Source organism: Nyctereutes procyonoides, unplaced genomic scaffold (assembly GCF_905146905.1).
Source record: "Nyctereutes procyonoides isolate TBG_1078 unplaced genomic scaffold, NYPRO_anot_genome, whole genome shotgun sequence".
Classification (NCBI taxonomy): domain Eukaryota; kingdom Metazoa; phylum Chordata; class Mammalia; order Carnivora; family Canidae; genus Nyctereutes; species Nyctereutes procyonoides.
In genome coordinates this window covers 2,969,737-3,219,630 of record NW_026575042.1, presented here as the reverse complement: position 1 = coordinate 3,219,630, position 249,894 = coordinate 2,969,737, and the positions used below count along the sequence as shown (strand labels likewise).

At 40.7% G+C, this 249,894-nt stretch overlaps 1 protein-coding gene across 3 annotated transcripts; it reads right to left on the bottom strand.

The window, feature by feature from the left end:
* Positions 1-10,012: 10,012 nt before the first annotated feature.
* Positions 10,013-239,804, bottom strand: ANO10 (anoctamin 10). Of its 3 annotated transcripts, none has more exons than XM_055321414.1 (13): positions 239,587-239,804; positions 232,180-232,332; positions 228,720-228,917; positions 226,996-227,130; positions 207,190-207,309; positions 203,820-204,389; positions 202,356-202,411; positions 200,658-200,732; positions 198,476-198,658; positions 188,161-188,352; positions 179,550-179,678; positions 72,015-72,131; positions 10,013-10,636 (listed from the first exon to the last, which is right to left on the bottom strand). In XM_055321414.1, exons 2-13 carry the CDS (start codon positions 232,316-232,318, stop codon positions 10,568-10,570), a joined length of 1,983 nt encoding a protein of 660 aa, XP_055177389.1. In that variant the 5' UTR covers positions 232,319-232,332; positions 239,587-239,804; the 3' UTR covers positions 10,013-10,567. The 3 variants fall into 3 exon arrangements, with proteins under 3 accessions (XP_055177389.1, XP_055177391.1, XP_055177390.1); XM_055321415.1 differs by lacking the exon at positions 10,013-10,636 and adding an exon at positions 33,002-33,094; XM_055321416.1 differs by lacking the exon at positions 200,658-200,732.
* Positions 239,805-249,894: the final 10,090 nt, after the last annotated feature.

Genomic DNA, 249,894 nt, shown 5'->3' with positions numbered 1-249,894 from the left:
GTCTACAAGAGACTCATTTTAGACAGAAGGACACCTACAACCTGAAAATAAAAGGTTGGAGAACCATTTACCATTCAAATGGTTCTCAAAAGAAAGCAGGGGTAGCCATCCTTATATCAGATAAACTAAAATTTACCCCGAAGACTGTAGTGAGAGATGAAGAGGGACACTATATCATACTTAAAGGATCTATCCAACAAGAGGACTTAACAATCCTCAATTTATATGCCCCGAATGTGGGAGCTGCCAAATACTTAAACGAATTATTAACCAAAGTGAAGAAATACTTAGATAATAATACACTTATACTTGGTGACTTCAATCTAGCTCTTTCTACCCTCGATAGGTCTTCTAAGCACAACATCTCCAAAGAAACGAGAGCTTTAAATGATACACTGGACCAGATAGATTTCACAGATATCTACAGAACTTTACATCCAAACTCAACTGAATACACATTCTTCTCAAGTGCACATGGAACTTTCTCCAGAATAGACCACATACTGGGTCACAAATCGGGTCTGAACCGATACCAAAAGATTGGGATCGTCCCCTGCATATTCTCAGACCATAACGCCTTGAAATTAGAACTCAATCACAAGAAGAAGTTTGGAAGGACCTCAAACACGTGGATGTTAAGGACCATCCTGCTAAAAGATAAAAGGGTCAACCAGGAAATTAAGGAAGAATTAAAAAGATTCATGGAAACTAATGAGAATGAAGATACAACCGTTCAAAATCTTTGTGATGCAGCAAAAGCAGTCCTGAGGGGGAAATAACATCGCAATACAAGCATCCATTCAAAAACTGGAAAGAACTCAAATACAAAAGCTAACCTTACACATAAAGGAGCTAGAGAAAAAGCAGCAAATCGACCCGACACCCAGCAGAAGAAGAGAGTTAATTAAAATTCGAGCAGAACTCAACGAAATTGAGACCAGAAGAACTGTGGAACAGATCAATAGAACCAGGAGTTGGTTCTTTGAAAGAATTAATAAGATAGATAAACCATTAGCCAACCTTATTAAAAAGAAGAGAGAGAAGACTCAAATTAATAAAATCATGAATGAGAAAGGAGAGATCACTACCAACACTAAGGAAATACAAACGATTTTAAAAACATATTATGAACAGCTCTACGCCAATAAATTAGGCAATCTAGAAGAAATGGACGCATTCCTGGAAAGCCACAAACTACCAAAACTGGAACAGGAAGAAATAGAAAACCTGAACAGGCCAATAACCAGGGAGGAAATTGAAGAAGTCATCAAAAACCTCCCAAGACACAAGAGTCCAGGGCCAGATGGCTTCCCAGGGGAATTCTATCAAACGTTTAAAGAAGAAACCATACCTATTCTACTAAAGCTGTTCGGAAAGATAGAAAGAGATGGAGTACTTCCAAATTCGTTCTATGAGGCCAGCATCACCTTAATTCCAAAACCAGACAAAGACCCCACCAAAAAGGAGAATTACAGACCAATATCCCTGATGAACATGGATGCAAAAATTCTCAACAAGATACTAGCCAATAGGATCCAACAACACATTAAGAAAATTATTCACCATGACCAAGTAGGATTTATCCCCGGGACACAAGGCTGGTTCAACACTTGTAAAACAATCAATGTGATTCATCATATCAGCAAGAGAAAAACCAAGAACCATATGATCCTCTCATTAGATGCAGAGAAAGCATTTGACAACATACAGCATCCATTCCTGATCAAAACTCTTCAGAGTGTAGGGATAGAGGGAACTTTCCTCGACATCTTAAAAGCCATCTACGAAAAGCCCACAGCAAATATCATTCTCAATGGGGAAGCACTAGGAGCCTTTCCCCTAAGATCAGGAACAAGACAGGGATGTCCACTCTCACCACTGCTATTCAACATAGTACTGGAAGTCCTAGCCTCAGCAATCAGACAACAAAAAGACATTAAAGGCATTCAAATTGGCAAAGAAGAAGTCAAACTCTCCCTCTTCGCCGATGACATGATACTCTACAGAGAAAACCCAAAAGCCTCCACCCCAAGATTGCTAGAACTCATACAGCAATTTAGCAGTGTGGCAGGATACAAAATCAATGACCAGATGTCAGTGGCATTTCTATACACTAACAATGAGACTGAAGAAAGAGAAATTAAGGAGTCAATCCCATTTACAATTGCACCCAAAAGCATAAGATCCCTAGGAATAAACCTAACCAAAGAGGTAAAGGATCTATACCCTAAAAACTATAGAACATTCTGAAAGAAATTGAGGAAGACACAAAGAGATGGAAAAATATTCCATGCTCATGGATTGGCAGAATTAATATTGTGAAAAGTCAATGTTACCCAGGGCAATGTACACGTTCAATGCAATCCCTATCAAAATACCACGGACTTTCTTCAGAGAATTGGAACAAATTATTTTAAGTTTTGTGTGGAATCAGAAAAGACCCCGAATAGCCAGGGGAATTTTAAAAAAGAAAACCATAGCTGGGGGCATCACAATGGCAGATTTCAGCTTGTACTACAAAGCTGTGGTCATCAAGACAGTGTGGTACTGGCACAAAAACAGACACATAGATCAATGGAACAGAATAGAGAACCCAGAAGTGGACCCTGAACTTTATGGTCAACTAATATTCGATAAAGGAGGAAAGACGATCCACTGGAAGAAAGACAGTCCCTTCAATAAATGGTGCTGGGAAAATTGGACATCCACATGCAGAAGAACGAAACTAGACCACTCTCTTGCACCATACACAAAGATAAACTCAAAATGGATGAAAGATCTAAATGTGAGACGAGATTACATCAAAATCCTAGAGGAGAACACAGGCAACACCCTTTTTGAACTTGGCCACAGTAACTTCTTGCAAGATACATCCACGAAAGCAAAAGAAACAAAAGCAAAAATGAACTATTGGGACTTCATCAAGATAAGAAGCTTTTGCACAGCAAAGGATACAGTCAACAAAACTCAAAGACAACCTACAGAATGGGAGAAGATATTTGCAAATAACATATCAGATAAAGGGCTAGTTTCCCAAATCTATAAAGAACTTATTAAACTCAACAGCAAAGAAACAAACAATCCAATCATGAAATGGGCAAAAGACATGAAGAGAAATCTCACAGAGGAAGACATAAACACGGCCAACACGCACATGAGAAAATGCTCTGCATCACTTGCCATCAGGGAAATACAAATCAAAACCACAATGAGATACCACCTCACACCAGTGAGAATGGGGAAAATTAACAAGGCAGGAAACCACAAATGTTGGAGAGGATGTGGAGAAAAGGGAACCCTCTTGCACTGTTGGTGGGAATGTGAACTGGTGCAGCCACTCTGGAAAACTGTGTGGAGGTTCCTCAAAGAGTTAAAAATAGACCTGCCCTACGACCCAGAAATTGCACTGTTAGGGATTTACCCCAAAGATTCAGATGCAATGAAACGCCGGGACACCTGCACCCCGATGTTTCTAGCAGCCATGTCCACAATAGCCAAACTGTGGAAGGAGCCTCGGTGTCCATCGACAGATGATGGATAAAGAAGATGTGGTCTATGTATACACTGGAATATTACTCAGCCATTAGAAATGACAAATACCCACCATTTGCTTCAACGTGGATGGAACTGGAGGGTATTATGCTGAGTGAAGTAAGTCAATCAGAGAAGGACAAACAGTGTATGTTCTCATTCATTTGGGGAATATGAATAATAGTGAAAGGGAATATAAGGGAAGGGAGAAGAAATGGGTAGGAAATATCAGAAAGGGAGACAGAACATAAAGACTCCTAACTCTGGGAAATGAACTAGGGGTGGTGGAAGGGGAGGAGGGCAGGGGGTGGGGGTGAATGGGTGACGGGCACTGAGGGGGACACTTGACGGGATGAGCACTTGGTGTTATTCTGTATGTTGGTAAATTGAACACCAATAAAAATTAATTTATTAAAAAAAAGCTAAACCAGTAAAAGTTCAGTAAAAAGGTATTTAATTTCCAAATTATTTGGGGGACTTTCCACAGATGTTTGTTACTAATTTCTACTGCAGTTCTGTTGTGGCCAGAAACTGTACCTTGTATAACTGAAATCGTTTAAATTTTACCAAAACTCTTCCTATGGCTCAGCTAATGGCCTTTCTTGATGAATGTTTTTGTGAGTGCTGGGAAAGTGCGGTTGTTGGTAAAGTGTTCTACACATGTCAGTCCAAGTTGCTTAGTAATGTTAGTCAAGTCTTCTGTATCCTCACTGAGTTTCTGTCTCGTATCAGTGAGAGAGGAGTATTGAGATCTAGAATTCTGGATTGGCTATTTCTCCTTTTAGTCCTATCAGCTTTACTTCATGAAATTTGAAGCTTTGTTGTTAGGTACACATTTAAGATTGCTAAGTCTCCTGATGAACTGATCTTTTTTATCATTATGAAATATTCTTGGTCTCTGGTAAACTTTTGTCATGAAATCTACTTTGATATAGCCACTCTACCTTTCTTTGATTTGTGACTATTTTCTTTTTTCCATCTTTTTTATTTTTAACCTATCTATGTCTTTATATTTAAGGGACAGTTGTTTTGTTTTTGGATTTTTCATTTCTTTTTTATAGACAGCATATAGTAGGGTTTTACCTTTTATCCAATCTGCAAATCTTTGCCTTTTATTTGGAGTATTTTAGATCAAGTATGTTTAGTGTAATTATCAACATGGTTGAATTTAAATCTACCATCTTTCTGGTTTTCTATTTGTCTCATCTGTTTCTTACTTCTTTTTCCTTCTTTACTATGTTCTTTTTGTTTGTGCACTTTTTATTGGCTTGTTGTGCCTCTTTTTTAGTGGTTGCTATAGGGATGGATATAGATAGATATAGATATCAATGGGTGGAGATATATGTATATATATATATATATATATATATACACACAGCATATTATACATATGTGTATATATGTATAAAACTGCAATCTACCTAAAGTAGAAGAACCTGACAAATGTGCACTTCTTTACTCCTCCTGTTCTTTGTGCTATTGTTGGCATACATCCTATTTTTATGTATGCATAAATATTTTTATTTTAAATTGTTTTCTTTTTAAGAGATGAAACATAAGGGGAAAGAGTGTCTTCTTTTACCTACATCTTTATTCTTTCCAGCACTCTTCATTTCTTTGTGTAGATCCACATTTTGGTATTTTCCTTCTGTCTTTAGAACTTTAAATTTTCATACGTGCAGGTCTCCTGACAATAAATTCTGTCAGCTTTTGCTTGTCTAAACAAGTAATTTTACTTAATTCATGAAGGATATTTTCATTGAGTATAGGTTGATTTTTATTGCAATGCTCGACACATTTTACACTGTTGAGTGCTAGATTGTTTTATTCATGTAAAAAGTGTTGGTTTTCATTTTGGCATACAGTTACTTGGAATCAGGTAGATCCTTTGGGGTCTTGCTTTTAAAGTGTGTTAGGACAGATCCAGAGCTGCCTCTAGGGCTAGTCTGCCCCACCCCTGAGACAGTACCTCCTAAGCACACCACTGAAGGACACATCACTCCACTGAAGGACATGTCAGGCCTTAGGTCGCCCCTTTGCCTTTCTGTCCCCCACTGCTGTCCACTATGATGAGAAGGAGGACTGGGACCCAAGCACATGGTAGACTGCCAGCACACTGTGTTTCTGAGGACCCCTGTCTTAGCAGACATCCCACTCCACGCTGGGTGTTACAGGTTGAGAAGTCAGGAGAATAAAACGGAATCCTTGTCCTTGTGAATTCATAATGCCCTTGAGTAAGAAATGAGGATTTAAATTAGTACCAGATGAAGATCAGAGATCGTGATGTGTGGCAGAGCACTGCTGGGGGATCCTGAGAGTCCCAAGGAGGGTGAGTTCAGGGAGGGAGAACTGAATAGCTGGACAGATGCCAATCACCAGCTCCTGTATGTGCCAGGAGCCAGGAGTGGACCTTGCTGAGGGAGAGTCCACTTTACTTCTTGGCTCATTCATCCTTTCAACAGGATGCTACGATTTCTGGACTGGAGGACTGGAAGGGGTGGTATCAAGGGGACTTGAGACTGTTCAGTACCCCGTAGTGTGCAGCCAGCCTATCCTTAGCCTGTGCCCCAGGTTTGGAAGGGCCCCCTTGGTTTCATGCTCTGCTCCTAGTTTTTTGTCTTAAAATTCTTAAAAACTTTCAAGCAAGGGTGCTGCATTTTCATTTTGCACAGGGCACCTTGGGTTCTGTCCCTGGCTGAGAGATTACTTGCAGATCTGTACTCCAGGAGTATGGGGAGGTGATCTCAACCCTGAGAGGGGGGAACTTTGGTGAGAACATAGGTCCTGAGGGAGCAGCAAAGGCCAGAGACGGGCACCCAAGATTACCTGTGAGGGCTGCCTGTGAGCCTGAGAACTTGCTGAGACTGAGTGGTCTGTGGATCATATCTGAGCACCAGAGGCTCCCCAGATTTGTGGAGAGAGAGTGAGATGGAATCAGGTCCTTGGAGGACTAATCGAGAAGTGTCAGGAGAGCGTGTGGGTGACTTTGATAGTGTCCCCAGTGAAGGATGGGCAGTGGTGGATGGCTCCTAAGGCTCAGAGAGGTAAAGGGCCTGCCCAAGGGCACAGCACTAATCTGACCCCAGAGACCCCTTCTGCAGGTTGCCCACCTGGGTGGGGAGAGGTGAGATTGCCCTTCGACTTACCTTGGACCTTCCAGTTCCAGAGAGCCGGGCAAAGCAGTATTAAGCCTTGTACCATAAGGTTACCCTTGAAACCACACTGGAGCTCATACCTGCCATGTATTAACGCATCTTTGTACCTTTCTAATGCCTGAAGTTTCCAAGTTTAGAGAGACAGCTGGTCCTAGGGGATGGTGGACTTGCAGGAGAGACCAGATTGGGCAGCTTGTCACACACCTCGTGAGGTGAGATCAATTAGAGTCAGGGCCGAGAGCTGGTCTCACATTTCCCGAAGAATTCCAGCTGGCTGAAGCTTCCCTGGGCTGGATGGCTATTTCCTGGGACCCACCACCTGGGAGGAAACTGAGACCAGGAAAGAAGTGTCTCTCAGTCCCCAAGATGTCTGTTAGGAGACCCTAGCTTCCACATGGTTAATGCAAACCCCAACTGCATCCTTCCTTCAGGTGGCCCAAATGTGGGGTGTTGTAGGGTGGCTTCCAGCTGGTAAGCAGGGCCCCCAGCAGGCGGGACCCCCAGGATGGGGCCGGTGGGCAGGCCCCAGTCCTTCCTGAGAGGCTCCTGCTCTCACCGTGGTGCTTAGCTGCCTCTACCTGTGATGGGCAAACCCCATGGGGCTTGTTTCCGGCCTTGTGTTCTGGGGTGGAGAGGGGCAGAGGTGGCTTCAAAGTGGCTCACCAGTCTCCACAAGCGGGGAGACCTAATTGGTTTCCCTTCTCCAAGCCAGACAGCCTTGTAAAGGGAGGCATGTACCCATGTCGACATGAGCTGCCTTCAGGGACATGGGCTCCTGGGCCAAACTGCCCAAATCCTGTCCCTCAGGCCCGGGGTGGTAGGGCCAGGGCGAATGCTTGAACAAGGTCCAGGTGATTCTTTCCCTATGCGTGCGGACATGCTCTGAGGAATCCGAGGCCCTGTGCGGCTGGGCCCCGGTCCAGGACTCGCTGCCCACCTGGTGTGGGCCTTGGTTGGGGCCCCCTGGCTGGCTTGCAAGACCTCCTCATTTTGGCTTTTAGAAAGCCCTGAAAAGCAGTGTCCCACAACCTTCCTGGGTTCCCACTTCTGCATGGATGAGAAGACCATAACTGGGCCTCTTGACAGGACCAGAAGTATCTTCCATCCTCTGAAGAGGTTGTGGCCTTCTTGTGGCTGGGATGAAAGGATGCTCCCACAGCTGCCCTGGCACAGGAGCTACGTCTTTCCTCCAGGCTCTGGGGGCTCCTGGAGGAGTTGGTGGTGCCAGGCTCAGGTCCCTGCTCTTCAAGCCATCCTCGGGTGGGTGTGGGGACATGCAAGGAAGCCTGGCCTGTTTCTTCAGACATGGCCCTATGGTCTGCTGGCAGCCAAGAGCTGGTGCCAGGTACCATCCTCACAGGGCTGCGCAGGGATTCTTGAGATAAATCAGCTGGAGAACTCTGGATCCTGGTTCTGGGGCCTTTGGTCTTCTTCCTTCTGTTGCTAGTTTCCTGCTGGAGATGGGATGAGAGCTACAGGGCTGAGGAGAGAGCGAGCAGTGGGTAGCTTGGTGCAAGGCAGCAGTACCATCTTGGCAGATGTGGGGCTGTGGAGCGTGGGGACACTGCTGGGGGGAGCCTGTGTGCCTCAGTTTCCTCATCTATAAAAGAGAACAATATAAGAAAACTGAGGCCCATAGGGTATACCAAGGAGGGCAGTGGACTCCCGGCCTCCAGCTCCATCATAGGGCCTGGTATCCCTAACCACGGGCTTCTGGCGTCTTCCCCTAAGCCACTAAGATCAAGATTTGGCCTCCATTCCGACCCTGTGAGTTGCAGGTGAGGGGTGTGACAGTGTGGCCACTGTCTGACACCCTCCCGTCCCCAAGGCTGCAGGGGCTGGGCTCTGCCAGCAGAAGCCCAGGCCCAGGCCTGGGGACGCCGTGGGGGCGGGCGGCTCGGCGGGCATGCCACGGGGCTCCACGTGAGCTGCCTGCCCGAGGGGAGCTGGCTCGCAGCCCACCAGGCGGGCCGAGCACCAGGGCCAAGGCCCTCCGACGCCCCGCACCTCCCCAGGAGGGCCTGGGAGGCGAGCTGGGGGCGCGGGGTCGTCCGCGGGGAGAGATGCCGGGCGCCTCCCCGGCTCCGTTCCGCCCCTCGGGACTGGTGGCCCCGGGCCGGCCGCTGCTCGGCTGGGGTGCCCGGGGTGCCCGCGGTGGCGTCGGGACTCGGTGGCCTCGGGAACGCGGGGCCGCCTCCAAGGGCGGGGCCTCCCGCCTCTGCCCCCACGGGCCCTCCCGGCGCCGCCCGTCACAGGGCAGGGGGCTGGGGACGTGAGCAGGGGCGTCCCCGAGAACCCCAGGAGGCCCGAGGGGGGATGAGGACCCCGGCTGGGGGGCGGCAGGACCCGGAGAACAGGAGCCCAACTGGGGGGGGCGGGGGCAGCTCTGGGCTCCGGGGGCGCCCCCTCAGCACCGGGCCGCGCCCCTGCTCCAGCTCGGCCTCCGCGGTGGCACCGAGGGCACCGAGGGCGCGGGCGCCACCCCCTTCCCCGACCCTTCCCCGCCGCACAGGCCCGGGCCCCGGCGGGGCCGTCCACCGGCCCGTCCGAACAGCACCACGATCCGGAAGGCATCCACCAAGCACGAACGCCCCGAGGTGACGGTGCCAGGGCTGCCGCGGACCAAGCCCACGACCCCGGGGCTAGACGAGGGTGGGAGTCGGGCTCCCAGCGTGCCCCGCTGAGGCCATCCCGGCCCTGACACGGAGGGAGGGCCCCCAACTCAGACGGGTCTAGAAGTGGAAGGTCCCCGGCCCCTCCTGGCTGCTCTTCCCCCAGTGGAAGGAAGAAGGGACCACAGGTCCGCAGTGGCCCGGCTGTGAGGGACAGCGGGGGGCGGGGGCTGCCGCACCAGGCAGAGCTTGGCAGCTGGCAGGAGACAAACGCCAGGCTCTGTCCTCCTGGGGGGTCCTCGTGGTCAGATTGAGGCCAGGGCAGCGGCCTGAGCTCGAGTTAGCACCCATGTGCCTGTGAAAGATGTGGCTGCAGCCTCACAGCAGATGACACCCCTGGGCAGGGGCCCTTGTCCTCTTCCTGGGATCAGGGTGCAGGGGAGGCAGCTGGCCCTTGGCCTGGTGCCATGGGCATGAAAGCAGCCCCAGTGGCCTGTGCCAGGCCCCTTGAGGGGACAGGCTCCAGTGAGAGCAGAACCTCCTGAGAACTGCCCAGGCCCAGGCCACAGGCTTTGGAAGTGGCACACAGGTGCCCAGCCTCAAGCTGAGGTTCTCAGCTCCCCGCCTCTACGGTTCCCCTTCAATGACCCAACCCAGGGTTCATCTCAGAAGGGAGGGAGTTTCAGTCCCCGTCCAGTAAGTAGGAGTCAGAGAGGTAAGTGTTGCCTTTAATAGCTCAGTTACTCTGTTTTTTGTTGAGAAAAGGGTCTGTTAACATACTGCAAAACAGAACAGGAGAGAGGCATTTAGAGCTGTCCAGGTGCTGGCAACGCTGCCTGGAGGCACACCCTCCCTCTCAAGTGAGGCTCAGCAGGAAGCCCCAGACCAGCTCCGGGGGTGGGGTGTGTGTGTGTGTCTGGGGGGTTCACACCCTGCCCAGCTGCCCAGCCCATGGAAGGGCCCGTTGCTGTGAGAGGTGAATGGAGAGTGGTGGTCCCCAGGAGCAAGGCTCTGGGGCGAGGTCAGACAGCTGCAGCGGTGACAAACAGGGCCTGGGGAGGGGGGGGAAGGCATGGGCCGACTGGGGGCCCAGGAAGGGCCAGGTCTTGGCCGCCCTGTCCCCTGGCCCTCACCAGGATACTGCACATGGAGGAGGGTGCCTGCCACGTGGCATCCCTTCTTGTGGCCCTGCATGGGGTCAGGGTTCAGGGGCCACTTTGTTGCTCCCGGTGCCCCTCTGCCCTCACTCCAGGCAGCCTGGGCGGGTGCTCAGGCCTCCTCCTTCTTACTGCTTTCCTGTGATTCCTCCTTCAGGTTCTGGGCCATGAGCTTCATTTGCTGTTGAGAGAACACAATAGTGGGTAAGCCATGCAAGCCTGAGTGGTGGCCCCCAGATGGTGGCCCAGGCTCCCTGGGTGATGGTGTCCCTTGAGCTCCATCAGAGCACACTGAACCCTGAGGAGGAGCCGGAGCACTCTTGATACTGCCTGAGGCTTCCTGAGAGTGCAGAGCCCGGGCTTCCGACCCTGATGAGATGGGAGCCAGGAGGACTGGGCTGGGAATGTCCTGTTGTGTGAACCTACTAGTGCACTGGGGATTCTACAGATACAGAAACTCGAGGCAGCTGGAATGTCCTTCTCCCTGGATCCCTAGGGCAAGGGGAGGGGAAAGGACAGAGCAGGGGGCCTGGAGTACTGACTTGGGGCCAAGTTCTTGCTCTGTCTCTGTAAACTTGGTGACCCTGGAAAGCTGACCTCTATGAGCCTGTTTCCACATCTGCATAGTGGGAGCCACAGTGCACATTTTGCATGGTGGCTTTGTGTGTGTGTGGGGTCACTGTGCATGAAGTCCCTGGCCCAGAGCAGCTACACCAAAACAGCAGACATTTCACCAGCCCTCTGTCCCTACAGCCATAGGACCATCCTGAGCCATCGAGCCGTCCAGTACCACTGGGGACATCCTGTGAAGTCCCCCTGAGGGCCAGGCCAAGTGGGAAGGGTCAGAAGGAGCCTACACCCAAGGACAAGGCAGCCTTTGTGGGGGAGGTCCCGCTGCTCCCAGTCCTGAGCCCCCTACCCTGGACAGTCCCCTAGGTCCCCACAGCTCCCAGCCCCCTCTGTCCCATGGGTGATGGAAAATATCACTGTAGCTCTGCCTGTTTGTTGAAAAAAATTAATAGCTCCTTTGGAATTTGGCTTAAAATACACACGCTGATTTTTGATAACAGTTATTTACTGATGGGAAAAACAAGACTCTGAGCACAAACACTGCTGGTGTTCCAGGTATCTGGCTGCCCCCCCACCCCCGGAAGCTCCAAGCACCACACCAGGCTGGACACCAATGCCACACTCTCCCTGTTTCCTTAAGAGCAGTCCTGTTCATAGTCTATAATCTGTCTTCTACTTCAACCCGATTTCCCCTCGTGAGGATCCTTTCGATCTGCAGCATCTCGGACGACCCCATTTCACTGCAGATGGTTCCTTGCTCAGAGCCTGGCCTGTCCACCACAGGGGGCACAGTGATGGGAGCTTGGGGGCCACCGCTCACCCCGTGGGCTGGGGAGGGGCCTGCCGGGCTTTTGCTAGTCCACATGGACACAGGATTTAGGGGATGGCTCTTAATGGGGAAGGGGACAGGTGGGAGTGAGCTCTTCTTGTGTGGGACAGAGCATTGCAGCAGGCCGACCTAGTACATGATGTGGGCATGGGAGCTGAGGTGGGCCGAAGGACTCACAGTCACAATATCTGTACAACCTCACCTGCCAGCATGAGGCTGATGGGTTGATTTGGTTCACAGACCTGCAGAAGCAGGACTGCCAGGCCACCTGAGAGTCCCCTAGAAGTCATGTTTGGCATCTGATCCCTCTTCTGCTACTTCCTGTCCCCCTGTGAGCCCACTTTCCCTGTTCACTGCTGGTGTGAGCTATCCCCAGATGGGAAAACTGTGATTATTTCAGCCAGGATTCACCATAGATTCTTCCAGCTGGTGTCATTTAATACTTACGAGACCTTTTAAAATGTCTTTTTATGAGAGAATATTAATTTATTTCCTAATTTGACAGTAACTATAAGAAATTAAAGGCTAAATAAATTTAACTAAACTAGAACTATAATGAGAATAAAATAGTCCCTAGCTTGTCATGGAATCTTCTAGCCTTGCTTCCTCAGCATTCCACATGGGGAGGAAAATCAAAATGGGTTTCCGTCCAAAGGAGTCTGTAAGGCTCCCTGCAGGGTGCAGCCTGCTGTCACATGATGAGCATGGCTACTGTTGGGAGCCGCTTGCCAGCAGGTGAAGCACTCCAGAGGTGCATTGCAGAGGTGCATACCTCCTGGGAGTGGCATCCCGCTCCATAGCAGCTAGGCTGTCAGATGGAACCCTCCCTTAATCAACCTGGCTCAAGGTGGGAGCTTCACTCAGGCCAGGGGAGTGGTTCAGAACTACCTCCCTACCTGCTCAGGGTGGCTCCTGAGCACGAGGGATGTCTGGGAGGTTGTGGCTGTCTGCACTGGCTGTGCTGCTGGTCGCAAAGGTTGGAATGATGGCCAGGGACCCCACCACCCGCTCACGCCCCAGCCCAGGCAGCAGGAGCAGTCTGCCCAGGAGTACCTGTCCCTACAAGTGCACTGACCAGGCCCCCTCCATCTGATGGGTTGAGCTGAGCCTGCCTACAGCCCTTTGCCTCAGTGGTGGGTCCCACAGGGCCTGATCTGCCTCCTGGAGCTTGGTGCCCTCCACAGAAAAGAGGGCCCATGGTGGGCGGGAAGGCCTGTGCTCACCAACCTTTTGCCAGTGCAGGACTGAGTACCCTGGCTGTGAGGGCAGCAGAGGCCTGGCTTGTCTCCCTGGGTCTCCTGCCCTCCTCGCTGGACATGCTGAGCCAGTGGCAGAAGCAGAACTTCAAACCTGTGGCTCAAGCCCAGAGAAACACCCAAGAAGTTTAGAAGAAACAAGCTGCAGCAGCCTGCTTGCCACAGAGGGAGACTTAAACTGGTTTTGAGACCAGCGAGTGACACCCAGACCTGTCCTTGCAAATGGGCAGACCTCTGCCAATCCTCCTGAATGACAGAGTCAGAAGCCACGGTGTCTTGAGGCAGCTTCTCTCAGGAAACCCAGATGCTGTGCACTGCTCACAGATCTAGATCCCCTCCAGCTGCTGTCACGAACTCAGTGAAGAAGTACCCCATCCTCCTGGTGCAGAGGTGCCAAGGGGCTGGGCCCCAACCCAGTCTGCTCCCCACTTCCTCCTCTATTCGGGGCAGATGACAAGCATTGGCAGAATGAACTCCAGAAGCACAGACTTCCTAATCTGAAAGAACCCTGATTGACGGTTTGGTCCTGTGGCCACTTAAGAATCTGGAGAGTCTCTTAAATGCAGACTCAGGCCTCTACACGAACTTGTTGGTCTGTAGCTGGGGCCCACTTCTTTTGCTTTTTAGCAGCCCTGCCTGGGGAGATGTAGTGGGAAGGGGGCAACATAACCCTTTCAAAAACAAAAACAAAAAACACCTTGGCTTCTTTAGGGATTCTTAAATTAAAACCTTACTAAAAATACAAGCAGGATAATAGCGCTGACTTCTTCCCTACAGAAAGCATCAGAATGAAGAGAATGAAATCTTCCCCAATTCATGACTCATTAAAACACTCATGCTCCAGATACCTCTTTAAAAAGCATAGACTGACTTGCATCACTATTAATAATATTTATAGGAGAAGCCTAATCACTAAGTGTGTTGTCCAAATGCACAGCTGAACATAAGAAAGTATGCAGAATTGGACCCATTTTTCCCTGCAGAGACGCACAGAAATGCTTCCTGAGACATGCTTCCTGAGACAATGCTTCCTTTCTACAGACCTGAGATGGCCCCTGCCCCCTCCTGGACTGGTCGCAGAGACTCTCTGGCTGAACCCACAATCAGCTCTGGGATCCTTCTATTCACAGCACTCAGGAAACCACAACCAGTGGATTACATTCCTGCCCAATCTGAAATCTGTTAGCAGCTACTCCATTACCCCTTCCCCTCAAAAGCAGCAACTACTCCCAGAGACATTCTCTGGGAGCTCCCGGATGACAGACAAAAAGAGCCTGTGCATTCATCTTTTCCTGTTTACTGGAAGCTCCACTGGCCAGGAGCTGGCTCAGGGCAGAGCTCAGTGGCTGCCTGGAGTCAGCTGCTACCTTCACAGGCCAGGGCGTCCTGGGGCAACAGGTCTGACAGGAACTGTGTTCTCAGGCCAGTTCAGGTCAGCAATGGCATCTGCAGCACCCCGCTCCCCCAAATCTTGCCAGTCTCGGCTATGCAGGCCTGGTGACAGAGCACTGGCATCACCGGTCCCCTACTCACCTCCATTCTGACTTAACGGGGCTCCCCCAGGATGATTCTGTCTCTAGCTCTGGTGAGCAGGAAGGAGCAGAACTGGAAGCCTCCCTCACACACAGCTATGCCTGTGCACCCCCTGTAAGCACCAGTGAGGTTTTCTGTGTGTCACTGACCAGGCTGAGGCTAAGCAACTTGTCTTCGGTCATGTCACTAGAATCAGGGCAAAATTAAACAAGGGTCTGACGGTTCAGGTAAAAAAGTAAAGAGTGGGTGGGACATTTCACAAAAACTTTTTTTTTTTAATTTCTTTTAGTAATCTCTATACCCAGCATGGGGCTCAAACTCACAACCCCAAGATCAAGGGTTACATGCTCTTCTGACAGAGACAGCTGGGTGCCTCAATATTTTTTATTTATTACATCTAAAAGAAAGTTTCCCTCAAATAAGCAGTGTTTTGGACATATTCTAATATAACGATGAAATGCCCTGGGCCTGGCAATGCTTTCGGGTTCTCTAAGTCCCACATCAGTGGATGCAGGGGCAGTGGCGCCTGGGGAACCTTGGGCGCTCCTGGGGCCATGACATATGTCACCTTTCCCTCCAGAGCACCTGCTTCATTTCAACATCTGATGAAAACATGTGAAGGCAGATGACTGTCAGACATGCTGGCCTCTGAGTCCCACATCCCCACCCCAGCCACCAGCTTTTCTCCCATCCACCCCATGTCAGGGGCCACTACCACTTGGTTGCTCACATCAAAACTTGAGCTGGTGAGGGGATGCCTCTGTGTCCTCCTCCTGTGTCTACAGTTGGCCGCAGGGCCCGCTAACCCCATCCACCAAGCACATCCACTGAGCCCACTGCTGGCCTCTAGGACTTCTTGACACCATCCCAAAGCACCCCAAGCCAGGTTTTTTTTTTTTTTTCCAAGCCAGGTTTTAAAACAGGGGACACACATGTGCAAACACAGAGGCTTCCCATAGGTCCTGGACTAAACCCCAGGTTCCTCAGCCCAGAGAGGCTTGCATGTCACTGTCACCCTCCACTGGAATTCCTGCACTGCACTCACATCATCTCTGTGTGGCATGTTAATATGAGGGTTTTCCCAGCTTCGATGTTCCCTCTTACCTAGCGTGTACTCTCTGGAGCAGGGGCATGACTCTGTGCCCATGGCCTGCAGTGCAGGACCTTGAACTGGAGCCATGAAGAAGGACCACAGCCTGGAGCCCAGAGCAACAGCCAGCGAGACTGCGGTTTAGCCCCCACTGAGCATGACAAGTGACCTGGGAAATAACCCCCTTCTCTGGGTGTGTAAATGAGGCACGTTCCTGTTCCCCAAGTCAGCATCACTATCTGGACTACATATTTATTTGTCTGTCACACGCATGGGATCCCAGAGAACACACTGCAGTGTGAGCTTTCCAGTCCCAGGATTTCATTCGGAGTCCCAGTTACCTTACCTGGTAGTGATGCTGGTCTGGGCCCCTTAGGATTGTGACTCAGTGGGAACAGGGATCTCGGGTCCCCCCGAACCCCCCCAGGTGTGGCTCAGGTGGTCTGCGATTACAGCCAGGGAGGTGGAGGGAAGAGGAAAGTCAGGGCTACCAGGAAGCTTGCCAGATTACCAGCTTGATCCCAGCTGGAAATAAAACCCTCCAAGATCAAAACCCAGCTCCAAAGAGGCTCTAAGGCCCAGGGGCCATGGTCGGTTCACCCAATGGGGGCACAAGTCCATTAACTGCACCAGCTGACTCTGGAGAGCATATAGTCAATTTAACTGCAAAAAAGTTTTTTTTAACATCTACTTCTTAAATAATTGAGTCCTGTTTTCTCTGCATGATGGGGTTTCAGAGCTAAATTTCCAAAAGCAGAAGTTAAAGGCTCTTGGAAGGAAAATGCCACAGATACCCTGAGAATGCAGTTTACTTTCTGTAGAGAGTGAGGGCCTGCAGAAGCAGAGGCTTGTTTCCCAGCTATCCCCAGGTATGCATTTATTCTGAGGCTTCTGGAATATGGTGTCAAATACGTTTGATTAGACACAGCTGTCTCTGAAACGTGGGTTACTAAAATGATCTATCTGCCTATGCTGTGAAGTTCTAGAGGTGGCTAAAAGGTGCTAAATGCAAACAAAAATGATAAAGCAAAACTGATGAGATAGTGGCCCACCTCACTGGGTTTGGGAAGTGCAGAAAGCCCTCCTCAGGGCTGCACATGGCCTCTGTCCTTCCACATTCCATCAGTGGGTTCTGGTATATTTTCTGAGTTCTGGGCCCTACATGCAGACTGCATTTCCATTTACCCAAAATTCACATGAAATCACTAAGCAATGAATGTAGCAGACCCTTCATTGGCACTCAGGCTTTCAGAATGGGATGAGCACACTCCATCTAGATGGTTTACCATGGGCTGCGAACACAGGTAGGTATGTTCAGAGCACCAGTCCCATGCTTCATGCATATTTTCTGTAGCAGCTTCATGTAATCCTTGGCAGCTTATTCCCTGCCTGCCCATTTCGTACATTTCTAATTGTGCTTATATCCAACCCTTTTTTCTCCTCCTACTTTACTGATACAACTTTTAATGTCTGTCACATTCTATTATTTTTGTGTAACTTAAATTGTGACCAGCAGTTATATCATAATACATACTGGATACTGTTCTAAAGTCTATGTATTTACCCATGTGCTCCTCAGAACCACCCTATGAGAAAATTACCATTATCATGATGCTAAAGATGGAACTGAGGACTGGGGACACTGAGAAGGTCACACAGCTCACAGGAGGCTTGAGCCCAGCCTGCTGATGGACTTTTGGCTTTGCACTGTTTTAACATCACTCATCTTTCTGCCCCAGCCACCTGTGCCAGGAGCTTCAGGTTCAGCTGGATCACACTTCCATCTTAAGAGGGTCTGCTGAGATGTTTTTGATTCTTGGTGAGGCTTAAATTTTGTCCTGTCCTGTCCTGTCAGAGATTTTCTGCTACATTTCTAAGCCAGGGGAGTCTGGCTCTAGAACCCACCACGCTAACGCCTATCCTGAACTGTAAGCACAAATTTGAGCAAGATTTTAAAAAGTTGCTTACAACTCCAGGAAGGACAAGTTAAAAATTTAAAGACAGAAGTCCTTGGATTTTTTTTTTCTCTTTTAGAAGGAAAGGCCTCTGAAGGGCACAAGAACCAGAAAACATGGAAAATGCTGTAGGAATGCTAATAGGCAAAATTGCAAGTGCTCAAACAGCTCAAACACGGGAAGGCTAGTGACTGGCACACCACTAACGAGAGCATCCAGCACCGGAAAGAACCAGGACCTAAATCTGGCAACAAAGTGCAATTCACTGGGCATGGGAAGGAGAGTACACATATAGTCCCTGCGTCATTCAGGAACCACCAAGGTTAAAATAAGTGATGTCTCCTTCTTTAGATGAGGTGAGAAAACTGGTAACATGTTGCTTAAAAGGCAGCTGAATTGAATGGATGTATTTTGGACACATCCAGACCCAAGTGTGGAGAATAAGGAGAGAGGGCCCTGGAGGACCTGGGGACCCACATCGAGGGATGGCACAGCAGCGGGCTGGGGGAGGGCGCTTAACCCTGCCCCCTTTAGGTCTGGGGTGGCACAGCCTACCATGGGGCATCAGGTCCAATGCAGACAGAATTTGTGCAACAAAAGTGTCATTGTAAATAGAGCTACCCTGTGACTCAGCAATTGGACTACTGGGTATACTGTAAAGATACTGATGTAGTGAAACACCAAACACCTGCACTCCAATGTTCATAGCAGAAATGTCCACAGTAACCAAACTGTGGAAGGAGCCTCGGTGTCCATCGAAAGATGAATGGATAAAGAAGATGTGGTCTATGTATACAATGGAATATTCCTCAGCCATCAGAAAGGACAAATACCCACCATTTACATTGATGTGGATGGAACCAGAGGATATTATGCTGAGTGAAGTAAGTCAAACAGAGAAAGATAATTATCATATGCTTTCACTCATACAGGGCATAATAAGAAATAGTGAAAAGGATCCCAAGGGAAGGGAGGGAAACTGAGTGGGAAAAATTAGAGAGGGAGACAAACCATGAGAGACCCCTACCTCTGGGGGGAAAACAGGGTTGCAGAAGGGGAGGGGGTGGAGGGATAGGGTGACTGAGTGACAGGCATTAAGGAGGGCACATGATGAGATGAGATGAGCTCTGGGTGTTATATGTTGTTATATGTTGTTATATATGTAACATATAACATATGTTATATGTTGTTATATGTTATATGTATATATTTATGTTATAAATTCAGTTATATGCTGAATTTAAATAAAATTTAAAAAAAAAACAAGAGAATCTACACTAAAAAAAAAAATAGAAGTAAATACAGTTAAGTTCAAATGAGCCATGGGAAATCTCTAATAAACAGTGGTACCCCACCCCCCAAAATCTCATTTTAAATAAAAAGAGGCTGAGATCAAAATCAAGCTATGAGTAATGATAAGGAAATAATATAAAGATAAAACAATCAGTACTTCTTGAATGGCCATCCACTGTGTGCTCATGACCACATAAAGAGGGTGATAATAGGGAGGGTGAAGAAGACACACAGGATAGGTATCCTTGGCAAATCACAAAGGTCAGATGAAGGGGCCACCAATTCTGTATGAGAAAAGGGAAAAAAGCATTTTGTGTTTTGGCAGATAACCATGTAAAAGGAGTATGGTGGGGGTGCTTGGGTGGCTCAGTCAGTTGTGTCTGACACTTGGTTTCAGCTTGGGTCATGATCTTAGGGTCCTGAGATTGAGTCCCCTGTCGGCTATGCTCAGCATGGAGTCTGCTTAGGATTCATTCTTTCTCCCTTCCTCGCCTTCCCTCTCTGCTCCCCTCCCCTCTCCACATCTCTCTCAAGTAAATAAATAAAATATTTTAAAAAAATGCATGGTGATTAGTTTGCCTCAAAATAGGATGAATGACTAAACGATTTTATAAACTGAGTTAGGAGGAGAGGCAAGATGGTGGAAGAGCAGGGTCCCCAAATCACCTGTCCCCAAAAATTACCTAGATAACCTTCAAATCATCCTGAAAATCTACGAATTCGGCCTGAGATTTAAAGAGAGACCAGCTGGAATGCTACAGTGAGAGGAGTTCACGCTTCTATCAAGGTAGGAAGACGGGGAAAAAGAAATAAAGGAACAAAAGGCCTCCGAGGGGGAGGGGCCCCGCGAGGAGCCGGGCTGAGGCCGGGGCGAGTGTCCCCAGGACAGGAGAGCCCCATCCCGGAGGAGCAGGAGCTGCACCAACCTTCCCGGGCAGAAAGGGGCCCGCAGGGAGTTAGAGCAGGACCCAGGAGGGCGGGGTGCCCTCGGGCTCCCGGGGACACTAACAGACACCTGCGCCCCGGGAGAGTGCGCCGAGCTCCCTAAGGGCTGCAGCGCGCACGGCAGGGCCCGGAGCAGCTCGGAGGGGCTCGGGCGGCGGCTCCGCGGAGGGGGCTGCGGGGCGGGAGCGCGAATCCAACAGCGCAGGCCCCGGAGCACAGGGCGCCGGGACACAGCCCAGGATCCGGCCTCCCTCCAGGACAGGCAGAGGCCGGGAGGGCCCAGGACAGCAAGGACGCTCCTGCCCCGAGCTGAGCAGATCAGCGGCCCCGCCCCGGAGCCTCCAGGCCCTGCGGACGGAGAGCCCCGTAGTTACTGCGGAGGCTGACTCCAGGCTGCAGAGCTGGCCCTAGCCACTGCGGTTGTTCCTCCTGGGGCCTCACGGGGTAAACAACCCCCACTGAGCCCTGCAGCAGGCAGGGGCAGAGCAGCTCCCCCAAGTGCTAACACCTGAAAATCAGCACAACAGGCCCCTCCCTCAGAAGACCAGCTAGAGGGACCAATTCCAGAGGAAGTCAAGGGACTTAAAGTACACAGAATCAGAAGATACTCCCCCGTGTTTTTTGTTGTTTTTTTTTTTTCTTTCTGTTTGTGCTTCCCCAACCCCTTTTTTTCCCTTTCATTTTTCTTTCTCTTTTTCTTCTCTTTTTCTTTTTTTTCCTTTTTTCTTTTTCTCTTTTCTTTCCTTCTTACTCTCCTCTCTTTTTCTCCTTTTCCCAATACAACTTGTTTTTGGCCACTCCGCACTGAGCAAAATGACTAGAAGGAAAACCTCACCTCAAAAGAAAGAATCAGAAACAGTCCTCTCTCCCACAGAGTTACAAAATCTGGATTACAATTCAATGTCAGAAAGCCAATTCAGAAGCACTATTATACAGCTACTGGTGGCTCTAGAAAAAAGCATAAAGGACTCACGAGACTTCATGACTGCAGAATTTAGATCCAATCAGGCAGAAATTAAAAAATCAATTGAATGAGATGCAATCCAAACTAGAAGTCCTAACGATGAGGGTTAACGAGGTGGAAGAACGAGTGAGTGACATAGAAGACAAGTTGATGGCAAAGAGGGAAACTGAGGAAAAAAGAGACAAACAATTAAAAGACCATGAAGACAGATTAAGGGAAATAAACGACAGCCTGAGGAAGAAAAACCTACGTTTAATTGGGGTTCCCGAGGGCGCCGAAAGGGCCAGAGGGCCAGAATATGTATTTGAACAAATCCTAGCTGAAAACTTTCCTAATCTGGGAAGGGAAACAGGCATTCAGATCCAGGAAATAGAGAGATCCCCCCTAAAATCAATAAAAACCGTTCAACACCTTTAATAGTGAAGCTTGCAAATTCCAAAGATAAAGAGAAGATCCTTAAAGCAGCAAGAGACAAGAAATCCCTGGCTTTCATGAGGAGGAATATTAGGGTAACAGCAGACCTCTCCACAGAGACCTGGCAGGCCAGAAAGGGCTGGCAGGATATATTCAGGATCCTAAATGAGAAGAACATGCAACCAAGAATACTTTATCCAGCAAGGCTCTCATTCAAAATGGAAGGAGAGATAAAGAGCTTCCAAGACAGGCAGGAACTGAAAGAATATGTGACCTCCAAACCAGCTCTGCAAGAAATTTTAAGGGAGGACTCTTAAAATTCCCCTTTAAGAAGAAGTTCAGTGGAACAATCCACAAAAACAAGGACTGAATAGATATCATGATGACACTAAACTCATATCTGTCAATAGTAACTCTGAACGTGAACGGGCTTAATGACCCCATCAAAAGGCGCAGGGTTTCAGACGGATAAAAAAGCAGGACCCATCTATTTGCTGTCTACAAGAGACTCATTTTAGACAGAAGGACACCTACAACCTGAAAATAAAAGGCTGGAGAACCATTTACCATTCAAATGGTTCTCAAAAGAAAGCAGGGGTAGCCATCCTTATATCAGATAAACTAAAATTTACCCCAAAGACTGTAGTGAGAGATGAAGAGGGACACTATATCATACTTACAGGATCTATCCAACAAGAGGACTTAACAATCCTCAATATATATGCCCCGAATGTGGGAGCTGCCAAATACTATACAATTAATAACCAAAGTGAAGAAATACTTAGATAATAATACACTTATACTTGGTGACTTCAATCTAGCGCTTTCTATACTCGATAGGTCTTCTAAGCACAACATCTCCAAAGAAACGAGAGCTTTAATGATACACTGGACCAGATGGATTTCACAGATATCTACAGAACTTTACATCCAAACTCAACTGAATACACATTCTTCTCAAGTGTACATGGAAATTGCTCCAGAATAGACCACATACTGGGTCACAAATCGGGTCTGAACCGATACCAAAAGATTGGGATCGTCCCCTGCATATTCTCAGACCATAACGCCTTGAAATTAGAACTCAATCACAAGAAGAAGTTTGGAAGGACCTCAAACATGTGGAGGTTAAGGACCATCCTGCTAAAAGATAAAAGGGTCAACCAGGAAATTAAGGAAGAATTAAAAAGATTCATGGAAACTAATGAGAATGAAGATACAACCATTCAAAATCTTTGGGATGCAGCAAAAGCAGTCCTGAGAGGGAAATACATTGCAATACAAGCATCCATTCAAAAACTGGAAAGAACTCAAATACAGAAGCTAACCTTACACCTAAAGGAGCTAGAGAAAAAACAGCAAATAGATCCTACACCCAGCAGAAGAAGAGAGTTAATTAAAATTCGAGCAGAACTCAACAAAATTGAGACCAGAAGAACTGTGGAACAGATCAACAGAACCAGGAGTTGGTTCTTTGAAAGAATTAATAAGATAGATAAACCATTAGCCAACCTTATTAAAGAAGAGAAGACTCAAATTAATAAAATCATGAATGAGAAAGGAGAGATCACTACCAACACTAAGGAAATACAAACGATTTTAAAAACATATTATGAACAGCTCTACGCCAATAAATCAGGCAATCTAGAAGAAATGGACGCATTCCTGGAAAGCCACAAACTACCAAAACTGGAACAGGAAGAAATAGAAAACCTGAACAGGCCAATAACCAGGGAGGAAATTGAAGCAGTCTTCAAAACTTCCCAAGACACAAGAGTCCAGGGCCAGATGGCTTCCCAGGGGAATTCTATCAAACGTTTAAAGAAGAAACCATACCTATTCTACTAAAGCTCTTTGGAAAGATAGAAAGAGATGGAGTACTTCCAAATTCGTTCTATGAGACCAGCATCACCTTAATTCCAAAACCAGACAAAGACCCCACCAAAAAGGAGAATTACAGACCAATATCCCTGATGAACATGGATGCAAAAATTCTCAACAAGATACTAGCCAATAGGATCCAACAACACATTAAGAAAATTATTCACCATGACCAAGTAGGATTTATCCCCGGGACACAAGGCTGGTTCAACACTCGTAAAACAATCAATGTGATTCATCATATCAGCAAGAGAAGAACCAAGAACCATATGATCCTCTCATTAGATGCAGAGAAAGCATTTGACAAAATACAGCATCCATTCCTGATCAAAACTCTTCAGAGTGTAGGGATAGAGGGAACTTTCCTCGACATCTTAAAAGCCATCTACGAAACGCCCACATCAAATATCCTTCTCATGGGGAAGCACTGGGAGCCTTTCCCCTAAGATCAGGAATAAGACAGGGATGTCCACTCTCACCACTGCTATTCAACATAGTACTGGAAGTCCTAGCCTCAGCAATCAGACAACAAAAAGACATTAAAGGCATTCAAATTGGCAAAGAAGAAGTCAAACTCTCCCTCTTCGCCGATGACATGATACTCTACATAGAAAACCCAAAAGCCTCCACCCCAAGATTGCTAGAACTCATACAGCAATTTGGTAGCATGGCAGGATACAAAATCAATGCCCAGGAATCAGTGGCATTTCTATACACTAACAATGAGACTGAAGAAAGAGAAATTAAGGAGTCAATCCCATTTACAATTGCACCCAAAAGCATAAGATCCCTAGGAATAAACCTAACCAAAGAGGTAAAGGATCTATACCCTAAAAACTATAGAACACTTCTGAAAGAAATTGAGGAAGACACAAAGAGATGGAAAAATATTCCATGCTCATGGATTGGCAGAATTAATATTGTGAAAATGTCAATGTTACCCAGGGCAATGTACACGTTCAATGCAATCCCTATCAAAATACCATGGACTTTCTTCAGAGAGTTAGAACAAATTATTTTAAGATTTGTGTGGAATCAGAAAAGATCCCGAATAGCCAGGGGAATTTTACAAAAGAAAACCGTATCTGGGGGCATCACAATGCCAGATTTCAGGTTGTACTACAAAGCTGTGGTCGTCAAGACAGTGTGGTACTGGCACAAAAACAGACACATAGATCAATGGAACAGAATAGAGAATCCAAAAGTGGATCCTCAACTTTATGGTCAACTAATATTCGATAAAGGAGGAAAGACTATCCACTGGAAGAAAGACAGTCTCTTCAATACATGGTGCTGGGAAAATTGGACATCCACATGCAGAAGAATGAAACTAGACCACTCTCTTGCACCATACACAAAGATAAACTCAAAATGGATGAAAGATCTAAATGTGAGACAAGATTCCATCAAAATCCTAGACGAGAACACAGGCAACACCCTTTTTGAACTTGGCCACAGTAACTTCTTGCAAGATACATCCACGAAGGCAAAAGAAACAAAAGCAAAAATGAACTATTGGGACTTCATCAAGATAAGAAGCTTTTGCACAGCAAAGGATACAGTCAACAAAACTAAAAGACAATCTACAGAATGGGGAAAGATATTTGCAAATGACATATCAGATAAAGGGCTAGTTTCCAAGATCTATAAAGAACTTATTAAAGTCAACAGCAAAGAAACAAACAATCCAATCATGAAATGGGCAAAAGACATGAAGAGAAATCTCACAGAGGAAGACATAGACATGGCCAACACACACATGAGAAAATGCTCTGCATCACTTGCCATCAGGGAAATACAAATCCAAACCACAATGAGATCCCACCTCACACCAGTGAGAATGGGGAAAATTAACAAGGCAGGAAACCACAAATGTTGGAGAGGATGCGGAGAAAAGGGAACCAACCCTCTTACAGTGTTGATGGGAATGTGACCTGGTGCAGCCACTCTGGAAAACTGTGTGTAGGTTCCTCAAAGAGTTAAAAATAGACCTGCCCTACGACCCAGCAATTGCACTGTTGGGGATTTACCCCAAAGATTCAGATGCAATGAAACGCCGGGACACCTGCACCCCGATGTTTCTAGCAGCCATGTCCACAATAGCCAAACTGTGGAAGGAGCCTCGGTGTCCATCGAAAGATGAATGGATAAAGAAGATGTGGTTTATGTATACAATGGAATATTCCTCAGCCATTAGAAACAACAAATACCCACCATTTGCTTTAACGTGGATGGAACTGGAGGGTATTATGCTGAGTGAAGTAAGTCAATCAGAGAAGGTCAAACATTATATGTTCTCATTCATTTGGGGAATATAAATAATAGTGAAAGGGAATAGAAGGGAAGGGAGAAGAAATGGGTAGGAAATATCAGAAAGGGAGACAGAACATGAAGACTCCTAATTCTGGGAAACAAACTAGGGGTGGTGGAAGGGGAGGAGGGCGGGGGGTGGGGGTGAATGGGTGATGGGCACTGAGGGGGGCACTTGACGGGATGAGCACTGGGTGTTATTCTGTATGTTGGCAAATTGAACACCAATAAAAAATAAATTTATTATAAAAAAATACACTGAGTTATTTTTTTAAGGCATCTTTCACTGAAATAACTATATCTCTAGGGGTAATGTTACTTTGTACAGTGAAGTGAAGGAGGCAGCCCTCCATCTCCTCCCTCTGCTACAGTATGGTCCAGGGCTATTTATCAGAAGAGATGGAGGTGGAGGATCTGATTGCTTTTCATCAGCCGATGATACTGGCACACCAGTGATGTCACTTTACCAAGCTCTTCAGATCACCCAGATGACTGAGCGTCTGGTCGGCATGAGCAACTTCTACGACAAAACTTTCAGTGTCACCTATTTAGGAAATGGCCCACTCCTGATCTGACCACAGGAAAGATGTGCTAGAGCCATCAGGATGTAACTCCCTTTGTCTGGAAGCCCTGGGAGCTAAGGAGGGAGGCAGTGTTCTTTTCTCACTGCAAAAGCTTACACACAGGTCACCAGGGTCCTTTAGGAGATGAGTCCCAGGGGAGTTTGTGACCAGCCAAGGCAAATGTCAACCTGGTCAGTTCTCATCTTTATCTACAGGTCCTAGGTTGATAGGCAGGGACATCCCAGGGCTCAGGGTTCAGGCTGTGAGTGGAGCAGGACACAGGCCAGAGGACACACGCAGAGGGAAAAAAGGACAGTAATCACCAGTGGCTGCTTCAAAGAACATTCCCACCAGCTCCTTCAGTGAAAGCTGTGGCTAGGTGGCATTTAGACAGAGACCCAGCAACTGAAACTTCAATACTGGGTTGGGCCAAGGTGACACACAAAGGCTTAGGAGCCCAAAGAATAGAAATAAATACTACTGATTAACCAGGGAAATCAAAGGTCTCTAACAGGATCCCAACTGGGGGTGAAGGGGTGGTGTGGCGGTCGGTCAGAGGGAACCCAGAGCGCTCATCGGGAGTCCTGAGTCAAGGGGTGGTAGGGTCAGGATTTCGCTGTGGCATGAAGCAAAACCCAGACAATTTAGAAAATAAAGGGCTGAGGTAAACGGTCCCCTGAATTAAATGTAGGAGACAGTCTACTGCCCACACTGGGGTTTCAACCAAAGCTTTTTTTTCAAATTAAAATAAACATTTTATTTAAATATTAAGGGGGGAATAACCTTTAATCTAAGAAAACAGTGCCATCGCTGCGAACCAGGAGAGAGACAATGGCTACACAGGGTGAGCTGCCATCTCTGCCCCAAGAGGTCCCTGTACCCTTTCTGTGCACCTGCCATGGGGGCCCCGTGGGTGTGCAGGCATGGAAAGGGCTCCCATCTGCTGCAGAGTGGTTCCAGCCTTCAGACACACCTCACCCATCACCAAAGACAAGAAAGAAAGATGCTAGTAAAACACAGGCCCAAACTCAGGCCACACAGAGAGCACAGTGCCACCCCCCGCCTTTAGGATCTTCCGAGGGTAGAGAGGTTGTTTCTCTCCATCTAAACACTCTATGGCTCTTTGATAAACACAGACATCACTATCCTCCATCAATCTAGTATTTCACAATCAATAATATGACTAAAACCAAACCAACAGTTATAACATTGACTATGATTTTTACAACTCCACATTGCCTCCATTCCCTAAGAGACTGGCATGTTCCCTACACTCTGGGGGGCAGGGCCCCATCCCCAGCAGGTAAGAATAGCAGCCTTAGGTCCCGTGGTGGGGGCCAGCAGGACTGCCACCATCGGTGCCCCTCCTGAGAAGCCTGGGCAAAGCTGGAGCCAGGGATGGTCTACTTGATCACATTTGATCTTATTCTCCAACAAAAACATCGTCAGCAGAAAGCAGGCACTCTAGCCTTCATTCACTTGACACTCTTTCCCTCAGAGCAGCTAAATGTCTCCTTATTCCCATCTATAAACCTCATTAATAGAAAAATTCCTGCTTTTCACATCTTTTATTTCACTTTACTTTCTATCACTTTATATCCCCTCCTGGGTGAGTGGCTGCAATCGTAACCAACACCGACGGCTAAAAACAGGGTGATGGGAATCACTGAACACACCTCACTGCTGTATCACAGGGTCTTTAGCACATCTGGGCTGTCAGTGTTTCCTGAAACCTAGAACTTAAGTGACACAACGCTTTCTCAGTTGGTGACAACAGGCCATTGAAATCCATCCATAGCACCAAACCACCTCTGTCCAACCACTCTCTTTCCATGAACTCTCTTCCAGATGGAGGGGTCCAGGTCAGACTCTGTAACAGGTGGATCAGTAGTAGCCTGGATGATTTTTTTTAAGTTCATATCTATTTTTTATACTGTTTAAAAATATAATACAAACATGAAGTTCATCACTTCTTTGAGGAAGAAAGTTTTTTCTTTTTGCAAATGTCTTTGAGCCCAAAGAAATCTAAGACCCTTGTGTGACCAGAACACAGAGTCTGGATTAAGAAACAAGCATTCATGGCTGACACCCCACATACAGTCTAGTCAGACCACGTCAGGTTTCTCCCGAATGTGCTCATGCTTAGGGGGAGACGTGGCCTGGTACGTGTTGGTGTTATATGAGCCGAGATGGGGTTTTCCAAATTGCAATGACTACAGAGTTTCACTGAAATTAATTATGGAACCAATCCACGCTTAGCCACTTAGTGCATTATACATGTACCCCATGGGCCTTGAAGAGTAGCGCTCCCAGGTACCAGTAGGGCACTGAAAGGCAGCAGGTACAAATGCATGGGAAAATCCCTGTTTTTGACCATATTCCAAAGGTTCTTTTGGATTCTCTCCAAAATAACAGAAATATAATAACAGCTACTTTATTATTCTGTATGTAATACCACAGGTTCAATTTGTCCATCTAATGGAAATACAAAAGTTCTGATTGTTCTTGGGCCCTAACTGCACAGATGTACTTAGAAGATGTTCTTGGTTCTTTGGATAAGGCCAATTCAGGTGTAATTTGGTTAAAAAAAAAAAGTTTGCAAATTCAGAGAAAAGCTAAGACTAAAATGTTGCAGTTCTGTCTACATACCACATTCAGATGAGCACGTCAAAGAGAGAGAGAGAAGTTGTAAAACGGCACTTCATGAGGCTCCTAAAAATCACTGCAAAAGTTAGCACCAAATACTTCATTCCAACTCCATCTGGTTCTACTCATTGCTTCCAGGTCTAAAAATGTGGCTGCATTTCATGTTGTTTTGAGCAGCAATGGCTTCCTCCCATTTCCATCACACACTTTTCAGAATCTGGAAAGTTCTAGAAAGATGGGAATCCAGCCTGTGTGATCAGTGCCATATTTAGTGTGACCTTTGGAAGAGATCACAGTCACGGTTTGGGTGAAGCTGTCAGCCAGCACAATCCTGCCTAAGTCACAGGGCTGCAGGCAATGTCTAACCAAGTCCTGGTATCTAGAATATCAGGACTCTGTCTCCTTGCTTTGCTATTTAGAAACATGAGCTGGCCCACCTAATAGGTGTTGAATTAAACATGCCTTCAAATATTTAGTTCCTCCTCTACTATTACTTCTGTGTCTCTGTGTGAAGCCAAGAACAGCAGAGAGCATAAGAGATAAGCTGTTTGCTGACAGGGGAACCCCTGGTAAAAGTAATAAAATACACATGATTTTTGCCTCTTACCCTGAATGACCTGCAGGTCATTTTGTTAAGGGGGCACAAATGTTTTAGGAGCATGTGGTCAGGTTCTAGTGAAGTGATTCTGGGTTACCTAGCAAAGCCCACAGCTGATTCACAGTTCATTCACATGCATCTAGGAGGGGGAAGCAAGTCAGGGTTTCAACAACAAACAGGTTGTTTTGGATGAGCCAAAAAGCAAGCTTGCACTAAATAAGAATCCAACAGTTGTCCCAGGTTGTGGTTTGCACTGTGTGTTTTTGGCCCTGGGAACCGAGCATTCTGGGTAAGTATATGGCAAAGCACACGCATAAATGCTCTAACTTCTGGAGGCTTAACTGAAAGGGCACAAAAACCACTGGAAGGGCAGGGTAAAACATCCCAACAGTTAACAACAGCAGATCGTGGACAAAGCCCCGGCACCCTTATCTTCAAGAACGAACGAGTATCAGTATCAAGACCTCCCTGGTGTGCTAGAAGAGCCAGTCAGCCCCAGGCATGCACAGTGCAGCAGCCAGCTGGACCGGGCTGGGAGGAAGTGAGGCCTAACCACAGAGGAAAACATCCACAAGGCGGAAATGGAACAAAACAGTGCTATGACTCAGAGTTGACAGGCCTCCATGCAATGAGAGGACAGCTATTTCCAAACAAAGCCCTCAGCAGGTGCAAAGGCCTGCCACCAATAGATGCAGTGAGAAAGGGGCACTGCCCACAGTTCTTGCACTCTTGCCCTCCAGGGAACTCTGTCATCAGGGCAGTAGCGCCCACTGACCCCCCCCCCACGGTACTCAACCCCAGCAGGCAACCCCGGTGCTGTGTCCCACTGAGCCCCCTACGGTACTTGATCTCAGCTGGCGACCCCAGTGCTGCGAAGCACTTGGAGCCCCTGGGAGAGTGCTGGAGACTCCCAGGGTCTCTGGCTCCCAGGTGGATACACCTGGACTGGACCTTGAGCCCAGCTCTCAGGATTCCCTTTCCCAGGTCCAGGACTCTCTGGGCCCTGCCCCGTCCCCTTCCTGTGCCCTCAGGCAGGCTGCTGTGCAGGGCGCTGTGAGAGAAGCAGTTCTTTCTCTCTTTGACCTGCCCAGCACATGGACCTGGCAGCAGCCTCTAGGCCCACAGCCTCACTTAAACCTGTGAATGCCCGCCACTCTCTGAAGACACAGCATCCCAGGCACACTTCCGGGAAGCTTCATGGGCCTCCCGCAGGCAGGACTGGCAGGCCTCACATGCACCCACAAGCAGAGGACCCTGATGTAAGGGAGAGCTGGTGTGATGCCATCTGCCCACTGGCTTCCCTGAGACAGAGTGGGCTCCCAAGGGCAGAGTGGGTCACTGGCATGCTCCAGAGCTCTGAGGTGTGGCACAGGGTGGTGGGAAGTGCTTCGACAGTTCTGTGCTGGGACCCACTGCTTCTGCCCTGTACAGTGATCATAAACACATCCTGGGAATCTCCCTTCTTCCCTGGGCTGTATAATTAGACTCCCCCTTCACCACCAAACCCCATTCCCTCCAAGGGGCCAATTCTATAGCTGAAGGAGAACCAAAGGTGGTGGTTAGGGCATGAACTATGGGACTACCTTGGTTTACCCAAGGAAGCAAAGTCCAACGGGCTCCAGATGCTCTATGCAGACAGCTTTAAGAATGAGATGAGGCCGACTTTCATGTAGTTAGTCCCAAACCTTACTGACAACCAGGATGTATTTGAGGATCTTCCATAAAACAAGTTTCGCAGGTCCCATTTGCAATTCTCATTTAGCAAGTCTGGGGGAGGGGTCTGCAAATTATTTTTTAAACTTTTAATTTTGATATTTCAAACTTGCAGAAAAATTGCATGCACAGTATTAGGGAGTCAGAAGTACTCTTAACCAGATTTGCCAACTGCTTTCATTTTGCCTTATTTGCTTCATTATTCCCTATTTTTTTTTTTTTGTTTTTCTGAACCATTTGAGAGTAAGTTGCAGACCACATACCTTTTGGCCCCTGAATACATCAGTAATATTTCCTAAAATCGAGGCCTGTCTCTTACATGATATAGGAGAATGTTCTGGTACCTAAGTGATTTTGAAGGGTGAAGTAATGGCCACTTTCCTATTTTATCAAACTTCCCAAATTTTATCAAATTCATAGAATTCAGGAAGTATCCAAAACAGATGGGAGTCCCCAAAGTATTATTGCAGAATGACAAAACAACAGCTGGTTATTCTGAGGATATAAGGTTATGGAAGAGGTTACAGTGATGAAATCATGAGTTCCCTTTTACTCAGGATGCAAAAGACATATTGACGAACTGGAATAGAATATTAGCATACAAAGAGGCATTCAATTGAGCTGAGTTTGGGGATATGTGGTAGGTATCCTCTAACTGGCCCCCAGTGGTTCCTGCCCTTGGTATGACCCCTTTTTGGAACCCTTTCTCCTAGAGTATGTGCTGGACCTAGTGACTCACTTCTCAACAAGAGAACACAACAAAAGTGAGGGAATGTCACGTCTGAGGCTGTGGCTTCTGTCTCAGGTGCTCCTTCTCATGTGCTAGCTCTGATGGGAGCTAGCTGCCCAGTTGTTGAGTGGCCCTCACACGTGGAGAGGCCCACCTGGTGAGGGACTCACGTCTGGGTCCTGAGGCTCTCAGCAGCCACTGGCATGAGCCCATCCAGCGCTGGGATGCCTGTGGCTCTACCCAAAATCAGAGGCACTCTGGTAAGCCATGTACAGATTCACAGAAACTGTGAGAGAGCCAATGTTTATTGTTTGGGGATAATTTGTTATCTAGCAATAGACAATATGGGGTGGTTAATATGGAATGTCACAAAAACTCATTTCGTTAAAATATGCCTGATTTTATGGAGAGCTCAATGGAGTAGTAAAAGGTCAAGAGGTGCTGGCCAGGGAGGAAGGAGGTGAGTTACTTCTCCTGTCCTGATTATTTAACCTCCCTCTCTCTCCACCAAATCCTTTCCTAGTGATTTTTAAAACTCTTTATTTTTAAAATATATGTGCATAGTTTAAACAAATCCAGCACTAGAAAAATACCACCAATAAAGATTCACTCCCTCTTTGTCCCCTAGCCCCTCATCTTGGGAGGCAATTTCTTAATCTATGACCAATTTTACAATCATTCTTTCAGAAATTTTGTTTTTTCTCCTCCACCCCATCCCCTGCAAATATCAGTCTAGGATGTCTGTGGATATCCTTCTTGCATCTTGCAAAATAAATCTTGGAGACAGTCCTAGATCAGGAATTATAGAAAGTTCTCTTTCTCTTGAATGTCCGAGGGGTTTGTGACATGATAATTAACTAGTCCCCTAAACCAGTGTGTCCTTTATGAACATGTGAGTGTATCTGGGGAATACATTTTTGGAATTTTCGTTAGGCTATGAAACATCCTCCTCTCATTAAACAGACAAAATCCTCCCCTCCATCTCTTACCCTCACTCTCCCCTCTGCTGGCATTTCAGTCTCCTCCCCACTCTCCCAGCCGAACCTGTCAATGGAAAGGTCCCTCTCGGCTGTTTTCTCACTCTGGCTCCCTGCCCACTCCACTGTGGCTCCTATGAACCACCTGGAAGAGAGCCCTCACCCAGGGAATTTCCCCGTCCTCATCTGATATGCTCAACAGATAGCTCCTTCCTGACACTGCTGCCCGTGTCTGTGATGTGACACCTCACCTGGCCCTCCAGTCCTAACACCTCTCACTCTGCACTGTGCCTACCCTTTTCTGGAAACAATCTTCAAGGCCCTCCAGGTCAACTCCAGGCCCTCTCTTCTTTTCACTTAGATCAGCACCACCTGCCAGAACACAGTGTGATGATAGGAATATTATATTAGCACTTAAAATGTGGTTAGTGCAACTAAAGAGCTAATTTTTCATTTGATTTCAATTGAACTAATTTAAATGTAAATAGCCACAGGTGGCTGGAAGCTACTGTGGACAGTGCTCTCCAGCGAGCTCACACACACCCAGCTGCAGGCACCACCTGCATGCACACATTCCCTACTCCCAGCCCAGATTTCCTTCCCAACTCATATAATGCTCAAAACCAATGCCCATTTAAAAAAAAAAAAACAAAAAACAAAAGCCAATGCCCACCTGACATCTTCCTTTGGATGTCACTAAACTGGCAAAACTAAATTAAAGATCATTTCCTAAAGCTAGGCCACTTCCCTAGTGAAGTGCACAGCTCAGGAGCCTTGGAAAACCAAGTGTGGTTGACTTTGTCTCCTGATTATTGCTGATTTGTCTGTACTCTACATCTTAGTCACCATCATATGCAAATGCCAGGGATCCTCTGAGCCCTCCAAGTCAAGCTTGGGTCCAGCAGCAAGATGAGCAGCGCTGAGGCCCAGTAAGTGTTAGGAGTTAGGTTGGGAATGAAGGCAGCAGTAACCTATTTTATTTGGGGCCCTGGGTGCTGGGATCAGGAAAGGCTGCAGAAGCAAGAGTCATCAAGGGAAAGAATCTGCTGAGCAGTCACTAAAAGGGGCTTTCTGAGCAGGGAGAATGTGACACCAAAGGATGAAGGTGGCAAAAGAATCCAGGGACAGAGACTGGGCAAGAGAAGTGGCTAGGGATGGGCCCAGAAGGCCTTGCGGTCACACCCCTTTGTTCTGGACATTATTTCTGCAGCCTCTGGTTACACAAGCTTCTTTGGCAACTGGGTCTCCAGCTCACTGGAACTTGAAGCCAAGGAGACAAGCCAGCTTTCTTCACATGTGCTTCAACTGGTCAGAATTTTTCTTCCTGTACTTTTTTTTTTTTAATAAATTTATTTTTTATTGGTGTTCAATTTACCAACATACAGAATAACACCCAGTGCTCATCCTGTCAAGTGCCCCCACCAGTGCCTGTCACCCATTCACCCCCACCCCCCGCCCTCCTCCCCCTCCACCACCCCTAGTTTGTTTCCTAGAGTTAGTCTTTATGTTCTGTCTCCCTTTCTGATATTTCCTACCCATTTCTTCTCCCTTCCCTTCTATTCCCTTTCACTATTATTTATATTCCCCAAATGAATGAGAACATACAATGTTTGTCCTTCTCTGACTTACTTCACTCAGCATAATACCCTCCAGTTCCATCCACGTTAAAGCAAATGGTGGGTATTTGTCGTTTCTAATGGCTGAGGAATATTCCATTGTATACATAGACCACATCTTCTTTATCCATTCATCTTTCGATGGACACCGAGGCTCCTTCCACAGTTTGGCTATTGTGGACATGGCTGCTAGAAACATCGGGGTGCAGGTGTCCCGGCGTTTCATTGCATCTGAATCTTTGGGGTAAATCCCCAACAGTGCAATTGCTGGGTCGTAGGGCAGGTCTATTTTTAACTCTTTGAGGAACCTACACACAGTTTTCCAGAGTGGCTGCACCAGGTCACATTCCCATCAACACTGTAAGAGGGTTGTTCCCTTTTCTCCGCATCCTCTCCAACATTTGTGGTTTCCTGCCTTGTTAATTTTCCCCATTCTCACTGGTGTGAGGTGGGATCTCATTGTGGTTTGGATTTGTATTTCCCTGATGGCAAGTGATGCAGAGCATTTTCTCATGTGCATGTTGGCCATGTCTATGTCTTCCTCTGTGACATTTCTCTTCATGTCTTTTGCCCATTTCATGATTGGATTGTTTGTTTCTTTGCTGTTGAGTTTAATAAGTTCTTTATAGATCTTGGAAACTAGCCCTTTATCTGATATGTCATTTGCAAATATCTTCTCCCATTCTGTAGGTTGTCTTTTAGTTTTGTTGACTGTATCCTTTGCTGTGCAAAAGCTTCTTATCTTGATGAAGTCCCAATAGTTCATTTTTGCTTTTGTTTCTTTTGCCTTCGTGGATGTATCTTGCAAGAAGTTACTGTGGCCAAGTTCAAAAAGGGTGTTGCCTGTGTTCTCGTCTAGGATTTTGATGGAATCTTGTCTCACATTTAGATCTTTCATCCATTTTGAGTTTATCTTTGTGTCTGGTGCAAGAGAGTGGTCTAGTTTCATTCTTCTGCATGTGGATGTCCAATTTTCCCAGCACCATGTATTGAAGAGACTGTCTTTCTTCCAGTGGATAGTCTTTCCTCCTTTATCGAATATTAGTTGACCATAAAGTTGAGGATCCACTTTTGGATTCTCTAGTCTGTTCCATTGATCTATGTGTCTGTTTTTGTGCCAGGACCACACTGTCTTGACGACCACAGCTTTGTAGTACAACCTGAAATCTGGCATTGTGATGCCCCCAGATACGGTTTTCTTTTGTAAAATTCCCCTGGCTATTCGGGATCTTTTCTGATTCCACACAAATCTTAAAATAAATAATTTGTTCTAACTCTCTGAAGAAAGTCCATGGTATTTTGATAGGGACTGCATTAAACGTGTACATTGCCCTGGGTAACATTGACATTTTCACAATATTAATTCTGCCAATCCATGAGCATGGAATATTTTTCCATCTCTTTGTGTCTTCCTCAATTTCTTTCAGAAGTGTTCTATAGTTTTTAGGGTATAGATCCTTTACCTCTTTGGTTAGGTTTATTCCTAGGGATCTTATGCTTTTGGGTGCAATTGTAAATGGGATTGACTCCTTAATTTCTCTTTCTTCAGTCTCATTGTTAGTGTATAGAAATGCCATTGATTTCTGGGCATTGATTTTGTATCCTGCCACGCTACCAAATTGCTGTATGAGTTCTAGCTATCTTGGGGTGGAGGCTTTTGGGTTTTCTATGTAGAGTATCATGTCATCGGCGAAGAGGGAGAGTTTGACTTCTTCTTTGCCAATTTGAATGCCTTTAATGTCTTTTTGTTGTCTGATTGCTGAGGCTAGGACTTCCAGTACTATGTTGAATAGCAGTGGTGAGAGTGGACATCCCTGTCTTGTTCCTGATCTTAGGGGAAAGGCTCCCAGTGCTATCCCAATGAGAAGGATATTTGCTGTGGGCTTTTCCTAGATGGCTTTTAAGATGTCGAGGAAAGTTTCCTCTATCCCTACACTCTGAAGAGTTTTGATCAGGAATGGATGCTGTATTTTGTCAAATGCTTTCTCTGCATCTAATGAGAGGATCATATGGTTCTTGGTTTTTCTCTTGCTGATATGATGATTTTTTTTAAATAGAATGCAAGACCTTCAGTTTATCTTGATTAAGTTTTAAACTGTCCTTTCTGACCTTTATTATTGAAGCCTGTCCTGATCTTTCTGAATGCCTTCATCTAGCACATTCCATAGCCTTCCCACCATCTTCACTATTCATCTTCATTCCATGCATCTTTCATTGTATGCATTTCTCCAACACTCAGAGCTTATTGCAAACTTGAATCTATCAGAACAAGCTACACTCTCTTCGACTGCTATGTAGTGCCTTCAGTCCCTGCCTGGTCTCTACCTGTCCTGTACTCTGAGAGCCCATCTTTTACTCTCAAAGTCAGCAATGCCAGGTGCTTTCTTAGTCTCCCTGATAGTTAGGTCATGAACTACTAACTAAATCCTGCCTAGTGGGGCTTCAGGGTAAGTCTCCTGAGGGACTTTTGGGCAAGGTTTTCCTTCCTAATATAAAAAGACTAATATAAAAAGCCTCCCTTGCCTTTAGACCAGAGTGTGTGAAGATATGATGCCTGGAGCTATGGCATCCACCTTGTGACCACGATGAAAGCTAACATATTGACAATGGCTGGATGGGAAGAGAGCCAAAGCCTACCTAGTTCCTTAATGATATCATCGGGCTGTTCCTTCAACCCTAGGACAGGCCCACTTATGGATTTATTGTTATATTACACCTCAAATTGACTTAATTTCATTCTTATGTTGTTGTTGTTACTTTAAGAGGTAGAGTTTAATGATTCATAAGTTGCATATAACACCAACTACTCTTTGCATCATGTGTCCTCCCTAATGCCTGTCACCCAGTTACCCCATCCCCACCCAACTCCTCTCAAGCAATCCTTAGTTTCTTTCCTACAGTTAAGAGTCTCTTATGGTTTACCTCCCTCTCAATTTTCATTTTATTTTATTTTTCCTTCCCTTCCCCTATGTTCATCTGTTTTGTATCTTAAATTCCACATATGAATGAAATCATATGGTATTTGTCTTTCTCTGACTCAATTATTTCACTTAGTATAACACCCTCTGGTTCCATCCATGTCATTGCAAATGGCAAGATTTCATTCTTTTTGATGGCTGAGTAATATTACATCGTGTGTGTATGTATATGTGTGTGTGTATACACACACACACACACACACATATATATCTCACATCTTCTTCATCTATCCATCCATCCATCTGTTGATGGACATCTGGACTCTTTCCATAGTTTGACTATTGTAGACATTGCTGCTATGAACACTGGGGTGCCTGTGACCCTTCAAATCACTGTTTATATCCCTTGGATAAATACCTAGTAGAGCAATTTCTGGATTGTAGGGTAGCTTTTTTTTTTTTTTTTAACTTTTTGAGGAACCTCCAAACTGTTTTCCAGAGTAGCTGCAGCAGCCTGCATTCCCACCAACAGTGTAAGTGGGTTCCCCTTACTCCGCATCCTTGCCAACATCTGTGGTTTCCTGACTTGTTAATTTTAGCCATTCTCACTGGTGTGAGGTGGTATCTCATTGTGGTTTTGATTTGTATTTCCCTGATGCCAAGTGATGTGGAGCATCTTTTCATATGTCTGTTGGCCATTTGTCTGTCTTCTTTGGAGAAATGTCTGTTCATGTTTTCTGCTCATTTCTTGAATGGATTTTTTGCTTTTTGTGTGTTGAGTTTGATAAATTCTTTATAGATTTTGGATTCTAGCCCTTTATCCAATAAAACATTTGCAAATATCTTCTCCCACTTCAAAGGCTGCCTTTTAGCTTTGTTGACTGTTTCCTTTGCTGTGCAGAAGCTTTTTAACTTCTGATGAGGCCCTAATAGTTCAGTTTTGCTTTTGTTTCTCTTGCCTTTGGAGACGTGTCCAGCAAGAAGTCACTGCAATCGAGGTCAAAGAGGTTGCTGCCTGTGTTTCCCTTTAGGATGTTGATGAATTCCTATCTTAACATTTAGGTCTTTCGACCATTTTGGGTTTTTTTTTTGCAAATGGTGTAAGAGAATGGTCCAGTTTCATTCTTCTGCATGTGGCTGTCCAATTTTCCCAGCACCATTTGTTGAAGAGACTGTCTTTTTTTTCCATTGAATATTCTTCCCTGCTGTGTTGAAGATTAGTCTGATGATATAGTTGAGGATCCATTCCTGGGTTCTCTTTTCTGTTCCATTGATACATATGTTTATTTTTGTGCCAGTGCCATAGTGTCTTGATAATTATAGCTTTGTAATACAGCTCAAAGTCTTTAATACACAAGTCTGGAATTGTGATGCTTCCAGCTTTGGTTTTTTCAACTTTCCTTTGGCTATTTGGGGTCTTTTTGGTTCCATACAAATTTTACGACTGCTTGTTCCAGCTCTGTGAAAAATGTTGATGGTATTTTGATAGGGACTGCACTGAATGTGTAGATTGCTCTGGGTAGCATAGACATTTTGACAATATTTGACCTTCAATCCATGAGCATGGGATGTTTCTTCATTTTTTGGTGTCTTCCTCAAATTTTTAAAAAGATTTTATTTATTTATTCATGAGAGACACAGAGAGAGAGAGGCAAGGACATAGGCAGAGGGAGAAGCAGGCTCCATGCAAGGAGCCCGACTGGGACTTGATCCCGGGACTCCAGGATTACGCCCTGAGCCGAAGGCAGATGCTTAACTGCTGAGCCACCCAGGCGTCCCAGTGTCTTCTTCAATTTCATTCATAAGTGTTCTACAGTTTTTGGAGTATAGATCTTTTACCTCTTTGGTTAGGTTTATTTCTAGGTATCTTATGGTTATTGGGGCAATTGTAAATGGGATCAATTCCTTGATTTCTCTTTCTTCTGCTTAATTGTTGGTGTAGAGAAATGCAACTGGCTTCTGTGCATTGATTTTGTATCCCGGGACATTGCTAAATTCCTCTATCAGTTCTAGCGATTTTAAGGTGGAGTCTTTTGGGTTTTCCACAAAGAATATCATGTCATCTGTAAAGAGTAAGAGTTTGACTTCTTCTTTGCCTATTCAGATGCCTCTTATTATTTTTTTTTGTTGTTGTTGTTCTTGTTGTTGTCTGATTGCTGAGGCTAGGACTTCTAGTACTACATTGAACAACCGTGGTGAGAGTGGGCATCCCTTTCCTGACCTTAGAGGAAAAGCTCTGTTTTTCCCTGTTGAGGATGATATTTGCTGTGGGTCTTTTATATATGGCTTTTATGATATTGAGGTATGTTCCCTCTATCCCTACCCTGTGGAGAGTTTTAGTCAAGAAAGGATGCTGTACTTTGTCAAATGCATTTTCTGCATCTATTGAGAGGATCATATGGTTCTTGTTCTTTCTTTTATTAATGTAGTATGTCACGTTGATTGATTTGTGAATGTTGAACCATCCTTGCAGCCCAGGAATAAATCCCACTTGGTCGTGGTGAATAATCCTTTTAATGTACTGTTGAATCCTATTGGCTAATATCTTGGTAAGAATTTTGGCATCCATGTTCATCAGGATATTGGTCTGTAATTCTCTTTTTTGGTCGGGTCTTTGTCTGGTTTTGGGACCAAGGTAATGCTGGCCTCATACAAATAGGTTGAAAGTTTTCCTCCCATTTCTATTTTTTGAAAGTTCAGAAAAATAGGTATTACTTCTTCTTTACATGTTTGGTAGAATTTCTCTGGGGAGCCATCTGTCCCTGGATTCTTGTTTGTTGGAAGATTTTTGATTACTGATTCCATTTCTTTGCTGGTTATGGATCTGTTCAGGTTTTCTAATTCTTTCTGTTTCAGTTTTGGTAGTTCCTAGGAATGCATCCATTTCTTACAGATTGTCTAATTTGTTGGCATATAATTGCTCCTATATTCTCTTATAATTGTATTTCTACAGTGTTGGTTGTGATCTCTCCTCTTTCATTCATGATTTTATTTATTTGGTTTCTTTCCTTTTTATTTTTGATAAGTCTGGCTAGTTTACCAATATTAATTTTATCAAGGAACCAGCTCCTAGTTTTGTTGATCTATTCTACTTCTTTTCATTTTTATATCATTGATTTCTGCTCTAATCTTTATGATTTCTCTTCTTCTGGATTTAGGCTTTATTTGCTGTTTTTTTGCCAGTTCCTTTAGGTGTATGGTTAGGTCATATATATGACACTTTTCTTGTTTTATGAGGAAGGCCTGTATTAACTATATTCTTCCCTCTTAGGACCAGCTTTTGCTGCATTCAAAGGTTTTGAACTACTGTGTTTTCATTTTAGTTTGCTTCCATGTATTTTTTTTTTAAATTCTTCCTTATTTTCTTGGTTGACCCATTCATTCTTTAGTAGGATGCTCTTTAACTTCCATGTATTTGGATTCCTTCCAAATTTTTTCTTGTGGCTGACTTCAAGTTTGAAAGCATTGTGGTCTGAGAACATGCATGGTATAATCTCAATATTTTTGTATCGGTTGAGACCTGATTTGTCACCTGGTATGTGATCTATTCTGGAGAATGTTCCATGTACATTCAAGAAGAATGTGTATTCTGCTTCTTTAGAATGAAATGCTCTGAATATATCTGTGAAGTCTATCTGGTCCAGTGTGTCATTCAAAGCCCCAATAACTTTTATTCTTTATACAGGAACAACTCAGAAGTATCCCAGGCCATGAGAATCCCTATGTCTCATCATTTTTATGTTCTCCTGTAAGTTACTGGGTACCTTCTCAACTAAATATGTCTTATCTGTGGTTTCTAATTCTATATAGACTGAATGCTTTAATCTGGGCGTATGTTCTTCTCCCTTAAATCACAAAGTTCTCTTGATTATACTGGCCAATTTTCTGACAAGTTCATTCTTCTCATGAATTTTGAGGTATTTTCTATTGGTTCTTCTACTCCCAACATTTTAAGGCTCATTTAGAAACCGAAATCATGTTCTTTGACATTCTACACAGCCATTCATCTTCCTTTCCTTTCAGTCACAAGTCTTGACCTCCAACATGGACCAACACCTGGTCTCCTTCTCCTGCAGGTCCTCTGACATTGGTAGGGAAAAAACCTGGGTTATCTCCTGTGAGCTGAGCTTCCTGAGGCCCCCAAATGTAGCTCCTTCCTCCATGCCTCTTCAGAAAAGCCCTCCCAGGTACTAGTCTCTGACTTCTCCTCCATCCCCTGAGCTCTTCCCTTCTCATCTGCCCTTTCCACTGGAAGGCAGTCAAGCCTGCTGCTGTCTCCCCCCCACCCCCATCCCCCATAAGTCAGCACTATATACAAGCCTATGGACAGAGCTGGTAGAGAAGGAATACCTCCAGGGGAGGGAAAAGGTGTGAACACTCACAGGGTATCACAGCTACTTTTTTGATCACACTTCACTTTCAGGAGAGTCAGGGAAAGTATAGGGTGACTGCAGGGGCTGATACAGCATGTGTGGGCAGACCTGCTCTCACATACATGCCACAGTGACAACTTCCTTCCTGCTCAGCAGTACACACTCTATGTTTGTGTCCTCTGGTCCCACCCTCAGGTGCCATGGCCTCTTGTGCTCAGCAACAGGCTTTAGACCTATCCTCTTTTCTTCTTGTCCTGAGGGGCTGGCATGCTGCTTTTCCTTGAAAAGTCCAGATTTACCCTCTATGGGAAAGCCTCCTGTCATAAACACATCACCACATATCTGCATTTCTCTTTTTCCCTTGTGTCAAATTCTTCCACCCTCACCTCTTGACTCTAAGCCTCTTCAGGATATTTGTTTTTCTGGCTTCCTTCCTGATTTTTTTCCATCTTGCCCAGGAATGTTTAATCCCTTCTAAAATGTTACAGCCTAGACTTTTTCTAGCAGAAAGATTGGCTAGATTTTATAGGAAACAATTCAAAAAATAACCCTTACGGTTGCATGTAGTTTTTACACTTGACAGAATCGTGTCCCGTGCTGGTAAAGAAAGTGGGAGGCCTATTAGTTACTTGGCAACCCTGCGGAAGTGGCAAGGCCTGGCTGCAGGGCACATGGCCGCCCTATCCCTAGTTCTCACTGTGCTTCCCACTTTGTACACACAGTAACTGTCCTGAACAAAGGTTAGGTCACACACCTAGGGCTAATAAACTTAGATCTTAGGATAGAAACACAGCCATGCTACTTGGCTTCAAACCACTGTTATTCCCAATTCCCTCAATTTCTGTATCTTCTGGCATTCGAGGAAGGTAGAGTTGACCCTTGAACAATGCAGGTTTGAACTGTGCAGGTCCACTTATACATGGATTTTTTTCCCAATATAGTACAGTACTGCAAATGTCTTTTCTTTATGATTTGCTTAATAAAATTTTCTTTTCTCTAGCTAACTTAACTGTAAGAATACAGTATATAATACATATAACATACAAAACATGGATTAATTGACTGTGTATGTTATCAGTAAGGCTTCTGGTCAACAGTAGGCCATTAGTAGTTAAGTTCTGGGTGGTCAAAAGTTAAGCAAATTTTCTACTGAATCAGGGGGAGTCCCTAACCCCCATGTTGGTAAAGGGTCAACTGTGTGCTCCTCTGTGGCTTTTTCCTGAAAACAGTTTTTAGATTTCAGGAAACTATGATTTTGAGGGACTTGTTTGCTGCTCTGCTTTTGCTCCTACCTGGTGGGGGAAGGGGTAACGAACTAGGGGGACATGGGGAGGCTGAAGTGTCTGACGCAGCATCTTTCCAGCCCACAAGAGAGTAAAAGTGTCTGAGAGGCCCCCAGGACAGTTTTCTAGCAGATTCTCCTGCCTTTCTTTTAGCTTTCTCATTGTATAAATGACAGACTCTGAAAAGCCATGCTTTCAGTTTTGATGAAGTGCCATTTATCGATTTGTTTTTTTATAGACTGTGCTTCAGAGGCTGTATCTAAGAAATCTTTGCTTAATGCAAGTTAGATTTTATCTTTCTTTTTCTAGAAGATTTATAATTTTAGGTTTTCTGTTTAGGTTTACAAGCCTTTTTGGTATGAAGCTTGGGTCCAAGTTCATTTTTTGTTTTTTGGGGGGATTATATTTGCATATGGATATCCAATTGTTCCCACACCATGTTAAAAAGACTACCCTTTCTCTACTGCACCATATTTGTGTCTGTTAAAAACCAGCAGTATATCCTGGTGTCTTTGTCACAGTATTGATTTTCTTCAAATATCTAATGCTTTTGGGTAGTTTCTTCACACTTTTGAAAGGACTATGTGATCCTTGGTGATCTACTCCACCAAAGACTAGGTGAGAAGAATGGGCACCTTCCAGCAGTTTTCTTTCTTCCTGTGCCATCTATCTCCACCCTGTCCTCCCTCTGGATGGGGAGGAGAGGCTCTGGGTAGGTTCTGTGTATGCATACACCAATGAGCCTGTTTTACTTTAGGGTGTGTAGGCAACAGGTAGGTGACGTGCAAGTCTCAGGAGGAGCCACATGAAGAAAGCATTTCCCATCCTGGGATACCATGCATTCCTTGTATCCCCTCCCTATGGGTCCTGGAGGTCCAGAGTAACATAGACCCCCTGTCACAGTTCCAAAGCTCCTCCCGCTTATTTTCTCCCAATGGAGACGTGCCACTCCCTTGACAGAGCTGCCTGAACCCATCTACTCCTGGTTTCCTTCCTCTCTGGATTGCCCTCCAGCTTGGGGCTGCTCTCACCAGCCAGCAGTTGGCTATGTCTAATGGGGCTGCAACATCTCTGCTCCAGTTCTTGGTCAACCTTTTTTTCTTTTTTCTTTTTTTTAAGATTTTATCCATTCATTCATAAGATACACAGAGATAGAGAGGCAGGCTCCCTATGGAGAGCCCAACGCGGGGCTCGATCCCAGCACCCCGGGATCACTCCCTGAGCCAAAGGCAGATGTTCAACCACTGAGTCACCCAGGCATCCCCAACCTGTCTTTTCTACTTTCTATTTTACAGAAATTCTCCAATCTTTTCTGGTTAGCTGCTAGTATGCTTTTTTCTTTTCCAATCTTTTTAATGGATTTATGTTCTTATATTTTTCCTTTTGTTTAAATAAGGCTTTTGGAGGAGGCAGAAGTAAGTGGTAAGTCCTATTAGACGGCGATGAGTGTTAGGAGGATTCACCTGCCCACAGAAGATGCGCTAGGTCACCCCAGAGTCAGAAAGCCAAACTAGAGAGATCACCAGGCTAGCCAGGGACACTGCATACAGAAAGCTGGCTGGCTGGCTGTGACCTCATTCCCCCACATCTTTAAAAAGCTCTGCTGGCTCTGTGTAAGGGAAGAAGTGGGCCTGGGCATGGCTGGGCAAAGAGCAGAGATGCAGAACCAGATCCACTGGTTCAGCAGGACATACTTTGTCAAGAATCAAGCCCACAGTCATCATGACAAAACCTTTTTGTTTTCCTTAATTATCTTTCATAGACTTGAATCTGCCTCTATCTGTATTTCTGCTAGAAAAATATACATGTATATATAGTTCTACTCTCTAGTCAGCAATTAAGAGTACTAGTTTTTTTTTTTTTTTAAGATTTTATTTATTTGAGAGAGAGGGAGCATGACGGGGGCAGGTGGCAGGATGAGGAGAAGTCGACTCCCCCTGTGCTGGACATGGGGCTTGATCCCAGGGCCCCGAGATCAAGACCTAAGCTGAAGGCAGATGTTTAACCAACTGAGCCACCCATGTGCCCCTAGAGCACTGTTTTATTTTTTTTTTAATTTTTTTTATTTATTTATGATAGTCACAGAGAGAGAGAGAGGCAGAGACACAGGCAGAGGGAGAAGCAGGCTCCATGCACCGGGAGCCCGATGTGGGACTCGATCCCGGGTCTCCAGAATCGCGCCCTGGGCCAAAGGCAGGCGCCAAACCGCTGCGCCACCCAGGGATCCCCTAGAGCACTGTTTTAAAAAAACTATATTGAGAGGATTTGGGGGGACTGGGTCCTTAAAAGTATCAATAATCTTGGCCTCTCATACTGCTTGTTTTAGTTTCCATAATATTTTATCCTAAGATAGGCTGGCCACAGCATTTATGAAGGAACCATTATCAGACACACTCCATCATACAATCATTCCTGATCTGAAGGAGAACATAGTTTCATCTTCAATAACAAATTAAAAAACTCCAAATTTCACATTTCCTTCTCAACTCAAGTCTTGTTAGGAAATCATTCTGGGTAAAGGTATATTACCTTTTAAAAAGGGGAGGAGGTGGTAAAACAAACACAAAATATGCCTGTCTCAATGGACTTGTTTCTTTTGTTAATGGGCTCTGTTTATGCTGTTAGACTCTCCTGTTAATTTTGATCTGGCTACTTACACACATTTTTAATTTGTTCAATCATTTCACAGACCAGTAGTTTCATGGTTCAAATTGTTTCAGGCAAAAAGGAATGTTATAAAAAATCCCAGACTATTTTCAGGTTGGAGAAATTAATGAATTGAAATTGGAACAATTCTACATGATTGCTTTTTTTGTTCTAATTACAGAATGGAGTCCTTCGCATAGATATAAAAATGTTCAGTAATAGCATAATAGGTATAAGTACAAACATATCCCCATATTTCCTAACCTTCCCCTTTTATCCTTTGAAGGATCCAGAAGCCATCACATTTGTGGATATAGGTTCAGCTGATGCTTACTCTGGAGTAAGTGCTGGGCATGGATACTGCTACCTTTCAATTGCACAGACTCTAAGAAGGGGTCCCTATGCCCCAGAAGAAAGCAGGGGCTGTGGGCAAAGGCTGGTTTGGGCACACAAGAGCCTAAAATATCCCCCAGTAGGCTTTTCCCCTCAGCTCAGTGGCTGTAAACTCAGTAAACAATAGATGGACCCCCTGGCACACCTGCTGGTTTTCCATAAAGCAAATAAACACACAAAAATTTTAATTCTCATAAATCTATAATAAAGTGTTATTCTTCCTATTCAAAATTATAAACTATTTCACAAACACATGGAGTTGGAAAGAATAACTGCCTCACCACCCAGCTTCTTTAAGAAATGGACCTTGTGGGGCACCCGGGTGGCTCAGTGGGTTAAGTATCTGCCTTCAGCTCTGGTCATGATCCCAGGGTCCTGGGATCGAGCCCCACATCAGGACTTGCTCAGCAGGGAGCCTGCTTCTTGCTCTGCCTCTGCTGCTCCCCCTGGGCTTGTGCATATGCTTTCTCTCTCTCTCTCTCTCAAATAAATAAAATAAGGGAGGGAGGGAGGGATGTATTGATCTTGCTTATACAACGGATTCCACCTTGGCAGCTCCTCTGAATCTTATCTTCCACCCTCCTCCCCAACAGAATAATACTTCCCTGGTTTGCTCCTCATCATTCCCATGTGGTTCTCCTCCCCCAGATGTGTTACACCTAATAACACTCAGTACTACTTTGCGTGTGTTAAAACGTCATAAAGTCATGCCAGTGACAGTGTTGGCCTTACAGGGCTCCAGCGTGAACTGACTCCCAGGGTGCTGGGGTGCTGATTTCTCTTGCTCCTACATGAGGGCATGCCTTCCACCTTTGCTCTCCATCCCACAGCTGCCTTACACCTAGGGCCCCGCCAGCTCCACAGGGAACTACAAGCCAGCCCCAGGGTCAGTGCCGAGGAGGGACATGCCTTCTCTTCAAGCTCATCTAAAAACACACCTCCATGTCCTCACTGAGGATAATTACACAACTGTTGTCTCAAAAGGGAAGCAAATGCTCTACAACAAATCAGTAGATTAAACAAGACCTCATCCACAGGCTAGTGACAGACAAATGAAGACCCTTTTATCAGGAAACATCGTGCCACAGCTGACATATGTTTTATCTTGAGGCAAGCTGCCACTTTCTGCACCAACCCAGGATAGAACATTCCTCCTCTGTCCTCCTCCCCCAGCAGGTCTGCCAAGCCTCTCCTTCATCCTGCTCAGGCTTCAAGCTAGTTGGCATACTTCTTCCTCTGCTGCTGCCCCTGACCTAAACACTGGGCCTTGCAGTGTTGCAATACAGGGAGTACTCAATGCAGGTGGAAGCCTACACCAGGTAGAGACAATTCTCAAACTGAACACAGAGTACTGCAGTGAACTCACAGGAGGGCCACAAGATATTCTGAATTTTGAAGAAAAATACAGTGACATTCAGCATCTATCAGACATCCATCAAGAGCCCATGAAGGTTAGTCTTCCTCTTCACCAAGTGCTCAGTCTGATACCTAGCAAGATGAGCCTTATGAAGGGGGATGGTTTGGCTAGAGGAGAAGAAAGGCCACCTGGGTGCCTGGGGAGTAGGGGTCCAGGCTGAGCCTGTGTGGGTGTGGCAGCAAGGTGCTGAGGGCAGCACAAGAGGGCTGGGCTGCTCCAGCCGTGGTGGAAAGGGAGCAGCAGATGTGGCCTCTCCCCAAACAGGCCTGGCATGGGGGTGGTGAGGTGCAGACAGATGGGAGTACCCCATTCCCCAGAAGATGGGAAGAAGTATTTCTCCAGTACCGCACACACCCTGATCTTATTCTAAGCACAAGGTAAGCTGCATACTGATATTTTAGATTAGCTACACTTTGTGACATAGGCTTAGTTCACCTATAAACTTAGCTACAAATGATCACCCGTTCCCTCTTAAAACATGTGTTCTGCACTCTAAGCACCATTGGCTTATAAAAGGATCCTTCAATTTAATAACTATTTACTGAGTGCCTGTGGTGGATACCCTAAGGTATGTCCCAGGGTTCACCCCCAGCGATGCCCATCTCCTAGTTTCATGCCTTGGACAATCCCCTTCCCTAGAATGAGTGGGAACTGGAACTCGCTTCTAATCAACAGAATATGACGAAGACGATGGGATGTCACTCTTGTGATAAGAGTGCATTATATGCAAAGGCGAGATGACTCTGTAGATGTAGTCAATGAAGTGACTTTAAGTTAACCAAAAGAGGGGTGCTTGGGTGGCTCAGCTGGTTAAGCATCCAGGTCTTGATCTCAGCTCAGGTCAGACTGTACAGTCGTGAAGTCGAGCCCCATGTTGGGCGTGGAGCCTGCTTAATAGTCTTTCTCCCTCTCTCTTTAAAAAATAAAAAACTCCAGCAAATCTTAAAAAAAAAAAAAAAAGAGTTAACTAAAAGAGAGATTATCCTTAGGAAGCTGGACTTAATAATAAATCAACATCCCTTTAAAAAAGGTATAGGCTATTCCTGAAGATAGGGACTAAAGGAGAGAGACTCTTCATTGCTGACTCTGAGGAAGTAGGCTGCCCCATACGTGGGGCTCAATCCGAGGACCCTGAGATCACAATCTGAGCTAAAGGCAAATGCTTAACCTACTGAGCCAGCCAGGTGCCCCAAATAAACGAAGATTTAAAAAATGTTTTAAATGTGTGCTACAATTTTCATCTGCAAACTGATCCAACTCATCCTTAAAATATTAAGCAAATCTAAATTCCTCTGTGGTGCTTAGCTCTTCTGACAAACTGCTCCTGGTTTTTCAGGATTTTGATAGTTCTAATTTTTATGAAATTCTATCCTTTGGTGAACTCTAAACACCTGGAGGAGTCCTGGGGTAAACTGGGTATTGCATCTGTGGACTCCTAGAGCAGTTCACAGGGAGGAGGCCAGATGGGATGTGAGAATGTCTGCTTTGACCCAGGATGTCACCCAGGAATGGTCACTTTGACCCAGTGAACCTCTATGAACCTACTGTGTTGTAACTTTATGAAGATTCAAAGCTTAGTTAATTTGTGGGAAACTGACAAATTACTCCTTAACACTTTTTAATCTGTATATTTTTTTCCAAGGAACTATAATTTTAACCTAGAATATATAGTTATTATTATCTAATTATCAACAAATTTATCTAATATTGTTAGATTATCATCAGCTACTTTGTCAAAGGTAATTACCCACTTCTTTGGGCCTGAGGAGAAAAACGATTTTGTTCTAATTTCTTCTAAGTGGCACCATAGTTAAGGTGGAATAGTTATTTCAGCTCCTCTTGCAAGGGTTAGAAAAGGAGGAAATAGAGAAATCATCACCTTATGGAAGGGCCCCATCAGCACAGAAGCAGGCTAACCACAGATCGTTACTGTGATAAACATGAACACAACCCACAGTTATAGAAACACAGTTCTCAGGGGAGCAGAAAGGATCTCATCTGCCATGGCAACCATTCAGGGCCATCCTCTGGCACCTCCTGAAGGGCCTCCAGAGAGCACCTGTCCCTGTGGGAGGGCTGACACAGGACTCCTGCTCCTCTGGGGTTGGCCTGGCCTCCTATGCAGTGTCTGGAGCAGGCTCCCAGTGGTCTGTGCTGAGTGGGAGCCTTCACTGCTCAGAAACGTAATGGAAACACCCAAAGCAGGCCATGTGCAAATGCTTTCATTCACCAGATTCAACTCATTTTCAAAATTTTGGAGTATTCAGTTAAAAATGATCAGGACCATATATTTAGAGGCAAAAATTTTTTAAAAGATTTATTTATTTATGATAGACAGAGAGAGAGAGAGAGAGAGAGAGAGAGAGGCAGAGACACAGGAGGGAGAAGCAGGCTCCATGCCGGGAGCCCGACATGGGACTCGATCTTGGGACTCCAGAATTGCGCCCTGGGCCAAAGGCAGGTGCTAAACTGCTGAGCCACCCAGGGATCCCCTAGAGGCAAAATTGTAAACGTTTTGAGCCAATGCTGAAATCTTAGAGGCAAAAAAGGAGCCACTATCACCTGTTTATTGCTAATTTTGAAACAACAGTCCCATTGTAATGCTGGTAAGTTATCAGCACCTGGAGAGCTGTCTTAAACACATATCATGGCTGATGGGAACACAGGACACTGAGTGGCTCACAATATAAATCATGGGGCATCCAATTCATGATAGTCAAAATATGCAGAATGCACTCGAAAGTCAGTGCTGGAAGTCTCTCCCCAAAGCCAACTGCTTCTTTATATCCTGTTACTCACAGAGCTGTACTGTATCCTTTTAGAAAGGTAAAATTAGTTAGCAACTCTCTAGCAAAAAAGATGAAGTGAGCACTAAATTCCACTTACAGCATTCCAAATCTGCCCATCTTTGGGAATGAGACATTTTACATGACGGTGCCATTTGATCATATGACTGTCATCTGAACACTAGGGGAGCTGCCCAGTGGGCTGCCCCACCCTGCAGTGTACATGCTGAGTCCTCCTGGGAAGAGCTGCCCTACTGAGATGAAAGCTCCTCAGGGATGGCCTGGCCCAGGTCTTCAAGTTCAGCACTGAGGGCACTGAAGCAAGCCCAAGCTTGCATGGCTTCTCCATGCTAGAGGACAGACTGGAATCCATGCCCCAGACTCATAAATCCTAGAACGCTGGGTAGGGTCCCTTGACCTAAAGGAGACTGCCAACAACTTCGGGTGTTCTATTCGCAACTATGTTTTCCTCCCTGCAGTTCTTGGGCTCCCAGGCACAGGGCCTGTCTCTAAGGATCCTCCGCCAGATTAACGCTGCTGCCTCAAGCAGCGCTGCAGCTACCACCTTCTTTGGGAAGGTGCAGACATGTGAAAATATGCAATCAGCAGGCAAGGGGTACAAGCCCACTCTTTCACTCACATCTACCACAAGTGAGGTACTACTGCAGGACACAGGTTGGTAAAACACCACCACAGGTGGTGACCCAGGAGTCCTAAGAGAGCAGGAGAACATTTCCAGGAAGGTGAATTGGACAGAAAGAAGGGAGCCAGCAGAGTGAGGAGAATGTGCAGAGGCAAAACCACCTGGGGTGACCTAGGAAGCTGGTCACTTCCATGTGGCTGGGGGGGGGGGGGGAGATGAAGCTGGAAACAGCCATGGTGAGGGGCCGGGGTTGCTCTGGAATGTGGACTGAAGGATTTTAGCAGGAGCATACCACAAAGTTACATTTGGAATCGGAAGTGAGCTGTGGTAGCAGAAGGGCAAGTGGATGGGACAGAGGAAGGGACAGTCAGGGGCAGCAGGAGCTGTCCTGGAAGAGAGAGTGAGGCCCCTTCACCGGTTCCTCAGCAATGTTTCACTACATGAGGACTGATACCATTTATGATGACAAGTTAAGGACCTGAATTCCTAAGCCTAGCAATGGAAACCTACAAACACGGCTTGTCACCTTAATGAGCAGTTCTTGAGGGATCCCTGGGTGGCACAGCGGTTTGGCGCCTGCCTTTGGCCCAGGGCCCGATCCTGGAGACCTGGGATCGAATCCCACATCAGGCTCCTGGTGCATGGAGCCTGCTTCTCCCTCTGCCTGTGTCTCTGCCTCTCTCTCTCTCTCTCTCTGTGTGACTATCATAAATAAATAAATAAATAAATAAAAATGAGCAGTTCTTGGTCATAGAGAATCCTCAGATGATGTAAAAGAAGAATCTCAGTTCATCTAAACATGATTTATTAACATAGTTCATCTATTAATTATATATTAGAGGCTTAAGCTATATTACTGTACTCTGTAGAATGATAATTTCTGTGCTTTTTAAAGTACCAAAAGAAAATAGAGACATAAGGGAAACCAGCAGGATACAGTGTGATTTTGAAAATGGGTTTGATTTTCAACTTAGTGCTTGCTCCTTTGAGGAATTCAAAGGTATAATTTAAGAGTTTGGCAACTGAAGAATTATAATCAGCACTTACAATTTCACCAAATACGTATCACTTCCAAATGTGCTCCTTTCATATCGCCCTATGTTCTAGTAGATGCACAGAAGGTGCATACAATGTTTGCTGAGTGAATGTGTGGAAGGCGCAGCTTGCAGTGGGCACCCCGCCCCAAGGCCAGCACTGGGTCACTCTCCCCATGGCTTTGTACCTTTACATTCTAGGTCCTGAGATTAGTGTAAAAGCTTTGTAGCTCTAGATATTTCTGACAAGTTATAAGATCTGTCCATGAATCTTTTCTTGCTTTCAAGGTACCCTCACTGTGCACCATTCAACAGTGCCTGTGGAGGTGATCTGAACCCCTACATCACCACTACTGCTGCCCAAAGATCCTGCTTCCATTGAACAGGAATGGAAGTGGAGGAGTCTGTAAAGTCACAACATCTGGGAAAGAAAGGAAGTACATACTATTCTCACTTCCTTTATAGCCGAGCATCTGTATCTTTCAGAATCGTCCTTCCCAGATATTATAAAACGCAGTCTGTGTTACTTATCACTAATTACCGCAGGGAACAGGAGTGAATTTTACCAGTTAATTTTATTATACAATAAAAGAATCATTAAAACAACAAAAAACATTCAAAAGCATGTGTATATGACATTTCTAAATTATGAGTAAGTAAGATAAAGACCAACTAACCCATCTAATTTGTATTTCATGCTTGGGTTAATATGTTACCAAAATACTGGATTAAAAAAAAAAAGCACTATAAAGGTTCAATGTCTCTGTTTTAAGGGGAGTTTACTTTTTATATTACATTGGAATTTATTCTTTTTGCAGCATATTATTTCCAAAGATCCATCCTTTAGAAGGGAAACTAAGAAGGAGGAAGGAGTGATTTGAGTCCTTCATTTATGTTAAATGGGAGGCTGGGATGGTTTCTACCATGCTCATTGCTTTGAAAATGAACAATAAAATGTATTACATTACATGAGATCATTTAGTTTTTCCCTCACAAAAATCTACTATATTTAACAGAAGCTGAGAGGAAGGTAAAACAAAGGGAATAAGAATGGTGCACAAAGTTGTTTATAACTGTATTTTACTAAGAAGTTGTTGCAAAAAGACTTTTCCTCTAGGTAATTTTATTTTTTTTAAAGATTATTTATTTATTTATTCACGAAAGACAGAGAGAGAAAGAGAGAGGCAGAGACACAGGCAGAGAGAGAAGCAGGATCCATGCAGGGAGCCCGATGCGGGACTTGATCCCAGGACTCCAGGATCATGCCCTGGGCGGATGGCAGGCGCTAAACTGCTGAGCCACCCAGGGATCTCCCCTCTAGGTAATTTTAAATATATCCTATTATTGTCATTTAAAAATTTTACTTAAAAAATATTAAACTCTTCTCGCTGGGCTCATAGCTGATACTGCAGGACCAGAGTATTTGGATTCCATTACCTAGATTGTAATGGAACTTTTTATGACTACAATATTGTGAGTCTTTCTCTATTTATATTTAAAAAAAAAAAAAAGAAGAAGAAGAAGATGATGTTCCAAGCTTACAGCATAGTAAACTACTCTGATGTGCTCTGGGAACCAGTGTGCCTTTTCAAGCAGGGTGCCATTTATATAATTGGCCAGAAGGTAATGTTACTAAGCCCATGTCCTACTTACCTCATCTAGCTGAACACTCAGAAAATCAAAATCCATGATCGCCTACTATATTTAGTTGCATGAGAAAATATACTTTGAATACAACAGTGCTGTATTTGTGAAAAGAGAGGCTTTCTGTGAACATTTCCAGGTGCAGACTTTGACTCCAAGTAGTCTGAATAACTTTTCTCTGATAACTCTCAAATAGATGATGCTGTTCTGGGGCACCTGGGTGGCTCAGCAGTTGAACATCTGCCTTCAGCTCAGGTTATGATCCCAGGGTCCTAGGATCAAGTCCCACATTAGGCTCCCTTCAGGGAGCCTGCTTCTCCTTCTGCTTATGTCTCTGCCTCTATCTCTTTGTCTTTCAAGAATAAATCAAATTAAAAAAAAAAAAAGGATGATGCTGTTCTGGTAACGTGGCAAACAGAAGCTAACACCCTTCTCACAGTTTACCTGTATGAAAAGTTCCATAACATCAGCATGACAAGGTTCTTCAGCTGGTGTACATTTTCGTATGTGTGCCCTGAAACCAAATTATGACCTCAACGATTATGTTTATAGCCGTGGACAACAAGTGTTCAGATTCTCCCATCGACTTGGAGGTAGCAACACTGTAGGGAGGTGGTTTCAGAACCCTGGACGGTATGACTAAAGTGCTTCCACTTCCCTGGAATCTACATTAACATGCAAAGAGAAGCACAGCCCACTCTAGGGCCACACGTAATACTGCCTTTAGTCCAGGGGCTTTCCTGTCCTAGAAACTTGCCTTCCCGTTTTGTTTGTACTCCATCAAAAGCAGATCCTGATTTTGACAATGGTTTTACAGCTGTGAGAGACCAAATGCAAATAAATGGCAGAGTGAGTGAATCCTCTGGAAGACCAGAGGCAGAATCCTCTGGAAGACCAGGAGAGTATTAGAGAAGGGGCGGTAATTTTGAAAAGACATTATCTGTTTCTTTGGCCCTCTGTTCCCTAATGGAATCAATGGAAATGAACTTGAAGTGCCTTGCAGAGTAGGCTGGCAAGAGCGCTTCCGCACAGCCCCGTTGGTGCTGCTTCTCTCTCTGGAGTGATGCCATCATCACAGTGCTTTGAACAGTGGAAAATTTATACTTTCGCTGCAAACAAGCAGATGGTTTCAAGTCTAATGGAGGACCATTTAAAGATGCCTCAGTCTGAATTTGGAGATCAGGAATGACTGCATCTTGGAGTTATTGTTTCCCAGAAAAATTAACTTCCAGGGGATTAGCTATGTGCTAACCAACCATTTCTCCCTGAGACTGCCACTGTGTTAATACATAATTAACCCACAAGAAATTCATTTTTTTCTCCTGACAGCTAATGTTTGATTTGGACACCCCGTGTCTGTAGCCAGGATAGGCCCAAGTTCCAGAGAGCAAAGATCTCTGCATGCAGGTATGTAGGTATGTATTTTTAACAAACAATTCCAAATAACAGGGGTATCAGGACTGTCGCAAGCTAATGTGCAATGGATTCCTGAAGCTAGGGATGAAAAACAGCCAGGTCCTATAACCAAATGTAAACGAAAATCAAACCCACTTCACTTTCCCACAATAGTAACAAGTCATTTCCACATAACCACCTTCAACTAAAGGCTCATGGTTTCATAGGGGATCTAAGGAAGCCAAGGGGGTTGCTGGGTGACATGGAGCTTTAGACTGGTGGCAGATCAGAGATGCTGATGCAGATTGTTTTAAGAGAATGCAGAAAAGGAGGCAATTAGAGAGGAGTGTCAAGATGCCTGGTGGTCTAGGGGCACCTGGGTACTCAGTCGGTTCAACATCTGACTCTTAGTTTTGGCTCAGGTCATGGTCTCAGTGTCATAAGATGACCCTGTTGGCCCTGTGTCAGGTGCCAAGCTGAGCAGGGAATCTGTTTCTCTTGCTCTTCCTCTCCCTCGGCCCCTCCCCTGCACACATGCATGTGCTCTCTAAAATAAATAAATAAATCTAAAAAAAAAAATGCCTGGCTGGTCTCCACCATCCCAAGCATCACACTGGTGACGGCCCAGGACACAGCCAGTATGCTGGCAGTAAACCGGCTTCTTGGGAACATCACCCCACTTCCTGCACTCACTGTCCCCAATCCAGAAAGGCTCTCCAGCACTGGAGTCAGCAGCTCATCTGAAAGCTAGTGCTGTCTAGACCTTAGGGCCTCTCCATTATAGTTAGAGCACGCTTTTTGATCAAATGAAAGAGACCATACAAATGGCAAACAATTATCTTTATTCCCTGCCTTGCTGGAACAATAAAAATTATGTGCACTATGATCTGAAGCAAAAGCTTTCCTACAGCAGACCCATGAACAAAGCTTGCATTTAGGATCTGGCAGGAAGGACCTTCTGTTAGAGCTCTCAGTGGCTCAGCCTTTTGTTTCCTGTTTCTCCGACTCTACTTTGTACTTTTCTCAGCCTCACTCTGTAGAGAGGTCTCTGGAGAAGTGTTCTCTTCCCTAGAGTGCATGCACTTCTTGGTTCTGGTTGAGACAGCCCCTGGTCTGCCATCTGGTATGGTGAGTTAGTCATGAGTTGACCTTCAACAGAGGAGGACTGTTTTCTACAGGGGACAGCAAGTTAAGCTGCTGCTAGGACTGTATCACTGACAGCAGGGTCTGAATGAGGTCCATTCTCACCTCACCTGCCGTGTACCAGCCCACATGGGGCTGAGATGGGAGGGCCTGAAAGCCCCTTACCCCCTCACGAAGGGAGGGCTGCCTTCACCAGGGCAGTCATCCTTAACACACCCTCCCAAGTAGGAATGCTGGCCTAGAGCACAGACCCTAAGGCTTATGGCAATCCCAGGGGAGGGTCTGAGACCCCAGTGCTCTGAAGATTGGAAGGCAGAGACAGCAAGAAAAAACAGAGGGGTGCATGAGCATCTGCAAAGAAGAGAAAGTGGGATAATTTGCTGAAAGGAAGTGAAGCAAAAGAGGGAGAGAAAGAGTAAAGAGCAACAACCCAGGCACAAAGATCGAAGGTTAAAAAGAAGGGTGTTTGGATAACATAAAATTCAAAGAATTGACATTCTGGGCATGCAGGCCTTTTCCTTTTTTGAAAAATATTAAAAAAGAAGGAAGAAATGTTGATGGGGAGTGGGGAGGAGGATATAGAAGAAAAGTGCGACAGACACACGCACACAGATTCTACAAAATCCAACAGCAGAGCTCCATTCTAGCGTGAACTCTTGCCACTATTCCTACTAGAGACTATGCTCTAATTTGTTTCAGATCCACCACTTGTGAATTCTGCCACTGAATGAGCGAGTGTGAGCCCAAGAAGAACTATCCAACAGAGCCCCATCGTAATTTTTGAAGGGGACTCGACACCAGTTTTCATTTCCAGAAATTTATTTGAAATCCAAGTTAGTTCTGGTTGATTAGCCTTTCAAGATGACCTGTTCGGGGCTAAAATACAGCTGCATAGTAACTATTTTTAAGGAATCACAGGCTGGAGGGGATCTGAGGCAGTTCATTGCCTGAAAGTAGGTAAATCTCCAAAGTTGGAGTTCCTTTTCTTCTGTAAGACCTCCAAGGATGAAGTATTAAAACCATCCTTTTCTAAGGATGGAGTATTGCAAAGGAGTATTTTATCTCCCAATGGTCAAGTTCTTTGTTGCACCCAACAGAGAATTCTGTTGTATTTATACCCATCTGCTCTATGGTGGGAAATGGTGGAAAAGCTATAGGCTCAGAATCAGTTACCGGCCTGGAACTGACTACTGACTCACCCCGCGTGATTATTCCTGTCATTATACTCATTTCACAGAGGAAGTTTACTTAGTAGTGAAGCTGGGATATACCTGACTCCAAAAGCCATCATCTTAACACTGGGAACATGCAACCCATCCATCCGGCTCCTGCCCCATTTTACATCCTTAGAGAACCAAAGTGCTTCACTAAATGCCAATGTTTGGGTACAGACATAAAGATGACAATTCCTTAGCGAATTTCTCTGATGGTAACTGTTGAATCACACATCATTTTCACAGAAATGATTTGTGCACAGCTATCCTGAATAAAGTTTGAATAACCCAGACTGATGTTTTGGAAATTGTTTTCTACAATTTACTTAAAAAAAAAAGTGAATTCATTAGTTCAAGAAGTCAAAAAAAGCAACCTGGCTTTATTCTGCTTCTAATCAAAACAATATTCATCACATGTGAAAGGAGAGGCATTGGTGCTGTGTTTCCCAGACACTTGGCAGATCATTTTCTCTTGTGCCTGTGACTAAAACCAGACTTGAAAATTAAAAAGTATGTCTCTCATTTTTTTTGAATGACAATTCAAACAAAAGAGACTGCAAATCTACCCACACAAACACTGCTTTAAGCAACCTGAATGAAAAACTGGAGAGAAATCTTGAGATCCATTTACAAATAAGAGGTTTTATTCCAAATTGGCTTGTGAGAGAGATCAAGAATTTAAAGTTATAGCCCTGACAACACAGTTACCTGGTGGACACTTGATCTGAAAGGTCAGCCTCCAATACAAAAATAAAATAAAAACTCAAAAGTTTATGAGAAAAAAATCATTTCCTAATACAAAATTAAACAGGTTTTTGGAAGGAAAAAGAAAACGGAAGGTGATCTACTTTGGAACTGAATTTCATAATCCAGGACATTTCGCCAGGCCTGGTATTTCGTTCTTTGTTCTCCCACCATTTTCTTCACCCATACACATCATTTCATCTTGCTTGTAAATGGCATTGCCAAGGACATCTGGTAAAATGCACGAGGTGTTCAAAATCCAACACGAAATCATATTCCATGGTTCTCCTGGGGAACTACAGGAGCAGAATAATTGAGACCCATTCTCTGAATCCAACTCATCAACTACTCTGGGGGAGGTGAGTACATGTGGTCAATGTAAGGGATCAAAAGGCAAGTTATTTCAAATATCCATTTCATGTACCTACCAATCAACACATTATTTATATCACCAATTAAAACTCTTTCAGGGTGATTTCCGATTTCAAAGGGATTTTATTTTATTTTTTAAAAAGGTTTTATTTATTTATTCATGAGGGACAGAGAGAGAGAGAGAGGGAGAGGGGGGCAGAGACACAGGCAGAGGGAGAAGCAGGCTCCATGCAGGGAGCCTGACATGGGACTGGATCCCGGGTCTCCAGGATCACACCCAGGGCTGAAGGCGGTGCTAAACCTCTGAGACACCCGGGCTGCCCTCAAAGGGATTTTAAAGGAAAGTTAAACTCACTGTTTTAGAACATACTATGTACCAACTACGGTGATAGCTATTTTTAGATGGTGAATTGTATTTTATTTAATGTCAAATTCTGTTTCTTTTTTTTTTTCAAAAAGATTTGTTTATTGTTTTAGAGGGATAGAGAAAGAGAGAGAGAATGCAGTGGGAGGGGCAGAGGGAAAGAGGAGAATCTCAAGCAGACTCCCCAGTGAGTGCATAACCCAACGACGGGCTCGATCCCATGACCCTGAGATCATGACCTGGGCCAAAATCAAATCTTTCTTAAGCACGAAAGAGGTAGTATAGGAAGGAAGGAAGAACATTGGGCCAGGAGCCAGATTCTGGACCTGACTGCCTTTGTCTGACCATTTTAACTTTCAGAGTCTCTGTCTTCTCATCTATAAAATCCAAAAGTGAAACCTGCCAGGCTGATTCTCATAGGCTGTGTAAGAATTAATTAAGCTTAATGGATTTGTAAGTGCTCTGGTGAAAGCAGTGCTCAGTAAGAATGTAAACAGCAAGCACTGTTGTATTCCAGACCACAGTGAGGTAGGATCTGTAGATTTCTGAGCAATGCTCCAACCCCTAGGAATGACTAATTCTATAGTCCATAGCATAAAGAGGTATAAAGAAGTAGAAAGGCTTAACAAGATGGCTTAACAAGAACAATGGTATCAAAGTCCAAAGAACTATCTTGCATGTTAAGCTGGAGTTAGTAAGGTTGTAAAGAATTGGAAAACTTAGGCAAATAGTTAAATCTTTACTGCTTGCTATTTATGCAGGAAGGGGAAGCCAAGAGAACACAGCACTTCAGAGCCAGAGACCTGGCTGGGTATGCCGGGTAGGCTTTGTGATTTTGTGATGGTCCGGTTTTAGACAAATTACTTAACAGTTTTTTTCTTTTTCCTTTTTCTCCCCTTTTAGCTTACTACACAAAAGTAGAGAGAATAATGTAATGATTCCCATGTATCTATCTACCACTTAGCCTCAACAATTATCCCCTCATAGTCAAACTTGATTCATCCAGCCTCCTTTTCCTGGATAACTGGTGCATTAGTTATCTATTACCATTTAACAAATTACTCTGAAATTTCAAATTCATGGCTTAAAACCACCTGCATTTATTTCCATGCTTTCTGTTGGTGAGGAATTTGGAAGCAGCCAGGTGGCTCTGGCTCAGGGCCTCCAGTGAAAGTGCAGTCAGGAGGAAGGCAGGGGCTGCAGGCATCTGGAGGCCTGACTAGGCTAAGAGCTGGGGATGACAAATGATGGCCCTGAGGCCAAATCTAGCCCAATCCCAGTGTTTATAAATAAAGTTCTATTGAATACATCCTCTTCCTTTCATTTATATATTGCCTATAGCTGTCTTTGGACAACAACAGCAGAATTGAGTGGTTCTGATAGAGACTCTATGGCTTCCACACCTTAGCATTTACTACCTGATGTTTCACAGAAAATGTCTGCCGACTGCAGAATCTGTTTCCAAGATGGCTCACTTGGCTGTTGGCAGTTGGTCACGTTTCTAGTCATGTGGGCCTCTCCATTGGCTGCTTGCGTGCTGGTTCACAACCTTGGGGTTCTCTGGGTGAAATCTGAAACTGACCCCATACATAGAAGGGAGGGAGAGACCAAAGAGGCAGGACACTCCAGGTTGGCAGGTGGCAGGTTTGACAAGCAAGGAAGATGATGGGGGAGGCTTGTCTTGGGTGGCCAAGAGATGAGTAGGATGGTCAGGTCTCCACACCTGACCTCCAGAATCTTACATTTATACAGAGACCTGAAGAGGGTTCAGTTGCATGTATAGTCCAGACAGTCTCAACACCAACTCTCTCAAGGCTGCGTCCCTGAAATGGCTCTTTAGTGTGGGAATGGTGGGTAGAGCATACATTCCAAGGACGGAGGAGGAGCTTCCTACTGCCTAGATCAACCAGCAGTCAGATCTCCTTGACCCCCTCCAACTTGGAGTGTCCTCACAACATGGCAGCTAGTTTCCCAAGAGCACATGATCCAAAAGGGAGAAGATGACAGAAGCCATGTTTATTACTTATATTTTACAACCTAGACTCAGAAGAGATATACCAACATTCTATAGTATCCTATTGGGATGGGATGTCACAAGGATATAAGTACTTGGGAGGCAGGGATCATTGGGGACCATCTTGGAAGCTAACAACCACAGTTAGTGATCCTTTCCTTAATCTATAAAGTTGGGGTTTGGGACAGGATTGAGAATTTCTTCCTTTAACATTTGACAATTACATGATGTAGGGAATTTCTGATAATTTATATTTTTATGCTTTGGTCACAGAATGTATTCAATATTTGTTGAATTTTAATATCCATATTTTAATTTTGACTCATATATGAATTCACCATAATTTACTATTTACATTCTTAGAGCCATTATTAATGTAATTATTTTCCTTTATCTGGGCAGTATTTCAAAAAGTTCCTAATCCAAACATTTGTTTTCTGTATTCTATTCTTAGAAGTCAGAGACAAATCTGTGCTGTTCTTTTTTTTTTTTTTAATCTGTGCTGTTCTTAAGGATTTATTTTAAAGTCTGAATTTTCTAGACTACCAATCACTGTATTTTCAGCCCAATCTCTCAGGTTTACATTCATTGCATGATATAATAGTCCATCATATTCCTGAGGTTCTGTATCAGTATAAATCAATGGAAAACAATACCATTTATTATATTAAGTATTTTCTATTTCAGCAATTTACTAGTAGTTAAAAATAAAAGTTAAAAAAAAAGTCTGGTTTCCTGACATAGCAAATACTCAATAATGGTTTCCCAAATTCCAAATATAATGTGCAGGAGATAATTTCCAAGTCAAAAGACTAGAATTCGGTTGTAGAGAAAGGCACAAAGAGATGGGGCTTTGATTCTGGTGATGTTCATTTAATTACTGACTTACTCATTTAACAAATATAAATCCTGTGTCTGGAGTAATCCTGTCTCTAAGAAGCTTCTAGTCTGGTGGTCACACACATATATCTTTGACCTTGGTGAGCCAACAATATAACAATATAACTTTTAATATCCTAGAATATATGGTTAAAAAAAAAGTAAATAGCTGCATTCATAACAGCCCAGGCATTTTCCTGGAAAAGAAAAGCCTGCTCTGACATTCATATATGAGTCAAAATTACTCTAGTATGGACTCTGAGATTTGAACTCTTAGAACTTAAAGTATCTTCCTCTTAAAATACATAGTTTTGATGAGCGAAAGAGGGATTCTCATGATGGAACACAGAGTAATGTACAGAATTACTGAATCACTATATTGTATACCTGAAACTCATATAACACCCTATGTTAATTATGCCAGAAATAAAAAAATGTATAAAGTTTCAAGCATTCTGAAATCTCTAATTTGTTATAAAGTGAACTTGTTTTCTTTACAAATCCAGACACATTTCAATGACCAATGTGATCCCGGTCCAAAGCACAGGGTGTCACTCCTATGGTATGGTATTGTGAACTTGAGGCCCTTCTGTACAGAATGGAACTGTGCTTCCAAGCCCCTTCTGCCCACACTGTTTCTGGCTTACTCACATCCTGGCTTGGAAAATGTTAATTTTTTTTTCTGTTTCATGGCTTATTCAGTAATTTCCACAAGTAAAAATAAATCTGGTTCTGATTTGGCTATGTTTCTTGCATCTGGGAAAATAATTAAGATACACAAATTTAAATTTTTGCTTAGAAAACCAGGGGAATGAGATAAGTAACAATTTCTATGGATTGTTTACTAGGAAAGACAAAAATGATCAGAGGCTTTCTAGAGTTTTAGTAAAGCATCTTTAGTGTCTATAAGACTTGGTGTACTTTACAGCATTTTTTCTCTAGTGAGAACAGAAAATGCAGGGGGAAAAGATGTGTACACATCAGTGGTAAGGAGAGGACTGTTCCAGAGTCTGAGTTTTACAAGTAAAAACTACTTTAGAATTTTATCTGGCTTGATTTGGGCTTATCTTACCATCTTCCAGGAGCCATGACTGTTATAGCTATCAACCACAGTCCATCTTTTTGACAAAAATAGAATTTGGGCTTTATCAAGGCTAGGTATGGGGACCTTTTAAAGGGCTCGGATGCAATTCCTCAGAGTGCGTTCCCTTCCCTAGTGATCCCAGAAAGGCATATGACCTAACTGTTTCCATTTTTGTCAGAGTACCTATTTTAAGATTCCTCTTTTCTTGTCCAAGGACATCAGTTGTCATTTACTTAATATATTAGCTTCTGAACTATGTATGAGTCAACAAACTATGAGGTGGAGGTTTATTCAGAGTGTTCTGGGCATCAGGCACTGTGCCAGATGAGGGGACGCAGGAGAAAAGAACCACCTGGCCAAGTGCAGCAGGGGATTGCACAGTCGTCTGCACCAATGGATGGAGTGCTCCCCCTTGAAGGTGAGGGGTGTGATGCTGAGGGCAGAGGGGAGGCATGGGGTGGAGGTTTAGTTATGAATTAGCAAGAGTCCTTGGGAACCCAGGAGCAGTGCATCCTGCCACACCAGAAAGGAGAGGAAGAGCAACAACAGAGGGGCTGAAGGGCCACACAGAGCCAGTATTCGTTCAAGCAGTAATCACCTGTGAAGAAGCAGCATGCATGGACTGGAGAGGAATCAACCGCACAGGCTAAGGGACCCTAGGCCAAGAACCACTCAGAGGAGTCCCTGCACACACAGAGGCTTAGAGCAATGCCTGGCTCATATGACCACCTACTGCATGCCAGCCTTACTACCTCTCTGGCTCTTATTACTGCCCAGCTGTGTGCAGGCCACGAAAACAGGGGGGACTGCTCCAAGAGTGGAGCTGGCACTAGCCACCTGATCTGGTATCATGGCACCATTTTCCCCCAAATCACTTCCCAGCTCACCCACTGATGTAGTACAAGGTAGTCCTTGGCCAGCCCAGCTCCCTGAACCGGCCAGCTTCATGCTGTGTCTTCTACACAACGTCTCACTCTGACCATAATTGGTAGGCACCCAGGGCCTTGTTGTGTTGGGGAGATGACAACATAAGAGAAAGGGAGAGGTCATCTCAGAGGGACCATCCCAAGTCTCAAAGCACCACAGCTTACCAGGCTGGGATGTGGCTTGGGGCCCTGGAACATGGACCATTCCTCCCCAAGAACTAAGGTTCCAGCACCGTCTGCCACTAGCTTCCTTGGAAGCCAATTCTCTCTCTGGACTCATTTTCTTCTGAACCACATATTGGCAAACTAGCTTGTGCCTATATATCCAATAGTCAAATGCTTTAGCACCTTTGTTCCAGACTGTGAAACTTTTAACTTTCCCTTAAAAATGTTTATTTATCTACCACAACTCGAGAGCACAGATGCAGGGAAGAGAAGTTCAGAGAAGTTCAGAGGTAAATGCTGGAAATGGATTAAATATACTTAACCCTAGGAAACAAAGACATCACTGAAGGCCCCAGCCCAGATGGCCCAGCCTGGCAAGGGTCCCACACCTGATTTGAGGCCCTTGAGGACTATAATTAGCACTGTGGTGTCTTCTTAAAGCCCTTATCTTGTTCTTCCTAACTGATTTCTGAGGCTGTTATCTTTCTCAAAAGCTGCGTTTGGACCTAGCACTCTGGATTCTATAGGTGCTTGGCTCTGGGATGGCTGGCTGCCCCGAGGCCAGGGAAAGTGGGGACTGTACTGAAGATGCAGTATCCTTGTGCTCCAGGACACTGAGTGACTCCTTTCTAATTTTAATCAAATCTCAAAATTATCAAGTATTGAATAAATCAATTTGAAAAGAAAAGGGCATCTCTAGGATGATATTTACCATCTAGAATTCTTTGCAAAGGTCTCACCAACTGAAGCCTAATTCTTTGAAAATGCCCTCTGCTAAGCAAACAATTTTATTTTCCCCAGTTTGCCTCTCACCTTCAAGTACATCCAACTTGCCTATATATTTAGAAATGCTATAGTTTCCTATCTGCTACAGAAGAAGGAGCTGCTCTCACTGCATCTCCTTTCCTCTGTCTCCTCCCATCACAGCTGTGAGGAACGTGGACCAACAGAGCACTGCTCCAAATGGGCTCCAGGGCTCCTGCATTAAAACCAGTGCTGGGGGGCACTTGGGTAGTTCAGCTGATTAAGCATCTGACTTCAGTTTGGGTCATGGTCCTAGAGTCCTGGGATTGAGTCCCTGCTCAGCAGGGAGGCTGCTTCTCCCTCTGCCTCTGCATGCCACTCTGTGTGCTTGTGCTCTCTCTCTCTCATTCTCTGTCAGATGAGTAAATGAAATCTTAAACAACAACAACAATAGTGCTGTGCAAAAATGTAGATTTCTGGGCCTTTCATTTCATAAAACAGAACATTGAAGTGCAAAGAGACTACCTGCCTCATTTATGGCCCAGACTTCAATTGTTCTTGGCACTCAACTGCCTGTGCTCGGGATCTATGTTTGCTGGGGACTGAGGATTAGGGGTGAAGAGTTTGGAGCAACCGGAAAGGCTTTTTAAATGAGGGTGCCTGTGCCCCACCTTAGATCTAGGGAATCCAACTCTTCAGGTGTGGGGTCCAGGCACATGTATTTTTCAAAAGTTCTACATTCAAGATGTACAGTTTAAGAACTGCCTGATGACTTAAAATTTTCAGTAAGGTTTTGTTCATATAATAGGAACTTGAAAAGTAGCAATTCAGATGCAAATTAAACATAATATACTAATTATTCATAAGTAATAATTTCTATTGACAGATTTACTGTCAATTTCTGGTCACTTAACAGTGAAAATGTCAGGGGATAGGCTAGGCACCAATGAGGTTTATTTCTGTCTTTAATAACTCCATTTTGACCTGGGCCCACCAACTGACCAGAGGACCCTGCAGAAGCTCTCTCTGCCTCTGATACATGGGAATAGCCCAGTGAATTGAGGCTCTACTTATTTACAAAGCCTATAGTTAAATGTCAGATTAAAGAAAAATTCTATATCCTAGAAAAGTCATTAATAGTTCAGTAAGTAAACTGAAGACATGTCAGTTAATCTGGGTTTTTGAAAAGTACTAAGTAGGTGACCTTTCATTTCTAGGATCTTCTGGACAGTGAGATGACACAGGCAATGTAATAAAAAAATCTTTGCCTCGACTAACAACAACACAAACTTGCATGGCCCAAGCAGCAGGGCCAACCATGCAACAAAGCCACGGACCAGCAAGAAGGAACAGGAGACAGGCATCTGGCACAGGCTCTTCCATCCAGCTTTTACTCTGGACCTGTTATTCTTAGATTATACTTTTAACAAAAAAGTAGTGGAGAGAGGAATGCTTTTACTTGGTTTGCAGTTCAAGACCCTCGGAAACCTTGAGCACAGCACTCATCACTGTCTACAGCCCACTGCATGGAGCAGATGCATTTGAGCTGCACATGCACAGATTTAAAATCAATTTTAGTGCAAGAGAGCTATGACAAGCTAGAATGCCCTGTTTGAAGGCATTGGTAAATATGAGTCAAAACCTGCTGGACATTTCTGTCCCTCCAGAATCTTAACAGCAAAATCAGCACCAAAATCACGTTTTCTTAGAAGGTGATATTAATCAGAGAATCACACCTATGTCTTCGGAAGAAAAAAGCCCAAAGAGACTTCAAATCTTTTAGATTTTCTTCTTCTTTTAAACTTTTATTTATTTATTTTTTATTTAAGTAGGCTCCATGCCCACTGTGGAGCCCAATGTGGGGCTTGAACTCATGACCCTGAGATCAAGATCTGTGCTGAGATCGAGTGTCAGGTGTTTAGCCAGCTGAGCCACCCAAGTGTCCTGGATTCTTTTTTCTTCTTTTAAAATAGTATGAGACAGGGAGGGGTACCTGGCTGGCTCAGTCGGTAGAACATGCAACTCTTGATCTCAGGGTGGGTTCAAGCCCCATGGTGGGCATAAAGCTTAATTTCATTCATTCATAAACAAACAAACAAACAAAATAACATGAAACATGAGACAAAATTTTGGTTAGTTCTTTATTTTTCAATGATGATGTGTATTAATAAATTCTGCCTTTGAATTAGGGCTTTGCTTTGCTGTTAGGTAGAGCATATCTGAAGACAGAGGAAGCCAGGAGCTAAGATGACCTGAGAGATCATTTAGCCATGTCCACAGTAAACATTCACACCTATGAGCACCCTCAAAGCAAATATAACAGCTCTGCAGCAGGACTTCCAGGTAAATGTATTTAGTAAGAGAAGACATGTTAATATCCAACATCATAACAGACCACAGACCCTTTGCTTTTTATTTTTTATTTTTATTTTTATTTTTTATAATTTTTTTTAAATTTTTATTTATTTATGATAGGCACACAGTGAGAGAGAGAGAGAGAGAGGCAGAGACATAGGCAGAGGGAGAAGCAGGCTCCATGCACCGGGAGCCCGACGTGGGATTCGATCCCGGGTCTCCAGGATCGCGCCCTGGGCCAAAGGCAGGCACCAAACCGCTGCGCCACCCAGGGATCCCCGACCCTTTGCTTTTTAGACAAATACATGACAACGTGAAATCCTGAGTGAGAGGAAAGCCTTACTAGCATGGAGCAGGATCTCACCGTGACATGGAGTTCAGGTATGTACACATGGCCAGGGAGTTGCCTGCCCCAATCTATGAAACCTCACTAGAAATGCAATCGATGCATTTACCAAATTTTTTTGATTTACCAAAATTCTTCCAAAGACAATGCCATTCAATTAAAACATGTTTTTGCTTCCATACCTCCTAAAATTTTGGGGTGCTACCTGCCATCCCACACACCATAAATTAAGTAACTGTAAAAATGTATTTGCAAACTTACTATAGATATTGCATATTTGCATACTACAAATACTAAAAACAAGCTATTAGATCATTCTTTTAAAGATGTCTGAGAATTTCTATGAAATACCATAGAATGGTGGGTATTGCATCTGTGTGATCCCATCATCACCTATTTAAAAAGTAGGAGAAGGGCAGCCTGGGTGGCTCAGCGATTCAGCGCCACCTTCAGCCCAGGGCGTGATCCTGGAGACCCGGGATCGATTCCCACATCGGGCTCCTTGCGTGGAGCCTGCTTCTCCCTCTGCCTGTTTCTCTGCCTCTTTCTCTCTCTTTGTATCTCTCATAAATAAATAAATAAAATCTTAAAAAAAATTTAAAAAAATAAAAAGTAGGAGAATATCCTCTTAATTAATAATAACAATTTCATGTTTTTCCTTTTTTCTCCTCTTTGAAATCCTATTTTCTTGCCCTTTCTCCCAAAGAATTTTATCCTAATATTTTTTTTCTTGAAAGTATCAATCACTGTCATTCTCTACTTCACTAATATGCTAATAAATGGAAATTTAAATTTTAAATTTAAAAATTTTTAATTTTAGGGACGCCTGGGTGGCTCAGCAGTTGAGTGTCTGCCTTTGGCTAAGGGCATGATCCCAGAGTCCCAGGATCGAGTCCCACATTGGGCTTGTGTGGAGCCTGCTTCTCCCTCTGCCTGTGTCTCTACCTCTCTCTCTCTCTCTCTCTCTCTCTCTCTCTCTCTTTCTGTCTTTCATGAGTAAATAAATAAAATCTTTAAAAATAAAAAAATAAAAATAAAAATTTTAAACTTAAAAACATTCCCTGTGACTTTGAGTCTCACTATAAGTGTTCAAAATTTTCTTCTAGACCAACTGGTCATTACAGTTATAATTGGGGCATACATGATAAAAATTACGTAAATATAACATACATATTGATAAGCAATTATTGGACATACATTCCTGGAAACATTTTAGAAATGTGTCTTTTAAGGAGATGGATTTGGTTTTGGCAAGTGGGTGGCTGGGGTGCCTTTATAGGAACACAGTTTAGTCCCTGATACCTCAATGTTGTAAGGTTCTCTTAGCTGTGAGGCTTTCACCCTGGGGACAAGACACAGGGTAGGGTTCAAGACAGTGAGGGGTGCCTTCCTTCTGCTAAGCAGGGGAGGACAACCGTAGAAGAGAGCTGGTGTGGCACAGGACAGCCAGGAGGGACCACAGGGCACCTGGGCTTCCGACAACTACATTTTAGGAAAGAAGATGCACATAATTTGGGGATCAGAACATTGAAGACCTTATAATTGTCTGTGCCCATGGGCTCCTCACAAGTTTAAGGAAACTGGCTATGGGAAGAGACTGTGTTCTGCCCCTCACCTCTATGATTTTAGTCTCTCCTTTAAACAGGAGCTGAGCAAGTACTCTGAAATACTGAGCAGGGTGCCAAATTCAGGTTAGTCTGCCCTCAGCCTTGGTCTCACCCTGACTTCACCCGAGGCCCACTTAGGACAAATCCCACTTTGCCTCAGATAACCTCTGGGTTTCCACATTCGATTCATGCCCTCAAACTTGGGTGTGTAAAATATATATTATACGAAGTAAATTTTACTCTGAAAATTTCACCTGATGTTTAATTTTTTTTCTAAGGGAAAAACCAAAGCATATGAATATCTGTATAAAGAGTAAGGAAGAAGGAGGAAGGGTGTGTGAAGAATGCGTTCAGGGGAGCCTGAAAATGGCATTAGGGAATTTAAGGAATTATTCAAACCACCAACACATGAGGGAAGACTTTATTCCTCATTTACTTATATGAGTGTTTCAAATGCAGAAAAGCATAAAGGTAACAAATGGCAAATCATCCCCCTCCCAGAGAATTCCTGTTGCTCTTAAATAAGTAGTACGTGTGCACGGTCAGAAAATTCACACTGTATGTGAAAAGAGATATCCTCATTTTTCCTCAAAGGTAGCTACTACTCAGGGTTTCCCAGAAGCCCTTCTAGGGAAAACAAATGCACGTTTGCATTCACCCATTTCTCTTCTTCAAAATTTAACTCAAACTTGTTCTGCATCCTGCTCTCTCCACTTAATAAAATAGCAAATACACACTCACACATGCAGCTTTGTGCACATGCATGCACGTGACACACACGCCGGCACAAAAGAGATCTTTTTAAAGAGCGGGTTCATAGAATGTTCTCATGTGCAGCCATTATCATATGATAATTATTTTAAACTGTTTCCTACTGAGTTTAGTTGTGTCTGGGTTCTTGCTATACTTCATTTCTATGCTTTGACAACCTTACTGTGGTCCACTTTGCAGTTATAACCATCACCCTAGCAAGAGTAATTCTGGTTGGGGGTAATCTAAATTTTGATTCAACTGCCTTCCAGAAAGGGTGGGCCAATTTACACTTCTGTCAAGTATAGAAAAGTGTCCATTTCCCCACACCCAGTGGGAACAGGTTATCAACCACCATTTGCCAATAGGGTGAGTGAGTAAAATGTCATGTTTCACTGTTTGAACCTATATTTCTTTAATGGTGAGTGAGGTTGAACACTTCTTCCTATGCTTTGATTCTGGCTTGTCTTTTTTAATGGATTTATCAAAATGCTGCTTGAATTAAAGATCTTAACCATTTTTCTTATGTTGCAAGTGTTTCCCCAGTTTGTCCAATTTATCTTTTGAGGGTTTTTCTTTTGTCATATAGAAACTTTAAATTGTTGTGCTTTTTATATCTCTTACCTATCTGAATTTTGCAGGAGGGTGGTGGCAAGAGGCACGGTAAGAATGAGGTAAAATAAAGTATAATATTTTTCCCAAATAATTGTTTGTCATCAGACCATGTAACAAACAATCCACCTTTTTCCCCATTACCACAGAGTGTTAATTTTACCATAAACTAAAGTCCCAGTTTTATTTGGGTCCATTTACAGACTCTCTGCTCTATTCCACTGATCTATTTCTTCCCTAATTCAGAATGGATTTAATTACTATAACTATTGTATTATTCAGAATACATTTTAATATCTGGCAGAGCTGGAGGCCTCATTTTTCTTCTTTTTCAGAAATCTCCTTGCTATTCTCAAATGTTTATTTCTATATATTTGAACTGGCATCACATTTTCACAAGACTGAATCTTTTGGTCCTAGTAGAGTTTTAAAAATATTCTTTACCTAGATTACCCATATTGTTTTTATAAGTTATTACCTAAAGGATTTCTATTTTGGCTTTTTTGGTAAATGGAAATTTTTTTTTCAACAGTATTTTCAAATGGCCATTATGTCTTATGAAAGGAAATAATTTTTAGATAAACCTTCGAACCTACCAAGTTTTCCTATTGCTTCCAGTAACTTACCTTACCTGGTGATTTTTAGATTTATAACCTTATCATCTTCAAGAGGTAATACATCTGCCTGCTCCAGGTTACTTGACCTTCTTACTTATTCCTCTTGTAAAACTGCTTTGGTCAGCAGACCCCGCACAATGCGAAGCATCAGTGGTGGGAATAGGTTTGCTGACACTGCTATGAGTGCTTCTGGTGCCTCACTGGGGAGCATGATACTCAGATTTTGATTTAACATACACATACACTGCCTAGAACTTGCCCTGCACCTCAGAAACTGAACCTCAGTAATGTAGCCTCCCCACTGCTGTGCCCTGCTGGGTGACCCACGCTTCTCCCTCTTCGCAGTACTCTTACCACAAGTCCTATCCTGGGGACACTTCTAATCATGGGTACATTCTGCTCCAGCATGGGGACTCCCATCTCTTGTACTATCTTGGCGCCCTTGCTTCTATCAGAGGGTCATTTGGGGGTCCTCCTTGCAATTTTTTCCTCCCACCTCCCCAGATATAAAAGGAAACATTCCTATACAAGGTGGCTTGGGAGCCTGATGGACTATGTAGGTCAGAACCCAGGTCCTGGATGCAGAGCTTGTCGCATCAAATGATACTTCTCCCTGGTTTGATTCCTATGTATCTATCACTGGAGAGAACTAGCTCTGGGCATGGAGGAATCTCTGTCTTCCTACCCACACTCTGCTATAAGCAGAAAGTCAAAATGAGTATCTTCAGCATCATCTCTAGTAGAATGTGGAAACCCCTGGGAAGAAGTTTCTACTTTCATAGCATTTTTGCTGTTTTTGCCCACACTTTCTCGTTCTCCCTCATTCCATGCAAGATATTATGCAAGATTCTATTTACTCACTTCTCCTTGCTTAATGTTTCTGTATAAGGCAGGCTTAGAAACTGTGGGGGCCGCCCTAGGATGATTCTTGGAAATCCCTGTCTTGTTCTTTTGCTGAATGCTAGGTCCATTTTTTTTTTTAACATTGCTCAAATACTTTTGTTTTGCTTAGTTTAGTTCTTTAAATCTATTCATTGCTCATATTATTAGGATCTTGTTTTGTTATACCATCCTAAACTGGAGTCTTCTGTATTTATTTAAGCTAGTAACTTCAAGGCTGAAGGAGATGCTGAGAGTGAGTCCTCTAAATTATGGCCCCTGGCATTTGCTAAAAAAATATACTGATTTTCAGGACAAGTTGCCCTTACCTGATGCTTGAGTGCTTCCAAAGACTCAAACTCCAATCTGGCCAGTTTCATCTGGATATGCCGTGGTTTGTCAGGGATGGCAAATGCAAGTATAAACTTTAAAGCCAGGAGTGCATGCTGAAAATAAGAAAGAGTATATGTTGATATGGCACATTAGACCACATGTGCAATGAAACAAAATAGTACCTAAGCAATCTGTGATTCTTCTCATGAATCTTGGGTAATTTCCAATGACTGGCCTGTAATGTATCAGAGATCAACCAGGCCCAAGAGTTACATTTAACGCACCCCACTGTGGCCCACTCAATAACTACCATCTTACTTTGCTTTACTCTTTTAAAATCAGTATTCTCTTAAATTGGTATCATATGCTACTTTTAGTGTTTTATAGAAAAATGAAAGTTATTCTGAAAAGTCTTTCACAAAATGTTTTTTTTTCTACCTGTGTCTAATTTCCCAAAGTATCTCAGCATATGACATGGGCAGACTCTTTGCCTAGTAACATCTTCCCTGTGCTATGCTACCTGAATGAAATGTGTATCATTTTAAATACCAGGTGCCTTGAATCCTCTACATCCCCAAAAGTGCCTGGTGTAGTTTCTTTCTGATAATCAATAAATATGGATGAATTGGTTGGCTATAAATATAATATCTTACCCTGCTGACTCTGTATACTATAGGGCCGGTACACAGAAATAGAGTGTATCCATTAGAACGTGTGAAGCTTAGAACCCTTCTACACTAAAATCATACAGAGGTTCTCTATACCATAATGATATAAGGTTTATAATTACGCTTTTTTTCTCTGCAAAACCGAGTAAGCCAAAGGGACCTCAAATGCATGGCCTTGACCTACTGATGCTTTTACAATTCTAGTATCATCTTGTGATCCAGGATCAACACCCACACAAGTCTGAACGATGAAAAGAATAAAGCTGCCTCTTTGATGACAGCATGAATTACTAAATATTAAAAGCTGTGAGATGATTTTTAAAGGTAAGAAATAATTAAAAGATATTTCGAAAATCAGTGAAGGAACTAGAACAACCTCTAAGAAATGTTACATTGAATTATTGACAGAAAAAGAGGACAGCTTAAAAAAAAACTAAATGAACCCCTTACTGTGGTATTTTCTTTTTTTTTTTAATTTTTATTTATTTATGATAGTCACACACAGAGAGAGAGAGAGGCAGAGACATAGGCAGAGGGAGAAGCAGGCTCCATGCACCGGGAGCCCGACGTGGGATTCGATCCTGGGTCTCCAGGATCGCGCCCTGGGCCAAAGGCAGGCGCCAAACCGCTGTGCCACCCAGGGATCCCACTGTGATATTTTCAAAAGGAGGATGAAGTGCGAATACCACATGGGTATCTTCTGGGAGAAGCATGAAATCATGAAGGAAATCACCATCATGCCAGAACAATCAATAATTTAATCCAAAAGCCTGAAAATGGGCAGAGCCCCAGGGCAGTCCAGGCACTCTAGGTATTAACGAGATGTAGAGTGAGCCAGGGCCAGGTGGTCTCCACCACAGTGTGACTGCTCTGACCAAAGACACCTGGAAGGTACTGATTAAGCATCTACAGTGTGAAAACTAGTAGATAACAGCATGGATGAGGTGACATCATCTGTTGTAAGTCTGAACTAATTGAGTTAAACGAACAGGAACCTGGATAAAATCTACAAACAACAAACAACTCAAAAAAGGTATGCTGTATCTTTACTGCATTCTATTGGGAGTACTGACATTTAATTTTATGTAAGACTTAACCTCTTCAGTGGAAATACTAGACAAGAAATGAACAAATGAACAGATGAAAAGAAATCTTCCACGTTTTCCAAAATAGGGTGTTCCCAAACTTCCAGAACCCTACCATGAGTCAGGTCACTGGCCTCTCTCCATCTCTCCCAACAAATCTGTACCCATTTTTTCTTCTTTGGAGTCTTGGAGGGAACCAGGGAGAAAAAAGACACTGCTGAGATCTTCCCTTGGATACAAGGTGCCTATAAGATGTGTCACCTCTCCTTTGGGAACTGGGACCAGTTACTGGGCAACCGAGCAAGGCTGCTACAGACCTCAATGCTCATATGTGCCATACAAAATGTTCATAACCCTCATGAATTAAAAATATTGGTGTTTATTAGACAAGATCAGTTAAAATAGGAAATCATTTTAACATAGTTAAAACACTTCCATAGCAATAAGTTTTTATGAGTAGCTCTGTAGTTTGTTTTCCTAAAATATTTTATACTAATTTTTTTTTAAGATTTTACTTATTTATTCATGAGAGACACAGAGAGAAAGAGGCAGGGACATAGGCAGTGGGAGAGGCAGGCTCCATGCAGGGAGCTAGATGTGGGACTTAATCCTGGGACTCCAGGATCAGGCCCTGAGCCAAAGACAGAGGCTCAACCACTGAGCCACCCAGGCATCCCTACATTAAATGTTTTTAAAGGCCTGTATGTAGAGAAATCCGTTTCTTTTGAACTGTATTTGCAAAATAGATTCCTAATAGACCTTCTTATTTTAAGCTTTTAAATTCCCACTGAACACCTTCAGGGTTATGCTCCTTGAAGAGTTCCACACAAACCACACAGCTGAATATTTTTTTTAATAAATTAATTTTTTATTGGTGTTCAATTTACCAACATACAGAATAACACCCAGTGCTCATCCCGTCAAGTGTCCCCCTCAGTGCCCATCACCCATTCACCCCCACCCCCCGCCCTCCTCCCCTTCCACCACCCCTAGTTCGTTTCCCAGAGTTAGGAGTCTTTATGTTCTGTCTCCCTTTCTGATATTTCCCACACATTTCTTCTCCCTTCCCTTATATTCCCTTTCACTATTATTTATATTCCCCAAATGAATGAGAACATACACTGTTTGTCCTTCTCCGATTGACTTACTTCACTCAGCATAATACCCTCCAGTTCCATCCACGTTGAAGCAAATGGTGGGTATTTGTCGTTTCTAATGGCTGAGGAATATTCCATTGTATACATAGACCACATCTTCTTTATCCATTCATCTTTCGATGGACACCGAGGCTCCTTCCACAGTTTGGCTATTGTGGACATGGCTGCTAGAAACATCGGGGTGCAGGTGTCCCGGCGTTTCATTCCACACAGCTGAATATTCCTTAGCTTGCTACTAGCACCATAAAAGCCAGAGGGAAGTCCATCCTCTCACATTTATCAGTGTCTAGTGTGCTAGGCATGGGCCACATGTCGAAGGATTCTATAATGAACGAGATGATGTTCTGGCACACAGTGTAGAGGAGGACATGATTATAGGCCATCCCCTAATGCCATGTGTGATTGGTACTGCCCAGTATACACAGGACAAGAAACTGCTAGTTATTCCCGTTTGCAGGAGTTTTAAGAGGACTTCCTGAAGAAAGTATGTTTGAGCAGAGACATTCAGATGAGGAGTTGGCTAGGAAAGGGGAGGAGCATTCCCAGAGAGAGAACCAAAGGATGGTGGGGTTGAGGAGAGAGGGCCTATGGGGGCACCCAGGAACTGGATGACACAGAAGCTGAGTGAGGAGGCACTGGAGGTACCAATATAGGAATGATGGGCTCAGATTTGTCCATTTGTGGCACAGAGAGTGGACAAGTGCGGAGGCTACAGAAGCACAGGCAGGTCAGCAGGGCAAGCTGATGTGTGTGAGATCAATGAGATGGAGCTTCCAGGAATGAATGGAGGGTTCACCAGCAGAGGACCAGACAGGCCTCCATGGCTCCTCCATGATGATGTGCACAGAATGAGGAGCAGGCTGGAGGGAGAAGGTTTACGTGGGCGATGGACTTTTAGGTGTCTAAGTAGAGATACTCAACAGGCTCTGGGGTACAGAGGCCTCACATTCATGACAGGGCTGGGGGCAAACTTCTGGGAGTCTGGGGTATGTGCATAAGTGGCACATAATGTCATGGGAATGGGTGAGACTCACAGGGATGCACAGTGAGGGAGAAAAGATGAGATGAAGCAAGAAGATGGCACAGGACAGAACTGGAGGAACGTAACAGGTGTGATGAACAGAGGGAGAGGTCGGAAATGTAGCTTGAGAAGCAGCACATGGAGGAAGGCAAAAATCTGGGAGGTTCTGGAGCTACAGAAGCAAAAGGAAGAGAAAGAAGCCACTCAGTGGGCACTGGAAGGTCAAGTATGTGGAGGCTGGGGAGAAGCTTTTGGTAATTGGTGGGAGTGTTTTCAGCTGAGTGGAAGTCACAGAAGTAAGACAAAGTGGGCTGAGAAGGGTCTGGGAAGCAAGGCTGGAGAAAGGTGGACCACAAACAGGGTTCAGAAAGTGGAAGGAGGGAGAGTAAAAACTGAGGTAGTAGCTGGAAGGGAGACCTGGCCTAGCCAGGTGTTTTGGTTTAAAAGTCTAAGCCTTGAATGGTAAAGGTGAAGACCCTGGAAGGAAAAGTCTAGGGCATGGACCAGGCCACCGTGCAAGGCAGGGTCTTCACCATGGTCAAGTGTGACATTGTCACACTGAGGGGGAGTCGACCTGGGGAAACAAAGGCATTGGGGGCACTGATTTTAAAGAAGAGAAGAATTTAAAAGAAATTTATTGTTCAGAACATACAACGCAGACTTAAAATGAGGAAGGACAGGTGAGAATCCCACAGTGTTCCCATTTTTCTTTTAGAGACCTAATCTTAAACCATCACTAAGTATCCTTTCCTCAAAACAGATCCTCCTAATCTTTGGCAGAAAAAAAAAAAAGTATCTTAAGAAGCAAAAAAAAAAAAAAAAAAAAAAAAAGCGCCAATTTTATTAACTAGATTTAGAAGAAAATATATCAGCATCTTGGCAATGGTTTTCTTTGGATAGTTGGCAATACAGGCAATCTCTTTATCTTTAGGCTCTAACAAACACGCATTACTTTTTTTTCCCAACATTTTTTTTTCAGTTTTTAATTCCAGTTAACATCAGTGTTATATTAGTTTCAGGTGTACAATACAGTGATTCAACACTTTCATACTCACAAGTGCTCATCACAAGTGCCCTCCTTAATCCCCATCACCTTACCCATCCTTTCACCCGCCCCTTCCCTCTGGTGACCATTAGTTCTCTATAGTTGAGTGTTTCTTGGTTTGTCTTTTTTCCCTCCTTTGCTCATTTGTTTTGTTTCTTATATTCCACATATGAGTGAGATCATATGATATTTGTCTTTCTCTGGCTGACTTACTTCGCTTAGCATCATACTCTTTAGCTCTGCGTTGTTGCAAATGGCAAGATTTCATTCTTTTTTAAGGCTGAATGACAGTCCATTGTATGTATATACCACATCTTTATCCATTCATTCATCAATGGACACTTGGCCTTGCTCTATAAATAATGCTGCTGTAAAAATAGTGGTGCATGTCATGCATTACTTTTATAATGGGGGAAAGGAAAGCACTTCTGTGAGAAAGAACACAAGGATTCCTCACAGAGAAGGTCATTGAGAAGACATGACCACTAGTGGACCTGTGAGCTGGACCTAGGTAACTGGACGCTGCTCACCTTTCCCCCCGTCCTTGGAAAGTGAGAATGAGGCTTGCCTTTTCTGCTTCCAGAAGCTGCTACAAGGACACAGCCTTGAGATGGTGATGTGCTATTGAGAATACCTGCATGGTATCCACGTCTGAACCCATTTAAGGCCTTGCTATAAACTTTTAAGATGTTGTGGGCAGGTGCAGGGATCCATTCGTCTTGCTGCCGCCCAAGACAAGCCTCGTATGTAAGTTCCCTTCGCTATTAAACCTGCTGCCCACCAACGTGGAGTGGCCAGTCCCTTTCTTCCATCTCTCCCTGCCCTCCGCACTCAGGGGCCAGCTCAGATTTTACCCAGGAAGCTCCTCAGAGGGCTGTGATTCAACACTCACTTAAATGTATTACATCTGCCAAAGTTCCTTATCCCACCTCACTGTAACTGCCGTATGTCCAGTAAACAGACCAAAACAGGATAACTTGCAGCCCAGGAAGTCTGGCTTTCAATAAGAGGTCCAAGAATAAAAGAAGTTGGTGAAGGCTGTCACTTTGCATTCATTCATTCTGCAAATATGTAGAGCACTTACAGCCAGACTGTCTAGATGGTAGCCTTCTTCCACCACTTCCTTCCCTCCTCAAATCTTCTATCACACTGATCCAACCCCTCACCCCACACCACTCTGTGACACTCCCCAGAAGTTCCACCAATTTCAGGTTTATTGGTTTAACATACCCCTGGGAAGGTGAAGGAGCATTACCATTCACCGGTAACTGTCAATTAATTCAATTAGTTGGTGCTAGCAAACTCTGTCCTCCACCCATCCCCAATACTCTTGAGTGCTCACAAGTAGTGGGGAAATGTCACAGCAGCTTCAGGAGTGGGGTACTGGCTTTGAGGAAGAGAAGTAAAGAGGAGAAGAAAGGAAATAACACTGTCTCGGTGCTCAGGAAAGGATAAATTAGACATCCATCCTCCACCGCCTTCTCTTTACTGGTCTCTTTTAGTCAGGATCCAGGGTTCAAGTTGATGGGTTAAGTATGCTTTTTTTTTTTTAAAGTTAAAAAAAAATTTAATTTAAATTAAAAAAAAATTTTAAGTACGCTTTTGTGGGCTAGCCTGGAAACCTAAATAACAGTTACAGTACCATGTTTCAAAAAAATCAATTTTTAAAATGTTGTTTATATTTTCCCTACAGCAAATCTGTTTCAAGGCTGGGAACTGTTTTATGCTAACTGAACTGAGAAAAAAAAATTGTAAGAGGCATTTTAGCTATTTCTACTTGTTTTCATAAATAAAAGTGAACCTAAGACAAAATGTGAATCTAGTCAGATTTGAAGAAAAACATTAAAAGATGAATAGTTGGGTTGGCTTTTCATAGCCTGTCTATGAAAAGAGAAGACATTTTATGGGCATGATTGTGATTCTTCTTTCATTGACAATCTTTTAAAGTAAAGCTCACAAAATTTTATCCAAAGTAAAGAAGAAAAAAAACAGTGGGGGGTGGGTGGAAGATGGGCAGAATTTTAAAAGTGATAAATACAAAGAAGTTGGCTTCCCATAACAATTTGCTTCAAGTAATGATTATAGGGTGTCTTTAGAAAGAAGAAAAGGACAAGACCAGAGAAAATTAGCATTCAGAGCCAAGTGTTTTCCAGTGCCAGAAGTACAGTACTGCCTACCCTGCCATCAGTGCCACCCACCTCTGGTCACCACAGGGCGGGTCAAGCTCTTGGGAGTCTTGTGGCAGGTGCACAGAGTGTGAGCAGAACCTTTTTATTTTACAAAAACTAGAAACTATGACACGATTGACAGTAGCAGCTGTGTTTGTAGCAGCATGTCCCCAACCTCATCTCTTATGAAATACAAAATGCAAATTAGAGATGAGTTCTTAGAATTCTGGAAAGCTAATTTGATCTCTACATCGGAATGTCAGCCATGCTACCGCTCCCCATTCAGAGCCCGTCACTACTGAATAAAAGAAACTCCCAAAAAGCATCCTCTGCTGATTACCAAATTATATGCCAAATGCCAATTAATAAATGATTAATGGATCCAAGATTTTAAAAATTATGGAATTAGATCCTTAAGAAAAAACCTCAGGAAAACAGAAATACAACATACCAAAATCTATGGGTTCCAGCAAAAACAGTTCTAAGAGGGAAGTTCACAGCAAATAGAGGCCTGCCCCCAAGAAACAAGAAATATTCAAATTAACTGTTTAACTTTAAACTCTAAAGGAACTAGAAAAAGGAAAAAAAAAAAAAGCCCAAAGTTGGTAGAAAAAAGGAAATAATGGATTGGAGTGGAAATAAATGATATAGAGACTACAATCAGAAAAGATCAATGAAGCTAAGAGCGGGTTCCTTGAAAAGAAAAATAGTATTAACTAATCTTTAGCTAGATTCATCAAGAAAAAAAAGAGAGGACTCAAATAAATAAAATCAGCAATGAAGTAGAAGTTACAACTGATATCACAGAAATATAAAGGATCATAGCAGATTACTAGGAACAATTACAGGCTAACAAGTTGGACAATTTAGAAATAATGATTAAATTCCTAGAAACATAAAATCTTCCAGACTGAATCATGAATAGAAAATCTGAATAGATTACTAATAAGGAGTTGAATAAATAATCAGATAGCTCCCCAAAAATAACAGCCCAGAGTCAAATGGCTCTACTGGTGAATTCTACCAAACATTCAAGTAAGATTTAACACCTATCCATTTCAAGCTCATCCAAAACATTGAAGAATAGGGAAAGCCTTCCTCATTCTATGAGACCAGCATTACCCTGCTCCCAAAACCAGACAAGAACATCATAAAAAAAGAAAATTATAGGCTGGGGATAAAAATAGGTGCAAACTTTCCCACCAACAAAATATTAGCAAACTGAATTTAAGACACATTAAAAGGATCATACACCATGATCAAGTGGGATTTATTCCAGGAATGAAAGGATGATTCAACAATTGTACATTAATCAGTACTACATTAACAAAATGAATGATAAAATCTTATCATCTCAATAGATGCAGTAAAAGCATTTAAGGAAATCTAACATCTAATTATCATAAAAATTCCTAACAAAGTGAGTATAAAGGAAATGTACATTTCCTTAACATAATAAAGGCCATATATAACAAATCCACAGCAGGCATCATAATGGTGAAAAGTTGAAAGCTTTTAAGATCAGGAATGAAGACAAGAATGCCCACTATTCCCACTTTTATTTAATACAGTACTGGAAGTCCTATCCACAGTAATTAGTTAAGAAAAAGAAATAAAAGGGATGTAAATTGGAAAGGAGGAAGTGAAACTGTCATTATTTGCAGATGACATGATGTTATATATACAGAAAATCCTAAAGATGCCACCCAAAAAACTGCTAGAATAAATGGATTCCATAAATTTGCAGATAAAAGATTATTCAAAAATCTGTTCCATTTGTATACTCTAATAACAAGTTATCAGAAAGAGAAATCAAGAAAACAATCCCATTACAACCGCATCAAGAAAGAATAAAATACCTAAGTACAAATTTGGCCAAAGAGGTAAAAGACTCTATGAAACTATAGATATGTACTATGAAAACTGTAAGATATTGACAAACTGAAGAAGATAGAAATTAATGGAAAGATATTCTGAATTCATAGACTGGAAGAATTAGTATTATTAAAGTGCCCCTACTGCCCAAAGTAATCTACAGATTCAATGCAATCCCTATCAAAATTCTAGAACTAGAACGAATAATTCTATAATTTTCATGGAACCACATAAGGCCTCAATAGCCAAAACAATCCTGAAAGAGAACACAATCAGAGGCCACACACTCCCTGATTTCAAACTTCAGTACAAAGAGTACTCAAACAGCATAGTATTGACATAAATGAAACAGAATAGAGAGCTCTGAAATAAACACATGCATATATGGTCAATTAATTTATCACAAAGGAAGCAAAAACATACAATAAGGAAAGGAAAAGGTTATGGGAAAACTGGAGAGCTAAATGCAAAAGAATGAAACTGGACCACTATCTTACAATATATGCAAAAATTAACTCAAAATGGATTAAAAAATCCATAAAACTGTAAAGCTCCCAGAAGAAAACCTAGGTGGTAAGCTCCAAAATATATAAAGAACTCAATAACAAAAAGCCCCCACAAACCATTCAATTATAATATGGACAGAAACATTTTTCCAAAGAAGACCTACAGAGGCCAATAGGCACATGAAAAGATGCTCAACACCACTAATCATCAGGGCAATGCAAATTAATACCACAATGAGATTATAACCCCATACCTACCAGAATGACTATTATCAAAATGACAAGAAATAACAAGCATTGGCAAGGATGTGGAGAAAAGGGAATCTCTGTGCAGTGTTGATGGAAATGTAAACTGGTGCAGCCATTATGGAAAACAGTATGGAGGGTCCTCAAGAAATAAAGAATAGAGCTATCATATGACCCAGCAATCCCACTACTGTACATCTACCTGAAGAAAATGCAAACACAAATTTGAAAAGATATATGAACCTATATGTTCATTGCAGCATTATTTATAATAGTCAAGATATGGAAACAACCTAAGTGTCCATCAATGGGCGAATGGACTACTTTCCAGCCATAAAAAAAGAATAGAATCCTGCCACTTGCAACAATAAGGATGGACCTTGAACACATTATGCTAAGTGAATAAGTTAGAGAAAGGCATGTACTGCCTGATTACACTTATATATGGAATCTAAAAAACAAAACAATAGAACAAAACCCAGATCTGTGGGTTGCCAGAGGGAAGGCAGCTTGGTGGGTTGCAATGGGTGAAGGGGATTAAGAAATACAAACTTCCAGTTGTAAAATAAATAAGACACAGGAATGGAATGTACAGCACAGGGAATATAGCCAATTATATTAACTTTGAGGGCGCTTGGGTGGTTCAGTTGGTTAAGTGGCTGACTCTTGATTTCAGTTCAGGTCATAATCTTAGGGTTCTAGGATCAAGCCCTGAGTCAGGCTCTGTGCTCAGGCGTGTGCTCTCTCTCTAAAATAAACAAATAAATCTTTAACAAAATACTAACTTTGTAAGGTGAAAGATGGTAACTAGATTTATTACAGTGACCATTTTGTAGTGTATACAAATGTCAAATCACTATATTGCACCCTTGAAACTAATATAATTTTCTTTTTTTCCACTGAATTTTACTTTTTTTTAAAAGATTTTATTTATTTATTCATGAGAGACACACACAGAGAGAGGAGGCTGAGACACAGGCAGAGGGAGAAGCAGGCTCCATGCAGGGAGCCTGATGTGCGACTCGATCCCAGGATTCCAGGATCACACCCTGGGCCAAAGGCAGGCACTAAACTGTTGAGCCACCCAGGGATCTCCTAATATAATGTTATACGTCAATTATACCTCATTAACAATTTAAAAAGAACATGAAAAAAACCTCAGGGATTTTCGTTTTAAGATGGTAGATACATCTATTCTTCTGCCTCCCTGGAGTCTCCTGAAATGACAGAAATATATACTCTAAAAAGAATGAGACTAGGAACAAAGAGAATTTTTGCCAGAAATCTGAATATAGGACTGATGGAGCAGGAAGTCTAGAATATTTCCTGACATAAAGGCAGGTTTTCCAAAAGAAGACTCAGAGAGAGGCCAATGTCAGATTCAATCCCACAAAAGGAAAGGATTGGGCCAGTGAGTCAACACCAAAGTGAATGTACTAAAAACTTGCCTTCAGAAAAATGAGGGCCATAGGGAGCCCTTTCTTATTCTAAGAAAGTGACTTGCAGGTTCTACTCTTGCACTAAAGCCAGTGACTTCCCCTTTAAAGTAAGCATGTGATCATCTGGGAAAGCATTTTGTGTGGGGCTGCTAGGCCCAAGAGAGAAAGCCAAGCCACAGTCATACCAGGCTCCTACTAAATACTTAAGAGGCCAGAGTGATGTCAAAAGCCCAAACCTTGTTCCCCCAAAAGAGACACTGACTTTACAGCAATATACAGTCCAAAAAGCCTTTAGGAGAACTCCAGAAACCAGTTAAGAAGTTTCAGTACTCCAGGCAAGCACAAAGCCAAGAACAGCGACTTTGGAATATGTAAGAAAAGCCATTAGATTTCACTGCAAGAGCTCTTTCTTCAAGCTGGCACAACTCAGCACAATTGGGAGAAAATACCCAATTCATGGCTCCTCCCTTAGGAGAGGAGAAGAGTACAATGTACATTCAATGTTCCAGCTTTTCAGGGGACTGCTCCAGGGACTGATTTCTATCTCAGTAGACTCAGAGTGCTGGAGAGGATCTGACATGCTTTGGATGCCTGGGAGCCACTAAGAACAACATGAGCTTGGTGGCATGCTGAAGTACCAAAGAGCCTGCAGTACTGCAGACAGACAGTGGAGGGAGCAAGAGATTACAAACTCCTGAAAATGAAAATGACAACCTCCCCAATTGGGAAATTACATGCACAAGTTCAGAGAAGACATATTCCCAGAAAAGGTTTGGGAAACCTCCAGAGAGTGGGAGAGGTGGCTATTTTTTTAAATGCAAAAAAAAAAAAAAAAAAAAACTCAGCAAAAAATAATACACCATCTGAAGAAACAGGGACACATGGCACAATCAAAGGAAAATAGTAAATCTTGAAAAACTGACCCTAAAGAAACAGAGATCTATAAATTAACCTTACAAATAATTCAAAATAATTAACCTGAAGAAACTCAATGGGCTACAAGAACACAGAAAACTAAATTAAATCAGAAAATGATGTATGAACAAAATGAGAATTCAACAAAGAGATAGAAATTATAAAAGAACCAAACAAATTCTGAAGCTGAATAATTCAGCAATCAAGAAATTCACTAGATGGGTTCAACAGCTGACTTGTTCAAGTAGAAGAATCAGGAAGCCTGAAGAGAGGTCATTTGAACATTTGAAACTATCCAGTCAGAGGAGCCAAAAAAAAGGGGGGGGGGAATAAGGAAAAATGAAGAAAGCCTAAGGGACTTAAGGTACATCAACAAGCAGACCAATATATGCATTCTGACATTTAATCAATGTCAGAGAGCTTATTTGAAAAAATTACAGCCAAAGAGTTGCAAGTCTGAGAGAAAGTAAATGGACATACAAATTCAAGAAGCTAGAAAGATTCCAACTAGGATAAACCCAAACAGGCCTACATTGAGACATAATGTAATCAAACTGTTGAAAGAAAAAGAGAATCCTGAAAGCAGCAGGCACAAGTGCTGCATCACCTACATGGGAGCTTCTATAAGATTATTAGAGGGTTTCTTAGAAGAAATAATACAAGCCAGAAGGAAGTAAGATGATATATTCAATGTGCTGAAAGAATAATCCTGCCAACCAGGAATACTATATTCAGCAAAACTGTCCTTCAAAAGTGAAGGAGAAATATCCTTCCAGAGAAACAAAAGCTAAGAGAGTTCATAACCACCAGATCTACCTTACAAGAAATGCTAAAGGGAATCCATCATGTTGAAATAATGCATAATAACACAAAAGCATATGTAATATATGTTCCCTGGTGAAGGTAAATACAAACAGAATCTTGTATTACTATAGTGGCAGTGTGTACATCATTTTTAATTCTGATGTACAACTAAAGGATAAAAGCATACAAAAAACTATAAAACTGTGTGAGCAAATACACTATATAAAATCTTGAAAAACTGACCCTAAAAAGATGTAATTTGTGACATCAATAACATAAAACTGAGGAGATGTGTAAGAGAATAAAGATTTTGCATGTGACTAAACTTTTATCAGTTTAAGATAGACTGTTATAAGATGTTTTTACATACCCACTATGGTATACCTATAGAAGAACTACCTATAGAAGATATCCAAAAAAGAAATAAGAATCAAAGCAAGTCACTACAAAAAAAAAAAAAAATCAATGAAACACAACTGAAAGGCATCAAGAGAGGAAAAGGGGAACAAAATAACTGATATACAGAAAACAACAAAATGGCAACAGAAGTTTTGCTACATTGAGTAATTACTTTAAATGTAAATAGCTTAAACTCTCCAATCAAACAACACAGAGCAGCTAAATGGATTAAACAAAAAAAAAAACAAGATCCAACCATATGCTATCTACAAAAGACTCACCTTAGAATTAAGGACACACATAAGATAAAAGTGAAAAGATGTAAAAAAGATATTCCATGGGCAGCCCGGGTGGCTCAGCGGTTTAGCGCTGCCTTCAGCCCAGGATGTGATCCTGGAGACCCGGGATCAAGTCCCACATTGGGCTCCCTGCATGGAGCCTGCTTCTCCCTCTGCCTGTGTCTTTGCCTCTCTCTCTCTCTCTGTAACTATCATAAATTAAAAAAAAAATAAAATAAAATAAAAAAGATACTCCATGCAAATGGATGAGAAAGCATAAAAAAATCTTTGTCTCAGTAACACAATGAATTGGAATATTCTCTGTAGTTTCAAGGGAGACTTCTTGTACAGTGTCTTCAGTTCCTAACACCTGGTGGGACCCTGAGAGGTGGGGGCAGGGTAGCACCTGTGATAACAGCACATTATGTTCCCAACCAAGGTCCACGTTGGTGCAGTGAAGATGCACATAGGGTATAACAGGGAGTCAACATCATCACAAAGAGCCTGGGCCTTTGGCTTGTCTTCATGAGCTATTTCTTAAGATCAGTCACATGATAATGAATAGTTAAAAGGTTAGTGGAAGGCTGGAATCTAAAAGAAGTGTATTGGGGGAAAAGCAATGGAAAAATTTTAGGAGAGCTGATTAAAACAATGAGACAGAGAAGAGAATCTGATTATAATAAAAACAAAAAAAAAATTTTTACCTCCCCTTCTTCTATCTTACCACTTAAAAGAACTAATATAAACTAGACCAAATGAATAGAATTAAAGGGTTACAAGTAAATTAAGCTGAATGCCTCATCAGCTCTTCCCTTTTAAAATATAACCTCCATAGGAGACTTATCACCTTAAGTGATGGCACTGTTATTTGTCACAGGGGTGTGGAAGCTGGCTTTCAAGTCCCTGGCAATCCTTGTGTCATCCAAGAGCTCGTTCTATGCAGTGTTTAAGCAATTTACACGTGCAAAACTTGTTCTCTTCCCATTCAGAGCCACATTTCATGCAGAAAACACTTTCTAGGCCAGATTTGATGATGGTGAAAGCAAGTGCAATCTGTAGGAGGTTATGTTTTATTTGGAGTTTGTTTTGTTTTTCCAACAATTATTTTGATTACTCAACAAGGAAAAAAACCAAGCATCACTTAATAACTGTGTGCTTGTGAAATGTTTTCTAAGGCCTACAAGCAAAGTGATACCCAAAGATTGTGGTTTTGTTTCACTATATACTTAATTCATTTACTTAAATTGGACAATCAAGTGAGAATTTAAATCATGCTGGAGAAACACACATTTGCAGCCTCTAAATCATTAGTCACAAAGGGCAGTCATGGTACATTCTAAGGGTCATGTGAGGATAGTGGCTCTACCAGAGTGCAAGGCAGTCACCTGCCTAATGCTTGCCTGGTCAATGACAGAGGGTGAGGAAGGTAGGGCTCAACAGATTCCAGATGTGAAGTCTTGTAGGAAACAGAATTACTGTTCCTTTTAAGATGCAGTCCCGGTAAACTGGCCTCACAAAACAGAAATATACAGGCATGGTGGACACTGGAAGAATCTTTGAAGTCGGAAAAAAGAAAGGCTTAAGGCCCAATGGCAGTGAGGATCCCAAGCTACAGGTACAAGACAGGAGGAGAGCTATTCTTATTCTCCCTTCATGGTGGTGACAACAGTATGTATTCATGCCTTATGGTACATGTGACATAAAGCTGTGATCTCAGGATGGCTCTTTGTTTACAGACTTCATCTCCTTCCCTCTTAATCTTCTGTTTTCCTTCTAGTTTTGTTGTTCTTTTCCTTCTAATGTAGATGTTGTTGTCATGGAAACAATCTGGTTATTACAGAACTAAGTGAGAACCACTCATGTTTAATGACACTTCCTCAAGTACCAATAATGAAGTAAGGCTACCTGGCATTTCTTTGACACTACTGGGCAAAAACCTCTATCCCATCTTCTCGGTTCTACCTGCCTGCTTTGGACCAGCTTCAATCTACCACAGCCCTCTGTGGACCTGGCCTCTGAAATGCGCCCCCTTGAGGGGCTGCTGCTTCTATCCCATCCCTGCCAGGCTTGTGTTTCCTCCTCTGGAGCGTCTTCCCCCCATACTCCTTGCTACACAGCTGAAGGGAAGCCCAGCTGACATGTTGAGAAGGAAATGGTGGCTAAGAGCTTCCATTCCTATCTTCCACTTCGTAGACAGGAATGCCTCTTGCACCATCAGGAATGCAGAGATTTTAGAGCTGTAAGAATCTGGGGGAGAGACTTCAAATAAAAGTTAATCACTCTGAGGGCAAGAAAGTGACCTTCAGGGACCATACATCAGGGTTGAGAGCAACATTCTAGGTGCTTCACTCCACACATTGCTGTGGGCCCCCTACCGCTACCTTCCCAGCAGCACTCTGTGAAGACACTGTGGATGGGAAAGCACAAGCTTGGGAGCCAGGCAGGCATCTGCACAGACGGCAGGACACTGTGCAAGTCAGTGAGCCTTGTTTCCCACTGTGACACCTGACGATATACAGAAATGCTAATTTCTAAAGTTACTATGTTACTATTTTGTCAACTTGGTTTTTGACCACCTTTAGCTCAGTTTGGGCATCTAAACTTTAGTGGCAGCTATTTAACTAATCAGGCATTCTTTTGAAAAAAGAAATTATTGTGAAGAATGTTAGTGTCCTTCAATGGAGCCTCCAATTAAACCAGTCAGTACTGGTCATCTGCATATATAAATGTTCTGCCAAAGGCCACAATGTCACTATCAGCAGTTTTAGGAGAAATGCTTCTGGACAAATGTTCCTTACCAAAATATGATTCTAAGTTGAGAACTTGTACCAGGGAACAATGGACTTTACATCTCATCAAACTATACCGGAGGTATCAGCTGATTAACTGGGTGGCAGGTGGCAAAGAGTCAGCTGAGCCCCGGGCCCATTATTACGGGACAATCTACTCTGCAGAGAAGAGGAGCCAGAAAGACCAGGGGTATTGAAGGGCACCAGATTTCTGTCTATTCCACAGTGGACCCTTCTGCTGCTGTCACTGAGCGAATAGTTTGCCTATACTGAAATATTTGCTTCATCTTTCCATAAAACAAAACTTAGCAAATTTACTACTGAATATATGCTTTACTATGTTGGTAACAGGCATATGTATATAGAACCAAATAATATCTCTTCAACAAAGATTTTTGAGCACTTCCGGTTTTTAGCTCCAACATGTAAAGAAAGCTTGGACGTTATCACTCCTGTCAATACAAGAAAACACTGGACAAATGGAAGATCAACTACTTTTCTTGGACCTGTTGAAGAACTGAGGATGAACTACAACCCAAAATCTGGGGAGACAGATGTATCCAGAGAACTATAGCAACCAAGATCTATTTACTTGGAATGGAAACTGCTAGAGCCATAACCTAATAGTAATACTTAAAAGGTGATTTTGATGAATTGCTGGTGGCTGAGCATGACCAGCATGAGTGAGAAACCATGCTGTGCAGTGCTAGGGGCCTCATACTTTCATAGGCATTCCCTCCAGGAATCTAACCAGGTTCCCATGTTAAGAATATAAGATTGCCTCACAGATCTTACAGGGAGAGAGGAAGAGTACGCATTATGAAATACTGTTTATGGCTTCTCCATATAAAGAATCACTTACTCTCCTTACTCCTGGCAAAGGAAGGACTTTGCCAAGACAAATTCTAGACTCTGGTTCCAGTGGCAATAAGGAAATTCTTCCCCACCCCTGCCTTCTCCAGCCTTCCTGTCTCACACAGGGAAAAACAAGAACAAAACAGAGAGAACAGGGGTCAGGGTGAGAAGGAAGTAGTCTCCAGCACTGCAGCCAGGCAAGGGAGCAGGGGGAAGGGGCAGAACTCTACTCATGTAAGAACACTCCTGGAGGCCATTCTACTGAAACACTGCCTCGCCTAAAGACTGAAGGTTGATCTGAACATCAGAGAATTCGTTCCATCCTCAACACCTAACACACTCCAACAGGGCTCCAGTATAATAGTGCATTACAATTAAAAGAGCTCCAAGACACACTTTCTCTGAGGAGAGAAATATAGGGGAGAGGCGGGGCAAGATCTTCGGAGGAGTAGGGGTCCTCAACTCACCTGGCACCACCTGGATAACTTTCAAATCATCCTGAACACCTACGATTTTGACCTGAGATTTAAAGAGAGAAGAGCTGGAACGCTACAGAGAGAAGGGTTTTCGCTTCTAGCAAGATATATTTTCCACTTCTAGATTCCCTTCAATTTAATTTTGGGAGATATATGAGATATGTTTTCTTTGTTTTGTGTTTTTTTGTTTTCTCTGCCTCATTTTATTCTACAATGGCAGAAGTTAATACCTTCTAAAACATGAACCCAGAACCAAGTGGAATACAGTGCTGGTTCATTCTGTGAGATTCCTCATTCCATTCTGCCCCCGCCCCTTATCTCATTTATGTTTTGGTGGCCAATGTTGGGACTCTCTACAAATATTTCTGGTTTCTATAAATTTGGGACTGAGCATCTTTTAACATACAGAACATAATACACTCAGAACCAGGAGGATCACCCTCTAGGGCCCCTCAGGCAAGACTACATTCTCCCTCCAATGCAACTTTGTCACCACCACCATCTCCCAGTCCCCCTCTTTTCTTTCCTTTTTTTCTTTTTCTTCCTCGTTACTTTTGCTTTTTAATCTTCTTTTTTCTTTTTTTTTTCTTCTTCTTTGGGATTCTTGGCCTTTAATTTTTTATACTACTTTAAAATTTGATTTTCGCTTTAGTGGTCCTTTTGTTTTATTTCATTCTGATCTTTGTTTTCATTTTCTGGTCTCTGACCTCTTTGAATCATCTAGGGTGAAATTTACTTAGGTCGTGCTTGATATTCTTGACTCAGCCCACTCATACAGCCACTCTGCACTGAACAAAATGACTAGAAGGAAGAACTCACCACAAAAGAATCAGAAACAGTACTCTCTGCCACAGAGTTATAGAATATGGATTACAATTTGATATCAAAAAGCCAATTCAGGAACACAATTATAAAGCTACTGGTGGCTCTGGAAAAAAGCATAAAGGATTCAAGAGATGTTATGACTGCAGAATTTAGATCTAATCAGGCTGAAACTAAAAATCAATTAAATGAGATACAATCCAGCTGGAGGTCCTAACAACAAGGGTTAATGAGGTGGAAGAAAGAGTGAGTGACATAGAAGACAAGTTGATGGCAAGGAAGGAAGCTGAGGAAAAAAGAGAAAATCAAAAGACCATAAGGAAAGGTTAAGGGAAACAAATGTTCGCCTCAGAAGGAAGAATGTACATATAATTGAGGTTCCAGAAAGCATCAAGAGGGCCAGAGGGCCAGAAAGCATATTTGAACAAATCATAGCTGAGGACTTCCCTAATTTGGGGAAGGAAACAGGCATTCAGATCCAGGAGACAGAGAGGGCCCCCCTTAAAATCAATAAAAACCATCCAATATCTTGATATTTAATAGTGAAACTTGCAAATTCCAAAGATAAAGAGAAAACTCTTAAAGCAGTGAGAGACAACAGATTCTTAACTTATATGGGGAGAAATAGTAGATTAACAGCATACCTCCACAGCGACCTGGCAGGACAGGGCTGGCACGATATATACAAGATTCTAAATGAGAAGAACATGCAGCCAAGAATACTTTATCCAGCAAGGCTGTCATTCAGAAGGAGAGATAAAGAGCTTCAAGATAGACAGAAACTGAAAGAATATGTGACCACCAAACCAGCTCTGCAAGAAACATTACGGGGACCCTGTAAAAGAAAGAGGAAGCCCAATGAAATAATCCACAAAAACAGGGACTGAATAGGTATTATGATGACACTAAATTCATAACTTTCAATAGTTACTCTGACCGTGAATGGGCTAAATGATCCTATCTAAAGCACTGGGTGGTGATCCCTGGGTGGCTCAGTGGTTTAACACCAGTCTTTGGCCCAAGGCGTGATCCTGGAGTCCTGGAGTCAAGTCCCGCATCAGTCTCCCTACATGGAGCCTGCTTCTCCCTCTGCGTGTGCCTCTGCCTCTCTCTGTGTGTCTCTCATGAATAAATAAATAAAATTTAGAAAAAGACACAGGGTATCAGACTGGATAAAAAAGCAAGATCCATCTATTTGCTATCTACAAGAGACTCATTTTAGACCTAAGGACACCTCCAGCCTGAAAATGAAAGGTTGGAAAACCATTTACCATTCAAATGGTCCTCAAAAGAAAGCTGGGGTAGCAATCCTCATATCAGATAAATTAAAGTTTATCCCAAAGTCTGTAGTAAGACATGAAGAGGGACACTATATCATACTTAAAGGGTCTATCCAAAAAGAAGACCTAACAATCATGATTATTTATGCCCTTAACGTGGGAGCTGCCAAGTATATCAATCAATTAATAACCAAAGTAAAGACATACTTAGATAATAATAGACTAAATAGTAGGAGACTTCAACAAGGCACTTTCTGCAAATGACAGATCTTCTAAGCACAACATCACCAAAGAAACAAGGGCTTTAAATGATACACTGGGCCAGATGGATTTCACAGATACATACAGAATTTTGCATCTGAACACAACTGAATACACATTCTTCTCAAGTGCACATGGAACTATCTCCAGAATAGACCACATACTGGGTCACAAATCAGGTCTCAATGGATACCAAAAGATTGGGATTATCCCCTGCATATATTCAGACCACAATGCTTTGAAACTAGAACTCAATCACAAGAAGAAATTTGGAAGAAACAAACACGTGGAGGTTAAAGAGCATCCTACTAAAAGATGAATAGGTCAACCAGAAAATTAGAGAAGAATTAAAAAGATTCATGGAAACTAATGAAAATGAAGATACGACTGTTCAAAATCTTTGGGATACAGCAAAAGCAGTCCTGAAAGAGAAATATATCGCAATACAAACGTCCCTCAAAAAAATTGGAAAAAACTCAAATACACAAGCTAACCTTGTACCTAAAGGAACTGGAGAAAGAACAGCAAATAAACCTACACCAAGCAGAAGACAGATAATAAAGATTCGAGCAGAACTCAATGAAATAGAGACCAGAACTGTAGAAAAGATCAACAAAACCAGGAGTTGGTTCTTTGAAAGAATTAATAAGACAGATAAACCATTAGCCAGCCTTATTAAAAAGAAGAGAGAAAAGACTCAAATTAATAAAATCATGAATGAAAGAGGGGAGATCACAGCCAATACCAAGGAAATATAAATGATTTTAAAAGCATATTATAAGCAACTATACACCAATAAATTAAACAATCTAGAAGAAATGGATGCATTTCTGGAAATGCACAAATTGCCAAAACTGGAACAGGAAGAAATAGAAAAACTGAACAGGCCAATAACCAGGGAGGAAATTGAAGCAGTCATCAAAAACCTCCCAAGACACAATAGTCCAGGGACAGACAGATGCCTTCCCAGGGGAATTCTATTAAACGTTGAAAGAATACCTATTCTACTCAAGCTGCTCCAAAGGACAGAAAGGGACAGAATACTTCCAAACTCGTTATATGAGGCCAGCATCACCTTAACTCCAAAACCAGACAAAGACCCCACCAAAAAGGAGAATTATAGACCCATGTACCTCATGAACACAGATGCAAAAATTCTCAACAAGATACTAGCCAATAGGATCCAAAAGTACAGTAGGAAGATTATTCACCAGGACCAAGTGGGATTTATCCCCCCGGGATGCAAGGTTGGTTCAACACTCATAAAACAATCAACGTGATAGATCACATCAACAAGAGAAAAAACAAGAACCATAGATCCTCTCAATAGATGCAGAGAAAGCATTTGACAAAATATAGCATCCATTCCTGATCACAATTCCTCAGAGTGTAGGGATAGAGGGAACATTCCTCAGCATCTTAAAAGCCATCTACAAAAAGCCCACAGCAAATATCCTTCTCAATGGGGAAGCACTGGAAGCCTTTCCCCTAAGATCAGGAACAAGACAGGGATGTCCACCCTCACCACTGCTTTTCAACATAGTACTAGAAGTCCTAGCCTCAGCAATCAGGCAACAAAAAGAAATAAAAGGCACTGAAATTGGCAAAGAAGAAATCAAACTCTCCCTCCTTGCAGATGACATGATACTGTACATAGAAAACCCAAAGGACTCCACCCGAAGATTTCTACAACTCATACAGCAATTCAGCAGTGTGGTAGGATACAAAATCAATGCCCAGAAATCAGTGGCATTTCTATGCCCAGAAATCAGTGGCATTTCTATACACTAACAATGAGACTGAAGAAAGAGAAATTAAGGAGTCAATCCCATTTACAATTGCACCCAAAAGCATAAGATACCGAGGAATAAACCTAACCAAAGAGGTAAAGGGTCTATACCCTAAAAACTACAGAATGCTTCTGAAAGAATTTGAGGAAGACACAAAGAGATGGAAAAATATTCCATGCTCATGGATTGGAAGAATTAATATTGTGAAAATGTCAATGCTACCCAGGGCAATTTACACATTCAATGCAATCCCTATAAAAATACCATGAACTTTGCTCAGAGAATTGGAACAAATAATCTTAAGACTTGTGTGGAATCAGAAAATACCCCAAATAGCCAGGGGAATATTAAAAAAGAAAATCAGAGCAGGGGGCAAAACACCTTGTACTACAAAGTTGTGAACATCAAGACAGTGTGGTACTGGCACAAAAACAGACAGATAGATCAATGGAGCAGAAGAGAGAACCCAGAAATGGGCCCTCAAGTCTATGGTCAACTCATCTTCAACAAAGCAGGAAAGAATATCCACTGGAAAAAGGCAGTCTATTCAATAAATGGTGCTAGGAAAATTGGACAGCCACGTGCAGAAGAATGAGACTGGACCATTCACTTACACCATACACGAAGATACATTCAAAATGGTTGACAGATCTAAATGTGAGACAAGAATCCATCAAAATCCTAGAGCAGAACACAAGCAACACCATTTTTGAACTTGGCCACAGTAACTTCTTGCAAGTTACATCTATACAGGCAAGGGAAACAAAAGCAAAAATGAACTATTGGGACTTAATCAGGATAGAGAGCTTCTGCACAGTAAAAGAAACAGTCAACAAAACTGAAAGACAACTACAGAATGGGAGAAGATATTTGCAAATGACATATCAGATAAAGGGCTAAGTATCCAATATCTATAAAGACCTTATTAGGGGATCCCTGGGTGGCTCAGCGGTTTAGTGCCTGCCCTCAGCCTAGGGCATGATCCTGGGGTCCCAGGATCAAGACCCACATTGGGATCCCTGCATGGAGCCTGTTTCTCCCTGTGCCTGTGTCTCTGCCTCTCTGTGTGTCTCTCATGAATAAATAAATAAAATCTTTTTAAAAAGACCTTATTAAACTAAACACCCAAGAAACAAACAATCCAGTCATTAAATGGGCAGAAGACATGAACAGAAATATCATCAAAGAAGACATACACATGGCCAACAAGCACGAGAAAATGCACCACATCACTTGCCATCAGGGAAATACAAATCAAAACCACAATGAAACACCACCTCACACCAGTGAGAATGGTGAAAATGAACAAGACAGGAAACAACAAATGTTGAAGAGGATGTGGAGAAAGGGGAACTCTCTTGCACTGTTGGGAGGAATGTGAACTGGTACAGCCACTCTGGAAAACTGTGTAGAGGTTCCTCAAAGAGTTAAAAATAGAGCTACCCTAGGACCCAGCAATTACACTACTGGGGATTTACCCCAAAGGTACAGATGCAGTGAAAAACCGAGATACCTGCACCCCAATGTTTTTAGCAGCAATGTCCACAATAGTCCAACTGTGGAAGAAGCCTCAGTGTCCATCAAAAGATGAACGGATAAACAAGATGTGGTCTATATATACAATGGGATATTACTCAGCCATTAGAAATGACAAATACCCACCATTTGCCTTAATGTGGATGGAACTGGAGGGTATTATGCTGAGTGAAGTAAGTCAATCGGAGAAGGACAAACATATGGTTTCATTCATACAGGGAATATAAAAAATAGTGAAACTGATTATAGGGGAAAGGAGAGAAAATTAGTGGGAAAAATCAGAGAGGGTGACAAAACATGAGAGACTCCTAACTCTGGGAAATGAACAATGGGTAGTGGAAGGGGAGGTGGGTGGGGGGATGGGGTGACTAGGTGATGAGCACTGAGGGGGGCATGTGATGGGATGAGCACTGGGTGTTATAGTATATGTTGGCAAATTGAACTCCAATAAAAAATATACCCAAAAAAGGAGGGAAATATAGGGGAACACAACATAAAGAGGAAGACAAAAACAAGGACACAATAGGAACTTAAAACCTCTGGTATCTATGGCCAAAATAAATGTCAAGTATAGCCCAACTTCCAGCCAGATTAACAGAAATCATGACAACAAAAGCCTATTTACCTCAGATGCTACTGCCTGATACAGCATGTCTGGCTTTCAACAAGTTACAAGGCATGCCATAAGGCAAGAAAAAGACACTCTGAAGAGATGAAGAGATCATTAGCACCAGACTCAGACATAACAGATTCTGGAATTATCATACAGGGAAATTAAAATAACCATGATTAATATTGTTAAGGGTTCTACTGATAAAAGTAAACAAAATGTAAGAACAAATGAGTAATATAAGGAGAGGGATGGAAAATGTAAGAAACAATCAAAATGGAATATTAGAAATCAGAACCTCTAACAGAAGTGAACAATGCTTTTGATAGGATTGGCAGCTGACTGGACACAGCTGGGGAAAATCAGCAATCCTGAAGATAGGTCAAAGGAAACTTCCCAGTCTGAATCAATGCAAAGAATGAAAAAAAGCCAACAAGAAAATATTCAACAACTATAAGACAATAGTAAAAAGTGTAACATATACATAATTGTAATACCAGGAGAACAAAAAAGAATGGAGCACAAGAAATATCTGAAGAAATATCTAAGAACTTTCCAAAATTAATGACAGACATCAAGTCAAAGATCCAGGAAGCTCCTAAAGCCTCAAACCAGATAAATGCCAAAAGTCTATCCCCAGGCAGATCACATTCAGAACTGCAGAAAACCAAAGAGATTGTCTTGGGAGAAGCCAGAGGGGAGAAAGCACCCTGCATTCAGGGGAACAACAGTAAGAGCAGAAGCTTTGCTAGTACAAGAGAATGACATCAAGTGCTTACGAAGGTGTGGAAAGAAACTGCCTGCCAAACCAGAGTTTACATGCAGCAAAATTATCTTTCAAAGTAAAGGAAAAGAATTTTCCGTAAGTGTTTATTTCTAAAAGTTATTACTCTGGGGGCTGGCCGGAAGAGAAACAGATACGAATAAAAATGCATTCCCACCAGACCTGCTATGAAAGACATGTTAAAAGAAGTTCTTCAGGCAGAAGGAAAATGATGTAGGTCAGAAAAGGAATACACGAAGGTAAAACTTTTTTTTTTTTTTTTTTGAGAGAGAGAAGGGGGAGCAGAGGGAGAGCGAGAATCCCAAGCAGGCTCCACGCTGAGCACAGAGCCTGATGTGGGGCTTCAACTCATGACCCTGAGATCATGACCTGAGCTGACATCAGGGGTCGGACACTTAACCAACTAAGCCACACAGGCTCTTTTTTCTTATTCTTAACTGATTTAAAACATAACTGCTTATTTAAAGCAAAAACACGATCAATGCACTGGGGGTGACTGCAACACATGGACCAGTGAAATGAATGATAGCTATATCATAAGGACAGGAGGAAAGTATTGGAACTATTTTGTGATAAGGTACCTGCACTATATGTGAACTGGTACAGTGTTATTTGAAGGTGGTCATTTTGATGGAATGTACATTTTAAAGTTCACTGGCAACCATTAAAAATTGTTTCAAAAAGTATAATTAACAGGCTAAGAGACAAGATAAAACTGAATCATGTAATATGCTTAAGTAAAATTAGGGAAGGCAGAAATAAAAGGGGAAAAAGAAATAAAGAGCAAATATAATAAATATAAAACAGGTAAGAACATGGTAGATTTATTAACCCAACTATGTCAGTTATCATTTTAAATGTAAATGTACTAATTAAAAGACAGAATGCCATACTGGGTAAAAAGCAAAGCTTAACTATATGTTATCTATAAGAAATCCACATTAAATATAAAGATTCAGATGGGTTAAAAGCAAAGGAATGCACCCAGATCTCGGTTTCTTTTTCTTTTTCTTAGGTTTAGTTTTTATTCAAGAGAGAAAGAAACAGAAAACGAATGAGAGGGGCAGAGGGAGAGAGACTCCCAAGCAGACTCTGTGCTGAGTACAGAACTGGATGTGGGGCCTGATCCCATGACCCTCAGATTGTGACCTGAGCTGAAATCAAGAGTTGGATGCTTAAATGACCACACCATCCAGGTGCCTCAAATCTTGGTTTCTTTTTCTTTTTTTTTTTTTTAAGATTTTATTTATTTATTCATGAGAGACAGAGAGAGAGAGAGAGAGATTGAGAGAGAGAGAGAGGCAGGCAGAGGGAGAAGCAGGCTCCATGCAGAAGCCTGACGTGGGACTCGATCCTGGGTCTCCAGGATTAGGCCCTGGGCCGAAGGCAGATGCTCAACCACTGAGCCACCCAGGGATCCCCAAATCTTGGTTTCTAATACCATTCTCCAATACAAGGAATCAGAGCTCCCTGGAGAAATGGCTGATTCTAGGAGATGAGCAGGAAATACATAAGATGACCCTGGAGCATTTTATCATGCCAGAAAAGAGAGTGCTCAAAACACACACACACACACACACACACACACACACACACACACACAATGGGGGGTGTTGTGTGTCAAAAAGACCCAAGAGCCAATTAAAGGAGTCTCCAAAGACCAGTAACCCAAAATATAAAATAAATATCCACGAATATATGTGGATACAAGTAAATGATTGTATAAAAAACGACATGGGGAAGAAATGACAAATTTCCCTTTTGGAAGAATTCTAAAACATTTATATAGATACTCAGCCCTCAAGGAGGTGGAGAATAATGACCCAGGCCTTAAGTGTGAGCTGGGCGTAGGGACCTCCTTCCAAAGAGTACGATATGAAACAGGGGGACAATGGAGTGACTTTACAGTGCAGAAACCTGACACGCACCACACCAGCCAGGTGAACAGTGATGAGTCATGTTGACAATGTATGCCCTTGATATGATGTAATAATAAGAATATCTACCCCTGTGGTCATCCTTCCCCAAACCTGTGGTCTGAGAAAAACATCAGACAAATCCCGATTGAGGGATGTTCTCCAAAATATTCACTGGTACTCCTCAAAACTGTCAAAGTCCTCAAAAACAAGGGAAGTCTGAGAAACTATCACAGCCAAGAGGAATCTAAGGAGACCTATATGGAATGCAGTATACTGTATGGGACTCTGGGACGGAAAAAGGACATTTAAAAAAATTAGGAAACATGAATAAACTATGAACTTAAATGAATAATAATGCAGTGGTTCACTAATTACTTATTGTATACTAATGTTGGATATTAAAAATAGGAGTTAGATGAGAAGTGTCAACTTCCTGGTAAATCTAAAACAATTTAAAAAAATATAAAAAAAAAACTCTGATATACATTTCCCAAAATTTTTCAGGTAAAACAAATTAGGGTTTGAAAGAAATCTAAAAACAACTCAGCTAAATACTTCTTAACCAGTTCTCCACTCCTACAGCTTCAAACCTGTGACCAGCTTCCTACAGCAGAGGCAAGGCGTCACGTCTGTGTTGTTGATTTCTCAGGAGCTGTCCAAACAGGGTGGGGGAGGGACACACATATAGCGGATACTGGTGTGTGCAGATTTTGGAGCTGCCGATCTGCACGGCAAGGATATAGCCTCTGCTGCCATTTGGTTCTGGGGCCCGGGTTTTTGTCCTACATTGTTGTGTAAGTCAGGGATGGCTTCAACAAACAATGCTTCCTACCCTGCTTTTTTTCCAGGCTCACTAGGATTCAGCATTCATGTCTACTCCTTGTAGATTTTACCAGCAATACCTTCCACTTGTCACATTTTACTTTAACATAACATCTTACTTTGCCAGAACAAGGGAAGTGGGAAAAACAGCTGCACAGAGGCAGTGGATGTAGAAGAGGTAAAAAAAAAAAAAAAAAAAAAAATAATAATAATAATAATAATAATAATAATAATAATGCCAGCTCGATAGTCTTTGCTCGAAAAGAGAATCTTCATAGAACTGAGTAGGGCTGCTGTCAAAGAAGAAAAGGGCTAGGACTCTACAGCTACACTTTTTTTTTTAAAGATCAAAGTTAAACTTTATATTCTTCACTGGCATACTTTCTTACAGAAAACACTGGTTTGTTACTTTTTTCTTTCTTAATCAACTAGATATGCTTAATGAACATTACCATTAAAAGAGCAGAGAAATCTAAACTACTTCTTTGGCAAAGGCAGGTTTTCACCAAGGACTTTAAAGGACCTTCACAGTTACAAAATAACATTAGCAATCACGCTGCTGGAAACACCGAAGGGAGGGATTTTCATAGGCAGATAAAAATAATTTCTAAGGCTTGACAATAGCAAAGACATTTTTCCTAGCTATTCTGAATTTATTATTTTAAAAATGTATGTATTTATACTGAGTTTTTTTTAATTTTTATTTATTTATGATAGTCACAGAGAGAGAGAGAGAGAGAGAGGCAGAGACAAAGGCAGAGGGAGAAGCAGGCTCCATGCACCGGGAGCCCGATGTGGGACTCGATCCCGGGTCTCCAGGATCGCGCCCTGGGCCAAAGGCAGGCGCCAAACCGCTGCGCCACCCAGGGATCCCTATACTGAGTTTTTTTTTGAAATACACGTTTAAAGGTAATATAATCATATGGTTGGGGGAAAAGCCTGCTAGTGAAAAATCTCCCGCCCCCCCCCACCTCCCTCCCCCCCCCCCCCGCCTGCCTCTGCCCTCTTGTGGCCTGTGCTCACATTCACAATAGGAATATGTTACTACTTTTCTCCATTTTTACATAAGAAGAGCACATAGCAATATTGTTCTGCACTTTGATTTTGACTTACTAATATCAGAGTTCTTTCCATATTTTTTTAAAAGATTTTATTTATTGGAGAGGGGAAGCAGGGTTGGGGGAGGGGAGCAAGCAGACTCCCTACTGAGCATGGAGCCCAATGAGGGGCTTGATCCCACAACCCTGAAATCATGAGCTGAGTGGAAATCAAGAGTCAGACTATCTGAGCCACCCAGACACACCAGTGCTCTTTCCATATTGGTACACAGAAAGCAACCATAATTTACTTAACCCTGATGGACATTTACATTATTTCTAGTATTTTCTTATTATTAAGGAAGCTGTGGTGAAAATGCCCATGTACTTAGCATTTTGTATATATGCAAGTATACTTGTGGGATAAAATCCCAAACATAGAACTTCTGGATCCAGAGATACATGTAGTTTTAATTCAAAAACTAAAACTAATTTTGCCACATTATTCCATACATGGTGTTGAACCAGTATGCACTCCCAGTAGCTGAGTATGAAGTACCTGCCCATCTCCACCTCTGGGGTAGAGCCAGTACAATATCCCTCTTAGGGATTTCTGCCATAGGTGACAACTGGTGCTTCAGTTTAGTTTCAATTTGCATTTCTTACTCTGTGTGGTATTGACCATCTATTTATAAAGCATATAAATGCTTTAATTCTATCTGCATTTCATTAATTTATGAACTTTCTGTTCACAATGAAAGCATCTGGGAAGGTTGGAGGATTGAAGGAAGGAAAAAAGTAAGAAGAGAAAGAAGAAAATAACATCTATACAGTTCTATACGAGGAAAAAGACCTCCTGTTTTTGCCTTACATTTAATCTAACTTATATTGGAATATGTCAAATTCCATGTTTTGCTATTTTTTATTAAGAAATTTTATTTTTATAACAGTTTTAGTTTTGCAAAAAATTGCATACAAAGTACAGAATTCCCATATGCCCTCCACTCCTTCAGTTTCCCCTACTATTAACATTTTGTATTACTGTGGTATATTTGTTATAATTGATGAACCAATAATGACACATTATTATTAGTCAAGGTCCACAACTCAAATTAGGGTTCATTGTATGGGATTGGACAAACACATAATGTCATGTACCCATCCTTACTTATCATAAAGAATGGTTTTACTACCCTAAACATCTGTAGGTCACTTACTTGACCCATCCCTCCTCCCTCCTCCCGAACTTCTGGTGACCACTCATCTTTTTACTGCCTCTACAGTCTGCCTTTTCTACAATGTCACATAGTTGGACTCCTATGTTAGTCTTTACAGATTGAATTCTTCCATTTAGTTATATGCATTTCAGTTTCCTCTATTTCTTTTCATGGCTTGATAGCTCATTTCTTTTTAATTTAACACTGAAAAACATTCTGTTGTATGGAGGTATCATAGTTTGTTTTCCAGTCATTTATTGAAGGATATCTTGATTGCTTCCAATTTTCGTCAATCATGAATAAATCTGCTACAAACATTCATGTGCAGGTTTTTTGTGTGGACATGTTTTTTATTTAGTTGGGTAAATATTAAGGTGGGAAGTTGCTAAAATGTATGGTAAGGTATGTATGTATGTATGTTTAGCTTTTTAAGAAACTGCCAAAACTGTTTTCCACAAGAAAGTGAAAGAATCCAATCTGCAAAGGCTGTACCATTTTGCATTTCCAATCAGCAGTGAATGAGCTGTTGGATTGTTTCTTCGTGGGTTGTTTTAGTATATTGAGTTTTAAGAGTTCTTTGTATATTTTAGATACAAGTCCTTTAAGAAATATCTTTTGCAGATATTTTCTCCCAGTCTATGGCCTGTCTTTTTAGTCTTTTACACCATTATCTTTTGCAGAGCATAAGTTTTTAATTTTAAAAAGTCCAACTTGGGGTGCCTGGGTGGCTCAGTGGTTGAGTGTCTGCCTTTGGCTCAGGGCATGATACTGAGATGGAGTCCCACATTGGGCTTGAATCCCATATCAGGCTGCCGAAGGGAGCTTGCTTCTCCCTCTGCCTATGTCTCTGCCTCTCTCTGTGTGTCTCTCATTAATAAATAAACTCAAAATCTTTAAAAAACAAAACAAAAATGTCCAACTTGTCAATTATTTATTTCATGCTTTGGAACTATATCTAAAAAATCATTGCCAAACCCTAGGTCACCTGTATTTTCTAAAAGTTTTATACTTTTGTGTTTTACATTTAGGTCTCTGATCAATTTTGAATTAGTTTTTACAAAGGGTGTACAGTCTGTGTCTTGTGTCTAGCTTCATTAGTTTGCATGTGGTTGTCCAGTTGTTCCACCACCATCTGCTGAAAAGACGACCTTTTCTCCATTGAATTGCCTTTGCTCCCTTATCAAAGACCAGTTGATTATATATATGTGAATATAATACTGGTCCCTCTATTCTGTTCCATTGATCTATTTCTTTATTCTTTTCCCAATACCACAGTCTTGGTTCCTGAAATGTTCTAGTAAGTCTTGAAACCAGGCAGTGTCAGTCCTCTGACTTTGTTCTTCTTCAATATTGTGTCAGCTATCCTGGGTCTTTTGCTTCTCCACAGAAACTTTAGAATCAATTTGTTAATATTCACAAGAAAGGTTGCTGGGGTTTTGATTGGGATTGCATTGAACCTATATAGATTAAGTTGGGAAGAACTAACATCTTAACAATAGTGAGTCTTCCCATCCATGATCTCTTCATTTACTTATATTTTTTTTTATTTCTTTCATCAGAGTGTTATAGTTTTCCTTATCAAGATCTTATACATGTCTTGTTAGACTTATACCTTAATATTTCAACATTTTTGGGGGGCCTACTAATGTAAATGGTATTGTTTGAATTTCAAATTCCAATTTTCACTGCTGGTATATGGGAAAGAAACTGACTTTTGTTCTACTAGTCTTTACCATTGTTTTTAGAATTAAGCAGAAAAAAAGTTGTCTATATATCTGTGAATGCAACTGAAAATATAGAAAATCTGATTCCTGAAGCTGTGAAAAATTACATATCTGGCTTTTCACCAGCACTAGAATCATATATCTTAGAGCATTCCCTCATTACAATGCAGGAATCTTATATCAATAACTTTGTCATTTGTGATACATTTTTAAAAATCAGGTGATAGCGGCGCCTGGGTGGCTCAGTGGTTGAGCACTTGTCTTTGGCTCAGGGCATGATTCCAGGGTCCGGGGAGCAAGTCCTGCATCAGGCTCCACATAGGGAGCCTGCTTCTCCCTCTGCCTATGCCTCTGCCGCTCTCTCCGTGTCTCTCATGAAAAAAAAAAAAAACAAATAAAATCTTTTAAAAAATAAAAAATAAAATAAAAATCAGGGGATAAACTTTAAAGAAGATTTCTGAACATAGTATTCAAGCCCATATGAAATAAAGCCATATTAAAGGACCCCATGCTTTAGAAAATTTTTATGAGAATACCTGTGTCATCTTTTGTGATACAATACAGCAGTACGTTAAAAAGTGCCTCTATCAAATTGTGGCACAGTTCTGAAAAACTGCATTTTGGTCATAAATTCCTTAAGGTTCCACTGTCCATTCATGGAAGTTCGCATATGAGCTTCCATGAATGGACTAGATGTTTGACAAGTCCAGGCATTCTCTCTTATTGCTTAGGCTTTATAATATAATATTGATAGTGGGTATCTTATATAGTCTTAAAGTTAATGCTGATTTGGTAAGAAGAAATTCTCCTTATTTTCAAAGTATGTCACAGCACGAATTTATAACATCTGAAATGTGGCCTCTAAGCCCACTGTCACAGCAACAGTTGCTTAAGGAGCTAAATCTTGAGAGGAGTAATACTTTGGAGTGTAAAGTAATTGTAGAGAATGCAGGCACATGCCTTCTACATACCCCATCAAGACTGTAGGGCAAATTCCCTCAGGTTTTGAGGGTGCTGCTGGAAGGCACACCAATGCCCACCCTTCTCCTGAGGCAGTCTGTACCCGATTAGTTTATGAGGGGTGAAAATAAAAGCCATCATTAGCCATCAGAAAAAATACAAATCAAAACCAAAATGAGAAACCAATTCACACTCATAGGAAGTTTATAATAAAAAAGCAGATAATAGCAAGTGTTGGCAAGCATGTGGAATGATTGGAAGTCTCACACATTGCTAGTAGGAATGTGAAGTGGTACAGCTACTATGAAAAACAGTCTAACAATTGTTCAAATATTAAATACAGAGTTGGCATATGATCCATCAATTCTCTTACTAGGTATATACTCAAGAGAAGTGAAAACATATGTCCACACAAAAATTTGTACATAAAAATTCAAAGCAATGTTATTCATTTCCCAAAAGTAGAAACAACTCATGTGTCCATGGCTAATGATGTAAACATTTTTACATGTGCTTATTGGCCATTTTTCATCTTTGGAAAAATGTCTATTCAAATCCTTTGCCCATTTTAAAATTACTTGTCTTTTTATTATTGAGTTCTTTATATATTCTAGATATAAGCCCTTTATCAGATAGTTGGTTTACAAAACATTTCTCCCTTTCTGTTCATGTCTTTTCATTTTCTCGATGATGTTCTATGAAGCATAAACTTTTTAAATTTTACTGATGTCCAGTTTATCTATTTTTGTCTTTTGTTGTTTGTACTTTGGGTGTCAGATTTAAGATATCATTGCCTAATTCAACGTCATGAAGATTTACATCAATGTTTGTTTTAATAACTTTGTAGTTTTTGTTGTTGTATTTAGCTCTCAGGTCTATTTTGAGTTAAATTTTATACATGATATTAGTAGGAATCCAACTTTATTCTTTCACATGTGGCTATCCAGTTGTCCCAGCCCCATTTTGTTGAAAACATTATTGTTTCTCTACTGAGTTGTCTTGGCACCTTAAAAACCGTTTGTGGGGGCTGATTTCTGGATTCTTGATTCTATACTATTAGTCTTTAAGTCTCTACTTATGCCAGTATCACACAGGGTGTCCTTCTGAAGGTAACTGCTATATGCATTCATTCATCATGAATGCTCACTGGGCACACATGACATACTAGGCACTGTTTGAGGTGCTGCAGAATCTCAAGTGAACAAAAGTTCAGTTGGAACTTAGGTTTATGCAGGAGACACATAATTCAATTATATATGAGTAACACATACAGTTTGTCAGAGATGATAAGTCTCAATGAGGAAGCAAAGAAGGGAATAGGAAGTATCGGAAGGAGGACTAAATTCAGACAAGATAGCTAGAACAGGCCTTGCCAAGAAGCTGAGTGTCGAACAAGGACCCGGAGAAAGTAAAGAAGGTGGACATGCTGACATCTGCAGGGAAAGCACTGTAGTTAGAGAGAAAAGCAAGGGCAGTAGCCTGAAGGCTGTTCGAAGACAGAGGAGGGCCAGTGTGTCTCAAGTGGAGTGAATGAAGGGAGTAGAGCTGAGAATGAGAGAGGACAACAGGGGGCCGGATCCTGGGGGGGACCTCACAAGGCACTGTGAGGCCACAGGCTTTACAGTGCATGAAATGGAAACCTGTTGGAAGTTTCTGGGTAGGAATAATTTGGTCTGGGTAAATGATTAACAGACCACTATGGCTGCTGTGCTGAGACCAGACGGAAGGGAGGGAGGGTAGAAGCAGAGGCCAGTTAGGGGATTATGTCATAAATGAGACAAGAGACATGTTTCCAGAAGAAGGGAGTCAAGCAGGATGAGGCCCGAGGAATAACAATGGTGTCAGCCATGCAGGTCACTGGTGACCTTGAGAAGTGGTGTTTTGGTGGAATGATGGCTAAAGAGAAAATTAAGAAGGATAATTGGAGATTGCAAGAATGCACATTTTTTTTCTAAAGGAGTGTTGTTTAAAGAGAAGTGGGGCAGTAACTGGACAGAGAGGAGAGGTCAAGAAGGGAGAGAAACGCTGGCCTATGTTTGTGTGCTGTGGATGGGGATGGGACATGGTGATGTAGGAGGGAGTGGGAAGGATAGAGGCAGGATGTGCTGGAGAGGTGAAAGAAGGGGTCTAGCCCATGCAGGGTCCCTGCTTAGAGGGGCAGAGGGGCAGCTGCCCACAGGAGCAGCAGAGAAGGTCATATACCTGTGTAGGTGCAGGAGGGTGGGAAACAAGGTCACCAGCAGAGAGGCAGCAGGGAGAGTGCCCTGGAAGACTGAGAGACAAGAAGGCTTACCACTGTCATCCAGCAGAGTAGGAAAGAGGACAGGCCAAGAAGGCACACACAACTGTCAGGTGGCATAAGAAGCCATCTGAGGCTTGTGATGACTTTAAACTCTGGCCAGCCAGGTACCACGGGCTGGTGAGCAGGGAAAGAGGGCCATCAGCATGGGTCCACCTCTCATCCCACAGATCCCTCATCAGACCAGCTGAATTAAACTCATTGGACCAGGGGATCCCTCGGTGGCGCAGCGGTTTGGCGCTTGCCTTTGGCCCAGGGCGCGATCCTGGAGACCCGGGATCGAATCCCACATCGGGCTCCCGGTGCATGGAGCCTGCTTCTCCCTCTGCCTGTGTCTCTGCCTCTCTCTCTCTCTCTGTGACTATCATAAATAAATAAAAATTAAAAAAAAAAAGAAAAAAAAAATAAACTCATTGGACCAGCTGGTTATTATTCTCTTGCCCTTTTACCATCTGAGGACCCTCTTAGAACTGCGTGGATGCTATATGTTTGATCTTCTGAGTTTCTGAGTGAGCTAGGCTTACAAAATTTCCAAACATAACAACAGAATTCATCAAAAATTTGTTCCAAACCTTTTTTTTGTTTCTTTTGGCATCAGGTTCTGACTCGGTCTTAGGGCACCAAGATGAACAAAACATATAAGGAACAAACTATAATATCCCCATGGTATGTGAGGCTGTATTTATTTTGTAGAGTGATAGACTCCAGGAACAGCTATTCTAGAGCAGGGCTGAAATGTAACAGGAGCAAAAAGTTAACTTTAATTTGTGATGCATGAAAATGAAGAAAAACAAAGAGAATTTTTAACATAAAAAAACCACTTAAGTATCTGCTACATGACAAAATAATTAATTTCTTTAAATAGAAACTGATGTGCTCCTTTTGCCTGCTCCTCAGATCCCTCAGGCTGGCTCCCTCCTGTGGAAACTAGAGCTCCACAGGGAGTACCAGTCAGCAGCACCTGCAGAGTCACTAGAAGAAAAGGAAAAAGATGCCACAAAAATATAATCTTTAGTGTGGTAATTAATAGTAATCTCCATGGCATTTTCTAATGTCCTCTGTTACACAAAATGTATATACTTTAAAGCTCTAAAACTTCCATATTATACTGGTGGCACTAGTTTTTCTTTTCAAGATGCTAGCTGTCTGCTAACCCTGGGCATTTTTTCCACCTGTGCTTCAACACAAGCTCAAGAGAGCAAATATCAGGCTGTGAACCCTTATGTAGCACCAGCTTTAGAAGCAAAGACGGGGAGGCACAGTAGGCACCCATCACCAGGAGAATGGACAAATACTTTCTGGTATATTCAGAAGACAGAAATGTATGCAGCAGTATGAAACGATGAACCAGATATATACTCAACAAACAGACATCATAAACATAGTAATGAGTGAAAAATAGAGGTTCAGAGCACAAATCCATACATATAAATTTAAGAACATACACAAAACAACACAATTTAAATAAGCGAGTGGAAACAGAGGACAGCCATTGATACCAGTGTGGGAAGGTCACAGAGGTGGGAATAAGTTAAATAAAATACAAGCAAAGATGTCTGTACCATGCATCAAGGCATCGGATCAACTTGATTTGTGTATTTGTGGTCATGGGGTAAGGGAGGAGAGTATTCTTACAAATGAAATGCTTTTAGTAGGTATGTATTTTTCACACTTGAAGCTTTCCACTATTTGTTACTTGTAAATCTTGCTCCAGAGATATCTATAGCATAGCATGATAATCACCCAACAGTGTATCTCCATTCTATGAACTTGACATGTTTTGGTACAATTGTTACCTCAATTTATGGATGGTATTTAATAGGATCTAGAATAACAGTTGCCAAAAACTAAATCAGTCAATCGTGAAACTAATAAAAAGTAAAGCTTTGATCATAATTTGAAATATTCAGAGAGAAAAGTAGATAAAAAGACTCCTACAGAATTGAGCTTGACACTATGATTAATAACTTAATACATGAAATACCTCTTAGCCGAATGCTAACCATACACAACAGTGCTTACCCTGACAGGCATAGCTTATTGCAAAAATGTGCTCATGTTTCACTTTAGAATAAATGTATGTTTCAACAGGCTCCTAGTTCACGATATGTTTTTTGTTTTGCATCTCTAAACTATGAATTCTATTCTCAAATGAAATCGACTGCAAGGAGATTAGCACTAGATGGAAATCAAATTAACTAATGTGCTCTGAGGAGCTGCCACTTGTGATGTAGCTCAGTGTTGCAGGGAGAGCTGCACAATCCTGTATCTGGGGCCCAAAGGGCTCAGGATGGATCAATCAAGACACAGGACCCCCCACCTCCTACTCCCACAGGAGTTTTTTATGACCTTAGAATAATCGCTCAAGTTTCTTTGCCTTGCTTTCACTGAGTTCCTGCCAACAAAGACAGTGGATGAATGAACACAGGAAGAAGGGTCAGGAACCCTCATTTTGTTTCCAGCTCAGTATCCATAAAAGGGGAGATAACAACATATCCCCACTGTGCTACGTGTGACCTTTATAACTTATAAAATAGAAATATTAAAACCCTGGAGGTCTGTTATAAATGCTGATCTTGGAATCCTTGTCAAGAAACCCCTGACAATGGAGGCTATTGTTCAACAAGAGCCATACAGCACCCAGCAGGTGAATCTTCTTAAAGGTCTAAGACAGAAACACTCAAGAAAAATCTGTTCTAAGGAGAAGTTTAACAAAGTTTCCATACTACCTGTTTCCTCCTTCTTGGAAGGATGTTCTTAGCACAAGACAATGCAGCCCTGAAAAGTTTTTTACTTTAAGCTGAAATAATTTGATTTGTTCCACAAAACTCCTCCACATCCTCCTTTTACCCACTGTAAGAATAAAATATTCTGAAAATATTTCCACACAGAAAATATTCTACATGAATTCTCTTACAGATTACAAATTCCCACTAACATCAAATGAAGTAGCAGTAGACCGGAAATGCAGACTATTAACTCTCTGATTAGACTTAAACCAATGTCTTATATGCCATGAGCTTCTGAACCCATGTTTCTACAAGGCTGAGACAAAGTCTCTGAGCACCTTGAGTTGTGAGGAATTAGGTCATGAGTAGAGAGGCAGCACCATTTAGTGCAAGGTGGGCAAATGCTGGTCCCAAGGCCATTGGATGGCTCTAAGAGCAATAGCTGATTGTGTCACTCCTTACTTAGTGTGGCACTTCTTTCTTTCCCTGACCTGCTTTGTGTCCACCCACCTCCACTACCACCACCTCCTGCCACCACATCACCTTCACCTTCTGCTCTCTTCTGTTGGTAGCCATAGCCCCCTCCCCTTCAGGAGTCAGTGCTGTTGATTGACAAGGACTGGGACTGCCTTCAGACCCCAGTTCTCTACCCCATGCACCTCCCTAGTAAAGGGAGAATAACAAGCCTGAATATCACCCAGTGCAGTGGGTAACAGACAGGGTGGTACTATCAGGGGACCAGGGTTTCCACATGGAGTCATGTGTGACAAGGCTGAGGGAGAGAAAAGGCTGGATAGCGATGGAACATGGCTCTGCAGTGGTCCATGGCAGCACTTGCCCGTGAGCCACAGGGGAAGAATGACTTGCCAAGAAGCTCAGGGCATGGAGTGGGTGCATGTGGGCAAGGAGGTAGTGTAAGGGCTGAAAAGTGTAGTGCAGCTGCCAGGCTCTGAGGAGGAAGCTCCTAATGAAGATGCTTCTCAGCTGCTACCACAGGCTGGTGCCGTCCGAAGCTCAGAGCTGGCTGGTGGGGCCGATAAAGCTCAGTCACGACAGAAAGGCCTGCGCTTCATGCCGTGCATGAGCTCTAACTCTTCTACCACCATGGTTGGCCCTTCCCAGCCTCTACTTGCCTTGCTTCATGGGCACATTCCTGGTGTGTGAGGGGGCCTTGTTCAGTACCTCAAGATTATTAGAGATTCTAAATACAAATCTAATTTAATGTACTGTGTTTATTTAGTTATTACCACAGCTCTCTAACTGAAGGATGGAAGTATATCATCCATCTGCATTCACCTAACAGGTTAGAAACAAGGTAAAAAGTAGAGAATTCTCATATCCACCATTGTTGGGAGGGTACAATAGTAAGAAAGTGACATGGCATCTCTATGAAAATCCAGACTGCATGGTTGCTTCCCCTCAGCATTGTTGATCTTTAGTGGACAGACTCTCACAATACACCCAGAGCATGGAACTAAGCTGAGACATCTATCACAGCACTGGTGCAACACAAACACACAGTCCACTGTGGGGTGTGCACAAACAACTAGGTTACAAACTAAGCATAGCAAAAAGAACTTTTATGTAGGTCTTCCTTATGCTATAAATTATTCTAAGGGCTTTATATAAGTAATTCATTTAGTCCTCACAAAAACTGTAGGTTAGAACCTACTCTATTTTAAGGTGGAGGAATAGAGAGGTTAAACAACTTGCCCAGGGGCACACAGACAGTAAGCCACAGCACAGGTTTAGAAATCAGGCACATTACAATGTAGAGCAGTTAAAAAGGAATGAACTACACTGGTTTAAGATAAGATTCTCATTTATCTCTCATATCCGTCTGGAGAGACCATCCAAAGGACATCGAAGAAAACAAAGATACAATTTCATAATAACAAAGGAAATGGGAAGGAGACAATGAGCATATGGGAAATTTCTACAAATTTCTGGAAATCTGAAAACAGATGAAATGAAAGATAATGAAAACTGAGTGTACGAAATTGAGCCTAGAACCCAGACGGAGGTGGGAACTTCAGCTATGGAAGAAGCTGACCAACTGAACAGCACCTTGGAAAGGCTCCATACTTGTACACTGCCCTCGTAATGGTGGGAACAGAGATATGGGGGCTCATTCCGTCCCCACAGCCTTGTGTGCAAATGGCTTACAGTTAAAAGAACTCTCATATGCACACATAAAAGAGGTCTTTGCTAGAGAAATTAATGAACTTTCTTGGGGAGTTCAGCAACACATTCCATGCACTGGCCCTAAAGGACGGCAGTATACTCTGGCCCACCAGCTGTCAACCAGCATAAAGCAGAGACTCTGCCTCTATCCTGAGCAAACCATGCTTTTGGCTAATCCTCAAATATAAATAGAGAGCCAAGAATCACCAAACATCTGAGAAAAGCCTTAAAAAAGAGAGAGAAACAGACACATAGCTAGTTAGCTAGCTAGCTATCTTTCTATATACCCCAAGGTGACAAAGAAGAAAATGGATGCCAGAGGAAACAGATAATTCAGGAAACAGAAAAAAGTTTTTTATTTTGTTTTTTAAAAAGGAAGGAATAGACACTTGTGAAAAAGGAAAAATTAGAAAACCAGAAAGTTTTGCAAATTACCAAATGACTCCCCAAATAAAAACTTTAATAGAAGAGCTAAGGGATCTAGTCCAAGAAGTCTTTCATGAAATAGTATTAAGAGGGGCTAGAAAAAGAACCAAACCAAATCAAGCAGAATAAAGGAAATACTAAAAGAAAATTCAAAAATGAACTAGGGGTGGTGAAAGGGGAGGAGGGCGGGGGGTGGGGGTGAATGGGTGACGGGCACTGAAGGAGACACTTGACGGGATGAGCACTGGGTGTTATTCTGTATGTTGGTAAATCGAACACCAATAAAAATTAATTTATTAAAAAAAATAAAATTAAATTAAAAAAAAGAAAAGAAAATTCAAAAATCAGTCAAATAGAAAGCAAACAGTTGAAAAAAATAAATGAAATCAAAAGTTGGTCCTTTGAAAATATCAATAAAAATGATGAACCCTAGCTAAATAAGTAAAGAGTAAAAAGAAAAGAAAGAAATTACCAATACCAGGAATGAGAAAAGGGATACTATTAAAGATCCTACAAAAATTAGAACAATAATAAGAAAGTAATATCAATACATTTTTGTCAATACTTCTAACAACTTAGATAAAATAGATAAATTGCTTAAAAGGACCAATCACTAAAACTGACACAGGAAAAAAGAGAAAATGTAAATACCTCCCTATATCTATTAAAGACATTAAACTTATAATTTAAAAACTTCTCAGGCTCAGATGGTTTTATTGGAAAATTATGTGAAATATTTAAGGAATAAATAATAAGATTAAAAAAACAAATAATCCTACACAATCTGTCTCAGAAAAAAGGAAGAGGAAGGAAGTTTATGTGCATAGTATTACTCTGACACCAAAACTTGACAAGACATTATAAGAAAAGAAAGTTAAAGACCAATACCTCCTATTGGCACAGACACAAAAATTCTTAGGAAATTGAATCTAGCAATCTGTAATAAAATATAACCAAGTGAGATATATCTTGGTAATGCAAGGTTGCTTTTACAATAGAAAGTTAACCTTAACAGAATACAGGAGAAAAATGATCACATGCAAAAAATTCTGACAAAATTCAATATTCACACATGATAAAAAATACTCAGTAAGAGAGAAATAGAGGGAAATTTCCTCAACTTTAAAAAGGCATCTAGGAACAAACTACAGCTAAAAATACACCAAATGATGAAAATCCAACTGCTTTTCCTTAAAATCAGAAACAAAGAATACATGTCAACTTTTGCTACTTCTATTTAACATTCTTGAACTGGAGGTTCTAGCCTTCAGTTCAATCAGGCAAGAAAAGTAAAGATAAGGCCTACAGATTGTAAAGGAAGAACATTTATTTTTATTTGCAGATGACATGGCTGCATACACAATAACTCCTACGGAATATGTTAAAAAGAAAAAAAGAACAAATCACTATCACTAATAAGCAAGTTTAGCAAAGTTGCAGGATACAGGATCATGATGAAAGTAAGTTTTCCTTCCATATCCCAGTAATTAAAATTTGAAATTCATGTAAATATACAATTTACAATGGAATCTAGAAACATAAAATACTTATGGGTGAATTTAACAAAACCTGTGTAAATCTTGTACAATAATATCTATATAGTTAAAGAGAACCTAAATAAACAGAGAGATACACAATGTTCATGGATTAGAAGACTCGATATTGTTAAAATGTCAGTCAATCATTTCTAATTGATTTACTGAACCAATGCAATGCCTATCTTTTGGTAGAAATAAGGACACTAATTTCTAAAATTCATGTAGAGAATCTAGTATAGCAAAAACAATTTTGAAAAAGAAAAAGTTAAAAAAAAAAGAAAAAGAAAAAGAAAAAGAAAAAGTTGGGGACCAATAATATCTAATATGAAGTCTTAAAACTACTTTAAACATTAAAACATAAAGAGATATATACAGATAGATGGAATAAAATAGAGTCCTGAAACTTAGCTATACATATAAGATTAGCTGAATTTAGACAAAGATGCCAAAGTAATCAGTATGTAGAAGAATTTCTTCACCAAATGGTTAGAGTAACAACTGGATATCCATACGGAAGAAAAATGAATCTCAGTCTCTATCTCATACTATATACAAAACTTAATTTGAATTACATCACAAATAAAAACATAAAAGCTAAAACCAGAAAATTCATAGAAGAAAATCTTCAGGACCTTGGAGCAATTAAAGATTTTTCAGAAAAGAACATGTAAATGAAATGACAAGTCATTAACTGGGAGTAAATATCTACCAATGTTTGACAACAAAGTTGTGTCATACAACTTTGATACATACAACGGGATACATAAAGAACACTTACGACTCAAAAATGAAAATACAATGCAATAAAGAAATGGGCATAATAATAGGACATTCACAAAAAGGAGACATATAAAATGCTAATGAACACATGAAACGATGTTCTAACAATCAGTCACCAAGGAAATGCAAATTAAAACCACAAGAAGATATCACTACACAACTGTTACAATGACTAAAACAAAACTAAAAAAACACTATCAAATATAGGCAAGGACTTAGAGTACAACTCACAAACTTTGCCAGTGGAGGTAAAAAGTGTTAGAAACACTTTGGAAAGAGTGTGACAGTTGTTTATGCAGTTAAACATATAAGACTCAGCAAATCCACCCTGAGGTACTTACCCAAGAGAAATGAACAATATGCACATGAAAAGGCATGTATGACAATGTTCACTGCAGCTTCACTTATAATAGTAAAAATATGGTAACAACCAAAATGTTCATCAGCAGGTGATTGGGGGTAAGAAAAATGTGGTGTATTCAGGTAACGGATACTACTCAGCAGTATAAAAAAAACCCACCACATTACACATAATGACATGGATGAATCTCAAAAGCATCATGCTAAATAAAAAAGCAAGATGTAAACAGTATTTACGTTGTTGTTTCATTCATATACATTTCTAGAAGAGACAACTGTAATTCATAGTGATAGTACTTCAGCAATGGTCTGATGGGGAAGAGACTAATTACAGAGAGGGAGGAGGAACTTTCTGGAGACAAAACATTCTAAGTTGTTCTGTAGTTGTCGTTATATGGGTGGATATAATTGTCAACACCATCAAACCAAACATTTAAAAAGAGTGCATTTTATTGCATACAAATTATACCTTGAAAAATTAAGAAGACTGCACAACAGAATGATGCAGTGAATCCTTATCTCTTTCTACTTTATCTGCAATAGTAACAATTGTATCAAATTGAGATATGCACAAACCGAGCTGTAAAGAGAATTAAGATAATATACAGAGGAATTTAGAGCATTCCCATTAGTGGGAAAAACACTAACCATTTTTTAGATTTCATCACAGAGATGGACTTCTTAGCATTTGAAAGTAACTCGCCTGAGAAAGTGTAATGCCAGCATTTTGGGTCATATTTTAAGTTTTAATTATAAATAGTTCAATCCACAAACTATTGTACTTTCATAGCAAAATTAATTACTTCCCTGCTTTGGCCATAATGTCTTATAATTTTTAGCAGTGCCTTCTCAAGTGCATTATAGAATATGACAGTCAAAAAATAGCTGCGGGCGCTCTGCTGGATGGGCAGGTAATTCTAAAGGATTCTGATCTGTTGTGTGTCAGTTTCCTAATTCCCACAATTGTTCCAGTCACCACTGAATCCTCAGTGTGCAGTACAGTGTGGCACACAGTCCTCAAAAAGTGCTGAAAGGATGGATGAAAGAACCATCTCTAACCCAAAAGGCTTTTCTGTAACAGGAAATGCCCTGGAAGAATGAAAGTCCCTGTGCAGGAGCCGCAGTAACAGAGCACATGCAGGTGGAGGACACTCCTCCAGTGAAAGAAGTGCTGCACAGTGCCTGGCATGTCTGCACATGGTTCCCCCTGAACCCAGGACTGTAAAAAGGAATGGTATTATGGGATGTCTTGCCCTCACACAAACTCTGAATTTACATTTCAGAGCCCACAAAGCACCTGCATGCCTACTGTTCTAATGAACACATCCAGACTTCAAGCCAAGCAGCCTCGTTACGTTGGAGGGTGGTGGTGGTATAAAAATCTCTTCTCTAAACTTCTAGGTGGGTTTGCAGTCCTATATCAAATGGCTTCTTTTCATGATTTGCCTTCTGACCATTCTTTCAGGTTTATATTGATTTAATCTCCTATTGATTAGGACTTCACAGCACATGACCCAGAGAGGGACCTTTTAGTGTTCTCTTTTGTAATGTTCCAGGATTTGTTAAGATCATTGTTTCAATACTTGACTGTAAGGAGTGAAAACTTGGAAAGTTTCTGAAAGTTCCAAGGGCCATAACTTTTATCTTTAGAAATATAACTATCATAAATAGAAATACACAGTCAAATGCTTCTTCTTCAGGACCCTTCCTAAGGAAGCCCATTGTCTTGGGTCTCTGATTATTTCTTAAACAGAGTTCTGTGACTAGTGTTTAAACTTCTCATAACTAAAGTGCCTAAGAGTTCTCATAGGGGTTCACATGCCTGTTTACATATTTAAATCCTTAGATATTTTTTTTTTTTTACATAACTTAGCTCTTCACTAGATAGACTACAAACTCCACAAGACAAGGAGCTTGACTGCTTGCTTTTGTGATGGCCAGTGCCATCTGGAAACATTCTCGGGCCTACTCACTGTGAGTAATTGGTCAAACATGGTCTATCAAATATCAGCACTGCTTAACTTAAGAAAAGGATCAATAATTACAATTATATTTTAAAAATTACATTTTAGTTTATAGGAACTATATTCATAATTGCCAAAAATTAGAAGCAACTAAGATGTCCTTCAGTAGATGACTGAATAAACAAACCATGGTACATCTATACTATGTAATAACATTCAATGATGAGAAGAAATGAGCTATTTTTTAAAAGATTTTATTTATTTATTAGAGACAGAGAGAGAGAGAGAGAGAGAGAGGCAGAGACACAAGTAGAGGGAGAAACAGGCTCCATGCAGGGAGCCTGACGTGGGACTCGATCCCGGGTCTCCAGAATCAGGCCCTGGGCTGAAGGCGGCGCTAAACCGCTGAACTACCGGGGCTGCCCGAGAAATGAGCTATTAATCCACAAAAAGGCAAGTAGGAACTTTAAATGCATTTTATATGAAAGCATCTAATCTAAAAATGCTACATACTACATGACTTTAATGATATGACATTCTGGAAAAGGCAAAACTGTAGAGATAGTAAAAAGATCAATGGTGGCCAGGGGATTAGAGGGTGGGAGGCAGGGTGGGATGAACAGGTGACATGTAGGAGATTTTTGAGGATGGTGAAACTATTTCATATGATATCATAATGGTGCATACATGGCATTATGCATTTGCTAATCCCACAGAACGTACAACACAGAGTGAACTGGAGTGTGAACTGTGGACCTTAGTTAATGGTAATGTATCAATATTGATTCATCAATTGTAATAAATGTACCACACTAATGCAGGATGTTAATAAGGGAAACTGTTTCAGGGTACTGAGGTTATGTGGTATATTCTATATTCTATATAATTTTTCTATAAAACTAAAACTGCTCTAAAAATAAAATCTATCATGTAAAAAATTACCATGTAAATCAAGATTGCAGTTTTTAATATTACATCTTTAAACAGACATATTCTAATTGCAAAATAATTTTCCATCTAAGTATTTTTAGAAGAATATTGTAACAATTTTCTCTCATATAATATTGCTGTGATGGCCCAGAAAATATTCAGAAAACACTTTTCCCCAGTTGGAAACCTATTTAAAGTAACATCAAACATTCGATCTCAGGTTTAACTAACAGTAAAAGTGTATCCAACTTCAAAAGAAATAGTAAGAAAGGAAATCAAGCATAAATAAAATACTGATTTTTCCCTTATTTACCATAAAATGTCTCATATTTTGGGGGGGAAAAGTCTCAAAATTTCAAAATTCTATGGTTAGGAAATAGAATATTGCTTGTAAGATTTTCTACTCTTGACTTGATAACTCAGAATGTCCCTCCCCTACAGAGGATGGGTGTCCAGGGCCTCTGGGTGAACATCTAGGGGGTTAAAATTCTATACCGTAACCAGTTTCACTGATGACATTTCTGTATATGACACTCTCACATTTTAATAAAATTCCCAAAAGTGAAAGCCCACATTTAGATAAAATTGCTCTAATTATTAACAATAGAGGATAAAGAAGATGTGGTTTATGTATACAATGGAATATTACTCAGCCATTAGAAATGATAAATACCCACCATTTGCTTCAATGTGGATGGAACTGGAGGGTATTATGCTGAGTGAAATAAGTCAATCGGAGAAGGACAAACATTATATGGTCTCATTCATTTGGGGAATATAAATAATAGTGAAAGGGAATAGAAGGGAAGGGAGAAGAAATGGGTAGGAAATATCAGAAAGGGAGACAGAACATGAAGACTCCTAACTCTGGTAAACGAACTAGGGGTGGTAGAAGGGGAGGAGGGCAGGGGGTGGGGGTGAATGGGTGACGGCACTGAGGGGGGGCACTTGACAGGATGAGCACTGGGTGTTATTCTGTATGTTGGCAAATTGAACACCAATAAAAAATAAATTTATTATTAAAAAATTATTAACAATAGAGTCACAACAATGGTGGGGGGAAAAGCACAACTTCAAGTGACCTCCATGTTCAACTCATGTCCTCAAGAGGGCTCATAGGGCCTGGCATGTGCTGTTTTCCCCTGGTTCAGTCCATCTCCCACTCCCCAACTTGATTCTACAGTTTCTCCTGACTCTTCATACCTCCAACACCTCTATATCCTCACTGTCAGCACCAATCTTACTTGCTATTTTGTAGAGAGAACAGAAGCTTTCAGAAGAGAAAGTCTGTGAGTTCCCACCACCACTTGTTCCCACACCTGGCTGGACCCATACCCCTCACCGTCCATTCCCTTGTACTGAGGTCCAACCTGTCCACCTGTGTTTGATTCCAGCTGTCCCTCTTGCAGAGTCAAAGACATTATTCCAGCTGTTCTCACTTTTGGGGAAGCTGCTACAATGCAGTAGGTAGTATCAAGGTGTGGCTTTCAAATCTGCTCCAATGAATTTTTTTAATCCCTCACATATATGTTGCTTATGAAATGTTCTTGACAAAACTGTTGAAACTGAACCTAATTAAGCCTCTAAATCTAATTTCTAAGGTAATATAGGGACAGGGGGACCAGTCTAAAAAGAAAAAAAGACTATATGTTGGCAAATTGAACTCCAATAAAAAAATAAATTAAAAAAATAAATAAAAAGAAAAAAAAAGAGGAATGAAAAGGAAAAAGGAAGAGGAAGCACACCTTAAAGAGACAATCAGATTGACACTGTAAACCATCAACATGAAAACTGTAACTGAAACTAGATGCTTCAACAGTCACTGCCATGGTCACTTCATCAAAAGAAGTATGTAGTCAGATAAATACCTGAGATGTTCAACATCACTAGTCATTAGAGAAACACAAGTGCAAATGGCACAACATGACCAGAAGAGTAGCTAAAACTGACCAGGTGCTGGCAAGGATGTGGAGGACCTAGAAGTCTCATACACTGCTGGTGGCAACTCAAAATGGCACAGCCATTGTGGAAATAACTGATGGTTTCTCACATTGTCAAATATTCCCTTTATATATGACAGTGTAATCACAGCAATCCTACTCCTAGGTATTTACCCAATAAAAATGAAAACCTTTATTTACACAAAACACTAGGCAAATGCTTATAGCAGCTGTATTCAAAATTGCAGACTGGAAACAATCAAAATTCCTTCTTCTAAAAAGATGGATAGACAAACTATGGTGCTTCCACACATTGGTATACTACTCCACAATGCAAAGGGCAAATTGCATTTCATAAGTGCAGTAACACGAATTAATCTCAAATGCATTATTCTAAGTAAAAGAAAATAAAAAAAAAGGCTATAAAGTAGATGGTTCTATTTATATAATACTCTGGAAAACTGTAGGCAAGGAAGTGGTTGCCAGGGGCAAAGGGGACAGGGGTTGAGCAAAGAGAAAATTTGAGCTCTTTTTTTCTAATCTCTTTTTTATATTCAAACACTGTCAACCCAATGGCTCATAAGAGAAGCTGGTAGGCTCAAAGAAGTCCATTAAACTTGATTATCCAAAACCACCATGTTGTTTCTCCATGTCAGTAAACCCCTGGAGGACTCAAAGCTGGAGGGGCAATGTTTCTCCAGAAGTGAGGCCTTTTCTTGGCAGCTAAAAGTTTCTTGGTGGACAGTGAGCTAAAACAATCTCTCCTTGATTACATTTTTGATTTATAAACAGTTTAAATTGGCCAAATCAAAGCTTTCATTAAGAGGCATTTTCACTAATTTTGGTTATCCATAATAAATTTGAATGTTAAAACAGCTCTCTGCTGCTCAATTCAGAGACATTAGAAAAATACTGGTTAAAAAGAATGAGTGTATTAAAAAATCAAGTATCAACTATAATAACAAGAATCACCATTTAAAATATAATCTTTTAGAGTTATTCTAGAAGGAATGTATACATTTGGTTTTTATGTTTAAAGGAATCTACATTTATGGTCATGATGGATTCAGGTTGCCACCCAATGAAATTGAGTTATCCTGCAATAAAATGGGTGGTCCCAAAGATCCCCTTAAGAAATCTATTTGGGGATCCCTGGGTGGCGCAGCGGTTTGGCGCCTGCCTTTGGCCCAGGGCGCGATCCTGGAGACCCGGGATCGAATCCCACGTCGGGCTCCCGGTGCATGGAGCCTGCTTCTCCCTCTGCCTGTGTCTCTGCCTCTCTCTCTCTGTCTCTGTGTGTGTGTGACTATCATAAATAAATAAAAATTAAAAAATATATTAAAAAAAAAAGAAATCTATTTGATCTAGGAAAGAGGGAAGTTTAAAGCTACATTTTCTCTCCAATTAATCACCAATTATTTTGTGGAATTTCTTTGTCTTTTAGTTTTTAACTAGACTGGATTAGATATGTAATCATGACGGAGGGTTGGGGGGGAAGAAGGCACAGAAAAAGCAAAAAGAAATAAATTATCCAAATCTTAACTTAAAAACTACTGCTGTTAAATGTGGATTACTAGCCAGGCCTTTCCCTAAAGAAATACATACATGCAAATACACATATGTACAAGTTGTTCACTTCTCATTTGTTATTGGGGCCATCTTTCAAATAATAGAGTCATATAAAGTTTTTTTTAAGATTTTTAAAATTTATTTATTAATGATATCTATATATATATAGATATCATTAATAAATATATATATATATATATATATATATATATATATAGAGAGAGAGAGAGAGAGAGAGAGAGAGAGCGCGCACGAGCGGCAGAGACACAGGCAGAGGGTGAAGCAGGCTCCATGCAGGGAGCCCGACGTGGGTCTCGATCCCGGGTCTCCAGGATTAGGCCCTGGGCTGAAGGCGGTGCTACACCACTGAGCCACCAGGGCTGCCCTAAAGTTTTATTTTTATGATGGCAAGGTATACCATTGTAAGAGGGCAACATTTAATTACTTAATGTTGTACACACAGCTCCCTTTACCCTGAACTTGACATTCAACATTAGCATAAAGAACTTGCGAATCTTCTTAGTTTCTTCCTTTGGTGGCATTCATATAGTAAAGGTCTCCCCATCCAAAAGTCAGCTAAATATTTACCTAAAATCTTTCTATTATTTTTATGGTCTTCATGTTTACATTTATATCTTTAATTTTACTAAATTTAAACTCAGTGTATAATTTAAAGAGGGGCTCGACCTTTATCTGTTCTAAATGGTTAGCCAGTTGTCCCAACACCATTCAATAACCAATCCAACATTTTCTACTAACAGGAAATACCTATCATAACACAGACCAAATTTGTGTATACTGATACTTCTGATAGCTCCTGGACTTTGTTCTGTTCCATTTATCTATATGGGCTGGTGCCAGTCCTCAGCGCGGCCCCGGGGACACCCCCCCTCACCCCCGGGGTGCCAGGATTCCGAGAGGGCGCGGTCCCGGAGGACCACCCCCCCCGGGGGTGCCCAGGACTCGGAGAGGGCGCCTCAGACTCGACAAGCTGGACCCCCTGCTCCTTGGGGGGGCAAGCGCATGACCCCCCCGCCCTCGCGCTGCCTCTGTTCCCCGAGCGCGGCCACCCAGTGTTGCACAACCCCGCGCGCCCCGGCCGCCCCTTTGTACACACCGCCGCCCAAGGGGACTCCGATGGGGCGCAGCCTCAAGCCCTGCCTTTCCTTTTACTTTTTTTTTTTTTTTCTTGCCTTTGGAAGAGAGAAGAACAGAGTGTTCGATTCTGCCCTATTTATGTTTCTACTTAGGAACAAACGTTGGTTGTGTGTGTGTGTTTTTTCTTGTGTTGGTTGTTTAAAGAAATGGGAAGAAGAAAAAAAAAAAGAGCTCCCTTCCCTTTCCTTGCTCTTGCTCCCTCCTCCCGCCCTTTTTGTTCTGTTGTTTTGTTTTGAGTCCACATTCCTGTTTGTAATCCTTGGTTCGCCCGGTTTTCTGTTTTCAGTAAAGTCTCCTTACGCCAAAAAAAAAAAAAAAAAAAAAAAAACCTCTCTCTCTCATGGGTTACTGTGGCTTTATATGATATGGTAGGGCAAACCCCTACCCCTACCAAGACAGCTCCAATAACAAATGAGAAGTGAACAACCTGTACATGTATGTCTTTGCATGTACGCATTTCTGTAGGAAAAGGCATTATTATCTTCAAAAGGTTCATAGCCATCATCTCACACTTATTCTACCTGATTTACTTCAGATTTGTGTTTTCATACACTATTTACTTTTTTTAAATAATAAATTAATTTTTTATTGGTGTTCAATTTGCCAACATACAGAATAACACCCAGTGCTCATCCCGTCAAGTGCCCCCCTCAGTGCCCGTCACCCATTCACCCCCACTCCCCACCCTCCTCCCCTTCTACCACCCCTAGTTCATTTACCAGAGTTAGGAGTCTTTATGTTCTGTCTCCCTTTCTGATATTTCCTACCCATTTCTTCTCCCTTCCCTTCTATTCCCTTTCACTATTATTTATATTCCCCAAATAAAGGAGACCATATAATGTTTGTCCTTCTCCGATTGACTTACTTCACTCAGCATAATACCCTCCAGTTCCATCCACATTGAAGCAAATGGTGGGTATTTGTCATTTCTAATGGCTGAGTAATATTCCATTGTATACATAAACCACATCTTCTTTATACATTCATCTTTCGATGGACACCGAGACTCCTTACTCATTGTTATTTTATAATGTGTTTTTCTCTTGAGTGATGGATTTCTCTTTTAACTTCTTTACTTTTTTCCTACAGTTACCATATACTTAATCATATCTAATTAAATACCAAAAGAAACAAAAGAAAGCCCCATAAAATAATTGCTGCTAGCCTGATAGTTGTCTCTAAACTTGGGCTTATCATGGAAATATCCTTGCACCCAGTCTCTGTCTCTGAATCCTGGATAGAAAAGGGTCCTTGCTTCCCCTGGGCCTGCCCTTGCCTTTCTATTGAACAGTGTTTGTAGCAGCCAGCTAGAATTTAGCCAGCTAAATTTAATTATCAAAACATCGTAGCAACTTGCTCAGGAAAGGAAGTCATGGGTTGGTTCTCAGTGTCTTCTGAAGTTGGTCTGTCCTTCCTTCCTTCACCTGTTCTATCAGGTGAAAACTTATCAATCCTCACAGGCTTCACTGGGCACCACTTCCCTATGAGCTCCCTGCTTCTGTACTGACTGATGTACTTTACCCCTAACTTTTCTTTTTCTTTGTAATGTTTGCTGGTTTCTCCCCTTCACCATCTTCTCAGGAAATCATGAGTTAGATAATTTTGTGGAACTTTGTATGAGCAAGCTGCACCACTAATAAACATTAACATAATGAGATAACTTAAAATGGACTGTTAAAAGAAAAAAGTCTAGATCTGAATTCATGGGTGACCACAGTATGGATTTTGGAAGAAGAAATAAATCATGGTATGATTTAGGAGTATGGTATGACTGTGGTTGATAAGAGATTTCCCTGGTCTATTTGACAGAGGCCAATCTCCAGAGTAAGCAGATTTTCCCAGAGAAAAGCCAAGGGCTCCACTATGTTATAATATCCAATTGACTGAAAAATCTATAAAAAAAACTTCCTGAAAGGGCACCTGGGTGGCTTAGTCTGTTAAGCATCTGACTCTTGATTTTAGCTCAGGTCATGATCTCAATGTTCTGGGATCAAGCCCCACATCAGGCTCCATGCTGGACATGGAGCCTGCTCAAGATTCTCTTTCCCTCTGTCCCTCCCCACCACCCCACTCTCTCTCACTCTCTCTAAAACAAATAAACAAACAAACACAACTTCTTGAAAAGACTTCTAGTCCCTGCAACTACCCAGAAAGGTGAGCTACAACTGTTGCCCAACTATTTATCTAATCAGAAAGATGGGTGTGTTCTCTTCATGTTAAAGCACAAATAATACTTTTTTTTCCTTTTAGCATGGGTCAAATTCTTTTCATTGAGAAAGTAATGTGTACACATGACTAGGAAAAAAAAAAAAAAGGTAGGGTAGACCAGGTGGCTCAGCAGTTTAGCACCTGCCTTTGGCCCAGGGTGTGATCCTGGAATCCTGGGATTAAGTCCCACATCGGGCTCCCTGCATGGAGCCTGCTCCTCCCTCTGTCGGTGTCTCTGCCTCTCTCTCTCTCTCTCTCTCTCTCTCTCTCTCTCTCAAGAATAAATAAATAAATAAATAAATAAATAAACAAACAAATAAATAAATAAAACATATTAAAATTTTTTAAAAGAATAAATAAAATCTTTAAAAAGAAAAGGTAAAGGGAACACTAAAAAGTAGATCTTCCATCCATTCCTGACCTTCCTCCTGCCCCATCCTACAATGCTCTCCCTAGAAACAAGCTCTGTTATTTATCTACTGGTATGCAAATAAAAAAATCCTTTATTCTATTCAAATCAAAATTTGGCCTATTACAAGACATTGCAAAGAATGCAATGTCTTATAAATTATTAAGAAAGCTAACATCTCACAAGTGTTACCCTGGGTAAGAGTTGTCCAGATATATAAAAAAGATATAGTACATTTTCCTTCTTATTTATGAATATGAAAATAATTTATGAAATGTTCATTCAACAAAGATTCATTGAGCATCTACCATATGCTAGGTACAGTTCTAGGACACAGTTATAGAAAATGAAACAAGACATGATCCACCCACTATTAACCTCCAGTTCACTGTATTAAGAAAACAGTTAAGAACAGTTGAAGATTATTTTTTAAGTGTTAAATCAATAATGAATCCTTACATAAAAACCATTTATGAATCAAAGAGAATAATCTCAACACAGATCCAAGACTCAAACACTTACTCAGATTCTGGATTATAATATTGGGAAGGAATGGTCTGATGACAAATGACCCCTCAGCTCAGATGCCTTTTACTGTCAGATGAACCTGGGGTGTGATCATGCACAATAGCTCCCAGGAAGGTGAGTGGATGTGGTCTCCTTGCTTGGACAAAGAAAGTATAATCTTAGCACAGAAGGTTCCTATTGCTGGTTATGAGCAGAAAAAGAAGTATCACTCACACAAAGAACACTTGGGCTTTGGAAGGAGATAGCCAAGGTGCACAGCACAGGCACACGTGGTTGCACCAGGGCAGGAGTGTCCTGAAACTATTTTACTACAGCCAGTCCTGCTTCTTATGTTGTGCTTTAATACAGTGCTTATTATGTGCCAGGTCCTCTTCTGAAGGGATCTGAATTCACAGCAATCCCAGGAGGTAGGAAATCATCCCCATCTGACAGGTGAGAAAACTGAACAACAGAGTAATAGCTGTTCTGTAATAGTGGAGAGTAATAGTGGCTCTGTTTACTCTGATAGCTTATACCTGTGAAAATGTAGGCTGGCCTTCTACCTGGGGAGAAGTTTTCAGGCATAAGTAATCAATGCAATAAAAATTTAACTCTCACCTCTATGTTATGTTCATACTTTATACAATTTATCTCATTTTAAGCACTATGAAATACTTGTACTGTGCGTATGTGGCAGATAATTCAGAAATAAATTGGGACCTACCATTTGGCAAAAGCCTGAGAAATCAAATACGTTATTTGACTTCCACATTCCGTCTCTATTTTAAGGTGAAACAAGGCCAAGTGCCTGGGTAATATTTTCACAGCCCCCTAAGGAAATGCCTCTACTAAGTTAAGGCACTTTAGAAACCACATTGAACCATCTGAATGGCATACTATACACAATCTCTAAAACAATCCCTGAGGACATTGATCATTATGCAAATCAAGGTTCCCTATTCAAGGAATTAATTCTATGATAAGGTCATCTTTGAGTTCAGTTTTCTCTGAAGAAGAATTTTTATGCTTCTTTTATTAAAGTTTTTATTTAAATACCAGAGAGTTAACCAACAGTGTAGTATTAGTCACAGGTGTGCAGTATAGTGATTCAACACTTCCATACATCACCCAGTGCTCATCACAAGTGCCCTCCTTAATCCCCAACACCTATTTACCCACTCCCCCACTTTCTCCCCTCTGATGACCAACAGTTTGTTCTCCATAGTTGAGAGTCTGTTTCTTGGTTTATGCTTCTTTTTTTAATAAGAACAAAGAAAGATTTACTACCTGTCCTTTTTTACTTCAGCTGACAGGAGTACTTAAGTACAAGATTAAGTATCTCATCTCATTAGGGTGAACAAGAACATAGTGTCCCTTTTATTCCAGATATTCTCTAAAGTTTCTTAACCTCATTATCCTATTTGAATGTTAATCTCGTTGTTACTTCTTCTTCAAGTAGATAAAAGAAGAAATAAAGAATATTAAATTTTAATAAAGTAATACAGAAGCTGGCAATCCAAAATCCAGTAATGTACCAAAAACCATCAAACTTCTAGAACTTAAAAGAACCAGAGAAGTTCTGGCTTACTGAAATGTGATTGGTATGTTTGCCCTAAAGAGAAAGAAAGAAAGAAAAAGAAAAAAGCCAGTTTCATTTCTAAGTAATCAGGATTGCATAGACTCAGAGGACAAAAGTTAATTACCACATGGTTAAAATCAAATACAACTCTGAGGTGTGAGAGGCCCCTAGAACAAACAGATGAACTTACTTCTCACCACAAGGCCAGCCCACAGTGCCCAGAGGGCTTGCAGCTCAGGAGGCTTCTGGGCCCACTGCCAGCTTCAGCGCCAGGCCCTCCCTGTCTCAGGAGAGACAGGCTGCACCTAGGTACCTGCCCTCACTTGACAGGGGACTCAGGTGGAGACAGGGACAGGGGAGGGAACAGAAGACAACTGCAGAGATATGGGGCTGCCTTCATGAAACAAAGTACAGAATACTGTTTTTAAAAGAGGGTGGCAACATTCAGAGAACAAAGAAAAGCTCTTGGATACTAAACATATAGAAATAAATTCAATAAACAATTAGAAAATACAGTTGAGGAAGGCTTCTTAAGTAGACAAAAACAAACACAAAGTCAAATAAACAAAAGAACACAGAACGGTGAGGGCCAGCGAAGGGGGAGATACACGACAAATGATAAGTCCAGATAATGCAATGGAAGCCCAGAAATAGAGAAGATAGGCGATGTAGAAATGATCGTTTTCAAAAAAAAACCAATTCAAGACATTTCACAGAAATGTAGAACAGGAGTTTTCAAGTATCATGTTCAACTGTTGGGGAAAAAAAAATCCCACCAAACCACAAATGAATATCACTATGAAATTTGATATAAGAAATATAAGAAATAAAGAAAAGACTCTGAAAACTTCTAGATAGAATGGACAAGTCACATATGAAAGCCCAGGGATCAGACTGGCATCAGCCTCTCAACAGCAATGCTGGAGGCAACTGAGTAATGCCTTCCAAATTTGGAGGGAAAACAGGAATGAAGATATTTTCACATGAGATTCACACACGTCTCTCATGCACCTGCCAAAACGGGGTGCCAAACAGAGACAGGGACTAAGAAAGGGTATAGGAAACAAAGCAAAGCACCATCTCAAGAAGTTGAAAATGAGGATAAGTCATGTGCCCAGACTGATAAAGGACAGACACAGATTCCAGGAACGAGCTCCCCGTGGAAAAAAACAAAACCAACGCTGATAGGTTACCTGATGTGGTTAAACACGGTACTTTCCAGAATGAGTAACAGGCATGTAGGAAATGAAGCAAATAAAAAATAAGGTATTATCAACTCAATTACATTAAAGGAAACATAATCATGGTACTCTACATGCTTATCTGTGGATAAAAGTTGCAAAAACAGAATCATCAAGGATTAATTTGACCAAAAGTTGTGATGTAAAACTACATTAGGGGGATAGAGGAACAGTGTATGGCAGGTATAAAAACATTCATTTCACAGAGAAGGGAGTCAATAGAACTGAAAAACACATCATTTAGGAATGCAGAGGTAATGAGCAGAAGAAAGGGCTAAAATATTTAGTCACTGACTCCAGGAAATTAGAAAAGGCCAGTGACCTATTACTTTATTAGTCTTAAAGGAATATTTGGCTTTAATATTATATGTATTACTTTCAGAAAATAAGATGATTTAAAAAAGAAGGTGAGTATGCTTGGTCAACTATAAGCAAAAGGATTTATAAAATCCAATTTCTAAATTATATCAAGTACTAAGCGCTATACCTAATTTGCGAGTTTAGAGAACTATGGGATTTCAGGGTTGGAAACACCCGAACAATTATCTAAGTTATGCCACCTGCTCCCTCCCCAATGGGACCCTAGCTACTTCCTGAAAACCTCTGCTCTGGGAACTGCTCCTAGTACAGCCATGCCCTCCAGAAGGACATGTTCAGATGACCAGGCTCACCCTCCAGAGCCCCTGAGACCTCTTCTTTTCTGAGTTCCACCTCTGGCAGCTCTCTACCTTCTGCGGGGTTCTCTCTGCTCCCCAAACCACGTGGCAAAAAGGGCCACGAACAACAGCTCCTGAGCAGACAACTACCCCTAATGCAGACAAGCAGCCAGACTGACACAGGCTGCCCTGGTGGCAATTCCAAACCCTGCAAGGAAGGGTTGTACAGTGGAGCCTAGGTTGGAGGCTCACAGGCTCACCACCAGGCAGGGAACTCAACAGTATAGGGCACAGCTGCAGTCAGGCATGGGGGTAGCAGGAGGTGGGGCAAGGAGGCCGTTTCCAGAAGAAACAAGTAATGGACAGGCAATCCAATAATTAGGACATCAATATTAGAGAAAGAGACTGCTTATTCAATTTGTCTCTTAAGAGATTCAATTTCTGGTCATGTTTAAGAATTATTTAATTATATCTTCTCTTGGAACAAATGATTATATGCTATAAGCTTCCTGTGCTCTGGGCATTGGTGAATGATCACCACCAAATGCTACAAAGCAGAAATTCAACAAGACGATCGTTCCTTTAGAAAAATATTTCATTCCTTTGTCTTTTTTTAAAAGATTTTATTTATTTTTGGGGGAGGGAGAGACACACATACACACATGAGCATGCACACACACGCACACATGTGCACAATGCAGAAGAGGGGCAGAAAGGGAAAAGCAGACACTCCCCGACCCCCCCCCCCAACCCAGGTCCCTGCTCAGAGCAGGGAGCTCGATGCAGGACTGGATGCCAGCACCCTGGGATCATTACCTGAGCCAAAGGCAGACACTTCACTGACTGAGCCACCCAGTGTTCCCCCTTCCTTTGTCTTTCACTCAGTTGTTGTAGAAAGAATGAGATTTCCTAAGTGACTCTACCCAGAATAAAAAAGATCTGCTTCCAGACCTGAGACCTTTTCCCCAGTGAGTTTAGTAACTGTATATTTTTATAGTATTTGGGGAACCTGGCAATTTTTCCTTCTGGTGGCATGTTCTGTTCTTTTCTTTCTTTTTTTTTTTTTTTTTTTAATTTATGATAGTCACAGAGAGAGAGAGAGAGAGAGAGAGGCAGAGACATGGGCAGAGGGAGAAGCAGGCTCCATGCACCGGGAGCCCGATGTGGGATTCGATCCTGGGTCTCCAAGATCGCGCCCTGGGCCAAAGGCAGACGCCAAACTGCTGCGCCACCCAGGGATCCCCTGTTCTTTTCATTTGCATTATAAAATGGTATTTCATCAGGGAAGCCATACTTCTCTAACTAGGCTCTAGGTAACTGCTCATGCTAATGCACCCTGGGACACCATTCAACACTCAGCCTTACTCCCAGCCATGCACTAGACACAAATCACTAAAATCAGTCACCCTAGCATCTCACCCTGCTCCATGGATTCATCAGTCAACACTGTCCAGGAATGAGCAGAGGTGGGGCTATACTCTACCCCAATACGCATGACCCACTGAGTAAGTACTTGGACGTTATTTGTTTGCCACTTACTGCAGGGGCATAGTAGGGCCTGCTATGAGCTAACAGAACTAATTATACACTCCCCAGGGGAACCACTGGAGACGCGGGAGGCCAAGGAGCCTGCAGTGCATTTTCATCACAATACTATAGAGATTATTACAGTTTGATGAAGTGAACTCATCAATAACTTTTATTTCAGGTACTCAAAACCTGTTGTGATTCACCAGTTAGCTGGTATTGTGAGTACATGCTAGAGAAAATTATTTTTCTCTTCTTTTTTTGTGCTAGAGGAGCATTTTGCTACCAAAAAAAAAAAAAAAAGGGCCTTTAATTTCCAGGGTAGTGACATCTATAAAATAAATAAATATAGTGTTTTTTTTTACTCTCTGAATAAATATTGGAAATGGCACCAGGAAGTTAAGTGTTATCTGGCCTGGCTTACTGGGTACAATGTCACATCTTTAAAATTGGGATTACTTAAAAAAATTTTAAACCTGTTTTACCATCTCATGGTCAATAGTGGTCCTGACCAAATAAGACTGTTTTACAATAAATCAACAGCTACTTAAACATTTACAAATAAAAATTTCCTTTCATAGGAAATAGGAGGGAGATTCCACTTGTGTCATGGGAAAAAAATTTTCCTTTCATTGATGAGATCTTCTACTGTAATCATCTGAAAAGAATGATCCTGTAAAAGTAGTCTTTGCATCAATATAGTACTTTAAGGATCTTGACGTCCTTGGATATTATTTATTCCGATCTTCACAGCAACTGTACTAGGCAGTTATAAAAGTGACACACAGATGAAGCAAAAATAACTTGTAGCCCAGAGAAGGCTTGCTTATAGTCATCCAGTGTGAGGGGCTGGGGCTGGAGTCAAGTGTTCCACAATGAGTCCTGTTCTCTTTTTCTTGCTAAATCTAGGTCCCTTCCCCTTCTCAGATCTCCAACTATGCAAAAACAAAACCCTTGATACTATGTGTATGGCTTTCCCCTCCAACTGTCTGTGTGTTGGAATATGCCTTCAGCCTAAAAATTACTGAAACTCTAAAACTTTTTATGTCAACACAAGCAAAATAATAAACAAAAAAAATAAAACTCAAATCCGGGGGGCGGGGGGGAAGAAGGGAGGGAAAAAGCATTTTAGAGCTCTCCCTTTAAAGCAGCAAGATCATATTTTTAAATCATAATGGTAAAGATCAAAACCTTGGTGCTACCCCACACCCTTATTAATACTGGGCAGAAGATAGCATCAGAGAACAGGTACTTGCTATGTACTAAAACTGATCTAGATCATGGAAAAGAATGGAAAGTTCTCCTGATTCATTTTAAGAAGCTAGAATAGGGGCACCTGTGTGGTTCAGTTGGTTGAGCATTTGACTATTGGTTTTGGCTCAGGTCATGATCTCAGGGTCCTGGGATGGAGTCCCAGGTCAGGCTCCATGCTTGGTGGGGAGTCTGCTTGGAGAATCTCTTCCTCTCCCTCTGCCCCTCCCTCTGCTCCTTCACCCTCAAGTAAATCAATAAATCTTGAAAAGAAAAAGGAAGCTAGAATATATGTAATACCAAAACTTGATAAAACAAGAGACCAATTTCACTTAAAAATATAGATGCAAAAATTCTAACTACAGTACTGGCAAGTAGAATCCAGCAGTGAATTAACAGGATAATATATCATGACCAAGCATGGTTTATTTCAGGACTGCTGAGATGGCTCACCACTGGGAAAGCTATCAGCATAATTTATTACATTTGTATCTTTAAAAAGTGAAAAAATAAAAACCCTATCAAGAAAGCACAGAGACTAAAAAAACACTCGATAAAATTTAAGTCATTCCTAATTAAAACAAGCAAGCAAATAAACAACTACCTAAAATAGAATAAAATCAAAGCCATTTACTACTAACTTACAACAATCAACCTACTCAATGGAGCAAAACTAAGGCCATCAGTATTTAAGTCAAGACTAAAGGATACTTAAAGTCAACATTGTTTTGGAGGTCCTAGCTAATGCAGTAATAGAAGACACAAATAAATGGCACAAGTACTGGCAGAGAAGAGAAAACACAATTTATATTACAGCTATGAGTATAAACCCAATAAAAAAGTAACAACCAATTACAACTAATAAGAGAGCTTAGTAGTTGTTGGATATAACTATTTCTTAAGAAAAGCTTTCTTTATACTAGTAATAAATAGAAACAGAAAATGAGTAGAAAAATACTATTCATAAAAGCAATAAAAGCAACGAATTACCAAAGAAAAATAAGGTACAGAGCTTATATGAAGAAAACCATAAATTTTTATTGAAAAACAAATACACACACACATATACACCCCAAGACATTGATAAACAGAGACCCTAAATACAATGTTCTTAGATGGGCAAACATTACAAAGTGTTAATCTTTCTAAAATTCATATATAAATTTAAGACACTTTCAATCAGAGCCCAATGGATTTTGTTAAAATTGAACTGAATCATTTTAAAGTTCATATGGAAAAATAAATGTATGAGAATTACCAACAAATTTTTAGGGAAAAAAAATGTAGGAGGGAAAATTTTAGGGAAAAATTTGCTATACCAAATAGTAAAACTCTAACAACTATAATTAAAACAATGTGGATTGGCTCAAAAAGAGAGAGAAAGGTCAATGAAAATAAAATAGTCTTAAAACATGTGATAAAGATTTTCAGGTTGTTAGAAAAGATAACTTATTTAATAAGTGGTACAAATATAAATGGCTATTCCTTTGGGAGATACAAAGTTGGACTCCTACCTCAAAAACAAAAATAATTTCCAAGTGAATTAAATGTTGAATGTAAATTTAAATGTAAATGGACACCAAGCAATTCAAATAAGATTCACTCCTTGCTCTTTTTCTGATACAAGATAAGAAGGGCCTCTCTTTCAGGGTCCTGATCCCCCAGCAGGGGGAGGCTAGGAGAGATGTCACCTTTTCAGCATCCTGTGACTCCCCCACTTCCCACACACCCTTCGCCCCCCACAGACCCTTGAGGCACCTACTATTTGAGCAGAGACCCCCTGCAGCAAGTTGATTGGTAAAACTGTAGCATTTGCTCCAAATATACCTTATATATATACTTAAACATATACATGTACACTTATACATATACATACATGTATGTGTATATATATACTTTTAAGTAGGCTCCATGCCCAGCAAGCCCAATGCAAGGCTTGAACTCATGGACCTTGAGATCAAGATCTGAGCTGATATGAAGAGTCAGATGCTTAACTGACTGAGCCACCCAGGCATCCCTCAAATATAATATATTTGATACTGTTTTTATGATATATTCAAAAAAAGAAGGAAAAAAGTAATACAAGTTGAGCTGATCTAAACATGAAATCAGAGAACTCTAAAGTGAAATTCATGGTATATATCTTAATGTTGTGTAATTTCCAATTTTGTTTCTTCATCTCTGTACTTCTTATGTGGAATGACTCACACATTTTGTGCCTATCATAATAAATTCTCAGCTGTGAATCAAGTCATTAACAACCTGGTAATTATCTTAAAGAATTGAAGTAACATAGAGTTGCTCTGCTCACGTACTTTTTTAAAGCATGAAGTACTGAATCCTTGTTCTGTGCTATGAGGGGTGTATGTGTGGCAGGATAAGGCCCCAGTGACTGATGGGGTTGCTGTCTGGCTGTAGGCCGGTGGAACAGGGGGCTGTTTTTCCCTGGGAAGCTACTGGGCATGTCTATGTGTTCTTTCACCATCAGTTTTGCAATGCAGCAGTCTTGAGGCTGTGATGCTTGGAGCATGGGAGAACATTCCCGGACCTGAATAACTTAAGGCGATGGTGAATACTGAGCAAGGGGTGAAAAATCACACCCCAGGCAAAATTAGGGGATCACCAGGAGCCTTCTCCACCAGAGTCTCAGAGCTCACATTGAGAAACCACTGGGGAGGGGCCAGTTGAAGCATTTGCCCCTGTTTTTCTCATAAAATGTTTTCATATTTCTGGGGCACCTGAGTGGCTGAGTCAGTTAAGTGCCTGATTCTTGATTTCTGCTCAGTCATGATCTCAGGATTATAAGATCGAGCCCCAAGTCAGGCTCCACGCCCTTGGCATGGAACGTGCTTAATATTTTCTCTCCCTCTGCCCCTCCCCTGCATCCCCCTAAAAAGAATTTTTAAAAAAGACTTAAAAAATGTTTTCATATTTCTGACTTCTAGAAAAATTTAGAGCCCAGCTAAAATCAACAGGCATTTATCAAGGGAGCACATTGCAATGCTGCATTATGGATAAAATGACAGGAACAAAGAAGACACAGACCCTATCACAAAGAGCTTATAATCTATTGTAGGTGTGGAATCCAGGTGTGAAGCAAACACAAAACATTTCCATAGTAACATACATTCAAGTGTCATACAAATGATATACCTCCTTAGAAGGACCTTGAATATAAAGAAATGCTCTAGATGGGGAAGCATTTACCAAGGAGGATTTAGGCAGAGGAAGAGTAGGATTTCAGTGGGCAAAAAGGAAGGCCACTGACCAGAGGAAGGAGGCATCTGTAAGGCACAGAAGCTGGAGTTAACAGCAGTGGAAAAAAGCTGGTGTTGGAAACAGCAGTGGAAAAAAGCTGGTGTTGGAGAGGAAGAGGTGGGAAATGGAAGGTGAAACCCCACTTCCTGCTGCTATTGCCTCATTTCAATCTTATACAATGTGTTCTCATCACCGAGAATTCCATTTTAAAGGGGCCTTTAAGACTCCTTCAGAAATATTTTTAAAATCACTCTTATGATCCATGTAAGAAAACAAAGCACAATATACCAGCACAACATACTCCTCACTTTTTCTTTTTTCCCCCCACATTTAGAGTCCAACACTTCAGAATCAATTCTCATCTCATAGTGGATGGAGGGAGGGTACTCAGGGTTTCAGTAGAAAAATTCTGGGTGGCCCAGGAGGGTAGGGGATGCAGCAGTGGTTAAAAGAGTGCTTCACCAAGCACCCAGGCCTCTGTTCCAAGCAGCTGACACCTACATGCAAGTTCCAAAGCTGCTCCTTGATTAATCTTATCAGAGGGAGTCGGTGAGAGGTTTTCTGCACCACCCAGAGCTCATTTTCCCTTATTCAAAGAGTGCTTAACAGCTTGTTGGCTGAAACTAGGAGTTGCAGTTGCCAAATCATGCTATCAGGAGAAACACTGAATTTGCCCGAGTACTGGCAATGGCAACTATATCATGGCAGCCACTGTAAAATGCAGTCACTTTCAGAGGTGTTAAAGTAAAAAAATGTGCCCTTAGTATCAATGAAATGTAGTGGAATGATATATTTTTTAAATATTTATTTATTTTTTTTATTTTTTATTTATGATAGTCACACACACACAGAGAGAGAGAGAGAGAGAGAGAGAGAGAGAGAGAGAGAGAAAGAGAGAGAGAGGCAGAGACACAGGCAGAGGGAGAAGCAGGCTCCATGCACCGGGAGCCCGACGTGGGATTCGATCCCGGGTCTCCAGGATCGCGCCCTGGGCCAAAGGCAGGCGCCAAACCGCTGTGCCACCCAGGGATCCCTGCAATGATATATTAAGCTTTTATCCTCAACTATAACTCTACATATATTAGTACTAAAATCATCCTTGAATGTAATTAACCTGAGGACAGGATTTGTCTTTTAAACCCTGAAAAGATGCATTAGTTAAGATGTGTGTGTGCACAGGTGCACACATGTGCGCGCGCACACGCACACAAATGCACCCATTACAGAAAATAAGCCAATAAATATTTTAGCTTTATCAGTGTATGCATTCTGCATTTGGTTGGGGTAATCTATGATGGTTTAGAAAGGCTGGATAAGCTGCCAGTCTACATGACTTTCTATATGTTAGTCTAGACCAGTGAACAAAAGGGGAAGCATCCTGTAAAAAAGTTTGTAGGTGGACTGGGTAGGCTGGTGGGTGAAGAACTGCATTAACTGCATTAAATTTCTCAGTAACAAAATCAGTCATACCTGGAGTATAAAGGGTATTATAAGTCCTGAATGTTTTTTTAAGTTTTACTACTATAAAGCCATTCCTATCAAATGGATTCAATAAACTGTGGCTCTGGTAATAATAACTAGAAGCATTCCCAGTCCTGTGCCTTGACTCAGCCTTGTCAATAAAACTCAATTTTATGGGGGTCTGAGACAGTAATTCTGTGCCTTCTGGGTGGATGAGGAGCCCTGGTGTGAAGAAGTTAATATAAACAACTTTGGATACGCCCTATAATAAGGTCACGACAATATTTTCTAAAAAGTCATTGAGCTATTTTGTGCTTTCTTCTTTTAACATGTCTGAAATGCTTAACAGAATCTAACCTACTTTTATGAGTTAGATGTATTTGATGAGTTGCTTATTGCTCAGAAGAATTCACTTGTTATAGTCCAAGGATGCTTTGCCAAGCTTTTGACATGTTTGAGTCACATAAAGTCTGCAAATAAAATTTAACTTAATTAATTTTGTGTGGAGGTTAATAAGGAATCCTAATGTTTGTTTATAAGTTTATTGAATATTACTCAGAATATAAATGAAAATGATTGTGATTTTCATGTAAAATTTACTAGATTTACAAATAAAACAAAGCTTTAAAGTTGAGCATAAGAAACATCGTTTTTCACATTCACAGTTTTAATCACCTAAATATTAAAACGCAAGCAATTTTCAGTAATCCTTTCTATGCACAAGGCCATCCGCAGACAATAATGCACTAACAGAGCTCCATTAACGGAAAGAGAAAACCTGGAGAATCTGAAGAGGTGAAGGGACCAGAGAAATCACTGGGGCAGAGCCATCTGGGAGAAGGCAAGGGAGGAAAGGTGGAAAGAGGCCACGACACATGCTCCCTGGGTGCTCACGAGCCTGAGAGTCTTATCCGTGAACAAGAAGGACAGCTGCCCAGAGCCTAGCATAACAGCTAGGCATGACTGACATTCTGCCAAATGGGACTAAACCTGCAGGGTTTTGGGAGGGAGGCGGGAGCCTGGGACTCCAGAACCATAGCAAGGTCCTTGCTCAAATCACTTTGCCCACACCAGGTTCTGTGATATGGAATACAAGATCACCATAATGCTAGTGGTCTGGACCACTACAGTAGATAGTGGTCTGGACCTGGTATTTCCAACTTAAAGCAAAATGATGGAGATCACTGAAACTATGCATGCATAAATCATTGGTGGAAGGTATCCTTCTCTACAGCCAATAAAATCAAGCTGTTAAACATTACTTTTTAGAAATCAGAACAATGTGGGCTCCCTCTAGTGGTTTAAACATCTTTAAATACCCTCAGATACTTCGAGGTAGTTTCTGCTTTGTTTTGATCATTTATATTTTTTGTATTGCCCAATCCTTTTCCTCTGGGGAACTCCATATCTTACAAATAGCGCACCACAAATTTCATCCCGGTAGATGAGGAGAGCAGTAAGCTCAGAGATCAATGTGATGGCTCCCAAGTCACACAGCAAGTTTCTCTGTCCCTTCAAGGTCAGTGTAAGCAGCAGTGAGTGATGAAATAGGGACAGATAGTGCTAGGCCACCTGATGCAGGGAGACTGGGAAAAGAGACTAGCATTAGGTCAAGGGGAGTGGGCTGTGATTACATTATGAAGTTCACATTGAACAGACTGAGGGTTGCTGGTGGGAGGTGGGTAGAAGATGGGGGTTACTGGGGGATGAGCGTTAAGAAGGGCACCTGTGGAGACGAGCGCTGGGTGTTATATGCAAGTGATGAACCACTAAATTCTACTTCTGAAACCAGTATTACACTATATGTTAACAAACTTCTATTTAAATAAAAATTTGGAAAAAAAAAAAAGATCATTTTCTCAGGTAGCTATACAATCATCTCTGAAGAAATTAAAAAGGACTAGTTTCTAATAGACTTTAGGCCCGTGTAGCCTAACTCTGCAGGCTGCTGTGGCTGCTCTGACTGAATTTTTCAATGCTGTCACGTAAAGAAGGCTCTCCTCACTGCCCAGTAACGCATCCTACTAAACACTCTAGTGAGGCGGTGTCACAGCTGGGAAGAAAGGAATCTTTTTACTGAGGAGCAACCCTCAGTACTGCTGCACTGGAGCTGTGTGTCTCGTGAGGTCATGGTGCAGTAAAGTGCTGGGGTCTCCCAGGGGAGCACAATCCATACAAACAAACAAAAAGGCCAAAGGCAGAGGAACAAAAGGAAAAGCACAAACTACACCTCCACTAAGAAGTGTAAATAACAATAATAAAACAGATGGGACACAGAATTGCTACCTAAGAGATGACTGCTGTGGCTGTGACCGTCTATTTTTTCAGCTATTGCGAAGGGAGATATTTAAAACTCAGGTTGGTTCACTTCACTTACAGGAGCAAATCTTTTCAGAAAATTGTTCTTGAATTAGTTTCTCAAGAAATTATCCACTAGTCCAAAGTCTCTTTCAAAGATGGTTTAAAAATCCAAATGAAATTCTTCTGAATTCTCTAAGTACAATGACAGTTTTTCCGATCTGCTCTAATAAACTGAGAAAACAGGAAAACAAAAGCAGCTTTCTGGTACATTAGGAGATGGTGTCAAAATAAATATAATTCTGTGACTGCAAATTGGATTTCTTAATATTATTTAAGTTGTACACTGACTAGCACGCCATGTATAGTTTAAAATAAATATAGTTAAATCCAATGTACCTGGTAATTTCTACAAAATGTTGAATGTTGATTGAATCCCTGGTCAGAAAAAAATTATCTCATGTTACTTTTTCTATGGGAAAATCAGATTCAAATGAAAACTGCTTTAATTACAAGAGCATTCTTCCCACTGAGCCCAGGGACTGCGTGCAGGCTTGATTCCCTTGACATATTTCACTCCTGAACTGACTGAAGGGTATGTGGTTTTCATAGGATGTCACCATCCCCAGGGCTTTACTCGGGTTCCAGTGAAGCCTCAAATTATGCCACATCAAAACCTTTTACTTGAAGTGTGCTTCCAAACCTCAGACTGGCTTTCTTACTCATCAGGAGTGAGGTATCACATTTCCTTCACATGCTCTTTTCATGCCATCTTTCAGATCATAGAACCAAAACACTGCCATTTTGTAACAGCTATTTCAGAGGAGTATGTGATGTACACACACACACACACACACACACACACACACACACACAGAATTAAGAAGCCAAAGCTGTCAGCCATTGGAGTTCGTTTCAATCTGGTCATTATTCTGCAGTTTTCACATCTTTGATTTATGCCTAACAAAATATTATGGTGCTTCAGGGCAGAAGCCATGACTTTCCTATTCCCTTACAGGGCCAGGATGTTATAAGCATGCGAAGTAGGGATAAAAGATATTCTGACATTTCAATTTGTAGCAGAGATAGGTGTACTTTTAAAAAGGTAAAGAATTTAAGATGTGAATAATTAATGAAAAAATTCTATCCCAAAATTTTTATGAATAAAATATATTTAAGATATAGTTTTCCTATAAAACTATAATTTAAAATGAGCATACTTTATTACACTTTGTGTATGTTTACAAATCATCAACTTTTTAAAAAGATACAAAGCTCTTACACTATGATCTAGCCCTTACCTGCCCCAACTCATTTATGATATCATCTCTGAAATGACAGCTCCATCCTCTAAGCTGCTCAGGCCAAACCTGGGGACGATCCTTGATGCCTTGCTTTTGTCACATCCTACCTGCAACCCATGAGCAAATCCTTGTGATTCTGCCTTGAGCATATACGCGGAATCCAACTCCTACCACCTCCACACTTCCTACCGTGGCAGAGAACACTGCCACCTCGGATCACTGCTATGGCCTCGTGACTGCTCCTTCTGCCCCTAACCCTTCTAGTCTGTGTCATCACAGCAGCCAGAGTAGCCCCACTAACACATACTCCTGACCACTCAGCCTCTGCTCAGAACCTCCAGTGACTCCCACATCCCCTGGAGCCACGCACAAGCTTGCCTGTGATCTGAAAAGCGCTATGTGATCTGCCTTCCCATTCCCTCTGTTGTGGTTCTGGACTCATCTCCTCTTTCCCTTGCTCACTCCAGTGCAGAGACGTGAGGCCCAAGTCCACTTCAGGTCTTCACTCACTTTCCTTGGGAGGCCTCCTCACCACCCCATCAAGGACACTACCCACACCCTTCCTCACCTTGTTTTTCCCCTTAGCACTTACCACTTACACATACTAAATATTTATTTATCTTCCTCATTATCTATCTTTCCCTCTAAAATATATACTCCCTGAGGGCAGAGTTTTTCTTCTTTTTGTTTGCTGCTTTATGATCACTGCCAAGAAACGGGTCTGGCACTAAGTCAGTGTTAGCAAATTCTTATTGAATTAACTGAATGAGTTCTAATTCCTATTTATTGGAAGATTCTAGAACTCATCTAGTTTCTTAAAAAAAACTTACTTCAGGGGATCCCTGGGTGGCGCAGTGGTTTGGCGCCTGCCTTTGGCCCAGGGCGCGATCCTGGAGACCCAGGATCGAATCCCACGTTGGGCTCCCGGTGCATGGAGCCTGCTTCTCCCTCTGCCTATGTCTCTGCCTCTCTCTCTCTCTCTCTGTGTGTGACTATCATAAATAAATAAAAATTTAAAAAAAAACTTACTTCAGCACTTTATTTGCTAATAGATTTGACATTGTTACCTTTTAAAAAAAAAAGATTTTATTTATTTGAGAGAGAGTGAGAGTGAGCATGAGTGGGGGGAGCAGCACAGGGAGAAGCAGACTCCCTACTGAGTAGGGACCCAATGTGAGGCTCGATCCCAGGACCCGGGATCATGACCTTAACCGACTGAGCCACCTAGGCACCTCACATTGGTAACTTTTTACCCAAGAGTTTGATAAACAGATTTCTCTCTGTATCTATAGCATCCAGGAAAGTCACCAATGCTTTTTTCTCTAATGAGAGTCCAGATAAGACAGGGAAAAAAAAAAGTAAGAATTGTTCTGATATGCCCCTTGAGAGAGGCAGGGTGGGTGCTTTATGCTCTTCCCACCCTTGCTTCACAAGAGGGAAGAAAAGCTGTTCAGCAAGGCTCAGGAATTCTCACAGGCCCAGGACCCATGTGGAACTGGGACATGCTCCTTGCCCACAGGTGTTTCCTCAACCAGCACCACATGCAGACAGGTTAAGTGTGTCAGGCTCCCCTCCTCCCATGATCCCTGCTGTTCCTAGCCCCTGGAGGATTGGCACTCCACCAGCCAGCAGTGCCTAGAGGTCCTCACAGCTAAGGCCACGCCCTTCATGAAGAGACTGAGAAAAAGGAAACACCCAAACGTCTGATGGTGGCTATAGTGCAGAAGAATCACTGGTGACTGAGTGAACAGGTCACTCAGAAAAGGCATTTCTTGGGACACCTGGGTGGCTCATCAACACCTTGGTTAAGCATCAGCCTTCAGCTCAGATCATGCCTGGGATCAAGCCTCACATTGGGCTCCCTGCTCAGCAAGAAGCCTGCTTCTTTCTCTTCCCCCATTAATGCTCTCTCTCGCTATTTCTCTTTCAAATAAATAAATAAAATCTTAAAAAGAAAGAGAATGAGCAAAAGATATCAATGGACATTTTACTGAAGAGGAAATACAGATAAAAAGTAAGCACCTGAAAAGATGTCCAACATCATTAGCTGTAAGAAAAATGCAACTTAAAATCACAATGAGGTATCAATATAAATCCATCAGAATGGCTAAAATGAAGATTAGTGATACCACCATTCTGGAAAGGATGTGAAAACTGGTTTACTCATCCATTGCTAGTGGGAATGTAAAATGGTAGAGGCAGCCTGAAAAATAGTTTGGCTGTTTCTTATAAAACTAAGCACGCAAATGGAGCTCAGCAATGTTACTTTTGGACATTTATTTAGAGGAATGAAAATTTGAGTTCATGCAAAATCTGTACAAATATGTTCAAAGCATCCAAACTGGGATCAGCCAAAATATGTTTTTCAATGGATAAATGGATAAATGAACTGTGGTACATCCACATCACAGAATACTCCTCAACAATAAAAAGGAACAAGTTACTGATACACAGATTAACTTGGATGAATCTCCAGGAAAGTGGGCTGAGTGAAAAAAATCCAGTCTTAAAAGGGTATATATTGCATGACTTATTCATGTAATACTTTTTAAAAAGATTTATTTATTTTAGGGAGAGGGAGAGAGCACACATGTGTGTGTGCATGCATGAGCAGGGGGAAGGGCAGAGGGAGGAGAGAGAGGCAGACTCCTTGATGAGCTCGGAGCCTAACGTAGGGCTCAATTCCAGGACCACGAGATCACAACCCAAGCCAAAATCAAAAGTCAGGCATTTAACTAACTGAGCCACCCAGGTGCCTCATTCATGTAACATTTTTTTAAAACACAAAATTTTACAAATGAAGAACAGCTGGTGGTTGCCAGGGATAAGAGATGAAGAGAGTGGGATGGAGGGGGCAGAGGTAGGTGGGGTTATAACAGGACTAAAAGAATCCTTATGGTGGTGAGCTGTTCCGTATCCTGATGGTGAATTCACAAATCTACACATGATAAAATTATACAGAACACACAGGAGCACAAATAAAACTGAGGAAATCTGACAAAGATCAGGATTGTATTAATATCAACATCCTGACTTGTGACATGGCTCTACAGTTTTATAAAATGTTATCATTGGAGGAAACTGGGGAAACTGGGTACATGGGATCTCTGTGTATTATTTCTTACAAGCATGCAAACCTACAATTATCTCAATAAAAATTTCAATGAAAAAAATCATAAAGTCATTACTTTGCCATGTCTGATTATGCACCTACCTTCTCTCAAGTCTTTGGGATCTACCTGAATATGTCATTGTGCAAGAGAGCAAGATTGTATAGTTGATTCAACTGATGGTTAATTAAACCCACTAGATTTACATAAAACCCCCCAAAATCCTACTAAGTCAGCCTGATTTTACATTCTGCACACTATTCATATTTCCAGATATACTGGAAAAAAAGGATCATCTTTTTAAATAGTAATGTGTTAAATATGACAATCATATTTAGTTTTAGTACTGTTCTCATGGTGACAATAATTATCCATCTAATGGTTATCCCATTTCATGATTTAATTAAAGTTATCAACAAAAATAGTATAGGTTGATTAATGTGATCAATTAGATAATTTTCATGATCGCTTTAATGATTCCATCTTTAGAGACTACAGCTTTAAGTGATACAAAGACAGTTCATGCCAAAGGAAAAAAAAATGGCAATAAAGTGATGGGAGTGTACTTACTATGTACAAAAAGTGGGTATTATTATATTTCCAACATAATTGATTTATCCTTATGGTTACTTGGTTTTACTGCTTCTCTCATAACACAAATTAGATTTTTTTTAATTTACAAAATATAGTCCATATATCAATTTATGGATTTGACAGTATCTGCAAAATCTCAGAAAATTGTTTTAACAAGGTCCTAGTTCTAGAATGACATTTCCAATTCTATTTAGCCTGAGAGTAGAGTCTGCATAAGCTCTTCCATATTAAATTAACATCTAACATCCAATCTCTATCTCTGCCTGAAAATAATCTTTCGTAAAATAAACTTAAGCATCTTTCTTCACATGTAAATCATGACTGTGAATACACAGAGTCAGGCAGAGGACATCTGCCTGATTTGGTCCATGTCTGCTAGTGTCATTGTCCTTCATTTCTGTGCTGCCACCTTAGTACCCCACTTTTAGTTTTAGGCTCTGTGCCCTGAATGGGCCCTGATACCAGAGTGGATCAGAATGGCCCATGTGTGCAGTCCCATAGGAACAGGCCTGCTATAGGCTTCTCTGGAACAAAGAAACCACACACAAAGTAGAGGGGCTCTTCACTATGAGGTTAAATCTGTGCCCGAGGGCAGCAGTGCACTTCCCCCTCCCAGATGTTTTCCTGGGCAGTGCAGCCACATGCCAATGAGGTCCAGTGTACAAGGGCCAAACTGCAGAGCAGCACAGAATCTTATCACATAAGCTCACGGGTTACAGGCTCCAACTGTGCAGTCCTTAAAGGATGGCCCTTAGGCTGTGAGCTGGGGTGGGACTGTGGAGAGGGGCTGGAGCCCCTGAGGGTGGACTCACATATCCACACAAACTTCCATGAGTTTATTAGAAAGCAGAAAACGGAACAAGTTGCAGGATGAAGACTTAAATCTAATCATATCAATAACCAGGTTAAATATAAATGCCATAATAACCCCTTTAAAAGGCAGAGATTGTCAAACTGGATAAAACAGTAAGACCAATTTTATTTTCCTGAACTTTAGGAAACAAACTGAGAGTTGCTAGAAGGAAGATTGGAGGAGGGATGGGGTATTTGGGTGATGGGCATTAAGGAGGGCACTTGATGGAATGAGCACTGGGTCTTAGATAAGACTGATGAATCACTAAATTCTACCTTTGAAACTAGTAATATACTATATGTTAACTAAATTGAATTTAAACAAAGAATTTAAAAAAAATAGTAAGACCTAATCATATACTACCTAAAAGAAACATCCTTAAAATATATAAACACAAATAAGTTAGGAGAAGAATGTTTAAAAAAAGAAAGAAAGAAAGAAAAAAAGGCTACCATGCCAATATTAGTTAGAGGAGAGAGAATACATGGGAAACACTGTATGACACCAGAAGACGTTATGGAAGCACATTAATTAATCATTAATCCTAAATGGGAAGACCAGGGAAAGATGATGTCTGAACTGGTCCTTGAAGGACAAGAGGCCCTCTGATAGCAGCAACTGGATGGGAGAAAATTTGAGGAATAAATGAACTCCCGGTAGACACAGAAACAGGAAGACACAGACGTGGCAGTGCTGGTGAAAGGAGGGGTGACGGCTGGGGGAGGGGAAGAAAGAGAGCTAAGAGGCAGATCACAGATCTTAAGTCCCTTCCAAAGGATGCTGGACTTTATTTTATGAAAATGAGAACAACCAAAGGTTTTTCAGATCACATGTCAGATGGTGAGAACTGTTTGTTACAAATATTAGATAGCAGAGGAAGAAACTGAAGTCAAGGAGAACAGTTAGGCACTCACTGAAATACTCCAGTGAGGCATGACAACAGGGGCCCAGGGCAAGGTGGAAGGAACCTCAGGAAGGAGGCTGATGGAAGTGGCATTCCAGGGGCAGAATCAGCAGGTGGGAGACAAAAGAAATCTGTAAAGGAAAAGAGATTCCATGATTTCAAAGTGAGTTACCATGATGACAGGCGTCCCATTTGTTGTGACAGAAAACCAGAGAAAGAAAAACACACAAGAGTGGGGTCCCTGGGAGGATGCTGTGCTCTCAGAGTGGCTGAGGGACGGTGCCTCCAGAATGGCCATGGGAAGGTGTCCTCAGGCAGCTAGCAAGGCAGAGCCAGTAGATGGAGGCAGATTTATGAGTCTGCTGCAAAGACAAGACAGCTGTGCTACAAAAGCAGCTACCATACAGTAATTACATCAAGCTTAAACCCAGGCCTCTTTAGGAATTAACTACACAATACATCTTTTCCAGTTTTTAATCTAATCTCTTCCAAAGGGTCAACATTTCACAAATTTTATTTAAAAAAATTTTTTTAAGATTTTATTTATTCATGAGAGACACGGAGAGAGAGAGAGAGAGAGAGAGAGAGAGAGAGAGAGAGAGGCAGAGACACAGGCAGAGGGAGAAGCAGGATCTGTGCAGGGAGCCCGACGTAGGACTCGATTCCGGGTCTCCAGGACCAGGCCCTGGGTGGAAGGTGGCACTAAACCGCTGAGCCACCCGGGCTGCCCACACACAAACAATTTTATTGAAAATCAATATACATAAACTTCAAAAATATTCAAAGATTTTTAACCCACAGCAAATTGTTTCCTGCTTCGATATTAGTAATATTTACTTGTAATTAAGTTAATTAGCCCCATTTATGTCTACAGCACAGCTTCTCAGATTATCTGTGGTAAAGGACTGATGTTTTAAATTTCTAGTCCATTACAGATCTACCTATGGCTCTACTGTGAACTGAACTGCGTACCACCCAAATTCATATGTTGCAGTCCTAACCCCCTACTGTGGCTATAACTTGGAGACAGGGTTGACAAAGGCATAATTAGGATTAAATGAGGCTATAAGGCTGGGCTCTGATGTGACAGGACTAGTGTCCTTATAAGAAGAGCTCCCAAAGAGGTCTCTCTCTCCCTTCCTCTCAACACATATGAAAAAGAGATCATGTGAGCACACAGCAAGATGGAAGCCAATTATGAGCCAAGGGAAGAGACCTCAGAACAGAATTTATCCTGCTGACACTTTGATCTTGAACTTCTAGCCCCCAAAACTGTGAGAACTAATTTCTGTTGTCTTAACAGCCACCCAGTCTGTGGTATTTTGTTAGGCAATCAGAGTAGACTAATACATACCACATGTGATCAAAGAGTTTGTACAACATGCAGCTCACCATGCAAGTTGCACAGTACTCTGTTTGGTCTATACCTTGTTCAACAACATGAGTCCACTGACCACATGCTTAAATGTCACAGTGATGTCAAACTGCCTTAGGCATTTCTAAACATGCCCGGCTTCTGTGCTAATCTCACTGTTGACTAGTATCAAATACTTTGTGGACTAACAGCAGTCTACAGACCACGCTCCAACCAGTACTGGTTTATAGTCTTTCTGTGATAGTTTTTTTTAAATGTGCAACATTTAGCTTAGGCACAGAACTCAAAATAAAGGCATGAATATTAAACACGTATGAAACCAGATGTATGTCATGGGGTGAGGGGAATAACAGAGAAGCTCAAGATTCTATCATATACCTAGGCAAGATCCCACAAGACACTGCAGAATGCAGATTCTTAAAAATGAACAGCACTGTGCCTTGTTTATAATGCCTCTTCTATTCTGTTTCTCTTTTGCTTTTCCTTCAGTCTCTGTAATCATATCCACACAGAACTCATTATAATTAGATTACAAGCTCAAAGCTGGATTACTTCTTCCATTGACAATATATATACCAAACACACAAAACAGATGCCCTCAAGGGACTCTGACTTAGATGGATAAGCAAATTAACTCCCATGATCCTGTCACTGAGGTGAGGATCCTCTATTCCCAATGAGGATACGTCCAACTTTCTGATGGCCATTCCAGAGGATCTTTGATGCACGAGACCTAATGCACACATTCAGTTTTCATTCTGAGCCCCTACTGGTTTGTTTCCTATAAAAGAGTGTTCATTCATATTCAAACTTCACGTACCTTCTGTAGCACAACTGAGGACAATGATTACCTCTTCTGCACAGGTGGAAAGAGGCTAGAAATGAGTGGAGATCATCATGGTTTCAAGCCAGCATCATGCCTGGCAAATAGGTAGGTTTACAAGACCACAGAATATATTTTGTGCAAACAGACTGCTGTGAAAAACTCTGCTGGATAAACTTTCCTATTTTTTTCTATGTCCAAGGAAGAGGTAATTCAGTGTTAGCGTTTTCACTTCTTCATAGTTCTTATAACCACAGGACTCAGTAAAGAAGACCTAGTAAAGAACAGAATTTCAAAACTGCAAAGGCCCAGAATAACCAATAGCAACCTCCCTGTAGCAGATGCCAGCCATTTGTCTAAATAAATTTCTTCTTTCTTTCTTTCTTTTCTTTCTTTTTTCTTTTTCTTTCTTTTTCTTTCTTTCTTTCTTTCTTTCTTTCTTTTTCTTTCTTTCCTTCTTCTTTCTTTCTTTCTTTTTTTTTTATAAATTTATTTTTTATTGGTGTTCAATTTGCCAACATATAGAATAACACCCAGTGCTCATCCTGTCAAGTGTCCACCTCAGTGCCTGCCACCGAGTCACCACCCCCCCGCCCCGCCCACCTCCCCTTCCACCACCCCTAGTTCGTTTCCCAGAGTTAGGAGTCTTTCATGTTCTGTCTCCCTTTCTGGTATTTCCCACTCATTTTTTCTCCTTTCCCCTTTATTCCCTTTCACTATTTTTTATATTCCCCAAATGAATGAGACCATATAATGTTTGTCCTTCTCCGATGGACTTATTTCACTCAGCATAATACCCTCCAGTTTTTCACTCAGCATAATACCCTCCAGTTGGATGGCTATAATTAAAACAGCAACAACAAACCCAGAAAATAAGTGTTGACAAAGACATGGAGAAACTGGAATCCTTGTGTACTGCTGCTGGTAATGTAAAATTATGCAGCTGAGCGGAAAGCAGTTCGGTGGCTCCTCAAAAAATTTAATGTAGAGCTACTATATAATTCAGCAATTCCACTCCTAGATATATACCTAAAAGAAGTGAAAGCAGGGACTCAAACAGATAACCATATGCCAATCTTCACTGCAGCATTATTTATAATTATATTAAAATAGCCAAAAGGTGGAAACAACTCAAATGTCCAACAACATATAAAGAGATAAACAAAATGTGGTCTCTATCCATACAATGCACTATTATTCAGATACAAAAAGGAACGAAGTTCTTACACATGCCACAACACGGATGAACTTTGAAAACACTATGGTAAGTGAAAGAGGCCAGACACAAAGGGACAAACAATTCTGTGAATCACTTATGTAAAAAATCTAGAATAGGCAATTTCACAAAGTCAGAAAGTAGAGGTTAGGAGGGGTTGGGTGAGAGGGATCTGAGGAGTTAGTGCTTAAAGATGATGGCTGTGCAACACAGTGAATGCAATTAATCTCACTGCATTGGACACTTAAGATAGTTAAAATGGCAAATTTTGTTGTTTATATTTCACCAACAATAGAAAATGTTGTAATAAAAGGCTCACAACTATTACTACACCCATATTTTTACCATCTTTACTATCATAGCAATGTTTTGGTGTTCTTTTCTTGGGAAAGTTTTGTGACTGGTACTACCTCACTAACAGAAATAGCACAGGCTCCTCTTGGTGAGTATTGTGACTACTCACAAGCTAAGAGCCTTACACAATTCTTATGCATTAGGCTATATGCATTATGCATGTCCCTGCAGTTACATAAATAATTACATTCTTCCCTCTGCCCTTGAAAGCACTGATGCTAGAGTCTACTTAAGTCAAGCAGGGTTCTTCTTTGCAAGCTACAAACACCAATTCTGTTTTACTTAGACAAAGAAGGGGTTTGTTAAAAGGAAATCAGGAAGCTTACATACCCTCTAAAAGATCTACAGAGCCAGGCTTGGCAGTTACCCAGCCAGGAGCAATGTCCAAAATCGGCCACAGCTGTAAAACAGAGACCTCACACCCCTGACCACAGCCACTGCCAGAGTATCCGTCACCAAAATGGATTCTGAACATTGCTTCCTTCCTCTGACCACTTGCTTCCAGTTCAAAGTTTGGAGTGGCAAGGTTATAACTGTCTGAATATAGACCATGTCCCCATGTCCACACCCCAGAAGCAAGGGAGGCTAGGAAGGCAGCACCCTGGCACTGCCTGCTTCTGGGATACTGAGGGTGGACTCTGCCTTACAAAGTCAGAGATCCCGTACACATAAAAGGGGGTTTTGATGCTCAAAGATAAAAAAGAATGACTCATGCTCACTGGACCATGTCTTTAGGCAAACCAATTTGCAAATTAGAAATTTAAGCTAAACATGCCTGACAAGGGTTCTCAGCAGAGGAAGCAGTACACTTAAAATACCAAGAAAGCAAGAGCTCAGTCCTTTGGAGTACCATCAAGGAGCTGGGTATTATTAAGTGTGGGGAGGAGAGCAGTGGGGAAGAGCTGCAGGATTTCACAAATGGACTGCAAAACTAAACCTGGATTTCAACCTTGAAAATGGTAGACAGCCTGAAGGCTTTTAAGGAGAATTTTCCCTGGAGACTCCACGCTCCTTCAGCAGGACCACCTTCCTCTCTGCTCACAGTGTCCTGTCCCGAGCCCCTCGCTCCAGGCTCCATGACTGTGGTCACTCCTCCTCAAAAATACCTCCTCTCTGACTCTCGAGGAGGCTGAGTTCTTCTATACACTCCAGCCATTTTCTGTGTCTGTGTGTGACTGCTTGGTGTTCTGTGTTCATGCTAGACAAAGCTCCAAGATGCCAGGGACCAAGCCTGCTTCTGCTCAGGGCCCAGGAGGAGGTACAGTCAGTCCCCAATATCTGTTGGGGCAGGGGCACACTCAATCCCAGAGGCAGAGGCCAACGTACTTCCCTTCTCCAACACCACAGAACACTCTGGCCACATCAGCAAGGAGAAAGCAACATAAGGGAGTAGAATTATTAACCAGAGAAAGATGCTTTGTCTCTCTCACTCCTCTTCCTCAGTTCCTAAAATAAATAAGAGTGGGGGTGGGGTGGGGGTGGGAAGGCAGATGCAGTGAGGACCAGCAGAGGCCCAATTTCCAAATTTGCTCTTCTCCACGGCAAACTCTTCTTCTGTTTTCAATATCAAAATGCTAGCAATTTATGAAGAATCTAATGGAGACACATTACCTCAAACCTCAGGTTTTCTGGGAACCATTTTAACCAAATCCAAGGAGCTGCTGCTGCTCTAATGTGCCAGTATCATCTCTCTGCTTTGGATTTATTTGTTTGTTTTGCAACAGAGTGATCATTTCTATTTTCAAATGACAACATTCAATGTACTCCAGCATAATCACATAATATACTTAGAAAGTATTAAGTAAAAAAGTCATTGAAATCAGCACATTGAGGGAACTAAAAACCAATCAAATGATGAAAATGAGGAAGCTTAAAAAAGACTGCCAACTTATCTCTTTAGTCTAGGGTATGACTAACATATGGACGGCAGAATTATCTTTCTCATTTTAGACTCACTTTCAGAATTAGCAACAGACTAATTGTCCTGTTCTGTCACCACATCTTTAGATATATCCATATTTTATTAATCTCTCTAATTAGCCATCATTTTTGAGAATTTCCTCACTGGACTTAGAAATGTAATATTTATGATCACTTTTATAATGCTAGAAACAGTGCATCTGTGTAGTACTGCAGCTCACTACCAGCCATGAGGAAGTGTCAGCATGCGAACCAACACAGCAATACTAAATGATTAATTAACAAGTCAGAGGAAAAAAAACCTGTTTCAAAAGCACCACAGTTGAGGAAAAAATCAACAGACTGAGATCACTGAAAAAATATATGGAGAGAGCATAGTGTATGATACAATCTCTACAAAATTTAAAAAGAGGCAAAACGAAGTGGCAAAAGAAGTCAGAAAAATGGTTAGTTTTGGTTGGCACGGATTGGAAGGGCAAGAAGCGGCTTCTGTACAATGTTCTATGTCTTATGAATACGTTCACTTCTTGAGACTTCACTTAGCTTGACATCCATAACCAGTATCTCTATGTATGCTATACTTTAATAACAAGTTCCTTAAAATATTTTAATATTCCCTTAAAATATCCTATAAATATTTCAAAATATAGCATTCTATTTCAGCTCTACTTTAAGAAGTAACAGTAGAGGTCCCTTAAAATTCTCCTAGGGTCTAAAATAATTTCAAAATTAACTGACTTCAACTGGCACATACAATAAATGTAACAGACACACACACAACTATACTGCTTTTTAGTGGTGTAGAGCAGATACAAAGGATTTAAATCACAGATTTATGTGTAATGAGTTTCTGGGAAAAGCTGATATCTTGTTCACTGGTTGTATATTCACAAACACTGAATTTCAAAATGCCTCTTATCTAATTAAAATATTACAACATGCCCAGCACACCCACTATAGGTAATATATTAGAGGTTTACTATTATGTTGACAAGAATGGATTTTGTAGTGAACTAGGTATAAATTAAATGATATGCCAGTAATATAAAATATGGTATAAGCTAAACAGAAAATGAAGTATTCCTCTTTAGTTCATAAATTATCATATATTAAAACTATCTGAAAATACCAAAATAAACTCCATTTTTCCAGATATAAAAATACTACTACAGAATTCTGGTTTTTGTAAGTTAATGAAGCCACCTAAATCCAAATCGCTCAATACATCCTCAAACAAAACAGATCAATGAGGAGAAAACAAATAAAGGTATCCATTATTTATGACTACAACATAACTAGGAGATAGGGAATGCCATGAACTTCAGGTTACATGAAAACAGGGAAGTCAACACCCAGATCCAGGAACACCAGTTCTAGAGCCCATATCTATGTGGGGAGTCAAGTCAGAAACTTTGAAAGAAAAGTAGAGAGGGAAATAGAGTTCTAGGATGTTGGACAAATATAATCACTAACAGAAAAAGAAATTTCCACTGTGAGAAACTACAGAAAACAGGTCTGGCATAGGTGGATCAGAGATTCCTGGAAAATCAAAAGGACAGAGCTTAAAAATGAATAGAACCAGAGTCTGTAGTCATAGGAAGGCACCATATCCGGGGGGAAGAACTACACAGAAGGATCGGGTGTTTTATGAAGGCTGGTAATTATGGAAAAGAAGAAAGTTAAAGGTAGAAATTATGGTCCTGCACAAACCAGAATAACACTCACACTTCTCACCACAAAGAAAGTACTCCTTAAAGAAAACAGTCTTTTTTTTTGCACATCAAAACCACAGTGAGATGTTACCTCACACTAGTTCAAATGACTACTATTAGAGACAAGAAATGACAAGTGTTGGCAAGGATGTGGAGAAAAGAGAACACTTGTGCACTGTCGGTGGGAAGTTAATTGGTGCAGCCACTGTGGAAAACAATATGGAGGTTCCTCAAAAAGTTAAAAATAGAACTGCCATAGGATTCTGCAATTCTACTTCTCAGTATATATTTGAAGCAAAGGAAAACACTAGTTTGAAAAAACATATGCATCCAGCATTACTTCCAACAGCTGAGATATGGAAGCAACTTCAGTGTCCCTGTAAATGGGTGAGGGCATCCAAAGGTACAAACTTTCAGTTATAAAATAAATAAGTCAAGGGAATGTAACAATCAGCACAGGATTAACTATAGTTAATACTGTATTGAATATGTGAATGCTGTTAAGAGAGTAAATCTTAAAAGTTCTCATCATGACAAAAAGATTTTTATAACTATATGGTGTTGGAAGTTAACTAGACTCATTGTGATGATCATTTCACAATATACACAACACTGAATCATTATGCTGTATATCTGAAACTAATATGTCAATTGTACTTCAATAAAAAAAATGCTTAGCCAAAGAAAAAGAAAAACAAAGATACAACATTCATGCCATACCAGAGGAAGGGAGCACCGTGAACCATGGAGCTAGGGGAGCTGCTGCCAGCTTGAGCTACTAAAGCTAGTCCAGGGAAGTCATTCATTTCAAAATGATCAGAAAAAACAGCAATAACATCTGAATAGAGGTACTAGAATAAGACAGACATTGAGAATCAAGGGGTTTCAGGTTTGGGGTTTGCTAACCAACAAAATAAAAATGATCAAAAAACCAATAAAGCAAAACAGAAACCAGACAAAAATTGTAACTCAAGAATCAAACCTGAATTGAATGATATTAAGTAAGCATTTACAAATGCAAAAGAAAACCTCCAAGTAAGAAATCTAAAAACTCAGAACAGAAATATCAAACAAACCAATAAACAGGAAGATGTGAAATGAGAGTGACAATCCAGCAAAGAATCAAAGAAAAAGAAAAAAATCATCTTAGAAGTGAAGAATAAACCACAAAGTAGCCAACGGAGAATAGGTGGAAATGAAAACAACGGACCTGAAAGAAAGGACTAAAAAGTCAAGATGGCAAAAATAAAATAGAGACGTCAAAGTGAAATAAAATGATCAATATAGAAGACAGGAAAAGAAGTTCCAACACACATACAACTGAAGACCCTGAAGAAAAACAAGAGAATGTAATTAACATTGAATATAATTCAAGAAAATGTTCCAAAAATAAGAGAAGACCTGAAACAACATTTGAAAGGGCCCACTGTGTATCTGTGGTTTGAACCAGTCAACTCTGAGACATATACCTACCTATAAAACTATTACATTTTAAAGATAAATTTAAAAAGTAATAATAGACCCCTGGCCCTCAAAGTAAAACATCCGACCCTCTCACAAAAAGAAAAAAGTCAGGCTGACATCAAAGTCTGACAGGAATAAACAAAGACAACATTGCAGTAACATTTTCAAGAAATTTTAAGAAAACTGAACCAAAATATTTTTTATAAAGCTAAGTTGTCCTTCAAATAGTAATGTCATAGAATAATACTCTTAAATATTCAAGAACTTAAAAATTCTTCTTGAGGAATCTTTTGCTACTCAAAGTAGGGTTCACTGGCATCATTGAAGAGTATATAAGGGATGAGAATCTAGGTGTTACTCAAGAAGTCCAAATGATTCATATGCCCATTACTGTTGGAGAAGCAGTGTACAAGAGAACAAGTTTCATGACAAAAGAGGTGAGTGTTAGGGGAACTTTGGCAGAGTGACTGATGGCAAACACCAGGGAGATCTGTCTCCTAGGACTAAAAAAGATACAAACAAATGATGAATATTTTGACAAAGTAGAAATAATACAACTGAAATATTAGGAGAAAGGAGAAAGGAAATATATTGTCAAACAGATAACACATAATCAAAATATGTTTTTTAAAACTGACAAACCTGGGACACCTGGGTGGCTCAGGGGCTGAGCATCTGCCTTTGGCTCAGGGCATGACCCCAGGATCCTGGGATCGAGTCCCGCATCATGCTCCCTGCGTGGAGCCTGCTTCTCCCTCTGCCTATGTGTCTGCCTCTCGCTCTTTGGGTCTCTCATGAATAAATAAATAAATTCTTTAAGACATAAAAATAAATAAATTTTAAAAACTGACAAATCTAGTAGTAGAAATCTAAATAAAGGGAAAATAACTAAGGACATTATAGGAGCTATAACTATAAAGGTACAAAACAACTCTACCTGAATACCTCCCCACAAAAAGAAAGTATACACCACATAGAGAAAGAAGCACAGTAAATATAACATCATGCCATAAAATAGCATAACAAAGTTAAGACCAAACACAACAGCATCTCAATTAATGCAAATGGGCTTAATACATCAATTAAAAGTAAAACATTTCAAACTATCTTCCAAAAGAAAACTAAATCCTATGCTCTGGACAAGAGACACATCTCAATGAAAGTGATTCAGGAAAGCTAAAAATAAGGGCATACTAGAGAAAAAAAGAAAAATGGAAAGGAGGGTACATAATTCTAATATCAGACAGTAAAATTTAAGTCCAAAAACACTAAAAATGACAAAGAAATATTTTTATCATGTTAAAGTCACAATTCAAAATCAAAATAAGTAACATAGCAATTACATTCATAAACCAGAAGCTACAACAGATGTTTTATAACAGGAGCACAGTATTTAATAGGAGATTTTATTTTCTTAAAAAAAAAAATTGTGAAGGGGAGAGAAACAGAGAGAGAGAGAGAGAGAGAGACAGAGGGAGCTCATGAGTGGGAGAGTGAGGCAGAGGGAGAAGGAGAAGCAGACTCCCTGCCAAGCAGAGAGCCCAAAGCAGGGCTCGATCCTAGGACCCTGAGATGATGACCTGAACCAAAGGCAAATACTTAACCCACTGAGCCACCCAGGCATCCAAATAGGAGACTTTGATATCACTCTTAAATCAAGACGAGTGGACAAAAAGTAATAATTTAGGAGATCTAAACAATACGTTTCCTATGGTGGAGCTTACAGAGAAACAGATATAGATACTGATAACATTACATGAGTATAATAAAGGGCCTATTTTCTTCTCAAGCACACATAGAACATTTAAAAGTCTGATCCTGTGTCAGGTCACAGAAAAAGTCTCAAACTTAAAAGGCATGTATAGATCTAAAAAGGAAAATCTGAATATTCTCTTAAGTAAAACATGTATGTACAATACTGTTAATAAACTCCAGGCAAGAAGACAAAAAAAAATTAGTCTAAGGTCACAAGTACAGGTGTTCTAACTTTTGACTGCATTCATGTGCTGTTTAAGTAATATTCAACTATTTTGAAGACACAGCAAAATGACAGATTCTCAAGAATCAACATATATTTGAAATGCAAACTCCATTTTATTTTGGAGAAATATTTTTAACCTCCTTTAAAATTATGAATCCTACCTTATTCTTTGCCCATAGAATTCACCAGGATCTACCTCATTTTAATATTAAGATTTGTAGGTTATTCTAGTTTTCTCAAACTGTTTTACAAGGAGGAGGGTAAATAAGGGCCTCTCATGATTCATAAAAATACCATCTCTCCAGGGCACCCAGCTTAGTCAATTAAGCGTCTGCTCTTGACTTCAGCTCAGGTCATAATATTGAGATCCTGGGATCCAGTCCCGTGTTGGGCTTTGCTCAGTGAACAGTCTGTTGACCCTCTCTCTCCCTCTCCATCCCTACACCCATCCATATGCACTCTGTCTCTCGAATAAATAAATATCTTTAAAAATGATTTTCTTTCTGATGTCTATGGCAGAGTTTTTTCTTGCATTAATATTTTAACATATGAAATGAAGTTACTGTATTATATTTCTGCTTCATAATTGCTTTAAAATACTAATAGTGGTTTCTGGAAATAAAAACCTTCTACAACGTGTGACCTCACAATTCTGTGGTTTAGTGGTAATTAAAAACATAATCAAAGAGCTGACAGCATTGTCATTAAGTCCAGTCATGTCTTGCCCACTAGAGATCCTTATCACTGAAAGTCACCATGGATATGTACTCAACTATCAACTAGTACCCTATCAATTCATCTCACACCTCCATGTGTGACATCAACTGTATCTTGCCAACAAGAAGACGAGCAGAATCACAGGCAGCCTGGATTAAAGACTTAATAATTTCCATAGCAATATTAATAATGCAAGGAGGAGACTAAACGTCTGATAGTCAAAGGAATGAGGATTCCCTCTCTCTAAATAAAGAGGCTATAGTAACTGATGCTTTCATAACTGCAAATGTCTTTGCTCAAACTTCCCATACAAAATGGCTCAAAATTCTTAAGGATTTAGAAAAAAACCCATCTGACTTACTATCCTGATTCAATTTAAACCTGATCTTATACTAAATATGAAAATACATGCAGGTGTGTATAAGGTGGGAGAAGTAGACATGCTGGGAAATAATCTGACTAGGTTCTTGGAAATTCCAATATTTGTAATGGGGTCAAATGACAGTTCATCTAGTATAATAGTGATTCCTAATGACATCCACAGATATATCTCTACTTGGAGGGCTACCTATAATTCTTAAACTTATTTTGTTTTTAAATTTTGTATCATACAATAAAGTTGAGGGGTTTTGTGTACAGTTTCATGAATTTTAACAAATACATAGATTTGCATGGCTGCTAGCATATTGGGAGTACTGAATAGTTCCATCTCCCCCAGAGTCCCTCATGCCATGTCTTTATAGTCATTCAAAACAAAATTAATTTAATTCACTTTATTTTAATGCTTTTTCCCATGAAAGAGTAAAACAGAACAACCAAAACAATCTCTCCAAAACATCCAAGGATCACTGACTCAAAAATTCAAAGACACAGTGATAGGGTAAGGTTTATGCAAGCTCAGTTCCTTTTTCAGTCCTAGCAAGAATTGACATAATATGCCTGCTCTGTTCCAAAGACATTCTCCGATTAGGGATTTAGTTGTTCCTGTTACACACCAGATAGCTGACTCCTTCTCTCTCTGCCTTTGTAGACTCTATGCCAAGTCCAGGGCTCAAATCCAGAAGGGGCTCAGTAACACTCCAGTGGTCCTAGTGCAGGACACAGCCCCAGACCTCAAGGAAGCAGTCAGAGAAAACTCCAACAAGAAAGAAGCCTGAAGTAGGAACTATCATCAGAAAAGAGGTGGTGATACATTTCAGAGGATGGCAGTGGCAAGTAGCAAGGAGAACAAAGCCGAGGGTTGTGGAGGGCTAGGGAGACAGAGAACTGCAGTAGCAAATGAATGTGAGAAACGGGCTGAAAGTTGAAGGTTCATCCAGAGTACTGCATCATTGGCCTAAACCACTCCATCCCAAATTTCTCTCTCACGAGGATAAATTACATCAAGTAGAATTTCAGATCAAAGAATAAGGTCTATTTCACATTTATTTAAATTTTATGAAGCTTAGTTTTTTAAAAAGCAACTTCAAAAATTCCCCAACTGAGGGCATTTTTGCTGAATGATACTGATACAACAGATTCTCTTCTCAGAGTTGCACAATTATCTGTTTAAACAAGCTCTTGCCTTAGAAGCAGTTTTAAAGAAATTCACTCTTATTAAAAAATTATGACAAATACTCAAATAGGCTGCTCCTTTGCTCTGGCCCCAACCCAATCTTGGTACTATCCTTGACAACAAGCAGGACAAAATATTAGTTATTAATAAACAGCTTTTGCTTTTCCTAACCTGTAGGTGAAAGAGATCCAAGCCTAAAATTACACGCACACTAGTCATTCATTATCCTTCAACCCATCATCTATCTACTCATCATGTAAGAACTTCTATTATTCTGGAAAGGTCAAAACTGCATTGTAAAATATCATTCAGGGCAACCCCGGTAGCCCAGCGGTTTAGTGCTGCCTTCGGCCAGGGGTGTGATCCTGGAGACCTGGCATCGAGTCCCACATCAGGCTCCCTGCTTCTCCATCTGCCTGTGTCTCTGCCTCTCTCTCTGTGCCGCTCATGAATAAATAAAATAAAATCTTTAAAAAAAATAAAAAATAAAAAATATTCAAGTCATAAATTCTAAAGCTCAACAGCATCAGAGGTCATCCTTACATATGACATAAAAAAATTTTATATAATTTTTTTAAATTCCCAACAGCATTATTTGTACTAAACAATTAGATGTAAAATGAATTCACTAAATTCTCCTATATATTTGTTTATCTGCACATTAAACACTCCAGGAAGCATACATAAGGATCCTAACACCATGACTGTCCCCACAAACGAGAATTTGTTGACTGGGAGATAGAGGTAGAGGGATTTTATCTCTGTGCTTTTGAACCTTTCAAGTTTGAACAATGAAAATGCAATACTATTCAAAGAATAAATTAAAGCATTTATGTAAAGATCATTATTTCTGTAAGTACCTTTATAGTTTCCATGCTGTCAGCTGACAACAAAAATGCAACTGTATCAAATGATACCATCAAATAGCAAGCCACAGAGAAGATGATGGAGGCTATCATTGTCCTTACAAAGATGATGGAGGCTATCATTGTCCTTACAAAGAGACGTATACACACACACACACACACACACACACACACATATGGGAGAGAACAGCTTCTCCAATAACTTGCTTGGAAGTTACATGTATAAAGGAAAAAGAAGAGTTGAGAAGGAATGCTTGCAGCCAGCTCTTTCTCCCACTAACTGAAGTGCCCCACTGAACACTGTCTACTGTCTTCAGAACTCTTTTCACCTGTGCATGAGGGTGTGCTCAGGAGGATAGCACAGCTGCAGCAACAGTGAAGGTCAAGAGCAACCTCTAGAGGGCACCATCTGTTGACCCAGGATCCAAAGTACAGAGGCAAAGAAGGGTGGAGGCAGCTCCTGGCAGGACAGGCCTCCTCCCCATGCACTGTCCCAGTGTCCATGTGGAAATATAGACACCCACAGTGCAGGACTAACTGCTCAGTAGCAGGAAATCCAACATTCAAAACCAACAACTTCCTTGGAATGCAAAGTATTCACCTCAATACCACAGGTCAGAATACTATTTACCAATCCTTGGGGAAAGAAAAACTTGTGCCAGAATGCACATCAAGTGTCACGAAGCATACTTAGAGCTCACCTGACACTGTCTTCCATACCTAGACATTTGCTATGAAGGAAGCAGGTGATTTACATTTTAATATGAACTCCTCTCTTTCTGCAAAGTACTAACAGTTCACAGAGCAGCAAGCAGAGAGTAAGCCATACTTAGAGCAGCACCATGAACTATGATGAGTACCAACCACTGACAGCAAGGTTTAGTGACATGCTGACCAAAACAACGGGGAAAAAATATCCTGAAAGTTCAAATTCCATTAATATCAGCTAACACATGACTTAATAACTGTATCAGTTGGTCAGGGTTTCAGATAAGACCTTTCTCAAGACTTTAGATTATTAACCTCTTTCTTCCAAAGGAATGAATAAACAGAGCTTAGCATGCTCATTTTCAAAGGTCATTGACCCTTATCTTAAAGCAAAAAACTACAAAATAAGTACTCAAGTATTTGTTACCCAATTGATAAATCAACTTCCAATAGGATCACAGTTCCACGCTATTTAGTCTTTTATATTTTAAAAAAACATTCTTTAGGTTAAGCCCTTAAGTAGTTTCTTGGTTTAGGACTACTGAAACATTCCTCAGAAAAGTCAAACTCATGAGTAAATGTTCCAAATTGTTTAAAATGTTTCTTTTAGTTTGAAATTCTTTACTTAAAAATTATCAAATAGGGCAGCCCGGGTGGCTCAGCAGTTTAGTGCTGCCTTCAGCCCAGGGCCTGATCCTGGGTACCCGGGATTGAGTCCCATGTTGGGCTCCCTGCATGGAGCCTGCTTTTCCCTCTCCCGTTTGCTCGCTCTCACTCTCTCTCTCTCTCTCTCTCTCTCTCTCTCTCTCTCTCCCCCTCTGTGTCTCTCATTAATAAACAAAATCTTTAAAAAAATTATCAAATACAAACTTATGGTTTTTAATGACCCCACTAATGGATATCAACCTCAATCCCTCCCTCATTGGAACACTGGAATTATTGATCACTCCCAGTGTGAGAATGAACTCTGGCCTGTCCACACGCCCTAATGGTTCTAAAAGCACATATGAAGAGTATCTTGTGTGTTTGAAAGGCTTAACAGCAATAGCATATTACTTTCTTTTTTTTTTTAAGATTTTATTTATTTATTCATGAGAGACATAGAGAGAGAAGCAGAGACATAGGTAGAGGGATTAGTAGACTCCTCACAGGGAGCCCGATGTGGAACTCGATCCCAGGACCCCGGATCACGACCTGAGCTGAAGGCAGATGCTCAACCACTGAGTCACCCAGGTGCCCCAGCATATTACTTTCCATACAATTATAAGCATTTATGTATTTATGTACACGGCCCACATTCTGAAAACAAAATATAAAACAATGGATCATTTTTGTTCTTACACTTGACCAGTGAATTCTCAAATGTCTGAAACTATGGCTCACCTCATCAATTTCTCATCAGCAAAACAGTACTCTGGATGAGTAGTTTCTTTAATGTGAATAGGAGTTATGAGAGATTAAGAAACGGAAAAGACACCTATGCCTCCTAACATATTCCTTTTAGCAGACTCTAAGAATTCTATTATAAAATCTTATTTGGAGTTTGAAAAAAGACACGATATATAAAATCAAATTTTAGGTTAATTGGTATTAGGCTGTTCCATTCTCAATTAGTTTTGGGGGAAAAAGTCACTGGAGCACCTGAGTGGCTCAGTTGGTTGTCTGTCTTTGGATCAGGTCAAGATCTCCTGGGATTGGGCCCCAGGGCAGGCTCCCTGCTCAGCGGGGAGTCTGCTTTTCCTTCTCCCTGTGCCCCTTCCTCCTGCTTGTGCACGCTTTCCTTCCCTCTCTCTCTCTTGTTTGCTCTCTGTCAAATAAATAAATGAATAAAATCTTTAAAACAGAATCACTTATTTTATCTTGCAAACATACCCTGAGCCACACACAAAGGATTTTCCAAAACATGTTTTTCAATAAAGTTTTATACATTTTAAAATTTATTTTTAAATTTACACAGAGTAAAAATCACTCAGGAAGCTCTCAGATTTTACAAATGCACTGAAGTATGAACCCATCATCATAATCAGGATACAGAACAATTCCATCATTCCAAAAAATGTCCTTGTGCTATACCCTTGTAGACACACCTTATTCCCAATCCCTGGCAACCAACCTAAGTAAATTTAAATATCCAAAATTTAGAATGGATGCACATGACAAATATAACAGCAAAGAGAAGACAATGCAATGAGTACTATCCATAGTCTTGCTCATATGTCCTTCCTAAAGGCTCAGTGGAAGGATACTGTTGAGCTACCACAGAGCTGCTCTTTCTTCTTATGGGTTGCTCTTATACAACTGATCACTATAAAGGAGTATCAACCAACCGTATTCTTTCTGCTCCATCCCACTACTTTTTTGCTGTGAAATACTTCCCCAACCTGAATTCTTTGTGCACAGTGACCACATTACAGACTTAGCCATTTGCACAGATGGTGCCAATTAGTTTCTCCATGCTGTGCTACAATGAACCTGAAGTGGAAGCACTACAACCCTCCATGTGCTTGTAGAAATGGTTATAGCTGGGGTCCCCTGACAGCAGCACAGGGATAATCACAGCTTTACATTCTGCAGCTCATCTTCCACCTTATGCTCAAAGTGCCAGAGGAGAAAGTTGATCTATAGGCTATTAGGCATATCATATAACACACACACATGAACACTTATACATACATATATACATACACATATGTGTGTAAAACATGGCATTTCTATTGCTTCAGTTGGAAGATAAGGGTTTTTTTTTTTTTTTTACTTAAACTATGTAAGAAGTTTTCCTACAACATTCAAAATCTTTCCCTTTCATAGTTCTTAACCTCTTTGGAAATAGTCAATTTTTAGTAACATAAGAAAAGGGGATTGGGAACACACTGTATTAATTAGGAAGAAATGACAGTGCTAATATTAACATCTTGCATTTATAAGCACCTGGGAATCTATAACTCTCCTGGCTTCTAATTTAATCCAGTGTTTGCAACATGGCACCTTGTGGGATTATAAAAGAAACTAAAGCCCCTCTGAAGCTTTTAAGCTACAGACTTAAGGTGAGGCAGATGGAAAACAGAAGTGACAACAAAACAAGAAATTATAACATAACAATACAATCAGAAAATTATGACTTGTCAAACTGACACCATTTCACCCAATCCAATTAATGTTATCAATGCCTAGGATGCAGAGAAAGTGATAATTCAAGCCTGATCCAATTTTTGAAACAAAATTCCAATGCAAAAAACAGTTAAGTATTTCTTCAAGTGGGATCTGACCTAGAGTACTACCACAACATTTTGGGCTTGGGGTATCATCAATGTGGGAAGACCTTCCCAAAGGAAACAGGTTATTAAACAAAGTGTAGATGTTGATAAATATGAATTTAAAGGCGCTATTTTAATTTAGGGAAAAAACAAGAAGACAGACATCAAAAATGAGTACTGAAACGCTCTCCCACGGGTTCAAGCCTTCTTAGAGAGGAGTGCAATTTATCTTCTCTGCATTCCCAGCATAGCCTAGAAACTCAGAAATAGCATCTTAAATGGAAATAAAACAAGTTATGTGAAAGCATGAAGGATAACCTAAAGAACAATTACCCTGGAGGTTTTATATTTCAGCAAAGAAATTATCTAAGGACACAGGCACACAGAACTGGAACCTGGCCCACAGGATAGCAGAAACCGAAAAGGCCAGATGGACTGAACAATGGAAAGAAGGCTGGGTAGACCATAGTGGTCTGGACTGATGTAGAAAGAGTAGGAAGCCACTGAGGTAGAGGAGGGTGTGGGACAGTGTGGAGGACAGCCGTGTTGTCTACAAGCACGGGGCCAGGCTTCAGAGAGACAAACCCCCAAATCACCCATAGGGCTTCTCCCTAGATTTTTTTTTGCAGGGGGTGGGGGCTTCTCCCTAGATTAACGAGAGGGCCAGAAGCTCAATCTCATAATGGGAGATGTGACAGATTCAGTGTCCAACCTATTGGCTTTTATGTCCCTGGATTGGCCAAGAAGAGTTACATTAGTGAGAGGAAACTATTCCTGCAGTTTGGTCCTTGGCATGTCAGAAGAGACCATTTGGAATGGAATGGAATGTAAACTTTTCACCATGAGCTCTGAGCCCTCCATCAGTTTCCCTACACCTTATCCATCATCCTCCAATTCATGCTCTTCACTCTCCCTAAGAAACCCATATGGATGGTCTCAGATTTCACCATTTCCAAGCTCACACCTGCCTCTGGAATGGCCCCAACATCTCACTTTTCCTCCAGAGGAGTCCCCTGCCACACAAGGCCTCCCTAACACATTCCCCTTGGACTAAGGACTTCTCAACACTCCATCCAATACAACAAACATTGGTAGTCATATGTTCTTAAAGTCTCCTTCCATTTTCTGAAGCAAAACTACTCACCCTGGGGGAAAAAAAATAAAACCAAAATGCTTTCTTATCATATCATTCCCCAAAAGAATAAAATAGAAAAATGGAGAAAGGAGGCAAGTTTGGAGGCAATTCATTTATGTATCTGAAAAAGAAGATCACTGTCACAAAAGGAGGAGGTTAGGAGGTAAATCCTACAGGAGGCCAATGAACTTGGCAGGTCTGTATGTGAGAGTGGGGAGCACAGGACATATTACAGGGAGCAGGTAGTTGGCTGAAGGCCCTGAGAGCATCCACTGAGAGTAGGCCAGAATAACAGTTCTCTAAGACTTATTAAATAACCCAAGTCATTCTATTTGTCTTTGGAATTGGAGTGGTCCACATTTGAATATGGATATAGATGATGATCTGTGATTTCACTTAAAGAAAATAATGTAGCTAGACATTGAAATTGTGACTTAAGAGTACAGAGAAACTATTGAGTTTTCTAATTCTTAATCCCTGTAGAAATTGTTTTCTGAAAACAACTCCATTCTAAGTACAGTGTGATCTCTTTTAGAAGTGTGAGGCTTGCCTTTACTAAACCTCCTAGGACAAGACTCAAGTTAGGTTAACCATTGTAATATCTTAAGAGAATACAAAATAATTTGCAAGGTTAATGTCAATCAAGTCATATTTAAATCGTTTATGTACTAACCATCAATTTGGAGGACTCTGGGTTCTTCAACAAAACATGTTTCCCACTAACTGACAAACTCATAGACCAAGCCCCTAAGTGCACACCCCTCAAGGACAGATCATTGATAAAAGTGCCACACCTGAGACCAGTTAATCAACAAAGGAGCTAAAATGAGGAATCATAAAAATGCATATCTTTCATGTTTTAGCAAACATTTAAATGTACATTTATTTGCAAAGATTTTCCTTTGAGTAGGATCAATGATGATTCTCAGTCTTCCTTACGGAAATAACACCCATGAAACAATGCTGAAGATTCTCAGGACTGTTTTCTTTAAAGAAGAATGAAGACTTAAAGACACATGTAGAGCAAAGGTGAAAACAGCACATGGAAGCTGTCTGTATTTTTATGATTTGTCCCTACTCTTTTATAATTGCCTCATCTTTATCCAATCTGATAGTAATTTGTCTTTATGGAGTCTTTCCAAAGGTTTTCATAGAAATGATGGCTCTCTGTTTTAGCACACACATTTCATCAGTTTTCATTCCATTTAATTAAATTATGCCAATGACAGGAACAAGAATGCCATACATAGTTTTGGAAACAAAATGCTTCTTGGTGATCATTTATCTCGTTGAGCAGACATGTTCACTCTGGCTTCCGTGCAGCGGGCTGGGAGTGCCTACACCAGCCCAGGCACTGTTGGGAGGGTAGGGGAGAGCTGGGTCACCTGGGGAGGTCAGAAAGCAGGCCTCCTATTGCACTATGATCCATCTCCTGGAGGATTCTGTCATTAGCACTGCTAAAGCCAAAGCTGTATCTTAGTAATATCTGGCATAGTTTAAGCACACAATAAATATGCATTCAATGAAAGAATTTGCCCTGATTGTCCTCAATTACTTCCACACCATTAAAAGAACACAAAGCAGTGTTTCACTTAGATAAAAACTGAAGAGGGCAACAATGTATAGAAAGACCAGAAAATTACCATGATTATCATGGAAATAAAGGAAACAAAAGGAGTAAGGAAAAACCCAGTTCAAGAACTCTATTCACAAGTACCCTAATCCAAAAACCTTCCTAAGAGCCCAACACAGGCTCCTATGCTGGGAAGTGGTACCAGATGAATAGTTGGTTGTGGATTTCTTCCTAATCAAGGTTTTTAATTGAAATCTCAGAGTTTAATCGGACCTTTCAATTAGGTAGAGACTTCTATGAGAAGAGATTCTTCTCCTGAAACAAGAGTCACAACTAACAGATACTGAACACTTAATCTTGCTAGGCACTGTAGTAAGCATGCCATATGTATCTACTCATTTAAACCTCATAATTGTAGATATTAACTCATCAAAGACAGAGAGCTTGTCAATGGTGGGGTCAGGATTTGAGACCAAAGGCCATTTTCTTAACCACCGTGTCATACTGCCTAGTTGAGCTCACTTTTTCTTAGAATTTTAAGGTTTTACCTAAGGGTTTTGTTGACGTACATCAAAAATACATCAGTCTTTAATTATAGAGTTGAAATTAATTCTTGAATAATTCCCACTAACTGTATGTGTGTGCATGTGTGTGCATGTGTGTATACTGGGAAATATATATATGTATATGTATATGTATAGCATATGTATATGTATATGTATAGCATGTGTGTGTGTATATATATATAGCATATGTATAGTATATATATATTTTTTTTTCACTGGGAAAAAAACAACCATACTTGACTATACTTATTCATTAACAAACATTTAACAAGTAATTGTTTAATTGCTTGGAGACAAAGAGTGAAAGGGACTCAGTGAACACTTGCCAGCTGTTGAATATTTACTGCACGCCTGTCCTCGCCAATGCTCTCAGGAGATGCAGTCTGCTAGAAGAGATGCATCAGTGCCCTACAGTTTCAATACATACTAAAAGTAACTTGCAGGAAGGGCTCTGGGATGTACAAGTGTGAAATGAGACAGCAGGCAAGGCAAGGGGAAGGGACATTGTAAAGACTGATATCCAACCTAGGCATTTCTTCTGTAAGCCATGGAGATTCGTGTTAAGGACCACAGCAGAGGAGAAACAAAATCAGAATTTTGTTTTGGAATAACCACTCCAGAAGTAGAGAGCATGGAGCAGATGAGAGAAAGCATAAAGCCACAAGGCTGGTAAGGACCCACTTATCTGGTGGCTGTCAAAGTCTAGGTGAGAACTGCGGAATGTACATTTTCAAAGAGGGGAGTGTATGATACATGAATTATGTTTATAAAGTTGTTGTTTTTTTTTTTTAAGTCTAGATGAGGGGGCACCTGGGTGGCTCAGTTGGTCAAGCATCTGCCCTTGGTTCAGGTCATGATCAGAGTCCTGAGTTTGAGCCCTGCATTGGGCTCCTGGCTCAGCAGGGAGCTTGCTTCCCCCTCTGCCTACTGCTCCCCCTGCCTGTGCTGTCAAATAAATCAAATACAAATAAAAATAAATAAAAAGTCTAGTTGGGAAATGGTCACAAGGAAGAGTCTCAACAGATACAAAGTCAGAATCGGGAAGACTTGATGAGATGATGGAAGGGAAGGAGGGCTGGACTGAGGTGTGGGAGCAAGAAGATTGGGAAGAGAAGAACAGTGGAGTTGTCACAGGATGGAAACATGAGATGGAGACTAACATATAATCGAGAAACTGCAGCACAAACAAAACCAATTCAGTGTTACACAGTGGGGGAGCGGGAGGGGGCACACAAAGCAGAAGAAGAGGTATCTATGAGATGAGGGACACATACGAGCTAGCTGCTAAAATATTAACCCACTAACAATGGTGTCACTGTTCACTGTTACTACTTTTTCCCTTCTTCCTCCGTGTCAGACCCGGCATCCATCTCTTCCAGGGTACATTACCAATGCCCTCGTTTTACATCTAAGCAAACCAAAGAACACAGAGATGAAAAGCTGAGGTACTAATTTAGCTACCTCTGACCTCTGATACGCCAAGCTACTTCCATGCTGCAACACTGCCTACTTAATAAATAATGACAATGACAACAGAAACAAGAGTAACTTCACTCTGCCACTGCTGAGCCAGTTAGAACGGCAGCTCTCCACCCGGGGCCTCTGCCAAATGCCCAGCTCTATGTCTGGAATTTCACATACATGACTTTTTCTACATCTTGTTTTCTAAGAGTGATGACAAGACCTGCATTTGTTAAGTGTCTGCACAAGGCCAGACCCTTGTGATCAGGGACACATGTGTCATTTCTACTCCTCAGAGCATCCCTGCAAAAGAAGCTGCACTGGTCTCAATCTGCAGTCAAGGAAACAGACCTACAAGATGAGGTGACTGGCCCAGGGCCACAGTGCACAAAGGGGCAGGAGAAGTACATAATCTCCATACTCTGAAGCACCCATATGTATTCATACACATGGATGTAAATATAAATCAACTGAGAGGAGAGAGAACACTCATGTGGCAAAATGTTCAAAATGAGTGAATCCTAATAAGTAAAAAATAAATATAGGAATTATCTATATTATAATTTTTCTTCAAGTCTGAAACCATTTAAAAATGGAAAAATAGGGGCACCTGGGTGGCTTAGTCTGTTTAAGCATCCAACTTTTTTATTTCAGCTCAGGTCATGATTAAGAGTCCTGGGATCAAGCCCTGCATTGGGCTACTCACTCAGGGTGGAGCCTGCTTTAGATTCTCTCTCTCTCTCTAAAAAATAAATAAATTTAAAAATAGAGAAACCCTGTGAGCCAGGGCATAAAAGAACCCAAAGGGCTTTGTCCATTCTCAGACTTCTTAGTCATTATAAGCAGATGAGAATCAATTCTAAGTATCTCTAGAAAAAAAAGAAAATCATGTAACTTCCTTTTTCTTTTTTTTTTTTTAAGTAAACTGCAATGAAGTGTTATTTTTAAAACTACCCATTAAACATGCATGCTACAAACCGATTTGCTGGGCAATAGGATCTGAACATTAGAAATGCAGAACTTCTGGAGTAAATAGTTAATTTGCTTTCACCTAAGGAAAAAAGTAGCATTTAGTAGATGAATTGTTCATATTCAGAAAGTATGATGGGTGCATCTTGCCACATTGAGAATCAAAAGAGCTGTGAATGCATTTAATACTAAAATAAATGATTATCAAACATATAATATTTGGAGAATTTAGGTCATTTCTATTTTTTAGGAATTGGAGTTCTTTGTGTAATTCCTCATTTAAAGTAGTGACCTACAAACAAAACAAAAAACAGTAGTCACTTTTCTTTGAAATTACACCCAAGAAGGAAATTAAATTTGCCTGAAAAGTGAGAATAATCATTATTATTTAAAAGAAAATAATTGGATATGGATTTAATCCTCTGGTGAACTGTAACACCACCATTATTTGGCTATTTTTAACCTATAAAATGGAATTTTCACATAGTTTCATACATTGGTAGGCTATTCTTGTTGATTAGCCCATAACAAATTTTTGGTAACATTTTACCAATAAAAGTAGTGTTCAAGTGTCCTTAGTTTTTAAAGAAAACACTAGATGGCAGTAAATACACAAGAGTTGTGACAAGGATACTGCACTTAACAGCATACAATACCTATCATTTTTGCCTTTTGAAGGATTTTATGCTGCACTGTGTCAAGCTTAAAAAAAAAAATCAAAAATTAAATATAAATGAAAGTTTCCTGGCTTTAAAAGTGTGAACCAGAAAAACTTTATCCACAATTTAAATTATGAGAATACTCTCAACACCAATTTTGTAAATTTGTTACGCTTTCTAAGTTTCTTTTGTCAACAAATTTTAATCATATAAATATATTTTAGATGTCACTTAATTTATAGAAAATAACTAAAATATCTTAAATTGCTGTTTCCATCAAGATGTCAAAAATCTACACAAGAATTTACTTTATATATATTTATGGCTTATTTCTTAAGTTTTGAATTAGTGAAATTTCTACTCTTTTAGGGGCCAAGAATGAATATATGTTAAGTACAGCACACTGTTAATTTAATGTCCTACAGGCAAAACATCTTTTAAAACTCAATAATTAATACTAATACCTATCTTGATTTTGGGGGGAAAAAAACAAAATTAAATATAATTTTAAGATTTTACTTCCTTATGTGAAGTAGATTTTACTTCCTTCTCTACAGATCAAAAGGAAAAATCTTATAATTAGAAACTTGTTAAACTCATGGATGGTTTTAATGAACTTTCTGTAACATTCTGAATTAGAATTTCAGTATGATTTTATAAACTTGCATGGTAATAAACCAAAAAAATATACTTTCTAATTTATATTAAACTTTCTATTTTTTTGATTCATTACAAGACCAGATGGCATTCAGCTCAGGTCTTAGCAACACTAGAATAAAACTAGCTAACTTACTAATTTTTTGGTTACTTCCAACACTTCCCCTGAGCTGTTCTAGCACACAAAATTTTCAATTTAGAAAACAAAAGTGGGGTCCTCTCATCAGGAAAAAAAGTCAATAAAATAAAAACAAATGAATATTCAAATATACTACTGTGGTAGGAAGGGAAAGCTTATTTTAACACCAATCCGTGCCAACAAACCAATCCGTGCCAAAATCAAAGCTTTTGATCATTAGTTTTTAAAAAGTCAGTAAATAACTTCGATTACTATAAGCACATTAAAACCAGCACACACCCAAATAGCCCAAACAATCTTTTACAGCCTTGAAAAAGAACAAAGTTGAGAGTCTTACACTTCCTGATTTGAACTTACTACAAAGTTATAGTAATAAAAGCAGTGTGGTAACTGGCATAAAGACAGATATACACATCACCAAATTCATCAAGTTGTATACAATAAATATGTACAGCTTTTTGTATATCAATCACACATCAATAAAGTACTTAAAAAAAGACAGACATACAAACCAATGGAACTGAATAAAGAGCACAGAAATAAACCCTCACATACATGGTCAAATGATTTACAACAAGGCTGTCAACCATTCACTGGAGAAAGGAAAGTCTTTTCAACATGATGCCAGGAATACTGCATATCCACATGCAAAAGAATGAGTTTGGATCATTATCTTACATCGTATACAAACATTAACTTAAAATGGATCAAATACCTAAACATAAGGCCTAAAACTAAAACTCCTGGAAGAAAACATATGGCAAAAGTTTCATGACATTAGATTTGGCAATGATTTCTTGCATATGACACCAAAGACAGGCAAAAAAAAAAAAAAAAAAAGAAAAGAAATACAGTAGAAAAATTGGACTTCTGTTCATCAAGGGGTAGTATCAACAGAGTAAAAAGGTAACCCACAAATGGGAGAAAATATCTGCAAGTCACATATTTAATAAGGGATTGATATCCAGAATATATAAAGAACTTCTCTACAAATCAACAACTAAAAAACAAACAGCACAACTAAAAAATAGGCAAAGAACTTGAACAGAGGGGTGGGGGTGAATGGGTGACAGGCACTGAGGCAGGCACTTGACAGGATGAGCACTGGGTGTTATTCTGTATGTTGGCAAACTGAACACCAATAAAGGTAAATTTATTATTAAAAAAAAAGAAAAAAAAAAGAACTTGAACAGATATCCAAAAAAGATATACATATGGTCAAAAGCACATGAAAACATGCACAACATCACTGATTATCAAGGGAATCAAAACTATGGTGAGATACTTACTACCTTATACCCATCAGGATAATGATAATTTAAAAAAAAAAAACAAGTGTTGACAAGGATGTAGAGAAATTGGAACACTTGTGCATTGCTGATGGGAATGTGAAATGAAGCAGTTGCTATGAAAAATGGTATGGTATTTCCTCAAAAAATGGTTAAGAAAAAAAACGTGGTTAAGAGGGTAAGTTTCATATTATGTGTTTTTTACCCCAGTTAAAAATTTTTTTAATTAATTTTATTGGTGTTGAATTTACCAACATACAGAATAACACCCAGTGCTCATCCCGTCAAGTGTCCCCCTCAGTGCCCGTCACCCATTCACCCCCACCCCCCGCCCTCCTCCCCCTCCACCACCCCTAGTTCGTTTCCCAGAGTTAGGAGTCTTTATGTTCTGTCTCCCTTTCTGGTATTTCCCACACATTTCTTCTCCCTTCCCTTATATTCCCTTTCACTATTATTCATATTCCCCAAATGAATGAGAACATACACTGTTTGTCCTTCTCCGATTGACTTACTTCACTCAGCATAATACCCTCCAGTTCCATCCACGTTGAAGCAGATGGTGGGTATTTGTCGTTTCTAATGGATGAGGAATATTCCATTGTATACATAGACCACATCTTCTTTATCCATTCATCTTTCGATGGACACCGAGGCTCCTTCCACAGTTTGGCTATTGTGGACATGGCTGCTAGAAACATCGGGGCGCAGGTGTCCCGGCGTTTCACTGCATCTGAATCTTTGGGGTAAATCCCCAGCAGTGCAATTGCTGGGTCGTAGGGCAGGTCTATTTTTAACTCTTTGAGGACCCTCCACACAGTTTTCCAGAGTGGCTGCACCAGTTCACATTCCCACCAACAGTGTAAGAGGGTTCCCTTTTCTCCGCATCCTCTCCAACATTTGTTGTTTCCTGCCTTGTTAATTTTCCCCATTCTCACTGGTGTGAGGTGGTATCTCGTTGTGGTTTTGATTTGTATTTCCCTGATGGCACGTGATGCAGAGCATTTTCTCATGTGCGTGTTGGCCATGTCTATGTCTTCCTCTGTGAGATTTCTCTTCATGTCTTTTGCCCATTTCATAATTGGATTGTTTGTTTCTTTGCTGTTGAGTTTAATAAGTTCTTTATAGATTTTGGAAACTAGCCCTTTATCTGATATGCTATTTGCAAATATCTTCTCCCATTCTGTAGGTTGTCTTTGAGTTTTGTTGACTGTATCCTTTGCTGTGCAAAAGCTTCTTATCTTGATGAAGTCCAATAGTTCATTTTTGCTTTTGTTTCTTTTGCTTTCGTGGATGTATCTTGCAAGAAGTTACTGTGGCCAAGTTCAAAAAGGGTGTTGCCTGAGTTCTCCTCTAGGATTTTGATGGAATCTTGTCTCACATTTAGATCTTTCATCTATTTTGAGTTTATCTTTGTGTATGGTGCAAGAGAGTGGTCTAGTTTAATTCTTCTCCATGTGGATGTCCAATTTTCCCAGCACCATTTATTGAAGAGACTGTCTTTCTTCCAGTGGATCGTCTTTCCTCCTTTATCGAATATTAGTTAACCATAAAGTTCAGGGTCCACTTCTGGGTTCTCTATTCTGTTCCATTGATCTATGTGTCTGTTTTTGTGCCAGTACCACACTGTCTTGATAACCACAGCTTTGTAGTACAACCTGAAATCTGGCATTGTGATGCCCCCAGATACGGTTTTCTTTTTTAAAATTCCCCTGGCTGTTCGGGGTCTTTTCTGATTCCACACAAATCTTAAAATAATTTGTTCTAAGTCTCTAAAGAAAGTCCATGGTATTTTGATAGGGATTGCATTATACGTGTAAATTGCCCTGGGTAACATTGACATTTTCACAATATTAATTCTGCCAATCCATGAGCATGGAATATTTTTCCATCTCTTTGTGTCTTCCTCAATTTCTTTCAGAAGTGTTCTATAGTTTTTAGGGTATATTTTGAGAACCATTTGAATGGTAAATGGTTCTCCAACCTTTTATTTTCAGGTTGTAGGTGTCCTTCTGTCTAAAATGAGTCTCTTGTAGACAGCAAATAGATGGGTCCTGCTTTTTTATCCAGTCTGAAACCCTGCGCCTTTTATGGGGTCATTAAGCCCGTTCACGTTCAGAGTTACTATTGACAGATATGAGTTTAGTGTCATCATGATATCTAATTAGTCCTTGTTTTTGTGGATTGTTCCACTGAACTTCTTCTTAAAGGGGAATTTTAAGAGTCCCCCTTAAAATTTCTTGCAGAGCTGGTTTGGAGGTCACATATTCTTTCAGTTCCTGCCTGTCTTGGAAGCTCTTTATCTCTCCTTCCATTTTGAATGAGAGCCTTGCTGGATAAAGTATTCTTGGTTGCATGTTCTTCTCATTTAGGACCCTGAATATATCCTGCCAGCCCTTTCTGGCCTGCCACGTCTCTGTGGAGAGGTCTGCTGTTACCCTAATATTCCTCCCCATGAAAGTCAGGGACTTCTTGTCTCTTGCTGCTTTAAGGATCTTCTCTTTATCTTTGGAATTTGCAAGCTTCACTATTAAATGTCGAGGTGTTGAACGGTTTTTATTGATTTTAGGGGGGGATCTCTCTATTTCCTGGATCTGAATGCCTGTTTCCCTTCCCAGATTGGGAAAGTTTTCAGCTAGGATTTGTTCAAATACATATTCTGGCCCTCTAGCCCTTTCGGCGCCCTCGGGAACCCTAATTAAACATAGGTTTTTCTTCCTTAGGCTGTCGTTTATTTCCCTTAATCTGTCTTCATGGTCCTTTAATTGTTTGTCTCTTTTTTCCTCAGTTTCCCTCTTTGCCATTAACTTGTCTTCTATGTCACTCACTCGTTCTTCCACCTCGTTAACCCTCGTCGTTAGGACTTCTAGTTTGGATTGCATCTCATTCAATTGATTTTTAATTTCTGCCTGATTGGATCTAAATTCTGCAGTCATGAAGTCTCGTGAGTCCTTAATGCTTTTCTCTAGAGCCACCAGTAGCTGTATAATAGTGCTTCTGAATTGGCTTTCTGACATTGAATTGTAATCCAGATTTTGTAACTCTGTGGGAGAGAGGACTGTTTCTGATTCTTTCTTTTGAGGTGAGGTTTTTCTTCTAGTCATTTTGCTCAGTGCAGAGTGGCCAAAAACAAGTTTTATTGAAACACAGGGGAGTATCTTCTGAATCTGTATACTTTAAGTCCCTTGACTTCCCCTGGAACTGGTCCGTCTAGCTGGTCTTCTGGGGGAGGGGCCTGTTGTGCTGATTTTCAGGTGTTAGCACTTGGGGGAACTGCTCTGCCCCTGCCTGCTGCAGGGCTCAGTGGGGGTTGTTTACCCCGTGAGGCCCCAGGAGGAACAGCCGCAGTTGCTATGGCAACTCTGGAAGCCTGGATTCAGCCCCCGCAGGAACTATGGGGCTCTCCGTCCGCAGGGTCTGGAGGCTCCGGGGCGGGGCCGCTGATCTGCTCAGCTCGGGGCAGGAGCGTCCTTGCTGTCCTGGGCCCTCCCGGCCTCTGCCTGTCCCGGGGGAGGCCGGAACCTGGGCTGTGTCTGGGCGCCCTGTGCTCCGGGGCCTGCGCTGTTGGATTCGCGCTCCCGCTCCGCAGCCCCCTCCGCGGAGCCGCCGCCCGAGCCCCTCCGAGCTGCTCCGGCCCGCCGTGCGCGCTGCAGCCCTTAGGGAGCTCGGCGCACTCTCCCGGGGCGCAGGTGTCTGTTAGTGTCCCCGGGAGCCCGAGGGCATCCCCGCCCTCCTGGGTCCTGCTCTAACTCCCTGCGGGCCCCTTTCCGCCCGGGAAGGTTGGTGCAGCTCCTGCTCCTCCGGGACGGGGCTCTCCTGTCCTGGGGACACTCGCCCCGGCCTCAGCCCGGCTGCTCGCGGGGCCCCTCCCCCTCGGAGGCCTTTTGTTCCTTTATTTCTTTTTCCCCGTCTTCCTACCTTGATAGAAGCGCGAACTCTTCTCACTGCAGCATTCCAGCTGGTCTCTCTTTAAATCTCAGGCCGAATTCGTAGATTTTCAGGATGATTTGAAGGTTATCTAGGTAATTTTTGGGGTACAGGTGATTTGGGGACCCTGCTCTTCCGCCATCTTGCCCCTCCTCCCCAGTTAAAAATTTTTAAAGAGTTTACAATGGTAAATTTATGTTGTGTTCACTTAATCACAATAAAAAAAAAAAAATGAAAAGAGCAGCATACATTTAGTTACAACTTCCTCACACCCTGCCACCCTTTGACTTAACTCTGGGAGACCTCAATTTTAGTAATGATCTCTATATTAATAAATATTGATAACATTTTAATGGGTTTTTCTTATTTTAAAAACCCAATACAAAATTAATTAATTAATTAATTAATTAATTAATTTTAAAAAACCCAATACACACCAAAATGATCACTTTTATCTTGTAAGGATTTAATCTTGGTAACCAAAAGGAAATTCTTCTTGTTTAGAGGTATAAGTCTAGCCAGTAATGAAATAGTCTAAAACATTGCTGGCATTCTGGCCTATGTGGATTAATTTTATGCTGAAAAATACCTTTCCTCTATGTCATGACTGACTCTAAATCAGCCTGTGGCTGTGCTTTGGTCTCCCACCAAAGGTATCCCTAACTTATATCCTAAGAGTAGATTACACTCACAATTCAGAGTGAGAAGTCTCTACTAGCATGGAAGAAACTGCCTTTTAAACTACTCTGGGAAATCAGATTAACTCACATCCAAGCCTTCCCGAAATATGCCATAGGAGGCCCCAGGCTTCACCAAAGGAAGAAGATAAAAACAGCAAAGGGTCTCCTGTCTTTGGATGCTATTCATGATTAACCCCCTCCTGTGTTACCACAGACCATTCATTGGCATGTCGTTTCCTAGTTGCATCTCTAGTAGATGTATTCAACCATATACGTATGTGGGTATGTGTGTGCATGCGCATGCACATCTCAGCTACATTAAGAAGTGGAGTTCTTGTGCTTGGCTGAGGAGCCAATGGGGCGAAGCTACCACCTGTGGGATTATGACTGAACGCCTCTAAACCAGAATCCCGCCCAGGCAGAACTACGGCAGCGCCGCAGAGCCTCGGTTGGCCTTGGATAGCCGGTCCCCCGCCGTCCCTGCCGCCGGGCCGCGTGGCGCAGCGTGTGCCGCGGCGCGTCGGGACCTGGGTCCGGTGCGGAGAGCCCCTCGTCCCGGAAAACGGGGCGCGGCCAGAAAGGGGGCCGCCCCCTCGCCCGTCACGCAACGCACGTTCGTGGGGAACCTGGTGCTAAACCATTCGTAGACCACCTGCTTCTGGTCGGGGTTTCATACGTAGCAGAGCAGCTCCCTCGCTGCGATCTACTGAAAGTCAGCCCTGGACACAAGGGTTTGTATTTAAAAAAAAAAAAAAGAGAGAGAAGAAAGAAGAAAGAAGAAGAAGAAGGAGTTCTTGAGGACAAAAATAAAAAGACAGCTTTATCTTTCCTTAGCACCAGATTCAGCATCATATACATAGCAGTTCTGAATAATGACTGAGTACTGAGTACAATTTAATTAAGGAATTTTTTAAAATGAGCACTTGTGACTTTGTGTTCTATAAGTAGAACTTAGAAAATGTTATACACAAATATAGTCATATAATTAATATTGACTATAAATTTATCACAAAAATAGAAATATCCATTTTTCCTTTTTAAATAAAAAAGAAATGCTCATTTTCCTATCTAATAGTTTAATCTATTAATTCCACGTTCATGTCAACACTGAAATGTGTACCTACCATGTTTCAGTTAATATTCTAGCTAGGAATCTGATTTACCAGTTGGGAAGCAGACACTGTCCCTGCTCTTCTGAAGCTGATAATGTACAGGAGAAATAGACCTTACATAAACCTGCCTACCAGTGAATGCAAGGTTGTGTAAGTGGGATAATCCCCATGATTGAGGACAATCAAAGACTTCATGTGAGACTAACAGAAGAGATACAGCGGAGATGGGAGGATCAGAAAAGGCTGTGAGCCCAGTGACATTTGAGCAGAGACCTAAGGAACAGAAGTGTGCTACCTAGGCCCAAAGAAAGGACTTGGTAAGTGCAAAGGTCAAATTAAGTAAGAAGAGCCAGGCCCTGGGTATCTGATGTTGAGACTTCACCAAATACGAAAGAAGCAGTAGCAATGGGAATATACAGAACACTGGACCAGCCAGAAATTTAGAGGAAGTAAACGCAAAGTCAAGAGGTAGGCAGTGAACACACCCAGAATTGCTCAGAAGTTGGCAATGCAACACCCAGATCTGGCTTACAGCAGAACTCTGCTCAATTTGGGATAAGGGATGGTTTTCAGGTTTTCCCTATCTCTCAAGACTTACTCCTCTTGCTGTGGTTCTCAATTTACCAAGAAATCTTCTGATAAACCAATTCCACTTTAACACCAACTGTTACAATCATTGGAAAAGATCTCCTTATGGCAAATTAACTGCCTGGCACTCTGGTCAGTCCTGTGTGAGTCTCATTAGTTTTAAGTAGAAGTCAGTCCCAAAAGCCTAGTTAACTCTGGATGTATTGGCAAAGACAAGTTCCCAGATCCGCAAAGTTAAGGGCCATATCCTAGAACAAGAAGGTACACTATGAGCCTGGGCAGCTGGCCATCCCCCGTCCAAGGTACCTGTTTTGATCTCTCACACAGGTGAGAAATCAATCTTGCAAATAGCTCTCCAAAATCCTATTCAACTCTCAAAATTCAAAACAGACCTACTTTTATCTGCTAGAGCCATTCCCTTTCCCTCCCACTCACTGCTGTCTAAAATCATTCTCCAAAATGTAAATTCTGCATATAGCAGCTATCATGAACACAGATTCCTATTAAATACACAGAAAGAGTAAATACAGCAAAGCACAATCTATTTCTTCAGCCACTACTGGAAATGTACCAATTCCATTTCTAGCCAGCCCTCAGTCCTCAGGCTTTAAGAACTGTATAATCCTATAAATTCTGCTTGAATAATTTCCACAACTGTTCTATTTTAAAAGTATCTAAAAATGAAAGGTCACAATATTCCTGACAATAATAATCACTAGCAGTAAAAAATTCCTGCAAATTCTTCCATTTGCCATTGATCAGTGCTAAATTTTCCAAATGTTATAGTAAGCCACATTCAGAAACATGATAAACAAAATGAAAACCTAGAAAGTACACAGCCTACTTGTACTTTGTATGTGAAATTACAAGCCTTCCTGTTATACATTTTGGTGTTTTAGAGTTTCACAATTCCACACCTGTTACTAATGAGATTTAATTTGTTAATCAAAAAGCATTTCTTATGAGTTATTTGCTTAAGTAGAAATTACGATCCCTAGAAGAGACTAAAAATATATTAAATCTACAGAATTCTATTTCAAATAGGATTTATCTGCTCAGCATTGGACAAGTCAGTACAATGACTGGAAATGTTACTTTCCTGTCTACACCATGGTGACTTTTTCATATCTGCACAACCAGAAGTGCACAGCCTCAAACCTCACATCTTTCCATTACCTGAACCAGGAAATGCAGGTCACTAAATTGCTAGTCATTGACAGTCAGGAACATCACTGCTTTAGGTCATCTCTGTTTTAACAGAGGTATCTGATGTGGAGACTATTTAAAACAGGTTAAAACTGTCACTTACCTCCACTGCTACTACAATCAAAATGAGGTCCAATTTTGACTCTGGAAAGAGGGCATTCACTTGTGGTGACATTCCAATTAGAGCACAGTTGGTGACCACAGATATAACACTCATGGTTTCAAAAGCCAACTAAAAGGGAAAAAAATGTGAAATTAAAAACCACAATGACCTCTTCCATATTTCCTCATCTTTTTTTATATTATCTAAAATCAAAGAAAAAGCCTTTCCCTCGTTGTAAATATTCCAAGAGCATTTTAAACCTTTTCTCTATAAAGCCGTGATTTTCTTTAGTTTAAAAAAAGCCATGCTGTTACAAGGTATTTTAGATACTTTGGCTTGTCTATACAAAGCAGTATGTTCTACCTTCCCAACTGGAGGTGGCCAGGGACCTGAGGATTTGGAATAAAGCCTAGAGGAGTACGCTGTTAAAGTTACTCTACTCATATCTAAAGGGAATCTAAAATGAGGCCACCAGAAAAAATGTTTCACATTCAAAAACAGATATGATTTCAAATAGACTTTATTTTGTGATTGCCCTACTTTGACAGATCACACACCACATCTGGTTCAGGTGTACCTGAGGCACTGTTACAGTGATCCTTTTCTAATGGCATTTACTTGGAGGACTTTAGAAAAAATACAGATGCCCTGCTGAGCTGCTCAACAGACTGATCCAAGATCCCATGAAGGAGTCTCATAGTACACTACTGAATACTGACTGTGGAAATGTGACCACTGCTTGATTGCTCTTTCTTTCCTTTAATGTATAATAATTGACCACTACTTAATAACCACTGGGAGTGGGAGATATAGGCTTCTAGTTACAGAATGAAGTCATGGGGATGAAAGGCACAGCACAGGGAATACAATCAATGGTATTGTAATAGTGTTGTATGGTGACAGGTGGGAGCTACACTTGTGGTGAGCACAAGATAACATACAGACTTGTCCAATCTCTATGTTGCACACCCAAAACAAATGTAACACTGTAGGTCAACTGCATTTCAATTTTTTAAAAAATCATTAAAAAGTCCCACTAATTCTAAGAAATACAATACTATTAGAAATTTAAATTTAAAAAGAAGCAAAACAAAACATGATTGAATCCAAACTGAATAAATTTCTTGTTTCATGGAGAATTTCTCCTTTTATTTTAGAAATCCTTTGGTAATCTGATTATTTTTCCATAGTTTTCCAAACCTACTCAGGGCTTTGTTTACCTTCTCTTTACATGACTTCAATTATTTATTTATTTATTAATGATTATATTCACATAGCTCAGAAATGAAACTCAAGTATAAAGTGAAGAGTCTCCTTGTCCTTGTGTACCCCTTACCTCCCTCACCAGCTCCTGTTCTCCCTACAAAATAATCACTATTATTAATTTCTTTTGTACCTTTCCAGATACTTTACATACAAATATAAGCAAACTTGCATGTATATGACTTTTCTTACCCTGTCAGGGCCCTTGCTTTTGTCACTTAAAATGTCTTGAAGAATATTCTACATCAGAACTCAAAGAATTCTTCCATTCTTTGTCACAACTGCTTAAATATTTTATTTCAGAAATGTACCAGAATTTATTTTACTACTTCTTTATTGGTGTGCATTTGTTGCTGCTACAAATAATGCTCCAATCAGTCATCATGTAAATACATAATTTAACAAGTGTAAAATTAGGATATTAAAGATTATTAAATATTAATTAATATTAAATTATTCCTAAGGTACCATGCATTCATAATTTTGATAAATAATGCCAAGCTGGGATCCCTGGGTGGCGCAGCGGTTTGGCGCCTGCCTTTAGCCCAGGGCGCGATCCTGGAGAGCCCAGGATCGAATCTCACATCGGGCTCCCGGTGCATGGAGCCTGTTTCTCCCTCTGCCTATGTCTCTGCCTCTCTCTCTCTCTCTTTCTCTCTCTCTCTCTCTTTCCCTCTCTCTGTGACTATCATAAATAAATAAAAATTAAAAAAAAAAAATAATGCCAAGCTGCACTCCACAGGGTTAACCAGTTTACCCTCCTATCAGCACTGACTTCCTGTATTTTAATACATTTATCATAAAATGTGATTTTCAAATACAGCTATACTGAGTTATAATTTATGTGTAATAAACTGCATTCATTAAAGGTATATACTCATAAATTCATTAAGGTATATACTCATATATTCATTAAGTTTTGATAGATGTATTTACCTGTGAAATCACCACTACAAACAAGATACAGAACATTTCCATTTCCCCCAGAAGATTCTTTATGACCCTTTGAAATCTATCTTCCTCTTCACAACTGGCCCCAAACAAACATAGACCTGCTTTTTGTCACTACAAACTAGTTTGTAGGCTCTGGAATGTCATAGAATTGAAATCATACAGTATATACTCTTCCATATATGCTTCTTTCACCCAATGTAATGGTTTTGAGATTGATCCATACTATATATATGTGCATATATGTGTGTGTGTGTATGTATATGTAATTCTTTCCTTTCTTATTGCTTAGTAGTATTCCATTCTATGACTATACCACAATCTTTTATCCATTTACCTACTGATGGCACATTGGGTTGTTTCCAGTTTGGGACTACTGTGAATGAAGTTACCATAGACATACTTGTGCAGTTTTGAAATGGACATATTCTCTCACTTCTCCTGGGTATCTAGGAGCAGATTGCTGGGGGTATGCAGGCATATGTATAACTTTTTAACAAATATCCATCTCATTCTGCAAAGTGACGGCATCATTATACATTCTCACGAGCAATGTCTGAGAGTTCCAGTTATTAAATATCATTGTTGACACTTCATTCCATGGGTCTTCTTAAATTTAAAAATGAGCATGTTTTGCTATCCTGTGGTTTTCATTTGCATTTTCCTGGTAACTATGAATCTTTTCATGAGTTCATTGGCCATTTGCATATGTTTTTTGGTGAAGTACTTCTTCAAATCACTGTCCATGCTTTTAGTGGCTGAAATGTCTCATTGAGTTGTAAGAGTTCTTAATCTGAATACAATTCCTCTAACAGACATACATATTTTAAATATTTGCTCCTGTTTTGTGTCCTGTCTTGTCTTCTTTTAACTTTAGAAAAGCAAACTCTCCCCCCGCCCATCTGAAGATCTAGTTTTCTCAATGCTATTAGTGGAAAATCGTTTCCCTTACTGAATTGAAATTTCATCTATATCATACAGTGCATTTCTGGACTTTCTACTCCGGTCCACTGGTCTGATTGTCTACTAATGCCTTTAATAACTGAAGCTATACAACACATTTTAGTATGTGATAAGTGTCCCTATTCTTCTTTAGAGTTTTCTTGCTATTCTATTTATTTTTCCCTGTGAACTTGACAACAAGTTTATCTAATTAAAAGAAAAACTTTGGCTGGGATGGTGCTACATTTGTGAATTTGTAAATTTATAAATTAAGAGAACTAATATATTATGAGTGCTGAGTCTTCCTTTATCAGTTAGTCATTACTAAATAACCAACCACCCCCAACTCTGTGGTTTCAAAAGCCATTTATTTAGCTCATGCTTCTGCAGATGGACAATTTAGGATGTGCTCAACCCAGCAATTCTTCTGGTCTTAGCTGACTTTGATTGTATTTGCTCATACACCTGAGGTCAGCTAGTGGGTAAAATGGAGACATCACTGGTTTTAGTATGCGACTTCAAACTTCTAGTACTATGTTCAATAAGGGTAGTGAGAGTGGATATCCTTGCACTGCTCCCAATCTTAGAAGGAAAGCATTCAGTCTTTCACCAATAGGTATGGTGTTAACTTTGGTTTTTTAAAAATAGATATTCCTTATCCAAGTTGAAGAAATATTAGAAATATTCTATTCTTCTGAGAGTTTTCAAAAATGAATGTTGGACTCTATCAAATGCTTTTTATGTATTGATTGACATAATCATGTTGTTTTTCCTTTTCAGAATATTAATATGGTAGATTGCACTGATTAATTTTCTAATGTTGAACCAGGATGGCATCCCTGGACTAAAACCCACTTGTCATGGTATATACTTCTTTTTACAGATTGCTGAATTCTATTTGCTAAGTTTATTAAGATGTTTTTTATATTTATTCACAAGGGATATTGGTTTGTTGTTTTCCTTTTTTGTACTCTATCTGGTTTTCTATCACACTGATACCAGCTTCATAAAATGAATTGGGAAACACTCCCCCCTCCTCTGTTTTCTGGAAGAAATTGTGTAAAACTGGGGTTAATTCTTCTTTAAATCTTAGAATTTGTCAGTGAAATCATTTGGGCCAGGGCATTTCTTTTTTGGAAATTTGTAATTACATATTCAATTTCCTTACACTTATGGAGCTATTCAAATTATCTACTTCATATTTGAGCAAGTTTTCTAGTAATTTGTGCTTTGGAGGAATGGGTCCATTTTATCCAAGTTGTCAAATTTATTTGTGTAGAGTTGCTCATAATATTCCCTTTTATACTTTTAATATCTGAAGGATCTGTAGTGATACCTGCTGTTTCATTTTTATTCTGGTTGCTCCTTCTTTCTGGTTTCAGTCCTGCTAGAGTTCTGTCAATTATATTGATTTTTCCAAAGAACTCTTTGTTTCATTAATCTTCTCTATTATTTTTCTGTTTTTACATTTCATTGATTTGTACTCTTTATTATTTTCTTATTTCTGTTTCCTTTGTTGTTTCTAGTTTCCTAAGTAGGAGTTTATTGTTTGAAACATTTTCCTCTTTTCCAATGTATGCATTTAGGGCTACAAATTTCCCTGTCATCACTGCTTTAGCTGTGTCTCATCAACTTTGATATGCTTTTTGTTTTCAATTTGTCTTCTGAGTTCACTTGACACTTTCTCTTTGACCTATGATTATTTAAGAAGTGTGTCATTTTAATCTTCACATGTCTAGAGATTTTCCTATTGTCTTTCTGCTACTGATTTCTGGTTTGATTCCACTGTAGTCAGAGAACATACTATATAGGATTTCAATTTTTAAAGTTTGTTTCCCCAGGATGAATGTCCCATAAGCACTTGAATGTGTTAGTCTACTTGTTGAGAAGAGTGCTCTGTAATACGGATTAGATTCTGTATCTGATGGTGGTGGCGATGTTGAATTCTTCTATATCCTTGCTGACTACTTGTTGAGAAGAGTGCTCTGTAATACGGATTAGATTCTGTATCTGATGGTGGTGGCGATGTTGAATTCTTCTATATCCTTGCTGACTTTCTATCCCTTGTTGTGTCAATCATGAGAAGAATGTTGAAGTCTCCAATCATTGTGGATTTATCTACTTCTTCTTTCAGTTCTATAAATTTGGGTTCACATATTTTAAAACTTTGTTGTTCAGTGCATACACAGTAAGACTGCTATGTCTTCTTGGTAATTTTACCCTTTTATCATCATAGAATGCTCCTTTCGAGTAATTTTCTTTGCTCTGAAGTCTACTTTAGGTGATATTAATATAACCACTCCTGCTTTCTTCTGATTAGTATTTCCTTCCATACATACCTTTTTTTTTTCCTTTTACCTTTGCCTTGCTTATATCATTATGTTTGAACTGACAGACATACAGACAGCATACAGTTGGGTTATGTGTTTTAATCTGCTCTGCCAGTATCTGTCTTTAACTGATATCTTTAGACCTTCTAAAGTTAATATAATTATTGATACGTTAGGACTTGATCACTTCTTTGTTTTCCATTTGTTCCCTCTGTTTTTTCATTTCTGTGTTTTATTTTTCATGCCTTACTACAGGTTACTTGAACATCTTTTAGAACTACATTCTGACTTATCTGTTTTTGAATGTATCTTTTATACAGCTTTTCCGTGGTTGTTCTAGGTATTACCTATATATACTATACATACATATATATTCTACATATATATATACATACAAACACACCGATTATGTATATGCTTTACATGTGTAATACAATATTACTATATATTATATACATATTATATTGTGTGTCTGGGTAGATCGTCCTTGACTTAGGAGCAGTTATGTCCCAAAAAATCCACTATAAGTTAAAAATATCATAAGACAAAAATGCATTTAATACACCTAATTTACCAAATTATCATAGCTTAGCCTAGCTTACCTTAAACGTGCTCAGAACACCTAGATTAGCCTATGGCTAGGCAAAATCATCTAACATAAAGGCTGTTTTGTAATAAAGTGTTGAATATCTCATGTAGTTTGTTGAACATTGTATTGAAAGTAAAAACATTCTGTGGGTACAGAATGGTTCTCAGTGTATCTGTTGTTTACCCTCGTGGCTATGTGGCTAACTGGGAGCTGCAGCTTGCTGCCTCATGAGAAAGAATCATACTGCATACCCTGGGCTTGGGAAAAGATCCAAATTCAAAACTTGAGGTATGGTTTCTACTGAGTATCTATTGCTTTCATACCATTGTAAAGTCAAAAAATCATAATTTGAACCATTGTAAGCTGGAAGCTATCTATTTATATATATATATATATATATATATATATATATATATATATATATTCAGTCTACTTGTGTCATCATTTATCATTTTGAGTAATGTATAAAAACTTCGCCTCCTTTTATCATTCTGTATAGTATCTTAATATTTTCTCTACATATACTTAGAATCATTAGTTTTATAATTTTGGTTTCAATTGTCAAATATAACTTTAAATACTCAAGACAGGGAAAGTCTAATATACTTATTCCTATTTTTGCTTACCATGATTTTTCTTCCTAATGTTTCCAGGTCCCTTCTTTTATCATTTCCTTGTTTAGAGAACTTCTTTTAGCTATTCTTTTAGGATAGGTATTCTGGCAAGAAATTCTCTTAATTTTCATTCAGCTGAGAGTGTCTTGATTTTCCCTTCATTCTTGAAGGATATTTTCTCTGAATATAGGATTCTGTATTAGCAGTACTTTTCTGGTATGCCTGGGTGGCTCAGTGGTTGAGCGTCTGCCTTTGGCTCAGGGTGTGATCCCGGGGTCCCGGAATCGAGTCCCACATCGGGCTTCCTGCATGGAGCCTGCTTCTCCCTCTGCCTGTGTCTCTGCCTCTCTCTTTCTCTCTCTCTCTCTCTGCCTGCTTCTCCCCCTGCCTGTGTCTCTGCCTTTCTCTCTCTCTCTCTGTCTCTCATGAATAAATAAAATCTTAAAAAAAAAAAAAAGTACCTTTCTTTAAGTGTTTGAAAAGTACTATGCCACTTTCCTCTGGCCTCCACGGTTTCTGATGAGAAACTGGCTATCATTCTAATGGTCTTCTCCTATCGGTTGATAGAATGCCATTTCTCTTCTTGCTGCTTTCAAGTTTTTCTTTGTCTTTAGTTTTCATATGTTTAATTATGATGTGTTTGGCATGCACTTTGGGGGACTTATCCTGTTTGCGATTCACTCAGTTTCTTGTATCTGGAGTTTTAGTTCTCTTGCCAAATCAAAAAATTTTGGTCATTATTTCAAGTATTTTCTAGCTCATCCTTTCTTCTCTCCTACTGGGACAACAGGAATGTTAGATCTTTTATTATAGTTATACAGGTCTCTGAGGTTGTATTTACTTTGTCAGTCTATTTTTTCTCTGCTATTCAGATTGAATCATTCTATTGGGTCTGTTTTCCAATTTCTGATCTTTCCTCTACTTTCATTCTGCTATTGCACTCATCCACTAAGTTTATTTTAATTGTATTATTCACTTCCAAAATATCTATTTGCCTCTCCTTTATATCTTCTATTTCTTTGCTGAAATATTCTATTTTTCCATCTGTTTTAGGTGTATTTATCAAGGCTGCTTTAAAATCTTTGATATTTCTAACATCTGTTACCTTGATGGCTGCATCATTAAAGTGATTATGCCACCCTTTTTTTTTTTTTTTACCATCCTTGTTCTTGGTATGATGATTTTTTTTTTAAATAAAAACCTGGACATTTTTGATGTTACAAGATTCTGTATGTTACTTAAAACTTTTGTTTTATTTGGTTGCTATAGCACCACTCCAGCAGGGAAAGAAGAAACAACAACTTGTTAGGCTGCCCAATGGACACTGCTGACACCCAAGGTGGGGCATGGGCTCCTTATTATTGCTGGACAGGGATCAGACTTCTGGCTTCCCACCAGGCCCCTCACTGATACCTCTTTAGCTAGGAGGGGTACAAGTGCCACAGGTGTACTCCCATGTGGCCTCTGCTGTGCTGGGTGGTGGTGAAAGGTCTGACTTTCCATTAGGCTTTCTCTGAGACCACTCCAGCAGAAACTGGAAAAGGAACCTCATTATTACTGGGTAGGAGTGGAAGTCCAGGCTCTCTACATGATCTGCACTGACACTGCAGTGACAAGGGTCTCATTATTACCCAGTGGGTAAAGTCCCAGCTGGCTAATTTCCTAGAAAACTATCAGAATTTTGCACCGGAAAGGGGTCATAGGAAATCATAATTTATCTCCCTTACCCCATACCTAACTTTAAAAACAAGGAAAGCAAGGTCCAGAAAAAATTAGTAACTAAAGTCACAAAGCTAGTTTGTGGCAAAAAAAAATAGCATCCAGTTTTCACAAATCTCTCCTTAGCACTTTTATTTTTAATCATAATTCCCCACTTTGATATTTATTTTCCAAAGGTATAATTTTTTTTCTCAAATAATTACCTGCCATACACCAATATTGGCTGAAGGTTCTGCGAATGGTCGTTTGAGGACTCTGCACATTTTTAAGGCATCTGAATTAACTTCAGTGAAGTTATTTAGCACAGCAAAGGCAGCTGCTAATGGGTAAACGCAGGAGAAAAGGCTCACATAACCAAACTGAAGGAATAACTCCAAGTAATCATCAAAGGTACCCTGAAAATGTAAACCACAAGAAAAAAAACAGGCATTTTTTAAATATCATATAATAAGAAAACATTTGCAATACTACCCAAGGCACTGGACTCCAACCAAAAACAAAACAAAACAAACAAACAAAAACCAAAGCAAAACAAAACAAAAAAAACCCTCAGAATTTCTACCAATTTCTTCTTAACAACAGAATTTACATAAATTCCAAAACAGTCTTATATTTAAGTTTCTGAAAGAATGAAAAAATGATTTCGCTACTCATTTCATTGTGCCAAATCTGAATTATTACATAATAACAGCAAAGCTAAAGATGTTTATTCTTGATCAACTAACAAGAGATGATTCAACATCACTATTAGAAATTTTACATGACTGCCCCCTCGCCCCATGGGTACCTCAGAATCTCAGTCCCTGACCCTCCATTTAAAAACTGGGAGTGGCCGGGGTGCCTGGGTGGCATAGTGGTTAAGCGTCTGCCTTCAGCTCAGATTATGATCCCGGGGTCCTGGGATTGAATCCCCTATTGGGCTCCCCACAGGGAGCCTGCTTCTCCCTCTGCCTGTGTCTCTGCCTCTCTCTCTATGTCTCTCATGAATAAATAAAACTTAAAAAAAAAAAAACTGAGAATGGTGGTATGTCTGGGTGGCTTAGCAGTTGAGTGTCTGCCTTCGGATCAGAGCATGACCCCGGGGTCTGGGGATCCAAGTCCCACATCAGGCTCCCCGCAGGGAGCCTACTTCTCCCTCTGCCTATGTCTCTGTCTCTCTTTGTGTCTTTCATGAATAAATAAGTAAAATCTTAAAAAAAAAAAAAAAGAGTGGTGATGCCAATGAAAATGGCAGAGTAAAGGACCTCCAGAAATGTGTACCTCCATGAAAATGTAAAAAACGGCAAAATGTGTCAGAACCAATTTTTGGGGTACTCTGGAAGTTAACCAAAGGCTTGTAGAAATTCTGGCTGCATGTAGTCATGGCAAACATCTCAATCTTCTGGCATTTTTAACTTATTCTAGTCTCATCTTCTGCTCTCCAGCTCTGCAGCAACCTTGAAAAACAAAACAAAACAAAAAACAAGCATGCACTCCCAGGACCAAAGGGAGCAGAGTGCGGCTAGAGATCTTTGAAAGCCTCATTCCCAAAAGGAAATCATTATTTGACCTGGTTAGTGGTACCTTAGAAGACCCCACTCAAAAGGCTCATCTTTATTCAACTTCACTGAGTCACTTTTAATGCTAAAGGCTTCTCCTTAGGGTAGGTTCGCTGAATTTTAAACATCAGTCAGCCTGAGATAATGAGTAGCAGAGCTGGGGTGAACAAGGGACTAGTCAAGGAACTCAAAAGGAAAGCTGAGGAATGACACATCCACAGGGACTCTGAAAAGTTCCAACATTTTCCTGGAAATCTAGAAGACCAGGCACATTCATAGTATCCTGCATAATCTCAGGAAAGATCTGAGAAGGCTCTAAGATCTCACCTTTGCATAAGCAGAAAGTGAATGCTAAGGCAGAATTTTGAACTTCCTGGTTTAATGTTACACAAAACCAGACATCTGATGCAGGATAGAAGCATAAAAATTTTCACCTTTAGCCCAGAAGGCTGACCTATGACCTGCATAATTTTGATAAGGATTAATTTAAGTGCTGGTTGCTACATTCTTAAAAAGTCTCATGACTGCCTGTACGTCTCACCAACATTTAATATCGAACTGAATGAGAAGCACAAGAGAAATCTTGCAGAAGTAGTTTTATGAGAAGAAATTTGAAGAAATATTTATGATTTAACACTCACAGTATGTCCCCTCTCCCTTGAGCATTAAGCATATAACCACCAGCTTCATACAGAAAAAGTACAACTATTTCAAGATGCCCGCAGGTCCTGTCCCAGTGGACAGAAAGCACCTTTTTGCACTGAAAATGTTTCAAGAATTCTTTCTTGACTGTTCACTTGCAATCCCATATCAACATCTATATAACACTCAACACAACAAAATACTCATTCTTCTCAAGAGCACATGAAACATTCTTCAGGATAGAGAGAGTTAGGTCATAAAATGATTCTCAACAAATCTAAAAGGCTTAAAAATCATACAAAATATCTTCTCTGACCACAATGGAAGTGGAAAACAGCAACAAAAGGAAATTTGGGAGACTCATATATTGTATGGATATTAAGCAACATACTCCTAAAAAATCAATAAGTCAAAGAAGAAATCACAAGATAAATGAGAAAATACTTTGAGATGAATGAAAATTAAGACACAATATATCAAAACTTATGGGATGCTGTGAAAACAGTGCTCAGAGGCAAGTTCATGGGTATAAGTGCCTTCATTTAAAAAAAAAAAAAAGGCAGATCTCAAAACAACTAAAATTTTCACCTTAAGAATCTAATAAAAGGAAAAAAAGAATCTAGTAAAAGAATAGTAAACTAAATCTAAAGCAAGCAAAAGGATATAAGCACAATAAAGTTTTATATGCATATGACAATTTATATAAATACATAAACATGTATTTTATATAATTAATTATAATCATTTCAATAGGTACAGGAAAAAAACCAAAATCTGATACTCTTTCATGATAAAAACACTCAACAAATGAATAATAGAGGAGAACTTTCTCTGGCATAAGGATAGACATATAGAGGTCAATAGAATAGCACTGACAGTGCTAAGACCATTCAATGAAGGAAAAAATTATTTTTTTAAACAAATAGTGCTAGGACAACTAGATATCCACATGCGAAAGAATGAATCTGGACTCCTTCCTTGTTATCTACAAAAATTAATTAAAAATGGATCAGACCTAAATCAAGAGCTGTCTATAAAATTCTTAGAAGAAAATATACGAGTAAATCTTCCTGTCTTTAGATAAGGCAATGGTTTCTTAGAGATGACACCAAAAGAACCAGCATCAAAATAGAGAGACATCTGATTCCATTAAAATTTTAAAATTCTGTGCATCAAAGGACACTCAAGAAAAAGCTAACCCACAGAATGGGAGGATATTTTTGCAAATCATACAGCTGATAAGAAATTTATATTCAGGAGCATTTGTGGGTGGCTCAGTCAGTTAAGCAACTGACTTTTGATTTCAGCTCAAGATCAAGATTCAGGTAAAGATCTCAGGGTCATGAGACTAAGCCCTGCATCCACAGTAGGTATGGAGCCTGCTCGAGACTCTCACTCCTACTGTGTCTGCCCCACCCCCCACCTATTCACACTCTAAAAAAAATTTATATTCAGAATATTTGAAGAACTCTTGCAATGAAATAATAAAAAACAGATAATCTGATGAAAAGTGGGCAAAGAATGTGAATACATATATTCCCAAAGAAGAGACACAATGGTCAAAAAGCACATGGAAAGATAACCAGTATCTTTGGGCATTAAGAAAATGCAAATCACAAACACAATGAAACACCATTTCACACGTATTAGGTGTGGCTATCATTAAAAGGGGGGAATGGTGCCTGGATGGCTCATTTGGTTAAGCATCTGACCCTTGGTCTTGCTCACATCATGATCTCGTGGTAATGAGGTCAAGCCCTGTGTTGGGCTCCATATGCAGTGTGGAGTCTACTTGAGATTCTCTCTCTCTCCCTCTGGCCCTCCCCCAACATGTGCATGCTTGAGCTCTCTCTCTCTCAAATAAGTCTAAAAGAAAAAAAAGAAGTTATTAAAAGAGGGAAAAAGGCAAAACATAACATGTGTTGATAGAGATGCAGAAAAAAATGGGACTGGTAGGGATGTAAAATGATACCAACTGCCTTTGAAAACAGTCTGGCAGTTCTTCAAAAAGTGAAACACAGAGTGAACATATGACCTAGCCCATGGTACCATGGGTACCATATGTTCATAAGAAACACATTCATACAGAAGCTTGCACACAAATGTTCATACCAGCATTATTCATAAAAGCAAAAAGTGAAAACAATCCAAATGTCTATCAGCTGATGAATGAATAAATAAAATGTAGTATATCCATACAATGGAACTTTATTCAACCACAAAAGGAATAAAGTACGGATACATGTTATCTCATGGATAAACCTTGAAAGTATTGTGCTTAGTGAAAGAAGCCAGACACAAAGGCCATATACTATACAATTCCATTTACATGACATGCACACAATGGGTAAATCCACAGAGACAGAATGCAGACTGGTGGTTGCCAGAGACTGGGGTAGGAACTGACTGCTTAATAGGTATGGGATTTCTTTCGGGAACGATGAAATATTCTGGAATTAGTGGTGACTGTTGTAAAACCTTACGAATTTACTAAAAATCATTACACTGTACACTTCAAAATGGCAAAATTTTATGGTATGCAAATTATATCCCAATTCTGAAATAAAAAGCAAAGAAAAAAAAAAGCTGATAGCAACAAGGAACCTCCCAAGAGTTACTCCATCAAAAAGTCACACTTGCTGACTTCCACCATGCTCTGGCCTCCTCATGACCATCCAAGAACACTGGCTGCAATGATTCCAGCTCAATAAAAATACTTGTCACAATATTTTAAAGTAATATTAAGTATTCTATAGTATTCTATATAGTATAAAATATATATTCTATGTAATTCTATATATTCTATTATATACATCTTATATATATATATTATTACATAGTCTATATATTATACATAAATACATAAATATATTATATATTTAATATGATAAACATATAATGCATTATACATTTAATATACATTTTATGTTTAATATATTTTATATATACTACATGAATATTAAAGCTCAGTAGCTGAGCTTCAGTGTAGGTCAGATTGCACTTCTAGCCAAGTTATTTTCTTATTTTGTATTTCACTAAAATAGAAAATACCCAAACCTAAGTACTGGGAATGGTAGAAAGTGCTTCTTTCAGGTGTTCTGAGTACATGGAGAAAGCATGAACCCAGAGATTCTGTTTTCAAGGTTCACATGTGCCTTAGGAGATGGTGGTGGTTGGCACTCAGCTGGAGATTCTATGGTGAGTAGTTTCTAAACCACTGTTTGGTTGCATTTGCTTCTGAAAAGGATTTCCTTATGTTGTGTTGTAGCATATAGATGTGGTTTTAAAACATACCTAATGATATGGCATCGATTAATTTCTCTGAAAAGTGTAGAAATCAAGAGTTAGGAAAGAGTGAAAATCTTAGCTATTAAGCCATTTTTACAACAATTCAGTCTTAAGAAATCCTGATAGCCTACATTCGGCTTTCAAAACTGTGCTGTTTCAATTCTGAAAGTACGTGGTTGAGCCTCTGCAGAGATGTGTGGACAAATCTCCTGGATGTGCCAATAGGCAGCCTTCAGAAGGCATTTTTAGCATACAACACCCAGTGAGCTCCTCCCACCTACAGCAGTGCACTGGACATTCTGTTTTTCCATCTCACACAGGGAGTGAGTATAGTATGTTAACGCCATATCAGTACTTTTACACTTCTGAGCACTTTGGAGCCAGTAAATTTAGCAAAGCAGGGATGTACTCCAACAGAAAGAAGGGGGGAAAAAAATGCAAATTCAATAAAGTAAATAATCAACAAGTAAATAATCACATATTAAAATAAAAATACATTAACCAAGACACTATAATTATACTAGTGGCAAGTTAGCAAGGACCAACTAACACAAACTTATAACATTTTAAGAGAAAAGCTGTCATTAAGAATACTATAATATTTCCATGAAATCATAACTAATTTTACATGTCTATTTACTAAATGAATGAAAACAAAATTTTAGGTTTCAAGTGATCCATCCCACTGGCTCCTCAAATCAGCCCTGGAGAAACACCATGTCTGAGAGTTCCCTACATTGAGTGCAGGACAAGGGAAGAAAGTATACTGAGGACAACATACAACACACAGACATCAGGGACTGGACATTCTTCTCATAGAACTTATTTCATATTGAATGCCTGCTAACAGTTAACAGGTAAATAACATGATAAATAACATGGGGACCCTGCCCTCAGTGACTGAGAAAGGAAAAGTATTAGTAAGTCACACAAAACCCTAAATAAATGTACACATGGTGTTCCATTAGGAAATTTATTAGTGTAAATGAACATATTAAATAATGAAAGGACTTATTCTGATAATCTCAACAGAAGCAAATAAATGAAAAATTTGATAAAATTTAACATCCTTCACAATACAAACTCTTAGTAAATAAGGAAAAAAACATTTAAACTGGTAAAAAGTCATCTACCAAAAACACGTGACAAACACAACACTCAATGACAAAAAAAAAAAAAAAATCAGGAACAAGAGAAAAATTCCTATTGTAACAACTTCTGTCCAAATTATGTTGAACACATTAGTGAGCCCAAAAGATAACTATGAAGATGAATAAAGAAAACAGCTGTTATTTATTTATTTTTTAGCTGAAATATCTTTCTACATAGGAAATTCAAGAAAATGGACTGGAAATAATGGAAGACTCAGCAAGGCTGAAGGATAAAACATAAAAATCAACAGCATTCCTATGTACTGGCAACAACCAATTAAAAACTATTTTTAAAAAGCTACCAATTAGAGGAAACAGGAAAGTCTCAATGTATCCACCAGCATATAACTTATTTGTTACAAAGTGAAAAACCTCCTCTGCCATCTGCCTGTCAGCAGGTCAATCCAGGGATCTAAAATGTCAGCTCCAACCCACACAAGGGGCAACCTGACATCATACCCCCTGATGGGGTACAATGGAGGTACCTTCTGGTAATCGCCAAGCTTGAATCATATAGGAAACAATGGGACCAACTGGCTACTCCAAAGCCAATGCCCTGGAAAACAAAAAAGGCAGAAGAGCTATTCTAGATCTGCAGTTTTAAGCTGTTTGGTCTTTGAAGCCCTAAACTCTTAAAAATGACTGAGGACACCAAAGGCCTTTTGTTTATAGGAGTTCTGCCAGTGCATGTTTGAAACTAAAACTCAAACTGTAAAAATTATTTCTCATTGATTCATTTAAATAAAAACATTAACATCAATAAAATACTGCTGAAAAAATAATCACATTTTCCAAGACAAAAATGTTCAGTATAGAGAATAGTGCTGTTTAAGTTTTTAGCAAATTTCTTAACGTTTACCTTATTAGAAGGCAGCTCATTTACTGTGTGGCAATGTTGCCCTAACTGAAGCATTTGTCATGCAAATTCATATTCATGCAGCTATGCAGTTGGGTATGAACTGGCAATTTGCAGGAGAGGGGCAGCAGTGTACACTGCAAATCGAGGCACTCTATGGCCTTAGCCCTGTGGCTGGTGCAGCAGGGTCAGAAGACCCCAGCAAATTACCCTCGGTGGAGACATTACAGAGGTGTTCTTTTTCCTTACTTTTTACTTACTCTGTCCTGCATTATCCAAGTTTCCTACAGTGTCTAACAAGTAGTACTTTTATAATGTTGTTTGTGTTTCAGTCCAATTTGTTTTCCCCAAAATTTGGTTATTATGTTAGATTCTCATAGAGCAGTCAGGATGAGCTTTACAGTACGTACAATTCTAAGTTCAGACTTCAGTGAGGAGAGAAATACACCTGGAGGGAAGAATCAGTGCATAGGAAACGATCTAGAGCATATATGACCAAAAAGTATGTCCCCTCTCCCAATACATGGAGAGAGTTGAAATAGCAAATACTGGATTGTCACTCCATTAGAGAGAGTAGAGGGGGACATGTAGGATATGAGGACGGGAAAATGCATCTGATCACACAGGACCCTGCAACCAAGTTAAAGAGTAGCACTGCTAACCCCAGCATCCACTCACAGACCCAGGACCCGCAAAGAGAAACTTGCGCCCTGTTTCATTTACTTCACCTCAGAGAGCCCGTGCCGAATGACAGAAAGACTCTCAACTAAAAAAGCAAAGTCTTGAATCTTGTTCTTGATTTAGTTGCCAGGTGATAAACAACATAGAGCTTCATCCGCCTTTTATTAACATAGGAGTAGCAATGCTTAATTTTCTTTTGTAAAGATATTATCAGATGTCATGAAATGCCACAAAGGTGAGGTCTAAGATTCTGGCAGTGTCATCTTATTAGTGCACCGTTCTTAGGTGAATTAAAATTGCTTGGGCAAGAAGCATATTGGTTGAATTACTGTACACTACTCACTGAGCCAGGAGAAAAGGAGAAGAAACCGGTCTTGAGAAGAGTGTGAATTTGATCTGGGGCACTTTGGGAGATAATGTTGTTTGCCCAAATAATTCAGAGATTGACAGCAGATTCTGATTATAGGAAGAAGAGGAGGAAAGTAGATATAAATATGGAGAATTATTTCAACAAACTGTGAGGGGCAGGAAAGATAGGACATGAACAGCAGAAGATGTGAGGGTTTGCTTGGTTTGGGACAGGAGGGCTGATGACAGTTGAGGCAGGGAGAAGGGGAAGTGGGAGATGTGGGAGCTCCAGGTGGGCACTGGGAAAAGAGGCCTTGAGAGGGGATGCAGAATAAAAGGGATGGAATAAAGAGCTTGGAGGAGAGACTGCTGGTTGGCTTCCATAAGAGAGTAAAGGACAAAAAATAAACACAGCCAGAAATAGCACTCCCCCAGAACAAGCAAGGAAAGGATTCTGACACAGCATGAACCAGACTGAGTTTTCAGGCCACAGTAAGCTAGCCCTCAAACCAATTCAGGCAAGATGGCGCCATACTGTGCAAATGTGTTCCTTTAACTCTTCCTGCGCATAAAGGCGAGCGTGTATATGTGTGTGTGTGTGTGTGTGTGTGTGTGTGCGCGCGCGTGTGTGTGTGTTACATGTGCACACACACGCCTGCATTTTCTCTGACCCTTCGTGTATAAACAGAAATAGTGTTCCTGGTCACGCGTGCCATAAATTTATACTTTGAATCACGTTCTCCCTCAAAGACAGCAATGACAGAAAACGCTAGTGCATATATGTATATTTTCATCAGAGGCATATCACCTAGAAAACTAGAAAACTAGAAAATCAGCTGCTTAGGTGAGAAACAGAACAAAATGCAAGGTGGTGAGCAGGAGCCTGGTCAGACTCCAATCCACAGGCCAACAAGGTGGCTAGATCTGCATCCTATGGAGCAGGGAACTCAAAGGCACCCCACTCCCCTGGAGGCTGAGGCTAGGCTGTTTGAACAAAACCAGGGGCTAGGACAGTGTTCCACTTAACCGGAAAGGAGGCTGGAAAAAACCACAACTGCTGCTCTGGAATACAGCTTGTGTCAACAGCACGCTACCTACTTGCTCTCCAAAATCCCTGATGTCATCACAAGGTGGGAGCTCTGGACTAAAGACTTAGAGGCTCAGGGGACAGTTGTGAAAATAAGGTAGGAAGAAGTGAGCAGAGAGAGAATATACTCCTCCTCAAGATGAACATACCGACTAAAACTCATAAACACATAAGAAAAAGGGGCACGGAGCCAAGAAACTCAGAAGATGATTCATTAAGATGGAAAGCAAGACTAAGTGAGTTTCACAATAATGGACCCTCACAGATGAGCCACTGCAGGGCCTATTTCATAAGAAGAGTACCACCCACCCTAAGGAGGAAGGGGTAGGATGTACAGTGACCCAAAGTAGATGTGACGCTGACACCCCTTGCCCACGAACACAAGCCAAATGCTTCCACTGTTATAAGTGGCCAAACTGCCAGTGATCTGCTGGCAGTTCCTACAAAGAACTCAGACATTTTCGATCTTAAAGGGACCGTTTTGTACTTACAATACAACTAAGTAATTTAAACTCAAATGAGACTGAAGATTGGCACTCCAGTTTCAGCAGTGGGCTTCAGCCTCCTCCAGATGCTGGCAGCACCCCGAGCAAGCAAGGTGCTGCCTCTTTGCAGCCTTCTCATCTCTCCCTGGCTCTGGCATCTTTGCAGCAATGACTGCCACAAGCCTTGGCAGAGCAGTGACAGAACTGGCCAAACCTACCCTCTGCTGTTGTTAGGCATAACTTCCAATTAAAGACAGCAACATTTCAATGCAGTTCCTCCTTTTCTTTTTAGCTTTAAAGTAGCTCTTGTTTAAAGCACCCTGGCGGGAAAGACACTAAAGTAGCTACATCTGAGACAGTGAGCAAACACATGTGTTGAGCTCAGTGCATGACTGTTAACTCACTTTTAGTCAATGGTTAATTCAGCAATAGTCAAACTTACCAAATAGGTTCCCATTTCTTTTTCCAGGACAACTTGTTCATATAATGTAGCATCAATGTCGGCTTTCAAAGCCTGCACCTTCCTCCTCACCTGCACGTGGTGCTTCTTTTGGAGCCAATAAGGAAGAAGAGATTCCATAATTTGGTTAAGGATCTGGGAGGTAATCAGGAGAGTGGCCAGGCTCTAAAAAGAAACACACAAATGGAATCTGACAATGTAGTTTAATGAGATCACAGTATACACATAATCATGTAATAAATAAAATGGTACCTTCAACAAACAGTATATTATTAACAAAAACTAGTATCAAAGAAGCTAGGTGCTAGAATAATGTTTCTAATTTTTTTTTCACAAGAAGAACATACTAAAATGCAAAAATTGTTATATATAAATAGGATTATAATAAGAAATAAATCAATTATGAGTTGGCAGGGGAAAATTTAACTTAAGATTGTGTTTTTTGTCATCTCATCCTTGTTACGACATAATAATCTACATATTGCCAACTTTGTAAAAAAGCAGTTTGGCCAAACTTTTTTTTAATATTTTATTTATTTATTCATGAGAAACACAGAGAGAAGGCAAAGAAATAGGCAGAGGAAGAAGCAGGCTCCCTGCAGGAGGCCGATATGGGACTTGATCCCTGGAACTCCGGGATCACACCCTGAGCCGAAGGCAGACACTCAACCGTGGAGCCACGTAGGCATCCCAGTTTGACCAAACTTTAAGAAAAAATTACAAAATGAACACATTCTCTTTCACTGAAGAAAATCTAGAAAGGAGGAAAAAAAAGTCCACCATAATTCCACAAGCATGATGGAACCACTGCTAACATCTTAGGATACTTTTTTCCAATCACAAATAAAAATACAAGTAGCCCATGGACTGCTGTTGACTATATCATTTCCAACATTCACTACTATCAATGCTGCTCCTTGGATACCTGTATACATGAATCTTTGTTCCTATCTCTGATGATTTACTAGGGATGGATTAAGGTTCTTGGCAAAGCTGCCCAAGAAGTTTCCAGAAATGCTGTGTCAATTTCTGCTTACCCCAGACGGACAAAAGTGTTTCTATCACACACCGCCTTTGCTGGTATTAAAATCATATTATTTAAGAAGTCCTTCCCTAACCCCATCTCATATCTCCTGTTAAAAAAAGGAGACTCTCTAAGGTACAAGAAATGAGAAGTCATACCCTGATAATACACATACAGCAGGACAGAAGACAATGTGTACATCCAACTTATCAATTTCAAAATTATTCTGAACTTTTAATTTTCAAAAAAGTAGCAATATATCTCGTATTGTTCTTAAGAATGTGGCATTTAATTTTACTTTTACGCAAGCAGTTAGACATAACTACAAAATCTTCTCTTTACTAATGTTTACAGCATATTAAAACCAAGAAAGAACAGCTCTGATAGCTGGCTCAGTTATAAAAAAGATAATTTAGATAGCAATAATTTGTACTCAATTTATCTTTCACTGGCATTTGTGATCCAAGAATGGCAACACACCAAAGTAAATGTCACTTTCCTAAACATTCCAGAAAAGACACAACATTGCATAGGACCTGCTGGTCTCTAAGTTTAACAATTTATTCATTTAAAAAAGGAAACGTGTAAGGTACATTTAAAGTGACACCAATCACCCCTCACTCTGGGACACACACAAAACTTCAATTAAGAAATATACTTTTTTCATCAGAATTGATTTACAAGCTTTGAGATGAACTATGTATTTTACTTACTTCTACTATATTAGTTTTGCAAGTGGGTTAGCTTCAACTAATTTGTTTTCAGTTGCGTATGATACACAGTGCAATTGCTAATGGTTTTATATTTAGAAATGGCTTCAAAGGGACCCCTGGGTGGCGCAGCAGTTTGGCACCTGCCTTTGGCCCAGGGCGCAATCCTGGAGACCCGGGATCGAATCCCACGTCAGGCTCCCGGTGCATGGAGCCTGCTTCTCCCTCTGCCTGTGTCTCTGCCTCTCTCTCTCTCTGTATGACTATCGTAAATAAATTTAAAAAAAAAAAATTAAAAAAAAAGAAATGGCTTCAAAATATACAAAATGTAACATTTAATATCTAAAAATAACAATGTTAATTACATTACCCGAATATAGGAAAGTAGCCCTAAAACCTGTAAAACTCATACCTTTTGCTATTCACTCACCTGACGCAACAGCTTCATATCCCTCAAGACAAAGGCAATGTAGAAGAGTGAGGCAAAGCAATTCAGAAAGTTGAACTGCCAAAAAAGAGAGTAATATTTCACACTGGTTTACAAATACTTTATCAAAATTGTAAATATAGCATTAAAAATGTATTGAGGAAGCTTCCAGTCCTGACAAGATGGCATAGACTTGTTTCTCCCCTATTCCTCCTCACTAAGCATGTCCATAAACTCTGGAAATAACACAGGGCAAGCAAAGGAGAACTCTGAAAGCTGCCTAGAGCCTAGAAGATGAACTGGTTTGGGACTCCAGGCCAGCCTAGCAGATTTCTACTATATTCTAACACAAGAGGAAGAGCAAGGCCCACCCAGCCTTTTCCACCCTCAACCAGCCTTTTCCACCCTCAACCTGGATGCGCTCATTCCCTACCTACCCACCTCACCCCAACCCCTGTTCATTCAAAGAGTCCTACAGACCTGGCAAAGGGGATCTCTCTGGAGTCCTCACCAAGAGTGCATCCCACCCTGCAAAACCTGGCACTCCCCTGCCCCACAGAGACATACTAGGACAGCCAGACAGCAAGCACCAACATTTTGAATATCAATACCTCACAGTGCTAAAATGAAGCCTTCAAAGACTTTTTAGGTATGCATGGCTGTTTGTTCCTTTTCTAATGTCCAAATTGCTAAACTGTTGAATTTTTATTACCTACTTATGAAAAATGTTACTTCCTTACCACTGTTGCCTTTACAAATTTACCTACCTCCGGAAACCTAAACACCTTCCTATCAGTTAAAACCTGAAAAACTAGATAAATAAGCTTCTTAGAATGATTTCTGTAACAAAAACTTGTTTCTCTAAAACCCTTTCTTGGGGGTAAGGTACATGGACTGTGCTCCAGGTGAAGAGTTTAGAGGACTCTCTCTGTACCTTTCTTAATCCGCAGTTATGTTCCCAATGGCTGAGGTGACCTCCTGATAAATGAGGGGCTTCCAAGCTGATATTTATTATTTATAATAATAATGGGAAGAAGCCTAGTATGTGAGCTTATATACAAATACCAAGCAGGTTACACTATGCCTTTTCTCCATTTCTTTCCTCCTAGCCAATAAAATATGCTGGGAATCTCTTAGACTTTGGAAAACTCTTTCACAAAATTAAAAAAAAAAAAATAACGCTCCATCACTGAACAGAATTGTTGAATGGTGAAACAAAGAAGTAACCAAAAGGAAAAGAACAGAAACAGGTCTATAACATGGTTAGTTAGTTAAATAACTAGAAATTGGCTCTACTACTAATTTCTGTACTTGAAGTCTTAACAGCATGTGTACATAGGCAGTAAGACAACTGAACACATATGTAAACACACTCAATCCTTGCCTACCTATACCAAATATACTGATATTTTAAATTAGAAGCCAGTCTTCGTATTTATACCCCTATTAACTAGTATACATAAGTTTCATAATCCAAGTAGATTTGGGGGTTTTTTTTTAAAGATTTTATTTATTCATGAGAGACACAGAGGAGAGAGAGGCAGAAACACAGGCAGAGGGAGAAGCAGGCTCCATGCAGGGAGCCTGAGGCAGGACTCAATCCCAAAACCCCGGGATCATGACCTGATCCAAAGGCAGACACTCAACTGCTGAACCACCCAGGCATCTCCAAATAGATTTGTATATAAAAACTCTACTCACCACCAAAACTTTCAGAATTAAATGATTCTGGTAGGCAGATTCCAATCTGTGATTCTCTAAAATATTAAAAAGGAGAGGAAATTTCTCTTAGATAAGCAAGAAGTATGGGAGGCTGTCATGGGGTAAAGGTGGATATACTGAGGCAGAGAGCCTCGGTGAGCAAACATGCCAGAATGTTGTTCATGGCTCCATCTCACACATCTGAACAGCACCTAGGAGGAAACTCGGCTTAGGACACATTGTCCACAGTACTGCAGAGCACTGTGTTCTGAAATTATTCTTCAAGTATTACTGCAACAAAGAAATATGGGATGTATTGGCAAATGATCCCACTAAAAGCCATCCAGAAGACCCTGAATAAATAAAACTGATGGCAACCTCTAAAGAGGGCAATAAAGCCCTCTGTATGTGTGCCTCACAAGGATTAACTCAGAGGGCAACTCAAATATCTATCCTCAGCTGGGGAAAGGAGACATGGGAGGACAGGCCCTAGGACATCAGGGCAAAAGGACAAAGAAGAAGAAGATTCTGAAGAGAAGTGTCCTCCTGCACAGAGATGGTGTTAGGCTCACCTGGATTGTAACCACTCAGCTATTCAGCCACTGCCTATCGCTGGCCAAGTCTCTTAGTCTCCTGATATTCAGCCCACCTTGCCCACAAAAACAGCACCAATACTGCCCTCCCCCAGGGTCACTGTCAGGATAAGAAACATCACAAAATCTCTCCTCCAGTTTCAACACAAGGAGAGCACTCAGTAAATAGTAGTTGTTAAATGAAGAAAATAATTTAAAACATCTTTATGGTGCATAAAATTAAGACAAAGACTTCTTTCTGGGGAATATTACATATTTACTTGTTTGAGTGAATAAAAAGAGTGAATGGTCTGTCAAGACCATTTTTAAACTATAACCAGTTCCCCTTTAACCACAAACAAATAGAAGAGTACCCACTACACTAAGGTCAATAGCCTCAGTGCTCTAAACAGCTAGACAGCAGACACAGTTCATTTGGCCAAAGTACCTGAAGATAATGTAATCTACTCTACCCTCAACAAAAAAATACAAAATTATAGTATTGAGATTACAGGTTTTAGACACAGAAAGGTCTGGATTAGCCTGGCTCTATGATTTGCCTGAACCTTGTTAATAACCCTCAGTGTTTTTGTCCCTAAAATGGTGATATAACTTCTATTTCATGGTGTCCTGAGGAGGTGAAAATAAGATACCATGAACAAAAGTTAGCAGGGCACCTGGAATACAGTAACTAAAATTACTCTATGACTACCATGATAACCAGGAGGTGAGAGCATCAGAACCCACAAAGCTGATGAATTCCTCTTTATGTCTCTATAGTAAGCCCACAGCAACATCTCCTTGCTTTGCAAAGCAGCCGTTATAGGAATCCTATGATACAAGCACACTTCCTACAGGCAAATATGACATAAATACAAGCATCAAGTCTTACCCCATGAAGTTAGAAACTCAGCAGCATATCGATAGAGGCGGTTCATGATCTCAATCACAATGGCATAGATGATGCTGGGCACATACAACAGGACACTGGTCCACTCAGATCCACTGTTTTCATGTAGACTCAAGGCCCAGGCCTCCATGTCAAAGTAAATCATCATGACATACAAGGAGAAATAGAGACAGAGGCACACAAATGGCAGAGAGACGAGGTAAATGCGCAGCTGTCTCTTGTAGCTGGGGTAGAGAGGTTCCTCCCTACCGGTGATGGGATTGATACCCAGGACCCCATGGAATCCTGGCCGAGGCTCCTCAAACTGTCTCTTCATAACGAGTGTCCCCCACCTATAGGTCATATTGGCACAGCCACGCTTCCACACTTCCAGGATCACTGTGGACCAGATCAGGTTGAAGGAGGCGAAGATCACGTACTTGTCATAGTCTTCCCACACAAACAAATAGTAAGGTAACCCAATGACCGCCATAGGGATTAAGGCAACAGTGAAATATTCCAAAAATCCAAAGTAAAGCGCGATTGTTTCCCCAAAGTAGCCACGAATACAGTCTACAAGGAAAGGGAAAAGATGACCTTAAGTACAGACTACCAAAGACTTTTGCCATTTCAAGTAATCTTATTTTTTTTAGTTAAAGGGGGATCATTTAGTACCTTCATTTCCCAGTGTGTGATGGTAAATCCATTTTCTATGCAGTACAAAGACCCCACTTGTCTGGTTAGCAGACCTGATATTTGTCCCAGCTTAGAGACCTGGGTCTGTTTCCTTTTTACTTCCTTATCTGATGGATGCCCTCTTCCCAAAAAAACTCAGCTTAGGGTTTGTCCTAAATTTTTTTTTTAAGATTTTATTTATTTATTCATGAGAGACACAGAGAGAGAGAGGGGCAGAGACAGGCAGCGGGAGAAGCAGGCTCCATGCTGGGAACCTGATATGGGACTCAATCCCAGGTCTCCAGGATTACGCCCTGGGCTGCAGGCAGCGTTAAACTGCTGCACCACCGGGGCTGCCCATTGTCCTAAATTTCTAAGATCCTAGTTGAAACTTAGCCATAGCCAATGAGTCATTTTAATTTGGGGGCTTAATTTATGTTCTCCATCTTTCTCTCACTTTAATATCATAGTTATAGATGCTCTTTTCAAAGAAGACTCCCTGTCCACAGTATCCACTCCTGCTATCCAAAAATATAAATATTGATAACATACCATGGCAAATGATTCAATATACTGAAGAAAAGTTATTCAAAAGCAGAAAACAATATTCTACATATTAACTTCTAGAACAGCCACAGGTCACATTTATCTATACCTTCATAAAAGAACTGAGCGAAAAAAAAGGACAAGTAATATCACTGTTAAATATTCTGTGAACACAACATGAGCTAATCCAAAAGGCATCGCCAATACTACATCCTTTGACAGCTCCATCTACTTGGGTGAGTGCCTGGGTTGCAAAAGCATCCTGCACTAGGGCCAGGGTGGGATGCAGGAGCTTGGGAGGGGCAGAAATGGGGTATTATTTCCTGGTTATTACGTGCAGTTAACACTTTAAGATAATTGTGTCAGATCAGTCTAAAAAGATGCATCAGAGTAAACCGGGATAAGCTATTTTCTCCTATCTTTATTCTTCTAACTAACACACGAACATATTAAAATAAATGATAGGATAGTGTCACCTCAAATCTGAATCAAGTTAAAGGATGTTTAGTCAATGAAAAAGAAAAAGAAAAAAAGGTGCTCATGGTCCTGGGCTCCAAATCACACGACCTCCCTCTTCCAATTTCAAGGGGAAGGTCAAGATTTGCCCATGCCCCAACTGCAATCCTAGTCCCAGCCTGCCCCAAAACCTCACACCTTCTACCACAACCGTGCTCAGCCTTCACCATCAACTCACTTTTCCCCTCACTTTCTAAGCAGCTACTGGAGTGAAAAAATATCAATAAGTGTAACACAAAATAATTAGCATATTACCCAGAACTATCAAAAACAAAACTTTTCCTTTCAAAGAATACAAAAAAAAAAATTCAAAATGCAATTTCAAATTTCATCTTAAAAACATATACTTGTTTACTATTTAGCCGTTTTCAGGAATGGAAATAGAAATAAAATTATTTTAGAGGGATTCCTTTAAACAAAGTCAAAAGAGAAATGCCCTTTAAAGAAACATTGAGGGATGCCCGGGTGGCTCAGTGGCTGAGCATCTATCTGCCTTTGGCTCAAGGTATGATCCCAGAGTCCTGGGATCGAGTCCCACATCAGCCTTTCTGCATGGAGCCTGCTTCTCCCTCTGCCAATGTCTCTATCTCTCTCTGTGATTCTCATGAATAAATAAATAAAATCTTTTAAAAAAATATTGATAGGGGACGCCTGGTTAGCTCAGCAGTTTGGCGCCTGCCCTCAGACCAGGGCATGACCCTGGAGACCCGGGACTGAGTCCCCACATCAGGCTCCCTGCATGGAGTCTGCTTCTCCCTCTGCCTGTGTCTCTGCCTCTCTCTGTGTGTGTGTGTGTCTCTCATGAATAAATTAATAAAATCTTTAAAAAAAATATTGATAGCAATGCTTATGGTCAAATCTAACAGCTCAATAATCCTTATGCTTAAAAAACATAACTAAAAAAATTTAAAAATCATAACTAAAAAAATTTGAACACCCAAACTGATGTCAGTTTATGTACAGTCATTTTCAACACATACCAAATAAATTAATGGATACTCTTAAAATTGTATTCAGAGAAAATGGATACATTCAGTAATACACATCAAGATAGTTACAAACTACCGCAAAAAGATGTTTAGGCCCTAAAAATGAGCATAGCTCAATCCATTCAAATTATTAGTTCTAAAGAAACAGAAATTTTCAAAGACAAAATATTCACAGTCAAATCAAATTCTTAAAAAGTCTGTTCTATTCCAACTCTGACCAGGGACTTAAATTGCCTGTGTTGGTGAAATTTAGTGAAAGCTTGTAATTCAGTCCATTTGAAATGGTATTAGAAATAAATTACTAGGGACGCCTGGGTGGCTCAGCAGTTGAGCATCTGCCTTTGGCGTGATCCAGGATCCAGGATCAAGTACCCCGTTGGGCTCTTTGCATGGAGTCTGCTTCTCCCTCTGCCTATATCTCTGCTTCTCTCTCTATGCGTCTCTCATGAATAAATAAATAAAATCTTTTTTAAAAATTACTAAATAGGTTATGTAATTCATCTTATCCAATCCCAATTTTGGTCTCCCTGCAGCTGGTGAGCCCTGTCCAGCTGTGTTAAATGTCTAGCCAAGACAGAAAACACCACTGCTGAATCATGACTTATTAATTCTTCCTCTCCTCTACAAGAACAGGTATTGACACATACCTAGGGGCTGATACTTTAAAGTAAACCGAGTATACCAGCTGTCCTCAAGCTTCTTCAGGGCTTCATTATCATGCAATGGGAACACCTGAATCACGATGCCAGAGGTGAGCAGTCTTCTCACTGCAGAGGGAAAATGTGCCAAACTAGATAAAATGGATTTGAGATCGCTCATGACATACTTCTTCAAATGCTATAAGGAGAGCCCAATAAGGAAGGAGTGCTACACAAAGATCAGTGGTATACTGCCTATTCTAAAGGCATATATTCTTTTGTTCTCCACAATGTAAATATCTTAACTATTTTCTTTATGAAGGCAATACAAGTTTATGTAAAATTTTAAACCATAAAGAAGTGAACAAATTAGAACTGGAGAGAACCTCCCACAAAAAATAACCACTATAAACAGCAATTTTGTGTAAAACCAGACTTCAAAACATACATTCATAAATATGTATTATAAAAACAAAAGTAGGATTGTCCTGTACACATTGTTCTGTAATCTTTTCTCATGTAGTGGTGTATAATGAATGTTTTTCCATGCCAATGCATATAAACATGAAATGTCCTTTCTAACAGTATCATAATATTCCCTTGTGTGAAGTGCTATAAATTTAATCCTCTACTGAAAAATACTTGCCCCCTCCCCACTTTTTTGCTATTATAAATGTTAAAATTCAGGGTGCCTGGGTGGCTCAGTCAGTTAGGCATCCAACTCTTGGTTTCAGTTCAGATCATGATCTCAGAGTGATGGGATCAAGCCCCGCATCAGGCTCCATACTTAGCTGGGAGTCTGCTTAAGATTCTCTCCCTCTGCTCCTCCCCCTGTGGCACACATATGAGTGCATGCTTGCTCTCTCTAAAATAATCAAACAAATGTTAAAATTCTTATATGCGTATCTTTTTCCAGCTGCCCACTATTTCCTCAAACACACTTAGAAATAGAATTGTTAGGCCCAATAGCATATTTTTTTAAATTAGAACACCTATTATAAAACTGCCCCTAGAAAGATTTGACCTGTCATCCCACTGCAGTGAAGGTAAGAAGACAGTGCTCAGTTCCTTTCATTCTTGATGATACTGAATACTTATAAAATCATTTTCATCTTTTCTAATCTGTAACAAAGGCTTATGATTACAAACAGCAAATATCAAAATCAAATGAAATCAAACTTTCAGCAGTCAGGTGACTGGTATGATTTTATCACTCATGCACATATTTGAAAGAGACAAATGAATTTAACCAAAGACAATATCCCCTGGTAATAATAAGTGAAAACGGCATTCTCTCTCCATAACTATTTAGAATGACTCACTGTGTGGGCAGGTTTTCAGGTCTTAGCAGGAAGTGTGTTCAGCAGATGTGGGGAGCTCTGATGCAGTGCCTTGTGCCATATGTGAGGAGATGGACTACTTTCTACACAAGTTCCTAGCAGAGTCTCTAACTAAAGAATATAGGTAATAAGATGGAATTTGCATAAAGAAAAGATGCCTTGCTGTTTTCATCCACTGATAAGGTTTGAGCTCTTAAGGTTTATAAGCTCAGCTCTTCCAAGGGCTGCCTCTCTTATTTTCTATCTAGCTTGTCACAAAAGACAAGTGATGAGCATAATAAACTAGCCCCTCAAGAAAGATGATAAAGGAATGTCTACAGCATTGAAGAAAAACATGTTTTTAGTTTTCAGTGTAGAAATACTACAAATAACAAAGAGAGACGGTATTCTCAAGACAGATGCTCTATCATAAACTCTGGAGTAATTTAAAAGCAAAGCAGGGGTGCCTGGGTGGCGTCTGACTCTTGATTCTGGCTCAGGTCATGATATCAGAGTCATGAGATCAAGCCCTTATCAGGCTCCACACCAGGTGTGGGGCTTGCTTAAGTTTCCCTTTCTCCCACTCCCTCTGCCCCTGTCCCTTCCCTCTCTAAAAATAAACAGTAATAAAATTAAAAGTAAAGCTAACTTCTTAGAAATGAACAAAGAATGATAAACAGGAGATATGTGATACCAACCATAGGAAAAAGTCTGAGTCTGAAAGAAAAATTCTTAATAGATGATTCTTACTGTTATATCTCACACAGAAGTTACAAAAATGTCTTAAAGGGGCACCTGAATGGCTCAGTTGGTTGAGCATCTGACTCTTGGTTTAGGCTCAGGTCCTGATCTGAGGGTTGTGAGACTGAGCCCTGGGTCAGACTCCATGCTCAGCTGGGAGTCCGCTGGAGTCTCCCTCTTCCTCTCCCTCTGCCTCCCCCTGCTCTTGTGCTCTCTTTCTCTAAAAATAAATAAATAAATATTTTCTAAAAAGTCTTGAAAAGCTATGGATGCTATGAAATCCCTAATGACTCAAGAAAGCATACAGTCAAAATATCAGTAGTTAGGAGGGAAAAGGTACATGGTTTAAAAGTTTTATTAGCCACTGATGCTGTCAAATCCATTTTTTATTATTTTTATTCTGAAGTGTTTCAGTGGATTTTTCTTCAGCTCACATGAGTCAAAGTTGGTCACCCACAGCTGCTCTGATTCTTAACTCTTATTTGAAGATGCACAGCTGTAATGTATTCTTTCTTCCATTACTATCCTTTTCAATTACTGTATCAAGTTATACAACTTTGAACTAACACTAACAATGTCTAAATTATTTTACTATGTCTAAGTTCTTTCTAAAAAACTGACTGCATTCTACTATAGATGACTTTCTAGGCAGGCATAATAACCAGCTACTTCTAAAAATAGGACTATGAAGAACCAAGGAACTCAGAGAGAATATAAAAACTCAAGTTCTAAATCACGCAGCTTCTCTTCACAATCAACGCCAAAAGTATGGTTTCAATTTCAGCATCTAAAAACAGATATTTTTCTTTGATCCTTTAACTTTCTCTTGTCAGCTAAGAATGCAATTATAATGACCCTTACCTTCAAAGGAAAATGTGATGCTGTGCAGGCCTATTTAAGAAACAACTGCTTCCCAGGAGTATCGAGGTAGCAGACTGAAGTTTCCTGAGCTCACCTCTTCCCAGACACACTAAGGCTACAGCTACACAAATAACAACTCTGAGAATGACCTGAAGACTGACAGAATGGCTCTTTAATGCTAGAAAGAATAAGTCACATCAAGAAGCACAGGAGGGGCAGAGAAGCAGTCTGATGAGGACTACACCCTCAGCATGGCATCCCACAAGTGGGAGGGATATCACATGCAAGGAGGTCCTCCCTATGGAGTGAGCAGTTCAAGCCCCCACATGGGACAACCTTGCCCTGGGGACCTGCACTGGGCCTCAAAATGTCTGGTATTGAAAATCAGCACAGCTTAATCCCAAGAAAGCCAGAGGGCTATAGAAAACCAAAATGCTACTTTTATTTTTTTTTAAAGATTTTATTTATTTATTCATCACACACACACACACAGGCAGAGACACAGGCAGTAGGCTCCTTGTGGGGAGCCGGATGCAGGACTCAATCCCAGGACCCCGGGATCACAACCTGCGCTGGAGGCGGACGCTCAACCACTGAGCCACCCAGGTTCCCAAGATGCTACTTTTAAAACACCCATCTACATACTCACCCTAAGACCTAGTGCAGAGGCACCAGTTTGAAAAGCACCAGGGCCATATACAAAGGAGATATACTGGCACATACCAGAGGTACAGGCAACTGCAGGAAATTCCCCAGGAACAGAAGCACTGGCAGATGCCATTGTTCTCACCCTACCTAGCTGGCTTAGTACTGGTGAGAAATAGTCCTGACATTCTGCACCTACTTGCTAGCACTGGTAGCCCCACCCTGGTATTCCCCTGCAGAATTGCCCTGCTTAACTCTCCCCACCCTGGAAGGCACCTCCACCCCACCACACCCACCAGGCCACCTCTACCTTAACTGATGCTCCCCTAAAGGGGCTCCCATCCACCATGAGCCCACAACAGCTGTGGCGGACCCAAAACAGAAGGGAACACACAAAGGACTATCCTGGAGCTACTGATTTTGCTGACCAGTGGAGGAATGCACTTCTGGGTCTCACAGTACACCTACACAAAGCCACTCCTTCAAGACCAGGAGATGTAGCTGATATACCTAATATGCACAAACATACACAGAGAGCCAAGATGAAAAAACAGAAAAATATGTTCCAAATGAAAGAACAAGACAAAACCTCAGAAAAAGAACTAAATGAAAAAGAGATAAACAATCTACCTGATAAAGAGTTTCAAGTAATAGTCATGAAGATGCTCACCAAACTCAGGTTAAGAATTGATGAAGACAGCAAGAACTTCAAGAAAGGGTCAAAAAATATCAAACAAGAACTAATCAGAGCTGAAGAATACAATAACTGAATTGAAAAATACGGGGATCCCTGGGTGGCGCAGCCGTTTAGCGCCTGCCTTTGGCCCAGGGCGCGATCCTGGAGACCTGGGATCGAATCCCACGTCGGGCTCCCGGTGCATGGAGCCTGCTTCTCCCTCTGCCTATGTCTCTGCCTCTCTCTCTCTCTCTCTCTCTCTCTCTCTCTCTCTCTCTCACTGTGTGCCTATCATAAATAAATAAAATAAAATAAAATAAAATAAAATAAAATAAAATAAAATAAAATAAAATAAAATAAAATAAAATAAAATAAAATAAAATAAAATAAAATAAAATAAAATAAAATAAATAAAAGAAAAATACACTAAGAATCAACAGCAGATTAGTGGATGCAGAATAATGGATCAGCAATCTGGTAAACAGGGTAATGAAAGTGACCCTAGCTGAATGGCAAAAAGAAAAAAGAATTTCAAAAACTGAGGATATTTTAAGAAACTTTAAGGACAGCATCAATGGTACTGGCATTTGTATTATTTTTTTTTAATTTTTTTTTAATTTTTATTTATTTATGATAGTCACACAGAGAGAAAGAGAGAGAGGCAGAGACACAGGCAGAGGGAGAAGCAGGCTCCATGCACCGGGAGCCCGACGTGGGAATCGATCCCGGGTCTCCAGGATCGCGCCCCGGGCCAAAGGCAGGCGCCAAACCGCTACGCCACCCAGGGATCCCCTGGCATTTGTATTATAAAGGTCCCAGAATGAGAAGAGAAAGAAAGAAAGAAAGAAAGAAAGAAAGAAAGAAAGAAAGAAAGAAAGAAAGAAAGAAAGAAAGAAAATAAATAAATAAATAAATAAATAAATTAAAAAAAGAGAGAGAAGAGAAAGAGAAAGGAGCAGAAAACTTATTTAAGGAAGTTACAGCAGACAGACTAGAAAACAGACATCCAGGTCCAAAAAAGAAAGAAAGCCCCATGGCAGCCTGGGTGGCTCAGCAGTTTAGTGCTGCCTTCAGCCCAGGGTGTGATCCTGGAGACCTGGGATTCAGACACTGGGCTTCCTGCATGGAGCCTGCTTCTCCTTCTGCCTGTGTCTCTGTGCCCCATTCTCTCTCTCTCTCTCTCTCTCTCTCTCTCTCTCTCAAATAAATAAGTAAAACCCCAAACAATATGAACCCAAAGAGGTTCATCCCAAGATACAAAATAATGTCAAAAATTAAAGAGAAAATATTAAAAGAAGCAGGAGTCAAGCAACTAGTTACATACATGGGAACACCTATAATACTATCAGCTGATTTTTTTCGCAGACTTTGCAGGTCAGAATGGAATGGCACAATATATTCAAAGTGCTGAAAGTAAAAACTCACAAAGAGGAACAGTCTACCCAGCAAGGTTATCATTCAGAATTGAAGTAAAGATAGAGTTTCCCATACAAAAGAGTTCACTGCCACTAGACCTGCTTTACAGGAAATGTTAAGGGGCTTCTTTAAGCGGAAAAGAAAAGGCCATAACTAGAAGAAATTTTTGAAAGAAAAAAGTCTAACTAACAGTGAACATACAGTAAAAGTGGTAGATCAATCATTTACACAACTAGTATGAAGGTTAAAAAACAAAAGTAATATCTACAACAGTTAATTATGGGAAAATAAAAAAATAAAAAGATGTGAAATATGATGACAAAAAAAAAACACAAAACAGGGTAGGGAGAAGAGTAAAAAATGCAGTGCTTTTAGGATTTGCTCAAACTTAGGTAACCATCACCTTAAAACACACTGCTACATACATAGGGTATTATATGTGAACCTCATGGTAATCACAAACCAAAAACCTATAATAGATACACAAAATTAAAAAGAAAAGAATTCACACATAACACTGAAGAAAATCATCAAACCACAAAGGAAGTAAGCAAGAGAAGGAACACAGAAGAACTACAAAAATAACCAAAAAATAATTAACAAAATGGCTGTTAAGTCCATACCTACCAATATAAATATAAATGGACAAAGTGTTCCAAGTGTATCCAAAAGATACAGAGCAACTGAATGGGTAAATAAACAAGACTTATCTATATCTGTCTAAAAGAGACTCACTTCAGACTTAAAGATACACACAGACTAAAAGTGAAGGGATGAGAAAAGATAGTCCATGAAACTGAAAATGACAAGTAAGCTAGAGTAGCAATACTTATATCAGACAAAATAGACTGTAAAACAAAGACTGTATAACAAAGGGGGACCTACATAATAATAAAAAAAATCAATCCAACAAGAAGATATAACAATTGTAAATACCTATGCATCCAACATAGGTACTTAATACCCTAATACTATACTTTAAGGAGCACTTAAATTAAAAAAGCATATATTAAGAGCCAAATACAGAGAAACTGACTATAATACAATAATAGTAGGGGACTTTCATGCCCCATTTACATCAACGGATAGATTATCTAGGCAGAAAATCAGTTTAAAAAATCAGTGGTCTTAAATGAGACATTAGACCAGGTGGACTAACTGATATATTAAAATTCCATCCAAAACCAGCAGAACACACATTCTTTTGAAGTCCACATGTAACATTCAACAGGATAAATCCTATGTTAGGGAACAAAACAAGTTTCAACAAACAAGAAGATTGTAATCATTATCAAGCATCTTTTCTGATCACAATGGTATAAAACTATAAATCAACTATGAGAAAAAAATTTTAAAAACATACACAGAAGCTAAACAACACACTAATAAACAACAAATGGATCAATGAGTAAATTAAAAAAGAAAAAAAACAAAACCTCCAGACAAATGAAAATGGAAACACAATGTTCCAAAATCAATGAGACTCTGGAAAAGCAGCTGTAAGTGGGAAGTTTATCGCAATAAGAGGTCTACCTCAAGAAACGAGAAAAATCTCAAATAGACAATCTAACCTTACACCTAAATAAACTGAAAAAAAAAAAAAAAGAACAAAATCCAAAGTTAATAGGATGGAAATGATAAAGATCAAAGTATCCTAAATGAAATAGAGACTTTAAAAATAATAGAAAAGATAAATGAAACTAGTAGCTGGTTCTTCAAAAAGATAAAATTGATAAACAAGACTCATCAAAAAAAAAAAGAAGAAGAAACAAAGGAGGGAGAGATGGAAGTAAGAGGAACCAAATAAAATTAGAAATGAAAGAAGAGAAGCTACAACCGACATCACAAAAATACAAAGGATTTTAACAGACTACTTACTACCAACAGTTTTATATGCCAACAAACTGGACAACCTAGAAGAAACCGATAAATTCCTGGAAACACTGAATCCTCAGGGGAAAACTGAAATAGGAAGAAAGAGAAAATCTGAACAGACTGATTACTAATAATGAAACTGAATCAGTAATCAAAAAACTTCCAATAAAGAAAAGCCTAGAACAAGTCAGCTTCACAGGTGAATCCTACCATTCTTTTTAATATTTTATTTATTTACTTACTTATTTAGAGTGTGAGCAGGGGGAGGGACAGGGGAAGAAGAATCTCAAGCAGACTCTGCAGTGAGCATGAGCCCAATGAGGGGCCCAATTTCACGACTGTGAGATCATGACCTTGACCTGAAATCCAGAGTCACACGCTAAACCAACTGAGCCACCCAGGCACCTCTCTACCAAACATTTAAAGAAGAGTTAATGCCTATCTTTCTCAAACTATTCTAAAAATTTGAAGAGAAATAGAGGCTTCCAAATTCATTTTACAAGGCAAGCATTTACCCTGATAGCAAAACCAGACAAAGATTCTATCAAAGAAAAAAAATTATAGGCCAGTATTACTGATGAACATAGAGGCAAAAATCCTCAACAAAATATAAGCAATCAGGGATCCCTGGGTGGCGGAGCGGTTTGGCGCCTGCCTTTGGCCCAGGCGCGATCCTGGACACCCAGGATCGAGTCCCACGTCGGGCTCCCGGTGCATGGAGCCTGCTTCTCCCTCTGCCTGTGTCTCTGCCTCTCTCTCTCTCTCTCTCTCTCTGTGTGTGTGACTATCATAAATAAATAAAAAATATATATATAAGCAATCAAATTCATTAATACATTAAAAGGATCATACATCATAATCAAGTGGAATTTATTCCAGGGATGTGAGGATGGTTCAATATCCTCAAATCAATCAATGTAATATACCACATTCACAAAATGAAGGATAAAAATCATATGATCATCTCAACAGATGCAGAAAAAGTATTTGACAAAACTCAAATCCATTTATAAAAACTCTCAACAAAATGGGTATAGAGGGAACATACCTCAACATAATAAAGGCCACGTGTGACAAAAAACACAGAAAACATCACATTCAAGATTAGGAACAAGACAAGGATGTCCACTCTCACCACCTTTATTCAACGTAGTGTTAGAAGTCCTAGCTGCAACAATTAGACAGCAAAAAGGCATAAGAGGCATTCAATTTGGTAAGGAGGAAGTAAAAACGTCATTATTTGCAGATATCATAGTATTATATGTAGAAAAACTTAAAGAATCCATCAAAAAAACTATTAGATTAAAAGAATCCAGTTCATTTATTTATAAAGCTGAGTAATATAAAATTAATAGAAATCTACTATGTTTCTAGATACTAGAAGCAAAATATTATAAAGAGAAATTAAGAAAACAATTCCACTTATAATTGCATCAAAAAGAACAAAATACATAGGATTACTTTAACCAAGGAGGTGAAATTGTTTAGGTCACTGAGAGAAGAAACTGATGATACACAAATAAACGAAGATATACCATGCTCATGAAATGGAAGAATTAATATTGCTAAAATGTTGATACTAGCCAAAGAAATCTCAAATTCGATGTGATCCCTATCAAAATATCAATGGCATTTTTCACAGAACTAGAACAAACAATCCTAAAATTTGTAGGGAACCACAAAAGACCCTGAATAACCCAAGCCATCTTAAGAAATAAAAACAAAGCTGGAGGTATCATGTTTCCAGATTTCAAATGATACCACAAAGCTATAAAAATCAAAGCAGTATGGTACCTGGCACAAAGACAGACATTTAGATCTATGGAACAGTAAAGAGAGTCAGGATAAAGCCATGCATATATGGTCAGTAAATCTATGACAAACGAGGCAAGATGACAGTCTCTTCTACAAACGGTGTTGGGAAAACTGGTCAGCTACATGCAAAAATAAAATGAAAATGGATCAATTTCTTCCACCAGATACAAAAATAAATTCAAAATGGATTAAAGACAGGACGCCTGGGTGGCTCAGCGGTTGAGCGTCTGCCTTCAGCTCAGGGTGTGATCCTAGAGTCCGGGGATCCAGTCGCGCGTCAGGCTCCTTGCAAGGAGCCTGCTTCTCCCTCTGCCTAGGTCTCTGCCTCCCTCTCTGTGCCTCTCGTGAATAAATAAATCTTTTTAAAAAATGGATTAAAGACTTAAATGACCCGAAATTATATAACTTCTCAAAAGGATACAAGCAGTAAACTCCTGGACATTACTCTTAGCAATATGTTTTTGGTTCTGTCTCCTCAGGCAAGGGCAACATAAGCAAAAATAAACTATTGAGTCTATATCAAACTAATAAAGGAAACCATCAAGAAAATGAAAAGGCAAACTACTGAATGGGAGAAGATATTTGCAAGTTATGTATCTGATAATGTGTTAATATCCAAAATATATAAAGAACTCATACAATTCAGCAAACAAACAAAACAATCTGATTAAAAATGGGCAGAGAGGGATCCCTGGGTGGCGCAGCGGTTTGGCACCTGCCTTTGGCTCAGGGCGTGATCCTGGAGACCCGGGATCGAATCCCACGTCAGGCTCCCGGTGCATGGAGCCTGTGTCTCTGCCTCTCTCTCTCACTCTCTCTCTCTCTCTCTGACTATCGTAAATAAATAATAATATTAAAAAATTAAAAAAAAAAGGGCAGAGATATTTTCCCAGAGAAGACAAACAAGGTCAACAGACATGAAAAAAATGCTCAATATCACTAGTCATCAGGGAAATGCAAATCAAAACTACAATGACATATTGCCTCAGATGTGTCAGATTAGCTAATATCAAAAAGACAAAAATAACAAGAGTTGGTAAGGATGTAGAAAAAAGGAACCCTCAAGCACTGCTGGTGAGAATGTAAATTGGTGCAGCCACCACAGAAAACAATTATCAAATTTCCTCAAAAAATTGAAATACGAATTTCATACAATCCAGCAATTCCATTTCTGGGTATTTACCTGAAGAAAATGAAAACACTTATCTGAAAAGATATCTGCACGTCTATGTTCATTGCAGCATGATCTACAATAGCCAAGATACAGAATAAACCTAATGTCTACCCACAGATGAATGGATAAAGAAAACATAGTATAGAAACATACATACAATGGAATGTTACTCAACCACAAAAAAAAGAATGAAATCTTGCCATTTGCAACAACATAGATAGAGCTAGAATATTACATTAAGCGAAGTAAGTCAGAGAAAGAGAGATACTATATGATTTCACTCATTTGTGGAATCTAAAAAGCAAAACAGGGGCACCCAGAAGGCTGTTAAGCATCTCACTCTTGATTTAGGCTCTCATGATCTCAGGACCATGAGATTGAGCCCTGCATCCAGCTGTGCACTGGGTGTGGAGCCTGCTTAAGATTCTCTCCCTCTCTCCCTCTCCCTCTCCCACTCTCCCTACCACTTATACTCTCTTTCTCAAAAAAAAAAAAAAGCAAAACAAATAAACAAACAAAATAGAAACAGACTTATAAATGCAGAGAACAAACTACTGGTGGTTGCCAGAGGGGAAGAGGATGGAGGGATGGGAGAAATAGGTGAAAGCAGCTAAGGTGCACAAACTTGCAGTTATAAAAATAGGAATCACGGGGAATATATAGTCAAGAATATTGTAATAACTTCCTATGGAAACAGATGGTAACTAGGCTTATAATGGTGATCATTTTATAAAGTATATAAATATCCAGTCACTATACTGTATACTTGAAATAAGTCATATTATATGTCAACTATATTTTCATTACAAAATAAATAAAACTAAACAACCTAAACCAAGATTCCCTCCTTTAAACATGCTGAATGGCTGAATGATCTGTTGTCACATCCTAGGATTATTATGATTATGGCCATTTAATGATTAGCCAAACAAAGCAAAATCAAATTTAAGGGAAATGAGAACTAACCTGGCTTATAGGAAGACCTCTACATTAAATAACGCAATAACAATACTAAGACAGTACTGCTTCTGTCTTTGGCCAGTGGCACATGTTTACTTCAAAAGCAAAAACAAAAGTCTCTCTCATGACTCCTCTCAGTGCTTGTGTGGAGGTCACACTGCCTCCAACCCAGCAAAGGGATGATGAGCACACAGAGTACCCACAGGAAGCAAAGGTCAGCACAATGAAGATGGGGTGCCTCTTTGCTCCCTATAGCTGCCACCATGCCCCAGCACACTCTCCCAGATCCTACTGGACTCCAGTAGTCACATATGATTATGTCTCAAGAAGGAAAAAACTGCTCCTAGAAATTAACCTGTGTTTTCAAAATACATTTTTATATTCCTGCTTAATATAAAAACTGTCCCTATGTGCCAATATATATATATGTACATATATGTGCATGTCTATGTATGTGTATATGTATGTGTATGTATGTGTATATATAAATATATATATATAAATGCTGATGTATCCAGTGATAAATATATGCAGAGACAGAAATACAGATACATATGTATCTATAGTTTAGTCTTCTTATATACATACATGCCTGCTATATGATATTCACCTGAAACTTTATTACTTATAAGGTGGATTAATAATGTTAGAAGACAGATGTATCTGACCACTCTAATCTATCCATGTATAAAGGAAGATATTCAGAAGTAGTTATTACAGTGTCCTAAGAGAATGACAATATTAAAGATGAGATGTACCAAAATCAAAACATGATAATCATGTGACAGACATTTTGAGACAGAGCTTTAACCTAAATAGCACCCCTTATGATACAGTTAATATGTAAGAAATTCTCAGCTCCCTTAATTCCTTTTTCTAAAGAAAATCTTTCTTTGTGTTACTTCATTAACTATTAGGAATCAACAGGAGAAGGCAGAGTCTGAGGGTTAGTGATCCTTGCTCATAAAGAAAACTCAAGATGAACACAACTAAGACACAGGTAGAGACACACTTTAAGAACTCCACATCGCTCGCTGTCTAGTGAAATGAGTGAGAGCCCTGACTGCAAGTTCCCAATACCTCCTAACTACTGGCTCAAGGTCATATTCACCACTACACAAGCTGCCATCTACTTAATGAAAGTTATCAAAACACTACATTATGACAAACAAAATCACAATCATTGTGTGTAAAATCAAATTAAACCTGCAATAGCAGGGAGTGTTTGTCACAAAAGGCCTGGCTAGCTCTCACAATGCTGATTGGGATCACAATGAGCAGGTTACAATCTCTTCTTTAGGTAGCTTTGGGGAAGAGGATATCCAGGGAATGTCTCCCATGAAACATAAAGGCTAAAAGAGGAGGGCGGCGGGGGGGGGGGGGGGGGGCATCTGAGTAGCTCAATAGGTTAAGTGTCTGTCCAGCTCAGGTCACGATCTTGGGGTCCTGAATTTGAGCCCAGCATGGGGCTCCCTGTTCAGCAAGGAGCCTGCTTCTTCCTCTCCCTCTGCCCCTCCCCCTGCTTGTGCTCTCTCACACAAATAAATAAATAAAATCTTAAAAAAAAAAAGAACAAGCTTTTCCACTTATGTTAACTTCATGGAAATCTAAGATTTTAAGTTATTCTGAGTTTTATTAGTTCTAAAATTTGCACTCTGAAAATAGTTCACACTTTATAATTATGCATATCTCATATGCATGTCCAATTTTTTTCAGCCAAATATGATGATATAAACAGCATTGTAGGGATTACATTTTAAAAGACATTAACGAAGAGAATAATGCAGAATTTAAAAATCCAGTCTTAGGGATCCCTGGGTGGCGCAGCGGTTTGGCACCTGCCTTTGGCCCAGGGCGCGATCCTGGAGACCCGGGATCGAATCCCACGTCAGGCTCCCAGTGCATGGAGCCTGCTTCTCCCTCTGCCTGTGTCTCTGCCTCTCTCTCTTTCTGTATGACTATCGTAAGTAAATATAAATAAATAAATAAATAAATAAATAAATAAATAAATAAATAAATAAATAAATAAATAAATAAATAAATAAAAATCCAGTCTTGGACACCTGGGTGGCTCAGCAGTTAAACGTCTGCCTTCAACTCAGGGCGTAATCCCAGGATCTGGGATTGAGTCCCGCATCAGGCTCCCTGCATAGAGCCTGCTTCTCCCTCTTCCTGTGTCTCTGCTTCTCTCTCTCATGTCTCTCATGAATAAATAAATCTTTAAAAAATAATAATTAATTAAAATAAAATAAAAATCCAGCCTTAACAATGGAAATAGGATTCTTATCTCAGATGCATAAAAATTTTCAAGTGAGCATGATTAAGATGATTTTATTATTTTTATATGTATTATAAAAAAAGAAAGAAAGGGTGGATCACTATATATAAAATCCTCATCCTACCAACAAGAAAGTTACTTCTATTATGGCTTTATGACACCCAAAAGGGTACCTATACACCCAAGAAAAATCTATGTACAAAATTCCATTCAAGGTTTTTATTCAGTCGAAAATTTCTCTCTGAAGCAGCGGGAGCATTTGGAAAACTGATGCTCCAGATCCCCAGCTGATGGGAACACACGCATAGTCTGTCCCAGCTGCCACAAAGAATATGTACCTGCGCAGTAACTAGCAGGTGGAAACACAGGCTTCCACCTAAGAATCTGAATACCGTGGATAAACCGGAAAAAATGGGATGCTGACATTAACAACCAAGACAATGCCTCAGTCCGTCTTGTACCCAGATGTGTCTTATTCCCACTAAGAGATTCAGAAAGATTTAAAATTCTGGAAAGGCCCTAAACAAGCACCTGAATATGGAATGTGAACTCCTGGTAATATATAGAGGCAGAAAGACACCTCTGTCCTGTTGTTGCTCATGAGAAAAGTTAAAAACAACAAAGGAAACAAGACAAAGGGAAACACCTATCTTTTTTTTTTTTTTTTTATGATAGTCACACAGAGAGAGAGAGAGAGGCAGAGACACAGGCAGAGGGAAAAGCAGGCTCCATACACCGGGAGCCCGACGTGGGATTCGATCCCGGGTCTCCAGGATCGCACCCTGGGCCAAAGGCAGGCGCCAAACCGCTGCGCCACCCAGGGATCCCCTATGTTTGATAAAAATAAGAAAAAAACAAACTATAAATCCAAATCACATACCATGTGAAGAGGCTTTAAAGGTCAGCCCAGGCTAAGCTAAGAGCACTTATGCCTCTGCATAATGGGGCAAAGGAGGAGAGGGCAGGGTTCTCCTGGACACCAAGGAGCAGGGACCACCACCCCACTGCCTGGGTGTAGACAGAAAGGACTCATGGTGGATCTCTGAACCACGTCGGCTAGAAGATAGTGGTTTGGAAAAACAGGGGCTCACTAGAAACTAAGTAATAACTGCAAGCAATTGATATAGAACTATACGGAAATATTACAGGGCAAAGAGAATCAGAAACAAAGGCAGAGAAGAAACACAGCAGGAAATTATAGAACCAAGTAATGGAAACCTATGGAATTCTTCATAAATTTCAAGCAATGAAACTAAGCCATCTCTCTGAAGCTAAAACCCAAAGAAGAGCTATGAGAACTGAAGGTAAGAGCTCAGAAAAGTTATTTAAGACACCATAAAACTACTACAGATACAAGGTCATAATAAAAGCTACTAGGTAATACTGAACATATAGCCAAGAAAATGGTGGACAAGTCTAAGAAAATTACATAAAACCTTAAAATTATTTCAGAGAATATGTAAGAGACCACATAACTGGCTTACCTAAAGGCAAAAAGAAAGCAAATACAACCAAGTAAGTCTTAAAAGGTTACTGAAAAAAATTCTTCTGAAATCATGGTAATCCTTAGTCTATACATTGAATGAATGTATGTCAACAAAAACTGTTACAATGTAATCAATATCAAGACATATGCAGATAACAGGAAATGTAGACAATTAAGAATCAGTACCTACATTCACATTTCCTGACACCTTCTAAAAGCCATACAGATCAACAAGGCAAACAAGTAAAAGCATCCATAGCATACACCTACAGCATACCTCAGAGACAGGAGAGTCCGCAAAATCCAATTAATAGGTAAGTCACACAATAAAGGACCCAAAACACATTCTTCTCAAGCGCACATGGGACATTTTACAGGATAAGTCAGTCATATGTTAGGCTGCAAATTAAATCTCACAGATTTACAAAGATCAATTATAAAAAGCATACTCAGACCACAACAGGATGAAGTCAGAAATCAGTAGCAGAAGAAAAACTGAAGAATTCACAAACATGTGGAAATTAAACAACACATTCTTAAACAACTAATGGATCAAAGAAGACATCACAACAAAATTTAGGAGACATGGAGAAAGCAGTGCTAAAGGGAGGAGATTTGTGGCCAAGGACCTCCAATGAGCAACCTAACTTTACAATTAAGGAACAAGAAAAAGGAGAACTAAACCGATAGCTAGCAGAAGGAATAAAATAAGAAAGATTAGAGCAGAGAAAAGCAAAATAGAAGAAGAAAGGCAATAGAGAAAACTAAAAACAAAACAAAAAACAAACAAAAAAAACGAAGTTGATTCTTGGAAAAGACCAACAAAACTGACAAATATTTAGCTAGATGAATTAAGAAAAAAAGAGAGGAGACTTAATTTAACTAAGATCAGAAATAGAAATGGGGACATTACTACCAATTCCGCAGAAATAAAAAGGATTATAAGAGAGTGCTATTAACAACTGTCCAGCAACAAACTAGATAACCCACATAAGACGGACAAATTCCTAATGCAAAACCTACCATAAATCAGAAGAAATAGAAAATCTGAAGAGGTCTATAATTAGTAAGGTGACTGAATTAGTAAGGAGACTGAAAAAAATCTGACAAAGAAAAACCCTGGACCTGACAACTTCACTGGTGAATTTTACCAAATATTTAAAGAACTAATACCAATCCTTCTCAAGTTTTGCTCCCAAAATTGATGAGGAGCACTGTTAACTCATTCTACAAAGCCAGCATTACCCTGATACAAAGTCAGACAACAACATTACAAGAAGAGAAAACTACAGACACACATCCCTTATGCACAACGATGTAAAAACATTCAATCAAATACTAGCAAACCCAATTTAGCCACACAGTAAAAAGATCACATAGCAGGCAAGAGGAATTTATTCCTCGAATGCAAAGATAGTACAAAAACCAGCTTATTTTAATATATCATATTAACAGAAAGAAGGGGGAGGAACCACATGATCAACTCGATGCAGAAAAACATTTAATAAAATTCACCACTTTTATGATAAAAACACTCAACAAACTCGGAATAGAAGGAAACTACCTCCATATAATAAAATCCATCTCTGAGAAGCCTTACAGCAAACATCATATTGAATGGTAAAGACTAAAAGCTCTCCCTTTAGATCTGGGATAAGGCAAAGATGCCCACTTTCACCACTTCCATTCAACACAAATTTTGAAGTTTTAGCCCTAACAATTAAGAGATGAAATAGAATGCACCCAAATTAGAAAGGAAGAAGTAAAATTATCTCTGTTGATAAGTGATAATTATCTTTTATGTAGAAAACCCTAAGTTTTCACCAAAAACACTGTCATAGCTAATAGATGAATTCAGCAAAGCAGCAGGACACAAAATTAATATACAAAAACAAGTTGCATTTCTATATACTAACAATAAGCTATCTGAAAAGGTAATTATGGAAACAATACTATTTATAATAGCATCATAAAGAATAAAATACTTAGAAATTAAAAACATAAAAGACATACAGTGAAAAACGATAAAACAATGCTAAATAAGACATAAACACATCACATGTTCACAGGACTTAACACTGTTAAAATGTCAATACTACCCAAAGCAATCTACAGATTCAATGTAATCTCTATCAAATCCCAAAGAGGCCTTTTGCAAAAATAGAAAAACCCCCGCATAAAATCCACATGGAATTTCATGGGATCTCGACTAGCCAAAACAATCTTGAAAAGAAGAAAAATGTTCCTGATTTTAAAACTTACTACAAAGCCAGGGTGCCTGGGTGGCTCAGCTGACTCTGTTTCAGCTTGGATCACGATCTTACTTACGGTCATGATCTCAGGGTTGTAAGATCGGGCCCCACATTGCACCCGATGCTCAGCATGAAGTCTGCTTGAGATTCTCTCCTTCTGTCCCTTTCTCAGCTTGTGTTCATTCTATCAAATAAATAACTAAAATCTTTTTTCAAAAACTACCACAAAGCCACAGCAACCAAAACAATGTGGTACTGGCATAAAGACAGACATCCAGACCAATGTAATAGAACAGAAACAAACCCTCACATATATGGTCAAATGATTTGTGACAAGGATACCAAGGCCATTCAACGGGGAAAGGGCAGTCTTTTTAACAAATGATACTGGGAAAACTGAGTATCCACGTGCAAAAGAATGAAAATGAACTCTAACAAAAAAAAAAAAAAGAAAGAAAGAAAGAAAGGAAAGAAAGAAGAAAGGAAAGAAAGAAAGAAAGAAATTGAACCCTTACCTAACACCAGACAAAAGTTAATCAAAATGGCTTAAAGACCTAAGTATAAGACCCAAAACTATAAAACTCTTAGAAGAAAATATAGAGGAAAAGCTTCATGACATTGGATTTGACTTCACAACATTGGCGATAATTTCTTAGATATAACACCAAAGGTACAGGCATAGAGAAAAAATAGGTAAGTCAGACTTCATTAAAATTTAAAAATTTCATGCCTCAAAAGCCAGTATCAACAAAATAAAAAGGCAATCCACAAAAATAGATAAAAATATCTGCCAATGATATATATAAGGGAATAATATCTAGAATACAATTCCACTTCTGGGTATATACCCAAAGAATTGAAAGCAAGATCTTGAAGGGATATTTGCACATCCATGTTCATAACATTATTCAAAATAGACAAAAGATAGAGGCAACCCATGTGTCCACTGATGGATGAGTAAACAAGCAAAATGTGGTATATGCATACAATTATTCAGCTCCAAATAAGAAAGAAATTCCAACATATACCACAACATAGATGAATTTGTGGACATAATGCTAAGTGGGATAAACCAGCCACAAAGAAAGAAATACTGTATGAATCCACTTATTTGAGATATTTAGAGTAGTCAAAACCACAGTCAGAAAGTAGAAAGGTAGTTGACTGTACTGGGGTCAAGGGGAGAAGGGAAAGTGACTGTTTAATCAATAGAGTTTCAGTTTTATAAGATGAAAGGAGCTATGAAGAGGAATAAAATATTTTAAGATTTTTCAATCTTTAAATTTCATGTTACATGTGCTTTATCACAATAGGAGAGCTAGTTAAGAGATATAACCACCATACAAAATGGGTGATCTATGATTGGATCTTGGTTTGAACAAACCAAGTCTACATATATTTGGTGACAACTAGAAAAATTTGAATATGGACTGAATCTGTCCTCATGAGAGAAAGACTGGAAGGTAGTATTACACTGCCTAGAGAATACAATGGCTCATATGTTTATAGTATATTTGGGCAGCAAAAATGCTCTAAGGCCTTGCCGCCATCTGGGAGGTTCGAGGCAAATGTGGAATTACACACTGCAGTGAGCACTTTCATCTGAAAACTAGTATTGTCATTGAAATAGAAGGACACAAAATTACAAAGTTGCAAACTGCTGATATGCATCCAGGTATTATGCCACTATGTGCCTCTTCCTATGCCTTGTTTCCATGTTCTCACTCACTGATGAGAGGGGATGGAAAGTGGGCTCCAGGAAAAGACGATGGCTCCCATTTTCATTCCTCCCCAGACTCCCAATACAGTGAGTGTCTAGGCATAGAGTAAACTCTGCTAATCTTAATAGGAGTAATACGTGTATGTATTCACACCCAATTATAAGCTAACTGAATGCTGTGAGACCTCAATAAATAAGTAGTAAGCCATATAGAACAAATATATTTTTTAAAAAGATTTTTATATTTGAGAGAGAGAGAGAATAAGCAGGGAGGAGGTGCAGAGGCAGAGGGAGAAACAGATCCCCCACTGAGCAGGAACCCAATGCAGGGCTCAATCGCAGGACCCTGGGATCATGACCTGAGCCAAAGTCAGATGCTTAAAGAACTGAGCTACCCGCACACACCTAGAAAAAAATATATTGATCTAAAAGTACAATGTAATGAAGCTCTAAAAGCAAAAAATATGTTCATGAAAAAAATAAGTAATTGTAAAGTTCTATGTTTTTTAGTAAGAAAAAAAAATAAAGCCTCTCTAACTTGTTATCCATGTCTACCAAGAAAAGAATAATTGCATTAGAGTTGATATAATGACTTACATAATGATTTTCCTGGATACAACTTTGCCTGGGGGTAACCAGGGATCATCTTTTCATCTCTGGCTCTAAGATTTTCAAGCTCATGTTTGATAATGAATTGACATTCTGCCATTGTAAGGAAGTCATCATTGTCATCTAAATGAAAGCAAAAATTTACCGTTATTTTCTCAGTAATAGCCAAAATAAGGTTAAGAATACAGAAATGATGGTATAAATAAATAAGGAGTAAGTAAGCAAAGTATAAAACTGCTAAATTAAACAGAACATAAAGCACCTTTGATATGCTATACGAAGAAAAACATTGTTTTGCCTTCACATAATACAATTCTTCGATCATGGTACAATGGTCCTACCTTATCTGCAGTTTTGCTTTCTGGGCAGTTAGTTACCCACATCAATCATGGTCCATAAGTGGATGATCCTCCTTCTGACCTATCATCAGGTCAGAGGTAGCCTAACACTATGTTGTAATGCCTTGGTCATTCACCTCCCTTCATCTCATCAGGAGAGCATTGCACCATCTCACTTCATCACAAGAAGAAGGGTGTGTACAATAAAAGGCACTTTTAGAGAGAGACCACATTTGCATTAACTTTTATTACAGTAGATTGTCATCATTGTTCTATTTTATTATTGTTGTTGTTAATCTCTTACTGTGCCTCATTTACAAATTAAGTTTTGTCACAGGGAGGTGCATATAGGAAAACACTGCATAAACAGCATCCAGTACTATTTGCTATTTCAGGCATCCACTGGGGGTCTCTGAATGTATCCCTTACGACTAAGAGGGGGGAGGCTACAATACCAGTTCTTATATAATATAGTAGAAACATCCAAATGGCAGACGCTTGCTTGATCCCATCTAATACCAATGAGTAGAAGGCAACATGGTCTTTAATTCTAACACTATTTTAACTAGGGAATGGAACTGAAGTTTGGCTGTATGACAAATTCTCCTCCTTCAAACTCTCAAGCTCAAGCCATTCCCTTCTGGAGTTGAAAATCCCTCCCATAAATGAGGGAGAAGACAATCTGATAAGAAAACTATTATATTTTGACAAGTGAATCCTCTTAAAAATGAGGTGAATTTTACCATTACCATGTATGCACTAAGACATAAAAATCCAGAGTCTGAAGAAACCTAAGCACAACACATCTTCTCCTAACTCCAAAAGCCCCAGCAGGGACCAATTTAAATTATTTTGAAACCAAACTCCCACTCTGACATCACAGCCATCCTGGCTTTCTCAGTTCTTTCCAGAATCCACTCCCTTCTGGACCCTCTGTGAGACCAGAACAGAACCAGTTACCCTACAGAAAATGGCAATTCTACAACTCTAGACTACTACTGCATTTCTCCTTATAAGATTTTTCTGTATCAAGCTAGTGAATATTTACCATTCTGATAATTAGAACAGAATTATATGTTATATTATCATGCTAATTTATGTTCACCCGTTCCAGGGGTTCCCAAAGTAAGGCCCATGGGGCATATTGCATAAGCAAACTTTAGTGGAACGCATCTTCAACCATTTATTTCTTATGGTCTAAGGTTGCTTTTGCTTTACAAGGACAGTATCAAGCAACAGCAAGGGAATATATGGCCTGCATAGCCTAAAATAGTTACTATTTGACCCTTAATGTGTTTGCTGACCCCTGATCTACTCATCAAAAACTTATTTTTGACATAAACTGATGCTGATAGAAACAATCTTGGGACTTACCATCATAATCTTTGAAGTTATGTCGGGTTCCATATGTAAAGGCTCTCATAGTGTTATCATTACACTCCTTTACCAAACCCATTGCTTCTGCACCCAGTAATAATGTAATTTTGGAGGCACCAACAAGATATAAGTTCTCATTTTCTAGTGTTTCTTTCTCATATTTATTTAATAGTGGTCTAAATAGCAGCTGGGCACCTTCAAAAACAAAAGGTAAAAGCAATCTTAGAAAAGTTTCAAAAATGAAAACATTCTTTTTTTTTTTTTAAGATTTTTTTGAATTTATTTATTCATAGACACAGAGAGAGAGAGGCAGAGACACAGAGGGAGCAGCAGGCTTCATGCAGGGAGCCCGATATGGGACTCGATCCCGGGTCTCCAGGATCACACCCCAGGCTGCAGGCGGCGCCAAACCGCTGTGCCACCAGGGCTGCCCCAAAAATGAAAACATTCTAAATAAGTATTGTTTCTAGCTTGATATAAGGAAAATGTATTAACAATTCAAATCTATCTTCTAAATAAATAGGAATTACAGGTAAGTTGATATCCTCCAGAAAACTACCTTCTAGCATCCTATATTTCTGCTCAGAAGTCTAATCATTATGTGTGACCTACTGTGTCTTTCTTTCTTGAAGTTTGTAGTATGTCTCCATTCCCAGGGTTCTGGAACTTTCCGATGACAAGCCATTTTCACCTACAGTGCAGTGGGCCCTTTCCATCTGAAAAGGCCTGGCATCACCCTTGAGGTTTCCTTTGATGATTTCTTCTTCTCCTTTCCCTCTGTCCCCTTTCTAGAACTCTTTTTATTTAAGATGTGTACCTCCTGGCCTAGTCTCTAACTTCCTGACTTTTTCTCTCTCAAAGTTCCTAATTCTGTACCTTTTGCTCCATTTTCTGGGAGGTTTTATCAAGATTATCTTCTAACCCTAATACTGTGCTTTTAAATTTTGCTTTCATACTTCAACTTTATACAAGCTCTGTTTTTCTAAATGAATATTTTACAGTCTCCAACTCTTGATTTACAGAATGTCTGTCCTGCCCTCTCATAAGTGAAGGAGTTAAGTTTTTAATTCTCTCTTGGTTTTCTTCTTCTGCAGTGTGCTGTTTCTACCTGTTTGTTTAGGTTAAGCTTTGTCTTCCATGTTAGGGACTTTCCTCAGATGTGTGGTGATCTTTTCTTGTATGTGCGTGTTTAAGAAAGGGGTTCTAGGAGGCTGTACTCAAGTTCTGAAGGTTTAGATGGAGCTCACTGAAGATGGCCTTTAATGCACAGTCCTCTGGCCAGGTTGTTTTCCATGGGCAACTCTCTGATTTCTACACCTTTGGTTATTTTGTGTTTGGTTAGACTCCCCAAGAAAGATTATTCAATCTGCTTCCTAGATGATTTGAATCTAGCTGCTAACATTCTAGAAACTAAATTAGGTATGAGATTAGTGGGATGGAGGATAAGGGGAACAATACTCCATTACTCTATTTTCAGTACAGAATCTCTATCACAGAAGCCCCCATGCCAAAATCCAAACATCTGACCCTTTGCAGAGAAAATTCAGTCTTCTGCTGCAGTCGTAGAATACAGGGATCAGGGGAATCTATTTCTTAAATGAATATCAGTCGATTCTTTTTTTCTTTTTCTTGGTACCACTTATTTCCACCCCCATAGGCCCCTACAGTCACTAATACCTAAGTCCACAGGAGTATTCTGTGGTGCAAACGAAACTGCACCTCAGTCTGTACTCCTGCCAGCTTCAGCTTTGACTTGTTCAAGTCTGAGAACTTATTTACCACTCATCCACCTGTTTTCTAACTTCCAAAATGGTGCTGCTGTTAAATTCTTTCCTTTCTTCTTTGTCAAAGTAGACATCTCTTTTTTAAAGATCCTTTTATTGTCATTTCCATAGAGGTTTGAAAGAGAGTAAAAGTAAACATGAGTGTTAAATCCACTGCCATGGGACGCCTGGGTGGCTTAGCAGTTGAGTGTCTGCCTTTGGCTCAGGGCATGATCCTGGGGTCCTGAGATCGAGTCCCACGTTGGGCTCCCTGCATGAAGCCTGCTTCTCCCTCTGCCTGTGTCTCTGCCTCTCTCTCTCTCTCTCTCTCTGTCTCTCTCTCTCTCACGAATAAATAAAATTTTTTAAAAAATAATAAAATAAAATAAATCCACTGCCTTTACCTGAAATATCAGGATACTTTTTTGGAATGCTCTTCCATATTTCCCAGCAGTGTAGAAAGATGCCCACCTCTGCCCCATCCCTGTGTCTCCGTGCCGAAGCCACACCACGAGCAGGGAAGACAATACACTGAAGTCCCTTGCTCTTAGGCATTACAAACGTTCTTCCATCACAAGAATTTTAAAGAAGGGACTCCAACCCAGTGAAACACCTCAGATTTCAATAAGAAGGTATTCCAGTTTTTCAGTCTTCTTTTGGTTCAGTTGTTTGCAAAACATTAAAAATTCCACTTTGATCCAAGGCTTTACTATTTAGAAAGCATTTCAGTTTACAGTAAAAATCTTTACTTAAAAACCTGCCTACTTGGGGATCCCTGGGTGGCGCAGCGGTTTGGCGCCTGCCTTTGGCCCAGGGCGCAATCCTGGAGACCCGGGATCGAGTCCCGCGTCGGGCTCCCAGTGCATGGAGCCTGCTTCTCCCTCTGCCTGTGTCTCTGCCTCTCTCTCTCTCTGTGACTATCATGAATAAATAAATAAAATTAAAAAAAAAAAAAAAACCTGCCTACTTAAGTTTTATTCAGTGTTTGGAGACTTGGTAAAGTTTTAGGTGAAATGCAAGTGCAAATCAATTCTTGTTTTGTATAATTTTATGAAGTTTTTGCTCATGTAAAATGTCCTCCACCCTCTCACCAGATCTAGATGCCTGTTTGCCCTTCAGGAGAGGGGTAAGCTTTGGCTTCTATAAAGTCATCCTTTTCCAGCCCAAAAAGTATCACCAAGTGTCACCTCTGTCTTCTCTTTACCCTTCCAAATAGTTTACAAACAATTCATTTTTAAGTAGCATGCCCTGCTTTGTAACAGTTCTTTCATTAGGTTTTTTTATTTTGGGGTTTATTTTTGTCCTTTTACTTCACAATTTCCAGGATTTGGCATTCAGTATTCATACACTGACAGTAACATCCTTGCAGGCAGAAGACCATATTAATCTCTCCCTCAACATCATAACTCACATATAAAAGAGCACTCAGTAGATACTTTTTTCGTTTGACAAATAGTGACCCACTGTGCCAGGCCAGGTACTAGGCACAGCATTTAGAGCTGTGAACAAAATCACTCAGGTTGCTTTTGGTCTAATGTTGACTTAAGGTCTCCTTTCATATCTACATAAATGAAGAGCAAAGAAATGGATATTAATTTTAGAAACATATCAATTGAAAAACTGTAAGATATATTTGAAAATATACTTTTAGTCACTGATCACAACTAAGTCTGAATTATGTTTATTTTACTCACCACCATCTTCCTTTTTAGAGACAATTCTGTTTTTCAGCCATTCTTTGGTTTCTTTTTTGACATCCTGAGCCAGTTCTAGGACCACCAAAGGTGTGAAGGAACTCTCACAAGTATCCAAAGCTGGTAAGGTCACTTTCATCTTTCACAAACTTGCTGAAATTAAAATAAAATATAAAGCACATGGGTTACAACAGAAAAGAGAAATATATAGACAAATATATATTTGTATTTTCTCTTTATTACACCTAATTCTGGATTCCAAGAAAAAGGAAAATATCTCATGATCCAGATGTGTTATGTGACAGGCTCAACCAATGATTCACAGCACATGTGTGAGCTAGGCCCAAACAAAGTAAGGCAGAACACCACCCTTTTCTGTAAGCAGCTCAGAACACAACAGGGGGGACACCCAGATAAAGGGAAGGACAGCAGTGTAAAACGTGCTTTCACACAGGAAGAGTACAGAAGTATTTATAAGGGATTTGACACCTGAACGGGATTTAAAAGAATGAATAGGAGTCTGCTGGTGAGACTTGGATGGCTTTCTAAATAGAGGAAATAATATTCCCTTACAAAATAATGATGACAAACAGCCAACAGAATCAGAGAGATACAAGTAGATAGGTAAAGCTGCAGCACTACCTATTAGCTTCCTTCCTAGTTTTTCTTTCTTGAGAATATCACCTTTATCTCTGTTTCCAAGTTTGAAAAATACTCAAGTCAACTTGGACACCCACAAATGGTATTAAACTAAGGCCTAATGGCCTCCCTCTAAAATGTTTTTCATGCGAATCTCTCTAACCCATTGATTCGCAGCAGGGACAATTTCTAGACTTTAGCCAATCTTATTCTAAGCTTGTACTTGATTTAAGTTTTAATGACTCCAAAGTACAAGTGCCAATCAATTCCTGGGAACAATCACAAAAGGAGTGCACAACACCACAGAACACCTTTCCATTCTTAAGGATGAACTATGATCTTGCAACAAGCTGATCTAATAGAACAGTGTAATCTGGTGTACAGTAATACACTTTTGTTTTTCTCCCATAGAACATAGTTTTGGGGCAACATAGGTATTATAAATCAATGCTGAGTTCACCTTATAGCACAAATGCTTCAGGAACGCTACTATAAAACACCAGCCAAATCAAAAGTCAGCATGCTACACTTTATGAAAGTAACCAGATCAAAACAGGACTCAGTACTCCCCTTCAAACAGCTAAAATAATGTGGTCAGGAATTATATGGAGTGAAAGAATAAAACATACCAATTAGAGCTATGGGAACTCAGAACGCTTAATATGCAAAAGTTTTCAATCAAGAAAAGGGAGAAAACCATGTTCTACACAAATCAATGATGGAAGAATAAAGACAGTATAGGATAAGAACAGTAAGACCAGAGCAAGGAGGGCCACATTTTGTGAGCTGTTGACTATTTAAGGTACAGTTCACATCTGCTCCAACGGCCAGAAAGGAGTCACTATAAGTTTCTGAGCAGAGGATTAACTACGTGTCAGAGCAATATGAACCTCAACAGGTAAATTTAGGGGGCAAGACTGTGTTTTTCATCTTTCAACTCTTCTGAACTTTAAAATTTTTTCATAACAAAAAGTTGGGGAAAATGGTTAATCTGCCAGTAGACTACAGAGGCTTAGGCATCACCAACTTTTAACTGGAAATATCAAATACAATGAACATTTATGTAGTAAATGTTTTGTGCCATGCTGTGACAGTCTGAAAGTACAAAAGTAAGGTCCCCATCTTGCTTCTGGGGAGCTCGCAGTCCTACAGCAGAAGCAAATGTGCACCAAATCATTCTAACACAAGGCCTGAGCACCATAGTCATACACAGGTGAGGTGGGGCAGCAGGAGGGAGAGATTAACTTTCCTGGAAGGGAGGCTGAGAACCAGACACCCTTCAACTTGGAAAAGGTATATGCAGATAACTCTAAGGTTTCTGACCTGGGATGTGGGAAAGAGTAAATAAAGAGGCAAGTTGGAAAGAATGGCACAATCAGGGTTCAGGGCACAATCAAGGGTTCAGCAGGGTACATGTGGACATGCATCAAAGAGTCAGTTTTCTGCCACTTATGCATTGCCTAATGTCGTAATAAAAGGCCTACCTTATTCATAATTACCAGGTCATAAAATAATCTTTTAAAGACACTAAATGCAGGTTTCAGTTCTATACACGTATATGAGCACCAGCTACAAATTCGTAATAAATATTTGCTCACTGATTTATTCTCATTTGAGATACTACATGCCCTTCATTACTTGAGACAACCTTAACAAGATTTCTAGTATATTACAAAGTGTCACTATCTCTGATATCCAAAGAGTTCCTACAAACTCTTGGGAATATCATCTTTAACTCTGTTTCCAAGCTTGAAAAATTCTCAATTTGGACACCCACAAATTAACAAAAAAAAATACAAAAAACTAAAATCACAAGTCACAAAAGAAGAAATACAAGCAGCCAACACACATTTTGAAAAGATGCTCAAACATACTAATAAAAGAAATGTAAAATTAATATAAGATGCCTTTCCCTTTTCAGTTTTGCTGAAGTTGAAATGTAGACAAGGCCCAGTTCTGGTACAGGTGTAGAAAATTGGGTATTTTCACACATGCCTGACAGATGTTGTACTTTAGTATCACCTTTCCAGAAAGCAGAGTGGCAGTATGAAAAATAATACTAAATACTCCTACTATTCATTACACAACAATGCCATTTCTAGGAATTTATGCCAAGGAGATAATAAAAAAGAATCTACATATAGTAGAAGTTCATTACAATTTTCTTTTTTTCTTTCTTATTTATTTCTGGGTTTTAGTTATGGCAAAGAAACAAGAAATAACTTACAACTGAAAGTCTAACAAGGGGAGATTGGCTAAATACATAAAGTGTGTCACAACTATACAACAGAACCATCAACACAAGGATACAGATGTGACTATATTAACATGGAGAACATTTCATAACTCCTTGTAAGGTAAAAAAAAAAATACAAAGCATGATCTCATTTATGGATATACAGGATCCATACTAATAGCAAAATGGCAATACTAGCTAACGTTTGCTGGGGACTTACTACATGCAAAGCACTGGACTACTCATTAAATTCTCACGCCAATTCTATGAGGAAGAAACTCTTAACATTTTCATCTAGCAGATGAGAAAACTAAGGTCACAGAAGTAGATTTGTCCAATGTCACACAGTAACAAGCAGGAGAATTGGGATTTAAACTGTGGTGGCCTCAGGTCAGAGCTCACACCCTTAACCATGTGTGGATACACTCACATTTCAATCTATACTGTGTGTGTTTTAATAAACGTCCTATCAATGATTAGTCAGATATATTTCTCCAAACTACCATGTCTAAGTAGTAGGATGTAAGCTGATTGTTATTTTCTTCTTTAAATTTTTCTTTTTGATTGAATTTTAATGAGCAAGAGTTTTTTTATAATTATAAAAAAATGGTTTTTACTGTTGTAAAATAGTATGCAGGAGCCCCACATTTTTAACAGTACGTGTAAAATGCACCTTTTAGTAAAGGCCAAATGATATTTTTTTAAACCTGGATAATACAAGGTAATATTTTGCTTTAGTCCCCTGATTAAAACCATACGAACCCTGTGAAAGAAGAGTTGCTTAATTTTAAAGATGTTTTGGAGTAAAGATTAACTAACAATGAAAAAGCCTTCTGTCCAACAGTATATAAAATGAAAGGACTCAGGCAGCCTGGGTGGCTCAGTGGTTTCGTGCCACCTTCAGCCCAGGGCCTGATCCTGGAGACCCAGAATCGAGTCCCACTTCAGGCTTCCTGCATGGAGCCTACCTCTGCCTGTGTCTCTGTCTCTCTATGTGTCTCTCATGAATAAATAAAATCTTTAAAAAAAAAAAAAATGAAAGGACTCAGCATCTAGGCACATTCCCTCTTATCCAAAAGGAGACTGCCAAAAGCACCAAAGGAGCTGGAGAAAGATAGAATTTTTAGAGGAGAAGGAGCTTTAGGGGTCATTTAATCTCATGACATCACTGTACCATGTTCATAAGACCCAAACTCACACAACCAGCATGGCAGATTTAGAACTGAAGACCAGTGCTCTTTGAATGATTTTCTGAAAAAGATCTTTTTTTCATTTTTGTGAACTTAGTCAATAAAGTCAGTTTTACAGCTTTGTCATTAGAAGAAACACTGGCCTAGCCAAACTGTACAGCTGCATGCTTTTGCTCCATAAAAGTCTCAAAGACTAACACAAATGGCAGTGTTGCATGGACTCTGCTTTGTGCAATGTGAACCATGTGAGGGGGAAAGACTACTAAGGCTTTTTAGTGGAGTTTGGTAAGCTCTGATCCCTTTCTCCAGGACATAAAATGCTCTTGAGGTTTCAACACTGTCAGTGACCATCCTTTAAGGACCAACTCTGCTCTGTTAACGCCTGCAGTTTTCAGCTGTTCTACACTTAAGCCATCCATTGAGCCAAAATGTACTTACAACCCTGGCTGCCTAAGATGCCCTTCCTCATCCTGCTATACCTTCTGTGCTCTCTTCTTCCTGTCCCTATAACCAACCTAGGGGAACCTACTGCTCAGGGAATTTTTGTCTCTGTATAGAAAACCTCTGGATGTCCCTTCCTTGGGGGACTCCTGCCCCTGTGCTCTGCATGCAGCAGAGTACAGGTAAGGAGGATTTAGTTTTACAGTTAACTGGTCAGTGTAATCCAGGCATGCCCTAAACCCACTCTCCAGTTGGCTGGCCCAATGGAGTGAATAGCAAGTCTAAGGTAGGGAAAACAAGAAGCCTCATGGCAGCCTTGGCCTAAGCTGAGTTCTGCAACCTGCTTTCACCGGAGGATCCTAAGAGCTTGGTTCACCATTACAATATATATGACCAGCACATGGTACCAAAATACCAGATGGGAGGACATTTAAGTGTGGGTATGGAAGAGAGGCTCATGGTCCCAGTTGGGGCCAATCTAAAAACAATGATTCAACATATGTAGTCTTCTTAGGCACTAAAAGATAGAATGATTTCTGCAACTGCAACCAATTTCTCCATTTTATGCAGGCTGTCAACCAGGACAGCTGCCAGGAATGACTAAAAGGCAGAGCATACAGGTTTCACAGATGCTCTGGGGCACAGGATAGCCATCCCAAATTCTGTTCTTATCATGTGCTGGACTGCACAGAGGGCCAAAGGGAGGCCTATAAATGACTTGGATTCATGTGGCTGTTAGATTAGCTACTGGATCACTTGCCTACAGTAAGAGGTAAATCCTGACCAGAGTGGTTGAAATGTCCATACAAACACACTGTGAGTTCAACCATAGGGTGGGGGTGGGGAAGCTGGGGGTATGTACATTCGAGGATCAAGAAAAGGAGACCCTGTATTCACTTTCTGAGTTTAGGAGGTGGGGAGCCAGTGGAATTATAAATTCAAAGGCGAATAAGAAGGAAATGCACAAGCAGTCTTCAGAAATCACCTTATTTCAGACTCAAGGAGAAACGTAAACCAAAATTACACAATTACTCTGTCATGAAGCAGAACAGGAACACATCAGTGAGAGAAAAATGAAGGGCCACAATGATTAAGCTGGAAAATGAGAGGGATTCTCTTAGGAGAAAAGTTATAACTTTAATGGCCAGGGCTAGAAGGAAGGACAGGACAGCTCCAGAGACCCTGAGGGTAAAGACAACTTGGGGACATGCTCTGAAACCTCCAGGAGGCAGTTAACTATGAGGGCATTTGTGGGACATTTTTTCCTTGAGACCCAAGGTCTCCAGGCTGCGTCTTGGTGTTATGTAAGATGTGGGCAAATTTAATAGTGGGAAATCAACACTGCACACAGCCACCCTCACTAGAGTTTCTCAGAGACACTGACAAGGTAAGGAAGCTGGTGAGGCCCACTCCCATACCTGGGAAATTGGTGGTATCAGGACCCCACAAGAAGATGCAGGAGAGGCAAGACAAGACATGCTGAAGACAGCCTGGCCACAGCAGCCCAAGCCCAGGCCTGATTAGATGCTGCACTAACAGAAGGCCACCTCTGCACAGAATCACCCAACTGAGCCTTGCCACAGACTGACCAATGAAGTGAAACAACAATATTTCCACCTCTCATTTAAACTTTCTATCTACTCTCATTATGCCACATACTGACAAGATTTTGCTTATTTAGGCTGGAATAATGTCTGAAAATCTGAAGCAGCACTGAATCTCCCCTGCAAGTGCAGCACCTGACACAAAACTAAATTTCTACTGTGATAAAAGAATGAATCCATGATAACCATACAACCATTTAAAAAGATGTTTAAGGAGAATTTTTAATGATCCAGGCAAGTGCCAAGTGGGGAAAAAAAAAGCAAACAAATTAATATAATATGACCCCAATGATGTAATATGTACATTTAATATGCAATAAAATACAAAAAGAATTAAGAAGATTTGCACCCAAATGTTAAGAGTTGGCGAAATTACATGGGATTTTAACTTTTATCCCTATACTTTTTCTCAATATTCCATGTTTCTACAATGAAAAACAAGTTTCACTGGCTTTCTTTTAAGCACACACACTCCAATTTACCAAGCCTTTTCTATTCCCTTCCATTATTTTAGACCTTTTAAAATTCATTCTTCAATAGCTGGTCTGCACAGATATGATCTACTTTCCACCGTGAACTGAAAACTATGTATCATACTCACAAAATAGGAAACCTTAGAAACGTCGAGTTCTGTAGGTTAGTGTGACTTCAAATTGAAAAGAGGCAAATAATAAAGATTTCTTTTTTTTTTAACGCCACGGGGCTAGATTCTTAAAAATTAAGCTCCGCAGGTTTAAGGAAACGGGAGCTGTTTTCAGCCTGGGTGAACCTCACTGCACTTCTTACGTGGGACCCTGTGCACAGTGTTTTGCAGCAGCCCGTGCAGCCCAGTCCTGGCACGGGGAGGCGCCAGGAAAACAGCAGCAGCCCACAGGGAGACAGCTCTGCTCCAGCCACCTTTTCAGGTGTCCCAGGCCCTGTCCCTGGCTTGCACTCATTACTCGAGTCGTACGCTATGTCCCCGCGCAGAGCCTGGGCACCCCATCACCCTGACCCCGCAAGTTCGCTGCGGCCACGGGGGGTCTGGGGGGTCTGACTTCCCCCAACCGCCCCCCGGGGGCGTCAGTCCCGAGCCCCGCTCAACAGGCCCTTCTTCCCAGCCCCGCTCCCTGCGACTACCCCACGAGCCCGCATCTCCCCCACCCCGGCCCACGTCCCGCTCCTGGGGCTGCCAACACTGGGGGCGCACCGGGACGGAAGGACGCCCCGCCGCCAGGCAGCCCGAGCTCCGCTGAGCGGTCACAGACCCGCTCCGCGCCGCCGACAGCGAGGGTCTGCGCTCCCTTCCCCCACGTACCGGCCGCAGCGGCGCTCCACGCCTTCGGAGGCGGGCCCGGGGCCGGAGAGACCCTGAGGAACCCCCGCGGACGCTCTTTGGCAGGAGCGGACGCAGGACGCTGGGTGTGGCGGGGCTGACGGGGCCGACGGGGCCGACGCGGCTGACGGGGCCGACGGGGCCGACGGGGCCGACGGGGCCTAGGAGCCGGAGCGCAGGCACAGCTGACCACGCCGCGAGAGGCGGGGCCGGCACTGCGCCGTACGGAGTGGGGCGGGGCCTCGCGGGGAGGGCGGGGCCTCGCGGGGAGGGCGGGGCCTCGCGGGAGGGCGGGGCCTCGCGGGAGGGCGGGGCCTCGCGGGAGTCCTCCCGGCCGGGACGGAAACGGCTCCGCGGAAAAAGGAGCTGAGCCTAGCTTGCCCTCCGCCGGGAGCGGGAACGCGGCGGCGCGCGGAAGAGGCGTGCCCTGTGGGCTGTCACTCGGGGGGGCGGGGGGCCCACGGCGGGAGGGGCGCGTCCGACGGGGGGTCTCTCGGATGCGGGGTGGGGCCTCGCTGGGCGGCGGTGCGCAGAGAGGGTGGAACCTGGTAGAGCCGCTAAGGGAACGCAGGTGTCCGGGCTCTTACAAAAGACCTTCGTTACTGGAGTAATAGACTTTTTAGTAAAAGCGGCAGCCCTCCTCAGATCTCCTTTCAGTAGCGAAAACGAGAACTTTCGGAAGGCGAGGTTGGGATGGAGGGACTATTCTTCGCTTTTCCTCTTATTTCCGTGGCTCTGCTTTCGGATAACCAGGGGAGCCTATAGGTTCCCTCTTCGCCATTTCCTTCTTTCAGTCTCTTACGGTCCAGACTCCACTTTTCTTGTCACTGTCAAGTGTAAGAACAAGTCCCCCGCACCCCTGCCTCGCCCCAGATCTGCCTGGATCTCAGCCCCCTGCTGCTCGGGGGTTTCGCCCTGGCTCCGCCCCTCTGCCTTCCTTCCTCCCATCCCTCAAGGGAATGGAGGCGCTCTCCCCCTCCAGGCCCCACCTCTCTGTACCTGCTCTCCTAGTTCTTTTTTCCATAGCACTCATCACCTGTTTTATATTGTTTCTGTCAGTCTTGCCCTAGAATGTAAACGTCACGAGGGCAGAGATTTCTGTCAGTTTTGTCCACTGATATATTTGCAGTGCCTGGAACAGCCTTAGATCCTCACCAGGCAAGCAATAATTCTCAGTGGAATCAAAGAAGGCTTTATTTTCTTTTATTATTTTTTTATTGGAGTTCAATTTGCCAACAGATAGCATAACACCCAGTGCTCATCCGGCCAAGTGCCCCCCTCAGTGCCCATCACCCAGTCACCCCCACCCCCCCGCCCTCCTCCCCTTCCACCACCCCTTGTTCGTTTCCCAGAGTTAGGAGTCTCTCATGTTCTGTCTCCCTCTCTGATATTTCCCACTCATTTTCTCTCCTTTACCCTTTATTCCCTTTCACTATTTTTTTTATTCCCCAAATGAAGGAGACCATATAATGTCTGTCCTTCTCCGATTGACTTACTTCACTCAGCATAATACCCTCCAGTTCCATCCAGGTGGAAGCAAATGGTGGGTATTTGTCGTTTCTAATGGCTGAGGAATATTCCACTGTATACATAGACCATCACATCTTCTTTATCGCCTCGGTGTCCATCGAAAGAAGGCTTTAAAAGGACTTCTCCCGGGCAGCCTGGGTGGCTCAGCGGTTTAGCACCTGCCTTCAGCCCAGGGCGTGATCCTGGAGACCGGGGATCAAGCCCCGGGTCGGGCTCCCCGTATGGAGCCTGCTTCTCTTCTCCCTCTGCCTGTGTCTCTGCCTCTGTGTGTGTGTGTGTGTGTCTCATTAATAAATAAATTTTTAAGATCTTAAAAATAAAAAAAATAATAAAAGGACTTCTCCCCACCTTACACCCATCTCAGCCCAGAGGGATGCCTCCAGGGCCTGCCCAGCCAGAGCAGTGAGGACTGCCCTCCCATTCATCCTCCCCTCCTCTGGGTCTTCCAGGCTCAAGGCAGGAGGGAGGGGAACTTGAGGACAGGAACAGAAGCTGGCTACTACACAGGGGACTGTTTGCTGTTCTTTCTGGAACTCCAGTGCTCTGTCATGGCAGCTCACCACCCCACTGACCGGTTCCCATGTGGCTGTCATGAGACCTGTCATGTCATGCTCACGGAAGTCCTGCATGGGTATGTCCAGAAGTTCTCTCTCTTCTGCAAATTGGGACAAATTGTTTCTGTTCCAGTAAGTTTAGACATTAACTATTCAGTAGGCTTTTTGAAATTGCAATCTTCCTACCTTCTCAACCCTTGAACTTGAATGGCCATCTCTCCCTATAACTTCATCTTCTGCTGTTTATATGACCAGAAGGACTGACAAAAACAAAATTTGAATGGAAATATAAAAAAATATCTTTCACACGGACAATCTCATTGCATCTCCATAATTAACAAATTAAAACTTTGTGATAAGTATGACAAATTAGTTGTTGGACAACACAAATGGCTGACCTGAGTGAGTTAATGACATGTATCCCTGTTATCAGTTACCTAATGCTGCATAACAACCTGCTACACACATTTAGGGATTCCCATCTCCTCTCTCCTTTTGGGGATTTTCATATTCTCTGGCTCCCAGGACCTATTTCCAGTTTTGCTGGCCAGAGAGCTAGGGTTCTCTTGGAGTTTCCTAGGCTTTCTATCTGTCATGCGTATCTGTCCTTGGAGCAACTATAAAGGCAGTATTGAGGGAAAAGAGAGAAAAAAATAACAGGGATTCTCCCCATGCTCTTTGCACAACAGGGTCCCTGTTCCCACTTCCTCTGTCCATGGGGACAGGTGTTCCTTGTGTCTTACTTACCCACTGTAAGTATAGTCACTGTACAATAGCAGTGCGACACCATGACTGGGACTGGCCTCAGGACAGAAAAGGAAGAAGAAAAAACTATCAGGAGTTTTCATCACTTTCTCCAGGTTGCAAAACCTTTTTTGAGTATTCTATCTAGAGGTTTTAGCAGTAGTCAGTGGGATACACGGGCTGCAGTGGACTTACTGCATTTTGGCCAGAACTGAAACTTACCAATCAGATAAATGAAAAAAAAAATTTCATTTTGCATTTCTCTTACTATGAATGTGAAAGAGAAATTTGTATTTTGTTTTCTGTGAATCCTCTTTTTATATATTTTGTCCATTCTATTGGATAGAGAAACTTTATACAAACATAGTCCTTTTCTTAGGTATGAATGTCAAAACTTTTTCTCAGTTTGCCATGTCATTTGACTTTACTTATGCTGCTTTATTAGCTTGTTTTGTGTTTTTTGCCACCAGACCTTTTCCTTTTCTAATTGGTGAATTTTACTACACTTTTCTTTTACTACTTAGTATTTCCTGGTTGTTTCAGACTTTTCTAAGACCTTTACGTTTCTGAGATTACTTTGAAAAGTCTTCCATGGTTTCTTCTTAATATTTCATGATTTCACATTTTTCCTTTTCTAAAAGATTTTATTAGTTTATTTGACAGAAAGGGAGAGATCACAAGCAGGTGAAATGGCAGGCAGAGGGAAAGGGAGAAGCTGCAGACTCCCTGCTGAGCAGGAAGCCCAGTGCGGAACTTGATCCCAGGACCATGGGATCATGACCTGAGCTGAAGGCAGACACTTAGCTGGCTGATCCACCCAGGTTCCCCTCATATTTTTCCTTTTAAAAGTTGACCCATCAGAAATTTGTTGTGATATAAGTGGAATGGATCTGGCTTTACTTTATATCTTGATAGATACACATTTGCCCAACAATTTACTTAATAACCCATCTTTTCCTTACTGATTTAAATACCATCATAATCATATACTAAATTTCCTTCTGTATTTTTGGACTTTTGCAATATATCATTTTCTTTCTTTGAACTCTCTAGTATAGCGGGAGAAGGCCAGTTCCCCCTGACAGTTTCTGAATCCCTGATTCCCATCATAAGTGTCTGGTGTAGCAGCTGCTGAAGCCTTGCCTTCAGTAAACTGTTCTCTCCAGGTGACCACAGGTGATCATGTATGTAACTTTTCCCACTGTGTGCCCTAGATTCATAGTATGCCTTGTCAGTGATGACAAGGTCACCATTCTCTTCAAACCTAGCCAGGTCAGATGCAATCCCAGATTTCCATCTCAAGGGCCTGATTCCTGCAACCATTTCCAATACCAACTATGTATGGGCCTGGGCTAGAAGCACAGCCACTGCCTAAATGTGGAAAATGGACACTTTAACCTGTGATCCAGGGATTTCAGAGTTGGATCAAGAAGCTGCTACAACCACCACTGCTTCTTGACACCCAGAAAGCTTGAGAATAGCCTGAAACTTGCTGGAAGGAAACCACAACTTTTCTCTCCAACGGAAGGGCCAGGAGCCATAGGAAGATGGTTTTTGCTTCCTACCTGATCTCAAGTTAGTGCATCCTCCTAAAGAACCTGGTGTTATTTCTAGGCTTCCAGCCACTTCCAGTATATCTTTACATAAAAACCCTCACGTAAATCACATTTTTCATGACATTTATTCCTAGTTAGTTTATCTTTCTTGTTACTAGTGTAAATGAGAACTTTTCTTCCAGCATAGCTTTATTTGGCTATTGGCTATTGTATGAACATTAATTTTTGCATAATAGTTTGTGACACGAATAAAATCTTTTACAATTTATGGTAGTTTATTTCTTTAAGATTTCCAAGCTTACAGTCACATAATTTGGAAATAATTATAAGTTTCCTGCTTTCTTTTCTTCTTTCTGGCATTAAGGAAATACCTCTGGTGTTTACTGAGCATGTAGGAGGTTGACCTTGGGTTGGAGATAAATATATTTTATTATTAAGTAAGAATCCATGAATTCTTATTTTATTGAAAGGTTTTTTTCTTGTCAAGCATGAATGCTGAATTTTTTTAATATGTCTTTTCATCATCCATGAAGATATTCATGTGATTTTTTTTCTTAGTAATAATGAATTTTATTAGTAGGCTCCCTTATTTAGCTTTTATTCTGAAAGAAATAGAGGGCTGTTGAGGAATGGGCATATGGGTAAGATTATCTGACTCACAACTGAAAAGGATCACTCAGATTTCTGTGTCAAGAACACACAGAAGAGACACAAAGATGGAAGCAGACTATTGCAGTAATTAAGGCGAGAAATAGATTATACCAGAGGTAGCAGTACAATGATGAGATATAGATTCTAGAAATATCCTGAAGGTAGAGTTCTCAGGAATTTGGATACGTCGGATGTAAAGTATGAGAGAAAAAAGTCAAGTGACAGCACTGTCGTTAGTGAGGTCAGGAAAACTGTGGGAGGAGTGGGTTTGGAGGAGAGTCAGGCCCTCTGTGTTGGACACACTGTTTAAGATGCCTTTTAGAAATCTGGGTTGGAATACAGGCCCCTGGCAGTCAGGAAAGAGGGTACAGCTGGAGAAATGCATTCGTGGATTATCAGCACAGAGCAGATGTTTGAAGCTATAGGCTGAATGGGTCCACCAGAGGTCCAGAAGCCATTAGGGAAGAGGACAAGGAATGAGTCCTGGTCCTCAGCCCCAACAGCGAGAGGTCAAAACAAGGGGAAAGAACAGCAAAAGAGCTTTGCAAGGACTGGCCAGTGAGATGGGAGGTAAGCCCAGAGAGTAGGAAAGGGGGTGTCTCAGAAGCAAGTGAAGAACATGAATAAAGAAGAAGCTGTGCCAGGTCAAGTAGAATGAGAATGGGGAACATGAAATAGTGTGAGAGCAGTAAGTCGAACATATTCGACCTATCAATTATGGTAAACGTGCCTAAATCATTTGCTAATAAATAAAATGTTCAAATTGAATGTGAAAACTCAGTGCTATACTCTCTGTGAGAGACAACTTAGAATAATTTTTAAAGTTTTAAAAGGATTGTCAAAGACATGCCAGGCAAATATAAGTTTGCAAATAAAATGCAATAAATGCAAATAAAGCCAAGGTGGTTGGATTTAGAGCAGAAAAATGCATTAAACAAGACAAAGAAAGGGAGTCTGGAATGCTTATGTGTAGAATTCACAGTGAGATAACATACTTGTGAATATATTAGCACTAAATAACACTGTTGTCCCTGCCTCAAGCCTGGCCTTTGCACCTGCTGTTGCCTCTGCCTGGGGCACTCTCCCCTAGCATACCACTAACTCCTTCACTCCTCCAAGACTATTCAAAATGTCGTTTTCTCAATGAGGCCTTCTCTCACCTCCCTATTCAAAATTGTAACCTAGTCTCTCTAATCCCTTTAAACTATTTTGCTGTTTTTGTTCCTGCTCTCCATGGCTCCTCCTGAATTTGCTTCCGTGTCTGTTCTTCCAGGGACTATTTCCAGTGTTCCTTTAATTCTTTGATAACTTTTCTTTTCCTTTCACTTCTTCTCAAATGCCACCAGCTTGTTTGTCTCCTGTCTCACTGTCTTCCATGTGAGCCACACGCAGGAGGTGTTGGTAGGGTCCAGGTTCCTGGCTGGAAGCTTTTCCTCTGGCTCTGTATTGAATTGGTGAATAGCCTGGCCTTTCCTGTTCCTCATCCAAAAAACAGGCCGCTGGAGGACTGCTCATGGTACAGTCCTCTCCCTGCTCACTGGCAGACTGCTTCCTGCACATAAATGGCGTGTCTGTGTGTGTCCCTTGCTTCTACTTTTATACTTTGCATGATGCTGCTCTGGGACCTGGCTTTGTACAGCCTCTGTCATGGGTACCGTGGAGCACCCATGGCCCTATCTGAGACCTGCAACTGTGAGTGTGCTTACTGTACTTCTGCCTGTGTCCCTACTGAGCCTCACTGCCTTGGGTGCACTCCCATTTGTGTTGTGCGGTTTTGCAGTTCAGGGGTCTCCTACTTTTGTCAGAGTGAAGGTTTTAGCCAGTTTGGGCTGCTACACCTGAAATATCATAGACTGGTGAATTAAACCAAAAAAAATTGTTTTTATTTTTTCCACTTTGATATCTAGGAATGAAAAACAGAAATTTATGTTCATGTATTAAAACATCTATCTCATCCTCCTAGAAAGAAATATGTAAACTGTTTCCATCCTCCCTATAACTGTTGAATACAAACACCTATTTGCTAGAGTAGACCAACTAGGATACAAATATTTTTAATATCCTGGGGAAAGTGTTGTTTTCTTTCTACCATGTTTTTACTGGAAACCTATAATATAGAGTAATGACCATTTGACATCCACCAAATAACCAAGGAATAATTTGGCTCCCAGCGTTATTTCAATTTCCTGTCTTAGCAGGGAACAGGCTAAATGGCTAATGGGTCTTTTCTGTGTCTTCTCTGTATCTAATACATTCCTGGAATAAAGCCATTGATGTAATAGAATTCCTCTATGAAATTGCTCACCTGAAGAGAACTGCTCATCCTAAATATTAGATTTTGATCGAGATGGATATATTCAACTATCAAAATCTATATCATTAGTGTCAAGAATCCCAAAGGGTATGACATGCTACCATACTTATGAGCTAATAAGTTAACTGTCACAGTTGCATGGATGCCAACAGAAGACAAGAGACTCCTGGTTCAAAGACAGAGGACTTAATTACTCACCGCATAGTCCGCAATGTGAGCTCTATGTGTGAGTTCCCCTTGGTCCCCAACTCCCATGTGGAGCAGCCCAGGTGGATCCTGCACACTCACTGGGTGTGCATCATAGCTCAGAAACTCTGAGTTTAGTAACTCTGGTCTTGTAATGGGGCTGTTAGCAAGCCTACTCAATCTTTACCTCTGAGGGAAACATTATCTTTGTGATCCTAAACAGAAAACAAGTCTGCCCTCTACTCCACACAGAGACACCAGCTCTAGCTTCAAGGCTGTTTTCTGTACAAACATCTTTCAAAAGATAATTTGGAACAAAAACTTTCAGTGCCTTTACTCAGAAGATATGTAGGCATGCAAAAGACCCATGTAAAACCGTTTCCCAAGAATTAAAAATAGTCCTGCTATCAATACAACTCATGAGTTTCCCAACAGAAGTGCAATTCACACTTGAGCAACACAAGGGGATGGGGCACCAAGCCCCCAGGCAATCAAAAACATGTGTACAGCTTAGGACTCTCCCCAAAGTTAACTACTAATAACCTCCTATTGAACAGAAGCCTTTCTGATAGCATAAACGTCTATTAACATATTTTTGCATGTTATACGGATTATATACTGCATTCTTACAATAAAATAAGCTAGAGAAAAGAAAATGTTAAGAAAATCATAAGAAAGAGAAAATACATTTACTATACTGTAAAAAAATCCATGTATAAGTGGAGCCTCACAGTTCAAACTTGTATTGTTTATTTATTTATTTATTAGGATTTTTATTTTATTTATTCATAAGAGACATAGAGAGAGAGAGAGAGAGAGAGAGAGAGAGAGAGAGGCAGAGACACAGGCAGAGGGAGAAGCAGGCTCCATGCAGGGAGCCTGACGTGGGACTCAATCCCAGGTCTCCAGGATCACGCCCTGGGCTGAAGGCAGTGCTAAACCGCTGAGCCACCAGGGCTGCCTCAAACTTGTATTGTTTAAAGGTAAATTATATATTCTACTGCCTGCACAGGTACCAGAACTTCAGAGTTAACAAGACTTTGTAAGAGGATAAAAGATTACTGGATTTTCTTTTCACATGTCTTTTAATTTGAAAGAAGGTTAGATAACAGACACTTACTACAAAAGTAAAAGCTATAGGAGAGTAGGCAGAGAAAAGTAGGTCTTTCTCCCCGCTGTCCTTCCTTCCCTCCTTCCTTCCCTCCTTCTCCTCTCCTTCCCCTCCTTTCCTTCCCTCCAATTCTCCCTCACCCCTCCCTCCCTCCCTCCCTCCCTCCTTCCTTCACTCCTTCCCCCCTCTTTCCCTCCCTCCCTTCTTCCATTCCCCCTCTTTTCCCCTTCCCTCCCTCCCTTCCCCTGGCCCTCCTCCTCCCTCCTTCCTTCCTATCCGCCCTCCCACACATACCCACACATAAGGGGTGGGGTACATGTATGTATACTCATACCTTTCCTCTACCTGGAATTCTTGTCCACTCCTCCACACATTCCCACCCACCAGGAACAATCCAAATGAAGACAAATGAAGAAATCTAAAACCAAAAACAATGCAGTTTCATCCAGTGACTTTCAAAATTCCTGCTTTCCTTTATTCATGCATTCCCCACTGGTAACCACTCCCCCGAGCTCATACATGTGTAGGGGAGCAAGGCACCTGCACACCTAATCATAAGATAAAGAATAATGGGAGTAGGAGAAATAAATGTACTATAGGAGAACCCACATGTAACAACTCCCACACCTCTTAGGACATCTTGTTGTTGGCATCTACTTCCCTCCTTTACAGCAAACAAAACATTGGGAGCCTAGCTTGAGTCTCCAAGGCCTGGTGTCTAGTTTGTTCAGCACTTATGTCAAATATTGGTGCTACCACCCTAGAGGGTCCTGAGCATCACTTCAAGTCCTTCCATGGATCTTAGAGACAATCCCTCCATCTGACTTCTCCCAATATACCCTACACATATTACTCTGCTATTTAAGTATTGTCCAGTAAACCTAGGTGATAGATGAAAATGAACTGTCACTTTTATAAATATAGCCCTTTAATCTACATGATGAAATAGAAAATGGCAATGTTTTAACCATCTGACCTGACCTGACATTATAGTTTTGGTTTATTTTGTTCCTGCAAGTTGGTAAGCTCCAGTAGCTTCTCTGAGTAGTCCAGTGTGTAAGAGGTAAGTACTTTTATACAGTGAATCCTCAACAAATAGATAAACAAAACAGAACAAAACAAAACAAGAAACAGCATTGTCCTAGTGTGGGTGTCCTCAGAAGGAGGTCCTGAGACAAGGATTTGAGGGCAAGCTGTTCATTTGAGAGGAGAACCAGAGGACACAGGTAGAGGAGAGAAAAAGAGAGACTGGGAATGAGGGTGTGTCGTCATGCAGATCACTCCTACAGCTAGCTGGGGATGAAACCAACCGGGCAACTCCAGGGCCAGTGGAAAACACACCTCACAGTGTCCTGCCTGAGGACTGCTGGCTGAGAAGGTTAGTTCTCTGTTACTTTGGGCCACCATCTTTGTAGGAAGCCAGTACTCCTGCCATCAGAGGTGCCCTTAGGCAATGAGATACAGATGGTGGCCAATGGCAGTCAGTTTAGATGGGCAGTCCTGAGGGGATATGGCTGGGCTCTGCCTGCATCCACTACACAGGTCATTACAGGTCAAAGGAGTCCATTGGCTCATATTCCACATTCACAAATGCCCCCAAATTTGAGCTAACACATCATCCCTGAGGGTACCGAAGCAGTTATA

What these genes read in the sequence shown, in the direction of transcription:
- ANO10 (XM_055321414.1), bottom strand. Translation starts at nt 232,318, where the DNA reads ATGAAAGTGACCTTACCAGCTTTGGATACTTGTGAGAGTTCCTTCACA. An exon ending in TGAGTTTCTAACTTCATGGG is followed by an intron (nt 202,412 to 203,819) that starts GTAAGACTTGAT and finishes TTAATATTTTAG; the next exon opens with AGAATCACAGATTGGAATCT. An exon ending in AAGAAATGGGAACCTATTTG is followed by an intron (nt 188,353 to 198,475) that starts GTAAGTTTGACT and finishes TTACATTTTCAG; the next exon opens with GGTACCTTTGATGATTACTT.